Source organism: Myxocyprinus asiaticus, chromosome 10 (assembly GCF_019703515.2).
Source record: "Myxocyprinus asiaticus isolate MX2 ecotype Aquarium Trade chromosome 10, UBuf_Myxa_2, whole genome shotgun sequence".
In the NCBI taxonomy this organism is placed as follows: Eukaryota; Metazoa; Chordata; class Actinopteri; order Cypriniformes; family Catostomidae; genus Myxocyprinus; species Myxocyprinus asiaticus.
This window is the reverse complement of record NC_059353.1, coordinates 42,191,658-42,480,015: the sequence shown is the minus strand read 5'-3', so window position 1 is coordinate 42,480,015 and position 288,358 is coordinate 42,191,658. Positions and strand designations below refer to the sequence as shown.

The 288,358-nt window shown below is 39.1% G+C and overlaps 3 protein-coding genes across 3 annotated transcripts in view; all 3 read left to right on the top strand.

Moving 5' to 3' along the window:
• ttn.2 (titin, tandem duplicate 2) overlaps nt 1-53,977 on the top strand; it is a 200,547-nt gene extending 146,570 nt beyond the window's left edge. Inside the window, exons 175-230 of the mRNA XM_051709102.1 lie at nt 1-1,087; nt 1,181-1,516; nt 1,615-1,899; nt 2,030-2,329; nt 2,422-2,724; nt 2,828-3,103; nt 3,476-3,772; nt 3,863-4,165; nt 5,291-5,590; nt 5,712-5,999; nt 6,096-6,398; nt 6,543-6,845; nt 6,950-7,255; nt 7,349-7,636; nt 7,729-8,019; nt 8,143-8,430; nt 8,526-9,113; nt 9,221-9,325; nt 9,438-9,635; nt 9,758-10,054; nt 10,135-10,722; nt 10,840-11,142; nt 11,247-28,349; nt 28,469-28,765; nt 28,886-29,473; nt 29,584-29,886; nt 30,032-30,616; nt 31,187-31,486; nt 31,571-31,873; nt 31,999-32,304; nt 32,465-34,231; nt 34,394-34,687; nt 34,784-35,062; nt 35,149-35,448; nt 35,535-37,601; nt 37,682-37,984; nt 38,101-38,406; nt 38,507-38,797; nt 38,890-39,189; nt 39,301-39,606; nt 39,763-40,065; nt 40,174-40,455; nt 40,567-41,160; nt 41,278-41,568; nt 41,662-41,961; nt 42,054-42,356; nt 42,460-42,762; nt 42,901-43,485; nt 43,614-43,919; nt 44,022-44,321; nt 44,401-44,976; nt 45,076-45,381; nt 45,496-46,089; nt 46,275-52,163; nt 52,259-52,555; nt 52,655-53,977. The exon at nt 1-1,087 is cut by the window's left edge and continues 1,868 nt beyond it. Coding sequence (XP_051565062.1) covers nt 1-1,087; nt 1,181-1,516; nt 1,615-1,899; nt 2,030-2,329; nt 2,422-2,724; nt 2,828-3,103; nt 3,476-3,772; nt 3,863-4,165; nt 5,291-5,590; nt 5,712-5,999; nt 6,096-6,398; nt 6,543-6,845; nt 6,950-7,255; nt 7,349-7,636; nt 7,729-8,019; nt 8,143-8,430; nt 8,526-9,113; nt 9,221-9,325; nt 9,438-9,635; nt 9,758-10,054; nt 10,135-10,722; nt 10,840-11,142; nt 11,247-28,349; nt 28,469-28,765; nt 28,886-29,473; nt 29,584-29,886; nt 30,032-30,616; nt 31,187-31,486; nt 31,571-31,873; nt 31,999-32,304; nt 32,465-34,231; nt 34,394-34,687; nt 34,784-35,062; nt 35,149-35,448; nt 35,535-37,601; nt 37,682-37,984; nt 38,101-38,406; nt 38,507-38,797; nt 38,890-39,189; nt 39,301-39,606; nt 39,763-40,065; nt 40,174-40,455; nt 40,567-41,160; nt 41,278-41,568; nt 41,662-41,961; nt 42,054-42,356; nt 42,460-42,762; nt 42,901-43,485; nt 43,614-43,919; nt 44,022-44,321; nt 44,401-44,976; nt 45,076-45,381; nt 45,496-46,089; nt 46,275-52,163; nt 52,259-52,555; nt 52,655-52,953 — 45,159 coding nt within the window. The 3' untranslated portion in view covers nt 52,954-53,977. The remainder of the gene's footprint in view (nt 1,088-1,180; nt 1,517-1,614; nt 1,900-2,029; nt 2,330-2,421; nt 2,725-2,827; nt 3,104-3,475; nt 3,773-3,862; nt 4,166-5,290; nt 5,591-5,711; nt 6,000-6,095; nt 6,399-6,542; nt 6,846-6,949; nt 7,256-7,348; nt 7,637-7,728; nt 8,020-8,142; nt 8,431-8,525; nt 9,114-9,220; nt 9,326-9,437; nt 9,636-9,757; nt 10,055-10,134; nt 10,723-10,839; nt 11,143-11,246; nt 28,350-28,468; nt 28,766-28,885; nt 29,474-29,583; nt 29,887-30,031; nt 30,617-31,186; nt 31,487-31,570; nt 31,874-31,998; nt 32,305-32,464; nt 34,232-34,393; nt 34,688-34,783; nt 35,063-35,148; nt 35,449-35,534; nt 37,602-37,681; nt 37,985-38,100; nt 38,407-38,506; nt 38,798-38,889; nt 39,190-39,300; nt 39,607-39,762; nt 40,066-40,173; nt 40,456-40,566; nt 41,161-41,277; nt 41,569-41,661; nt 41,962-42,053; nt 42,357-42,459; nt 42,763-42,900; nt 43,486-43,613; nt 43,920-44,021; nt 44,322-44,400; nt 44,977-45,075; nt 45,382-45,495; nt 46,090-46,274; nt 52,164-52,258; nt 52,556-52,654) is intronic.
• A 42,689-nt stretch (nt 53,978-96,666) lies between these two features.
• Nucleotides 96,667-253,687, top strand: ttn.1 (titin, tandem duplicate 1). The gene is given in 213 exon segments (XM_051709103.1): nt 96,667-96,832; nt 99,368-99,471; nt 99,947-100,150; nt 100,245-100,532; nt 100,667-100,755; nt 100,859-101,067; nt 101,339-101,588; nt 105,372-105,437; nt 105,571-105,829; nt 105,918-105,993; nt 106,162-106,380; nt 106,469-106,611; nt 106,696-106,883; nt 106,967-107,197; nt 107,317-107,555; nt 107,831-108,039; nt 108,145-108,309; nt 108,406-108,574; nt 108,742-110,444; nt 110,529-110,810; nt 110,920-111,186; nt 111,710-111,982; nt 112,380-112,643; nt 112,743-113,003; nt 113,087-113,347; nt 113,441-113,704; nt 113,804-114,064; nt 114,171-114,431; nt 114,540-114,800; nt 114,910-115,051; nt 115,142-115,310; nt 115,389-115,617; nt 115,846-116,130; nt 116,216-116,341; nt 116,452-116,640; nt 117,249-117,728; nt 118,025-118,519; nt 118,913-118,957; nt 123,485-123,763; nt 128,229-128,519; nt 129,962-130,246; nt 131,734-132,018; nt 132,591-132,875; nt 133,025-133,309; nt 133,453-133,737; nt 134,609-134,899; nt 135,078-135,365; nt 135,972-136,088; nt 136,194-136,467; nt 136,561-136,744; nt 136,870-136,947; nt 137,068-137,335; nt 137,423-137,455; nt 137,886-138,095; nt 138,188-138,265; nt 138,354-138,380; nt 138,565-138,621; nt 138,715-138,759; nt 139,548-139,619; nt 139,935-140,000; nt 140,227-140,301; nt 140,627-140,824; nt 141,108-141,163; nt 141,166-141,208; nt 141,478-141,915; nt 142,098-142,184; nt 142,609-143,304; nt 143,508-143,564; nt 144,262-144,348; nt 144,538-144,624; nt 144,813-144,899; nt 145,088-145,171; nt 145,605-145,649; nt 146,048-147,805; nt 148,259-148,309; nt 148,399-148,794; nt 150,373-150,642; nt 154,048-154,323; nt 154,411-154,550; nt 155,746-155,872; nt 155,966-156,232; nt 156,557-156,823; nt 156,971-157,234; nt 157,376-157,515; nt 157,629-157,755; nt 157,863-158,129; nt 158,222-158,488; nt 158,583-158,849; nt 158,947-159,086; nt 159,187-159,313; nt 160,640-160,782; nt 161,491-161,614; nt 161,809-162,075; nt 162,604-162,701; nt 162,791-162,959; nt 163,036-163,302; nt 163,577-163,843; nt 163,971-164,249; nt 165,603-166,011; nt 166,100-166,224; nt 166,308-166,574; nt 166,656-166,925; nt 167,276-167,575; nt 167,673-167,975; nt 168,224-168,411; nt 174,455-174,569; nt 174,943-175,227; nt 175,363-175,514; nt 175,603-175,750; nt 176,049-176,226; nt 176,346-176,467; nt 176,856-177,143; nt 177,253-177,549; nt 177,634-177,820; nt 177,913-178,028; nt 178,118-178,417; nt 178,710-179,009; nt 179,770-179,875; nt 179,984-180,180; nt 180,288-180,593; nt 181,451-181,729; nt 181,815-182,114; nt 182,239-182,541; nt 182,648-183,034; nt 183,128-183,430; nt 183,542-183,841; nt 183,935-184,231; nt 184,451-184,735; nt 184,829-185,122; nt 185,253-185,552; nt 185,645-185,953; nt 186,099-186,289; nt 186,421-186,850; nt 186,935-187,243; nt 187,346-187,527; nt 187,611-187,740; nt 188,437-188,736; nt 188,821-189,138; nt 189,227-189,523; nt 189,623-189,922; nt 190,344-190,658; nt 190,744-190,892; nt 191,000-191,150; nt 191,260-191,541; nt 191,638-191,940; nt 192,081-192,383; nt 192,521-192,802; nt 192,918-193,217; nt 193,312-193,614; nt 193,722-194,030; nt 194,219-194,500; nt 194,598-194,897; nt 195,600-195,893; nt 195,996-198,965; nt 199,055-199,375; nt 199,468-199,752; nt 199,851-200,150; nt 200,236-200,667; nt 200,764-201,039; nt 201,130-201,429; nt 201,515-201,817; nt 201,904-202,203; nt 202,311-202,598; nt 202,708-203,010; nt 203,096-203,398; nt 203,481-203,786; nt 203,966-204,253; nt 204,342-204,632; nt 204,763-205,050; nt 205,156-205,746; nt 205,852-205,956; nt 206,076-206,273; nt 206,372-206,668; nt 206,770-207,357; nt 207,470-207,772; nt 207,860-225,022; nt 225,135-225,431; nt 225,514-226,101; nt 226,190-226,492; nt 226,588-226,884; nt 226,991-227,278; nt 227,390-227,689; nt 227,813-228,115; nt 229,511-229,816; nt 229,925-231,691; nt 231,778-232,071; nt 232,230-232,514; nt 232,630-232,929; nt 233,016-235,082; nt 235,189-235,491; nt 235,592-235,897; nt 235,994-236,284; nt 236,385-236,681; nt 236,769-237,074; nt 237,170-237,472; nt 237,585-237,866; nt 239,249-239,842; nt 239,940-240,227; nt 240,317-240,616; nt 240,713-241,015; nt 241,121-241,423; nt 241,505-242,089; nt 242,181-242,483; nt 242,607-242,906; nt 243,068-243,637; nt 243,727-244,032; nt 244,119-244,712; nt 244,806-249,997; nt 250,092-250,248; nt 250,378-250,874; nt 250,993-251,146; nt 251,849-252,139; nt 252,274-253,687. Coding segments are annotated over 212 exon segments (84,165 nt in total). The 5' UTR covers nt 96,667-96,832; nt 99,368-99,380; the 3' UTR covers nt 252,573-253,687.
• Nucleotides 253,688-264,110: 10,423 nt separating this feature from the next.
• Nucleotides 264,111-265,859, top strand: fkbp7 (FKBP prolyl isomerase 7). Its single transcript, XM_051709158.1, has 4 exons — nt 264,111-264,381; nt 264,550-264,701; nt 265,036-265,163; nt 265,384-265,859. The coding sequence occupies exons 1-4, from the start codon at nt 264,164-264,166 to the stop codon at nt 265,543-265,545; spliced, it is 660 nt and encodes a 219-aa protein (XP_051565118.1). The 5' UTR covers nt 264,111-264,163; the 3' UTR covers nt 265,546-265,859.
• Nucleotides 265,860-288,358: the final 22,499 nt, after the last annotated feature.

Below are 288,358 nucleotides of genomic sequence, written 5' to 3'. Positions count from 1 at the left end.
AGCCCTAACCTGGGCTACATTTTGGAGAAAAAACCTAAGGATGCTGAAGAGTGGGAAAAGTTACATGACAGTGTCCTGAAAGACACTTTCTTCATGGTAGACAAATGTGTTGAGAACCATACCTATCAGTTTAGAATCAAGTCAACAAATGAAGGAGGAGCAAGCAACTGGGTTAAGACATCTGATGTTCTTGTGAAAGAAGAAATTCAGAAACCTGTTCTTGACCTGAAATTTGCTGGTACCGTTGTAGTTAAAGCAGGTGAATCAGTTAGACTTGAAGCTGGACTTAGAGGAAAGCCACAGCCTGAAGTTACATGGGTGAAGGACAAGGATGCAGGTGATAACCCAAGGATCAGTGTTGACACTGGACCAGATTACTCCAAGTTCCTTCTGACTAAATCTAAACGTAGTGATACTGGAAAATATGTGATCACTGCTACAAACTCAGCAGGAACATTCAATGCATATGCAAATGTCACTGTTTTGGACATACCAGGACCTGTCAGAGATTTGAAGGTTTCTGGGATTTCTACAGACAAGTGCAGAGTTGTATGGGATCCTCCAGAGGATGATGGTGGTTGTGAGGTAGATAGCTACATTCTAGAGAAGTGTGAGACTAGAAGAATGGTTTGGTCCACTTACTCTGCCTCCGTTGTCACCAACTATTGTAATATAACTCGCCTTGTTGAAGGAAATGAGTATATATTCAGGGTCAGAGCAGAAAACAAGATGGGAACTGGTCCCTCAATGGAGAGTAAGCCAATTATTGCTAAGACGCAATACAACAGGCCTGGTCCACCTGATTCACCTGAGGTCACTAAAATTGGAAAAGATGAGATGACTGTTGTATGGGCTCCTCCCGAGAATGATGGTGGTAAGTCTATCACTGGTTACATTTTGGAGAGAAAGGAGAAGCGGGCCGTTCGATGGGTCCCTGTCACAAAGAGCCCTATCTCTGAGAGGCGTATGAAGGTCACTAATTTGATTCCTAACCACGAGTATCAATTCCGTGTCAAAGCGGAAAATGAAGTAGGATTGGGAGAACCAAGCAAAGCATCCAGACCTATCACTGCAAAAGATCCAATTGGTATGTATAGTCTGTATTACTTATGTCTTTCTTCCCCTAAATGCTATATATAATTGTGTTTTAATCAAATCTGGCATTTAATGTAACATTTAGAGCCCCCTGGACCTCCTGGTAGCCTTAAAGTTGTCGACAGCACCAAGACATCGATTACACTAAGCTGGGCAAAGCCTGTGTATGATGGTGGTGCTCCAATTATTGGATATCTGGTTGAAATGAGGGATAAGGTTGAAATGGAGGGTGAACAAGAGAGAGATCCAGAAGAAGGCTGGAAGAAATGTAATACTGGTGGACAGCTTGTCATAACTGAATTTACAATTCTTAACTTGGACGAGAAACAGGAATATGAATTCCGGGTGTCTGCTCAAAACCAAGTTGGCATGGGCCGCCCTGCAAAACTCAAGGATGCTGTATCACCAAAGGAGATCAATGGTACATTTTTTTTTACATTTTTTTTTTATTGTGACTTGTATTTTGATGCAGCTTGAAATTCAGTACACTATTTGTATTTTTTTCTCTCCTAACAACAGAGTTTCCAGAGATTGATCTTGATGCCAGTCTAAGAAAAGGACTTAGCGTTAGAGCAGGGTGTCCCATCAGACTTTTTGCTACAATTAGGGGAAGACCAACACCTAAAGTGACCTGGAAGCGCCTGGGTGTTGACAATGTCATTAGAAGGGGTCATGTGGATCAGATTGATACAATGACATTCCTTGTGATTCCTGAGTGCTCACGTGAAGACTCTGGCAAATATTCTTTGACACTTTCAAATGCCTCTGGAGAAAAAGCTGTATTTGTTCGTGTTAAAGTCTTAGGTAAAATTAAATTTGTATAAAATGTGCTATGTAAATTGCATTTAAAATTAAGAGAGATGATTTGCTTTCTGTTGAGTTGCATTAAAACTCCAAGTAGTGTCAGTAACCTGTTACTTAAATTTATCAACAGATACTCCTGGTCCTGTTGGTGGACTAGAAGCAACTGATATTACAAAAACGACATGCCAACTTGCATGGTTACCTCCAGAAAATGATGGTGGTAGCCCAATCCTAAACTACGTTGTCGAAAAGCGTGAGGTAGACAGGAAAACATGGACAAATTGCACAAATGACCTAAAGAAGACAAGCTTCAAAATTACAAATCTGACACCAGGAATAGAATACTATTTCCGGGTCATGGCAGTTAACAAGTATGGCTTAGGGGTGCCTCAAGACTCTCCAAAATCTTACTTGGCTACAGATCCCAAGAGTAAGTCCACCATGCGCAGTATTTTAATATATTGTTCCACAACGAATATATAACAAATAATATGTATCTATATACCTTTTTACCTTGTACAGGTGAGCCTGATCCTCCAAAGAAGATGGATGTATTGGAAATTTCTAAAAACAGTGCAACTCTTGGATGGTTGAAGCCACTTAGAGATGGTGGATCAAAGATTAATGGCTACATTGTTGAATACCAGGAGGATGGTCAACCTGAGGACAAGTGGATATCATACTCCATTGTGAAAGACTTGACCATTGTTGTAGCTGGACTGAAAGAAAACACTAAGTACAGATTCAGGGTTGCAGCAAGAAATGCTATAGGATGCAGTTTGGCGAGAGAAGTTGAGGGCATATTTGAGGTCAAAGAACAGCTATGTATGTATCTAAAGATATTGTGTTCTCCAATTATTAATTGTCCTTTTTTACATGCTTACATTTCATGAATAACACTCTAAATACTTAACCGTTTATTTTACAGTGGCGCCAAAGATTATCATGCCTGATGTGGTTACAGCAAAGGCAGGATCTAAACTTTTAGTTGAGGCTCTTGTCTCTGGGAAGCCTGCACCAGTCACAAGATGGAAGAGAGGCAGTGATGACATAGTTACATCTGATCGTCTCTACATACAAAAGACACCAACCACAAGTACACTTATGATCAAAGATGTCACAAGAAAGGATAGTGGTTACTACAGCCTTTCTGTTGAAAACAGCATCTCTAAGGTCAACCAGATTCTCAGAATAATCATTATGGGTAAGTTACATATTAAAAAGATTTAGTCAAGTAATATTTATTTGTATAGCGCTTTTCACAACACACATCATTTCAAAGCAGCTTTACAGAAAATTATGCAGTAACAGAAAATGAAGCAGTAAAGTCTTCAGAGTCATCATTGTGTGGTTTGATGGATGTAGATTATGCCTTCAAAATCTAAGTATATACAGTATATATATATTAATGGCTAACAGATTAATGACTAAAAGGCTTGGAAGTCCATCCTGAGTTAACTGCAGAGTGCACACAGATGCAATGTCTTTTGTTATTTGGCTGTTTCTATTTAGTGTTACTTAGTAGGAAAATCGAAAGTGAATGTGAAATTTATTGTGACACCTTTTTTATTTTTAGATATCCCTGGTCCTCCAGAGGGCCCTCTAGAAATTCTTGAGGTGGACATAGATGCCTGTACACTTGCATGGAATTCTCCTACTGAGGATGGTGGCAGCAACATCACTAACTATGTTGTTGAGAAGTGTGATGTGTCCAGAGGTGACTGGGTCACAGCTGCATCTTGTACCAAGACCAGCTGCAGAGTCGGAAAGCTCACAGCTGGCAAAGAGTATGGCTTCCGTGTCCGTGCTGAAAATCGTTTTGGCATTTCAGAACCAATTTACTCAGAGAAAATGATTGCTAGACATCCATTTGGTAAGTCTCATAAATAGAGACACATACAAACACACTCACACTCAAAGGTATTGGCTTTATTTACACCAATACAAATTTTTTACATTTCAGATCCACCCAGTGAGCCTAGGAACTGCTGTGTCAACAAGATCAACAAGGATTTTGTTGTGTTGTCCTGGGAGAAACCAGTGAATGATGGTGGCAGTCCCATCATTGGATATTCCATTGAGCGCAAAGAAAGAAATAGCCTTCTGTGGGTCAAGGCAAATGAAATCCTTGTTCGCTCAACTGATTATACATGCTCTGGCCTCATTGAAGGCCTGGAATACACATTCAGAGTGTCTGCTGTCAACAAGGCAGGACAAGGAAAATCAAGCAAGCAGACAGATTTTATCACTGCAAGAACACCCGTTGGTATGTGTGGGAAAAGAAACATGCTGCAATTACTCTTAATCAAAGATATGCATTATAACGGTTCCCGCAGATACTTAAAAAGTCTTAAAATGTCTTAAATTCCGTTTTCCCAAATTTAAGGTCAGAAAAAGTCTTAAAAATCTTAAATGATACAACAAAAGTTTTAATTATCATTTAAAGAGATCTTAAATTTGGAGGTGGAAAGACAGGAATCGTGATATGACCTAATGTGAGTATCGATCTTCAAAAGAATACGATTTATTATATAAGTACATGCGCTGCTCTGTTGTATTTTCTCCAAGCATGCGGGGGCTTGTGAGTGTTTCCAGCTGTTTTAGAGCAATTCGCAATCATTAGGCTATCTGAAATTTATGAATGATATGATTTCACTAATGATAACTGTTGATGATGATATATTGTTGATGAAACTTTTAGTTGTTAATATTGTAATATGCTGTAGATCATTGTAGAAGTGCACGTTTTATTTCTCTTATCTGTTTGAATGAGCAGCTGGAAGCAGTGAAGCGCATACATTTCAAAATAAGAGTCCCCGGTGTATTTCAGCCTTTAAAGTTAAAAGTTATTGGTATTTTGGTTGCACCATAAACTGCATCTGGAATTTAATTCAGTCTGGACTCTTGTAGCCTCTGTCTGGCCCTCCCCATCACAGGAAGGAAATATTAAGAAAATGTAATACAGGCTACCAATTTTAAAACTACTGGCAGATGAATTACTTTTCTTTCAACACATTATCGTATCAGCAAAATCCAGTATTTGTCAACCTCTAATTTGTATTTATTTCTATAATGGTACATAAACCAATTTTAATGTGATATAAATGTGGAAAACTTGTCTTGAGTATTTTAATCTTGCATTTAGCCTACCCTGTTTTACTGATAAGCAATGTTAAGGCCATGTTGAATGTGTGCCCCTGCCTGTTTAAGTAAAGTCTGTGATACATGATTTATTTCAAGATTGTGTGGGTTTGTTTTGGGATGGGGATACAGTATTAATTTTATTTGTTCAGGTCTTGAAAAAGGTCTTAAAAGGTCTTAAAAAGTCTTACATTTTATTTAAAAAACTCAGCAACCCTGTATAATAAGTTTTATTTTTATTCTTTTTCAGATCCACCTGGCAAACCTGAAGTTCTTGATGTGACAAGAAATTCTGTTTCTCTTGTGTGGAGTCGTCCAAAACATGATGGAGGCAGCAAACTCATCGGTTATTATGTTGAGTCTCTGAAGTTTCCAGGTGACAAATGGGTGCGAATCAATGCAAGCAGCCAAAATGTACCAAAAGAAGAATACATTGTCTCTGGGCTTGAGGAGGGAGCCCAATACAAGTTCAGAATAATTGCAAAGACAGCAATAAATGTTAGTCTGCCTTCAGATGAATCTGATGCTATCCCAGTTATTGCAGAGCATGGTAAGTCTTACATACATAACAGTACATTATTGCTTTGGATTAAAGCATCTGCCAAATGAATAAATGTAAATAACTGATAGATTTCAGAGTTTATTTTAGGTCTCCTTTTGTATTTTTTCAGTTCCACCAAGAGTTGAGATTGGCCTTGAAATGAAGAGCTTAATTGTTGTCAAAGCCGGAGCAAATGTCTGCCTTGAGGCTGAAGTTTATGGTAAACCAATGCCAAAGGTCACATGGAAGAGAGATGGTGTTCCATTGACACTGGTTGAAGGTATGAAAATGACTCAGAAGATACATCTGTTCTGCCTGGAACTGTTCTCTGTGACAAGAAAGGAGTCTGGAGAGTACACAATTGTTGCTGAGAATCCAAGTGGAACTAAGTCTGGCAATATTAAATTGAAGGTTCTTGGTAAGTAAATGTTAAAGATATGCTAAATAATGAATGAGTCATGCATTGTCCTTGGATTTTCCAAACACAAACAAATGCATTATTTTGCTTCTGCAGATAAACCTGGACCCCCAGCATCAGTGAAGATAAGCCATGTTTTTGCTGACCGGGTGAAACTGAGATGGGAGCCACCTGTTGCAGATGGTGGTTCTGAAATCACAAACTACATTGTTGACAAACGTGAAACGAGCAGAGCTAACTGGGCACAAGTTACTGCTAATGTTGGTGGTCAAATAACGGACTGTTCTGTGGAGAAACTGATTGAAGGCCATGAATATGAGTTCCGCATCAGTGCTGAGAACAAGTATGGTGTAGGAGACCCAATTGTGACTAACTCTGTGATCGCCAAGAATCCATTTGGTAATTTTTTCATTATTTTTGTGCACTTCTTTGTGTCCAGTTTTTAATATTTTCTGTATATTTAAAAAAAATCTGATTCTGTTTGCCAATAAATGTGATTACAATATTTTCCAACTTCCATCTCTTTTTGATTTCCAAATTCAGATGTTCCAGGGCCATGTGAACCTCCAGTTATAACCAATATCACAAAGGATCATATGACTGTTAGTTGGAAGGCTCCTGCTGATGATGGCAAGGCCACCATTCTTGGATATATGGTTGAGAAGCGTGAAACTCAAGACCTCAACTGGGCTAAAGTGAATAGAAAACCAGTTATTGACAGGACAATTAAAGCTGGCGGCCTCACAGAGGCATCAGAGTATGAATTCAGAGTCATTGCGATCAATAAAGCTGGTCTTGGCAAACCAAGTGATCCATCAGCTGGTGCACTTGCATTAGACCCAGTGTGTAAGTATTAATTTCTTCATACAACATTTGACTAAAATTACAAGTAATTCAGCAGGCAATGCCTCTTAGAGTTGAAGCTCATGCAATTTTGGGTTTCACCATAGATCCTCCTGGACCACCTGCGTTTCCAAAGGTCATTGACTCTACACACAGTTCTATCAGTCTGTCCTGGACCAAGCCCGCCTATGATGGAGGGTGTGAAATCCTAGGCTACCTTGTTGAGTTCAAGAGAGCAGATGCAGAAGATTGGATGAAGTGCAATGTGCCAAAGAATCTCCAGGCAACAAAGTTTGTTGTTACTGGTCTTCTTGATAACACTGAGTACCAGTTCCGTGTCACTGCTGTAAACAAGATTGGATTTGGGGAGCCAAGTGAAGTTCCTGGAAAACATATGGCAAAGGATATCCTACGTAAGTGGATCCCATAGCTGAATTTTGGGAATTTTAATATACTCACTGTGAATACATTACTGATATATTATTCTCATTTTGATTTTGCTTCAGTTGCCCCTGAGGCTGAGCTTGATGCAGATCTCAGAAAGGTACTAGTTTTGCGTGCTGGAGTCACAATGAGAATTTATGTACCTCTGAGAGGGCGTCCTGCTCCAAAGGCAACATGGACTAAGGTCAATGCGAATTTGAAGGAGAGACAGGGTCTTATGATCAATACAACTGAATGGGATACCCTTCTTTATTGTGAGGATATCAACAGATATGATGCCGGCAAATATGTCCTAACTCTAGAAAACAGTAGTGGTACCAAGTCATATACCATTGTTGTCAAAGTACTAGGTAAGATTTATTTTTGTTTAAACACAGATTCCCATTTGGAATTTATTATTTACAGTATCTCATACCTAACTACAATCTCTAAATTTACACAGACACGCCTGGACCACCACTTAATCTGATTGTTAAGGAGACCTCAAAGGACCATGTGTCCATTACTTGGGATGCTCCATTAATTGATGGTGGTAGTCCAGTCAAGAGCTATGTTGTTGAAAAACATCTGGCCGAGAGAAAGGCATGGACGTGTGTTGCTCTTGAGTGTCCCAAGACATCTTTTAGAATTACTAATCTTGAAGCTGGTAAAGCTTACTGTTTCCGAGTCCTAGCTGAAAATATATATGGCATTGGTGAGGGTTGTGAGACAGCTGGACCAGTCAAAGCCTCAGGTGAGACTTCTTTGTTCCACAATGTTGCACAAGACATAGTCTTTAAGTGGTCTCATATGAAATTAATACAAAGTTTAAATCAGTTAATTACACCACATTTTAACACATTTTATCATATTGCAGAGCAACCTGGACCAGTTACAGATTTTAAACCATCAGAGGTCACCAAGAATTCTTGCACTCTTGGCTGGAAGAAACCAATAAGTGATGGTGGAAGTCACATTGTTGCATATGCTCTAGAGATCTGTGAAGGTGAAGACAAATGGAAGCTGCTCATGAAGTCCAAGCTCACACAGTACACAGTGAATGATCTTGATGAAGGAAAGGAGTACATTTTCAGAGTAAAAGCCATAAATGAAACATCTGAAGGACTCCCAACAGAGCTCACTGTCTTGGCTAAAGATCAAATAGGTATTCATATAGTGCTCCTAATAGTGACATTTGTGTCTTGAAGGTTATTCAACAGAATCTATTAATATATTTGTATTTTTCTTGTCTCTTTACAGTCCTGCCAGACTTTAACCTTAAAGGCTTGCAAGACTCTAGCTATGTGGCAAAGGAAGGAAGCACTGTTCGTCTTAATATCCTTATTATTGGTATCCCTGCTCCAGCTGTCACTTGGAAAAAGGGTGATGTTACTTTATCAGATAGTGGCAGAATCTCAGTTGAATCAACTGCAACAAACACAACCTTGCTGATTCGTGATTGCCACAGGGGTGATGCTGGCAAATTTAATATCAATTTAAGAAACAGTGCTGGAACAAAGGAAGCAGCTATTGACTTAAAGGTTGTTGGTAAGCCTGGAGTCTGCACAGGTCCCATCAAGTTTGATGAAATCACAGCAGAAGCAATTACTGTTGAATGGGGTCCACCCAAGGAAGATGGTGGATCAGAAATTAGCAACTATTTTTTGGAAAAGAGGCATTCTACTGCTAACAAGTGGGTGACAGTTGCCTCTGCAATTCAGAAGAACTCTATGAGGGTTACAAGACTTCATGATGGAACAGAATATATCTTCAGAGTTTGTGCCGAAAATAAATATGGAATTGGCGAGTTCCTCAGATCTGACCCAGTGGTTGCTAAACATCCATTTAGTAAGTATTGACAAGGCCCAAATGTAGTTTTTTTCCCCACTTGGTAAAATATGCTGAATATTTTAGAATATTTCTACCCATTAAATAAACACTTTATGCCACACCAGATTCACCAGAGGCTCCAGCACCACCTGAGGTTATGAGCATTCGTCATGAGTCTGCTATCCTAACATGGTCTGATCCAAAAGATACTGGAGGCTCACCTATCACAGGTAAAAATATTTTTTAACCACAAATATTTTTAAAATACATAATTTTTTTCTTCAGTTTTCTTTTTCTTTTTTTGCCACATCTAAACAAATTATTTTTTTATTCCTTGTATAGGATATTATGTGGAATTCAAAGATAGAAATAGTTTGATGTGGAAGAGAGCCAGCAAGACACCTTTGAGAGTGAAAGAATGCAGAGTGACTGGTTTGATTGAAGGCCTAGAATATGAATTTAGGGTAATAGCTATAAATGTGGCTGGACTCGGAAAGCCAAGCAAATCTACAGAATCACTCGTTGCTCTTGATCCAATCGGTGAGTGCAAGCATGCCCTCTTTCTAAGATGTGCTGTTCATAATCATCACTCAGAGAGAGACTGTATTTTATAACTGTATTTTAACATTATATTATTTATAAATAAATGTCTCTTTCTGTAGATCCTCCTGGCAAACCTGATGTGATCAGTGTCACAAGAAACAGTGTAACGCTCATTTGGACTGCACCAAAGTATGATGGTGGCCACAGACTGACGGGGTATATTGTTGAGAAATTAGAGCATCCAGGAAAGGTATGGATGAAGGCCAACCATGTCAATGTCCAAAGCTGTGCATACACCGTAACAGACCTACAGGAAGGCGGTACTTGTGAAATCAGAATAAGGGCTAAGAATGCAGCTGGAGCAATAAGTGCTCCCTCAGAGGCAACTGAGCCACTTGTCTGCAAAGATGAATATGGTAAGCCAGGTTTTTATACATTTGCTTAACCACACATCCATACACAATAATGATTGTAATCATTTCCCAACATTTTACAGAACCACCAACTATCACAATCGACCCTGAAATGAAGGATGGTGTGACTGTGAAGGCTGGAGAAACAATTGTCATAACTGCATCAAGCATTCTTGGCAAACCACCTCCTACAGCTGTGTGGTCTAAGGGGGGAAGAGAATTCAAGTCTTCAGATGTTGTCCAAATTACAAGCACTCCCACATCTTCAAGTTTGTCTATAAAGTATGCCAGCAGAAAGAACACTGGAGAGTACACAATTACCGCAAGCAATCCATTTGGTATCAAAGAAGAAAAAGTTAAAGTAAAAATCCTAGATGTGCCTGGACCTCCAGGTCCTATTGAACCCAGCAGTGTCTCTGCTGAAAAATGCACATTGACATGGTTGCCACCAGAAGAAGATGGTGGTAGCAGTATCAAGTCATATATAATTGAAAAGAGAGAAACCAGCCGCCTTCTCTGGACAAAGCTTGCTGAAAATGTTATGGATTGCCGCTATATTGCCAGCAAGCTGATTAAGGGAAATGAATACATATTCCGTGTTTCAGCAGTCAATCAATATGGCATTGGTGACTCAACACCATCTGGTCCAGTTAAAATGGTTGATAGCTTCGGTAAGCTTCATTTAATATTTTACTACATTCATTTATTTAATTTCTATCAATTATCTTCCATATTATATTATACAGTTATATTTTAATTGTTTTTTATGGTTTCACCTTGTTTTGCAGGACCACCTGGGCCACCATCAAAACCAAAAATTGATAATGTCAGTAAAAATGCAGTAACAATTTCCTGGAAGAGACCAGCTGTGGATGGAGGAAGTGACATAAGAGGCTATAGTGTTGAGAGAAAAGAGAGAAGAGGCATGAGATGGGTGAGAGCCTCAAAGAAGACAATTTCTGATCTACGTTGTAAGGTATCAGGCCTGACAGAGGAAGTTGAATATGAATTCCGAGTGACTGCAGAGAATAAGGCTGGTTTTGGTGAACCCAGTGAGCCATCTCAACCTGTAATGACAAAGGATATTGCATGTAGGTTGAAAAATTTAATTATTTCAAATAATTCCAGATATTATTTCTCATCTATTTGTGCCCTAAAGCAGTCTGATTATTCATCACCCTCCACTATTTTTCAGATCCACCTGGGCCTCCATCCAACCCTAGAATTACTGACACTACCAAAACAACAGCTACATTTAACTGGGGTAGACCCTTCTATGATGGCGGACTCGAAGTGTCAGGATACATTGTTGAACATAAAAAGGAAGGAGATGATGATTGGGTTCAAGACACAACTACTCCATTGAGAATAACTGAATTTGTAGTTTCAAATCTACAATCAGGAGGAAAATATTATTTCAGAGTCAAAGCAATAAATTCAGAAGGACTTGGTGAACCCTCTGAAGTTGAACAAGTTGTAGAACTTGTAGATCGAGAGGAAATTCCTGACTTTGAACTTGATGCAGAGCTTAGAAGAACACTTGTTGTAAAGTCAGGTGCTTCAATCCGCATATTTGTGCCAATCAAGGGCCGACCAGCTCCAGAGGTAACATGGTACAAGGAAGATGTACCTCTTAAAGGCCGTGCTCATATTGACACTACTGAATCATACACTCTAGTGGTCATCCCTGAGTGTACAAGATATGATGCTGGTAAATATGTGCTAGCGTTAGAGAATGTTGCCGGTAAGAAGACTGGATTTGTCAATGTTCGTGTTGTTGACACCCCAGGTCCTCCAGTAAATTTGAAGCCAAGGGAAATCACAAAACATAGCATCACTCTACAATGGGAGATTCCAATTATTGATGGTGGTTCAAAGATAACAAATTATATTATTGAGAAGCGTGAGGCAACACGAAAAGCCTATTCAACCATCACTGCAAATTGGCAGAAATGCTCCTACAAGATTCCAGACTTGGAAGAGGGAGCTGAATATTACTTTAGAGTTTTAGCAGAGAATGAAAGGGGCATTGGTGAACCAGCGGAGACACCTGAACCGATCAGAGCTTCTCAGGCTCCTTCTGCACCAGATAATTTAATTGTTTCAGATGTATCTAAGGACACAGCAACTCTTGCATGGACTAAACCAAAATATGATGGTGGAAGTCGAATCACTGGTTATGTGATAGAGGCCCAGCAGAAAGATTCTGATCAATGGACCCATGTGACAACAATTAAAGCTTTGGACTACACTGCAACAGAATTGGTGGAAAATGCAGAATATGTGTTCCGCATCTTTGCTGCGAACAGCTCAGGCAGGAGTGAACCTCGTGAGAGCCGACCAGTTGTAATCAAGGAGCAAATCACAGGTCCAGGATTTGACCTTAGAGGCATATATCAGAAGATGGTGGTAGCTAAAGCAGGTGATAATATTAAAGTGGAAATCCCTGTTCTGGGTCGTCCAAGACCACTTGTTGTATGGAAGAAAGAAGATGAGGAACTTAAACAGACACAGAGAATAAACATTGAAAATACCACAACTTCTACAATACTCAACATTAATGAAATTAAGAGGAAAGATGGAGGACAGTATTCAATGACAGGAAAAAATATCTTAGGAACTGTGACTGAAACCATTACTGTTCAAGTACATGATATCCCAGGACCTCCAACTGGACCAATAAAGTTAGATGAAGTTTCTTGTGACTATGTTCTAATATCATGGGAAGCTCCAGAAAATGATGGAGGAGTGCCTATTAATAACTACATTGTTGAGATGCGTGAGACCACAGGAACATCCTGGGTGGAACTGGCGGCAACTGTCATCCGCACAACATTTAAAGCCGCACGCCTTACAACTGGAATTGAATATCAGTTCCGTGTTAAAGCTCAGAATCGATATGGTGTTGGTCCATACTTAACTTCAGAACCAGTGGTGGCTGCTTATCCATTTGATGTTCCAGGTCAGCCAGGAATTCCACAAATAGCTGCCTTCACCAAGGATTCAATGACAATCAGCTGGAATGAACCCTCCTCAGATGGAGGTAGCACAATTTTGGGATATCACATTGAAAGGAAAGAGAAGAACAGCATTCTCTGGCAAAGGATCAGCAAAGCTCTAGTGGTTGGCAACATGTTTAAATCATCAGGTTTGATGGATGGTATTGCATATGAATTCCGTGTTATTGCAGAAAATCTGGCTGGTCTCAGCAAAGCAAGCAAGCCATCTGAGATGACATATGCACTTGATCCCATAGACCCCCCTAGTCAACCAGTGGCACTTAATATAACCAGACATGAAGTTACTCTTCAGTGGACAAGGCCAGAGGGTGATGGTGGCTTTTCAATAACTGGATATACAGTAGAAAAAAGAGAGCTGCCCAATGGTCGCTGGCTCAAAGCCAACTTCAGCAACATTCTTGAGACAAACTTTACTGTAAGTGGTCTAACAGAAGATGCTTCTTATGAATTCCGTGTATTAGCAAGGAACTCAGCTGGAGCTGTCAGCAAACCATCTAAACCTTCAGAGGTCATTGTCTGCAGAGATGATATTGAGGAACCAAAGATTGATGTTGATGCAAGTTTCAGTAGTGTTGTAGTAGTCAAGGCAGGAGAGGTGTTCAAGCTAGATGCAAAAGTTAAAGGCCGCCCAATTCCATCCTTGGTTTGGACTAAAGAAGGGAAGGAGCTTGAGGATACAGCAAAACTAGAGATCAAAACATCAGATTTCTATTCTTGTTTGATTAACAAAGATTCTTTACGTAGAGATGGCGGTGCATACACTCTAACTGCTAGCAATCCTGGAGGATTTTCCAAATTTGTGTTCAATGTTAAAGTTCTTGACAGACCTGGCCCACCTGAGGGACCACTACATGTCACGGACATGACAATAGAGAAATGTATTCTGTCATGGCTACCACCACTTCATGATGGAGGAGCAAAGATTGAATATTACATCATTCAAAGACGTGAAACAAGTAGACTTACTTGGACAAATGTAGCCACAGATTTACAAGTAAACCGCTATAAGGTTACCAAACTGCTGAAAGGAAATGAATATATCTTTAGAGTCATGGCTGTGAACAAGTATGGAGTTGGAGAACCTCTTGAATCTGAGCCTGCGGTTGTCACCAACCCATATGTGCCATCTGATCCTCCACAGGCACCAGAAGTTACTGCTATAACAAAAGATTCAATGGTGGTTTGTTGGGGACATCCTGAAAACAATGGTGGAAGTAGCATAAAAACCTACATCATCGAGAGGAGAGATAAAACTGGCCTTCGTTGGGTAAAATGCAATAAAAGGACAGTTACTGATCTGCGCTTTAAAGTGTCAGGACTAACATCTGGGCATGAGTATGAATTCAGAATCCTTGCTGAAAATGCTGCTGGCTTAAGTGCCCCAAGCCCATCAAGTCCATTCTACATGGCATGTGACACAATTTTCCAACCTGGACCCCCTGGAAATCCCAGGATTTTGGACACAACTAAGTCATCCATTACTATTGCATGGAATAAACCAGTTTATGATGGCGGCTCAGACATTAAAGGATATATTGTTGAAACATGTCTGCCAGAAGAAGATGAATGGACAATTGTCACTCCAAGGGAGGGTCTGACAGCAACATCATTCACTATAACAAACCTTGTAGAAAACCAAGAATATAAGATTAATATTTCAGCTCTCAACTGTGAGGGTGTTGGAGAACCTGCCACTGTGCCTGGTTCACCTAAAGCAGAGGACAGACTTCTTCCTCCTGAAATTGAGCTTGACTCAGACCTTCGCAAAGTAGTAAACATCAGAGCATGCTGCACCTTGAGATTATTTGTGCCAATTAAAGGAAGACCTGCACCAGAAGTAAGATGGTCAAGGGAAAATGGTGAACCCCTTGATAGAGCATCCATTGAAATTACACCATCATTCACCACTCTGCTTATTGAGAATGTTGACAGGTTTGATGGTGGAAAATATGTTTTAACAGTGGAAAACAGTTCAGGAGTTAAAACAGCATTTGTAAATGTCCGAGTGCTTGACACTCCTGGTGCACCACAAAACCTTTCAATCAAAGAAATCACAAAAGATTCAGTTTCACTTATCTGGGATCCTCCAATCATTGATGGAGGCTCAAGAATCAGGCATTACATTGTTGAAAAACGTGAATCTACAAGAAAAGCATACTCAATTGTTAATGCTTGTTGTCCCAAAACAAGTTGGAGAATTGGGGACTTGCAAGAAGGAAACATGTATTGCTTCAGAATTCTGGCTGAAAATGAATATGGTGTTGGTCTTCCAATAGAGACAGCAGAGGCTATCAAAATCTCTGAGAGGCCTCTTCCTCCTGGCAAAGTGACTCTAAAGGAGGTAACAGGCAAAAGTGTAACTCTGTCTTGGGAGAAGCCAGACCATGATGGAGGAAGCAGAATTACTGGTTATATTGTTGAAATGCAAGGGAAAAACAGTGAAAAATGGACTCAAGTAATGACAGTTAAAGTAACAGAGGCAGTTGTTATTGGTCTGACACAAGGTGAAGAATATTCCTTCCGCATATCAGCAACTAATGAAAAAGGAACTAGTGATCCACGTCCACTTAGTGTCCCTGTGGTTGCTATGGATGTTGTTATCACTCCTGCTTTCAAACTTTTATTCAGCACATACAGTGTTATGGCAGGTGATGATCTTAAGATTGATGTGTCTTATGTTGCTCAGCCCAAGGCAGGAGTTACCTGGCATAAAGATGGTGTAGCTCTGAAAGAGACAACAAGAGTAAATACTGAAGTAGCAGATAGACATCTTTACCTTGTGATAAAAGAAGCCACACGGGATGATGTGGGCAAATATACAATTAAACTGACAAACTCAGCTGGTGAAGCTTCAGCAGATATAAATGTCATTGTACTTGATAAGCCTGGACCTCCAACTGGCCCAATCAAATTTGATGAAGTAACTGCAGACAGTGTAACACTATCATGGCAGTCTCCAGAGTATGAAGGTGGATGTACCATTAATAACTACATTGTGGAAAAGAGAGACACGTCCACCACGAACTGGCAGATTGTGTCTGCAACTGTAGCCAGAACAACAATCAAAGCTGCAAGACTGAAGACTGGCTGTGAGTATCAATTTAGAATTGCTGCTGAAAATAGGTATGGAAAGAGTTCGGTTCTTCTTTCTGAGCCTGTTGTTGCACAGTATCCCTTTGAGATCCCAAGTTCACCAGGAACACCCACTGTACAATGTGCTACTAAAGAAAGTATGGTTATTGTGTGGAACAAACCTAGTTGTGATGGCGGAAGCAAGATTTTGGGGTATCACATTGAGAGTAAGGAAAGAAACAGCCTCCTGTGGGTGAAACAAAACAAAACACTCATTCCAGACACAAGATTCAAGATAGGTGGCCTTGAAGAGGGAATTGAATATGAATTTAGAGTTTATGCTGAGAATATCGTTGGTCTTAGCAAAGCAAGCAAAGTATCAGAAATCCAAGTGGCAAGAGATCCATGTGATCCTCCAGGCAAACCTGAAGCAGTGATTGTCACAAGAAGCTCCGTAACACTCAGGTGGACACCGCCACAGTTTGATGGTGGCAGCAAGATCACTGGATATGTAATTGAGAAGAAAGAGTTGCCTAATGGCCGCTGGATGAAAGCTACGTTTACTAATATTATTGAGACTGAATTTGTTGTCAGTGGCTTGGTAGAGGAACAGCAGTATGAGTTCCGTGTCATTGCAAGAAATGCTGCAGGTGTGTCCAGTGCCCCATCAGAAAGTACTGGTGCAATCACCGCAAAGGATGAAGTCGAGCCACCTAAAATTGACTTAGATGCCAAATATTCTCAAACTGTTGTCGTTAATGCTGGTGAATCATTTAAAGTTGATGCAGGGATACTTGGCAAACCAATTCCCTCAGTTCACTGGATAAAAGCTGGTGAAGAACTTACAAATACTGCTAGACTTGAGATCAAGAATACTGACTTCACAACTACTCTAAGTGTGAAGGAGGCTATCCGTGTTGATGGAGGCCAGTATTCTTTGCTACTGAAAAATGTTGGTGGAGAGAAATCAGTAAATGTCAATATCAAGGTTCTAGACAGACCTGGGCCTCCAGATGGTCCAATTTCAATCTATGGAGTTACAAGTGAAAAGTGCTGCATTGCCTGGAAAACTCCATTGCATGATGGAGGGGCTGAAGTGTCTCATTACATTGTTGAAAGAAGAGAGACCAGCAGATTAGTTTGGACTGTTGTTGAATCTAAAGTACAAACCCTCAATCTTAAAATCACAAAACTCCTTCCTGGAAATGAGTATATTTTTAGAGTGATCCCTGTAAATAAATATGGAATTGGTGAACCTCTGGAATCTGAACCAGTGATTGCAGCAAATCCATTTGTCCCACCTGATGCACCAAGTGATGTTGAAGTGTCCAATGTAACAAAGGATTCCATGGTTATTACATGGGAAAGACCCATTAATGATGGTGGCAATGCCATTACAGGATATATAGTTGAAAAGAGAGACAAAGAAGGCATTAGATGGACAAGATGTAACAAACGTGTAGTGAGTGAACTACGCTTTAGAGTAACAGGACTTCTTGAAAACCGAAGTTATGAATTCCGTGTGTGTGCTGAGAATGCAGCTGGAGTTGGTAAACCAAGCTCTCCCACTGTGTATTTCAAGGCAGTGGATCCAGTCTTCAAGCCAGGTCCACCTAACAACCCCAAGGTTATTGATGTCTCAAGAGCATCTGTTGTCCTGCAGTGGGGCAAACCTATTTATGATGGTGGTTGTGAGATTCAAGGCTATATTGTTGAGGCCTGTGAAGTGGCATCCGATGAATGGATGATGTGCACACCACCCTCAGGAATAACAGAGACAAGATTTGAAGTTAAAAAACTGCTTGAAAAGCATGAGTACACATTCAGAGTCTGTGCCATAAATAAGGTTGGTGTTGGGGAAACAGCTGATATCCCAGGATCCATTTTCATAGATGATAAACTCGAGACACCAGATATTGATCTTGATGCTGATCTAAGAAAGATGATTACCGTTAGGGCTGGAGGATCTCTCAGATTGTTTGTCCCTATCCGTGGCCGACCCACTCCTGAAGTCAAGTGGGGAAAGGCTGAGGGTGAAATCAATGAAGCAGCACAGATTGACATTACAAGCAGTTACACTTCACTCATCATTGAAAATGTTAACAGATTTGACAGTGGAAAATACACTTTAACACTAGAAAATATCAATGGAACAAAATCTGCATTTATTAGTGTCAGAGTATTAGATACTCCTGATGCACCTGCAAACTTCCGTGTGAAGGAAGTTACAAAGAATTCAGTCACCCTTACCTGGGAGCCACCCTTGATGGATGGCGGAGCTAAAATAAAAAATTACATTGTTGAAAAACGAGAGAGTACAAGAAAGGTATACTCTGCTGTTGCTACCTGCAACAAGATGACATGGAAAATTGAACCACTCCAAGAGGGCAGCATCTATTTCTTTAGAGTTATTGCTGAAAATGAACACGGTATTGGATTGCCTGCAGAGACTTCAGAGCCCCTGAAAATTTCAGAGGTGCCACAGCCCCCTGGTAAAGTTTTTGTAGTGGATGTTACACGAAAGAGTGTATCTCTATCATGGGAAAAACCAGAACATGATGGAGGCAGCAGAATTTCCCACTATGAAGTTGAAATGCAGGCAAAAGGTCAGGATAAATGGTCTCTTTGTGCTCAAGTGAAATCCCTTGACACTATTGTAACTAATTTAGCCCAAGGTGAAGAGTACAATTTTAGAGTTATTGCTGTTAATGACAAAGGAAAGAGTGATCCTAGACTCCTCGCAAATCCTGTTATTGCAAAGGACCTCGCTATTGAACCCTCAGTGAGAACAAAGCTTAGTACCTACAGTGTACAGGTTGGGCAAGATTTGAAAATTGAAGCACGAATTGCTGGTCACCCAAAACCAACCATTACATGGACCAAAGACGGTTCAACTCTGAAACAGACTACAAGAGTAAATGTTGCTGACACTGCACATCATACCACTCTTACCATTAAAGATGCAACAAGAGAAGATGGTGGTATGTACAACATTGCTGTGGCTAATGTGCTTGGACAAAAGGAAATAACTGTTGAAATAATCATACTTGAAAAACCTGGCCCACCAACAGGACCAGTCAAGATTGATGAAGTAAGTTCAGAAAGCATTACATTATCTTGGGACCCACCAACATACACTGGAGGCTGCCAGATTTCAAATTATATTGTCCAAAAGAGAGACACCACCACCACCAACTGGGTAGTTGTTTCTGCAACAGTGGCAAGGACTATACTTAAAGTTGGCAATTTGAAAACTGGAGCTGAATACCAGTTCAGGATCTTTGCTGAAAACAGATATGGTAAAAGCTATGGCATTGACTCAGAGCCAGTTCTTGCCCAGTATCCTTTCAAAGAGCCTGGGCCTCCAGGAACCCCATTTGTGTCTGCTTTCACAAAAGACTCAATGCTTGTTGAATGGCACAAACCAGTCTCAGATGGTGGAAGTGCTATCCTAGGATATCATCTTGAGAGAAAAGAAAAGAATAGCATTCTTTGGACAAAGATCAATAAAACACTTATTCAAGACACTAGGTTTAAAACATCTTCATTGGAGGAGGGCATTGAATATGAGTTCAGAGTCTATGCTGAAAACATAGTTGGAATTGGACAGTGCAGCAAAATCTCTGAGGGTTGTGTGGCACGTGACCCATGTGACCCACCAGGCACACCTGTGCCAGTGATTGTGACAAGGCACTTAGTGAAACTCAGATGGACACCACCAGAATATGATGGAGGCAGTCTTGTCACTGGATATGTTGTTGAGAAACGAGACCTTCCAGAGGGCCGCTGGATGAAAGCTAGTTTTGCAAACATTCTTGAAACTGAATTTTCAGTCACAGGCCTGATAGAAGACTGCAAATATGATTTCAGAGTCATTGCCAGAAATGCAGCTGGCTCAATCAGTAAACCCTCTGAGAGCACAGGTTCCATTACAGCTAAGGATGAGGTTGAACCACCAACCTATGAGATTGCATCAGAGTATAGCCAGATTTTGACAGTGAATGCTGGAGAAACATTTACACTGGAAGCATCTGTAGTAGGAAAGCCAACTCCAACAATCCAGTGGTTCAAGGGTGATGTGGAAGTTGAAAATTCAGCAAGAGCTGAGATCAAGAACACTGACTTCAAAGCCATTCTTGTTGTCAAAGATGCCATTAGAATTGATGGAGGACAGTACACATTGCACCTTACTAATGTGGCTGGAACAAAGTCTGTTTCTTTCAATGTAAGGGTGCTTGATAGACCTGGACCCCCTGAAGGGCCTTTAACTGTCTCAGGTGTAACATGTGAGAAGTGTTCATTGTCATGGCTTCCTCCACGGCATGATGGTGGCAGCAGTATTTCCCATTATATCATACAAAAGAGAGAAACAAGTCGTCTTGCTTGGACTGTAGTTTCAGGTGATTGTGGAGCAACCATGTTTAAAGTTACAAAGCTTCTAAAAGGAAATGAATATGTTTTCCGTGTCATGGCTGTCAACAAGTATGGTGATGGTGAACCTCTTGAATCAGCACCAGTGATTATGAGGAATCCTTTTGTTCGACCTGGGCCACCTAAAGACCTAGAAATAACAAATATTTCAAGAGACTCTATGACGGTATGTTGGACTCGTCCTGAGACTGATGGTGGAAGTGAGATTGTTGGTTACATTGTGGAAAAGAGAGACAGAGCTGGAGTGCGATGGACAAAATGTAACAAACGCAGAGTCACAGATTTACGTTTCAGAGTCACAGGCTTGACAGAGGATCATGAATATGAATTCAGATTATCTGCAGAGAATGCTGCAGGAGTTGGACAGCCAAGTCCACCAACTATTTATTACAAAGCTTGTGATCCAACATTCAAGCCTGGTTCACCAACTAATGCACACCTTGTTGATACTACAAAGAATTCAGTCACCATTGCATGGAGTAGACCAATATATGATGGTGGCTTGGACATCCAGGGCTATGTTGTTGAGATATGTAAAGCTGATGAAGAAGAATGGACCACATGTACCCCACCTTCTGGATTAAATGATACTAAATTTACAATAACTAAACTCACTGAACACCAAGAATACAAAGTTCACATATGTGCCCTGAATAAGCTGGGTGTTGGTGAGCCAGTGGCCATCCAAGGGACCGTCAAGCCAGTGGATAAGATGAATGCCCCCGAAATTGAGCTTGACTCTGAGTTGAGGAAAGGTATTGTTGTGCATGCTGGAGGATCTATGAGAATACACATACCCTTAAAAGGACGCCCAGCTCCTGAAATAAACTGGACCAAGGATGAAGGAGATTTACCAGATAAAGCACAAATAGAAAAGGGACCAGATTACACCCAACTATCAATTGATATATGTGACAGAAACGATGCTGGGAAATATACTCTAACTTTGGAAAACAGTGCTGGTAAAAAGTCAGCATTTGTGTCAGTTAAAGTAATGGATACACCTGGTGCTCCACAGAACCTTGTTGTGAAAGATATAACTAGAAACTATGTCACCCTTGTTTGGGAGCCTCCGCTTATTGATGGTGGTTCAAAAATAAAAAATTACATTGTTGACAAGCGTGAATCAAATAGAAAAGGATTTGCAAACATTACTACTAAGTGCACCAAGACTAGCTTCCGAGTTGGTGATCTTACAGAAGGTGGTATTTATTATTTCAGAGTCATGGCGGAAAATGAATTTGGTGTTGGTCTGCCTGTAGAAACAGAAGAATCTGTAAAGACTGCTGATCCTCCTCTATCTGTTGGAAAGGTCACTTTGACTGATGTGACTAAATCTACAGCAACACTGTCCTGGGATAAACCAGATCATGATGGTGGAAGTAGAATTTTAGGTTATTATATTGAGATGCAGCCAACAGGATCAGAAGAGTGGATTGTAGCTACAGTCACCAAAACATGTGAGGGAACAGTTACAGGGCTTAGTTCAGGAAAAGAGTACTTCTTCAGAGTTGTTGCCTACAACGAGAAGGGAAAAAGTGATCCAAGACCATTAGCTGCTCCTGTTGTTGCGAAAGATGTCACTTTTGAACCAGGCATTAAATTGCTTTCCAACACATACAGTGTTCAAGCTGGTGAAGATCTTAAAGTGGAAATACCATTTAAAGGCCGTCCAACTCCAAAGATTTTATGGATGAAAGATGGACAAGCGCTGAAAGAGACAACTAGATTAAATGTCTCAAGCTCTGCAACATTAACTGTTCTTAAAATTAAAGATGCCAATAGAGAGGACTCTGGCAAATATACAGTCACAGCTACAAACAATGTGGGAACAGTCACAGAGGAGATTGGCATTATCATTCTTGACAAACCAGGTCCACCAGTTGGACCAGTCAAAATTGATGAAATAAGTGTGAACTATGTTACAATCTCCTGGGAGCCACCATTATATACAGGAGGTTGTCAGATAAACAACTACATAGTTGAAAAACGTGATACTACCACTGTCAACTGGCAGATTGTTTCAGCAACCATTGCTCGTACCACAATCAAAATCTCTAAGCTGAAGACTGGTTCTGAATATCAGTTCAGAGTGTTTGCAGAGAATAGATATGGAAAGAGCACATCCCTAGATTCAACAGCAGTTGTTGTCAGTTATCCTTTTACTGTGCCTGCAGCTCCTGCCACACCATTTGTTTCATCAGTGACAAAAGACCACATGGTCATTGAATGGAAACCCCCCAGCAATAATGGTGGTAGCCCTGTAATTGGGTATCACCTAGAGCGTAAAGAAAAGAATAGTATATTATGGACAAAACTTAACAAGCTTCTTATCACTGACACTCGACTCAGAACAAATGGTCTGGAGGAGGGAATTGAATATGAATACAGGGTGTATGCTGAAAATATTGCAGGAATCAGTCCATCAAGCAAAGTCTCAGAAAGTGTTGTTGCACGTGATCCGTGTGATCCCCCTGGAACTCCTGAGGCCATTGTTATTACAAGAAACCTAATAACTCTTCATTGGAGTAAACCACAATATGATGGTGGAAGTGCAATCACAGGATATATTGTTGAAAGAAAGAAACTGCCTGAAGGTCGTTGGATGAAGGCCAGTTTTGCAAATATTATAGATACACAATTTACAATAAGTGGATTAGAAGAGGAACAGAGATATGAATTCAGGGTAATTGCCCGAAATGGAGCTGGTATTTTAAGTGCACCCTCTGAAAGCACTGGACCAATTACTGCTCAGGATGAGATTGAAGCTCCCTCAGTCTCCATGGATTCAAAATTTAAAGATGTTATCATTGTAAAAGCTGGTGAGACCTTTACTATTGATGCTGAAATTGCTGGCAAACCTCTCCCTGATATTATGTGGCTTAAGGATGGAAAGGAAATTGACAGTGCTACACCAAGAATGGAGATTAAATGTACCATAACACAGACAATTCTGACTGTTAAGGACTGCATCAGAGTAGATGGCGGTCATTTTGTCTTGAGTCTTAGTAATGTTGGTGGAACAAAGCTGGTACCTGTTAATGTCAAGGTTCTTGATAGACCTGGTCCACCTGATGGCCCTTTGAAAGTAACTGGTGTCACAGCAGAAAAATGTTATTTGCACTGGAGCCACCCATTACATGATGGTGGAGCTAGTATTTCTCATTACATTATCGAAAAAAGGGAAACAAGCAGGCTTTCTTGGACAGTAGTGGAACCAAAAATTCAAGCCATCAGTTATAAAGTCACTAAACTCTTACCTGGTAATGAGTATATATTTAGGGTCATGGCAGTGAGTAAGTATGGTGTTGGTGAGCCACTTGAATCTGAACCTGTCCCTGCAAAAAATCCATTCAACCCACCCAGTCCACCCTCAACTCCAGAGGCAAGTGCAATCACTAGAGACTCGATAGTCCTTACATGGGAACGGCCAGAGAATGATGGTGGATCACAAATTGATAGTTACACTCTTGAGAAACGTGATAAAGAGGGTATTCGGTGGACAAAATGTAACAAGAAAAGACTGACTGACTTGCGATTCAGAGTCACTGGTTTGACAGAGGGACACTTCTACGAATTCAGAGTATCTGCTGAAAATGCTGCTGGTGTAAGCACACCAAGTGAACCATCTGAGTATTACAAGGCTTGTGATGCAACTTATCCTCCTGGCCCTCCTAACAATCCTAAAGTGACAGACCACTCAAGCACAACTGTTTCCCTGGCATGGAGTCGACCAATTTATGATGGTGGGGCAGCAATCTCAGGATACATTGTTGAGATAAAGGAAGCTAATGTAGATGAGTGGACGGTATGCACTCCACCAACTGGTGTACAAACAACTCACTACACTGTCAAAAAACTAAAGGAAAATGCAGAATATAACTTCCGCATTTGTGCAATTAATATTGAGGGGGCTGGAGAGCATGTTGATATTCCAGGGTCTGTAATTGCTTCTGAAAAACTTGAAGCTCCTGAGGTAGAACTTGATACAGATCTTAGGAAAAGTGTGACTGTGCGTGCCAGTGCAACACTACGCTTATTTGTCACCATAAGGGGAAGGCCCGAGCCTGAGGTTAAGTGGACAAAGGTAGATGGTACATTAACAGAGCGTGCTCAAATTGAAGTTACAGGCTCGTACACTGTGCTTGTCATTGACAATGTTAACCGCTTTGACACTGGCAAGTATGTAGTGACTCTAGAAAACATTAGAGGCACAAAATCTGCATTTATTAATGTTAAAGTCCTTGACTCTCCAAGTGCTCCAGTGAACTTTGAAATAAAGGATGTAAAGAGAGATTCTGTGCAGTTACAGTGGGAGCCTCCACAAATTGATGGTGGAGCCAAGATTACCCATTACATTGTGGAGAAGCGTGAATCTAAAAGAATGGCATTCACAACTGTGACAAACAACTGTGTCAGGAATTCGTTCAAAGTTGACGATCTCCAAGAAGGAGGTCTGTACCACTTCCGTGTATTAGCTGTGAATGAACTTGGTGTTGGCTTGCCTGCAGAGACCACAGAGGCAGTGAAAATCTCCCAAGCACCCTTACCACCTGGTAAAATTACAGTTGTTGATGTAACCCGCCACACTGTTACTCTTGCATGGGAAAAGCCAGATCATGATGGTGGCAGCAAAATTACAGGCTACACAGTGGAAATGTTAACTAAGGGATCAGATAAATGGACTGTGTGTGCTACAGTAAAGGCACTGGAAGCCATAATTGAAGGACTTACAACAGGAGAGGAATACAGCTTCAGAATTACAGCTCTTAATGACAAAGGAAAGAGTGATCCTAAACCACTGGGAGCACCTGTGTGTGCAAAGGATATTACAGTTGAACCAATTATTGATTTGGTGTTTAACACTTACAGTGTTAAAGCTGGAGATGATCTCAAAATTGATGTTCCATTCAGAGGCAGACCACATCCAGAGGTTACATGGAAAAAGGATGGTCACTCATTAAAACAAACAACCAGAGTAAATGTTCTGACATCAAAGACATCATCTAAGATTGTCATCAAGGATGCAACAAGGGAAGATGTAGGAAAATATGAAATTAAATTAGCCAATACAGTTGGTGTTAAATCAGCAGAAATATCTGTCATTGTTCTTGATAAACCAGGTCCACCAGGTGCTATCAAAGTAGATGAAGTAAGTGCTGATTTTATTTCATTATCATGGGACCCTCCGATTTATGATGGTGGCTGTCAAATTAATAATTATGTGGTTGAGAAGAGAGATACAACCACGACAGCATGGCAAATCGTTTCAGCAACAGTTGCAAGAACATCAATGAAAGTAACTCGTTTGACACAAGGAACAGAATATCAGTTCCGTATTGCTGCAGAGAATCGTTATGGTAAGAGCCATGCAATTGACTCTGCCCCAACAGTTGCACAGTACCCCTTCACACCTCCAGGCCCTCCAACAAGTCTTCAAGTTTCTCATGCCACTAAATTAGGAATGCTAGTTACATGGAACAGACCAGCAAGTGATGGTGGAAGTCCAGTTATTGGATATCACTTGGAATGCAAAAACCAAAGCAGCCTTCTCTGGACAAAGATGAACAGAGGTCTTATTACAGAAACTCAGTTCAAGGTTACTGGTATGGAAGAAGGCCTCTTCTATCAGTATAGAATATATGCTGAGAATATTGCAGGCATTGGACCTTGCACAAAGGCTTGTGATCCTGTTGCTGCTCGAGATCCATGTGGTCCTCCAGGCCAGCCAATAGTGATGAACATCACAAGAACAACTGTTTCTCTCTCCTGGGCAAAACCGGAGTATGATGGTGGAGCCAAGTTGACTGGTTACATTGTTGAACGAAGAGAACTTCCAGATGGCCGGTGGTTAAAATGTAATTTTACCAATCTTCAGGAAACTTTCTTTGATGTGACTGGCCTGATTGAAGATCAAAGATATGATTTCCATGTTATTGCAAAGAATGCAGCTGGTTTACTCAGTGAGCCATCAGAGGGAACAGGACCTGTAACTGTAAAAGATGACGTTGATCCACCACGCATCACAATTGAGGACAAGTTAAGACAACTGGTTGTAGTTAAGGCTGGAGATATATTGAGAATTGATGCTGAAATTTCTGGACGTCCAATTCCTGTGGTTTTGTGGGCAAAGGATGGAAAAGAAATTGAAGCCAAGGCCAGAGTTGAGATTTCTTCAACACTTACTAGTACAACACTAATTGTAAGAGATGCCATTAGACGAGACTCGGGACAATATGTTCTAACATTACAGAATGTTGCTGGCACCAGATCTTTAGCAGTGAACTATAAGGTCCTGGATAGGCCTGGCCCATCATCCGGGCCACTGGAAATAAGTGGTGTAACTGCAGAGAAGTGTACATTGAACTGGGGACCACCTCAAGAAAATGGTGGTGCTGAAATTCAGCATTACATAGTTGAGAAACGTGAGACAAGCCGGCTTACCTGGACTCTGGTCTATGCAGAGATGAAGGCCACAACATGTAAAGTAACAAAACTGCTCAAAGGTAATGAATATATATTTAGAGTTCGTGGTGTTAATAAATATGGAACCGGTGAAGTTCTGGAGAGTGATCCTGTTAAGGCAATGGATCCATTTACAGTCCCTGCTGCACCAACAAATGTTGAGGTCACTAGTATAACAGGTGAAGCAATGACAATCTGCTGGGAAAGACCTGTCTCTGATGGAGGTAGTAGTATTTCTGGCTATGTAATTGAGAAACGTGAGAAATCTGGTCTTCGTTGGGTCCGTGTCAACAAAAAGCCTGTTTATGACTTAAGAGTCAAAGCTTCCAATCTTCGCGAAGGATGTGAATATGAATATCGAGTCTATGCAGAGAATGCAGCTGGTTTGAGTGTGCCAAGTGTGCCCTGCCCCCTCACAAAGGCAGAGGATCCATTATTCCTACCATCACCTCCAGCTAAACCTAAAGTGATCGATTCTACAAAAACATCAATAACACTGTCTTGGAACAAGCCATTGTTTGATGGTGGCTCTCCAGTCACAGGATACATGGTTGAATACAGGAAAACCAGTGATGACGACTGGACAGTTGGAGTCAATAACACCACAAGCACGGAGTTCACAATGGTTGGACTCACATTAGGGGCAGAGTATGTCTTTGTAGTCAGATCAATTAACAAGATTGGCCCAAGTGAACCAAGCCCTGAAACTGATCCACAGATAGCAAAGGACAGAGAAGATGAGCCAGTCTTCCTTATTAGTAATGAAATGAGAAAGACACTGATTGTCAAAGATGGCAGCTCATTTACCCTTAGAGTCCCATTCAAGGGAAAGCCTGTACCACATGTCATGTGGAACAAACCAGATGTTGATCTTAGAGTGCGGGCAGCAATTGATACCACTGATAACTGCACATCTATCACAATTGAGCAAGCTACAAGAGATGACTCAGGCAAATACACCGTAACCCTCCAAAATGTAGCTGGAACTGCTACACTGACATTGAGTGTAAAAGTCCTTGATTCTCCTGGACCACCAGCCCGTATTGCAGTAAAGGAAGTCACCAAAAGCTCTGCAACTGTTACATGGGACACCCCTGAAAATGAAGGTGGTGCTCCAGTCAAGAACTACCTTGTTGATCTCCGTGAGGCAACTAAAATGGGATGGACCAGGATTACAGACAGTTGCCCCCGCTTGACTTATAAACTGACTGACCTTCAAGAAGGAGGTGTTTATTATTTCAGAGTAACTGGAGAAAATGAGTATGGTATAGGAGTGCCAATTGAGACCAAAGAAGGAACTAAGATTACAGGTATACTTAAATCTGTCTATTTATTGAATTTTTACTGTTGCACATACAGTATATGGTTTGATTATTATTTCAGGATCTTGTTATATAATGTTTTGTTCCTTTCTACCTTTTAATTTCAGAAAAACCAAGTCCACCACCCAAGCTTGGAGTCACTGATGTCTCAAAAGACAGTGTCTCACTAGCTTGGCTTAAACCAGAACATGATGGTGGTAGCAGAATCACAAATTACCTTGTTGACGCTCTTGAGAAAGGACAGCAGAAGTGGATAAAGTGTGGTTCCACCAAATCAACTCACTTTGTTGTCTATGGATTGAGAGAGAATGCTGAGTACTACTTTAGAGTCCGGGCTGAAAACCATGCTGGACTTAGCGACTCCAAGGACATGGTTTTGCCTGTGCTTGTAAAGGAGCAGTTGGGCAAGTTATTTATTATTAAAGTTATTTTATTGCTATGCGTACACAGTGTTTGTTTGATTAGTTTTACATGATGTTCTGTAACTTTCACAATTTTATAATGTTTTGCTTTTTAATCAACAGAGGCTCCTGAGATTAACATGAAGAACTTCCAACACAACACTGCCTATGTTAAGGCAGGTTCAAATCTCAACATTGAGATTCCCCTCACTGGTAAACCACTACCAAAAGTATCCCTCTCTAAGGATGGACAGGTTCTAAAATCAACCATGAGATTCAACTCTGAAGTTACAACTGACTCCCTTATCATTACTTTGCGTGAGAGTGTTGCTTTGGATGCAGGCAGATATGATATCACAGCCTCCAACTCTAGAGGAACCACAAAATCCTTTGTGAACATTGTGGTCCTTGACAGACCAAGTCCGCCAGTTGGACCTGTTGAAATGTGTGATGTCACAGAGGACAACGTAAGTCTGAAGTGGTTGCCTCCCACATATGATGGTGGTAGCCCTATCACAAACTACATTGTTCTCAAACGTGAGACCACTACTGCAAATTGGGTAGAGGTTTCATCTGCTGTTGCAAGATGCACAATCAAGATCATGAAGCTGACTACTGGAGTTGAGTACCAGTTCAGAATCAGAGCTGAGAATCGCTTTGGCATCAGTGACCATATTGATTCACCTCCTGTTACCGTCTGTCTTCCATACAGTGAGCAACATTCTTCTCGACATCATAATCTAAATTTGTACATTTTGTTACAAAAACATACAAATTTATGCCTTTAAACATCAATGAAAACCTATTCTATTTTATTTCAGCAATCCCCCTGGCCCCTTCACAGCCATGGGTGTCTGCTGTAACTAAGGAAAGTGTCACTGTTAACTGGAAGGAGCCATCTTCTGATGGTGGAAGTCATGTCTTTGGATACCACCTTCAGATGAAAGACAGAAACAGCATTCTTTGGCAAAAGGTTAACAAAACTGTTATCCGCGCTACACACTTCAAAGTATCAAATGTGAATGCTGGCCTAATCTATGAGTTCAAGATTGCTGCTGAAAATGCTGCTGGTATTGGTCCAGTTAGCAAGCCCTCAGATCCAGTGCTTGCAATTGATGCTTGTGGTAAGCATTTAGTTTTGTGTAAACTGATTTAATTTTCCATATAATCAAACCATTAATATGAATAAATCTAGTACATTTATTTTTTTAATCCAAAGCAGAAATTCAAAATAAATTACCATTAATTATAACTATTTTTTCTCCCCAGAACCTCCAAACAACCTTAGAGTTACCGATATCACAAAGAATTCAATAAGCCTTGCCTGGCAGAAACCCTCATATGATGGAGGAAGTACAATTACTGGCTATCTAATTGAAAGGAAAGATGGTCCTAAAGGAAGATGGTCAAAAGCTAATTTGACAAATGTTACTGACACAAAGTTCACTGTATCAGGCTTGACTCAGAATGAATCTTATGAATTCCGAGTTATGGCTAAGAATGCAGTTGGCTCCATAAGTAACCTATCTGCAACTGTTGGACCAGTCACATGTGTGGACACATATGGTGCCCCTGAGATTGATCTTCGTCAAGAATATCTCGACATTGTGAAATACAAAGCAGGAGCTACAATTCAACTTAAAGTTGGTATTACTGCAAAACCTCAACCAACCATTGAATGGTACAAGGATGGAAAAGAGCTTGAGCCCGGAGCTCAGATTTCCATCTCCAACACCACAGATTCTGCATGCATCTCAGTCAAGGATGCCACACGTGTGGATACTGGAACATATGAACTCAAGATCAAGAACTCTTTAGGCTCAGCATATGCTGCTATCAGAGTACTTGTCCAAGGTATGTTGTAAGGTTTACTGCTACACAGCTTGTAATAACTGACATAATATCTAATATCACTTCTATGGACCCTCATGTTATCTTTGTGTTAGGGCCGTCAGTTAAAGTAATGTATGTAAGGGTTGGGTTCAGCAATTCAGTTGGGTTACACTTAAAATTTTAAATATAGTAGTGATTATAGTAGTATTGTCCTTATCTCACACTCACAAAAACAGATATTTATTTCATACATCAAAATGCATGATAAATGCACTGAACTCAATGCAATCTAAAATAATTTAAAAGTATTATTTTTCTCACACTTTATGGACTTGCACGTTTATCAAAGATGTTTTTGACTGCTTCGTTAGTCTTATGCTGATCTTTTCATTCATACTTGTACAAAGTGTGTTCACTCATGATAATTTCTTGATATTTCTTACTTATTGAGCTTTGATGATAATTTATAAATTAAAGATCAATTTAAGAAGTATTTTACCATAATTTAATAATAAACAGGCAAGTGATAACATACCTTAACTTTTACAGCTCTAATTTGAATATTTTTTGCTGCATTTTTTGCACACTCAGATAAACCGGGACCTCCTGCTGGAGAGATACAATTCAAGAAAGTCACTGCAGATACTATAACCATCATGTGGGAACCTCCAGCTGACGAAGGTGGTGCAATGGTGACCCACTATATTGTGGAGAAACGTGAGACGAGCAGAATTATGTGGTCTATAATCTCAGAGAAGCTAGAAGATTGCATTGTCACAGTGCAAAGGCTCATTAAGGGCAATGAATACATATTCCGTGTGCGTGGTGTAAACAAATATGGAGTTGGGGATCCTCTGGAATCAAGACCAGTAATTGCACAGAATTCCTTTGGTATGGACTTTTTTTCTTCTTGTTCCATTGTTATTTTCATTAGTAACTGCGTGATCTAGTTTTAATGCTTTATGTTTTACACAGTTCCTCCTAGTCAGCCCTCGAAACCTCAAGTCACTATGATTACCAAGTCAACAATGACTGTGGTATGGGAAAGACCAAGTTTGGATGGTGGCAGTGATATTGATGGATATTACTTAGAGAAGCGGGAGAAGAAGAGTCTACAGTGGTTCAAGGTTATTAAAGATCCAATTCGTGATACCAGGCAGAAAGTTGGCAACCTCACAGAAGAAAATGAATATCAGTATCGTGTCAGTGCAATCAACAAAGCTGGAGCAGGCCCATATTCTGATGCATCCATATTCTACAAAGCTTATGACCCCATTGGTAAGCTTTTTTTGTGTTCTTTTATTGTAATTTTTATTGTTTACTTTTCAGGATGTATAAATAACCTTGCATCTTGTATATTCAAAGAGAATATGTTATATATATACTCTTAATTTCTATTTTAGATCCACCAAGTGAGCCAACCAAGCTCGGAGTTGTTGATTCAACAAAGACATCCATTACCCTTGGATGGGTGAAGCCTGTCTATGATGGTGGCAGTGAAATCACAAGCTATGTTGTTGAACAACGAATGGCAGATGAGAGGGAATGGGTCACTATAAGCTCTAAAGGTGAAGTGAGGACGACAGAGTTTGTGGTGTCCCACTTGAAACCTGGAGTGTATTACTTCTTCCGTGTCTCTGCTGTTAACTGTGTTGGAGCTGGACGTCCAATTGAGATTATACAGCCAGTGCAAGCCAAAGATATTCTGGGTTTGTGTTTTCTAAACAACAATATCCTCAATTTCCCCTAAGGGATAAAAAATACTATCCTATCATATGCTGTCCTATCCTACAAAGACTTTTTTTTTCTGAATACTTATATTTTTATGATACTATGAAACTGATATGTTTTACTCTTTAATTTCAACAGAGGAGGCTGATGTTGATCTGGATATCTCAATGTCAACTCAGTACATAGCAAAGGCTGGTAGAGATGTGGAGATTGTCATTCCTCTTAAGGGTAGACCTGCTCCTAATGTAACATGGAGAAAGGGAGACAAGAACATTAGTGGTGAAGCAAGATACACCATAAAAAACACTGAATATTCAACTGAGCTCGTCATTCCAAAAGTCACAAGGGATGATACAGGCAAATATCTTCTTGAAATTGAAAATGGAGTCGGAGAGCCAAAAACAATTACAGTGTCTGTTAAAGTATTGGACACCCCATCTGCTTGCAATAAATTGATAGTGAAGAATGTGACACGAGGTAAACTCACTCTTAGCTGGGAGCCTCCTTATATTGATGGTGGCTCCCCAATCACAAATTACATTATTGAGAAGAAGGATGCTAAAATGAAGGCCTTCACTTTTGTGACAAAAGAATGTGCCAACACAACATACAAGGTTGATGGTCTGTCTGAAGAAATTTCCTATTTCTTCCGTGTTTCTGCTGAAAATGAATACGGCATTGGTGACCCTTGTAACACAGCACAGCCAGTCAGAGCAACTGAGATGCCTGGTCCTGTTAAAGATCTGGTAATGGTGGAGTCATCTAATACATCTGTAACTTTGGCATGGACAAAGCCTGATCATGATGGTGGCAGCCACATTTCTGAGTACATTATTGAGAAGAAAGCAAAGGGAGAGGATGCTTGGAGTATTGGTGGCACATGTAGACGTTGCCAACATGAGGTAACACACCTTAAAGAACTCTCAGAAGTTTTCTTTAGAGTATTTGCCAAGAACGAGAAGGGTTGCAGTGACTTCTCTCAAATTGGACCCATTACTGTAAAGTACTTTGTAATACCACCTGAGGCAAACCTAACTGACTTTCCTAATGGGGAATTAAGTGTTCGCATTGGACAAAATGTGAATATTGACTTGCCCTTCAAAGGTAAACCTAAGCCCACTATTCAGTGGATGAAAGATAATGTGCCACTCAAGGAAAGTGAGCAAGTTCGTTTTAGGCAAACAGAGAACAAGGCAAGTCTTACTGTACGAAATGTAAGAAAGGACAATGCAGGAAAATACACCTTGGTCCTTGATAACAAACTTGACAAGAACTTCTTTGACATCAAAGTAATAACACTTGGGCCACCATCTACACCTGTAGGCCCAATCCGTTTTGATGAAATTAAAGCCCAGAGTATTATTATCTCATGGAATGAACCCCAGGAAGACGGTGGAGGAGAGATCACCTGCTATAGCGTTGAAAAGCGAGAGACATCCCAAGCTGCGTGGAAAATGGTTTGCTCTAGTGTGGTCAGGACCACATTTAAGATACCGAATTTGGTTAAGGGAACTGAATACCAATTTAGGGTACGTGCAGAAAACAAATATGGAGTTAGCGACCCTCTCACCTCATCGGATATGGTTGCTCAGCACCAATATAAGCCACCAGGTCCACCTGGAAAGCCTGTAGTATACAATGTTACAAGTGATGGCATGACTGTTCAGTGGGATGCCCCAAGCTTTGATGGTGGTTCACCAGTCACTGGATACCATCTTGAGAAAAAAGACAGGAACAGCTTACTGTGGACAAAAGCAAATTCCAATATTATCTCTGGAAGAGAGTACAGAGTCATTGGACTTCTTGAAGGTCTGGAGTATTCATTCAGAGTTTATGCCGAAAACAATGCTGGCATGAGTCAAGTCAGTGAACAAAGCAAGCACAAACTGGCAATCTCCCCTGTTGGTGAGTCTTAGTATTCTTTTTGTTGTCATTGGCATTTCATACATACCTCCATGATAACATTTTTCAATACTTTTGAATTATTTTCTATAATGAGTCTTATTTTATTTATTTTGTTTGCCAAAATTGCACATTTTAGTTACATCATCCTTATTTCTTCTATAGATCCTCCTGGCACACCTAATTGCATTGATGTTACAAGAGACTCTGTAACACTTCAGTGGGAACCACCTAAACGTGATGGAGGCAGTAAGATTGTGGCATACAGTGTTGAAAGGCGCCAAGGAAGAGCACGCTGGTTAAGATGCAATTTCATTGACATCAGCGAATGTCAGTTTACAGTAACAGGCCTTGCTGCAGGTGACCGCTTTGAATTTAGGGTGATTGCCAGGAATGCTGTTGGAACAGTTAGTCCACCTTCTCAGTCATCTGGTTACATCATGACCAAAGATGAAAGTGGTATGTACATACAAAGCTATACTTAGATATTGTCTGTGTTAAATATATCTGATGTAATGTATGCTTTCAAATTTTACAAAAATCTTTTCTTTTCAGTCATCCCTGAGATTGAGTTTGGTGCAGAGAAGACCCTCACCATCAAGGCAGGAGAAAACATTAAACTCAGCTGCAGTGTAAGAGGACGCCCTGTACCTCAAGTCACATGGTATAAAGATAGCAAGGAAGTGGACAAAATGCTGGTTGACATCACAACTATAATTGGATCAAGCTCACTATTCATCAGAGATGCTGACCGCAATGATCGTGGTATCTACACAGTTGAAGCCAAGAACAGTTCGGGCACAACAAAAGTGGATGTTCTTGTCAGAGTACAAGGTATGATTTAAAATAAATGTTGATTTACAGTTTGAATGAAAAGGTTCAGGATTTGGGCATAGCTGATTTCTAGTTTGTGTTTTTAGATACCCCTGGTCCGCCCGAAGGCCCACTTCGCTTCACAAATATATCTGCAGAGAAAGCAACTCTTTGGTGGAGCCCACCTGATAATGATGGATGTGCACCTATCACTCATTATGTGATTGAGAAACGTGAGACTTCCAGAATTTCGTGGGCACTTGTAACATCCAAGTGTGAAGCCTGCTCTTTTAATGCCACAAAACTGATTAAAGGCAATGAATATCAGTTCCGTGTATCCGCTGTCAATAAATTTGGTGTTGGCAAGCCAATGGAGTCTGATCCAATCATTGCTCAAATGCAATACAGTAAGTATTTGTTCTTGATGCAGTAATTTGCTGTTTAAGCACTGGTGTTTCTTGACTTTAAAACATTTCTTCTTATTGTCTCACAGCGGTACCAGATGCTCCTGGGACACCTGACTGCACACATGTGACCGGAAACAGTATTACACTATGCTGGACAAGACCAAGACATGATGGTGGAAATGAGATCAAGCAATACATTCTTGAAAGACGAGAGAAGAAGAGCTTAAGATGGGTGAAGGTTTCATCAAAGAGACCAATAACTGAGCTTAGGCACAGAGTAACAAACCTTACAGAAGGAAATGAATATGAATTCCGTGTTATGGCTGAAAACGGAGCTGGTATTGGACCTGCAAGTAGTACGTCCAGATTGTTCAAGTGCAGAGAGCCAACAAGTGCACCCAGTGCACCAACTGTGGTGAAAGTAATTGATTCTACCAAGACATCTGTTACTTTGGAATGGACCAAACCTGTATTTGATGGTGGTATGGAAATCATCGGTTACATAATTGATATGTGCAAGGCAAGCCTTGAGGAATGGCACAGAGTCAACAACCAGACTTGCATCCATACCAAATACACAATAACAGATTTAGAACCTGGTGAAGAGTACAAATTTCGTGTATGTGCAGTCAATGGTGCTGGGAAGGGAGAAACTTCTGAGACTCCAAATGTAGTACAAGCAGTTGATAGACTGACATCACCAGAAATTGATATTGACGCAGACTTCAAACAGACACATGTTGTGAGAAATGGTGGAACAGTCACACTTCATATTCCCTTCCGTGGAAAACCAGCCCCCCTTGCCACATGGACAAAGGCAGATGGAGAGCTTGGTGTAATGGTGGATATTCATACCACAGACATATTCAGTACCTTGACAATTGAAAATTGCAGCAGGTATGATGCTGGCAAGTATACACTTTCTCTTGAAAACAACAGTGGTCGTAAAGCTATTACATTAACAGTGAAAGTGTTGGACACACCTGGACCACCAGGACCTCTCTCATTCAAGGATGTCACAAGAGGTGCCCTGACACTCATGTGGGATGCACCATCTAATGATGGAGGTGCCCGTGTTCATCACTACATTGTTGAGAAGCGAGAGGCAAGTCGCTTGAGTTGGCAAGAGGTTAGTGAAAAGTGCACACGTCAAATCCTAAGAGTGACCAACCTCGCTGTAGGCATAGCATACTTCTTTAGGGTTATTGCTGAAAATCAGTATGGCAAAGGTGAGCCATATGAAATGACAGAGCCTATAATTGCCACAGAAGAGCCTGCACCTCCCAAGAGACTGGATGTCATTGATACCACATCCTCAACAGCCACCTTAGTATGGATGAAGCCTGAGCATGATGGTGGAAGCCGCATTACTGGGTACATTGTTGAGACTAGAAAGAAGGGCTCTGATCGCTGGGTTATTGGTGGTCAAACCAAATCTTTGAAAATGGTTCTTGAAGGATTGGTTGAGAACACAGAATATGAATTCCGTGTCAAGGCCCAGAATGATGCTGGTATTAGTCACCCACGAGATGCGCTAGGCTCTGTCATTATTAAGGAGCCTCGTATTGAGCCAACAGCAGATCTCAGTGGCATCAGTAAACAGCTCATCACTTGCAAAACAGGAAATACCTTTACCATTGATATTCCAATCAGTGGGAGACCAGCCCCCAAGGTAACATGGAAACTTGAAGAAATGAAACTCAAAGAAACAGACAGAGTATCAATTAAAACTTCTAAAGATAGAACCACTCTACTGGTTAAGGATGCCAAGAGAGGTGACAGTGGAAAGTATTATATCACTCTGGAGAATGCAGCTGGATCAAAGACATTCACTGTCACTGTCATTGTCATTGGAAGACCAAGCACACCAACTGGACCTGTTGAAGTTTCAGGAATCACATCAGAGTCCTGTGTATTGACATGGTCTGAACCTTCAGATGATGGTGGAACAGACATCACCAATTATATTGTTGAGAAACGTGAGTCTGGGTCCACTACATGGCAAGTTGTGAATTCAAGTGTGAAACGGACCACCATTAAAGTAACTCATCTGACCAAGTACATGGAGTACAGTTTCAGAGTCTGTGCTGAGAACAAGTTTGGTGTTAGCAAATCTATTGAATCTCAAGCTATTGTTGCTGAGCATCCATTTGGTGAGTACAATGGTTTTATATAAACCTTTAATTGGTTGGTGTTATAGTACATTAATCATTTTATTTATTTTCGTTTTCAGTCCCACCAAGCCCACCAACTCGACCAGATGTTGTTTCAGTGTCTGCTAATGCAATTTCTATCCGCTGGGATTTGCCATATAATGATGGTGGAAGCAAGGTAAATGGATACTGGATTGAGAAGAAAGAACGCAATACCATTCTGTGGGTGAGGGAGAACAAGATCCCTTGCCTTGAGTGTCACTACAAGATCTCCAATCTCATTGAAGGCCTTGAGTACCAGTTCAGAGTTTATGCAATGAACATTGCAGGCTTGAGTAAAGCAAGTGAAGCATCAAGGCCAGTGCTGGCTCTAAATCCAGTTGGTAAGTCTTTGGTTACTTTCTGCTATAAAGCTATAAAGTATTTCTGCTATTTCTATAAACTATTGTTTTGATTCATGGCTTAATATTAATTAAGTGATTTTTGTCTGAATATTTAGATCCACCCGGCAAACCAGAGGTTTATGATGTAACAAAGACATCAGTGTCTATTAGATGGTCTGTGCCATTCAATGATGGTGGCAGCAAGATTGTTGGATATGTGGTTGAACGCAAGGCATCCAGTGACGATGATGAAGCTCGTTGGTTGAAGTGCAACTACACGACAATCACAGAAAACTTTTTCACTGTTACATCACTCAGTGAAGGAGAGCAGTATGAATTCCGTGTTATTGCCAGAAATGGTGCCGGAGTCCACAGTATGCCATCTGAGTCAACAGGACCCACCATATGCAAAGATGAATATAGTAAGTATAGTAAGAGTTTCCTTTACTTGTGCCTACATATGTGTAAAAATACATGGATGTGCTATTATGAATATGTTTTAATACACATTATTTATTTCAGCACCACCCAAAGCTGAGCTGGACAGCAAACTTGTGGGTGAGACAATCACTATTAGAGCAGGGTCAGACCTTGTTCTTGATGCTGCTGTTGGTGGAAAACCAGAGCCCCAGGTTTTCTGGGCCAAGGGTGATAAGGAGCTGGAGCTTGGAGAGAAATACTCACTAACATACACCAGTACAAGAGCGATGGCAATTATTAAGTCATGTGATAGAAATGATACTGGAAAATACATTCTCACTGTGAAAAATGCCAGTGGAATCAAAACAGCTGCTGTCAATGTTAAAATACTTGGTAGGTGCATAATAAATTAGAAAATAGTGTTTTAGTCAAAATACCATGTACATTTATAGACTGTACATTTCATAAATCTTTTTATATTTTAGATACACCTGGTCCACCTGAGGGTGTGATAACAATTAGCAGGGTCACAGAAGAGAAATGTACAGTTTCCTGGAATATTCCTCTGGAAGATGGTGGTGATTCTGTTACTCACTACATTGTTGAGAGACGTGAGACCAGCAGACTCAACTGGGTTGTCATGGAAAATGAATGCAAGACTCTGTCTTGTGTCAGCACTAAACTCATCAAGAACAATGAGTACATTTTCAGGGTCAGAGGTGTGAACAAGTATGGGCCTGGTGTACCGCTAGAATCCGAACCAGTAATTGCAAGAAATGCATACAGTAAGTATTATCATTACTTTTAAGTGTTTATTATTATTTCTGTTAATAAATATGGTTTGCCCACAATCTCAAGGACAAAGTATTAATATTGTTTTGAAATTTACATTATAGCTGTTCCAACACCTCCAGAAGCACCAGAGATTACTGCTATCGGTAAAGAACATGCCATTATTGAGTGGCTGAAGCCAGAGAGTGATGGTGGTTGTGAAATCAAAAACTACCTTGTGGATAAACGTGAGAAGAGCAGTGTTAGATGGACAAGAGTAAACAAAACCTACACAATTTATGATACACGCCTCAAGATCACTGGTCTCTTTGAGGGAAGTGATTATCAGTTCCGTGTTTCAGCCGTCAATGCTGCTGGCACCAGCCTTCCAAGTGAGGCATCTCAGTATGCTCACTGTAGGGAGCCAACATGTGAGTAAATGGCCTGCATGGTCCAGAAAAACTATATGGCATTAATAGAAGTTATTTCAATAGCAAGTTAATATTTTAGTTTATTTAACGTCCATGCAAGAAAAAATGTCTTACAAATAGAGCATGAGCTTTACACACTTCCATCTCATTTTTCAGATACCCCAGCTCCACCATCAGTTCCTCGTATCACAGATACTACAAAGCATAGTGTTAGTATGACTTGGACACGACCAATGTATGATGGTGGATCTGATGTCACTGGCTATGTTGTTGAGATTCTGGAAGAGGGAACAGAGCAGTGGTATAGAGCCACCCAAAAGACCCTGAGCAGCACTGAGTACACAGTAAGCGGTTTGGCAAGTAACAAGAAGTACCGCTTTAGAGTGGCTGCAGTCAATGCTATGGGTAGTGGAGAATTCAGTGAAGGCAGTATTGAGACTGCTCCTTCAGAGAGACTTGGTAAGTTTTTTAATGGCCCACTAGGTTCACAACAATAATTGTGCAAATAAGTCTTAACGTTTCGGACATGCAGATACTGAATGAAATCTTTCACTATTATCTTATCAGAAATACCTGACATTGAACTACCTGATGAACTTAAGAAGACTGTTTGCGTCAGAGCTGGCAGCACTTTACGTCTTCATGTAACTACAACTGGAAGACCTGCACCAGTTGTTACCTGGAGAAAGCCTGGAATTGACCTACAATCCCGTGGATTCATAGAAACTACAGAAAACACCACAACTTTAATAATGGAGAAGGTGCATCGCTATGATGCTGGAAAATACACAATTGAGGCAGAAAATCCATCTGGCAAGAAATCAGTTACTATTCTTGTTAAGATTTATGGTAAGTAAAGACATACAATTAATAATAAATACATTTAAAATAATGATATATACTATCATTAGCAAATTACATTCAAAACTGCTTAACAAACTCCAAAAAAACTTTTTTCAGATACTCCTGGACCATGTGGCGTGGTAAAGGTTAAAGATTACACAAAAGAGTCTGTTGTAATTACATGGGATGTGCCTACTATTGATGGAGGTGCTCCCATCAACAACTACATAATTGAAAAACGTGAAGCTTCAATGAAGTCATACAAAACAGTAACAACAGAATGCAAGAAGACATTATACAGAATCACAGGGCTGGAGGAAGGAACACAATACTTATTTAGAGTATTGCCTGAGAACATATATGGTATTGGAGAACCTTGTGAAATTAGTGAGGCAGTACTTGTTTGCGAAGTTCCATCTGTTCCTCAAGATCTGTATGTCATTGATATCACAAAGTCTACTGTCATTCTTGGATGGGAAAAACCACTTAATGATGGTGGCAGCAGACTTACTGGCTATGTCATTGAAGCCTGCAAAACTGGAAGTGACCGCTGGATGAATGTTGCTAATGTGAAATCATCTGTGCTGCAGCACACAATTGTCTCACTAAATGAAAATGAGCAGTATCTCTTCAGAATCAGAGCTGAAAATAGCAGAGGTGTCAGTGAGCCCAGAGATTTTATGACACCTATAATGATACAAGAACAGAGAAGTAAGAATAATAAAAAATTGTTGAATGAAATTAGGAAAACAAAGATAAGCATTTTATTTATTTATTTATTTATTGTTTGTTTTGAATATCAAACTTTTATTCTTCTTCTCATTACAGTTATGCCCAAGATCGACTTGACTGGCATCCCTCAAAAGATTGTAAATGTGCCGGCTGGCAAGGCAGTTGTGCTCAACATTCCCATCAAAGGCAGACCTGCACCTGTCTGTTCATGGTTCTTTGGTGGTGTCAGGATGAAGGACAAGTTTGACCGCATCAAGATTGAGACGACTGCTAAATTCACCAAACTGACAGTCCGTGAAACCACAATCGATGACACTGGTGACTACTCTCTTGAAGTGAAGAATGTCACTGGAACCGTAACTGAGGTCATCAAAGTTATCATTCTTGGTGAGAAACATTTTACTTCTCCCTAAAGATTTTTCTGTTACTAAAGTTTATTTAAAGTATATTTGAAATTGACCAAGTGTACTTCTAACCTAGATAAACCTGGAGTACCTGTCGGGCCCATGAGAATCGATGAGGTTGATGCCACATCTGTTACCTGCAGCTGGGGACCACCAGAGAAGGATGGAGGTGCAAATGTCAGCGGCTATGTTGTTGAGCAGCGTGATGCGCATCGACCTGGATGGATACCTGTCTCTGAATCTGTCACCAGACCCACATTTAAGTTTACAAGACTTTCAGAGGGAACTGAATATGTATTCCGTGTAGCTGCTACAAATCGTTTTGGGATTGGTGGGTTTTTACAGTCTGAAGTTGTTGAGTGCAAGAGTGCCAAAAGTAAGTTTTTTTTTTTCCTTAGATGTGTGATATTTCTTGAAGGTTCTTGAATCTAAAAGGAGCAAACTAATCAATCTCCAACCTTTTTCCAGCTGTACCTGGAGCACCCTGCACACCTGAAATACTTGATGTGTCTCACGATGGCATGACTCTTACCTGGAGACCACCTGAGGATGATGGCGGTTCTTCTGTGGCTGGCTATATTATTGAGCGCAAAGAGGTTGGATCTGACAGATGGGTTGGCATCAATAAGAATCCAGTAACCATGACAAGATACAGAGCCACAGGACTTATCGAGGGTCTTGAATATGAGTATAGAGTGACAGCCATCAACTCTAGAGGCACTGGAAAACCAAGTGAAAGCTCTAAAGCAGCTATTGCAATGGATCCTATCGGTATGTAAAGAGGAACAACACAACCCTGTAAAAACATATAGATCGAACATTTATAAAAACAACAATGTATGTGCTAAGTATGTTACATTTTCCTCTTAAACAGAGCCTCCTGGTATTCCACTGAACCCAAAAGTCACAGATACCACAAGAACATCAGTTTCACTTGCTTGGTCTCCTCCAGAGGAAGAGGGAGGTGCAGCTGTTACTGGTTATCTGATAGAGATGCAGAAGGTTGACCAGGTTGAATGGACAAAATGCAACACAACACCAACAAAGATGTGTGAATACACTTTGACACATATGCCCCAGGGAGCTGAATACAAGTTCCGTGTAATGGCATGTAACGCTGGTGGAGCCGGAGAACCAGCTGAGATTCCAGGGGTGGTCAAAGTTACTGAAATGCTTGGTAATATTTTTGTTCAAATATCTCAAAAACAAACAAACATATAAATACAAATACAAGCTGTATTATTCAGATTTTTCATTTAAATAAATGTATATGGCAGTACATATTTGTACTGTAACAACTTTATTATGCTTTCAGAATATCCTGATTATGAGTTGGATAAAATATACCAGGAAGGCTATGTTGTCAGACAAGGTGGCGTCATCAGGCTATCTGTGCCTATCAAGGGAAAACCCTACCCAACATGCAAGTGGACAAAGGAAGGCCGTGACATATCTCATAGAGCTATGATTGCCACCAGTGATGAACGCACTGAGCTTGTGATCAAAGAAGCCCACAGAGATGACACTGGCACCTATGACCTTGTGCTGGAGAACAAATGTGGCAAGAAGGCAGTGTATATCAAGGTTAAAGTTATTGGCCGCCCAGATCCACCTGAGGGTCCTCTTGAATTTGATGATGTCCAAGCACGTTCAGTTAGAGTAAGCTGGAGACCACCCTCAGATGATGGTGGCTCTGATATTTTTGGTTACATAGTGGAGAGGCGAGAGGTGCCTAAAGCAGCCTGGTACACTGTGGACTCACGCGTGGTTGACACATCACTGGTGGTAAAGGGACTGAAGGAAAATGTTGAATACCACTTCAAGGTTACAGCAGAGAACCAGTTTGGCATTAGTAAATCCTTGAAGTCTGATGAATCTGTTACACCAAAGACTCCTCTTTGTGAGTATTTTCATCACTAAAATAATATTTTAACATAAATTTCTTAATTACCTTAATGGTCTTAAATTATTTTAAATCACAATGACTATTAAATTTTTATTTTATTTATTTATTTATTTTGCATAAAGGTCCACCAGAACCTCCCAGCTTCCCTCCTGAAATTATGGATGTTACAAAGACCACAGTTGGCCTGTCATGGTCAAGACCAAAGGATGACGGTGGATCTCGTGTCACTGGATACTATGTTGAGAGAAGAGAAACTTCCACTGAGAAGTGGGTGCGCCACAACAAGACTCATATAACAACAACAATGTACACTCTTACTGGTCTCATCCCTGATGCAGAGTACCAATTCCGTGTGGTTGCTCAGAATGATATAGGTCAGAGTGAGCCAGGACCTATATCCGAAGCAGTTCTATGCAAAGATCCATTCGGTAAGTAACCCCCTTCCCCTCTCCAGTTAAAACCAGCTAATAATTCACGTTAATTAAGGATATATAAAATATTGATTTTAATTCTTTCTCTATTTATAACAGATAAACCAGGTCAACCTGGTGAGATTGACATAATCTCTATAGCAAAGGACTGCATAACCATTCACTGGCTGCGCCCTGAATCTGATGGTGGAAAAGAGATCCTTGGGTACTGGATTGAATACAGGCAAGCAGGTGAAAGTGCCTGGAAGAAATGCAACAAAGAGCGTTCAAAGGACAGACAGTTTACCATGGGTGGTCTCATGGAGGCAACAGAGTACGAGTTCAGAGTGTTTGCTGAGAATGAAACTGGACTGAGTAGACCTAGAAGAACTGCAATGGGCATTAAAACCAAACTGAGTGGTAAGTATATAAAATTTAGAAAGTATGTTTCTTAAACAGACATTCGCAAAGTCACTAACATGTTCAATGTGTCCTGCAGTTGGGGAGGCTCCATGCCTAAAAGAGGAGATCAAAGAGACCACCACAAAACTAGGAGAATCTGGAACAATGATGTGCCAAATTATTGGTAGACCTCTCCCTGAAATCAAGTGGTATAGATATGGAAAGGAGCTAATCCAGAGCCGAAAATACAAGATGAGCTCGGATGGCCGAAACCACTCTCTAACAGTGTCAACAGATGAGCAAGAAGATGAAGGTCTGTACACATGCAGAGCCATAAATGAAGCTGGTGAAATTGAGACGAGTGGCAAGCTTCTATTGCAAGCTGCACCACAATTCCATCCTGGATTCCCATTGAAGGAGAAATACTATGCAGGTTGTGGAACAAGCCTACGTCTCCATGTTGTCTACATTGGTCGCCCTATTCCACAAATCATGTGGTTCTATGGCAAGAAGCCTCTTAATCCATCTGAAAATGTCATAATTGAAAACACAGAAAGCTACACTCACTTAGTTATAAGAAATGTCCAGCGTAAGACAAATGCTGGAAGATATAAGGTGCAAATGAGCAATAAATTTGGCACAGTGGACACTGTCCTGCGTGTTGAAATTCAAGGTAATTTATTTTTTTTAAATCAAGGATAAATACTGAGCTCTCAATAGAAATGTATTTATGCATGAAAATATGTAACAACGGCTCTTCCTGTCTCTTCAGATAAACCCCTCATACCTGAAGGTCCAATCGTTGTTGATGCTCTCTTGAAGAACTCTGTGATCATTAGCTGGAAACCACCCAAGGATGATGGTGGATCAATGATCACAAATTACATTGTAGAGAAGCGTGAAGCCAAAGAGGGCGAGCAATGGCATCTTGTGTCATCCGCTGTACCAGGAACCATATGTCGTGTTCCAAACCTCATTGAGAGTGCTGGATATTATTTCCGGGTTTCTGCACAGAATCAGTATGGCATCAGTGAACCACTTGAAATCCCATCTGTTGTCATTATCAAGAGTCCATTCGGTAAGTTTAATGGATTAGTGCTCTTTGAGTAATAGTCTAAAACATAAACATATAGGGAGAAATTTAATGTCAAATTAATTCCATTTCTACCTCTTTATTTCTTAAAAAAAACAGAGAAACCTGGAGTTCCACAACAGCCAGTTGTTTCTTCTGTAACAAAGGATTCATGTGTTGTTACTTGGAAAGCCCCAACAAGTGATGGAGGGGCCAAAATTAAGAACTATTACCTTGATAAAAGAGAGAAGAAGCAAAACAAATGGATTACCGTTACAACAGAGGAAATTCATGCGACATCTTACACTGTTAAAGGCCTCCTTGAAGGTTTTGAATATGAATTCCGTGTCAAATGTGAAAATATTGGTGGAGAGAGTGACTGGAGTGAGACTTCAGAACCAGTCATTCCGAAATCAGATACAGCTCTCCGTGCTCCATTCTTCAAGGAGGAATTGAGAGACATGTGTGTCAAATACAGGGCAAATGCAACCTTTGTCACTAAGGTTATTGGACATCCCAAGCCAGTGGTGAAGTGGTACAAGAACGGCAAAGAAATTTTACCAGATGGACAGAAAATAAAGGTCCAAGAATTCAAGGGAGGCTACTACCAACTTGTTATCAGCAATGCTGATGAAAATGATGTGGCTGTTTACCAAATTAGAGCCACTAACCAACTTGGATCAATCTCCACAACTGTGAACCTAGAGGTTGAGGGTAAGTATATCTTATTGTTTGTTATGAACAAAATTTATTCAAACTGAAAACTTGCCTAAAACCCATGTTTTATATTTTTATAATTCTGTAAAAAACACTGCTTAAATTCTACCATTTATACTTCATTTACATATTACATTTTGTCATATCACTAAGTTTTGTCATATAATTTTATTATTTTCTAGTTCCTGCAAAGATTCACTTGCCATTACATCTCCAAGGCATGGGAGCTGTTCATGCCATTCGTGGTGAGGTGGTTACCATCAAGATTCCAATTAGTGGCAAACCTGATCCTGTAGTCACATGGCAAAAGGGACAAGAGATGATTAATAATACAGCTTATCATCAAGTAATTATTACAAGATCATTTACCTCACTAGTTTTCCAAAAAGGAGTGCAAAGAAAGGATTCTGGCTACTACATCATTTGTGCCAAAAATCGATTTGGTGTTGATAAGCAGACAGTTGAACTTGATGTCGCTGATGTCCCTGATCCACCAAAGGATGTTAAAGTTAGCGATATTGGCAGAGATACAATCACCCTCACTTGGAGTCCTGGAAATGATGGTGGAAGTGACATTAAAAATTATATTGTAGAAAAGTGCCCTGTCTCTGGAGACAGATGGATTCGTGTTGCTCAGACACCTGAGCCCCAATACACTGTGATGAGTCTTTTTGGCAAAACAAAATACCAGTTCCGAGTAATTGCAGAAAACAGATTTGGCTTAAGTGATCCATCTGCACCAACTGAACCTGTGACAACAAAAGAAGACAAGTTAGCAATCAGAAATTATGATGAAGAAGTGGATGAAACAAGAGAGGTTACAAAGGCGGAGGCACCACATTCTAAAATAAAAAATCTGCCATCTTTGTACACCATCTCTGAGGAGCTTGCGCGCAATGGACAGTTTGGCATTGTCCATCGCTGTATTGAAATAAGCTCCAAGAAAACATTCTTGGCAAAATTCATCAAAGTTAAGGGTGCTGACCGAGAGCTGGTTGCCAGAGAAATTGAGACACTCAATATTGCAAGACACAAAAACTTACTGTATCTCCATGAATCCTTTGATAGTTTGGAAGAATATGTCCTGATCTATGAATTCATGTCTGGTTTGGACATCTTTGAGCGTCTTGGTACAAACTTTGACCTCACTGAGCAAGAAATTGTTCGGTACATGAGGCAAGTTTGTGGAGCCCTGAAGTTCTTGCATAGTAACAACTATGGTCATTTCGATATCAGACCTGATAACATTGTTTATTCCACAAGAAAGAGTGATACAATCAAGTTCATCGAAATGGGTCAGGCTAGATTGCTTACACCTGGAGAAAACATCAGAATTCAGTTCACTGCCCCTGAGTACTGTGCTCCTGAAATCCACAACAGTGATTTAGTAACCACTGCCACTGACATGTGGTCTGTAGGTGTTCTTGCATATGTCCTCCTTAGTGGACTTAATCCATTTGCTGCTGAATCAAACCAGAAAATGACTGAGCACATCTCAAATGCAGAGTATGTGTTTGATAGTGAAGCCTTTAAAGAGACCAGCGTTGAGGCCATGGACTTTGTTGACAGACTGCTTACTAAAGACCGCAAACTACGTATGACTGCTTCTGAAGCTTTGGAGCATCCTTGGCTCAAGATGAAATTGGAACACATTAGTTCAAAGGTCATCAAGACTTTGAGACACAGAAGATACTACCAAACACTGGTGAAAAAGGAATGGAGCACTGTTGTTTCAGCAGCTCGTGTTGTCTATGGCGGTGGCTACAGAAACCAGAGAAATGTTTCAATTGGCAGAGTGAAAGTTGGACATCCTGAACAAGGCCTGAGAGCAGGTCCAGTCATGCATGGCTCTGCGGAGGAGGGCGGACATGTCAGATTTGTGTGTTTTATTGAAAACTATGACAGAAACACTGAAGTGACCTGGTACTATGGTTCACGCAAACTGACTGCAAGTCACAAATATGAAATCAATTACGCTAATGGAATTGCAAGCATCTATGTTAAAGACATTGAAGAATGCGATGATGGAGTATATAGATGCAAAGTTGTCAGTGAAGACAGGGAAGAGCATGCTTATGCAGAGTTGTTTGTTGAGAGTGTTAGGTCCCATCGTGAATACTATCTGGGACGCTCGCTCAAGAAACCAAGGCGTAGAATTGACAAAACAAAACTTTTGCAGAGGCCACCTGAGTTTACTTTGCCATTGTACAACCGTACAGCATACATTGGTGAAGATGTGCGCTTTGGTGTAACCATAACAGTCCATCCAGAGCCAAATGTTACGTGGTTGAAGGCTGGGCACAGAATCAAACCAGATCCTAAGAAATACACATTTACAAGTGACAAGGGTCTTTATCAGCTTATAATTCACAATGTTGACCTCAGTGATGATGCCGAATACACTGTTGTGGCAAACAACAAGTTTGGTGAGGACATTTGCAAGGCACGTCTCACTGTAACACCACACCATGTTGCTGAGGACACTATGAGACCAATGTTCAAACGTCTCTTGGCCAATATTGAGTGCGTTGAGGGGCACAGTGTCCGCTTTGACTTGAGAGTATCAGGAACACCACCGCCAAATCTGAAATGGGAGAAAGATGGAAAGCCTCTTGAGTTCAGGCCACAAGTTGAAGTTGTTCAAGAGGATGTAGACTATCATGTTCTATATATCAGAGAATCCCTCATAGAGGATTCAGGCACATACAGAGTCACTGCAACAAACTCAGCTGGATCGGCAAGTTGCCAAGCTACTCTCAAGGTTGAACGCCTAACATACACAAGGAGGGAGTTCAAGAGTGAGGAAGAGAGGCAGAAGTATGTACACAACCAAATAGAAAAGACACTGAAAATGGCACAACAGTTTTCGACAGCAGAAGTTACTTCACTTAATCCTGTAGCACAAGAGGCTTTGAAGGAAGCCGCTGAGTTATATAAACCTGCAGTGAGCACCAAGAATGTGCAGGGTGAGTTTGACATCTCTGATAAAGAGGATCAAGAAATAAAGAAAATAAAAGATGAAGAGAAGAAGATACGTATGCCTTATGAAATCCCAGAGGCACGTGCACATGATCAAACTGTTCTCAGTGAAGATAAGTTGATCAAACACTTTGTGCCCCTATCTGATATGAAATGGTACAAGAAACTGCGTGATCAGTTTGAGATTCCTGAGCGGATGGAAAGAATTGTTCAGAAGAGACAGAGGCGTATTCGTCTTTCTAGATGGGAGCAATTCTATGTCATGCCACTGCCCAGAATTACTGATCAGTACAGACCAAAGTGGCGTATTCCAAAACTTGCACAAGATGATTTAGAGACTGTTCGCCCAGCAAGACGGCTACCATCCCCTGAGTCAGAGGCATCCTTCAAACAGAGAAGGCATTCACTTGGAGATCTCTCAGATGAGGAGCTCCTTGAGCCTGCTGAGGACTACCTGGCAATGAAGAGAACTGAGAAAGAAAGACAAGAGCTTGAAGAAGAACTAGAACTTGGCTTCTCTGCCTCTCCACCCAGTGGAAGCCCTGTTCGCTTTGAGCTGTCTGCACTGCGTAGTGCATCAGCAAGGCCTGTTCACAAAGCTGAAGTGAGACATGTAGAGGAGACAAAACATGTAACAATAACTGAGCAAACTCGGGGCTCACCTCCTCCCATTTCACATTTTATGAGGAGGAGGCGATCCTTGTCTCCAACATACATTGAATTGATGCGTCCTGTTTCTGAACTCATCAGGCCACCTCGTGCACGCATCTCAACTGAGGTTGAAGGTGAAACCATTGAAAGAAGATCACCCACCCCTGAGAGGACACGTCCTCGATCTCCAAGTCCTGTTTCTACTGAGAGACGATCCTCCAGATCTTCCACTAGATTTGAAAGATCTGCAAGATTTGACATCATGTCTAGATATGAGGCAAGAAAAGCTGCTCTCAAATCTGAGCGCAAGTACCAGGTTGTGACGCAGCAACCCTTCAGCCTTGACCATGCTCCTCGTATCACAGTAAGATTGCGTTCTCATCGTGTACCATGTGGTCAAAACACAAAGTTCACATTGAATGTTCAATCCAAGCCAGACGCTGAGATCCAATGGTTCCATAATGGACAGCAAATACAAGAGAGCAACAAATACCAATTCACAAATATGAGTGGTGTCCTGTCTCTCCAGATTAATGATTGTCAGGCAGAGGATAGTGGTACATACCGTGTTGTCTGCACAAACTTAAAGGGCGAGGCATCAGACTATGGAACTCTTGATGTTTCAGGAGGATCATTTACTACATACTCCTCAAGACGTAAAGATGAAGAGGCTCCAACACCATTTGTACCTGAAATGACAAAAACAGATCATTATCATTTAACATCCATCAGAGCATCCTCTGCCTCAAGGACTCACTTGGAGATCAAGGAAACCAAAGCAAAACTAACAGAGAGACATGAAGTTTCTGCTGTTGAAAAGTATGAATCTCAAAAACTTGCATCATCTCCTATCAGATATGCATCCACTGAATACCTATCATCAGCTTCATATTCGTCCACTGAAAGATATACATCGTCAGAATCAAAGATGAAAGTATCAGAATCAACAGCATCCGCTGAGGTGTCAGTTAAGAAAGTTAAAGCTACTCTTTCAGCCAAAATTCTCACAAAACCACAGTCTTTAACTGTATCTGAGGGCGAGTCTGCACGATTTGTCTGTGATATTGATGGAGAGCCAGCGCCAAGGGTCACATGGATGCATGAGGGAAGAACAGTTGTCTCTTCACTCCGTATACATATAACCACAACACAGTACAAGTCTACATTTGAAATTTCCTCAGTTGAGTATTCAGATGAAGGCAGCTATGCTGTAGTTGTAGAAAATTCAGGAGGAAAGCAAGAGGCAAGGTTTACCTTGACTATTCACAAGCCAGTACTTAAAGAGGAAGTTATTGCATCACCGACACAAGTGAAGTCTCCAGAGCCTCCAGTGAAATCAACATTACCTTCAGTGAAGTCACCAGAATCTTCCATAAAATCCCCAGAACCCTCCTTGATTTATTCTGAGCCTTCAGTGACATCTCCAGTACCACCAGTTAAGTCCCCAGTGCCATCAATTAAGTCTCCAGAGCCCTCAATGAAATCTCCTGTGCCATCAGTTAAGTCTCCAGAGCCTACAGTGAAATCTCCTGTGCCATCAGTTAAGTCACCAGAGCCTTCAGTGAAATCCCCTGTGCCATCACTTAAGTCTCCAGAACCTTCAGTGAAATCTCCTGTTCCATCAGTTAAGTCTCCAGAGCCTTCAGTGAAATCCCCTGTGCCATCAGTTAAGTCTCCAGAGCCTTCAGTGAAATCCCCTGTGCCATCAGTTAAGTCCCCAGAGCCCCAAATTAAATCACCAGAACCAACTGGTGTTAAGTCTCCTGAACATCGAATTAAATCACCAGAGGGTATTAAATCCCCATTTAGAGTGAAGTCACCAGAGCCAATCACCTCTCCCCAGAGGGTAAAGTCTCCACCCCCTTTTAAGTCTCCTGAGCCAATCACCCCTCAAAGGGTGAAGTCTCCAACAGGTCTGAAGTCTCCTGAGCCAGTTACCTCCCCTCTTAGGGTTAAATCCCCTACAGGAATGAAGTCCCCTGAACCAGTCACCTCACCTCAGAGAGTGAAATCCCCACCATCAATTAAATCTCCTGAGCCGATCATGTCACCTAAAAGAGTTAAATCACCTCTTACAGTGAAATCACCAACCCCATCAAAGGAAGCACCACCAAAGGTCATTCAGCAACTTAAAGCTGAAGCATTTGAAGACAAAATTAAGATGGTCTGTGTTGCTGAAACCTCTGTGACAGAAGTTGTGTGGTACAAGGATAGCAAAAGACTGAGTCAAAGTAGTCATTACCAGATTCACACATCTTCTGATGGAACTTGCTGTCTATATATATCTGATGTTTCTGAGAGCGACCAAGGTGAATACTTCTGTGAAATTATTGGTGAAGGAGGAGCAGTTTCAAGAACATCATTTTCTTTTGTTGGTCAAGTGTTTCAAGCCATCTACACAAAAGTAACTGCATTTGTGGCTACACATAAGGTTATTCAAGGTAAATTTCATTAAATATATATATCATTTAAATATATTTAAAGACTCTATGACTCATGCTTGTCAGCACTGTAAATGCTTTATTTTCTTATCCAGAATCTGTGTCCTCTCAAATACATGGGGGAGCTGAAATGCTTCTAAAAAGGGAGAGTGCCGCTGCTAGCAGCATGCACGAAAGTTTCACTTCAGAATCTGTCCACATGGAGAGCACAATGCAAGAGGCATCCTTCAGCAGTTCCACAATGGCTGAGATGAAATTTGAAACTATGTCAATGTCTAGCATGTCCTCTGTGACATCAGAGTCAGTATATGCCATGAGCTCAAGCAGTATAATGTCAAGTCACTCACATGTTGAGGGATCCTCAATTAGAGCTACCCTGCTCAGTGGTCAAGGTGAGGATCAGTTTGAGTAAAACCAAACATACTGAAATTATTCAAATAATTTTATACAATATTAATGAATGTCATTTCAAATACATTTATATTTCATAGGCTTAGCTCCAAGAATTGAAGCTCTTCCTGAAGATATCAGCATTGAAACTGGAAAGGTTCTAACTGTGACTTGTGCTTTCTCTGGAGAGCCAGCACCTCGTATTGAGTGGTCGCGTGGTGGAAAGACTCTGCCTGGTGTGGAAGAGAGCAGTAGGTTCCACATTGAGACCACAGAGGACCTGACCACGCTCATTATCACCGGTGTGAAAGAGAGTGATGCTGGGGCATATACCCTCAAACTTTCCAATGAGCATGGATCTGATATGGCAACTGTTACAATCAGCATTCGATCGAAGTAAAAGTAATTTCTACCCCCTTCCTTCACTAAGTGACTTTGTATTTATTAAATGAATGGACAAAAATAAATAAATAAGTACCAGGATAACTATTCCTGTAAATATAAACTATTTTTATACCAAACTTGACATACATTTATGCCAAACTAGACTAAAGTCTAAAGTTATTATAAAATGTGCCATATTGGATAATTATGACTTAGGATTTTTTCCATTTTTCTGTGGCATGTACATAATGTAAATAGCCGAATTTAACGGTTATGGAAAATGTATGAATTGTTATTTATGACAATATTAACTGAAACAAATGGAACTATATGTTTATCAGGAGAAAGTTTCACATGGAACGAATACCCTGTTAAACCTGAAACTAAACTCTGTGCCTCAACAATAAGTTGAAGTCTTAAGATTGCCTCAACAGGTAGAGAGGCTCCCTGTTGATGTTACACTAAATCTGAGAGACAAAGTTATATCTGCATGTTTACATGTGCAGTGATATTATTACCATGCTCTTATGCATTGTTACTTGAATATAAGACCTTGCGTGCTGTTTGCATTTTACCCTCATGTAAGCGGGACAACTAGGCCTTGTGTTCAGACTGACTAAGTCATACCACCATTTCAAAGACATGCTCATTGTGCGAGCGGCCTGCACTTTGAGCTAAAATGTTTAATGTGCTCTGTGTCTGACAAGGGACTGCTTGAATAAACTTTGAAAAATAACATCACCTGGCCAATAAAGAAAGTATATCTTGTACTCCCTTGCAGAAGCAGAGCCTCCTCTTGGAGGATTGCTTTGATGCATTGTGTGTTTGAGTGTTAGCTTTAGAATTCACCTTTTCAGTTGTTGGGCAAACCCCAAGAAATTGTGCTGCAGCAATAACACCTGCTGTGCAAAAAAAAAGAAAAATGGTTTAAAATTTAAATGCTTAGCAATTTGGTTTGATTTACTGTAGAATTGTAGTAGTATATATATATGCAACCTCCTTGAGTATTATTTATTCAATAAAGCATGTTCTCAGCACTACATTTTGTCTTGTCTTTATTGTGTGGTCCCAATGCGAGTGCCTGAATTAATTTTAAATGGATTTATTCTTAATAAACACATCTACAAATACTCAGATATAGAGCACTGTACTTTTATTAGTATAGATTAAAATATCTACAACATAAAAACACTACACTTTCAAATGCTACCAAAACCGCTTTGTCTTTCTTAATACCATCTGATTAACAGGTAAACTTGGTGGATAATGCTCACAGAACTTTGAGCAACATGACAATATTCTGCGATACCGAGTTTGTACCAAACAAATAAATGTGTCTAAATTTATTATTGCTGTGACCCTTCTGTAGTCACCCTCCACAATGCATGTGATATTACTTCATGGCCTTATATTGATATTACCTCTTAGGCCTATTTGCATTGCACTTGTCCTGCTGTGTTTCTTGAGTAATTTTTTATCTACTCCAGTGCCTAGAAGAAGGGGGCCGTTTCCACAGACTCTTTGAATTTACCATTGAATTTAAGTACATTTTTGTAGAGCTGTATGACTTTACAAACATGCATTGTTTCTGAACTTGGAGCCAAATGGATGACCAAGCAAGGAAATTCTCACATTTAAACGGGACACTGGTGCTGACTGTAATACCATGTCTTTGAAGAAAGTAGATATGAGAGACTTAACATTAAAGGAATATTCCAGGTTCAATACAAGTTAAGCTCAATCAACAGCATTTGTGGCATAGGCCTGATTACCACAAAAATTTACTTTGACTTGTCCCTCCTTTTCTTTAATAAAATGTAAAAATCTGGTTTACAGTGCTCAATGAAAGCGAATGGTACCCATTCTTAAACGTTAAAACACCCAGATTCAAAGCCACCAGACGTAAACAATATGCATGTTAACATGACTTTAGTGTGGTAAAATCACTTACTAACCTTTCCTGTGTGAATTTTAGATCCAATTTTACAACTTTGTTGCCATGACGATGTAACACTCTAAACCCTAAAACATCTGTAAAAAAAAGATACAAAAAATAAATAAAAAAAATCACATCTCAAATAATACACAAGTTTTAACAGAAGAATAAATGTAAGTGCTTTCATAAAATTATAATCTTCACATTTCTGCCTTTAAACCCTCCAATTTTATATGTACAAACAATATATATATTAGAAAAGGTGAGACAAGTCAAAATTATTTTTGTGGTGCTCAACATTGTGTCACAACAGCTATCAATTTGAGCTTAAAGGAATATTCTGGGTTCAAGTTAAGTTAAATCGACAGCATTTGTGTCATAATGTTGATTACAACAAAAATTTATTTCGACTCATTCCTCTTTTTTTTATTTTTTTTATTTATAAAAGCAAAAATTGAGGTTACAATAAATGGGGACAATGGGAGTGAACATGGCCAATTTTTGGAGGGTTTAAACACAGAAATGTGAAGCTTATAATTTTACAAAAGTACGTGCATGAATTCTTCTGTTAAAACTTGTGTATTATTTGAGCAGTAAAGTTGTTTAAATTGTCATTTTTACAGTCGTTTTAGGGTTAGTTGACATTACATCATCATGGCAACGAAGTTGTTTAATTGGCTATAACTTTACACAGAAAAGTTTGTAAGTGATTTTATCACACTAAAATCATGTTTACACACATATCCTTTATGTCTTGTGGTTATACTTATAAAAAAGTATTTTAACGTTAAAAAAATTTATTTGATTAAACCCGAAATATTTCTTTAAAAATGCAAACATATTACCTACTCAGGTCACTAGATGGCGGTATGGGGCCAGAAATCGCTGACAAGTAAGTAAAAAGACAGGTGGGCTTCAGATCCTAGAAAGAGATGCACCAGTATGGAGACAGAATTGTTCCTAATTCAGAGACAAATGGAAAGAGATTCACAAATAGAAAGTTGGTTAACAAATAAATTAAATGAGATCCACAAATAAATGTAAGGAGTTTCACAAAAATAAAGTGAATTCACAAATAAATAAAAAGAGATTTGCAAATAAAAATTTGTTTACAAGTATATTTTTTTTAACTCACAAACACAGCTCTGTCCACCATTCGGTGAATCACACATTTATTTGTGGATTGCTTGCTGTGCATTTGTGGATGGCAGCTCACGTGTGAATTCTGAAACATTTCTTGCGCGAGAGTTACGGGCAATCCACAAATAGGTGGACTCCACCCATCGTCTACTCAAGCCAATCAGATAAAGGACACATTACTCAGACCAAACGTAGCACGTTCTATCTTCAACCAATCACTCTTTGTTTTACTATCAGGGCGGGACCAGAGTCACAGCACTCTCATGAGCATAGAATCAAGCACTTACAGATAAGCTCCAAGGCCACGAACATTTAAAGAAACGGACGCCATCAGAGGAATACTGTGACTTAAGGTTCGTATAATTTTCTCTCCAAGTTCCTAACCAAGTTTCTTGACTGAAACTCCTAGCTACATAATGGATATGTAGATGTATACATGGCAGATCCGAACAGACACACTACTAGACACTACAAAAGATCAGTAGTACAGATAGTGCCCTTATAAAACATGAATCATATTAGATGATCTTAGGAGCACAAACCATAGATTAATACCCTATATTACACAGTGTACAAGATCTGCTATGCCAATAATTTGGTTTCACCTTATGTTAATGTATATACAGTATATATATATATATATACACAGGTGCATCTCAATAAATTAGAATGTCGTGGAAAAGTTCATTTATTTCAGTAATTCAACTCAAATTGTGAAACTCGTGTATTAAATAAATTCAATGCACACAGACTGAAGTAGTTTAAGTCTTTGGTTTTTTTAATTGTGATGATTTTGCTCACATTTAACAAAAACCCACCAATTCACTATCTCAAAAAATTAGAATACATCATAAGACCAATAAAAAAAACATTTTTAGTGAATTGTTGGCCTTCTGGAAAGTATGTTCATTTACTGTATATGTACTCAATACTTGGTAGGGGCTCCTTTTGCTTTAATTACTGCCTCAATTCGGCATGGCATGGAGGTGATCAGTTTGTGGCACTGCTGAGGTGGTATGGAAGCCCAGGTTTCTTTGACAGTGGCCTTCAGCTCATCTGCATTTTTTGGTCTCTTGTTTCTCATTTTCCTCTTGACAATACCCCATAGATTCTATATGGGGTTCAGGTCTGGTGAGTTTGCTGGCCAGTCAAGCACACCAACACCATGGTCATTTAACCAACTTTTGGTGCTTTTGGCAGTGTGGGCAGGTGCCAAATCCTGCTGGAAAATGAAATCAGCATCTTTAAAAAGCTGGTCAGCAGAAGGAAGCATGAAGTGCTCCAAAATTTCTTGGTAAACGGGTGCAGTGACTTTGGTTTTCAAAAGACACAATGGACCAACACCAGCAGATGACATTGCACCCCAAATCATCACAGGCTGTGGAAACTTAACACTGGACTTCAAGCAACTTGGGCTATGAGCTTCTCCACCCTTCCTCCAGACTCTAGGACCTTGGTTTCCAAATGAAATACAAAACTTGCTCTCATCTGAAAAGAGGACTTGGACCACTGGGCAACAGTCCAGTTCTTCTTCTCCTTAGCCCAGGTAACATGCCTCTGATGTTGTCTGTGGTTCAGGAGTGGCTTAACAAGAGGAATACGACAACTGTAGCCAAATTCCTTGACACGTCTGTGTGTGGTTGATGCCTTAACCCCAGCCTCAGTCCATTCCTTGTGAAGTTCACCCAAATTCTTGAATCGATTTTGCTTGACAATCCTCATAAGGCTGCGGTTCTCTCGGTTGGTTGTGCATCTTTTTCTTCCACACTTTTCCCTTCCACTCATCTTTCTGTTAACATGCTTGGATACAGCACTCTGTGAACAGCCAGCTTCTTTGGCAATGAATGTTTGTGGCTTACCCTCCTTGTGAAAGGTGTCAATGATTGTCTTCTGGACAACTGTCAGATCAGCAGTCTTCCCCATGATTGTGTAGCCTAGTGAACCAAACTGAGAGACCATTTTGAAGGCTCAGGAAACCTTTGCAGGTGTTTTGAGTTGATTAGCTGATTGGCATGTCACCATATTCTAATTTTTTGAGATAGTGAATTGGTGGGTTTTTGTTAAATGTGAGCCAAAATCATCACAATTAAAAGAACCAAAGACTTAAACTACTTCAGTCTGTGTGCATTGAATTTAATTAATACACGAGTTTCACAATTTGAGTTGAATTACTGAAATAAATGAACTTTTCCACGACATTCTAATTTATTGAGATGCACCTGTATATATATATATATATATACACACACACACACATATATATATATATATTTAAATCATTGAAGTAATATTTCAAAGGATTTATATTTTTAGCAATTAGTGTTATGGCAGTCCAGTCCAATGTTACTCACAAGAAATAATTAGGTTAACCCTGTAAAACAATGCGTGTTTCACTTATTTACTCAGGAAGTATATGAGCTGTGCGATACAGGAGGACAATAATAATAATAATAATAACTGTAAATAAAAGAGTTGCGAGGATACTGGAGAACTGGTGCTCTCCGCTCCACATCACAAAAAGATGGAAACCGTTGTGCAACTTTTGTGCTACTGGTGGTCCATGGCCCAATCTTGTTTGTGTAACATGTTCTTTTCTGTACAGTAATGGACTTGTTTTTAATGTGTAACTGTTATTTTTTCCAATCATTTGTGCAAAATGCTATCTGTGTGTGTATATATATATATCCAAGTATCCATCCCAGACAACTGATACAACACCATGATGTGACAATGAGGATGTTCATGTACTTCAAACTCGAGCAAAATGCAAGCACTCCAGTTGTAATGTTCAATTCCAGTGTTTGTGTGTGTAAATTCATGAACTCAAATTTACTGTCTTATGTAGTTACATGCATGACAGCCTGTAATTTGTAACCAAAAAAAAAATCATACCTTTAAGCCAACAGTCTTGCTTTAGTGTTAAAAAAAAAAAAGAAAAACACACTCTTTAAAACCTATTTACATCAAAATGCCTTGATAGAACTCAATAAAAGATCTGTCAACTAAATAAAATATTTTGTCAAATGAGAGGAGTCATAAATTTATACTCATATTCATGTTGTTCCAAACCCGAACGGCTGACTTTCCTCTGTGGGAGGAACTCAAAAGGAGATGTCAGGATTTACGATAGGGACTGACAGCCTCACATCCATTTCAGCCTCATTAGCAGTATCTACATTTTACAATGTATTCTCATATTCCACAGAAGAAACTAAATAGTACAGGTTTAAAAAAAAAATAAAATAAATAAAAAAAAAACACATGAGGGTGAGTAAATAACAGAATTTTCATTTTTAAGTAAGTCAACCAAAGACAATGTTACAGTGTATTTAAATTTTGTATTGCACTTTCATTTCAAGACATGACATTGTAACAGAAATCTGACAGAAAAATAAAGAATCTCATATTACAGATTTTAAAAGGTGTCCTGTATTGGAGCTGGGACCACTGAGTTTTGGAGCAGGTGAGTCAAGTGCTCAAAGTTCATGGGCAGTACACATGGGAAACATCTGAAAAAGATGGAAATAACTAATGAGTCAATTATCACTGTCAGAACATGATGCTGTAATTTATGAAGGGACCCCGTAATAGAAACTCCACACAAAAGTGCTAAAATGCAACATAATAATAACTATTACCTTACAACTGCTTTTATTAAATACATTAACATAATGTGAAACCAAATTATTGGCATAGCAGATCTTGTACACTGTGTAATATAGGGTATTACATTTATGGTTTGTGCTCCTAAGATCATCTAATATGATTCAAGTTTTATAAAGGCACTATCTGTACTACTGATCTTTTGTAGTGTCTAGTAGTGTGTCTGTTTGGATCTGCCATGTCACATTAAGAGTAAAGGTTTTGATGACACGCATACATTTTCCATTATGTAGCTAGGAGTTTCAATCAAGAAACTTGATTAGAATTAAAATAGCAGACTCATACAGTCAGCCAGGTTAGCTATAAAGCTAATAATCAGGACACTCTACAAATGGGCAATTTTCAGCTGTCGACATTTAACAAGACACCACACATGTTTATAACAGAGAGAAACTGATACGAACCTTAAGTATTCCTCTGATGGCGTCTGTTTCTTTAAAAGTTTGTAGCCTTGGAGCTTATCTGTAAGTGCTTGATTCCATGCTCATGAGAGCGCTGTGACTCTGGTCCTGCCCTGATATTAAAGCGAAGTGTGATTGGTTGAAGATAGAACGTGCTACGATTGGTCTGAGTAATGTGGCCATTATCTGATTGGCTTGAGTAGACGATGGGTGGAGTCCACCTATTTGTGGATTGCCAGCAGCTCTCCCACAATAAATGTTTCATAATTCACACATGTGAGCTGCCATCCACAAATGCACAGCAAGCGATTCACAAATGAATGGTGGACAGAGTTGTGTTTGTGAGTTAAAAAATATATTTGTAAATAATTTTTTTATTTGCAAATCTCATTTTATTTATTTGTGAATTCACTTTATTTTTGTGAAATCCAAACATATATTTGTAAATCTCATCCTTTTGATTTGTGAATTCATTTCATTTATGTGAGACTCCTTACATTGATTTGTGGATCTCATTCAATTTATTTGTGAACCAACTTTCTATTTGTGAATCTCTTTCCATTTGTCTCTGAATTAGGAACAATTCTATCTCCATACACCACCAAGAGTAGGAAAACAAGGCATGATAAAGAGAATATACAATGTGACAATCAAAGACAATAGACCTTATTTACAGTAGCGTCATCTTTGAAAACAAGGCTGTGAGTGTGAGGGATAGACAGTCTCTTCATTGGCATCCACATGGGGGGGTCTGTGTGGGTGCCTCGTGCCGCCCCACCCCCCCGCAAGATGCCGCCCTGGGCAACCGCGCATGTCGCCCCTGCCTAAATAATAAATTATGACAAAATTTAATTTTTTTTGTTAACTATCCTGACTTTAACCAGTGACAATATAACCCAGACAGAGCACTTGTATTGAATAAATGGGAGAAACTGGAACACCAAAAATGGTAGATGTGAAAAAGGAAGTCCCATCTTATAGGTAAAAGAGGCAATCTGCTTTCAGATACAGACATCGCCTGTCAGTCAACTCGAGAACATGCATGCGCATTAGCTGAAACAGCCTCAAAATAGTGTTTTTTTAGCATGATCTGGGGCTGTATGTGTAAAGCTTCTCAGAAATGCTCTTAAGGATAGTCTTATGAAATTCTTAGCAAAGAGTAGGACTTGTGTAAGAGTAGGAGCTTTTTATCAAGATGCTAAAAGCAACTTTCAGAAAAGTCTATGACTGATTCTTAAGTTCTGACTGAGGTGACACCTAACTGTTGTGAAATAAGAACTACAGTGATGTTGACCCAAAATGGCCACCCTCAAACACTGAATCAGCCAATAGTGAGCCTGCGAGGGTAATATGTACAAGCTGGTATGACACTATTCATTCATTCATGATTTAATACAACACATTATAAAACAATATTTTATTAATAGGTTATTTTCTGTTGGTCAGTTCTGTGATTAATCAAATGAGTAAGCCAAATTAAATTTCCTGTATTCTAAAACATTATTTCAAATCTTGTCGAATGTTGTCCTCAAACATGGTGCAAGTTGAAGGCTACAAAAAATCAAAATGCTAAATCTTGCTATATAAATTTAATATGCTTTTCACAATATCAAAAAAATAAATAAAAAATAAATAAATAATAATAAATAAATAATAAAAAAATAAAAAATAAAAAATCAATTTAGAAGGACAGTTTAAATCGCAAAATGAAATGATAATAAAACAAACTGTTGTAATCCCATTACAGCTACATTAAAGATTAAACACAGTTCATTGTAGTGGTAAATTTGATGTTCAACATATCAACAATATATTATCGTAGCACTCTGTTTGGTTGAGAGGCATTGGGCACACTCCATGAAGGAAGTTCTATTTTTTATTTTATTTTTTGGCCTGTTTGAAGCAATAATGACTCACCTGATGTTTTGGATAAGTTTTTTTGCAAAATGGAAATGGAAACTTGACTTTGAGTTTATAATATTTACAAATAAGAATATATCAGTAAAATGTAAGTTATGAGCTGGGGTTAAACGTCTCTCAAGCACATTTAACTGCAGAAGGAATCTGTCAAAGCACCTGACACCCCACACAAAACTATGAGCTTATTAAACATTTTATACAGTGTTTGGGCTCTTTTCAGATGCAGCTCTGTACCATTTTTCAAATGTCTTTTTTTCCCATAGAAACTAGTTTTCACTACTGTCAAGTGGTGTCACTGACGGAGGTTGCAGTGCTAGTCAAAGGTATTCAACTAATAATATTTTATCATTATATACAGTATATATATATATATATATATATATATATATATATATACTGTATATATATATATATATATATATATATATATATATATATATATACACACACACACACACACAACAGTTAGTTCCAGTCCTCGAATCTGATTGGACGAGAGACTTTCCATGAGCACTGATGGTCTCACACCATCAGCACTCGGACGCTTCACTGTGTGTATCACTCCGCTTGTGTTTGTGCTAAACTAAAGTGTAAGAGCAGTGCAGATGTGTTAAGAGCTACTGTATGTGTGTCTCTTTACATGTATTTTTTTTTTTTACATTACATATGTTAGCCAGCAGGTGGTGGCAAAAGATCATTTTTGTGTGTAATATGAGCCAGTTAGGTGACATAAAGTGAATCTGTCAGTGTTTACATACAACAGCACTACATGATCGCTTGTATTACTACTACACTACTAAAGCTAGGAAATAGCTTTAAACGGCATTAAACGAACAACTTCAGCATTAAGGCTCATCACAGCTGAGAGACACAACAGACTGATTAATTACAGGGGTGTAAAGTAACGAATTACAAATACTTACTGTAATTAAGTAGTTTTCCCCAGGAATTTTATTTTTTTTAAGTAGTTTAAAATTGTTATACTTTTACTTGAGTATATTTTAAGTGCTGTAACTGTACTTTTAATGGTCTACTTTCCCACCGTCTGTGTTCGCTTCTTCCCTGTCCTGATTTTATTTTTATCTACCATCATGATTGGCTAGGGAGAGTCTCCTGACTCCCGTCAAATCAAATGACATGTAAAAAACTTGAATGGCAGCAGTAGATCGGCGCCAACTGTTATGGATGTGGAGGATGCCTCAAACACACCTCGGCCGCACCTGAAAGGGCTTTTCGCAGTGAAAAAGGTCAATTGCTTGATTGTGTCATGTGAGTTTAACCTGCTCAAGCCAGATATCAGCATTAATCCTGCCTCTAATTTTAAGAAACATATCAAGGTAAATTTCATATTCCTGCTTACTAGATTTTGTCTATAACGTAGACTTTAATTTAGCTATCTATAACTGAGATTATTGGGTTGATGTGAGAGATTAAGGCAATGTTATCAATAGGGCTAGGCGATAAAAATCTTGATGTTTTCCTGAAAAAAAAAAAGAGAGATGTCCTCGATATCGATGATAAACTTTTGAGCAATTTTCCATACTTAGCCTATGTTCTACATCTAGAACAGGGGTGTTCATTACATCGATCGCGATAGCAAGACAACCACTGGTTGGTTGATCTAAATAAAATATAAAAGATTTACTTTTTATTTCCTGCCGTCTGTAGCTGCATGCTGTTTGATTGACAGGCGTCTAATGTTTGTGTGCTAATGCGGTTACGTGCCTAAATGGTCAAATACACTTCATAATTTCGCCAATGCCCGTCTTGGTGAGGCATTAATGTAAACGCAGTCGGTTTCGTCTAAAGTGAACGTAAACAGTGGGACAAAAAGCGTATTTGCATCAAAATGTTGGACTTGAAGTGTACATGTAACCGAATTGAGCACTGTCTAGTAGGCTATGTCATAAAAAGGCTATTAATCAAACAACAGTAACAAGGAAACAAGAAAACCACTCACTACTTTTGGCTGAATAACTTGAGAAGCTGTAAAAGTATTCATGTAATAGAATCAAACAGTGACATTTTTAACAATAATATTTTTTTTTATAATATTGTTAGTTTTTTTAATAATACCGACCCCTGATGTAGAGAGTGTGTTAATTTGTATAATAAATGACTAGAAAAGTAGAGATGATTAAATATTTTATAATTATGCTTAGCCTTTGTCAAGTTTTTCTAATGCCTGATAGAAAAGTATCAACCCTTGTAGAGCAATACTTCAGGCAGATTCCACCAGCCACAAACTTCAGAAAATTGTGCATCATGCATTAGAATGAGAACACAATTATTTCTGGGATTAAAAGATACAAGAACTAAATCAATGTGGAACATTGTATCTCAAAAGGAGTACAATGCAGCCCCCCATGTGCTACTTAAAGAAATAGTTCACTCAAAAATGAAAATTATCTAATCATTTACTCACCCTCATGCCATCCCAGATGTGTATGACTTTCTTCCTTCAGCAGAACACAAATGAAGATTTTTAGAAGAATATTTCAGCTCTGTTGGTCCATACAATACAAGTGAATGGATGCCAAAATTTTGATGCCCCAAAAAGCACATAAATGCAGCACAAAAGTAATCCATATGACTCCAGTGGATAAATCCATGACTTCAGAAGTTATATGATAGGTGTGGGTGAGAAACAGATCAATATTTAAGTCCATTTTTGTATAGAAATTCTTCTCCCTGCCCAGTAGATGGCGATATGCATGAAGAATGTGAATCACCAAAAACAAAAGAAGAAGAAAGTGAAAGTTAAAGTGGAGATTGACTGAGCAGGGAGGAGAATTTATAGTAAAAATTGACTTAAATATTGATTTGTTTCTCACACAGCCTATCATATCTCTTCTGAAAACATGGATTTAACCACTGGAGTCACATGGATTAGGCTACTTTTATGCTGACTTATGTGAGTTTTGGAGCTTCAAAATTTTGGCACCCATTCACTTGCATTGCATGGACCAAAAGAGCTGAGATACTCTTCTAAAAATCTTAATTTGTGTTCTGCTGAAGAAAGTCATACACATCCGGGATGGCATAAGAGTGACTAAATGATGAGAGAATTTTCATTTTTGTGTGAATTATTCCTTTAATGCCCAATGTGGCCCCTGTACAAACAACTGCTCTACCGCCTCTACTGTGTACATGACGCGCCATGTGACCCTGCTTTTTTAATGTTTTTTTTTTTTTTTTTTTTGGCATTCCTTGCATTGTTTTGAACGTTTTATGCACAACAATAACTCTCTCAGTCAGCATTAAGGAAAATGTAGACCCTACACATAAACTGATTTTAATGTAATTGTTTCATACATTATGATATTGAAAACTTTTTAATCTTTTCATTTCTGTAATCATGTCACCCTTTTATTAATTTTTTAAAATCAGATTCATGTAGTGTTTACAGTATCATAGATAAGTGATGTATTTTAAAAGTTTTTTACAAACACCTTTAAAATACCTATATTTTAATTTTTTCTGGCAAACAGCCATAAAAGGGAATGTAAATTACGGTATGTGTACTACATTTTTAATTTGCAGCATCAAGTTTTTATTATAAAGGGGCATAGTTTTTGCAACTCAGTACTCAATACTCACTACTCATGCATACTTTTAAATGAGCTACCTTTTTACTCTTACTTGAGTAGTTTTTAGGACAGGTACTTTTACTCTACTCAAACTACATTTTTTTTAAGAAGTAACAGAACTTTTAATTGAGTTTTATTTTTTAGTACTCTTTCCACCCCTGGTTAATGTTAGTAGTGGGAGTGTTCCAGTGCTGGAATGTGATCGTGTGTTTTTCATTGATGTTTTATTACTATTTGGTACTTTAATAACGAGGTGTGTTAATGTGTTTATTTGAAGTTGCCGCCTGCAGGAAAACCTGATTCAGTCTTCCGGGCATGGATATATATAGGCTATTTATTTATGTTTTATTTTACTAATGCATCTTATTGGTTTTGTTGAGCTACACTGCCTGTAAATAAATTTCATAATCTAATATTTCATTGCTTTGATTATGGCGCGCATTCATCGTGGCATTGTTTCATTAACCTTATGCAACGTCACAACATTTATTTCCATCCTGAGTTGCATTCATTTTTGGCTGAGATCTTGTATTGATGATGGGAGGGTCTAACCACTCTGTAAAGTCTTCTCCAGCACATCCCAAAGACTTCCAATGGGGTCAGAACTCTGTGGTGGCCAATTCATGTGTGAAAATGATTCCTCATGCTCCCTGAACCACTCTTTCACAATTTGAGCCCGATGAATCTTGGCATTGTCGTCCTGGAATATGCCTGTGCCGTCAGGGAAGAAAAAAAAATCCATTGATGGGATAACCTGGTCATTCAGTACATTCAGGTAGTCAGCTGACTTCATTTTATTGCTGCATAACGTTGCTGACCCCAGATCATAACACTGCCTCCAGAGGCTTGTAGAGTGGGGACTATGCATGACGGGTGGATCGCTTCATGCACTTCCCTTCTTATCCTGATACACCCATTGCTTTGGAATAGGATAAATCTTGACTCATCAGACCACATGACCTTTTTCCATTGCTCCACAGTCCAATCTTTATGCTCCCTAGCAAACTGAACTCATTTTTTCAGATTAGCCTCACTAACAAGTGGCTCTCTTGTGGCCACACAGCTGTTTTGTCTAGGGTTGGAACGGTATGAGATTTTCATGGTACAATAACCGTCTCAGAAAATATCACGGTTTCATGGTATACGGTATTACACAATTATTATTATTATCAGTTACAATGACCCTTAAAGGAGTGAAAACAGAAGGTGGTTGAACAAATGATTTATTATAATTGAAATTTGAAACCATTTTTTTTTTTATTGAAGTATGTGTAAAAAAAAAAAAAAAAGTCTCCCTTTTGAAAATAAATAAAATTAATAGAATAAATAAGAAAGCTAACAGAAATATAATAATAAACCGAATTATAAACATGATAAAAAAATAGCATGTAACTATAACATGTTATATAACTAAAGCATGTTAGTTTACGTGTTAGCATTGCATGTTAAATTAACTACTAAATGACAAATAACAGCTGTGTGAGCTTTTAAAGTAATGTCCTATGATTATTAATAATTAACATATACTGTAGTGCAGGACAGCACAGACAGACTGCTCCTGTCTGTACCTTTAACTCCTTCGGTTCTCAACTGGTTTTGCTTCAGGACCCAGATTTTACATTGGAAATCAAGTAGCGACCCACCATAGTAAAATGTAACCTGTATTTAATGTATCCTGGGTCGCATTTCCTTTTATGTTGCATAGTTTTGTTCATGGTTTTCAAGTACAAGGACATGCATCAAGCTTAATGGAGGTTTTGAAATCACCATATGAAAGAATTACAGCATGTCAGCGGATCACATTGCATAATTGAGTGGAAAATGGACATAAATAATTATTTATGAAGTAAATATGAGAATATATAAAAATTTCTGTAAATGTGCACACTGTTGGACTAAATGTTCTCTTGGATGTTGTTCACTGAAGCCTGCTAGAGACAACTCAAAGGGAGTTTACATCTCTGAATAGGTACGTGCATCTTTATAACGGTTTCATTTTCATAACTCTCGCTTTGATATTTTGATATGTTGATATAAATTAAGAAATGACTCAGGCAGTAACATTTCTATTGTGAAACAATCGCTAAATATCAGTGCTGAAGTATTAGAACTTTCTTATGATGTATAGTTTTGTCACAATTAAATAAGAATGGAATGTTAATAACATTCAGTTAATGGAAACAATACCGATCGTCAAATCATCTGCCATCCCTGCCAGTGAAGGGGTTATGAAATGAGAAGCTACACACTGCATCATTTAGGGTTAAAAGAATTGTTGCCAGCTGAAACATATTAATCACTGCAATAATGATCCAATCATAGGCTCTTAAGTATATGCTTATTTAAATCCAAACTGCTAATTTTTTCTGGCCAGGCAGTCTATTTTATATATTTTTTTAAATGACCTCATCATCTTTAATTAAAATTTCAGAACTTGCTCTTCCGGTGATATGACTTACTCTTCTCTGGTTATGTATGCAAGGATGTGCTGCACTTAAGCCAAGCTTTTAGTCAGTTTTAACCCCGCCCCTTAAAAAGTCATGTAATTAACTGTTCAAGATGGTGCCACGGATGGCCGCCTCGGTGTGTAGCTCTTCAGTTTTTTTGTTGTTTTTGTCCTGTGTTTAGTAATATTTTTCCAGTCGGTTTTACCAGGGACGAACTGCTGAACATTCGGCAGCATATACCAGACAACCTTTTCCCAGTTTTTGAATATTCTGACGTTTTGCTGGACATTTTAGTCAGAGGCGCAGCTGTGTTGTTCGGGAGACGCAGGCGAGGGAGACGAGCAGGCGCGCTGGTCAGGAGAGCTTTACAGCAGAGCTCAGGCAGCTTCATCTGGCCAAAGAGGATGCTTACAGGGGTGGGGATAAAGTCTTGTACAATCAAGCCAGGAACACACTGAACAAGGAAATCAGAGTGGCTAAAAGAAGATACTCTGAGAAGCTGAAAAACAAGTTTTCAGCTAACGACCCTGCATCAGTGTGGAGTGGCATGAAACAACTCACAAATTACAGGACTCCTATCCTCAACCCTGTGGTGGACCAACAACTGGCTGTTGACCTGAATGTGTTCTACTGCAGATTTGAAAGGCCCAATCTCACACCCCACACCCACTCTGACCTTCACTTCAAACAAACACCAACACCTCCTGCAACCCCCCTCCTCCCCCCTCCTGCTACTCAACCTGCACTTAAGATCTATGATGATGATGTGAGCCGCGCCTTTTGGAAACAAAAGACGAGGAAAGCTTCAGGTCCAGATGGCGTCTCACCAGCGTGTCTTCGATCCTGTGCTAACCAGCTGGCCCCCATCTTCACACAGATCTTCAATAGATCACTGGAGCAGTGTGAAGTCCCATGCTGCTTCAAATGCCCAATCATTATTCCTGTCCCAAAGAAACCAAAAATCACAGGACTTAATGACTACAGACCTGTCGCCCTGACGTCTGTGGTCATGAAAACATTTGAAAGACTGGTGTTGACCCACCTGAAGAACATCACTGGACCCTTTCTAGCACTGTACATAACAGATAACAGATTTGTATTAGATTTGCACTACGTGTGTGTATGTATGTATGTATGTGTGTGTGTGTCTGTGTGTGTATGTACGTATGTGTATAATTATTATTTTTTTTTTATTATTATCTATGTCTTGCTGCTGTTTTTGTATTGTTTTTGTTTTGTTGTACACTGGAAGCTCCTGTCACCAAGACAAATTCCTTGTATGTGTAAGCATACTTGGCAATAAAGCTGATTCTGATTCTGACGTAAACAAACCTGGTGTCAAAGCAGCTAATGCAGAGATAAGAGGTGTATTTTCCCTCCCAAACCGGAGCAGGTTATGTTCAGAGAGTAAGTTGCTATGGCTACTAACATACCCTGAAAGTTACCTCCGTTTTTGGAACCGAAAGTTGAGGTTATCCACTTACTCTGAGTAAACTCACCCAGGTAAGTCGGGTAAACTGCTTTCTGGAATACCCCTGGGCTCTGCCTGCATTCCCGTATGCAACGCTTACTTTTCACAATCCAATCAACAACCATGGATAGAATCAAGTCCCCGTCTTATTTTTTTTTTTCGAATAAACCGCTTCACTCGGAAATACGTCACAAAATGGAAGAAAAGTCGGTCGCAATTTCTGTTTCATGCCGACTTGAAGTGAATGTTTATTTTTCTCTAATTATAAAAAACAGCATTACATTGCTATGCCAGAGAGAGGCTGATTGTGGTTTGCTTGACTTTCAGTCTATTAAAGGAATAGTTCACCCAAAAATTATAATTCTCTAATTTGCTCATCCCCATGGCATCTCAAACTTGGATGACTTTTACTTTTTGAAGGATGTATGATTTGTTTTTGTTTATACAGTGCAAGTCACTGGGTTACAAAATTTTAAAGCTCCAAAAAGGACATAACGGCAGCATAAAAATAATCCATATGACTCGAGTTGTTTAATCCAAGACTTCTGTAGCGATATGATAGCTTTGGGTGAGAAACAAATTAAAAATTCAGTCCTTATTTACCAAAAAGCTTCACGCCCGCCCAGCACTCCTATGCAAGTTCATGAGATAAGCTTGTTCACACGTTCTTGCATTTGACGAATGTGCACTTGTATGTTCACAGGAGAACTGAAGAGTACACGACACAACCAGAAGTTCTTGCATGAACATGCAGAACAAAGTCATACAAGTTTCAGATGGAATGAGGGTGAGTAAATAAGTAGAAAACAATGAGTCTTGATTAGACCTTTGAATCTCCAAAAAGAACAGACATTCAGCATAAACATCATTCAAATGACTCAACTAGTTAAATTATTGCCTTCTAAAGCAAAACAATCTCTTTTGCTGCGAAAAAGATCAATATTTAAGCACTTTTTAACTATAAATCATCGCTTCCGGTCAGCAGCCGTATGCGCATTCACGAGAGTGCGGAATTCACGCGGTCTTGTGTGACGTAATCACGTTGGCATGTTATGGATGTCAACTCACGTTTTTCTCTCGGTTGAGACATCCAGGATGAGCACACAAACGTCCCACAGTGCCTCTCTTTTGGGTGTCTTGCACGTGCGTCTGTTCTCGCGTGAACACGCCAACGCGAATGTGTCATACACGCGCACTGCAGCTGACCGGAAGCAAGGATTTATAGTTAAAAGTACTTACAAATTTATCTTTTTCGCAGCAAAAGCTATTGTTTCGCTTTAGAAGACATTAATTTAACAAGTGGAGTTGTACAGATGACATTTATGCTGACTGTCTGTTCTTTTTGGAGATTCAAAGGTCTAATCTCCATCCACTTGCATTTTAAGGACCTACTGAGCTGAGATATTTTTCTATTTTTCTATTTTTTTTCAGATGAAGAAAGAAAGTTATACACACCTGGGATGGCATGAGGGTGAGTAAGTGATGAGGAATTTACATTTTTGGGTGAACTAACCCTTTAAATACAGAATCCAGTTTAAGGTTTTATTACTTGTTTTTAAGGGGCTTCATGGCCTGGCTCCTCTTATATTTCTGATCTTTTATCTGCGTTTGCATGTATTTTGTTTCTCTTTTTTATCTTGTGCATTTATTGTGGATATATGTGTAGCAATCTGATCAACTTGTGTTGTTGTTGTTGTTTTTAAAGTGCTATAGAAATAAATGTGATAGTGGCCTGAACTTGAGAAAGACAGTGTGTGTTTCCTGTCCTGTGCTTTAATAAGATGCAGATTGTTACACCTGTGGCGCCTGCTATCTCTCCTGTACGCCGCCAGAGGTCGCCATCCCCTGAGTATTAACATCTAACGAACTACATTTCCCATAATCCTCCACTCAGACTGATTACTCTCACACTTGTTTCACATTAACTCTGGTTATTTAAGTTCCCTGTTTTCTCGCATTCAGTGTGAAGTCTTGTTTGTCTAGTCAACATTTGAGCATTATTTACCTATCCTGTTTCTCGTATTTCCCAGCCTGCTTGTGAGTTTTGTGGATTTATTGCCTGTTTACTGGATTACCCTTCTGCCTATTGGATTTACTTGGTTAGCTTTCCTGGACTGTCTGCCTGTGTACCGAACCACTGCCTGCCTTTTGTTTTCTCTGTTGTTTTGTTACTTTGTTTTACTATTTATACTGTTATTAAAACTGCATATGGATCTTAACACTCCTGCCTCGGCATCCTCGCTACAGAAGACTTCGCCTAACTTAGATCCAACAGCTTTCCAACAGTTACACGAGCTTGTTTCAGCGCAAGCAGCCATGCTTACCAGTTACCTGTGCAAGCTCGCAGCAATCACAGAAGGACTCTTTAAATCCGTGCAGCCAAACCCGCAAGTATCTCCGAAAAGGGTTTCCACTAACAACTCAGCCTGCAGCACAACGCACTCTACAGCTGTTGTTAATCCTCGACTCTCACTTCCAGAGAAGTTTGACGGATCACTCAGTAAATGTCGAGGATTTCTTTTACAATATGAGCTTTTTCTGTCTCAGCTACCTCGAATGTATCCCAATGATGAAGCTCATGTTTCCTTCATCATATCACTGCTGTCAGGAAAAGCACTAGACTGGGCTACGGCAATTTGGAGTCGTGAAAACATTTTAAAGGGGTCCCTGTCTCACTTTCTAGCTTGTTTACGGGAGGTTTTTGAGCACTCTGAGGGTGGGAAGGACCCGGGGGAACTTCTATTGAGTTTAAAACAGGGGAAGAGATCTGCTGCTGAATTCGCCTTATCCTTCCACACGCTAGCAGCGCAAACTGTGTGGGTGGAGGACACTTTGAAGCTGTTGTTCCATCAGGGATTAAATCCTGACCTTCAAACTGAACTAGCATGTCGTGATGAGGGGAGAATTCATCAAACTCGCCATTCGCCTGGATAACCTGATCAAAGCCAGTCGTCCAGTTAGTTCTCTACAGCCTCTTCACTCTGACATCGCTGCAACCAGTCATCACGAACCCATGCCTGTGGGCCGTTCTTCTCTCTCCTCCGAGGAATGACGACGCAGACTCCGAGAGAGTTTATGTATCTACTGCGGACAGTCGAGACATTTACTGTCTGCCTGCCCAACTCATCCCCCTAGGAAGGGGGACGCAGTGGTGAGTTTGGAACTTTCAAACTTAATTTCGTATTAATAAGTTTGAACTTTCTGTGACTTTGCATGTTCTCAATAGTGGACATCAATTGTCTGCCATTTTAGAGTCCGAGGCTGCAGGAAACTTTATTGACCTGGCTCTTGCTATGAATCTAAAACTGTCTTTTGTCCCTTGTGTCCCTCCTTTACATGTTGCAGCGCTAGACGGATGACCCCTGGGCTCTGGCAAGATTCAACATATCACCCAACCCATTCGTCTTCAAGTTGGACTCTTTTCATCATGAGGAAATTCAGTTCCTTGTCATTCACTCTCCTAAGAACCAGATTGTTCTTGGCCTACCATGGCTGAGACTTCACAATTCTGAGATCTCCTGGAGAGATGGACAAATCACTCGTTGGAGTGCTTCCTGTTTCCAGTCTTGCCTCAACCTTCCTGAACCCATCTCTCTCCCTCCTGTAAGCACCATGACAATCCTCCCTGAAAAGGAGATTCCGATCCTACTGTTGCAATAATCCTATTGTTATTCGGATCTCCAGGGGGCATTCAGCATAGCCAAGGCTACACAGCTTTCTCCTCACCGTTCCTGTGATTGTGCCATTGACCTTCTGCCAGGCTCCTCTCCTCCACGCGGACGGATATACCCCTTATCTGAACCTGAGACTAAAGCCATGGAGGAGTACATTTAGAAATTCCTTGAAAAAGGATTAATTCGACCATCCACTTCTCCTGCTTCTGCTGCCTTTTTCTTCGTAGGAAAGAAGGATGGGGGTCTTCATCCATGCATTGACTACAGAGGCCTGAACACAGTCACCATCAAGTATCGCTATCCTATCCCTCTGGTACCCGCAGCATTAGAACATTTGTGAGACGCCAAGATCTACACAAAACTGGATCTTTGTAACGCCTACAATTTAATCCGCATCCGGGAGGGGGATGAATGGAAGACAGACTTTTCAACACATACTGGCCACTACGAATATCAGGTAATGCCTTTCGGACTTTCCACAGTCCATCTGTCTTCCAAGCCTTTGTAAATGACATTTCGCAATCTCATTGGCAAATGGGTTATAGTATATATTGATGACATTCTGATATACTCTTCTTCCCTCGATGAGCACGTTCAACATGTCCGAGAGGTGCTCAACCACCTCATCCAACATCAACTGTATGCCAAGATTGAGAAATGTGAGTTTCATCAGTCTACCATCTCTTTTCTGGGATATGTCATCTCCCCCGAGGGGGTCACCACGGACTCTTCCAAGGTACAAACTGTGCTGCAGTGGCCACAACCTGTGTCAGTCAAAGAACCACAGTGCCTTGGTTTTGCCAATTTCTACAGACAGTTCATCCAAGGTTTCAGCTCGGTGGCCGCCCCACTCACCTCATTGCTCCGTGGTAAAACCCAGAAACTAAATTGGACATCTCCTGCTCGTCAAGCCATTTATGACCTCAAATGTCGCTTCACAACTGCCCACATTCTTCATCATCCATACCCCTCTCGACCCTTCGTGCTGGAAGTGGATGCCTCTGACTCAGGAGTTGGTGCGGTACTCTCCCAGCGTCAAGGATCTCCTGCCAAACTCCATTCCTGTGCCTTTTACTCACGTAAGTTATCAGCTGCTGAAAGAAATTACGATGTCGGCAACCGTGAACTCTTAGCCATGAAAGTGGCTTTCGAGGAGTGGAGACATCGGCTGGAGGGAGCTCGTCATCCTTTTCTGGTGATCACAGATCATCGCAACCTGAAGTAGATTCAGTCTGCTTAAACGCTTAAATCCTCGTCAAGCTCGATGGTCTCTCTTCTCCAGGTTCGATCTCACCATCTTTCGACCTGGCTCCAAGAACACCAAAGCCGACGCCCTGTCCCGCGTTCATGGGTCCACTACTGGCAACAACCCTGTGACTTCCATTATCCCACCTACTCTTATTGTCACTCCCGTACAATGGGACATAATAGCAGACATTACCAAAGCTCAGAACCAAGAACCCATTCCCGCTGACTGCCCTCCATATAAGGTCTTTGTCCCCAGAACCTTACGCAACAGAGTTCTACAGTGGGTTCATGACTCAGCCTGCTCGGGACATCCAGGCGCTCAAGCTACTTGCAGGTTAGTGCAAAACCAGTTTTGGTGGGAGAACCTAGCGACTGAGGTTGCGGACTATGTAAAAAAAACTGCAATGTGTGTGCCACCTCTAATTCTATTCAACAGCTCCCGTCTGGTCTCCTTCAGCTTCTACCTGCCCCGATGTCCTTGGTACCATATCGCAGTAGATTTTGTAACAAATCTACCCAATTCTCAAGGTTTTACTACCATCTTAACCGTGGTGAACTGCTTCTCTAAAGCCTGTAGATTCATCCCTCTGCCCAAGCTCCCCGCATCTTTGGAATGTGCTGAGAACCTGTTTCATTACGTCTTCGCTTTTATGGCCTACCCGAAGACATTATCTCCAACCGTGGTCCCCAGTTCACCTCCTGAGTCTGGTCTGCATTCTTCAAGCTACTCAACGTCAATGTGAGTATAACCTCTGGTTACCATCCTCAATCCAATGGTCAAGCTGAACCTCTAAATCAGGACCTGGGTAAATTCCTCCGGGCCTACTGTCAAGCCAACCAGCATGACTGGAGCCGTTTCCTGCCATGGGCTGAATATGCTCAAAACTCGTATGTTGGCCCTTTCAAAATTCTTCGTCAGATCAATCCTGTTTCATTCAAACTTCACCTAATAAGCAGGGAGCTGTTTCCCCCACCTTTCATGTTTCCCTGCTCAAACCCACGGCGCCTCCAGAGAGAGGAGGGCCCTCAAGACCTCCAGAGACCCCTTCCATTCCTCATTGATGGTGAGGAAGCCTTTCGGGTACACAAGCTCCTGGACTCTCGACGCCGGGGTCGGATGCTTCAATACTTGGTGGACTGGGAGGGCTACGGCCCCGAGGAGCATTCCTGGATGAACTCTGAGGACATTCTAGACCCTGCTCCCATCGCGGAATTCCACCACAATTTTCATAATTGTCCCGCTCCCAGAGGTCGAGGTAGACCCCGATGCAGACAACCTCCTCACGTCAGGAGCCGTTTGCGGAGGGGGGGGTCTGTTACACCTGCCCCGGGGGGGGGGGGGGTTGGGATGTACGCCGCCAGAGGTCGCCATCCCCTGAGTATTAACATCTCTCGAACTACATTTCCCATAATCCTCCACTCAGACTGATTACTCTCACACTTGTTTCACATTAACTCTGGTTATTTAAATTCCCTGTTTTCTCGCATTCAGTGTGAAGTCTTGTTTGCCTAGTCAAGATTTCTGTGCGTTATTTACCTATCCTATTTCTCCCTGTGTTTTGACTCCTGCCTGTTTCTCGTATTTCCCAGCCTGCTTGTGAGTTTTGTCGATTAATTGCCTGTTTACTGGATTACCCTTCTGCCTATCGGATTTACTTGGTTAGCCTTCCTGGACTGTCTGCCTGTGTACCGAACCACTGCCTGCCTTTTGTTTTCTCCATTGTTTTGTTACTTTGTTTTACTATTTATACTGTTATTAAAACTGCATATGGATCTTAACACTCCTGCCTCGGCGTCCTCGCTACACAGATGTGATCTTCCCAAAGAGTTTGGTGTCGGTGGTCCATTTGTAGTGGTGGACAAAAGAGGATTCTGAAATGCAAATCAGAATCAGCTTTATTGCCAATAATAGGAATTTGTCTAGGTGACAGGAGCTTTCAGTGCACAACAATACAAAACAGCAACAAGACATAGATAATTAAAAATAATAATAAAAAAAAAAAAAAAATTGAATAGAAAAAGTTTATATAGAATACACAAGACAATATATACACTACCGGTCAAATGTTTTGAAACACTTGACTGAAATGTTTCTCAGGATCTTAAAAATCTTTTGATCTGAAGGCGTATGCTTAAATGTTTGAAATTAGTTTTGTAGACGAAAATAAAATTGTGCCACCATATTAATTTAATTATAAAACTAGAATTTAAAAAAATTTTTTTAAATTGACTTGGACCAAATAATAAAGAAAAGCAGCCAATAAGTGCCCAACATAGATGGGAACTCCTTCAATACTGTTTAAAAAGCATCCCAGAGTGATACCTCAAGAAGTTGGTTGAGAAAATGTCAAGAGTACACGTCTGCAAATTCTAGGCAAAGGGTGACTACTTTGAAGATGCTAAAATAACACAGTTTTGATTTATTTTGGATTTTGTTTAGTCACAACATAATTCCCATAGTTACATTTATATTATTCCATAGTTTTGATGACTATTTTATTCTAAAATGTGAGAAAAAAAATTATAATTAAGAATGAGTAAGTGTTTCAAAACTTTTGACAGGTAGTGTGTGTGTGTGTGTGTGTGTGTGTGTGTATATTTGAGGTCAGCAAACTCAAACAGTTACACTGACCTTGTACAGGTACTTGGATGCTAGTTGTCAAAAGCAATTGTAGCAAAATAGCGTTTGCACGCAACAAACGGGCAACTCTCAAACTGACACTCTCAGCTTTCTTTTGCCCATATATGGGCTGCCTAGTGAACGCACAGAATGATTGACAGGCAGAAAGTGCTTCAGAGTCTTCTGACTGGCTAAACAAAGAATCTGTTCGCAGCCCGCTGTCCTTTTTTCCAGCTGTTTACAGAGTATAGCTCTGTCACATAGACAGGTGTGATATCTCATGGCACCTATATCAGTGATATCCGAAAGATAAAGGGGATGTTTTCTGCGTGCCATTTCATAAAACAAAAATAAAATAAAAATCACTTACAGCACCTTTAATATCACACATATATACAGTATATTCCATCACAATGATTCAGAGGACTTTGTGCAGATTATTATATTTTTAATTTAAAAGCTTGGAATTCAAATGTTTTGCATAAAATTGGGAATTTGAATGCAAAGCTTCAAGTCCTGGATATGCTCAATCAAACGGACAGGCAGAAAGGACTAATTAAAATAATTAAAATTGTCCTTAAAAAGACAGGGTGAGGAATGAGATTGATATATTGCATTAATAGAGTACCACAACTCAATACAAGTGAATATATAGTGAATATATAAGAAAACACCTTGTTCACTTCTGTATTACAAACATATTTCCCATTTGTAGTTATACATATATATATATTTGTACTATTATTATTTAAAAGAGGATTTCACTTAAGATATTATTTGAAGAGTGGCTCTTAAAATATTGCAGCATCTGGTGGCTGAATGTGGTAATGACACTAAACGCTAACAATAACCTTTCTGAAAAGCTCTCAACTGATTTAACTGACTGAGTCAATATTTATAGCATATTTTTCCATAAATATGTTCACATAAATTTAACCTGATTTTATATTACTTTAAAATTTTGTTTATATTACTATTATTTTGTTAGAATATCCCCAAAATGCAAGAATATTTGACATAATTTTGTTAATGTTACCTTCTCACCCTGCCCATTTCTCATTGCTAAAATAATCTGTTTTTTTTGACTACAGCTTATGAATAATAATAAATAATAATTTCAATAATAAAAGTATTGTAAACATATCAAATTGTTAAAAAGAATTTAAAAAATAACAGACAAACAAAATTGCACAAATAACTTTAAAAAAGTACAAATGTAGAGTGAATTATTTCAGGTAAGTTGGGCCAAAAAGTATGCTAGGCTAGATGTGGTAAAGGTCTTTAAAATTTAATAGCAAATAACTGAAGAATTTTAAACTTTTGTTACAACTGTACATGACATGTAGCAGCAGCTAATTTGATTGGTCTGAGTTTGATGAATTCCTCACCTCATACAGAGGCTGGATAGGAAATCCTTAAAATTAGTGTCCTGATATACTAATTGCTGATTTCCAACAGTAAGGTTTATACTGTATATCAAGAAACATCTTACATATATGTTCTATCTAGATGGTTTCTATCAGAAAAAATGCTTTCATGAGTCAACAATGTGATGAAGGATGGTATTTCAGGCTTCAGTATTCATGGAGTTAGTGTTGGAGATAGTCCAAAGCCATCTAATGGTGAGTTGTGGTACTCTGTTAATGCAATATAGCAATCTCATTCCTCACCCTGTATCTTTTTAAGTAATTATTTTAATTAGACCTTTCTGCCTGTCCGTTTGATTGAGCATATCCAGGACTTGAAGCTTAGTGTTCAAATTCCCAATTTTCTGCAAAACATTTTATTTCCAAGCTTTCTTTTAAATTAAAAATATAGTAAACTGCACAAAGTCCTCTGAATCATTTTGATGGAATATATTGTATATATGTGTGATATTGAAGGTGCTGTAAGTGATTTTTTAATTTTTATTTTATGAAATAACATGCAGAAAACGTCATGGTTACTTTCGTAACCTCCGTTTCCTGATGGAGGGAACGAGACGTTGTGTCGATGTAGTGACACTAGGGGTCACTCTTGGGAGCCCCAAACACCTCTGCTTTTTTGAAAAAAGGCCAATGGGAATTGGCGAGTGGAATTTGCATGCCACTCCCCCGGACATACTGGTATAAAAGGAGCTGGTATGCAACCACTCATTCAGGTTTTGTGCTGAGTAGCCGAGACCAGGTCCCGGCCATTTCAGCAGGTAGTTCAGCATTGTGGCAAGAGGAATGTCTCGTTCCCTCCATCAGGGAACGGAGGTAACGAAAGTAAACATGATGTTCCCTATCTGTCACTCACTCGACGTTGTGTCGATGTAGTGACACTAGGGGTCCCTATACAAAACGCCACAACTCTCTGAACTGTGTTACGTGAACTGGCGGTGCGAGACGGGTAGACCGCTGTGTGCCTCGTAGCCAGCGCACCAGGCTGTCACATAACCTCCCCCAACGCTCTTATGAGCGTCGAACGGTCCTTCAGGAACAAGTCAACTATCCAACAATAGGGACAGGCTAGCCCAGCCGAGGCCTCTTTTCCTCCAAAAAGAGTAGAATTTGTTAACCGACTGGGAGCCATAAGTGTCTACGTCGGGGCGTGTCCCTCCCAAGGGGAAGACATCCCGCCCAAAAGGGGGGGGGGGGTATTTTGAGTGGAATACGTCTTGTCGGAAGTATGTCATGTGGAGAGGTCCCATGGTAGGTCCTACCTGAAGGGGGAGGAGTTTCTACAAAGCATGGTGACCGGGGGCAGAGGGGCCTCTGCCCAAGGAAGACGCAGTTTACCAACAGGGAAACAATTTTGCGGAAGATATCACATGGGGTCGCCTTCGGGGAACCAGCACATGTGGAGCACCTACCTCAGTACAGGGCCTCATTAGCGCACGTACTGGGCAGGCAGCGAGTTTCTCCGCAAACTCAACTGCCACAAGGATAAGGAGGAAAGTCATCCAGGGATTACAGTCTGTGAACACGACTCGGAGTCAAGAGCGCATGTCTTCACCTCAAGGGAGGGGAAAGGCGCTATGCGCAAGCGGTACACCCGGCCAGCTGTCCCGGAACTTACCTGCTTGTGCCTGCCAATACACGGGATGAGACCGGCTCAACCCGGAGATTGTAGAACCTCACAAAGGTGTTGGATGTTGCCCAGCCCGCTGCTCTGCAGATGTCTGCCAAAGAGGCGCCATTGGCCAGGGCCCAGGAGGCCGCCACACTCCTGGTAGAGTCGTAAAAAGGTGCCTCCCATGATCCCACTTCCGGAAAGAAAAGGACCAGGGTGGGGCGTGGCCCAACACTCACGGCCACCCGGTAAAGCATGTCCATCATTTCCGCGTCGGCCTGAGACTGGGCGACCATTCTGATGCTACGCTCGATAGCTCATCGTCTTCCCGAGCTCCGAACGAGAGGTTGAACTTGCCCTGAGACGAGCCGGCGGTCTCATCCGAGAGCCCGACTGGGGCAACGAACGTGCTGGGGAATGGGAGGTCCGTGGGGGGATACCCGGCGGAGGTGGTCCCATTGATGTCCCCAAATCGCCCCCCAGTGCTAACCGACACGGCCTCAAACCCGTAGGTAGAAGGACCGGTGCGGGGAACCGCAACATTGCCATGGTCATGTTCTGGCAATGAGGACATGACTCATCCATGAATGATGTCTCCGTGTGGGCAGCGCCCAGACACGTAAGACAGTGATCGTGGCCATCAGAAGCGGAGAGATAATGACTGCAACCAGGAATAACACACAAACGGAAAGGCATCTTTAAAAAGATGTTCCGTGTGTGCCGCTCTTTTATGAATGAAAATATACTCTTTTAGAATATACTCTCTTATTTTCGCTCTGCCGAAGTGCCCAGGGGCGTTCTCTGCACTCCCCGGGTGCAGAGGAGGAGAAGCCGCTGAAATGCGCAGTAAATCCAGCAGTTTTGAGGTGCGTCTTTGGAGGGAATTGAATTCAGTGCACTGCATACAACCGCTCGGCTCCGAAGAGAAAATCTGAATGAGTGGTTGCATACCAGCTCCTTTTATACCCGTATGTCCAGGGAAGTGGCATGCAAAGAGTGACCCCTAGTGTCACTACATCGACACAACGTCGAGTGAGTGACAGATAGGGAACATCCTTTTACCTGTCGGATATCACTGATATAGGTGCCATGAGATATCACACCTGTCTATGTGACAGAGCTATGCTCTGTGAACAGCTGGAAAAAAAGGACAGTGGGCTGCGGTCAAGTTTGAAGCACTTTCTGCCTGTCAATCATTCTGTGCGTTCACTGGGCAGCCCATATATGGGCAAAAGAAAGCTGAGAGCGTCAGTTTGAGAGTTGTCTGTTTGTATTTTGCTACCATTGCTTTTGACAACTAGCATCCAAGTACCTGTACAAGGTCTGTGTAACTGTTTGAGTTTGCTGACCTCAAATTCCATGCAGTGTTTATTTTTCTTACCTGTGAAATTGAGAAGCTCTCCTGTTGCATCTTTGATTAACGGTCTCCAAACATATCGGAGTCTTTGGGGAAAGGGGGCGTGTCAAATTCAATTTACAGCACAGTTAAATATGGCACATATAGACACTATGATCTATTAGAATTTACATACCTGTTCTTTTTTTGCATTAAATCATTGTAGCTTTGAACATCAGTCCTAATGTTTAATGTCTTTGAATATCCAGTATGGTTGAATTTCCTTGGAAACAGCATTTCAGGAACTCATCCTTTTATGATGTCTCTCTGCATTTGCATTTAAGAATACTCTTCTGTCCACCACCACAAATGGACCACCGACACCAAGCTCTTTGGGAAGATCACATCTGCAGCTTATTAAAGCACAGGACAGGAAACACACACTGTCTTCAAGTTCAGGCCACTTTCGCATTCATTTCTATAGCATTTTAAAAACAACAACACAAGTTGATCAAATTGCTGTACATACACTATATTGCCAAAAGTATTCGCTCATCTCCCTTTAGACGCATATGAACTTAAGTGACATCCCATTCTTAATCCATAGGGTTTAATATGACGTCGGCCCACCCTTTGCAGCTATAACAGCTTCAACTCTTCTGGAAAGGCTTTCCACAAGGTTTAGGAGTGTGTTTATGGGAATTTTTGACCATTCTTCCAGAAGTGCATTTGTGAGGTCAGACACTGATGTTGGACGAGAAGGCCTGGCTAGCAGTCTTCGCTCTAATTCATCCCAAAGGTGCTCTGTCGGGTTGAGGTCAGGACTCTGTGCAGGCCAGTCAAGTTCTTCCACACCAAACTCGCTCATCCATGTCTTTATGGACCTTGCTTTGTGCACTGGTGCGCAGTCATGTTGGAACAGGAAGGGGCCATCCCCAAACTGTTCCCATAAAGTTGGGAGCATGGAATTGTCCAAAATCTCTTGGTATGCTGAAGCATTCAGAGTTCCTTTCACTGGAACTAAGGGGCCAAGCCCAGCTCCTGAAAAACAACCCCACACCATAATCCCCCCTCCACCAAACTTCACAGTTGGCACAATGCAGTCAGACAAGTACCGTTCTCCTGGCAACCGCCAAACCCAGACTCGTCCATCAGATTGCCAGATGGAGAAGCGCGATTCATCACTCCAGAGAACATCACTGCTCTAGAGTCCAGTGGCGGCGTGCTTTACACCACTGCTTCCGACGCTTTGCATTGCACTTGGTGATGTATGGCTTGGATGCAGCTGCTCGGCCCTGGAAACCCATTCCATGAAGCTCTCTACGCACTGTTCTTGAGCTAATCTGAAGGCCACATGAACTTTGGAGGTCTGTAGCGATTGACTCTGCAGAAAGTTGGCGACCTCTGTGCACTATGCGCCTCAGCATCTGCTGACCCCGCTCTGTCATTTTACGTGGCCTACCACTTCGTGGCTGAGTTGCCGTCATTCCCAATCGCTTCCACTTTGTTATAATACCACTGACAGTTGACTGTGGAATATTTAGTAGCGAGGAAATTTCATGACTGGACTTGTTGCACAGGTGGCATCCTATCACAGTACCACGCTGGAATTCACTGAGCTCCTGAGAGCGGCCCATTCTTTCACAAATGTTTGTAGAAGCAGTCTGCATGCCTAGGTGCTTCATTTTATACACCTGTGGCCATGGAAGTAATTGGAACACCTGAATTCAATTATTTGGATGGGTGAGCGAATACTTTTGGCAATATAGTGTATATCCACAAATCACAAGATAAAAAAGAGAAACAAAATACATGCACACACAGATAAAAGATCAGAAATATAAGGCGGAGCCAGGCCATGAAGTCCCTTAAAAACAAGTAATAAAACCTTAAACTGGATTCTGTATTTAAAGGGTTAATTCACCCAAAAATTTTAATTCCTCATCACTTACTTACCCTCATGCCATCCCAGGTGTGTATAACTTTCTTTCTTCATCTGAACACATTTGAAGAAAAATATCTCAGCTCAGTTGGTCCTTAAAATGCAAGTGGATGGAGATTAGACCTTTGAATCTCCAAAAAGAACAGAGAGTCAGCATAAATGTCATCTATACAACTCCACTGGTTAAATTAATGTCTTCTAAAGCGAAACAATAGCTTTTGCTGCGAAAAAGATCAATATGCAAGTACTTTTTACCTATAAATCTTTGGAATGACACATGGATACTGGATGCACCAGTATGATGCATTCGCGTTGGCATGTTAATGCGAGAACAGACGCACATGCAAGTCACCCAAAAGAGAGGCACTGTGGGACGTTTGTGTGCTCATCCTGGATGTCTCAACCGAGAGAAAAACATGAGCTGACATCCATAACATGCCAACGTGATTACGTCACACGAGACCGCGTGAAATCCGCACTCTCGTGAATGCGCATACAGCTGCTGAACGGAAGCAATGATTTAGTTAGAAAGTACTTAAATATTGATCTTTTTCACAGCAAAAGAGATTGTTTTGCTTTAGAAGGCATTAATTTAACCAGTTGAGACATTTGAATGATGTTTATGCTGACTGTCTGTTCTTTTTGGAGATTCAAAGCTCTAATCATGACTCATTGTTTTCTACTTATTTACTCACCCTCATTCTGTCTGAAACTCAACTTTGTTCTGCATGTTCACGCAAGAACTTCTGGTTATAACGTGAATGCATCAGTTCTCAGGTGAACTGAGCATTCGTCAAATGCAAGAACGTGTGAACAAGCTTATCTCATGAACTTGCATAGGAGTGCTGGGCGGACGTGAAGCTTTTTGGTAAATAAGGACTGAATTTTTACTTTGTTTCTCACCCAAAGCTATCATATCGCTACAGAAGTCTTGGATTAAACCACTCGAGTCATATGGATTACTTTTATGCTGCCGTTATGTCCTTTTTGGAGCTTTCAAGTTTTTAAGCCCATTGACTTACAATATATAAAAAAACAAAACAAATCATACATCCTTCAAAAAGTAAAAGTCATTCAAGTTTGAGATGCCATGGGGATGAGAAAATTAGAGAATTATAATTTTGGGTGAACTATTCCTTTAATAGACTGAAAGTCAAGCAAACCACAATCAGCCTCTCTCTGGCATAGCAATATAATGCTGCTTTTTATAATTAGAGAAAAATAAACATTCACTTCAAGTCGGCTTGAAACAGAAATTGCGACTGACTTTTCCGTTTTGTGACGTATTTCCGAGTGAAGCGGCTAATTCCGAAAAATAATAATAATAAGATTGGGATCTGGTTTTATCCATCAGTTGTTGATTGGATTGTGAAAAGTAAGCGTTGCATACGGGAATGCAGGCAGAGCCCAGGGGTATTCCAGAAAGCAGTTTACGTGACTTACCCGGTTGAGTTTACTCAGAGTAAGTGGATAACCTCAACTTTCGGTTCCAAAAACGGAGGTAACTTTCAGGGTATGTTAGTAGCCATAGCAACTTACTCTCTGAACATAACCTGCTCCGGAGTAGGTTATGTTCCAGAATTAGTTTATATCAAATAGATGTCATTAAGCGTCAGAGGTTGTCAGCGCATGCGTGCCCTTTTGATAGCGACACAGGGGGCGTGGAAACTCAAATTACGCACACGATTATAGTTTTAAAGCATTATTATGGTAAAATGCAATCTTTACCTCACAAATCTTCTTCTCCCTGGCATATCCAGTCTCACACACCGCAGATTTGCATTCAAAAGTCAAGAAATCGTGCACATTGTGCTTTTTCATTTAATGAGACGTTTTTAATACTGTAATGTTTTTTAATGTAGAACACATTGGAAAGTCCTCCACACTCTTCACTGTAAAGAAAGAACTTTATGTATTTATATTTAGCCTAATAAATAATATCAATGAATAAAATTATTATAGCACCCACATTCTTTTTACAGTTCCTTCAGTCAATGAATATTCATGTTATTTATAACATTAAATTCCATAGTATCAATATGCTGGTAATGTCTGCCCATTCAAAGCTTAAGCAATTAATCACTCATTTTTCTTCTTCACTAAGTAGATAATATGTGATCATTTCACAGACCACAAATATAGCATAGAGGTTAGAGATTTCATTCCTCATCACTATAATTCATGTACTGTATATATAAATGCATACATTTCCAGACTTGTTCATTGTACTCTCTTTATTATATGAAAATATAAATGAGACATGCTGTCATTTAGAGTAAACTACAGTGTCCTACTTTAGCTGGTGGTCAAGTGATTCAATGAAAAGATGTCTTTCTGATGCTCAGCCTCCTCTACTCCATTAGAAGCTATGGTACTTCTCTAAATTACATGTTTAATCTGCCTTTCAGTATGGACCTTTTAGAGTTTCCTTTACAACAGCAAGAGATGAGAGTTAGTTTTCTCTAATATTGAGATCATGAACATCTATAATGTCTAATCAGACACATGATCTTCAGTTAAAACAACATAATTTCATTTAGTACCAAGTTGTTGGAGGTAGATGGACCCTCTACATGAGACTGCACAGTCATTGGCTTTTATGGGACAGAAAACAAAAAAGTTTTATTGCCACACCAAATAAGAAAAGGACATTATGGTTGCATAAGTCTGTGGGCCTCCCATCATTCTCCACCTCTGTTACAGCAGATCTTCATTTTAGGAATAATAATGTGTGTCCTACTGATAAACATTACATTCAACCTATGAAAAATGATGATAACTGTGGGAGATCCTACAACTGAAAAAGGGTCTACTAATACAATGACACCATCAGCAGCTGTGGGAAATTAAAGGTGAAATGATTCTAAGTTTTTAGAAAACCCAATGTTAAACTGGGTACATCAAATGGTATTAAAAATAAAGAAAATACATTCAGTTCACATGACATACAGTAAAATAAAATTAGCATGAACAGAACATGATAAATACCAGTAAAATTAATCTTAAAATAAAATATATAGTAAACCTATAGCCTATTATCATAATATGAATATAATATTAATGTTAATAATTATAAAGAAGTTCAGTGCAAACAAATAACATAATGGTCGACCTATTAAACATTAATGTAGGCAAGAGAGGTCTAATATTAATTTTGAATTAAGCTTTTACATGTTTTCAACAGTTTTATTAATTAAAAAATTCACACAATGATTCCTAAACCGATGCAGCTCCTTTTGCTATTACGAGTGAAGATGAAGTAATGCTTGTTTGCAGTCATTAAAACTTGCACCTTTCTTCTTAGGGTCTGTTTCCATGGTGACTCAAAAATTCGTCAATCTGCTGAGAATGCTGTTTATATTCACTCAATCAAATGTTAACGGTTCTGGTATTTCTTTTTCTCTCTGTTCCCATACCTAGTCAGAGGTCACTGGATCACACCTCAGCTGCTCAAATCAGACCATATCCAACAGGAAGTGGCACCCCGTACTTAAAGGTGCGATATATAAAATTTTTCATGTAATATTCGCCTTATTTGTTGCCAATGTGTGAACGGCATGTAATGCAACATAAAAAATGAGCCCTTCCCGGACTTCCTAGGTTGCCTATTAAAGCCTGTAGACTGATTTTCATGTGAAGGGAGAGGGTCGGTTTTGCCGGGAAAATCCAAAGGATGTGACGTTTATGTACGCTCCTGAGAGCCTTGCCTCAGTGCTTCTCTTCCACTATTCAACAGCGACAACAGACAGTCTGCAACACTAAGTAACATTATCTTAGAGATGGAATCCAGCAAACGTCCGGCTCCCAGCACAACACCGACTCCTACACAAACTCAGAGTAAGCCAAAAAAAACAACAACATTTATCTACTGAATCCAGTCTGGCTAAGAGGGAACGTGATCATGGTCGAGCGAAAACTAGAGTGAACATCGGCAGGGCATTTGATTCCTGGAGGGAACTTCGTTCGGTTTTGGGGATCAAAACCGACCCTGAACTGGCGTTATTCTTATTGGACAGGTAAGCTTACACAACAAAGCACGTGAAATATAGTGCCATAAGGATTGATTTGTGTAATTTTAGCTAACTTGATCTTGCCTGCTAATGCTGACATATTGCAAGCTACCTTGCTTCATAACTTTCAAATAATTTCAACTATCTTCTCTTTATACTAAAAGTCAGGTATGCTGATTCACAGTAACTGACATAATGTTAATCTGTAATTATTCAGCAAGGTAAACTACAATAACACATGAAATTAATGCTAGACAATGTTCAAGATAATGCAAAAAGCTCCATTCATGGTGTAACGTAACTTGGTTATACAGGAAATATATACATTCTGTTATTATAAAACAATAGCGCATCGATATATCAGAATGACAGTTGTGATTGAATCACATCAATACTGAATTGTGTCAACATATTTATAATGTACAATCTATTTTATAAACAGCTACTGTCATCATCCACCAAATTTAGCTAACAGCTATTGATAAAGCTGGCTAGCTAGCTAACGCCGACATTGACTGCATTTATAGGATAGCCTATGTATCATGCAAAGAAAAGTGATTACTTCAAACCAGAGTCTCGCGTAGTCAGACCCATATCCACACTTTGTTTTAGCATTGTTCCAGCACTGGAGAGTCAAATATGATATGCAGTCTCAAAGTTTGTAGTAAAACAATCATAACTGTGTAATTTTAATTATGCTACCTCATCTTTCAGCATGATGTCAGTGAATCACGTTCAGTCTCTTTGTACATTACGTCATTGATTTGGTCGATGCTCCCGTCCCTAGTGCGTGAGCACAAGCAACAGGTAGCTGGCTGCAGTTCACTTAATGGCCACAGGTGTCATTAATAACAAGAGTTTCTGAATCTTACACACTGCACCTTTAACGTGCTTAAAGTGAGTTCACCGTGAACGTGCACGAACTCGAGTTTCAAACTCATGGTTGAGTGAACTAACCGCGCAGGAGTTCTGGAACCCACATACCGAGAGTAAGCAAGTTTTGGGTTAATCAACTGAAAGTTTAGGGTTTATGTCACGGTAAATTAAATTTGCTTTCTGGAATACCATTCTGAATGCGAGTTGCAGTTTACACACACACACACACACACACACACACTGACTTGAAAACCGAAAGATGATCTAATTGGCAGTGACATTAATCCATAACCAGCCCACAAACGCACACAGCACATCGCAGTGCTTGCATATGACAAGGCTGGAGACCAATGCAGATGAATGAGAAACAAGCAAGTAAAAGATCACAATATTTAAATGTTTTAAATCACATTACACTAAATATAAAGAGAGCAAAAACACTTACCCATGCTGTTCATCCCAATATACCTTCATTTAAAAAATATGAATATTCTATCAAATATGAATATATGAATACTCCAGACGCATCAGACTCGCGTAGTATTTAGTAGTGATCACCTCTGGGAGCATTCAGGTGTGAAATATCTCGAACACAAACGCAAATTCACTGTCATTCCTTCTCCTTCGAAATGTAGCTAGCGAGCCCGTAACCAAGGTAGGGAACAGGATTTTGGGAGGGAAAATACACCTCTTCATCTCTGCATTAGCTGCTTTGACACCAGGTTTGTTTACATGACTCTTTAAGGGGTGGGGTTAAAACTGACTAAAGCTTGGCTTAATTGCAGCGCATCCTTGCGTACATAACCAGAGAAGAGTAATGCAGTTTGGATTTAAATAAGCAGATACTTAAGAGCCTATGATTGGATCATTATTGCATTGAATAATATGTTTCAGCTGGCAACAATTCTTTTAACCCTAAATGATGCAGTGTGTAGCTTCTCATTTCTTAAACAACCATGTTGGAAGACTTATCCCATGGTCGTGGAAAAGGTGTTACTGTGAACAGAAGGGACAACTTATTGGCCTGCATCAAGCAAAGAAAACAACTAGGGAGATTGCTGAAATCACTGAAATTGGGTTAAGAACTGTCCAACGCATTATTAAAACCTGGAAGGATAGTGGTGAACCATCAGCTTCACGGAAGAAATGTGGTCAGAAAAAAATCTTGAATTTAAAATTAGGTGAAATTTATGTGAACTGTATTTGCCATAAATATTGACTCGGTTGAGAGCTTTAGCTTTAGCCACAGACTATCAGATAAGTTATTGTTGGTGTTTAGTGTCATTATCATATTCAGCCACCAGATGCTGCAATATTTTAAGAGCCACTCCTCAAATAATATCTTAAGTGAAATCTTCTTTTAAATAATAATAAAAATCTATATGTATAACTACAAATGGGAAATATATATATATATATAATTCATTTTGTCTTATATAGTTTATACTTTATACAGTTGAAGTCAGAAGTTTACATAAACCTTAGCCAAATACATTTAAATTCAGTTTTACACAATTCCTTACATTTAATCGTAGAAAGCATTCCCTGTCTTAGGCCAGCTAGGATCACTACTTTATTTTAAGAATGTGAAATGTTAGAATAATAATTCAGTTTTTCTTTCATCACATTCCCAGTGGGTCAGAAGTTTACATACACTTTGTTGGCATTTGGTAGCATTACCTTTAAACGTTTTGGGTAGCCTTCCACAAGCTTCTCACAATAAACTGCTGGAATTTTGGCCCATTCCTCCAGACAGAACTGGTGTAACTGAGTCAGGTTTGTAGGCCTCCTGGCTCGCACATGCTTTTCAGTTCTGTCCACAAATTTTCTATCGGACTGAGGTCAGGGCTTTGTGATGGCCACTCTAATACCTTGACTTTGTTGTCCTTAAGAGATTTTGCCACAACTTTGGAGGTATGCTTGGGGTCATATCCATTTGGAAGACACATTTGCGACCGAGCTTTAACTTCACGGCTAATGTCTTGAGATGTTGCTTCAATATATCCACATAAGTTTCCTTCCTCATGATGCCATCTGTTTTGTGAAGTACACCAGTCCCTCCTGCAGCAAAGCACCTCCACAACATGATGGTACCACCTCCATGCTTCACAGTTGGGGTGGTGTTCTTCATCTTGCAATCTTCACCCTATTTCCTCCAAACATAGCAATGGTCATTATGGCCAAACGGTTCCATTTTTGTTTCATTAGACCAGAGGACATTTCTCCAAAAAGTAAGATCTTTGTCCGCATGTGCACTTGCAAACTGTAGTTTGGCTTTTTTATGGCAGTTTTGGAGCAGTGGCTTCTTCCTTGCTGAGCAGCCTTTCAGGTTATGTCAATATAGGACTTGTTTTACTGTGGCTATAGATACTTGTCTACCTGTTTCCTCCAGCATCTTCACAAGGTCCTTTGCTGTTGTTCTGGGATTGATTTGCACTTTTTGCACCAAACTACGTTCATCTCTTGGAGACAGAATGAGTCTCCTTCCTGAGCGGTATGATGGCTGCATGGTCCCATGGTGTTTATACTTGGTACTATTGTTCGTACAGATGAACATGGTACCTTCAGGTGTTTGGAAATTTCTCTCAAGGATGAACTAGACTTGTGGAGGTCCACAACTGTTTTTCTTTTTTTTTTTTTTTTTTTTTTTTTTTTTGTTTTTTATTCTCTGAGGTCTTGGCTGATTTCTTATGATTTTCCCATGATGCCAAGCAAAGAGGCACTGAGTTTGAATGTAGGCCTTAAAATACATCCACAGGTACACCTCCAATTGTCAGCTTATCAGAAGCTAATTGGCTAATTGCCTAAAGGCTTGACATTACTTTCTGGAATTTTCCAAGCTGCTTAAAGGCACAGTTAACTTAGTGTATGTAAACTTCTGACTTCAGCTGTATATAGACACACACACACACACACACACATATATATATACATACATATACACTACTGGTCAAAAGTTTTGAAATACTTGACTGAAATGTTTCTCATGATCTTAAAAATCTTTTGATTTGAAGGCGTATGATTAAATGTTTGAAATCAGTTTTGTAGACAAAAATATAATTGTGCCAACATATTAATTTATTTCATTATAAAACTAAAATGTAATTAAAAAAAAAAAAAAGTTTTTGAAATTGATGATTTGGACTAAATAATAAAGAAAAGCAGCCAATAAGTGCCCAACATAGATGGGAACTCCTTCAATACTGTTTAAAAAGCATCCCAGGGTGATACCTCAAGAATTTGGTTGAGAAAATGTTCTAGGTAAAGGGTGACTACTTTGAAGATGCTAAAATATAACACAGTTTTGATTTATTTTAGATTTTTAGTCACAACATAATTCCCATAGTTCCATTGATGTTATTCCATAGTTTTGATGACTTTACTATTATTCTAAAATGTGAAGGAAAAAAAAATTATAATAAAGACTGTACTGTGTTTCAAAACTTTTGACCGGTAGTTCAGCAAAAAAATAAAAAATGTCCCTTTTTCAGGACACTGTATTTTAAAGATAATTTTGTAAAAATCCAAATAACTTTACAGATCTTTATTGTAAAGCATTTAAACAATGTTTTCCATGCTTGTTCAATGAACCATAAACAATTAATGAACATGTACCTGTGGAATGGTCGTTAAGACACTAACAGCTTACAGACGGTAGGCAATTAAGGTCACAGTTATAAAAACTTAGGACACTAAAGAGACCTTTCTACTGATTCTGAAAAACACCAAAAGAAAGATGCCCAGGGTCCCTGCTCATCTGTGTGAACGTGTCTTAGGCATGCTGCTTGGAGGCATGAGGACCGCAAATGTGGCCAGGGCAATAAATTGCAATGTCCGCACTGTGAGACGCCTAAGACAGTGCTACAGGGAGACAGGAAGGACAGCTGATCGTCCTTGCAGTGGCAGACCACGTGTAACAACACCTGCACAGGATGGGTACATCTGAATATCACACCTGAAGGACAGGTACAGGATGACAACCACAACAACTGCCGAGTTACACCAGGAATGTGTTTATCGTCGAAGAAATGAGCATTACACCGAAGCCTGTACTCTGGAGCGGGATCGATTTGGAGGTGGAGGGTCCATCTTGGTCTGGGGTGGTGTGTCACAGCATCATCGGACTGAGCTTGTTGTCATTGCAGGCGATCTCAACACTGTGCGTTACAGGGAAGAAATCCTCCTTCCTCATGTGGTACCCTTCCTGCAGGCTCATCCTGACATGACCCTCCAGCATGACAATGCCACCAGCCATACTGCTCGTTCTGTGCGTGATTTCCTGCAAGACAGGAATGTCAGTGTTCTGCCATGGCCAGCGAAGAGCCCGGATCTCAATCCCATTGAGCACATCTGGGACCTGTTGGATCGGAGGGTGGGGGCTAGGGCCATTCCCGCCAGAAATGTTTGGGAACTTGCAAGTGCCTTGGTGGAAGAGTGGGGTAACATCTCGCAGCAAAAACTGGCAAATCTGGTGCAGTCCATGAGGAGGAGATGCACTGCTGTAATTAATGCAGCTGGTGGCCACACCAGATACTGACTGTTACTTTTTATTTTGACAACCCCCCACCCCTTTGTTCAGGGACACATTATTCCATTTCTGTTAGTTCAAAAGTCTTGGTTGTAGAATCTTTTTTTATGTTCATACAAATATATACACATGTTAAGTTTACTGAAATTAAAAGCAGTTGAAAGTGAGAGGAAGTTTCTTTTTTGCTGAGTGTGTGTGTGTGTGTGTGTGTGTGTGTGTGTGTGTATATATTATTCTCCACAAAATAGCTGCAACTTCTTTTGTGAAAACATTTGAGAATCAAGAGAATTATTACAAAATATGAAATGTCAATTCTTTTTTATTATTATTTAGGGTAGAAATGTCAATAGGGCACAGTGAAGAATTAAGTACTGGCTATGACATAATGTATCTTGTAACTTTTTTGTGTAATATCTTTCTAATTGAGCCATGTGGCAGGTTTTGGTTTGCTGCTACTAGAGCTAACTTTTCAATATACATGCGCAAACATGCTGACACCCAAGAGGTGCAGTTGCTGCTGCCTGTCAGGTGATATGCCATGCTATTTTGACAGAAGGAGATGACATTCTTTTGAGCATGTTTGCTGTGAAGGAATACCATATATCTAAAAGCACAATATTGTTTTGTAACTTTTATTTTGGACCATACATTTGTTCTCAACACAGTGCAGGACAAATGTTTGTTTGTTTTTATTTCTTATTCACTGTACTTTGCTTTAGAGTAGTCATAATCTATCTCAAATAGCAGTCACACTATTCCCCCTCAGAAGTGAGTGCCTTTGTCTATACAGCTGCCATTTATGTTACAATGTAAATGCCTTCCCAGGTGGTAAAACCCTATAATGAACTTATTTTGACCCAAAACCAGCAACACAGACAGGAATTGGAGGACCCAGTACAAACCTTCACGTCTTAGTTCCTGTTAACATTTAAAAAGTCACTGCAGGGGCCCCCTCTGCTTCAGAGTTAAGGATAGCATTCCTAGTTCCCCACCCACTTTAGTTCCCCTGCCCAAATCTAAACCAATTTCTGTCACTTTGCTGCTCCTCTTAAAATCAGTTTTGTTTTAGTAAGATTTAGTTCCTATAATGTTTATGATAAACATCTTGCTTTACCAAAGGTAAAGAATAGAGTGACAGTTCTAAGTCTCCCAAACTTGAATTTAGAAGGCTGCAGCTGTTTGTTAGTGACACATGAGCTTCCCTCTTGGAGACATGATACTATTGCAAACTCCTGACAGTGGAGACAGAAATGGCTGCTGTTTAAATCACATCTTTAGTCTACAGTGATGGTCTACCAAAATAAACCCATGTGCCATACAAGTGGAAGAAGATCGCCTGTTAAGACAAATTCTCACCCACTGAAGGGAAACAACTTTCCATTTCCTGTCTTTGTATGGTTTTTACAAATAATGATATTGTACTTTGGACAGGAGATGAGTTCTTTTCACTTGACAGCTATGCTGTTAACAAACTTTAAGATATGTGAGCCATATTAGGGTACACCTATTATATATATGAAATTGGGAGCAGCACTAGTTTCATATGTACGGGCTACAAACACACCTAATGCTTTTTGTTTATTTAAGCAATGTCAAACAAGCAGAAGTGCTGTTGTACTGAATGTCAGCACAGCTGCAGTACAAGCTGTGCTGATATTCAGTACAACAGCACATACAAGAGTTCTATAAACTAGAAATTTATTATCGAGCACTCCAATTTTATTTACAATATGACCAGATATTTCGTCTATTTTTGCTCTGTTAGTGAAAAGAGTTCTAAATGAAGTCCAAGCAGGATCAGCAGTTGCAAGTGGCCAAGCAATGCACTAAATGAGAGCCTGTCTGGAACACTGTGAACAGAGCCAAGCAGAATGAAAGTGAAGCATCCCAGTGCTGTTATACTAAATATACCCTCGATCTCTTGGAATGCCGCTTGGACAATTATTACAAGACAATCAGTTGTATAATCTAATATTAGGGTTCCCAGCATCTGAACAAGTTAGTCTTTTATAATGTCCTTTTAACTAACAAAAGATAGGTCCTTAATGACATCATCCTCAAGGAAGTCGCATCATTTTTCATGGAAAAGGAAAAAAGATTTTATAAGTTATGTGATTTATTTAGTTTTTTATTTTTCATTTTTTTGTGGCTCACTTCTAAGCATTACAGAAAGATATCAGTATGATAATGTCAAAATTTCAAAAATGGATTGCTAAAAAATATCCATGTCTCATGTTAATTTTCATGCCATTGTGTAAATAATCAAGTTTTAATGAATGATGTTTAAGAACTTGAACTTGGCCAGGGCATATTTCAGAAACTTTTATAGACATTTTGTGTTAATGATGTGTTAATGAGTGAAATTTCTGCCCCTCTGATAGTGGTGTAGGCCTTTTGGACTTTTTGAATTATTTAAGATTAAGTACTTTACATTTATTGAACATAGCATGAAAGCTTTACGAGAACTTCTTATCAGAAATATTCAGTGGAAGACAAAGGAAAATATTTCAATGGAACGGATTTTTAGGATCAAGATTTCTAAACCAGCTACATGTAGAAAATTTTACCAATTAAAATATTCTTTGTAAATCAATTCAAACTCATGTGTTTATTTATTTATTTTTAATTATATATTTTTTAAGTGCATTATTTGAAGCACCAACTTTCCACAAAGTACCAACATCATTTGAGAGCCTGAAGAACAAAATGCCAGTCTTAACTTTGAGGTAAGAGGATTATTGCCTATTAAGACAGTCTGGTATAAAGATCAAAGCAGGTTTAAAAATGTGGATGTATACATTTGTGTTTTAGGGATGCTCTGCAAACAATCTTTGTAAGAGTGGGTCAGTTCTGATTGTAGTTTGTGTCTCCTTTCCCAGCTTTATGATAAAATCAGCTTAGCTTTAATAATTTTATATATGTGCATCAGTAATTAAATGTAAAATATAAATGAGGAAAGAAGAATGTGAAAACGGTGTTGCTTTCTTTTTCTTTTCTTTTTTCTTTTTTTGGGGGGGTGGGTGGCATATCTTTTGGTCTGCTAGGATCCATTTAGGTGAGAGAGAGAAAAAAGGCATAACTCTCAATATAGCATTAATATGCTAAACTTAAGACCAAAAGCCTCCAACTGATTTGGACATGAAGACATGACAATAAACAAAAGTATTTTACAGTAGGCCATACTGAGTAAATGTAAAAAGTTCTTAAGCATTTCTGTTGGGTGTTGAAATTTACACCCCCAAACAGTGGCCTCAAAATCATGTTGCAAAACCAGTGCATTTTACAGCCTATACCTTCCGTGTTTTTCTTGAAAGAGTAGCAGAGGCATTGAAAGAAAGTGATCAAATATAATGTTTCTATTTTTATTTTTATTTTTTTTATTTTGTAAAATTATATATTATTTAAAAATTCTAAAATAGGCACCGTTAGCAAGCACTCTGTAACAAGTATATCTGTCACTTGCAGTGGGGGTTGCCTTGCCCTTCCTTTGAGTGACAGGAACAGCCAGTCTCTCCTTTTAGTCATCAGTAGGTTAATGCCTGCCATAAGGGTTTTCAGCATAGCATTTCATTTAACAATGAACATAACCATTCACTTGTACAATGAATCCACAAACCCAATGTAGTAAAGATGTTCCAGGGTGAGACTAAGGCATATCAAGCTTGTATTAACTTCTTGTATCTGAAAGGGGGACCACTGAGCAACAGGTGTGAAGTTGCATAAAATGCATCACTTTCCCATGATGCTTTGTGCACTAAGACCAATTGGGAGTGGCTTGGTTATGATGTAGAGTAGGCTTGAGGTATATAAACTAAAAGAACTATGTTAGCAGTTCTGAGCAGTTGGAGCATTCCCAGCCTTGCCTCGGGTGTAGGGATTGCAAGGGAAAAGCAAAACTACACGGTCTACACCCTGTGTAGTTTTGTTTTTGGGTTATAACGGGGCCCAACCGTTCTCTCCTTGGATTTTCTGGAAACTTTTTGGATAAGAGGATTGTGTCTGAGGCAGTAGCCACCTGGGCACTGTCCCATCAAGTATAGGCACCCTTGTGAAACAAGTAAGTGGCATTTACTCTGTAGAACAAATCCATTAAAGCAAGGCTTTCTATAAGCAACAATTATGTATGCTTGCACTCTTTAAAAAAAAAAAAAAAAAAAAAGCTAAATTAAAGTGATATAACCTGCTTTGTGCTATTTAATTGAGTGTTTACAAGTGTGATGAGATGGTGTAGCCAAGTTGAGTTGCTTTTCAAAAATTTTACTTATTAAATGGTTATTAAATGGTGCAATGATTTCAGAATATCCAAGAATAGCCTGTGATAGCATTAGAGTGGTGTCCCAGATGGGCCATGATGTCTTTTTAAGGGAATCAGCAGCAGAGCTATCAGTTGCACCTCCAGCTATGTGCCACATGTTGACTGTCAATCAAGCAACAGGACAGGACAGATTATTTTTGGAGACTGCCATTTCTGTCATACTGAATATCAGCCTTCATACATGATGCTGTTTGGTCTGAATTAAAGTTGTTTCATCAAATTTGTCAATTATTGATATTTATGACACAAATCTTTTGACCTTGTAATAGGGGTAAATTAGGGGTCGTGTTATGGACAATGGTGGTCCACTCTCACCTGTTCGTACATTTCATGTAGTTGATGATGCAGATGGCTTAACTGCCAATCTTTCTTTCTTTCTTTCTTTCTTCCTTTCTAAAGCACTGAGGCATTTTGACAATATTTCTTGTTTGGTTAAAAGTAATACAAGACAAAACATTTTCTTGTTATTTCAGTTTTATATACACTACTGGTGAAAAGTTTTGAAACACTTACTCATTCTTTATTATAATTTTTTTTCTTCACATTTTAGAATAATAGTAAAGTCATCAAAACTATGGAATAACATAAATGGAACTATGGGAATTATGTTGTGACTAAAGAAAATCCAAAATAAATCATAACTGTGTTATATTTTAGCATCTTCAACATAGTCACCCTTTGCCTAGAATTTGCAGACATGTACTCTTGACATTTTCTAAACCAACTTCTGGAGGTATCACCCTGGGATGCTCTTTAAACAGTATTGAAGGAGTTCCCATCTATGTTGGGCAATTATTGGCTGCTTTTCTTTATTATTTGGTCCAAGTCATCAATTTCAAAAACGTTTTTTTAAATTAAATTTGAGTTTTATGATGAAATAAATTAATATGGTGGCACAATTATATTTTTGTCTACAAAACTAATTTCAAACATTTAAGCATACACCTTCAGATCAAAAGATTTTTAAGATCATGAGAAACGTTTCAGTCAAGTGTTTCAAAACTTTTGACCGGTATTGTATGTCGGATAAATAAAGATCACACAGACTAAAGACAAAGCATATCTTACAGTATGTATGGGAGATATCTGTGTCATGCATATTAGAGATATATAAGATACGCTATTTGTAATGCTAGAACACAGGCATTGCTGGTATGTGTTCCAACGGTATAATTTACAGAGTTGTCCACTATATTGAGCTTTTTTGTTCAAGAACATTATAGATTATTACACTTGTTAAAAAGTACTTGTCAACCTTGGTCATTTTTGGATACCCTGAAACTGGGCAGGGTTAAAAGAATATTGTTAGTTGTTTAAAGGTTTTAATTTTTAGACTAACCTGTACTGTTTCCTTGTAGTTTGATCCTATTTATATGTTTTAATTTGAAATAATTTCTAGTACTGTACAAGGTATTGTATTGTATTGCATAGTTGAAGGCTTTTCAAATTTAGAAACATGAAAGTCCTTGAATTTTAAGAGCTTTAAATGTAACTTTTGAAATGACATAACGTTTGAGGCTAATCACATATTTTTTTTTAATACATTTGCAAATATGTCCAAACATATTGACTTAATTCTTGTACCAGTAAGGATGCTAAAAATGTTGTTACTGATTCGCAGATTAAGTTTAATTTTAATAACATGCACAGCACTTATTAATTAATGTAAAAAGCAGCAGATTATCTAAATTTACATTCTGTCAGATTAATTATCACCAGAGTTGCCTGTCATGGCGTTCAGGTACATTTCAAATGTTAAACTAAGGTAAAGACCTTAGTCTTTAATTAACTGAAAGACAGACTAATATTGAGCCCTGTGGACTTGTTAAGCCAAAGAACTATGATAATTTTAAACATCTAATATATCTCGAAGCTATTTTTTGAATGCTTTACTGTTAAAATATCAAGAACTCTAAGTTGTGTCCAGTATGTTGATTTGTTCAATAACCTGATCTCACAGCTCACAGTTGCTACTCCTGCATTTCAAAGCTTTTTAACTGGGTGCTTGACCTAACACTCAACAGTTTCAGAGCCACTTAACTCACACATGACGGGCTACTGACAGCCAGGTGCGATTACAAAAGTGGGGTGGGAGGAAGGTGTAGGAGGATAGTGATTAGTCAGTTAATTTCTTTTGCAGCTAAAAATAGAACCCCCCCCTCCACCCAGTATGTTTTTTTTTTGTTTGTTTTTCTCTTTAATTTATGATTGAATCATTAGGTAATAAAAGTTTATTTGGCTGCATAGTGGTATTCAATTGCTTCTGTTCTTTTATAGGGTGCCTTCTGCCATGTCAACACAAGCTCCAACATTTACACAGCCGCTTCAGAGCGTTGTAGCACTTGAGGGTAGTGCTGCAACATTTGAAGCTCAAGTTAGTGGTAAGGACAAAGAAATGCTGAAAAATGAATATTATGTACTTTTTTATGTTGTCATTGAGTAATACCGCCCAACAAAGGGAAAAGACACAATCGGGTGTCTTAGACTATGATCTGTCTTCTGACAGATAGGTCTGACTCAGCTGTGCTCAGATTCAGAGAAAACAGAGTGAGACTATTTTTATAATTTGGCTCACATTCACATTTGGCTTTGTAGGGCAGAACAGACAACTTAGAAATGACTCATGCCCTTTGAAATTATAATTTTAATATCATTTGAACCATTTTAATGAATACAATTTAGATATGTATCTTTATAATGTATGATTTACAAAGGTCGATTGCCTGCAAATAATGTCTCTACATTAAATTATGTGACATTACCTTCAAATGTTCAGTGTTCATGACCATCACAGAGTATACCAAATATAGTCTAAAAAAGTAAGATTACTCAATATTTTATATAATTTTGCTACAGGTAGTCCAGTTCCAGAGGTGAGCTGGTTTCGTGATGGCCAGGTTCTTACTGCTGCTGCTCTGCCCGGCGCTCAGATCTCATTCAGCGATGGCCGCGCTGTTCTGATGATCCCTGCTGTGACAGCCGCACACAGCGGAAGATTTTCTGTGAGAGCCACCAATGGCGCTGGACAAGCTACTAGCACCGCTGAACTACTGGTTACAGGTAATCAGTCACCATAGACACAGCAGTTTTCTTTTCTGGCAGTTTTTTTTTTTCTTCATCAAACAAACACTATTTCTTTTCCTTTTTTTCACAGCTGAAACTGCACCACCAAACTTCATTCAGAGACTACAAAGTATGACCGTGAGACAAGGAAGCCAAGTGAGACTGGATGTTCGAGTTACAGGAATCCCTACACCTGTGGTGAAGTTCTACAGAGAGGGAGCTGAGATTCAGAGCTCTGCTGACTTTCAGATTGTTCAAGAAGGAGATCTTTACAGTTTGTTGATTGCTGAGGCCTTCCCAGAAGATTCTGGAACTTATTCTGTCAATGCTTCTAACAGCAGTGGACGTGTGACCTCTACAGCTGAACTTTTGGTTCAAGGTGTGATTTCATTTAATATTTCCAAATTTAATAGTATGTTAAATAGCTCTTTTTTGAATACTTTGAAGAAAATACTTCTAATTATGTAGTATTTTCAAATATTTTATTTTATTATTATTTTTGTTTAATTTCAGGTGAGGAGGTTGCAGTGCCTGCAAAGAAGACCAAGACAATTGTGACGACTTCTCAGATTTCACAGGCCCGCCAGACTAGAGTTGAAAAGGTAGTTTTCTAACAAATTTACATGTAATTCAGACAACGTGACTAATTATTTTAAGTGAGGATTAAAGATCACACATTAACACAATGTTATGTGTCATTCACAGAGAATGGAGGCCTCTTTTGAGTCAACAGCCATGATGGAAATGCAAATAGAGGAAGGTGATTTGGCTCACAAGACACCCCCTCGTGTGCCTCCAAAGCCGACCTCCAAGTCCCCAACCCCACTGTCAGGGGTGTCAAAGGTTGCAGCTACTCGCCATCAGTCACCATCCCCTGTGAGGCCTGTTAAAGCCCCTGTTCACACACCTTACAGGTGAAGTATATTTTAAATTTCATAACTGTTTTTTGTTGGTGGATAACTTTAGATATACTAAGGCCTTGCATTAAAATATTAATATAATTAATATAATATTATTTTGATCCATGTACAGCCTAAACTTTAAAAAACATTAAAATGTATTTTATATACGTGCAAAACACACACACACACACACACACACACACACACACACACACACGATGTTATAGCTATTTTTTTTTATTGCTAATTCTGTTTTTTCCCCTTGTTTTTCTCCTACTTTTAGGCCTTCTTCCCCTTCAAGACTGTCTGTGTCACCTATCAGACCAGTGAAGTCTCCAGTGACTACACACAAACAAGCTGCACAGGGTGCAGATGTTCTACCTCCATGGAAGCAGGAGGGTTATGTGGGAGAGTCTAGCTATACCAGCATGGCAACTGAGGCCTCGTATGTCCAGACCTCCTCTGCTTTTGTCCACAAGGAGCAGCAATGGGAAGGTTCATTTGCTATGCAGCAACAAGTCAGTGGAGCCTCTGTCAAAGAGGTAGGTATATTTTGGCTACTGTGACCTCTAGTGGGTACAATGTGGCAATTTGTCTTTGTTGTAATATAACAGATAAAGTATTGATTACTTATAATATAACAGATAAAGTATTGATTACTTATAAAGAAAAACAAAATAATGTACAGAACTGGAAAGTTAAGTAAGTAATGATATTGTGTTGAATTTTATAATCTGACAGGTAATTAACTAAATAATATGTAGTTTGCTCATATTTTTTAAAGTCCAATTAATAAACACCATTTTACCAACCATTTTTAAAGTCTCCTCTAAAATGTTGCTATGGTTTTTACCTTTTACCTAAGACAAAAAATATTTTTTCAGAAAAATTCATTTTCAGGGATGACAATTGTCAAAACTATAGAAACAATTTCCACCAAATATATACAGTCATTCTTTCTATATTTTTAGTTTATATTATTAGGGGCCGAGCAACGAAGGTGCATAGGCACCTATTATCTCCATTCATTTTCCTCTTCTTCTCCTTCTCACTGTTAGAGGACACTCTCAACTATAAATGACCCAAATTTGGGGTCTCTAACTCCAACGCTCTAGTGTCACTAACTGTTCAAAGTTGCACTTATGGTTATGCTCATAAATTATTATTATTATTTTTTTTTTATTTTCTCCCCAATTTGAAATGCCCAATTTCAAGAGCTCTCTAAGTCCTTGTGGTGGCGTTGTGACTCGCCTCAGTCCGGGTGGTGGAGGACGAATCTCAGTTGAGACTGTCAGCCCACGCATCTTATCACGTGGTTTGTTGAGCGTTACCGCAGAGACCTAGTGTGTGTGGAGGATTCATGCTATTCTCCGCGGCATCCATGCACAACTCACCACGTACCCCACCGAGAGGGAGAACCACACTATAGTGACCATGAGGAGGTTAACCCAACGTGACTCTACCCACCCTAGCAACCAGGCCAATTGGTTGCTTAGGAAGCCTGACTGGAGACTTAGCACGCCCTGGATTCAGACTTGCAACTCCAGGTGTGGCAGTCAGCGTCTTTTACTTGCTGAGCTACCCAGGCCCCTATGCTCATAACTTTTGAAGTATAAGGCCTAGAAACACCGAAGGTGCATAGGCACCTATTGTATCCTTTAGTTTTCTTCTTCTTCTTCTTCTCGCTAATAGAGGACACTCTCAACTATAAATGACCCAAATTTGTGGTCTCTATCTCCAACGCTCTAGCGCCACCAACTGTTCAAAGTTGCACTTATGTTTATGCTCATAACTTTTTAATCATAAGACCTAGAAACACCGAAGGTGCATAGGCACCTATTGTATATGTTAGTTTTCTTCATCTTCTTCAGCTGTTCAGCCCCGTTCTGCCACGTTTCGTGGCCGGCCCACTGGGAAAAGTCCCGGTTCTCCCTATGGCCAGTCCACCCTTGTGTATTGACACAAATCTTGGTATATGTCATAGCCATCATGATTTGAGGGTACCTGCAGCATTTCTGCACAGTGCCACCTAATGGTAAAGAGATATAAAAAATAGCTATTTTTGCTTATAACTTTTGAGTAGGCCTAAAATTATGAGGCTGCTCTCTTTGGATTCCTTGGGGCATAACGAGTCGAATGATACCCAATTTTCCTATGTCGGCCATATTGGGTGTCAACCATTTTGAATTTTGACTTAAATGGCTGTAAATTACAAATGCTTTTGCATATCATTATGAAACTAGGTATGTGTCATTGGGGCCATGTCCTGACGGTACTCAAAAAGTTTGGGAACAGCGCCACCTAGTGATCAAGAGAAATGATAAAAATATTTTAACTTTGGATTACATTGGTCTATTTTTGTGGGACTTGTTTTGTTAGTTTCCTTGGGTCATGCTGAGCATGGTCATACCACATTTGCCATGGTCCACTATACTTCCTGTCCGCCATTTAGAATTTAATTAAAAACCTACTTTTTTGAAATCCTCCTAGGCCGTACGTCTGATTTGCACTGAATTTTGCCTGTATCATCTAGGGACCCTCTTGACAAAAATGTTGCTTAGCTTCTAATTCTGCTGCTTTAGGGCTCGGCCCTGGTAATTGCTGCTTGCAGCTATATTTTAACATTGTATTCAATCTGATACATATATGTTTTCAATTAACTAAAGCCAACAAAGACTTACTGAATCGCATCTTTTTGGAAAATGCACAGAGGCTGACATGAAAGGCTGACCATATACTCATTACAGCATTAGCAGATGGACATTAATGACACTGATGTTACAGTCAGTGATTAGAGGCAGTGGGATCTGGAATGATTATATTCACACCAATGATGGTTGTCAGTTTCACACCGTTAATGGTCTTTTTAAATGATTCAGAAAATATTGATTGCTAGCCAAGCAAGTTTCACCAACTTGCCATCTTGTAGTTTAACTGATTTTATGTAAATGGTAACATCTGTGTAACATCTCAAATGGCAATTTGCATTTTCACAAAGGAGAGAATTTGCCTGCCTCTCCTCCATATATACAGGTCAGTGACTGCTATTGGACTTTATTCAAACACTTAAAATGTGTTATTTCTTTTATTAGAAAGATATCGAAGTCACTGTTAATCTATTTTTGATATGAGTGTGTATTGCCCCAGGTGGTATGCAGTCTGTTTGCAACATTTTAATCACTAGTTCTTGTTCTTAGAATGAGAAAACATGCATGTCCCTACAGTGATTTATACATATGCTGGAAGGGGTCACACTGAATAGGGGTTTCTATCAAGCAAATAGCTTTGGCAGTTTGAACTGATAATTTGTATATGCTGACTGCTATTCAAGCTAGGGCTGGATGATAGTTTAATTATATTACAATATTTATCCCCTTTCAACAAGGGTGATTCAAAATGTTTGATATGAGAACTAATACACAGTTTAAAATGATCAAGGCATGTTTTAATGTGGAACAAATAGCTGACATTTACCACATTTTCCAATATGGGAATAGAACATAAATAATGTAATTGAGCTGAGTGTTGGACAAAAATGTAACTTATTTAGTTGGTTTATTTAAGATGACTGTGATGAATGTGTACAGATGCTGGGCTCTAGTGATAGCTGGTGTCATGTCTTGTTCTTATAACAGAATAATAAGACAGGGCCAAAAATAAGTGCCAAGGACCAGTCACTGTTTGTCTGACATTTTATTGAGTGTACCAACTACTCATTTGGATTCAACCTCACACATATCATCAATTTATCTATAAAGTATAAGCCTACTAAATATTAACTCATTTAAAGACCAATTGAGTTGATCTTTGGGTATCATACATTTAAAACAGAAATTATATAACCATTTCATCATGATTTTAATGATGTATTTTTATGATAACACTGCAATTTCTTGGGTTGGTCAGGTCTCACCTTTGAATGAGCAGCAGAAGTAGATGCTCCTCAGAAAGAGAGATCATCTACTTCTGCTGCTCATAAAATGATCAACCATGTCCAGCTTCGATTTTTTTAATAATTTTGGTGTGGCTCCTGAGCCAGTTCCCCATTAATTCATAGACACAACAAATACAAATCAGTAATTTTATGATAGCCAAATTGCAAAACGATACAGGCACGTCATTTCTGTTTTGTCTGTAGTGAACAATCAAATTGATTGTGTCTTTTTACTGTTAGAAAATAATTATTTGTATTTGCTCATCCATCGCCACCCCACAAGCTTGTTTTGACAACCTGTAAAATAAAGCTGTTCTATGTTTTATTAGTATTTTTTATTTTTATTTTATTTTTTCATTTGCTTGTTTTCATTTGACACCAGATTGTTGAGACTGCAGCAATCCCATCCCACACAAAAGAGCAAATAATGCCACCAACTATTGTGGCTGTGAGTATTTTTGTCAACTGCATATTTTCCATTAATTTTCAATATAATATATTTTGTTAATATGTGTCAAGTATATTTTTCAAAGTTTAAATATGATACTTACGTTTTACAATTTGGTTTTTATTTTGTCCAGGGTTTGAAGAACGTAACTGTTACTGAGGGAGAGTCTGTGTCTCTGGAGTGCCAGATTTCAGGACACCCCACTCCAGCAATTATGTGGTTTAGAGAGGATTACAGGATCGAGAACTCCATTGATTTCCAGATCTTTTATGAAAATAGCTATGCAAGGTTGGTGATCCGTGAGGCCTTTGCTGAAGACAGTGGTCGCTTTACTTGCACTGCTACCAGTGAAGCTGGAACTATCAGCACCTCCTGCTACCTGCTTGTCAAAGGTAACAGATCATAGAATATGACTTGACATAAAATTATATTAACTGTAAGTTCATAGACTTATTTTTACTGTTCATTCTTCTTCTTCAGTGTCTGAAGAAATTGAAAGCCGGGAGGATTTCACTACTGTCGCTGAGCATGTTGAAATGTCTGCTCATGAAAGACAGTGAGTAAACAATAATCTTGATTTTGTGTAGTCAAGCTAAAGAACTTAATACTATTACAACTCATTAATTTGTTCTATAATAATAATAATAATAATAATTTTGTGGTATAATACTGTATTAAATTGTTTAAGAATTTGAAACCTGATTCCTTTGTGTTTCACAAACAGGGTTGCAGTTAAAGCCAGAGAGGAGACTATGTCTGAAATTAGTGCTGTCTCTGAATCTGTGGAGGCTGGAGCAGGTGTTGCTCCGTTCTTTGTGAAGAAACCTACAGTGCAAAAGCTAGTGGAGGGAGACAGCATAGTCTTTGAGTGCCAGATAGGAGGCAGTCCCAAGCCTCATATTTACTGGAAGAAGAGTGGAATCCCACTCACTACTGGATACAGGTAATATTAACAAATATATATTAAACATTTTGATCTGAATTGTTTGTGACACAGTTTTGTTATAATCTTTCATTTATTTATCCTCCAGGTACAGAGTGGCCTACAATAAAGACTCAGGGGCATGCAAGCTGGAGATCTCCATGACATTCTCAGATGATGCAGGAGAGTACACCATCCTTGCCAAGAACTCTCTTGGAGAGACCTCTGCCTCAGCCATGCTGCTCGAGGAAGGTTGGTTTTCAAGATGATTTTTATAATAAACTAAAATACTATGTTTAGATTAAATGTTAAATGCCCTTTCTCATTCATTTACAGAGGCATATGAGCTGTATATGAAGAAACAGGAAGAGACATTTAAGACAGAAATAACTACTATAGTTGAGGAGCCAAAAGTGGCTGATGTACCTGTCTTTGTTGAGAGTGTAGCTGAGAAAGAGCAGATGCTCATGCAGAGGAGGATGGCTCAACAAACCCAAATGATGCAATCCCTAATTTCAGAGCAGGTATGCAAAGGTTTAAGCATTTTTTTTAAGTCAACATCTACTGTAAGTGTGAGTTTGGACCTAACTATGCTATGTTTTTACAGGAGTTCCAAATATCTACTTTTGAGCAGAGATTCATCCAGGAGATTGAGTTCCGTCTACTCAAAGTTACCTACCAGCAGCTGGTGACTGAAGATGGGGAGCAGATGGATATGAGTGTTTCTGAGCATGATGCTATTTCTCCAGTCTTCAATACTTCAGTTAAAAGTTACAGACTCAGGGAGGGAATGAGTGCAACTTTCCATTGTAGGATGACAGGAACCCCACTCCCTAAGGTAAAATGGCATTTAAAGGATGTTGTCTTGTAAAAACAGCTGAATTAAAGTGATATAATCTTGATTATGTTTATACACATTTAGTATTCTAAGCGAGTATAATATGTTTTGATCTATAGATTTCCTGGTACAAAGATGGCAAGCGCATTAGCCATGGAGGACATTATCAGGTGGAGGTTCTGCAGGATGGTAGAGCCAGTCTGCGCCTTCCTGCAGTGCTGCCAGAAGATGAGGGTGTCTACACTGCTTTGATCAGTAATATAAAGGGCAATGCTGTCAGCTCTGGAAAGCTCTATGTAGAGCCAACCGGTGTTGCACAGCCACAGCACCCTCAGCCAGAGGCAGTTCAAAGAATCAGGTAGGATTTTTGAAGCCATGGCCTTGTGGTAATAGCAAGTGCATATTAAGCTGTCATGCTCATGGAAGACTCAGATTCGAGTCAGGCCTAGGTCATATTTCCCTCTCTCTCACCCCCTGATTTCATATCTCTCTAGCACTTGTCTATCAATAAAAAAAAGTAAAGAAGCTAAATGCCCCCATCCCCCATACAACCACAGCAAATTACATTATATTAGAAAAAGAGTAAATAAATAAACAACATGAAATGTTACATTGAACAATTACATTTTTCAGGTCCACATCACCACGCTCTACAAGCCGTTCTCCTGGTCGCTCACCTGCTCGTAGACTTGATGAGACAGATGCGTCCCAGCTAGAAAGACTCTACAAGCCTGTGTTTGTACAGAAGCCATCATCCTTCAAGTGTTCTGAGGGACAGACTGCAAGATTTGATCTGAAAGTAGTTGGAAGACCCATGCCTGACACCTACTGGTTCCACAATGGTTAGTGATCTGGGTTGCATAACCCAGTTGCATATGTAGATTAATAATACAGTCGCATTTAAGTTTATTTCTCGTCATTCCCATTCTCATCTTTTTTTATTACAGGACAGCAAGTGGTCAATGACTACACTCACAAGATTGTGGTAAAGGAAGATGGAACTCAGTCAATGATTGTGGTTCCTGTCATGCCTCAGGACTCTGGAGAATGGACAGTTGTTGCTCAGAACAGAGCTGGAAAGACAACAGTTTCTATGACACTCACTGTTGAAGGTATAATGCTATATACACTGTAACTGTATTTCTGAGTATTACAGACACTTGCAGGATTGCATTAAATATCTATTTTACTCGTTTGGTCATTTGCAGCAAAGGAAAACCTGGTGAGACCCCAGTTTGTTGAGAAGCTGAGAAACATCAGTGTTAAAGAGGGTACTTTGGTTGAACTGGCTGTTAAAGCCATTGGCAATCCACTTCCTGACATTGTCTGGTTGAAGAATAGTGATATTGTCTCCCCACACAAACACCCAAATATTAGGTGAGTTTTCAGTCCTGAAAATATACAGATATATTAAATAGAAATGGCAATAAAAATGGTATCAAAAATGTTCGAAATATTGCACCCTGTAATGCTATGTGAACTAGAATTCAAAAACAACCTAGTTATCACCCTATTACAAGTAACTAAATTTGTTTGTTTATTAGGATTGATGGTGGAAAAGGAGAGGCTCGTTTCCAGATTCCATCGAGTACAGGATCTGATAGCGCATGGTACACTGCTACAGCTATTAACAAAGCTGGCAGAGATACCACACGCTGCAGAGTCAATGTTGAGGTAGACGCAGTACAACCTCAGCCTGAGAAGAGGCTTGTCATTCCCAAGGGTACTTACAAGGCCAAAGAAATTGCTGCACCAGAGTTGGAGCCACTGCATCTTCGCTATGGTCAGGAACAATGGGAGGAGGGTGACCTCTACGACAAGGAGAAGCAACAGAAGCCACACTTCAAAAAGAAGCTTACCTCAGTCAGGCTGAAGCGATTTGGACCTGCACACTTTGAGTGCAGGCTCACCCCTATTGGTGACCCAACCATGATTGTTGAGTGGCTGCATGATAGCAAGCCTCTAGAAGCTGCTAACAGACTGCGCATGGTCAATGAGTTTGGCTATTGTAGTCTTGACTATGAAGCTGCTTACTCCAGAGATAGTGGTATCATTACTTGCAGAGCCACCAACAAGTTCGGAGTTGACCAGACCTCCGCTACACTAATTGTTAAAGATGAGAAAAGCCTTGTTGAGGAAAGTCAGCTCCCAGAGGGAAGGCGAGGACAAAGAATAGATGAAATGGAGCGTATTGCCCATGAGGGCGGCCCCTCAGGAGTTACTGGAGATGAAATCTTAGAGAAGACCAAGCCAGAGATTGTGCTTCTTCCAGAGCCAGTAAGAGTCATGGAGGCAGAAACAGCTAAATTCCGCTGTAGGGTGACTGGCTACCCTACCCCAAAAGTCAACTGGTACCTCAATGGACAGCTCATCCGCAAGAGTAAACGATTTAGACTACACTATGATGGTATTCACTATTTGGAAATCACAGACTGTAAGTCCTATGATTCAGGAGATGTCAGAGTTGTGGCTGAAAACCCTGAAGGTGTTGTTGAGCATGTTGTGAAATTTGAGATTCAGCAGAGGGAGGATTTCAGGTCGATCCTGCGTCGTGCGCCTGAGTTTAAGGCCCCTGCTCCTGCACCAGTACAAGAGCATGGCAGAGTCTCCTTCGAGGTTATCACAACAGAGAAACCATCAGAGTCCACTAAAGAACCCAAGGAGGTGGTCAAGCTGAGGAAAACAGAGAGAGTGATCCATGAGAAACTAAAAGAAGAGACGGAGGAACTAAAAAGCAAATTTAAGCGTAGAACCCAGGAGGGCTACTATGAAGCAATTACTGCAGTAGAGCTCAAGTCCCGCAAGAAGGATGAGTCTTATGAGGGTATGCTAAAAAAGAGGAAAGAAGAGCTTCTTCATCATGCTAAAGAACTAGGGCTTGATGCTGAGAAGAAGAAAGAAGAGGAGCGTAAACTCACTGCCCCCAAAATTAAACCAGAGAAAATAGTACTCTCTCCTAGCATGGAGGCTCCAAAAATCATGGAACGGATCCAGAGCCAGACTGTTAGCCTAGGCGATGAAGTACATTTCCGTTGTAGAGTCACTGGCAAACCAGATCCAGAGTGTCAGTGGTTCAAGAATGGAATCTTATTGGATAAATCAGACCGTGTGTACTGGTATTGGCCAGAGGACCATGTCTGTGAATTAGTGATCAAAAATGTTGCAGCTGAGGACTCTGCAAGTGTCATGGTTAAAGCCATGAATGTTGCTGGAGAGACCTCAAGCCATGCCTTCCTGTTGGTTCAAGGTAAAACCCTTCCCCCCACTTGTTGCTGTTTCTACATGTTCAATTCCATAATAATAATTTATCTTTGCCTTTTTTGTTTTCTAGGCAAACAAGTTGTTTTATTCACGCAACAACTAGAAGATCAGAATGCTAAAGAGAAGGACTCAATGGTGACCTTTGAATGTGAGACAAATGAGCCATTTGTCAAGGTCAAATGGCTAAAAAACAATGCCGAAATTTTCTCAGGAGACAAATACAGAATGCACTCTGACAGAAAGGTACATTTTCTGTCTGTGCTGATGATTTCTATGAAGGACGAAGCAGAATACAGTTGCGTGGTGGTTGATGATGACCACATAAGAACAAATGCCTCACTTTATGTTGAAGGTTAGTGTAAAGACTTTTTTTTAAAATGTGGATTCCCTTTCATTAGTGCTACCTCTTTAACAGTTTTAGACTAAGTAATAAAACATATACAATGTGATCTGTTACACAGGTGCACCACTTGAAATTGTAAAGAACCTCGAGAATACAGAAGTGCCTGAGACATATTCAGGAGAGTTTGAATGTGTTGTGTCCCGTGAGGATGCTGAAGGTACCTGGTATTTTGAAAACAAACAAATCACTCCTAGTCTCAAATATGTTGTCACTGCACGCCGTGGTCGCCATGGTCTTTCCGTGAAAGATGTTAAGAAGGAGGACCAAGGAAAATACACTTTCAAAGTGGGAGATTTTAAGACGAGTGCCTCCCTTAAGATGAAATGTGAGTATTAGGGATTTAAAATTATTTTCACAATAGTTGTCTGTTTTATGATTAAAAGCTCATTTAAAGGGCCTGGGTAGCTCAGCGAGTATTGACACTGACTACCATCCTTGGAGTCACGAGTTCGAATCCAGGGTGTGCTGAGTGACTCCAGCCAGGTCTCCTAAGCAACCAAATTGGCCCGGTTGCTAGGGAGGGTAGAGTCACATGGGGTAACCTCCTCGTGGTCGCAATTAGTGGTTCTTGCTCTCAATGGGGCGTGTGGTAAGTTGTGCGTGGATCGCGGAGAATAGCATGAGCCTCCACATGCTGTGAGTCTCCGCGGTGTCATGCACAGCAAGCCACGTGAGAAGATGTGCGAATTGACTGTCTCAGAAGCGGAGGCAACTGGGACTTGTCCTCCGCCACCCGGATTGAAGTGAGTAATCGTGCCACCACGAGGACCTAGTAAGTAGTGGGAATTGGGCATACCAAAAAAAAAAAAAGCTAATTTAAATCTTATGTGCATTTTTGTTCACTTTAGTGCGCCCTGTAACTTTGATGCAAGGTCTTTCTGACCTGACAATCTGTGAGGGTGATATCGCCCAGCTCGAGGTGCGATTCTCTCAGGAAAATGTTGAGGGCTCATGGATGAAGAATGGTCAAGCTATCTCTGCTTCCAATAAGATTCACATGGTCATTGACAAAGTCACCCATAAGCTTCTCATTGAAGACGCCAATAAGGATGATGCAGGAATGTACTCCTTTGTTGTTCCTGCTCAGAACATTTCTACAACTGGAAAGCTAACAGTTCAAAGTATGCCACCTTTTTAATGCTAAAGCAATGTCCAATATACCTTATTCACAGTAGCGGCATCTTTTAACGGGAATGAAAACGAGGCCATGTGGGATAAACTAAACATAACTTTAATGGCATGCAAGGAACAAATTGTATAAAGCTCCTAGATCCCATCTGATTTTTGTCACTGAAAGATTTTTTTTTCTTCAATGTTTTGTCTGCATAATGACCCAGAAACACTTTAAACTGCAGTACAGCCCACTGAAGAGATTTTACATCTATCCCTCACAGCCTCGTTGTCATTCCCACAAAAATCAAATATGGTGCTGCTGTGAATATGGTCTATGGGTTTCCAAGCATTCCATTTTCAATCAGGAGAGTGACAGTTTTACAAATCATTTTGTTTCTTACACAGCAATTGGCTTCGTTATACCACTAAAGGACGTATCCACGGTGGAAGGCACCAAAGCTGTCCTTGAGGCTAAAATCTCTGCTACTGACATTAGCTCAGTAAAATGGTACCACAGTGACAAATTGTTAATGCCAAGCGATAGAGTCCAGATGGTTGTCAAAGGATCCAAGCAGAGACTGGCCATTAGCAGGACCTATGCATCAGATGAAGGACAATATAAACTGATTGTTGGCAAAGCAGACTCAACCTGTAAACTTTCTGTCCAGAGTATGTATAACTTGTCTGTCTCATTATATTTTTTCATTTTTTCGATTTTATTGTTGTAAAATAATTCATAATGATGCCATTATTATTTGTGTTTTATAGAAGCCACTATTGTTAAGCACATGGAGGACTGCGTTTGCACCGAGACCCAGAATGTCACCTTTGGGGTAGAGGTATCTCATCCTGGCATTGATGCTCTCTGGACTTTCAAGAATCAACCTTTAAAGGCAGGTGCAAAGTACAAGATTGAGGGCAAAGGTACACACTATAGCCTCACTGTTATGAATGCCATGAAGGATGAAGAAGGAGAGTACGTTTTTATGGCTGGTGAGAAGGAATCCAGAGCAAAGCTAATTGTATCAGGTATGTATTTTTCACCATGCACAATATGGGAATCATGTCACAAATCTGAGTCCTAAATTATTTTATTTTCACCACTCCACAAGGTGGTGCTATAAATAGGCCACTCCATGACGTAACTGTAGCAGAATCCCAGACTGCTGTGCTGGAGTGTGAAGTTGCTAATCCCACTACGGAAGGCAAATGGCTGAAAGATGGCCAACCTGTTGACTTCAGCGATAATGTTAGGAGTGAAAATATTGATGCTGTCAGACGCCTTGTCATTGTCATCACCAGGCCACAGGATGTTGGAGAGTACACCTACCAGGTGGCAAACTCCATGACATCAGCCAACCTAAAGGTTGAAGGTAAATTATGCTTCACTTGACTCGTTTACAAATTATGTTTTCTCATTATTTTTTCAGTCATTTACTTGTAATTGCTTTCATTTTTTACCCAAGCTGTTAAAATCAAGAAGACTATGAAGAACCAAACTGTTACAGAGACTCAGGAGGCAGTCTTCAGTCTTGAACTGACCCATTTAGATGTGAAAGGATCTCAGTGGATCAAGAATGGTGTTGAGATTCATCAAAGTGATAAATTCGAGATTACAGTAGAAGGCTATGTTCACACCCTGAAGATCAAGAACTGCAACACTCAAGATGAATCAGTCTATGGATTCAAACTTGGAAAACTCTCTGCTAATGCCAGACTGAATGTTGAAAGTATGTATTTTTTTTTTTGTGTGTGTGTAAAGTCTACAATTATTTAAATCAGTCTGCAGTCATTAGATTTAGTTCAATATCCTTTAATCTATTTTATAGCTATCAAAATTGTGAAAAAACCTAAGGATGTGACATCACTGTTGGGTGCCACTGCCTCGTTTGAGCTGAGTTTGTCCCACGATGACATTCCAGTTAAGTGGATATTCAGTAATCAAGAGCTCAAACCAAGCTCAAATATCAAAATACTGTCTGAGAGGAAAGCCCACAAACTCATCATTCAGAGTGTTGAAGGCCACATGACAGGAGAATATATTGCCATGGTTGGACATTTGCAGTGCAGTGCACATCTTCATGTTGAATGTAAGTATTTCACAAATCTTTTTTGTTTAATTATCTTACGTAGTGTTCATCATTATGTATGAAATTTGGCATTCTGACATGTTTTGTCTCCCTGGCATTCATTCAGATTTGAAAATCGCAAAACCTCTAAAGAATATTGAGGTTCCAGAGACCCATGTAGCCACATTTGAGTGTGAGGTTTCACATTTCAATGTTCCATCCACCTGGCTAAGAAATGGAGTTGAGATTGAGATTAGTGAGAAGTATGGATTTGTGGTGCAGGGCAAGGTGCACCAACTGAAAGTCGTGAACAGCAGCCAAGAGGACGCTGCCGAATATTCATTTGTGTGTGGGAACGACAGAGTCTCTGCTAATCTGACTGTTAAATGTAAGCAATTTGCAGGTTTTCTGTAAACCTGTTGGTCATTACACAGAAATATTTTCACAAATTTTGATATCAGCTACATATTTACAAATGCCTTTTGAAATCTTTCAGCAATTCAAATCACTCCCATGCTTCAAGATCTCAATGCTAAAGAAAAAGACATTGTTACTTTTGAGACGAATGTCAACTATGAAGGTATCACCAACAAATGGCTGAAGAATGGAGTAGAGCTCAGATCCAGTGATAGATGCCAGATTCGCTGCAAACAATTGACTCACTCTCTCACTATCCGCAACGTTCATTTTGGGGATGCTGGAGAGTACAAGTTTTTGGCTGGATCTGCTGAGACCTCAGCCAAACTCTTTGTTGATGGTATTTTTGTGTTTATATATTAAAGCTGCCCTTATGTAACCTACCAGATTGTGATACTACTATATTTTGTCCTAACCTTACAAATCTGTACTGGATCTGTGCTCTCCAGCTCGTGTAATTGAATTCACCAAGCACATTAAGGATATCAAAGTAACTGAGAAGAAGAAGGCTATCTTTGAATGTGAGCTCTCTGAACCCAATGTCCAAGTGATGTGGATGAAGAATGGACAGGAACTTGAGTTATCTGACAGGCATGTTTTCAGTTTTTATGTCATTTACGCTGCAGATGATTTCAAAGATCTCAACTGTGTCCATAATATGTAACTTTCCCAATATTTCAGGTTCAAAGCCACCACTGAAAAATTCCTGCAGCGACTTATTATCCAGACAGTGCGCATGTCTGATTCTGGAGAGTACTCTGTGGTTGCTGGTGCAAGTGTTTCTAAGGCAAACCTCACAGTGGAGGGCAAGGATGTCCGCATCTCTGAGCCCGCTGAGAAGGACATCACTGTAACTATTCTTTGTCTTATTACTTTCACATGGTAAAACGCTACCTTTCTGCCATGTCTTTTTTTTTATCCTCTCCAGGTGGTTGAGAAACAGAGGGCTACATTTGAGTTTGAAGTTAATGAGGATGAAATTGAAGGCCGCTGGCTAAGAAATGGTGTTGAAATCCAGTCTTTTGAAGACCGCTTCAGCTATTTGACAGTTAGAAAGACACATCGCTTGACAATCACTGAAACTTACAGAAGTGATGCTGGCGAATATACTTTCATCGCGGGAAAGAACAGGAGCACGGTCAATCTACATGTCAAGAGTGAGTGTACCTTCTGATCAGTTCTTTTTTTATTCTACTGCATTTCATTTTTATTATTACTGATTAAAACACTTCACCTGAATATATTTCTTTAAAACGTTTTGTTCCTGGCAAAACAGTATATTTCTGTCAATTTAAGTGCATTGTAGCAAAAATGTCAAAGTGGAGCTTTATTTATTAATTAAGTTGATTGTCTTAGACTAATATGTTCTTCCGGATTTAATTCAGTCCCAGAGCCTCCTCAGATCATCAGGGACATGCAGCCTCTGTCTGTTGAGGCTGGCAAGCCTGCACGCTTCTCTGTGAATGTGACAGGAACTCCTCAGCCCCAGGTGACCTGGTATAAGAACTCTCAGGCCCTGTCTTCTGGTTTCAAGTGTAACTTCCTAAGGGAGGGAAATGAGCACATATTGTTGCTCATTGAGGTCTTCCCAGAAGATGCAGCTCAGTACAACTGTGAAGCAAAGAATGACTATGGAGTAGCCACAAGCTCTGCTGCACTTAATGTTGAAGGTGAGCTTATTATGACATTAGGATAGGACTGATTTTATATTTCCTTTACTGTATATAACCAACAAAAACATAATTTTCTGAATAGTGTTAGAAGTGGTTTCTCCGGACACTGGGGCTCCAGTGTCTCCACCAGTTATCATTAAATCAGTGCAAGATATCTCTACTGAAGAAGGAGAATCAGCCAGATTCCTATGCCGTGTCTCTGGAGATGGTAAGATTCTCCTGCCATTAGGGGAAAAAAATATTTAGCATATTCTTAATTAGAATCTATAAAAATATATTTTCTTGTGGAGTTAACAAGTATTATTTTCACTTTTGCAGATCTGACCATTACCTGGTACTACAGAGATAGGGAAATTGTGCAGTCTGACAATTACAAAATGTCCCACTTTGATGATAGCTGCCAGCTTGAGATCTCCAGAGCTTATGCCAAAGATGCAGGAGAATACTTGTGTGTTGCACGCAATTCTGGAGGAATGGTCTCTTGCTCTGCAGTTTTGACGGTTAATGGTATGTGACACAAACTTTTTAGGTTATTTTGTGTTCAGACAATGTCATCTTTACCATGTTGAACAACCTGCTTGGCTTTTTTGCATGCTCCATTGACTAATGAAGGGTTTTATAATACCAAAATACATGATGCATACCAGCAGCACTCTTTTCTCTTATCATATAGCCCAATATTAGCTTGATTAAGTTCACTGGACAGTTGGCTAGTTCCACCATCGTCTATCACCTTACCAAGAATAGACCCCTTGTTTATTTGCTGTGCATGTCAAAAGCACTATTTCACCTTCCAAAAAAACGTAGGTGATTCAAGCACAAAACCAAATTGCATCTCCTCTCTTTCATTATTGAGAAGACTAACCATAGACCATTAATGACAAAGCTCTTATTTTAAATAAATTTTATTTTTCTCACAGAAAAGTAATTTTAATAACATTTTAAACCTCATTTTGCCTGTCATCATCCTTAATCCTGAATTGTCAGACCTCATCTATGAAATTCTGCCATCTCTCATTACCTTGCCCCTACAATGATGATGATCTATTATCTTTAAATTCTAAATGACGATTTGACATTTATAAATGTCTAATGCTATTCTTTTTATTGCTCAGATCTCAGTGTGAAAACAGTAGATAGTCAAAGTGTTTCGCACACTGGAATAACTCATTCGGAGATGGTCACCTCCCAGACCACAAGTGAGACTCTTTCTTCCACTATGCAAACATTTGAAACTGTGTCTACAGTGATGATGTCGACAACATCTGTAAAAAGCATAGAGGTTCAACAAGTTACCTCTGTGGAAGAATACTCAACTGGTCCTGTTTTGACCCTGAAAATGAATGATCTCAATGTCAACCTGGGTGGTGTGGCTCAGTTCAACTGTTCCTTCAGTGGACAGCCATTTACTGAAATTGTATGGGATCATAATGGAAGGAAAATCACAAATACAGAAAGAGTGCAGTATGTACATCAAGGAGGGGTCATATCTCTCATCATATTCAATGTCCAGCTTGGGGACCAGGGAAGTTACTGCTGTACTGTTAATAATATAAATGGCGAGAATCAAACATCTGCGCAGCTCATGGTGGAAGGTGGTTACAGATTTTTCATTTTATTTTTTATGATCATTTCATTCCATCATGCTTCCTGCTGGTTATTCTTTTTAAACTAAAATATGTTCCATATGGTTATAACCAATTGTAATTTTTATTTAAATTTACAATGTAATATTCCACGTAATAATTTTTAATACTGTTAATAATTTAATCCTTTACACGCTTGGCCTAACATCATCCTTCCATCTCACTAACTCTTCTTTGTCAATGCTAAAATATGCTGAATTACTGAATAATCCCTAATAAATTTCCCTAACTTTATTCTCACTCAGCTAAAGAAGCGAGTCCCAAAGAAACCCCTGTACCCTCTGATTCTATCAGTAAATCTTCTAAAACTGAAAATGAGTCAAGTAAAAAGGCCTCTGAGCAAGAAAAGCAGGAGTCCTTACAGAATGTTGGAGACATGACAACAAAGTGGCAGATAAGCCGACATTGCTATCCTGATGTTATACCTTTGTTGGAGCGTGACATGTATGATGCGATTCAGCCAGATTTCCTTGTGAAACTGTCCCCAGAATTCCCTGCCAAACAAAGGGAGAGTGCTTCTCCTTATTATATAATAAAAGGAAGCCCCTCTCCGTTCATTGTATGGCTACACAACCAGTTGATTGTTGAAGAGCCAAGGGTGTACTCCTTGAAACATGATGGGCCCTTGTACTGCTTAAATGTAAAGAATATCGGTTCTGGGCAAGGGAGCGCATATTCTTGCAAAGTTATCAGTGCTGCAGGAGACAAAACATGCAGCCCTCATCTCAGAGTGAAGACAGGTTGGCATTTGCATGCTTTGGTCTTTACCACCTTTTATTTTTGCCCTCGGCACACATTTAAATTCTTTACTCAAATGCCCACTTTTATAATAAGAGAGAGAGAAAAGAATCTTCCTCTCTTTGCCATCTCATCAAAAGTGACATCTCTCAAAATAGAAAGGAGAATAAAATCATAACATGCAAATGTTGTCTCTATAAGGAGGTGACTGAAAGTGACTGCAATGGACACCCATGGGTGTCATAGGTGTTCCACAAGGGAGATGTGGTCCATTTTCATTATGTTTGGAGGAGAAAATGGAGAATGTAAAATAATAATAAAGAACCACAGATACTAACAATATTGCCCAGAAAATATTTTCACACACATTTAACATTGTTTTTTTCTTTTCACAGTTTTCAAAGTGGATGAAGAGGCCAGTTGTAAAGAAGAAGCAAGAGGTAAATGAATAGATGCAAAATATGCAGAAGTTATTTTTTGGCTTGCTTTATTTACTTTTGCTGTGTAGCTTTTTTAAATTCTGTTTTACATTTTTGTTTTACTTTGACGTGCATAATTTTATAGTAAGGTAAGAGTTAATGATTTGCATTTCTTGAAGCTTCAGGGTTTCTTTTCGCTAACAGAGTAATTTACTTATACTTTATATTCTTGGGTTTAGGGATTATTTTCGCTAACAGAGTAATTATTTTATTTATCTTATAAAATACATTTATGCACACTATATAGTCTTGTATAGTAGTATCATATCTGCATAGTCTTAACATACTATAAACATTTTGTCAATGTAACATTTTCTTAATATAACAATATATTGACATAATAATGTGACATTCCAATCAAATGATACACATTGCAACATTTTTCTCTTTATTATGAAAGTTATATTGAACAATTTCATCATTTTCTTTGCTCAGCATTTTCTACACTGGCTATATCAACTGACGAGGACTCTTGCACAACAAGACTTTGTGTTAAAGAAAAAAGCAAAACATTTGAACTTCAGCCAGAGTCTAAATTATTTTCACAATCATTAGAAAAACATTTTGAAAAGCCAGTCTTTCTAACCAAATTCTCACCAGCAACTGCAACTGTTGGAAACACAGCTACATTTACTGTGATAGTATGTGGCTTTCCTAAACCACATATTCAGTGGTACCACAATGACCAAATAATAACATCCTCATCTCTCTATTCATTCATCCAAGAGAAGGAAGAACATACTCTTGTCATATCTAAGATTACGAAAGAGTTGGAGGGAGAGTATTCTTGCACCGCAAGCAACCAATTTGGCAAGTCAACATGTACTTCCTATCTTTATGTAGAGGCAAGGGACACAATGAAACAGAAAGAGGTAATTGGGCTGCCTCCATACTTCATCAAAATAATTGAGTCTGTACAGTGCACAGTTGGGAGCCATGCTCTCTTTGAATACACAGTTACAGGGAGTCCACATCCTGATGTTCAGTGGTACAGGGGTAGCAGTCATATGCAACCTAGTAAGTACTGTATCATTGTGAATAATACTGATGGGTCTGGCTATTTGAAGATATTGGGCGTTCGACAAAGCGACAGTGGTGTTTACTCTTGTAGGGCATGTAATCCTCTTGGAGAAACCTCTTGTAGTGCTGAACTTGTTGCACTCTTGGAGACTGAACAATTTTCTGAAGAAGTCACTGAATCGGGTTTGTATAGTGTGAGCTTTGGCACTAAAGACAATCAAATTGTTGCAAGTAAGCAGATAGATACATTACCTGCTTTAGATATATCTGCAGCCACAGTGCACATGGAGCAGGTAACGTGCCACGCTGCAGTGTTGCAATCTTTTGATGTGCAGGAGAGAGTGAACTTTCCCCCTGTCCAGCCAAAGCCAGTAATGGCAACTCCTTTGAAAGAGCTCCACATGGCTGCCATGACCTCTTCTGTTCAAGAAAGCCAAGGCTTGATGGAGCAGCACTGCGATTATATTGGAAGTCCAGATGTAAAAGAGCTTGAGCTGACTGTTGAGGAGTCATTGAAACTTATGTCTGCCATTTCAGAGACTACTATACCACTAACAATTGAAAAATCTGAGGATTTCATTAAAAAGGAAACAGAAAAGACTCAGACAGCTTCAGAATCAAAAATTGTTGTTAGTGGTCCACAAGTTGAAACTATGTTACCGATTCTTAAAGAGGAATACACAAGTATTCCAAGTCCTGAAGAAGAAAGAAGCTACAGAATTACAGAAGGGGTTAAATTATTGTATACTGCAACATCATCAGGAAATGTAATGCTTACAGAGAGTCATAGTTCAGAGCTATCAACCACAGAGTCCAATGAATGTTTAGTAGAAAAGGAATGGTTCAAACCAGTTCTTTCATCTGTCAGTGAGACTAAATACACTCTTTTAAAAGAAGAGACAATTGAAATTCATAGAGCAGTTGAGGAAACTGCTCAGCTCTCTAAAGATACAGTATTAAAGTCAGCCTCGATTACTGAGGAAAAAAACAAGCTTCAAGCTGACAAAACCTCCATAATACCTAGTCTAGCTCAACCTTTTTCAGTGGATTCCCAGAAAGAAGAGGATCAGCAGCTTCATTTACAGCTCATCAGTGACCAAGAAACTCTTCAGTCTGAGGGCAGATTCACTAGTGAGAAACCAAATATAGAGCAAGCTGATATTACAAAAATTGCAGTTCTTTTGCACACAGTTTCTTCTGATGAACAGAAAACAGTCTCTTGTGAACAGTTATCACAGTTCGCATCCAAAGATACGACAGTGGTCTTAAAGCCACGGGTTGAGGGTCCTTCCGGATTACATCTTCACTCTGTGCAGTCTGAAACAGCATTATATAAAGAAGGATTACTTTCAGGTGAAAAGCAAGACAAGCAGACAGCCACCCAGAGACAAGAAAAAGACAGAAAATATGTAGCTACCAAAGAAGAAAGAGTGCAACTGACAGTAGATTATACCAAAGATCTTGATGTGACAGTACAAGGCCTTATGATTGAGCACAAAACGGAGACCAGACCCTTGAGTGTTCTTCAGGTAGTCTCACAGCCTCTGCCACTTTCAAAGGAAAGCCCTATAAAAAGTGATGTCAAGCAGCATTGTGCACTTGTGCAGAAAGAGGATTACTGGAATAACATGCATGCAGCATCAGTGTCTGAATGTCATTCTATAGAAGAGAGGCTCACAGACAGTTTAAAAGCAGTTGAAAAGTTCACTTGTAAGACAAATGTAGAAGCTGAAGTACCAGTTCAGTCTTTCCATGTAGAGGAAAAAGCCATATCAACAGAACGTTGCATTGCTCTTGAGGCTGCAGAGCAAGACCTTGCAGTTCTAATTAAAGAGGGTCAGTCTGTCAGGCAGTCCATACTAATGGATGAAAAACATATTCTGACTGGTGAAATGTCTCAGAGCATTCCTAGATCAGAGGCGGCAAAAATAAGTATTACAACTCAGCCAACAGAACCTCTTCTTATAACTGAATCACAGGAAAGCAAAACTCTTCCAAAGGAACTTACCTTTGTAATTCCTGTACCAAATGTACACAGCCTGCACATCAAACAACAGTTGAAAACAACACTTCTGTCTGCTGTGGCTTGCGATCAACCATTAATTTTGGCAGATGTAGTGGGAAGTTTAGGAGCTGTGGAAGTGAAGGAGGTTAAGGTTCGTAATGAGCCAAAATACACAATGTTGACCTACCTAATTACAACGGCTGGTCCACCCATAGAAATAACAGTTGCCTTTGAGTGTGAATACCCTCAGAGAGCTGCTCTTAAAAATGAGCTTCATGCTGCCTTCTACTCTATACTTAATCAGGAGCAGCATGTCCTGAGTACTGAACAACCAGGTCCTATGCTCCTTGACAAACCTAAGAAATTGCAGGTTACCAGAGTGTCTTCAAATCCAGTGTTCTCACCAATTTTAACAGAAAATGTAGAAGTGTTTTCAGCACCCACAAAGCAGTCTGCTGTTCTGCAAACAGAAACCAAAGTCTGTTTCCAATCTGATGTATCTCAAAGACAAACTTATATCCAAGAGTCAAGAAACCACATGGCTCAGATGGCTGTTGAATCCAAAATGGAGATCCATAGTTTCACTGAGACTGAAAGCAAGGAAATTCAGTCTATTGCGGCCGAATGTTATGGCAGAGATTTAGCAGATAATACAATCGATGCATCAATCAGACAGGTCACTGTCGAACAGTCCATAGATGTCCACGTTCAAGAAGAAGGCAAAAGAGAGGAGTTTTTAACAGAGGACATTTTGATAAAAAGAACATCAGAGGTCTTTTTTGAAATACCTTTAAAAGACATTACTGCAGAGGAGAATTCTAAGGTTGTGTTGTCGGTGAGAATAAAGAACGCAGAAAGTGCTAACTGGCTTTTTAATGGAATATATATCAAGTCTGGCAAAGAGTTCAAATGTACAAAGAACAATGACACTTACACACTAGTAATCAACAAAGTTATCAAAGAGAAACATCAAGGTGAATATACCTGTGAGTCTGTGAGTGAAGCTGGCAAGATGTCATCATCATCATCAATGCTCACTGTGGTCTCAAGAGGTTGGACTGTGTGGATATTATTACATCATCCTAGATGAGATATCTAATTCTTAACAATTCAACTCCAACCATCACTAATTAACTAGTGGGCACCTGCAATGTTATCTTTCCATTACCATTTTTTCAGTATCTTATGCATACTTAGTGTGTGCTAAACTTTACCACCTTCTTTCAATATAATGGCACATCTTCTATTGAGATCTTCAAGCATTACCATGTCACAAGTGACTCTTCATCACCCCTTTGTTAACATTCACATAATTCATTTTTCTCCTTGTCAATCACCCCAGGATTTCTATAATTTCCTACCTTTTCATCTCTTATGCAGCCTGTTATATCATTCAAAGCAGTAATCATATTGCTTACTGTCAATGTACTCATTTCTGTATTTTGTCTCTTTGCAAAATTCAGCGCCTCCAGTTTTCAAGAGGAAGATTAGTGACATAGAGTGCAACATTGGCAGCCCTGTGAAGCTTGAATGCGAGATTTATGATGCACCCAATGTGACCTTCAAGTGGTTCAAGTCTGGCTCAGAGATTAGACAGAGTGAAAAGTACAGGATCATCAGCAGACACAGCACATCATCTCTGGAGCTCCTCAACCCAACAAAGGCAGACAGTGGAGAATATACCTGCAGCGTCTCCAACAAGCACGGTAGTGACAGCTGTACAGCAAGCCTGAACATCACTGGTGAGTGAAGTGGTTTGGTTTTGAGTGGTTTGCATTACATTTACTGAAGCTATTTTCAAACAACAGTTTCACTTTTAAGGTTCCTGATTCTCAGACACCGTTGATTTATTTATTTATTTATTTTTTTACACACTTGTGGTGCATCTTGAGTTCTTGTAGAACATGTAGTGATTATTAAATTACAGAAGACCATGAAATAATAGAAATGGTCCAGATCTACCTTCCTGATTCTGTTGGTCAGAACCAGATACTTTCTTTCCAGAAAATTGAGTTTTTAAGTTTTAAGATCTTCCCCAATGAATGCTGCGTGGCAATACCAATACAAATCATATGATCTTTTCTAAAAAGCACTGCTATTACAATTGCAAGTAGACTACTTACTTCTGCAATGTGATTTAGCTGATTTGATAAGACATTTTACTAAATTATTGTAGTGGCTATTCCACTGTGTCTTGAATGCATATTGGATCATAACTTTGGGCTGATCATCACCTGGATAAAAGATTAAAAGATATTCATAACATTCAAGGCCTGCAAAGATGGCAAGTTCACAAAAATTGAAGTTAGTGGAATGTATTGCTTTGGTTGTAGTGTAGAAACAACAAAGTGCTATTCTGTTGTGATAGAGTAAGGTAAGTCCTGTGTTGAATACTTGTCCCAAGTGATTCTTGTCCTGTGTTACTTGATTTGTGATGTTATTCAATGTGCATACAGTATATGTGTGTTTGTGTTTCAAAAGATACTGATAATGAAAATGCTGTTTCTACAGCACTCAGTACCAACTCACCACAGTATTTCCACACACTGATTTGATGACACCCTTGCGTTTCTTAAAATTTGCTAAGGATTTGACACAATGTTTAGTTAAACAGGCATATCTATACAGCTGCACTGAATAGTTTATTTCATGGAACTTCTTATGACATTGTCCTCAAATGAAATAAATAATAATAATAATAATAATAATAATAATAAATATAGCTGCATGCAGCGATACTGGGGTCAAGCCAATTATCGGGCACCATGAGCAGCAAAAGAAGCTTTGTGACATGTTTTTGGTTAGAGTCCGATGAACAGTGTATGAGGAGTTAGAAAAAAAAACAGAAAGCATTCAATCATAAAAAAAAAAACCCCAGATTTATTTTTAAATTAATTAAAAATAGCTAGTTCTTAGAATTTTTGTCCAGTATGTGGCACTGTTCTGAAACTGCTCAGGTAGTATCTGGGCATGATGGATATCATGCAGGAAAGCTTTCAAGGGTTACAAGTAAAAATAGCAATTTTCTATCTCCTGACCAGTAGGGGCAGTACGCCAAAATGCGGCAGGTAACCTCAGGGCTTAATGGTGATGACATGTACCAAGTTTCGTACCAATTCCTCAAAGCGTTGCGGAGATACAGCCTCAAGTTAAATTTTTGCGTGTTCTTCATTGAATTCGTTGATGCGCCATTTGAAAACAGTTGGTTTATCAAAATTCTGCAAATATCTTTTTGTCGTGAGTGCCTCTAGATGATGCAGGCCAATTTTCTGCAAATCGGACAAACAGTCTAGGAGGAGTTCGAAAAAGTATGTTTTCAAAACATTTAAAAATGGCGGACAGGAAGTTTGCTCGATCATGACATAATTGGTATCATTGTTCTTGGCATGAACCATGGAATCTATCAAGACCAGTCTCATGACAGTAGGCAAAAGAAGTCAATAGCTATTAGCATTTTTAGAAATAGCATTATAATTTTTAACCACAAGGTGGCGCTGTCCCGAATCATTTTGAGTCCCTTCAGAGCATGGTGCCAAAGACACATACCGAGTTTTGTAATGATACGCCAAGTCGTTTATAAAATACAGCATTTTATGACTAAATTCAAAATGGCCGACGTCCAAAATGGCCGACATAGGAATTTTTCATATTGTTAGACTCGCTATATCCCACTGAATCTAATGAGACCAATTTGATGATTTTATGACAAACTGTTCAGAAGTTATAAGCACAAATTAGCTTTTTTCATATCTCGTGACCACTAGGTGGCACTGTTCTGAAACTGAGGAGACACCCTCGAGTCATGGTGCCTATGACAAATCATATGTTTGGAATGAATACGCTTAAGCATTACGGAGATATACCCTCACGTCCATTTTGGCATGCTCTTCTTCGAAATCGTTGAAGTGCCAGGCGAAAACGGTATGGTTTATCAAAATTCTGTGAATAAATTTTTGTCGTGAGTGCCTCTAGATGATGCAGGCCAATTTTCACGCAAATCGGTCATAGGGTGCAATCGAATCGTCTTGAGCCAAGGAATCAGAGGAAAAAAGAATTTCGTTTCTAGGACTCACAGTTCAGAAGTTATTAACATACCCGTGAGTGCAAATTTGGGCAGTTGGTGGCGCTAGAGGGTTTGAGGTAGAGACGTCAAAGGTGAGGGCTGGACAAATTCTTCTATAGACAGTGGAGACTAAATGAGGCTGGCTGCTAGTGCAGCAATACTTGGTAGATTATAAAAAGGTTGTTATATTAACCAAAACAATTAATACTATTGATATTAACAGCTAGAGTTTATGACTATGGTTTTCATGAAATCCATTTAATTTTTATTCTCAGAACCCCCCTCCATCAGAAAAGAATTACCAATGCTGGAAGTAGTGAATGGAACCAGTGCTTTATTTCGGAGTGAGGTCATTGGTACTGCCCCATCTGAAATTAACTGGCTGAAAAATAAGAGGCATGTCACATCTGACAAAAGACAAATTATTTTTGAAGATTTGATTGAATATTTGGAGATACATCCTTTTGAAAATGTTGGGGAGTACCAATGTTGCCTGTCAAACGAAGTTGGGAAAATCTCCTCAAAATCAGTTGCTTTGATAAGAGGTTAGTATGCTTGAGAAAGATAAGAAGAATAATGTCTGCAGGTTCCCAGCACTAACGGTGTGTTACTAACATGCAGCGCAGGCTACAATGGCAAGCTAAAACTGTTAACAATGCTTTAATTCAGCAGTTGTTGTTGCCATGATTTATTTCTCTGTATCACGGTTGACCTGCAATATCAATATCAAGACTTTCATGAAAGATGCAGTGCAGCTCAATTTTAGAATGGAATTGTTTGAGACTGGTAGTACAACTTTTCACAGTATAAATGCAATATTTTCTTACAGTGAATTTCACGTAACTTATAAATCACATCAGGCAATCTTGAGGACTCATATAGTTTGTAAATTCATGTCTTCATTCTTCAAAACACAAAAACACTGATTAATATATCAACGGTCAGTGTTTTTACCATATGCAAAAACAGTTTCATGTCTGTATCTTTAAGAATTTTGTCTATGTTTGTAACATCGTCCAAAGACGATTTGGGAAATACGGATTATTTCAAAACACAGGATTATTTTTCAGTGTTATCGACTTTTTGATTCTTGTTCTGGCTTAGAATTTCCAAGGCCCATGGGTGGCCATATAATGATTCTTTGCTCTGTCCTCTAGTGTTCACATATTCTGTGTTTGGTATGTGATTCATAACTATTCTTTTTAGTTTTAAATTATTAACTTCCATTTATCTGGATACTCGTTCTCCTTGCTGTGGTTGCCAAAAACTATGCTTGTTTTTCCTGGTTAAAAATGAATGTCTTGAACTTGACAGCTGTTGCTGGTAAATTTAGTAAAAATAGTACAGATGATACGTATGCCATCGCTGGAAAATTGCAAAGAAGAATCAAAGAATGGTCTTCTTTGAGTCAGAGCCACATGGCTTTGTGAAGAATCTACAAGGTATCTATCATAAAGGGGCTGAAATGAAAGGGTTGAAGAGAATCTTATGTTTGGAAATAAAACAGTGGAATGGCTTTAGAAGAAAAAAGACCAACTCTTACATTCTTCAAAATGGACAAATCCCAGGTAGAGGAGACAATTTTCGATTCCCTTTTTCACTTGAAGCCCTAAAGGATTTGGATCAAGGATGGGAAACAAATCCATAGCTCTTACATTTGTTGGAATACTACTATAGAAATCTCTTTTTACTCTTGGATTTTATAGTGACAGAACACTCTAAAGACTTTTGGATGATGACTCAGCTAGAAACCACTCTTATGAAATATCCAATTCCCGAACTCTGGATGGTGCATGATGTGTGCACTTAAATGAAGTGAAAAAATAACTGTGAAAAGGCTTAAGAATGGAAAACAGATCTTTCCCTTTTACAGAAAAATTATCCTGCAGACAATGCAAATGTCTTGTAATGTCTTCAAGAGCAATACAGACTCGGATTTCAGTATTCTTGTGAATTTCTTTTATGTAATTCTTTAAACCAGATATTGGTTACTGTGCTCAACATGGATTTCAGTTGTTCTCCTTGTATTTAAATAATTTTGGCTTGTTATGGTGAATACATATTGACTCCATAACAACATATAAATTGTAAATCCCGTGCAACTACTACAGAGATGTAACATAAAGCTATACTGTTCCTCACAGCACCAACGCCTGTCTGCTTTGTGAAGAGACTGAGCAACCTTTCCATCCCAATGAGCCAAAAGTTGAGACTTGAGTGCACATTCTCTGGCTCCCAAAAAATATTTGTCACTTGGTACAAAGATGGCAAACAGGTGTATGCGTCCTATTGCTACAACACCAAAGTGACCAGGAACTCTTGTGTCTTGGAATGCTTACACGAGTGTTCAGAGGAGACCACTGGAACATACTCTTGTGAAATCTCAAATGCATATGGAACTGACATTTGTCATGCTCACGTGACCACTGTTACAGGTTCGTAAATTGCATCGTGCTCTGTTGATGCATGTCTCTGGAGTGCTCCAATTGAAACAATCAAATATTCTTTCATCTAAAGGCGAATGCCTGTTTTAAAGCAAAACAAAACAAGCAGCATGTCTGGCATGCTCAAAGTTACAGTATATCTCAACTGTTCCTGTTATACCTACTATCTTCAGTGGCATTTTAACTCTATTTAACTCCATTAATTCTAATTTGATAAAACTTTTTCTTCAGAACCTGCCCGCTTTATAAATAGGCTGAAAGACACGTTAATCCCAATGAGTCAAAAGCTTCGACTTGAGTGCACATTCAAAGGATCCCAGAAAATGTTTGTTACCTGGTACAAGGACAGCAAACAAGTCTATGCCTCTTATAGATATAACACCAAAGTAACTCAGAACTCCTGCGTCTTGGAATGTCTTCATGAGTGTACCCCAGAAACATCAGGAAGATACTCTTGTGAAGTTTCAAATTGTCATGGATCCGATATCTGTCATGCTGATGTGATCGCATTGACAGGTTTGTATGATCTACTTTGTACGATTTTCAGTTCATAATAGCACAATTATATTTGCATCCAACTGACAGCATATAACCTAGGTGATCTTAGTGATAACTTCTGTTATTACATCCCGTTAAATATGAAATTGTTTCTCTCAGAACCTGCTCGATTTGAGAAGAAGCTTAAAGATGTTGCCGTTCCAATGAGTGAAAACTTGAAGCTTGAATGTACATTCACAGGAGCCCCCAAAATTTTTGTAACCTGGTTCAAAAATGGCAAACAGCTCTATGCTTCATACAGATATAATACAAAAGTAACTAAGAACACCTGTATCTTGGAGTGCCTCCATGAATGCAACAGAGAGACCCTTGGACGATACTCTTGTGAGGTTTCAAATGCTCATGGATATGACATCTGTCATGCTCAAGTGACTACAACTTCAGGTTTGTGAATGGAAACTGATTTGTAATGGATTCACAGTTTCTTTTAGTGTTAATTTTAAAAAGAAAAATCCACAGTTTGCACGCTGTAAAATTCTGTACCGTTTCTCCCAGATTCTCCACGTTTTGTGAAGAAGCTTAAGGGTGTTATCATCCCTGTTGGTCAGAAATTAAGACTGGAGTGCACTTTCACTGGTGCTCAAAAAATGTTTGTCACATGGTACAAAGATGGCAAACAAATCTATGCCTCCTATCGATACAATTCAAAAGTCACCAAAGATTCCTGTATCTTGGAAAGTCTCCATGGAAGTACTCAAGAAACTACTGGAAGATACTTCTGTGAAGTTTCCAATGCTTATGGAAGAGCTATCTGTGATGCTCAGGTGACAGCAGTGACAGGTCCGTTTAGTAATACGTTAAGTTTTACATTGCTTAAGATGAGTATTAGTGTTTAGGCAACAACCGAAATTGATATTTGAAATTATTGCTCTCAGAACCTGCCACCTTTGTGAAGAGATTGATGGATGTCTCCATACCTAAGAGCAGCAAGTTAAGACTTGAGTGCACATTTGTGGGAGTCCCCAAAATGTTTGTCACTTGGTACAAAGATGGAAAGCAACTTTATGCTTCATACAGATACAACACGAAAGTTACAAAGAACTCCTGCATCTTGGAGTGCCTTCATGAGTGTAACAAAGACACTCCAGGAAGATATTCCTGTGAAGTGTCTAATTCATTTGGATCTGATTTCTGCCATGCTCAAGTGATGACAGTGAGCGGTCAGTAAAAAAATAAATACATATATATATATATATATATATATATATATAATAACTGTAGTAAATCATGTTAGATCTATACCATTCTTAGAATTTCTTGCGTCCTATCCACCTTATTTTTCAGCGAAACTAGGACGCCTCCGTCATCACCTTGAATGTGGACTACTTCCGGTATAAGCCACTTCCAGCTATTTTAGCTATACAAAAATACTACATTATGCTGCTTTATATTACATGCTGGCAATAAATGTCGACATATTATTATCATTAATTACGATTTTCAAAAACTTATTGGTTTTGAGCGCATATAGTTTTATTGTTTAAAGCATTTTGTCATTGTTTTATCACACAGTTTCTCAGGCAGAATTAATTAAATCAGGCACTGACAGGACAGTCCTCCACAATTTCACACAACCTGCAGAGAGAAGAAAGCTACCGGGAAAATGCTGCTTCAACTTTCTTTGCATTAAAACTGCATCTTGTTTCATCTTGGCAAAATAATAAATGCATTTTACTCTCTGTTCTTGTCAGAGAGCATTCTGTTTTTCTTAGCGGTGCATAGTAAACAAACATGCAGATCTCACATTCAGAAAGGCTTATGAAACATCGCCTTTGGAAATAACTAAATAAAGGTTATGCAGGTACATATGAACAGAGGTTTACATTGAGACAAGAAAGACAGCATCATTACGATCTCGGTAAAGAAAGAAGCAGATTTTATTACCGTCCCTTCAATACAACACACAGCAACAAGTGAATGATTTACTTACTCTTTTACTATAAATGCTGACGTTAGAAAATTATCAGACATTGGCACATAATTCTGCAGTACATCCTGTGGTTGGTTGTGTGATAGTTTATAAAGCCATATCACAAAATTCTGGTATTATAACCTTCTAGTTATTACACTGCGGTCAGTGCCAGCGGAACTTTCTCACATTCGCTGGAAACGCAGCCGCTGCTTACTTCTGTGTTGCAAAATAAGGTGGATTACAGCTGGACAACAAAAATTATAATTTATTTTAAATCTTTAGCATGTCATTCAAAGTGACTAGAGAATAAACTGACTTGATGATATTCCTCTTAGATGCTCCCCATTTTGTGAGAAAGCTCAAAGACATTTCCATTCTAATGAGCCAAAGGTTGAGACTTGTGTGCACTTTCACTGGAGCCCAGAGAACGTTTGTGACTTGGTACAAAGATGGCAAACAGCTCTATGCGTCGTACAGATACAATACAACAGTCACAGACAACTCCTGCATCTTGGAATGTCTAGATGAATGTGACAAAAACACAGCAGGGAAATACTCTTGTGAAGTCTCAAATGCCTTTGGAAAAGATATTTGTCATGCCAAAGTGACTACAGTGACTGGTTTGTATATATATATATGGGCTTCAGTGATGCTCGTAAATTTTTATTTTACCATTATTAAGATGAAAGTTCTTTATATCATTCATTTGAGGTATTCCAATCTTCTTCACCTCAGAGCCTGCACGCTTTGTGAAGAAGTTGAGAGATCTGTCTGTTCCAATGAGCAAAAAACTAAGACTTGAATGCACATTCACTGGAGCCCCAAAAATGTTTGTCACTTGGTACAAGGATGGAAAACAGCTCTATGCCTCATATCGCTACAACACCAAAGTCACATCAGACTCCTGTACTTTGGAGTGTCTGCATGAGTGCAACCAAGAGACTACAGGAAAATACTCTTGTGAAGTTTCAAACACTTATGGATCAGATATATGTCATGCTCAAGTAGTGGGAGTTACAGGTTTGTAAATTGTACTGAACTCTCTGAAATGCCTGCCTGCATTTCAAAATATAATTCTTTATGTTCCATACCCATGGATTTTGTCCATGGAAATAAATGGGATGATTTGATATTGCAGCATTGGACTGCATGTCAACTGGGATTATGTTATTTTTGTACTTTTTTGGGTTGGCATCAATATGGTGTGTTGCTTTGAAATATTTCGCACATTAGTTGAAGTGGCTAGTGTATCTTAATTCAAATCTATCTTGTCCTCTGTCAAAATCTCAAGGCTACATTGAGGGATGGCATGTGACCTAAAAGTTTTCTTAGTGCCTGTTTTTGTGGGGGAAAAAATTGATTGAGTTTGTCTGTTTTTGCATCTGCAAGTTTCTTGAGGCACGCTTGAAAATCGTTGTTTTTAATCTGGATGTTGCTTACTTGATCAAATTTCGAGGAGTTGCTTTTGATTTGAGGAGAATGCTTTTGAAGGATCTTTCCGCATGTTACAAAGGGTGATTTGCAGCTTGTATGTATAGTTCTTGCCGTTGTTTAGAAAGTAATTTAAATGGATCTGATGCTGTTCCTCGCAGAGCCTGCCCGCTTTGTGAAGAAGTTGACAGACACGGCTGTCCCAATGAGTCAGAAACTGAGGCTTCAGTGCACATTCACTGGAGCACCGAAGATATTTGTCACATGGTACAAAGATGGAAAGCAGCTATATGCCTCATATAGATACAACACAAGAATCATTGAGAACACTTGTATCTTGGAGTGTCTCCATGAGTATAATAAAGACACTCCTGGAAAGTACTCTTGTGAAGTATCAAATTCACTTGGAACCGATATCTGTCATGCCAGTGTAACTACAGTGACAGGTTCGTATATCACCTTAGTTTCCTTATATTGATATATCAGTTGATATGAAACCATTTATGTACAAACCATTACCATTGTCAAAACTTAAAATTTGGTCCACTGTAAGTAGATAGGGGATGAAATCATTTAGCTGATCTCTTGTTCTTAGAACCTGCCCGATTTGAACAGAAACTTAAGGATATACAAGTCGCCATGAGCAAAAAACTGAAGCTTGAGTGCACATTTACCGGAGCTCCAAAACTCTTTGTCACCTGGTACAAGGATGGCAAACAAGTCTATGCCTCATATAGATACAACACGACAGTTGTTGGAAACACCTGCACTCTGGAATGCCTACATGAATGCACTAAAGATACTCCTGGAAAGTACTCCTGTGAGGTGTCAAATTCCTATGGAACCGATATCTGTCATGCTAAAGTGACCACAGTCTCTGGTTAGTACAATTTTAAAGGCCCTTTTGCCTTGAATTAGTGTTGGATGGAATTCAAGTTGAAGCCAATGGTTTTCTTTATTCTTGATGCTCATCTAATGGTTCATCTAAAAATGATGTACCTGGCATGATGTTGTTCCTCTTAGGGCCAGCTCATTTTGTGAAGAAGCTCACAAACCAGATTCTTCAAAAGGGACAAAAATTAATACTCGAATGCTCCTTTACTGGAATGGAAATGCTGTTTGTCACATGGTACAAGGATGGAAAACAGCTCTATGCTTCCTATAAATGGAACACAAAAGTAATTGGAAAAACTTGCATTTTGGAAAGTCTTCATGAGTGTGACAGTGATACTCCTGGAAGATATTCTTGTGAGGTTACAAATGAAGATGGATCTGATATATGCCATGCTCAGGTCACCTGTGCGACAGGTTAGTTGATGATAGCCAGCTTATTTGAGTGAATTACACAGATCAGTATTCAAACAACACCAACTTTCCAATCTTTCTTTTCCCCTTTCCTTTCTTAAAGACCCATCAGTCCCCTCTGGAAAAATTACTAGAATTCAACATGAAACACTACAAGCATTTATAAATGAAAATAGCTAGCAAAGCCTGTACAATTTAAGTATTCTGTTAAAGGATCACATGAATTCGTTGCATATTGTTGCTTAAAGAGGAGAAAAACATCAAAAGCATTTTACAGTACACAGTGACCCACACAGCACCGGTGTGCTAGAAATTGCCAAATGTTCCAGATGCTACACAGAAAAATGTAGTGAACTGGTATTAAATAAAGTTGAGATTAACTTCATGTTGTACACAGCTAACACTTCAAGGTTTGTTCAAGTTCCATGGTAACAAACAAACTAATAAGCACATTTTAGTCTGCTTTTCTACTATGCAATCCCTTAATCTGCTTCTCTACTATAAATTCAAGAGGGTTTCAGTGTTTGATCAAAAGCTTTTCACTCCCGAGTTTAAACAGGAAGAATAGATTAGAAATGCCACATAGCAGGAGCATTGCAGAGTACTGTATAAGTCATCCGGTCAAAGGATCACCAAGATATCCATCCTGAGAAAGATTACAAAATATCATGTGTGGAAAAACTGCACGCCTGGCTATTCTAAAAGCATAAAAGGCAGACGCTGGTCTTGCCATGCTAGTAATGAAAATTGATCAATGAAATTTATTTCAAATAAAACAAAACACATTCAGTTCAACTCAGCTTTTTGTGAAATGCTTTTTGCATCTTGCTTTCTTGTGAGTGACTGTTGTATGTGCAATGTGTTTTGTTTTCAGAGCGCAAAATTCCACCAACCTTCACTAAGAAACCCTCAGAGCACATTGAGGATGCCGAGGGCAAATTGGTGAAGCTTGAGGCTCGAGTAGCTGGGTCACAACCTCTGTTTGTGAGCTGGTACAAAGATAACGGAGAAATATGCACCTCTGACGCCTATGAAATTTCCTTTATGAACAACATGGCTGTGATGTGTATCAAAAAATCCAAAGCCACAGACTGTGGCATTTACACATGCAACGCTTCAAACGAAGCTGGTACTGCCTCCTTCCAAGTGGTGATTAACATAAAAGGTAGCCAATTAAAAAGTTATCTTTATTCTTATTGCACTTGTTGTATTCCCTCTTTGTCTTTGTATGTTAATTTTTATTTTTTTGCTATAAATTTGTATTTTGTTTTGAATGTTCACTCCCTCATTTCAATGAAAAGGAATGGAAAAAATGCTGATATTGTTTACTTTTGATTATCTAGAGCAAAAAAAGCCACCGACTTTTGACATTCCCCTCAAACCTGTGACGGTGAATGAGGGTGAAAGGCTAAACCTTAACTGCCATGTCTCAGGCACTCCTCCTCTGAAGATCCAGTGGATGAAAGACCGAAGGGAGGTCACATCCTCAGCTAGAACTGAAATCACATTTGTGGATGGCACGGCCACCCTGGAGATAAACCAGGTATCCAAAACTGATGCAGGAGGCTATCTGTGCAAGGCAACCAACATTGCTGGTAGTGAATTCTGCAAGGCCAAAGTAACAGTAACAGGTAATCAAAAAGTCTCTAATGTTAATCTAACTTTTATGTAATAACCAAAGTGTGCATTTGAATGCAGCTAAGTATTAGACGGTAGTAGTAAAAACTTCACATTTTCTTGGTTTTAACTCTTTGAAGTGTTTCTTTTCATTGTCTAGTTTTGGGTATAATATGCTCAACCTTTCTAACAGTACCAAGGAGAGTATGAACTAATCTGTAAATCGCATTGTCATGCATTTTGCTTTCTTTACCATCTTAATGATCTCTGTGTCTTGTTTTGGTTGCTTCTTAAATGCTTTGGGTAGCCATCCATTCTTGCTGTTTGCTTTATACCAGATACTACACTTGTGCTATTTTTGCTTGTACTTCTTCTGAAGATTTTGATTATTCACAGTGCATACCTCAGTATAATGTATTTCTGTGATCTTGATAATCTTTCTAAAACCATTTGTTTTCACATGCAAATTTATCCTAGAGTAACCAAAGATCTTCTTAGACCATGCATTTTGTCTAAATAAAAATGCTTTATGCGCATTGTATGAGATTGATCTGATTATGGTTTCAGTCCATTTTTATAATTTTCTAACATTTTTTTGTTGCACTGCTGGTATTACTCAGATAAAGCAGGTTCAGCACCTGCAACAACACCGGCAGCGCCCTCAGCACCTCAGCCAGTTAAAAAGCTTGACAACCTGTTCTTCATTGAGGAGCCCAAGAAAATTCATATTGTTGAGAGTAAGTGGCTGCTTTCTATTAAACAGTGTAGATTTTTGAATTTTTTTAAGATTAGCATCAAATGTTGAATTACATGGTGGCTCCACATCATATTCTGGATTACAGAAGGCACAGCTACCTTCATTGCTAAAGTTGGGGGTGATCCCATTCCTAATGTGAAATGGATGAAGGGAAAATGGAGACAGATGACTCATGGTGGTCGCATCAACATTCAACAAAAAGGCCAAGAGGCCAAGCTGGAGATCAAAGAGGTGACCAAATCTGACTCTGGTCAGTACAGATGTGTTGCCTCCAACAAGCATGGAGAAATTGAGTGCAGCACAGACTTGCATGTTGATGAGAAGAAAGGGTCTGGGCCAGAGGTGGTGAAACTGAAGAAGTGAGTCTGATATTGGGATTTCCTTTGGCAGAACAACTTGAAAATCAAAAATACCACAATGATTAAACTTTGCACTCTTTTTGTCATGTTCAGGACTCCATCAAAGCAGAAAAGTCCAAAGGAAGACAAAGACATTGACATTGTTGAGTTGCTAAGAAATGTAGACCCAAAAGAGTATGAGAAATATGCTCGCATGTATGGTATCACAGACTACCGGGGTCTTCTTCAAGCAATTGAATTTCTGAAGAAGGAGAAGGGCGAAGAAAGTGGAAGACCGGTAGATAAATCTAAATTGTTTGTCTAAATACAGTAAATGATGCAAATCTTTTGTTTTCTTACACCTTATTGGGAAAAAAATCTACAAGAAGTAGCTTTTCTCAATGCCCCTATTTTCTGAATCAGGAAAGTGAACATGGCAGAGATGATGAGGATTTGGCTAAGCTTGTGTCTGATTTGCAGAGGAGAATGGAACACAGTGAAGTATGTTCCTTTCTTGAGAAGTTGAGGAACCAATTGCTTCAGCTTTCAATCTAAACATATTTGCATGAAATACATATTACAGATTAAATATATAAATGTATAAATATTTTCTTTTTACAGCCTGTTACCATCCTTAATGACATCAATGATCTGACAACGCAAATTAACAAAGAGGCAGTGTTTGAGTGCGAGGTTAAAATCAACTATCCAGAAATTACACTGTCTTGGTATAAAGATACACAGAAGCTAGAAACAAGTGATAAATACGACATTAAACTTGTGGGTGATCGTCACATTTTGAAGATCAAAAACTGTCAGACCAGTGACCAGGGAAATTACCGTGTCGTTTGTGGGCCGCATATATCCAGTGCCAGACTGACAGTGTTGGGTAAGTCCCCTTTATAGAGCTTGTATTCTTCATTAAAATAACCTTTATCAAAATGCATTGAGACAGTTTTACGACAATACCTTACAGAGAGTCATGATCATGTGCAGAAACCATCACCTGGTAAGAGGCTAGAATTTGCATTGTAGTATAGTGTTTACTGACACACACACACAACTACACAATAGATTAATAGTGTGCAACATTCGTAACCCATGCTACACCTGTACTAGTTCTCTTCTGTAACAAATTACATCATCAAAATTACATTTTTGTGAGAAATTACTAACCTCTTTCCTCTTGTTTCTGTGCACACTAAGTTTTCTTTCTTTTTTCCTATTGCTGCTTTAAAAATGGTTTGCCATAGTGTCATTAATTGTGTACCAACATAGTGTTGGAAATAAACAGTGGTTGTGTGTCTTCGCATTTACTGTACTTGTTTCCAGTCTTGTTCTTTCTTTCTTTCCTCTTTTCCTTTTCTTTCTTAAACACTATTAGTGAAATGCATTTATGAGGCAATTAATAATTCCCATACTTTTTATATTATCTCTAGCTGATCAAATTCAATTCACCAAGCGCATTCAAAATATTTTGGTGAATGAACGCAAGTCTGCCACTTTTGAGTGTGAGTTGTCCTTTGACAACGCAGTCGTCACCTGGTATAAAGATGCATGGGAGCTTAAAGAGAGCCCGAAATATACCTTCAGGTGTGAGGGACGAAGGCACTTTATGATTATCCGTAATGTAACATCTGAGGATGAAGGTGTGTATATTCAAAGGTCCTTTGAGTAGCTCACTATAAATACAGAATTAAGTAAGTTTGACCTCAATTTAACTTGACTGAAAATCTTTTAGGTGTGTACTCTGTGATTGCGCGACTGGAGCCTGTTGGTGAAACTAAAAGTACAGCTGAGCTTTATCTGTCAGGCAAAGGTACAAACTGTAGAGCAGCATTACTTCGTTGCTTGTTCACTATTGTGTAGTCAACAGTAATTATATTTTACTTGTACTTCTTTTCCAGAAATTGATTTAGGAAAACATTCCTTTGGTAAGTTATTTGTTGTGCACAAAGTCGTTGCTGAGGATTAACTATTTCTTATTTTCCCCTCCAACCCCCACCCAACTAATTTTACTTAAAAAAAAATGTATACTGTTGATGTAAACTCTAAAGTAATATTCTTTCATGAAATCAGTCAAACAATTAATAAAATAAAACTAATTTTAATGTTTAGATGTGCCTGATGTATCAATACACGTGCTTGATGTATCATCTGTGATTAGTTTTAAAGGTAAGACAAACATCAGTTAATAAATAATTGAGATCTTGTAGTGTTGCAAAACTTCTCCTTATAATAATGAAATTGTTAACTTTTATTTAAAAGATGAATCCTCAGAATTTCATTATGAAGAAAAATCTGGAGTAACAGGTACTATTTCAAATTAGAAATGATTTCTAATATTACGTCACCTTTAATATTTGTACTTACCTTAATACACTAAGCTTTTATCAACTCCCACATGGATTGATTGACTAATATTACCATATCATTAATGCCTCGCCATTTAATCTCACATCAATTAATCTCACACTATCCCATCAACTCAACTGGATGTTTCATTAAAATATATAATAATAATAAAACAAAAATGTAGTTAAATCAAATCATTTCTTTCTTTCTTACTTTCTTACTTTCTTTCATTCTTTCTTTCATGCAAGCATCTTTGCATTGCCCCTAACACCTGATCTTAGCAAAGGTTGCTATAGAATTTTATTTATTTTATTAAAAAAACATAAACATATTAATATTTGCAAGGTAGAGTTTCACAGATTGACAGTTCAAAAGGAGAGTTTTAGTTATAAATTCTTTTCACAGCACTGTCTTTTATAGTCTTAAACTAAGAGCATAACATTTTGCTCGTCTTGTTTGTATGTGCGTGTGTGAACCTTCTTCACATATCTTCATCTTTATTCTCATTTTTATATTTTGTCAGAACCATGTGTATTGTTTTACTTTTCTTTTCAATATAACTGACTATTAAACATCATTACGCCCATCCCCAGTCCTTCAATAACCATCATCCATTGTTTTCAGTTTAGCTTCATTTACATGTTTTTTAATCCACAGGTATTGTGCTGTGAAGTTTGTCCGTGTATATTTGTTACAGATTTTGTGTGACCATTCCCTTGCCTAAGAATGTTCTTGTTTCTCATCAGAAATGAAGAAACCTGTTGAGGAGACAGTGACAAAACGTGAAGTAGAAAGGACAGAAGAGGCTCCTGTGAAAGGTATCTGTTGAAGGCAAATTGCTTGTGGCAGATTTAGCTTAATCTCTCAATATTTAGTATACTGTTTATGCCTTATTATTTTTTTCCACCAGTTAGAAGTTAATGTTATCTGTGCTGAATGAAAACATCTTTGGATCTGCTCTTGTTTGTGTGTTTGGTTAGTCTATTTTTGTATGTCTTTGTGCAGTTATGTCCATTGTATAATTACTGTTGTGATTGTTTTTAGATAAACTGTTCATAAAACGCTTTGGCTACATAAACTTTGCTAAACGTTAGCCGTATTCTAACAAGCCGATGTCTTTTAAGTTCCTGAAGATATGAGACAAAAAGAAGAAAAACCTGACACAGCCTTTGTACAGAGAGCACCATTTCCTGAGAAAGGTATTGATATGTCTTTGCTTGAGTATAACATTGTTTCTCTGTTTCTTTGTGCGTTCATAGTTTTATACTAAAATATTGAAAACAAATCTGTTTTTACTTTTTGTTAGATGTCTGTATGTTATCAAATCAAATTTGTTTGTGTAATTACTGTACAAATAGTTCTTTGGTTTGGAAACACATAAATTGTGACTGAATTATATTCCCTTGATGCCATGATATTTTAAAGAACTAGAAGTCAAGAAGCCTGTTGAAGAAAAAGTCAGCTTTGTAATGGTGACAGAGCAAAAAGAACCACCCACAGGTAAATTCAGCAGTATGTTTTGTCAGTGTGTATACTGTGTAATACATGTTCTGTATTGATTGTGTCTCTGAATATAAGTTTTGTCTCTTTTCCTTTGTTGTAATTATTTTAAAATATATGTTGTTATACGTGTGAAACTGTAATTTTTACAGTAATTGTCTCACTTTCTTGTTGGTATGTGAAATGTTCTAAATGTGCTGAACTTCAACAACTCTTAGCATATTGTTTTTTAGAAATTAAAAATCTTATAAGTAATTTTTTTAGCTGTATTTGTGTAGTCTGTATCTTTTGACTGTATTACTTTAAGTTGTTCTAAAACCTACAGCCACAGAACCTAAACCTCAGGTGCCAGCAGATCCCAAAGAGGCTCCAGTGGTTGTGGCTATACCTAAGCCTGAACCTAAGCCTGAGCCCAAGCTTGAACCAAAACCTGAGCCTAAACCTCAACCAAAAACTACACCAAAACCTGAGGCTGAGCTTAAGCCTGCAGTTACAAAGGAAGCTGAGGCACCCTCTGTCAAAGGTATTGTGTGTGATTAGCTATCTATGCTTCGGACTGTTCTTTGTGTTTGTTCTGTCAGTCCCCATGCCCCATGTTCATTAATGTGTCATGTGTACATTATGTACATACAGTATGTTTTCCTCACTTTTTTTGTTGTTCTTAGTTATTATGTGGTACAGTATATGTGCAATCCTCAACTCTTAGAATGCTTCTTGTTTAACTTGAGAATACAAAGTGTTCACTCCTTTGCATTATATTTTTGGCTCATTGTATGCCACTTTTTGCATTTGATGTTCTTTTAAAGCACAAGAAGCTCCAAAGAAGCCAGAAGCTGCACCTCAACCAGCCTTAGATATATATTTAAAAAAAATGAGGCTTTAACTGCAAAGCCAGACACTACTCAAAAAAAAAAAAATTTCATTCTTACAGCTTGATAATAATAATACAAATAAAATATTGAGGATTGTTCTTATGAGGTGTCTTAAAACGGTTTCATTTTTGTTTGTTGCATGTACAAGTCTTTGTCACCAAAACTGGTGCTCTTAGAATGCATATGGTCTTTTTGGTCCAGATTTAACTTGATCTCTTAATTGAGTCTTTTGGTATGTGGGCCTTTGCATTTAACTGAATGCATCTTTTTGTTAATACACTGTACTAACTACATGTGTGTTCTTTTAAAGCTCTTATGGAGATGAAGGAAATAGACACATCAAAATTAAAGCTAGATAGAAAACCAGAGCCTGCGCTTGTTGCATCTGAGCTATCAAAGAAAGAAGTCTTTGCTCTGTTACAAAATGAATCCTCCAAAGATCTCTCATCTACACCTGTCTTCTCCGAGCCATCAAGAGTAGAGTCAACTAGTCAACTAAAACTTCCACAAACCTCCACTTCAGAGCCAAAGCCAGTTAGAAAACAAGAAGTCACATCAACTTCACTAGAGGCTATTGAAGAATCTGCAAGAAAGCAACTACCCCAAGAGGTTTCCAAAGCAGAATCTGTTAGAAAGTTAGAGCCTTCACACAAAGCTCCAGAGTCACTTCAAGAAGAACAAGCCAAAGCTAAGCTAACCAAAAAAATTAGTGAGCCTGCAGAGCCAGCACATCCTAAGAAAGGTATTATCCAGAAATTAAATCTAGTTAAAAATAAAAAGCTCTTAAATATACCCCATGTTTATGGGGATGTGCAATATCTTTACAAAGTCTCTTTGAATTGTCTGCTAATCTTATTTGTTTTTATCTTGTATTTACTCTTCTGAATGTGTTATTCTTTGTCTGGCATGTTTATATCTACAAAGTGATTCAAGTAAAGGCTGCAGAAGTACCATCTAAGATAAAGCCAGAGGCTAAAGCTAAAATGGAGACTGAGATGCCCCCAGCCAAAGGTATGCTTGGTTGGTCTTGGGAGATACAAAACAAATTTGCATCTCTGCTTCGCTTGATTTGTTTGTGTCCTGAGAACTAGTAGCACAAAACAGAGCTCCCACTATTTAAACAGTATAACCACGATTTACATTTTAATCAAAATTAGTTAATAGAGAATAATGATTTTCCTACCATATGAATGATTATCTAAGTGTTAAATAAACTTAAAGAACATTGAATACCCAAGCCAGAGAAAAGGACCTCTTCTGCTGCTATTGCCAGAATAAATATTATGCTTAATCTCAAGGAAGCACCAGTGAAAAAAAGATGCCATTTTTTCTTTTATGCATACTCTTTGTATACATTTATTTGTGTGCATGTTTTGTTGAAAACTCTTCTGTCACCATTGCATGGTGCAATATAAAAAATCTTTCATCTTTAAAGTCTTTGCAGCCTCAAAGAGAATTGATGAAATACCCCATACAGAAGTAAGTTCTGAAGTAACTCAGAAAATGCTAAAGATTTTCATGATGGAGGAAAAGTGCTTGAGGGAGGACATTGTGGAGAGTGAGTGTGAAGGCATCCCTCATCCACCTGAGGAAATTTCATCTGACCAATATCATACTACAAGGATGGATGTGAGTCATCACAGCATGGAATCAACTGCTGAAGATGTGATAATTGAAACAGAGGTTACCTGGAAGCATGAACAAGCCAGTTCTTTAGAGCTAATGCAAAGTAAAGAGATAACTCAGCTGAAACAGTCAAAACAGAAGATGCAAACTGAGAAAAAGGAGAGAAAATTAGAAATATCAAGCACTGAAAAAAGAGATGAACAATCTCTGCTTCCAAGCAGTGAGACATCACTGAAGAGGCAAGAAATTGGGCCAGATAAAAATAAATCAATGAAAGAAATGTCACTCCAAAAGAGAGATGTCACCCCCAGAACAGAGGTGACCATTCAAAGGGACAAGGAAGATCTCAAGAAAGATACTAAGGCTTCTCCTTTAAAGAAGTCTGCCCATGAAACCAAGAGATCACAAAAGGAAACCCCACAGATATTACCAGAAATAGCACCAATAGTAGCACCAGAAGAGAAGGGAATTAAATTGAAGGATGTGCATAAAGCTTTTGAAAGAGGTAAACCTTACAGTCTTCAGCATATGCCTCAAATGGTATATTGCAGTCTTTACTTGAGTTTTCAAAAGAGACTTTTGTCTTCAGGTATTTGCCGAAAAGGCAACTCTGATTTACTTCTCTTTGTCTTAATTCATGTGCCAGCATTTTTGCACAAGTTCCCCATTTGTTTCTTGTATCTTGAATGTGTTATACTTCTTAATCAGACGAGAAGACCCAGGCTGTAACAACACATGTCACAGAAGTTGTTTCTCCTACAGAAGGTATACAAAGGAAGGCTTGAAGAACTCTATTAAGATTTGGTGCTGTTACGCTTTAGTCCTTATTACATTTTGTGATAATGTGCTTTGTGTTTCTGACTTTAAATGTTCATTGTCTCTTTCTTGATTGTGACTATGGCTTACTTCTCTTTAAAGAGCCAGCATTAGTGAAGGAACATGAACCTGAGGCACCAAAGCCAACTGTGGCTCCAGCTGAACTGAAAATCTTGCCTCCTTCAAAAGGTATTCAAAGTCTGATTGGAAGAACTGTTTTCTGGTCTTATGTGTGTTTGTTTGCCATGTAAATGTATCTTCTTTTGTGGTCATCTTTAAATGTTCTTTGTCCAGTTTAATACTAACAACCTATTCCATGTGTGTTTTTGGATTACTGGTTGTGACTATTGCAATGTTTTATTTAAAGAAGCAACTGTTGAAAAGAAACCAGTACCTGAGGCACCAAAGCCAACTTTGTCTTCAGTTGAACAGAAAATCTTACCTCCTTCAAAAGGTACACAATATAGCCTGACTAGAAGAACTTTTTTTCTGGTCTATTTGACTGTCTTTGGTATGATGTGTGTTTGTTTACTTTGTATCTTCTTTTGTGGTCATATTTAAATGTCCTTTGTCCAGCCAAATAGCAACTTATTCCATGTGTTTTTATTATTTTTTGGTTGTGATTATGGCGTTGTTTTATTTAAAGAGCCAGCTGTTGAAAGGAAACCATCTCCTGAGGCTCCAAAGCCAACTGTGGCTCCAGTTGAACAGAAAATATTGTCTCCTTCAAAAGGTACTCAAAGCAAATCTGAGAAAACTTTGTCCTGGTCTACAGTCTTCACTATAGTGTGATTGTTTGTCCTGTAAATGTATCTTATTTTGTTTCCATCTTTAAATGTTCACTGTCCTGTCCAATACAAACTAATTCCTTTTTTTGTCTCTGTTATTTTTGGTTGTGACTATGGTATTATTTTATTTAAAGAGCCAACTGTTGAAAGGAAACCATCTCCTGAGGCTCCAAAGCCAACTGTGGCTCCAGTTGAACAGAAAATATTGTCTCCTTCAAAAGGTACTCAAAGCAAATCTGAGAAAACCTTGTCCTGGTCTACAGTCTTCATTATAGTGTGATTGTTTGTCCTGTAAATGTATCTTATTTTGTTTCCATCTTTAAATGTTCACTGTCCTGTCCAATAGCAACTAATTCCTTATTTGTCTCTGTTATTTTTGGTTGTGACTATGGTATTATTTTATTTAAAGAGCCAACTGTTGAAAGGAAACCATCTCCTGAGGCTCCAAAGCCAACTGTGGCTCCAGTTGAACAGAAAATATTGTCTCCTTCAAAAGGTACTCAAAGCAAATCTGAGAAAACCTTGTCCTGGTCTACAGTCTTCACTATAGTGTGATTGTTTGTCCTGTAAATGTATCTTATTTTGTTTCCATCTTTAAGTGTTCACTGTCCTGTCCAATAGCAACTAATTCCTTTTTTGTCTCTGTTATTTTTGGTTGTGACTATGGTATTATTTTATTTAAAGAGCCAACTGTTGAAAGGAAACCATCTCCTGAGGCACTAAAACCAACAGCAATTCCACTTGAACAAAAAGTCTCTCCTCCTACAGGTAGATTGTGTGTTTTTATTTTTAGTCTTGTGTGTCCATTTTTTTTTTTTTTTTTGTTACTGTTGCCCTGATTTGTATGGATTTGTGGCATTTTCATCCTGCCTTATAGTTAAAAAAAAAAAAAAAAAAAAATATTTTTAATAATTTCATGTCCTTATGTAATTAAATGTTTATCTTAAATTTTGTACTAACTACTTTTGGCAATGTTATGTTTCTTAATAATTTTTTATGTATGTAAGGTCTCTGCTTTTATATTCTGTTTCATTTAAACATATGGCTTAGGTTAATATGTTACACTTGCACATTCATAATGGAAAAATAATTTTATGCAAACATGAATATGAGCCTCTATTAACTTCTTATTCTTATTAACCAAATTTCACTCATGTTTGTGTGTTGGCATCTGTTTAATCTGAAATGATCTCTGAAACAGATACTGACAAAGGCCCTGTGGCAGCTCCTGGACCTGCTCCAAAAGGTATGTTACTACTGTGTTACTTGTAGGCCACAAATTAATCCTCCAAGGTTTAATTATGAAACATATGCAAATCAATGTTATTTTATTGAAGAATTAACTTTTTCTGAGTTGTACTTGTGTGTCTGCTTGTTGTTCTGTTTGTTTTGTTGTTCCCATTTTTAATTGTTGGTTTTTCTTAAATTTCAAAAATTCTTTCATTTATTTGAAACACAAATGCAGTTCTTTGCAGTTTGGTTCAATACTATTTATTAGGGTTGGGGTTAATTACAACTGAATTCAACCACTTTACATTATGATGATTATTGCCCAACCTTTCTGTGATATATGTGTACAACTGTCTTATGTCATGCTGATTGTACTGTCCATGTTATGTGATATTGTGACATTTATTGCCTCAGAAACAACTAGCACTACACAAGCACTTCTTAAACAAAAGAGAAAAATTAACATCAAGGAAGAGGAAAAATGTGAAATCCCATCCCTTAAGAAAGTAACTATAAGGACGGTAGACCATCAGGAGGATCTTGAAGCTATTTCGCTCATGAAAGTCAACAAGATTCAGAAAGAAGGACTACCAACAGAAGTGGGACCACTTCTCCAGAAGATTGAGAAGGCTGAAATAGTTGAAGAGGAGATGGTGTACTCAGAGGCTGTCACTGAAGTCAAAATGACCAGCAGTTATGAAGTCACAGAAGATACTTTGTCATATGAAACAGCTACAAAAACAGAGAGAACATCCAAGGGGGCAGGAAAAAAGACAGAAGAATACAAAGATGTGAAGAGGAAAAAAGAGATTACTCCTGAAATAGGAGGGGAAAAAGTAGAAAATAAGGGTGAAAGAAGAACTAGGACTCCAATAGAAGAGGAAGCTAAGGTACCTGAGATATCTAAGTCAACTTTAAAAGAATCAACCAAGTTAGTATCAGCTGAGAAAGAACAGGAAACTGTAAAATTGAAACCAGTTGAGAAATCGAATCAAACTGTTGTCTGTCCACGTAAAGACAGCAGCAAAGACAACAGGAGCAAAGATAGTATTGATTTTCAGAAATCTGAAATATCTGTAAAGGATGAGCCTGTTTCAATAAAGGAAATAAAAGTGACACCCCCAGACAGAAAAGCTGAAGAATCCATAATGACGAAAAGTCTGGATGCAGAGGCTAAAGATGAAACCTCCAAAGACTCTGATACATTTCTAAAGAAAGCAAAGAGAATTTTACCACAGGATGAGGAGTCAGAAAATGTTAGACTGAAACCATTTTCTAAAGAATCTCATGCTAATGTAGCTGCAGAAAAGGTTCCTAAAGACTTTAAAGGCCAAGAGAGACCGGAAACACGTGAGATCTTAACAGAACCTCACATTCAGGTAAAGGGACCAGAAAAAAGTGAAAAAACATATGAAAAGCCTGAAGATATCAAGAAGCCTTCTCCTACTTCAGCAAAGACAACAGAGGACAGTAAAAAGGAAGAACAGAATGCACTAATGAAAAAACTTGGAAATATTCCAAAGGATGAAGCAAAAAAGGAAGAGGTATTATTAAAACCCACAGAAGTTAAAAAAATTACAGAGAAAACTCCCTCACCGAAGGTGGATAAACCCAGTCCCCCCATCACACCATTGGCTAAAATTAAAAAGAGTCCAAAAGAGGAAGAAATGTCAAAAAAGGTTGGTCCTCTACCAAAGAAAATAGAGGGAAAACAGGAAACATCACTGAAACCTGTAGAACCTGAAAAGCTGAAAAAGACTCCTTCACCAAAAGCTGAGATTACAAAACCTAAATCAGCAGAGTCCATTCCAGTGGGAAAAAAATCTAGTGCAAAATCACCCAAGACATTTTCACCCAAGGATTCATTTGAGTCGGTTACTCTGAAAAAGGTCTCACCCAAAGAAGAGAAGACTACCCAGGAACCCCCTTTGAAAACTAGTAAAGAAAAAGTGCCAGTGATGAAAGAGATGTCTCCTAGTGTTCTTCATTTACATAAGATCCCTACACATCAAGAGGAAGAGGTGTGTGAACTGGAGCATGAGGTGATGGATGATGATGAAGAAGAAACTTGGGGATGGGAACTTGCTCCTCGAGACAGTTGTGGATCTGAAAACTTTGATGATGTCCTTGAGGATGGGGCTGTTGAAACCCCAGGAATGGGTGACAAGAAAGGTGAGATGGTGGCACTAAAAGCTCACCATTGGTATCTCGTGGCTCCCTAAAAAATACTTTGTTCCAAATAATATCCTCTCGACTGAACCTCCATTATTAACATGTGTCTTATTGTTTCAAGTGTGTAGTAAGTAGTCTTTCATGTTGTTTGTCTTTCCATCTTTACCCATTCCTACCAAAACCCTCTTGATAAAATGTCTTGTGTTTGTGTCCTGTTCTGTCATTTTGTCATTATGTAACTGTTTATCTCATTCATTTGCCTTGGGGTGTGTTTTTCAAACTTGTTTAATTGTCTCATTAATCCACTCAGCATAATAATGTTTTTTTTTTTTTTCATATTTTCCTCTCTTTAAATAACGTTGTGTATGTAGTATACCATATATCCCCAAGTTTAAGTCCTCAAGTTGCCATTTTAAGTGTTTTCTTACTAGTTTACAACAATATTTTAAACAGACGGAAAGCCCAAGGAGGAGCCAGCTGCAGGCAGAGGCAGAGGACTAAAACGTAAGTTCTTAATATACATTTATCGTGTTTTAGGGTATTTGTTATTTTTTGTATGAAATACACCTGAACATGGTTTTCTTATATTGTAGCAAGACAAACCCCTTCACCTGGTGATGGTGGAAGGGGTAGAGGAAAACCTGGTGGTGGAGGTGACAAACCTCCAGGAGAATCACCTTTTGGTTTCCAGCTTAAAGCTGTCCCCTTGAAGTTTGTGAAGGAGCTCCAGGACATTGTGTTGCAGGAGGCTGAGTCTATTGGTTCCTCTGCTGTTTTTGAGTGCCAGATCTCTCCATCTACTGCTATCACCACCTGGATGAAAGATGGAAGCAATCTAAGGGAGAGTCCAAAGCACAAATTCACATCCGATGGCAAAGATCGCAAACTGCAGATCATTGATGTTCAGCTTTCTGACACTGGAGATTACACATGTGTTGCAAAGCTTGGCAACAAAGAGAAGACCTCAACAGCAAAACTTGTGGTCGAAGGTATTTCCAATTATTTATTGACTGCCTATAATGTGACATTATATAGGGGAAGAAAAACTCAATATTAGGGATGCACCGATTCGATACCTGGATCGATATCGGCTCCGATACTGAAGCTTTTAGACGGATTGGATATCAGTCCAACGTGCCAGATCCAAATCTGATGCTGTGTGTTAGTCATGTTCGTTACTGTCAAACTCCGCAAATGACATAAAAGAACCATAAAACACCATTAAAGCAGTTCATATGACTCCTGTGCATATTATTCAACACCACTTCAAGACGTGCGATAGCTCTGTGAATCACAAAAGGATTTGTTTAATAAGTAAATATATAATATGCGCAGCACCAGCGCGTTAGTGAATGGTGCTGCTCTGTTGACACAAACTCACGCACAGGCTAGTGACGCACTCGTGGCTATTTTTAGCCTTCACAGCTGTGCGCAATATTTGTGCGCTACTCAAGAACAGCGTCTCAGATGTAGATGCTCAATAGTTCGGTTCACTAATAATATGCATTTAGAAACGGCACCGGAGGTGCATTTTACCAGAATTTGAATAAGAAGCGAATTAAACTACTGTGAACTTGCCTACAAACAGACACATACAGGACTTCCTGGAGAGTTTAGAATGTCAAAATAAAAGCGTGAGGGTTTAAAAAGTGCACGATTTAAATATATTAACTGTTGTATTTAAAATTAAAATTATAATATAAATAATAATAATATTAATAACAACTTATTATTATTATTATTATTATTATTATTATTATTATTATTATTATTGTCATCATTAGTATTTGTTTACAATTTATAACAATATTTAAGTTGAATGGGTTCCAAAAAATAACTGTGTGAATGAAAAGTGAACTGATGTCTTACAACTAAATTAAACAAAAAAGAGATCTGAATCTTTTAAAGTCCAGATGCATGTTGAAACATAAAAAAAAATAAAAAAATAAAACACTGGTTTCTTTTCTACTGATGACTTATACTGGAATTACTGTTAATGTTGCTGCTACATTATCCAGTATACTAGTTAATAATAAAGTGTAATAAGCTATACATTTATATTGAAATAGTTTCAAGTTTCAAGTTTTATTGGTCACATACATAACCATACACAGTACTACATGTAGTGAAATTCTTAGTACGACTTTTCTCCCCACAGTTTACGATAATATATATATATATATATATATATAGAAGTAAAAAAAAAAAAACATCTAAAAATTTATTATGATTTTTATTATGGGAATATATGCAACACAATAAAATAGGAGAAAGAAGAAATTTGTTTTTTTAACTTCTATATATATATATTATTGTAAACTGTCATAATCATCATATTAATGTGTAGTTAGAGGTTTGTGTTTCTTTACATATTAAAAGTACTCCCAATTAGTTCCACACAATAATCGGTGGCATCGGTGCATCCCTACTCAATATCTTAATAGTCTTATATAATAATATATGTATATAAATAATAAATATGTAAGCAAAATAAATGTTCATATTAATGTTGGTATGATAATATTAATGTATGATTCCTAACATATTTCTTTTGTCATCTGAATCAGAATTACCTGTTAAATTCACAAAGACTTTGGAAGAGGAGAACTCTGCATTCAAGGGACAGCCAATGTACTTGACCTGTGAGTTGAGCAAGGACAAGGATGTGGTCTGGAAGAAGAATGGAAAAGAGCTCGAGCAAATTGCTGGCAAAATTCAAATCAATGTTATTGGACTGCAGCGTGCCGTGACTATCCAGGATGCAAATGATGATGATGCCGGTGTTTACACTTGCGAGTGTGAAAACATCAAAACTGAAACTAATGTCAAGATTATTGGTATGAATATGATTTTTGATATTAATCTATCTATCTATCTATATTATTATTATTATTACTTTATGTATTCCCTTATATTTACAATACTTACAGTATATACATATCCTATATACATTTATATTCACTATATATATATATGACTTAAATTGTAATATATCAAGTCTTTTACACTGTTCTGTTATTTTGTACATCTTTTATTCATTGCACTATATTGCCATTCTAGCTCATTTGTCATCCTACCTCATTGCCAACTGCATTTTACCATAGATAACGTCATGGTTACTTTCGTAACCTCCATTCCCTGATGGAGGGAATGAGACGTTGTGTCGATGTAGTGACACTAGGGGTCACTCCTGGGAGCCCCAAACACCTCTGCTTTTTTTAAAAAAGGCCAATGAGAATTGGCGAGTGAAATTTGCACGCCACTCCCCCGGACATACGGGTATAAAAGGAGCTGGTATGCAACCACTCATTCAGGTGTTGTGCTGAGGAACCGAGACCAGGTCCCGGCCATTTCAGCGGGTAGATCAGCATTGTGGCAAGAGGGACACAACGTCTCGTTCCCTCCATCAGGGAACGGAGGTTACGAAAGTAACCATGATGTTCCCTATCTGTCACTCACTCGACGTTGTGTCAATGTAGTGACACTAGGGGTCCCTATACAAAACGCCACAACTATCTGAACTGTGTTACGTGAACTGGCGGTGTGTGACAGGCAGACCGCTGTGTGCCTCGTAGTCAGCACTCCAGGCCGTTACGTAACCTCCCCCTACGCTCTTATGAGCGTCGAATGGTCCTACAGGGACAAGTCGACTGCCCAACAATAGGGACAGGCTAGCCCAGCCGAGGCCTCTTTTCCTCTCTTTTCTCCCCAAACAGTGTTGAATTTGTTAACCGACTGGGAGCCATAAGTGTCTACGTAGGGGGGTGTCCCTCCCAAGGGGAAGACACCACGGAGACCACACCCCAGCCAAAAAGAGTCTTGTCGGAAGTATGTCATGTGGAGAGGTCCCATGGTAGGTCCTACCCAAAGGGGGAGGAGTTTCTACAGTGCATGGCGACTGGGGGCAGAGGGGTCCCTGCCCAAGGAAGACGCAGCTTACCGACAGGGAAACGATTTTGCGGAAGATATCACATGGGGTCACCTTGGGGGAACCAGCACATGTGGAGCACCATACCTGCCAAAATGGGATGGTGGACGGTGGTTGTGACGACGGCCGTGCGCACCGGACATGTGACCCAGGAGACGAGGAAACCATTCTTTTGTCAGGCTTTTGGGTGCCGCAGCCTCCTGGGCATGCGGCGACAAAAGATTCTCCTCCTGGCCCTCCACCAGGGGATGGAGTGGTCTGTCGACCAGCTCCAGAGAAGCGGGTCTCCTCGCCCCTGGGTCGCCCATCTCGGGGAGGCTTTGAAGCCTTCCTCAGGTTCTTAGTGGCAAGCTGCGAGATGGGTGGTGTCTACTTCCTGCGGAGGGCTCCATGCCGGAGTTGGACCATGGGGGCAGGCTGCGGCGGAGCCGGTGTTGTTGCTGCAGGAGGACAGACTTGGCGACGAGCTGACAGGGTGCAGGGTCTTAAGCCGCGCCAGGACAGGATATGTTGTAAGGCCTCCTTCTTCACCGCTGAGAACTGCTGGGCAATATCCTGGACGCCATCGCTAAACAGGCCAACCTGGGAAATGGGGGCATCAAGGAACCGTGCCTTGTCCGCCTCTCCTGTCTCGACCAAGTTGAGCCAAAGGTGGCGCTCCTGGACCACCAGGGTGGACATTGCCTGCCCGAGAGACCGTGCCGTGACCTTCGTCGCCAGGAGAGCGAGGTCGGTTGCCAAGGGCAGTTCCTGCATCAATCCCTGGTCAGTACTACCCTCGTGCAGTTCTTTTAGCACCTTGGCTTGGTGTACTTACAGGAGAGCCATGGTGTGCAGGGTGGAGGTGGCATGTCCAGCGGCACTGCAGGCCACAGTCATCAGGGACAACATAAACCTACAGGCTCTGGACGGGAGCTTCGGGCGCCCGCACCAGGTGGCGGCACTCTGTGGACACAAGTGCACCGCGAGCACCTTATCCACCTGGGGGATCACCAAATACCCCCTGGCTGCTCCACCATCGAGGGTAGTGAGAGCGGGGGAGCTGAAAGACCGGGACTGGGCAGTAAAAGGTGCCTCACACGAACTTGTCAGCTCCTCATGCACTTCCGGAAAGAAAGGGACCCTGAGCCTAGCAACCAATCGTCGAACCACGAGGGTTCAGGGGAGAGTGGAGGGTTCCAATCTAGCCCAACGCTCGCGGCCACCCGGGAAAGCATGTCTGTCATTTCCGTATCGGTGTGAGACTGGGTGACCGTTCCCGAAGGAGAAGGCCCAGCCGAAGCCTCTGCGTCAGACTGGACGAGCCTGCTCCCCGATGCTGCGCTCGATAACTCGTCGTCTTCCCGAGCTCCAAACGAGAAGTCGAACCTGCGCTGAGACGAGCCGGCGGTCTCGTGCGAGAGCCCGATCAGGGCAAGCGAGCATGCTGGGGAATGGGAGATCCGTGGGGGGATACCCGGCGGAGGTGGTCCCATTGATGTCCCCAAATCTCCCCCAGTGCTAACCGATGCGGCCTCAAACCCGTAGGTAGAAGGACCGTTGCGGGGAGCCGTGACAGCAACGTTGCCATGGTCATTTTCTCGCAATGAGGACATGACTCATCCACGAACGATGTCTCCACATGGGCAGTGCCCAGACACTTAAGACAGCGATCGTGACCGTCATAACGACCGCATCCAGGAATAACACACAAACGGAAAGGCATCTTTAAAAAGACATTCCGTGTGTGCTGCTCTTTTTGTAAATGAAAATATACTCTTTTAGAATATACTCTCTTATTTTCGCTCTGCAAACGCGCCCAGGGGCGTTCTCTGCACTCCACGGGTGCAGAGGGGGAGAAGCAGCTGAAATGCGCCATAAATCCAGCAGTTTTGAGGTGCGTCTTTGGAGGGAATTGAATTCAGTGCACTGAATACAACCGCTCGGCTCCGAAGAGAAAATCTGAATGAGTGGTTGCATACCAGCTCCTTTTATACCTGTATGTCCGAGGGAGTGGCATGCAAATTCCACTCGTCAATTCTCATTGGCCTTTTTTCAAAAAAGCAGAGGTGTTTGGGGCTCCCAAGTGTGACCCCTAGTGTCACTACATCGACACAACTTCGAGTGAGTGACAGATAGGGAACCATAGTTATTTGATACGTATGTCACTATTTGCACTTCTGGTTAGATACTGTATTTGTTTGACTGTGTACTTGTACTCTGCACAATGACAATAAGTTATCTAATCTAATTTTCTCCAAATCTTCATGACAGGTTTTTCTACATGTTGTGAATTAAGATTTATCGTGAATTCATCCATGCTTGTATTCTACAGAAATCATCAGGGATTGGTTGACAAAACCTTTGCGGGATCAGCACATTAAACCCAAGGCCACTGCTACGTTCAAGGGTGAGCTCTTCAAGGACACCCCCAACTGGAAGTGGTACAAGGGGAGCGAGGAAATTCCTAATGAGCCTACAAATAAAACTGAGGTGAAGAAGGAGGGTAAAGAGGTCACTCTTACTATTAAAAATGCCCAGCCTGATGATATTGGCGAGTATGCAGTGGAGGTGGAAGGCCGCAGATACGCAGCAAAACTAACACTTGGAGGTGTGTAAAACAAACTACCGATGATTGCTGATTCCTGCTTATATTGCCATCTGGCCATGTTGTGTATAAACCTTTGGTCTTTTTCAGAACGTGAAGCAGAGATTTTGAAGCCTCTTGCTAGTGTGGAGGTGGTTGAGAAAAAGGATGCCAGCTTTGACTGTGAAATTTCAGAGGATGATGTGGTTGGAGAATGGAAACTTAGAGGACAGGTTCTGACAAGAACACCGGTAAAACCCTATACAAAATTTATAACATCTGTATTGCCAGCTCACTAGCATTCATGTTTGATACAATATTTTCTAGCAAAAGCTTCCCAGGTTACTCATAATTTTAAAAGGTTAAACAGCCAAGCTGCCAATTTGAAAACGTATTTAGCTAAACTACAAACAACTAATAAAATGTAGTAGTAAACTTCATTGAAGCTAATTTTTTTTATTAAGTATTGTGGTGATTTTAATTTTTGGGTGACAGCAATAAAGGAATAGTTCACCTAAAAATGAAAATTCTCTCATCATTTACCAACCCTCATGCCATCCCAGATGTGTATAACTTTCTTTCTTCTGCAGAACACAAATTAAGATTTTTAGAATACCTCAGATCTGTAGGTCCATACAATGCAAGTCAACAGGGTCCAACACTTTGAAACTTAAAAAGCTATAAAGGCAGCATAAAGGTAATCCATACGACTCCAATGGTTAAATCCATGTCTTCAGAAGCTATATTATAAGTGTGTTGTGGGTGAGAAACAGATAAATATTTAAGTCCTTTTTTTACTATAAATCTCTATTTTCAAACAGCCCTCCTAAGTGCTCTTCTCGCCTAAGTGTTGTTTTTGTCGATTTGCATTCTTCATGCATATCACCACCTACTGGGCAGGGAGGATAATTTATAGTAAAAATGGATTTAAATATTGATCTGTTTCTCACCCAAACCAATCATATTGCTTCTGAAGACATGGATTTAACAGCTGGAGTCATATGGATTACCTTTATGCAGCATTTCTGTGCTTTTTTAAGCTTCATAGTTCTGGACCCTGTTGACTTTGCATTGCATAGACCTACAGAGCTGTGATATTCTTCTAAAAATCTTTGTTTGTGTTCAGCAGAAAAAGAAATTAATTTGCATATGGAATGGCATGAGGGTGAGTAAATGATGAGATAATTTTCACTTTTTGGTGAACTATTTCTTTAAATTGAACATTCTAAATACTAATGCCTAATTTGTTTTAGCCGTTAGTAATGTCCCTGGTTTTAGTTAGTTACTCTCCAACAGTGGAGTATCTGTATTTTAGTTCTGTGTTGAGGCATGTGATGTATATAGTATTGTTCTGTGAATTAAATATCTGAAATGTTACCGTTTCATATCTGACGTTTTTTCTTCTGTTTATTTTATCATTTTTTCTTCTCTTTTCTTCTATTTTAGACATGTGACATCAGATCTGAGGGAACAAAGCGATTCCTTACTATCAAAAATGTTCAGCTTGACCAGGCTGGTGAAGTTACATACCAAGCTCTGAATGCTGTGACAAGTGCTATGCTCACAGTGAAAGGTAAGAAGACAATGGATGTCAAGAAATTGTGCAATTCAAATGTACAAATGCAGATGAGTGACAATAAGGACAATGTACATTTATACCTACTAGAGTTGGAAATGGGCTTCACAGTTCCATTGAAGGACGTTTCTGTGCATGAAAAGAAACAGGCGAAGTTTGAGTGCTCCATCACTAAGGATGTGCCTAAAGTGATTTGGTTTAAGGGTTCTGAGATTGTTACGCAAGGAAATAAGTACGAAATCATTGATGACGGAAAGAAACACATACTGATTATAAATAACTGTGACTTTGAGGATGAGGGGGAATACAGTATTGAGGCTTTGGGCAAATCATCAAAAGCAAAACTGATGGTAGAGGGTAAGTCTTGTTTATCGTCTAGGCTATCATTTAACCATTCTGGTCAAAATACTTTTTTGATAACCAAAATCTAACAAGTGTGTTTAGTAGTCTAACAAATTCATAAAACATGTAATAATACATAACAACAATAATACATACAGTATAAGAAAATGTACATAATAATAATAATAGCAAAAATACAAATAAATAATGTTCCAATAACATTCTAAAATTAATTGTCTAATAAATTAACTTAATTTTGTGTGGAGCTCGTTTTCCAAGTTTGTAGTATATATTTTTTGAATGCTCCATAGTCAGTTTGTAACTGAACAAATGTCACAGGTATGAGGCTGAACTTCACCTCAACATTAAAGGACCTAACTGTGAAGGAAGGTAAAACAGCTCTGTTTGAGCTTGAGCTTTCTCATGAGAATGTCTCTGTGACATGGTATAAAAATGAAATAAAAATACATCCGAGCAGAACTGTGTTTACCAGCGTGGTCGGAAGGAGACATACGCTAGAAATAAAGGAGGTTACTCTAGATGATACTTGCCTAATAAAAGCAGAGGCTAAAGGAGTATCCACAATGGCTAAGCTGCTGGTAGTAGGTAATTCTGCTTTAACTACATTTTTATTTAATCAATTGCACAGATTCTTGCTAGTGTCATTTTTTTGCACTACAATGAAAATCCTTGTTTATTCCCCTTTACACTTTAGCTTCTGAGTATGTTTTAACCAGCAACCTGTTTTTGCAGAGGGTGATGCATATTTCACTGTCAAGTTACAAGATTACACAGCAGTTGAGAAAGATGAGGTAACACTTGACTGCGAGCTGAGCAGAGATGTTCCTGTGAAGTGGTTCCACAATGAAATTGAAATTAAAGCCTCCAAGATGGTCACTATAAAAGCTGAGGGCAAACGAAGAATTCTTAATCTTAAGAAAGTTGAGAGCAAAGACAAAGGATTATATGTTTGTGACTGTGGAACAGACAAGACTTCAGCTACTATGAACATTGAAGGTCGGTAATTAAGGTTACATTTTTAAAATGCAAAAGTAGATACTTGTATTTTGCTTTGAATTATCCTAAACACCTGCCTGCAACCGTCCAGGTGTGTGAGTGGTGTTTACTTTGCTCAAAATAAAATGTATTTAATTCCAGCTCGTGACATCAAAGTGGTGCGACCCATATATGGTGTTGAGCTCTTTGATGGTGAGACAGCTCGTTTTGAAGTAGAAATCTCTGAAGATGATGTCCATGGCCAATGGAAACTGAAGGGCGAAATCTTATCTCCTTCACCTGTGAGCAAATTTGCATTAATAAATCCAGACATCAATTATACATCCTTTAACCAACTGAACTAATCTAAATATATTCTTCTTTTTGCCCTTACCTGATATGGTTTTGTTAACAGGATGTTGAGATAATTGAGGATGGTGCAAAACACACGTTAACTCTCTACAACTGCAAAGTCTCCCAAACAGGAGAGGTTGTCTATCAGGGAGCAAATGCTAAGTGTTCTGCAAATCTTAAAGTGAAAGGTACTTTTGTGTCATTTAAGTATATGTTTTTAAACTTTATAAATATTGAAAGTATTGAACTACTGAACTACTCCAATCTTTGTGATGTTTATTCATCTGTGTCTTAGATTTGCCCATTGCTTTTGTCACATCTTTGAGCGATGTTCAAGTCTATGAGAAAGATGACGCAAGATTTGAGATTGAATTGTCCAGAGTGGCAAAGTCCTTCCGTTGGCTGAAGGGATCTCAGGAGTTGAAGGCTGATGAAAAGTTTGAAATCCTCACCAAAGGAAAAAGACACACTCTAGTGGTCAAATCTGCAGCCTATGACGATGAGGCTAAGTACATGTTTGAGGCTGAGGACAAGAGAACATCTAGCAAACTTGTAATTCAGGGTAAAGAAAACAATCTTTGTGAAATTATGAGTCATAAGTAATACACAGCAAATCTTGAACCTTTTCTGATCTGCATTTATTGTTCCAATCAGGCATCCGTCTTGAGTTTGTCAGACCCATTAAAGATGTCACAGTTAAAGAGCGTGAGACAGCAGAGTTCAGCATCGAACTCTCTCATGAGAAGGTTCAAGTCACTTGGTACAAGAATGATGTACGCCTGCATCCAAGCAAAGTGGTGCACATGTCCGAGGATGGCAAGACCCATACACTGTCCTTCAAAGAGGTGTCCATCGATGACACGTCTCTCATTAAAGTTGAGGCCCTCGGGAAAACCTCTGAGGCAATGCTCACTGTACTTGGTGAGTGTTGAAAATGTTTCATGGACACTTTCATGCCCAGTACTGGTAAGTCATATGGTAAATACGTACAATGTGTGATCTTTGTAATCAACAGAGGGAGAAGCTTACTTCACCACTAAGCTGCAGGACTACACTGCTGTTGAGAAAGATGAGGTTATCCTGATGTGCGAAGTGAGCAAATCTTCTGCTCAGGCGAAATGGGTTAAAGACGGCAAGGAGATCACACCCTCTAAGAACATCCTCATCAAGGCTGATGGAAAGAAACGTATCCTGATTGTGAAGAAGGCAGAGAAGGCCAACATTGGCGAATATGTGTGTGACTGCGGCTCTGACAAAACAGCAGCTAGACTTAATATTGAAGGTATGTATCTCTTCTTTTATGTGAGTAGTATATCATGGGCTATAAACTGAAATCCAAAACTTTAACCTAGTGTCTACCCCTCTCCTGTTTTCCGCAGAGCGTGACATTAAGATTGTCCGTCCACTGTACAGTGTGGAGGTCACAGAAACAGAGTCTGCTCGCTTTGAGACAGAAATCTCTGAGGAGGATGTTCATGGTAACTGGAAACTCAAAGGAGAGGCTTTGCACCAGTCTGCTGTAAGGGTGTCTTTCAAATGCATTTTTTTCAGGCTTTTTGAAAAAATTATGCCACATGTTTAACTGCAAATTAAATGTGCTTGTTTTATACACTCAATAGGACTGTGAAATTAAGGAGGAAAGCACCAAGCACATGCTTATTCTTTACAATGTGCGCATGGACATGGCTGGTAGTGTGGACTTCAGTGCTGCTAATGCTAAATCTAGCGCTCAGCTCAGAGTTAAAGGTGAGAAGCGTAGCCAAAAATAAAAGCAAACTAATGATTTCTCATCATTGAACAAAATAGAGGTTCTAACCATGCAAAAAAAAATGTATTAGTATTTTTTTGCATTCAAGTATAACATATCTTGACATCTTTAAGATGTTTAATTATCTTAAAAAGCAAGGAAGCAATGGTATTAGGACTTGTTGTCAGAGAATATATCTTGAATTAAGTACATTTTTCCTATGACATTTTTATGAATCCAACAAAATTTTGTGAGGTTTGTGCTTAAAGGTGCTGTAAGATTATATATATTTTTTTTAAGAAATGACATGCAGAAAACACCCCACACCTGTCTCTGTAACAGGCCTAGGCTCTGTAAACAGCAGGGTAAAAGATGTCCACGGACGCATCCTTTGTTTAGCCAATCAGAAGATTTCTGCCTGTCAATCATTGTGCACTTTCACAGGGCAGCCCATATATGCTCATGTAAGTGCCGGTATGGTGTCCTGCTCCCGCAAAACACTCAGGGTCAGACTGTGAAATACTCAGGGGGACCCATCACCCTCCATCTGCTTAAACACAATGGTCTCTAGTTTGTTTGAGTTTGCGCATGTATCTTTAGTTTTCGGGCTTTGGAAAGAGGGGGCATGGCGAATTCAAAGGCTGTTCTGCTAGAAGCCCTAGAACAGCTAAAACTGCTTACAGCACCTTGAAAAAAAAAAAAAGAAAAAAGAATTGCCAATGGGATTAGAAAAATAAGTTTAATTCAAGCTATATTCTCTATCTTACACATTTTTTTTTCTCAAGAAAATGAGACATGTTTTAACAATGTTTAAGAATTTTTACTGGAAAATAAGACTAAAATATTGATTAAGAAAATTATTTTGTTATGTATATGATCAACATTATTCTCTGTTATCACTGTCTATTCATATTTAAGTACTTAAGCTTAAAAACAAAAACAAATGATTTAAATGTAGTTTGAGTGATTTCTTTGAGTGACAATCATGTTGAGTGACAGTAACAGATAACTTGGCATGAATTAGCCAGTAGCCAATCAAGAGTTAAGAGTTCAGGAGATTAGGAGTTATTTTAGAACCCCCATACCTTATCAGGAGTGGGTGGGGGTGATTGGTGGAGCTGAAATATGTCTCCTAGTCTATCCGACCACTTGCAGGACAAGGAATCTCAATATGCAAGTGATGCGGGGCAGTCTGTGATAAGCTGGACATCTGAAGTTGTCCTTCTGGTTTGAATCAAATTGTGGCCTAGTGATAGAGTAAAATGGCTACTTGTAGTAGAATTGTCTCTTGGTTTTATTAAGAATGGCTTTTTCTTCTTCTGAAGCACGCACAATTGGCCTTCTGCGACCTCTCCGGGATGTCACTGTTACTGCTGGAGAGACTGCCACCTTTGACTGTGAGCTCTCATATGAGGATATTCCTGTTGAATGGTTTGTTGGCTCAACAAAGATGGAGCCAAGTGACAGGGTAAGTCTATCTTTTATTAATTTGCTGTTCATGTGTGTGATCCGCAATTACATATTCAGTCCTTGATTTGTGCATCTTCAATTTAATTCTCTTTAGGTCTGAATTTTCAAGATTCCATTTTGATTTACATTATAGTTATGTCAAGTTATACAAGTTATGTATAGTTTTTCATTAACATTAAAAGATCTGTCAAAATGAATGCGTTAACACATTCAATTAATTAAATATGATTAACGTCATTTTTTTTTCACTGTTAAATAATTTATTAAATTAAATATTTTAATTGATTGAAACACAGACTATTAACTTTATAATATGTTTATTTTGTGCCTTTACTGTGAAACAAAAGTTTTTCAGCAAGGTTTTAAGATAAGACACTGGGCCATTCTGCCCTGCAGGCACCACCCTGGTTATTTTTAACTGCTTCAAGAGTGTTGTTGAAGTGATTGTGTGTCACGGTCATTTTGACATAAATATAGTTTATGGTAAAATATACTGTATGTTTCTATATTTCTAATGGCTGGCTCATAGACGCACTAAAATATGTTTCTAATACAATTATGTACCATTATATATTTATGAACATATGTTACTATTTTTAAATGGCTAAGATGGGTAACTAAGAAAAATGCATTTTGTAACAAAAATGCTAAAAGAATATTTGTTATAAAATAAAAAATATAAACTATGCCATACTGTTGTGTGCAGGTGGTCACCAGAGCAGAAGGTAGGCTGCATTCTCTGACTCTTAGAGATGTCAAAATGACAGAGGATGGGGAAGTGAAGCTTACTGCAAAGGACTTTGTGACCCAGGCCAAACTTACTGTGAACGGTATGACAAAAAACAAAAAACAAAGGGAACACTATACCATTGCATGTTTGTAGTATTTATACATGTCAATCTCCCAATCATATATGGTGTATATTATGCATATTGAGTGTTAGATATTGGTTTTGCTGTAGTTGTTAAGAGGGGCATATATAAATATTGCTTATAGTTTCATATTACTACATTACATGTCATAGAGCCACCAGTTGAGTTCACTAAGCCCTTGGAGGACCAGACTGTTGAGGAGGAAGCCACTGCCATTCTGGAGTGTGAATTGTCAAGGGAGAAGGCTGTTGTCAAGTGGTTCAGAGACGGACAGGAAATTCGTAAAACCAAGAAATATGAGATGGTGGCTGATGGACGCAAAAGAAAACTGATCATCAAGGACTGTAGCCTTGATGATTCCATGACATATACCTGTGATGCAAAGGAGTTCAAGACATCTGCTTTTCTAAATGTTGAACGTAAGTTTAGAGAAATTACAATAAGTAGGCCTAGAAGCTTAATGACCACATGATACCGCTTGACGACTGCAGTTTCCTGTCTTGTGTTACATATATCCTATTGAAACAGGAAGTTGATTTGGGACATATTGAAGGACTAATTTTTTATTTGAAAAGCCAATAGACTGTAGTGTATGTCACAGCCATGAACCACAATTTGATACTTGCAATTGCTAGTCAGAAGTAGTTGGTATCAGGGGAGGGACATTCTCTTTCTAGAGAGCATTTGATTTAATAAAATTAGTGAGTGCAGGATGAGTCAAAAAAAAATTTGGTCAATTTTCCCGAAAGAGAAAGATTGTACATTTTAAACTGCTTAAACAGCTTTATCAATTTTTAGTTGTACACAAGCATATTAGACAACTTAAAAGCCAACATACATTGACTACAAGCAACTAAACTCTTCAAATAAATAAATTCAACCAAAATAGATTATTACAATAAACAACACACTGCATTTGTGCAATGCATTTGTATTTATTTTTTCAGCTCCATTTGTTGAGTTCACAAAACCTCTTCATGATGTTGAGGTTAAGGAGAAGGAATCTGCAAAGTTTGAATGCGAAGTGTCCCGTGAAAGTGCCAAGGTATTTTCAATTCAAATGTTTTACCTCAACATAAATATGTGAGGACATAAATTAAGAGTGGATTGATTCATAATTATTTGTTTCCACAGGTCTGCTGGTTCAAAGATGGCACTGAGATAAGAAAGGGCAAGAAATATGAGATCATTTCTAAGGGATTACAGCGTATTCTCATTATCAGCAAGGCTGTCTTTGATGATGAGGCAGAATATGAATGTGACGCAAGGACTTCCAAATCCTCTGGCATGCTAACTGTTGTTGGTGAGTTTTGTTTCAGTAATTATTCTGCAGCCCTGCTGAAATAAAGACATTAATGACAATTAATTTTGCCTTGCAGAGGAGGAAGCTAGATTCACAAAGAACCTGGCCAATGTTGAGGGCACTGAAACAGACAGCATTAAGATGATTTGTGAGGTCTCCAAACCCAGTGCGGAGATTGCATGGTACAAGGGTGACCAGGAGCTAAATGAGGGTGGTAGATATGAGCATGTTGCAGATGGAAGAAAGAGAATTCTTATCATAAAGGACCTCCGTATGGATGATGCTGGGGAGTATCATTGCAAACTGCCTACATCAAAGACATCAGGAACTCTGAATATCAGTGGTAAGGCATAACTCGCTGTTGTAATAGGCCTTGTTCAGACAGGCAGCAGAAATAAAAAAAATTTGCCAGCAAAAGTGACTTCAGTCTGAGAAGAAAAAAATCAGATCTGTCCACTTATAACGTGCAGTTTGAATCTGATTTAAGAAAATAAAATTGATTTCCCATGCAGTGTGAACAAAGCCTCCAAAGTACTACAAGCACTTAATAATCCCACTAATAATTTAATTAATTGTTTTATTTATTTGATTAAAATCTGACTTTTTTAATGCTCTAGAATTGGCAGCTGAGTTCATTGCCAGGCCTCAAAGCCAAGAAGCTGTTGAGGGAGAAAAAGCTGAGTTTACTTGCTCAGTGTCTAAGGAAACATATGAAGTCAAATGGTTCAAAGGTGACAAAGAGCTTACAACTGATGATAAGTATCAAATTGTCATTGATGGCAAGAGAAGGGCGCTTATTGTCAAAAACTGTGAACTTAAAGATGAGGGTGCATTCACTGCCCACATTGGCTCAGTCAAGGCATCAGCAGACTTGATGGTGATTGGTAAGTTTTTTTGTTTTTTTTTGTTGTTTTTTTTCATATTTTTCAGTGAAGAGGTCTCTGAATGTTTGATTTTCAATTATAATACTGAGTTAGATGAAAAACGTGAACCTTTGTATTGTCCCATTAGAAAAACTGAGGATAATCACCCCAATCAAGGAAACCCAAGTAAAGGAAGGACAAGAGATTGTTCTTAACTGTGAGGTTAACTCTGAGGGAGCTAAAGCCAAATGGCTTAAGAACAACGAGACAATGTTTGAGAGCAGCAAGTTTGTCATGGCTCAGAGAGACACAGTGTTCTCTCTGAGGATCAAAGCTGCAGAGAAGTCCGATGAGGCCAGTTACACCATCACACTGACAAACCAACGTGGAGAACAGGCTAAGTGCTCTGCTAATGTTAGTGTACAAGGTAAGTCTTTATAATGTGTCACCTTATACCACGTGTGCATGTGTATTTTGTCAGCAGTAGAGTGCAACAGTGCCTGCCCAATTTTACAGCTGTCTGGTTCCAGTAATATTTTCCAAATTCATTTCTTCCATAGACTTTTAATAAAATCCTTCATAAAAGGGCCATGAACCAAACCAACCAGCATTGCGAATGATGTCAATGAATAAAAAAATGATGGTAATATATAAAACTATTGATTTTAGGTTGTTGTATATAAGTATTGAAACAATATATTTTAAGTTTATTGCAAAATATCCCAATATGTACAAATATATAAGTAGTTTAAGGTTGAAGGGAAACTGACTCAATTATGTCATTATGTCATGGGAGCACGCGGTCGCTCCGAGGCACGTTTCGCGGGTTTAGATGGGTGGATCTTTCTCTGCTGTACCATGGGTAATGAATTCCACTCTCAAACATGATTTTTAAACAATGAAGTTGAGAATGCAGATGGATGGCTTCAATGGAAACATATACCATCGTTGAACAACCTCGTAGCTCACAGTAGGTTTATCTTTCAAGTTTTATAAGTTATCATTGAAAATCAATTAATTTATGGAATAAATGAATGGGATTTTTACTTCCAGAACCAGACTGTTGCGCTCTATAGGGCTGTCAGAATTTTTCATGTCACTTACTGTGTAAGCTTAAAACACATACAGTACATATACAATAAACACATACAGTACATATACAGTACAATACATACACCTTAGGAAGAATTTAATAATTCACATTAAACTTGGAATCATACAATAAAATGCATATTTCCTTTTAGGCATTGTTAACAAATATTACACAGGGGTAGAATTACATTAATGCTAATGTTTTTAATAAAAATTGTTTGCAAATGTTATGTTTTAATGGAACCCAGCCAACAAGAATATTATAGTAATACTAACAGTATTATTAGTTGTATTGTTATGAATATTAGAATATTATGCAATTAATGTTAATATATTTCTGTCCTACATTTTTCACTTTCACTCATTTTAAAATGAGACCCAAAAGCACAAAAATATGCACAATAAAGACTTGTTTATACTTTTGCATGAGTTTCGGCACACCATAGCACTTCAGAAGCATTTATAGTTCATACTCTTCAGTTTTTGAGTGCACACATAGTGCATTACTGCACCATAAAGAGAGTCATATATGTGCATTTCATGGAATTTCTATATTCACTTTAAATTCCCCTATTTGGTTGGCAGTATGCGACTAGAATTTAAAGTGCACAATAATCACGATCGCAAATAACTTTATCTACGATATTTATGCACATCTCTCACTAATTTTTGGTTTTGCATTCAACAGAGGAAGCACTCAAAATCATTGAGCCACTAGAGGACTGTGAAATTGAGGAAAAGAAGACCATCTCTTTCACTTGCAAGGTGAACAGACCAAATGTGACAGTCCATTGGATGAAGACTGGTCAAGAGATCACTTTCAGCAAGCGTATTGTGTATCGTGTGGACAAGGACAAGCACACTCTGACCATTAAGGACTGTAGCCTTGAAGACGAGGGTGAATACACTGTGGTTGCTGGCGCTGACAAATCTTCAGCAGAGCTGATCATCAGTGAGGCACCCACTGACTTCACGTCTCAACTCAGAGATCAAACCATCACTGAGTTTGAAGAGGCTGAGTTCACTTGTAAATTGTCTAAGGAAAAGGCCCATGTTAAATGGTACAGGAATGGACGTGAAATCAGAGAAGGACCAAGGTATTTTATTTTATTTTTTCTGGATTTGAAACATGAGCAAAAATGCAGTACTTCACTGATCATTGAACATTCTCATTATCTTCTATAGATATCATATGGAGAAAGATGGAAAGGAATTCAAGCTGATAATCAAAAAGTGCAGACCAGATGATGAATGTGAATATGCCTGTGGAGTGGATGACAGAAGATCAAGGGCGCGTCTTTTTGTTGAAGGTAATTTTGGCTCATCCTGGTGTTCCGTAGTCATATTGCCCAATGATCTGATATGCTTACGGATTTTCCCTTTTCTTCAACAGAGATTCCAGTGGAAATTGTCAGGCCACCCACAGATGTTTTTGAGCCCCCAGGATCAGATATTGTGTTTGAGGCTGAACTAAATAAGGACAGAGTTGAGGTCAGATGGATGAGGAACAACATGATCATTGTCCAGGGTGACAAATACCAGATGATCAGTGAGGGCAAAGTTCACAGACTGCAGGTCTGTGAGATCAGGCCCCGTGATCAGGGAGAATACAGAATAGTTGCAAAGGAGAAGGATGCCAGAGCTAAGCTTGAGCTTGCAGGTAGGATAGAGTGAGCATTCATTATGTTTTGTGTTTATATAGAGGGATCTAATTGGTGACATCCTGCACTTTTCCTTACAGCTATACCAAAGATCAAGACCACAGATCAGAACCTTGTAACAGATGCAGGAAAGCCTTTTGTCATGACAGTTCCTTATGATGCTTATCCTCGTGCTGATGTGGAATGGTTTTACAATGACAGCAGCCTACCTGGGCAGAACATTGACACCTCCAATGAACGGACAGAGTACAGGCTAAAGGACCCTAAGAAATCAGACCAGGGCAGTTACAAGATTGTCATTAAGAACAAACATGGAATTGGAGAGGCTTTCATAAATCTGGATGTAATTGGTAAGTAAGAAATCCAATACAGAAAAAAAATCTTAAGAAGCATTTTTGTCTAGTTTTACAGTAAAAATGTCTAAAATAATAAATAAATAAAAACTTAATTCTAAGGGTACACACGCTTGTTTTTCTTACCTCATTGGCAAATAGTTGTTCCTTAAAAAATCTAATGTCAATTTGCGTGTCAAATAATTGTATCTTTTAAGGATGTTTAGGTATTTTTACTGGAAAATTTGACAAAAATGCTGATTTAGAAACTTATTTTTTGCAGTGAACAAGAGATTATTAAACATATTGGATGCCTTTCTGTTAGTCTAATAATGTTCTAGATATCTAATGAAAGTGTGATGTTTTAGATGTTCCGGGACCTGTGAAGAACCTGCATGTTGTTGACACTGCTGATGGTGAGGTCAGCCTAGCTTGGGACGAACCAGAGAGTGATGGCGGAAGCAAGATTTTGGCTTATGTGGTTGAGAGACGTGATATCAAGCGCAAGAGCTGGACAGTGGCCACAGACCGTGCTGACATCCTAGAGTATTGCGTTGGTGGATTACAGAGGGACAACATGTATCTCTTCCGTGTATGTGCTCGCAATAGAGTTGGAAATGGAGAGACCGTTTCCACAGACGAGCCAGTTTATGCCAAGAACAAATTTGGTGAGCACTGCTTTAGTTTATTTTTTTATTGTCTTAAGACAATACCAATTAGATTAACATTGTGTTGAAAATAAATTATTTTTTCTCCTTCTAACAGATGTGCCTGATGCACCTCAGAAAGTTATGGTTGGAGTTGTCAGTAGGTTTGGTGCCACAGTGTCCTGGGAGCCACCTCTGTCTGATGGTGGATCTGAGATCACATCTTACATCATCGAGCTCCGTGACAGAACCTCAGTGAAATGGGAGCCTGCTATGGTGGTCAAAGCGGAAGATCGCACAGCCACACTAAATGATGTTGTTGAGAACAAGGAGTATATCTTCAGGGTCAGAGCTGAAAACAAAGCTGGAATTGGCCAGCCAAGTGCTGCCACAGATCCAGTGAAGATCATGGATCCCATTGGTAAGTAGAGTTTAATTAATGTTAAAGGTGAAATGTGTAATTTTTTCAATGCCATAAAACTTTTTCCTATCCCAGCTTAATATGCAAAGACATTTTCCCCAAAAAGTGTAAACACAGTGATACTATCAAAACATTGCAATTCCATTTTGGGACACTAGTGGAGCAGAAATTACAAACTTTACCTTTAAGTATGGTTGAGTTGTTGCAAAATCCAATGACACACATGTCAATGTTCTCTCCTATTACAGAGAGGCCAAGTCCACCAGTGAACTTCAATTATACAAATCAGACCAAAGACTCTGTTCAGTTGTCTTGGGAAACACCCATGAGTAACGGAGGCAGCATGATCACAGGCTACATCATTGAGAAGTGTGAAGATGGCACTGACAAGTGGCTGAGATGTAATGCAAGGCTTTGCCCTGACCTTTACTACAGGGTATGTAATTATTATTATTATTTTTAATTTTGACAAATTTAACAATACTAATGCCTGAGGGAGGGGTGACGCCATGCGAAGGGCAGATGTGTGAGAGACAGCTCTGCGTACTTTGGTAATTTTTAAAATAATTTTCATGATATAATCTGGTGAAATTCGATACACCCAGTTACACATTTTCTGTTTGAGGTAAACATGGCAAAGAAGTCAAAATCCTTGGGCTCTGTAGTCATTAAAAGACACTTACGGGTTCAAGATGAAAGCCCAGACAGGCCTGTGGACCGGAGACTCGATTTGGATGGTGCGGCAGGAGATGGAATCCAGCATCAGCTGTCCAACATGTCGGTGATGTTGACGAAGGTACTTGCGGACTTGGAGGATCTCACTGTAATACATCGATCGATTACGGCGATGGAAAAAAATTCTCGGAGCTAGTCACAAGAGTGGCAGATGTTGAAAAACGAATCGATTATTTGGAGTCATCAGAGAGGGAATTAGCCGCTAATCCGCCCGTGACCAAAGTTGATTTGGAACGTGTGCTTGAAAAGCTTGAAGATCTTGAGAGTAGAAGCCACAGGAATAACATTTGAATTGTTGGAATTCCTGAGCCTAAGGAGGGCAGAGATATGGTGAAATTCCTAGACAAGCTTTTCCCGAGTCTGCTCAAAATAACAGGCCACAAGCTGGAAATCGAGTGAGGTCACAGAGTCCCAGCTCACAGATCTGCTGAGGGAGGAAGGCCCCGATCGATTCTGGCCAAATTTTTGAGATCATCTGATAAAGATCTCGTATTGCGCCAGGCGAGGAGCAAAGGAAAGCTTTCTTGGAAGAATTACAATATTTTTTTTGTTCCCGGACTTTGTGAACTCGACAAGAGAGAAAAGCGATCGGTTTAAGGAATGCAAGAAACTCTTACATCAGCAGAAGATCACTTTTGCTCTGATGTTTCCAGCCAGACTGAGAATAAACACCAAGGATGGAAGCAAAGTATTTACATGTCCCAATCAGGCAATGTCTTTTATTGAAACAATGGGTGAGTAACCATTGGGTGTTTTTCTTGTGAGTGGATTGACTCACTGTACATACTCTGGCTTTCGGAGGAAGCTGGGCGCCATTTTTGTTTCCTTTTGCGTTGGCTCCGCCGAGCGGCTGGAGTTTGTTTTGTTTTGTGGATTAACACTTTTGCATTGACGTAAAATCACTTTTACAATGAACGGATGACTGCAAAATATCTACATGCCCACACAAAGGATGTCTTTTATAAAGTTGGCGGACTGTGTAAATCATGGGATATACCTTTATGCGGCCTCCAAGTGAATTGACTCTTGACCATCCGAGGAACTGGGATGCGTGTTTCGTTTCCTTTTGTGCTGGTTCCGCCTAGCGGTTGGAGCTTGTTTTGTTGAATAACATTACTTCGGGACAGTTGTGGATGAATCTGTCAGTTCCTTGTGCTTATGCCTCCTGTTGGCTCGAGTATGATTTGTGGAGTATTTTCGTGGGACATTGGAATGATTATGTCATCTGCTGCACTCATCTGCTGGCTCTCTGAAGATTCGTTTGTCTGACTGAGTTAACTGAACGGCTTTATATTGGCTGGAACTTGTTTTGTGAAGGAACACACCTTTGAGACAGTTCTGTGAATGAGTCTACATGTTCTTTGTGTTTATTCTGCCTATTGGCTGGGGTTTGTTTTACAAAATATTTGATGTTATGTAATTTTGCCTTACAAATTTTGACAATCCGATGGCAAAGTTGTCATGGGGGATCTCGTAGGCGTACATGGACTCTTTGAGTTTAAAGGGATTGATGCCAGTTGGGGGAAGTTCGGGGTTTTATTGTTGCATTGATGTTGAAATGTTGTCTTCATAATTTTGTTTTTGGCACACAATGTCTTTGTTCTATTATATCAAAATGTTGAATGTTGGTATGAGTGTACTATCTCTCTCCACATGAAATGTGAATGGGTTGGGGCACCCCATAAAAAGAAGGAAGGTTATTTCTTTTCATAAACGTAAGAAATATGATATAGTGTTTCTTCAAGAAACACATCTTTCACTGCAGGAAGCTGAAAAATTTGGGAAGATATGGGGTGGACATGTTTTCTATAGTGTTGGCTCAAGTAAGAGCAAGGGAGTCATTATATTGGTAAATAAACATTTACAATTCAAATTTCTCAAACAGTTTAATGATAAATTAGGAAGAGTCATTATCGTTTTAGCAGAAATTCAGGGGCAAAGTCTGATTTTGGCTAATATTTACGCACCTAACGCTGATGATCAGGGCTTTTTTATAGATCTTGAAGGGATGTTGCAAGCCGCTGGCACCCCTCATGATATAATTTTGGGAGGAGACAATAATCTTTTGATGGACTCAGTCCTTGATCATAGTGAAGCAAAAGTGTGTAAGCCCCATAGAGCAACATTGATGCTTCACAGGATGTGTAAAAATCTTGGTCTTACAGATATTTGGAGACTTTTGAACCCATCTGGTAGAGACTATACATTTTTTTCATCAGTCCATAAGTTTTATTCTAAAATAAATTATTTTTATATCCAAATCCCTCATTTCATCTGTTGTTGATTGCTCAATTGGAAACATTTTAGTCTCGGATCACGCCCTGGTGAGTTTAGAGGTGTTGCCACATATAGAGAAAAATAAATCATATAGTTCGCACCTTAATGTATCCCTTTTGCAAAATCCTGATTTCCAACAAATGTTAAAGACTGAAATCAGTGTTTATATGGAGACCAACTGGTCCTCGGTATCCTCTGTGGGCGTGGCTTGGGAGGCACTTAAGGTGGTTCTTAGGGGTCAGATCATACAGTATGCCTCATTCATCAAAAAATCCAAAGCACGAGAACTCGTGGAGTTGGAAGGAAATATTAAAAGTGCAGAGGCAGAGCTGAAGCGCCGTATGTCATCTGATGGCCTCAGAGAATTGACCCAATTGAAATATAGATATAATACTTTTTTGTCGCAGAAAGTGGAGTTTTGGTTATTCAGGGCAAGACAGTCATACTTTGAGTCAGGGGACAAAGCAGGGAAGCTTTTGGCTAGAAATATAATATATATATATATATATATATATAGCAGAGAGAGTCTTTTTCTACCATTCCCTCAATGAAATCTGCTGGTGGTGAAATTTTTACCTCAGCCATTGATATTAATAATGCCTTTAAAGAATTCTATCTTGATCTTTATAGTTCCAAGTCTTCATCTACTGATGAAGATATTAGAAACTTTGTGGAACCATTAGATCTTCCTAAACTGAAGACTGAGCAAAAAAACGCTCTTGATTCTGAGATAACCTTGGAGGAGTTTGATGAGGTAATTAAGTCCCTACCTACTGGTAAGGCTCCGGGGCCAGATGGTTTTGCCACAGAATTTTTTAGATCCTATTCTACAGAACTGGCTCCACTTCTGTTAGAAGTTTAAACTGAATCATTAAAGAATGGAAAGCTTCCTCCAACCATGACACAAGCCCGGATCAGTCTGATTCTTAAAAAGGACAAAGATCCAAGCGAGTGTAAAAGTTACCGTCCAATCTCCCTGATCCAACTAGATGTAAAAATTTTGTCAAACATTTTGGCTAACAGATTAAGTAAGGTTATGACATCTCTTATGCATATAGATCAGGTGGGGTTTATTCAGGACCGCAGCAATTCTGATAACATCAGGCGTCTCATCAATATCATGTGGTCAGTAGCGAATGATCAGACTCCGGTTGCTGCCATCTCACTTGATGCCGAAAAGGCGTTTGATATGGTAGAATGGGATTATCTTTTTAATATTTTGGAAATGTATGGGTTCGGGAGTACATTTATTGGTTGGATTAAGTTACTTTATAAACACCCTGTAGCAGCGGTATAAACAAATGAATTAATTTCAGATTATTTTACTCTGAATAGGAGCACTCGGCATGGTTGCCCTCTTTTCCCATTATTGTTCTGTCTTGCCCTGGAACCATTAGCAGCCGCGATAAGAAAGGAGGATGATTTTGCAGGGGTGATTGCGGGAGGTGTTGCGCATAAGCTTCTGCTTTACGCAGATTATATTTTATTATTCGTCTCCAACCCCACTAGATCTATGCCTTGCCTCCACAGAATTATTAAATCCTTTTCCAAGTTCTCAGGAAACAAAGTCAATTGGTCTAAATCCGAAGCTTTGGCTTTGACAGCGTACTGTCCAGTAACGGCCTTCCAGCCAGGCACCTTCCAGTGGCCCAAACAGGGCATTAAGTATTTGGGAATTTTATTCCCAGCAAATTTGTCTGATTTAGTCAGAGTTAATTTTGATCTCTTAATAAAAAAGTTTTTCGAATGATGTGGACAGGTGGACTTCATTACACTTATCGATGATTGTGAAGGTTAATGTAATTAAAAAGAATTGTATTCCAAAATTCAACTACCTGTTACAATCTCTCCCTATAGATGTCTCCCTCTCTTATTTCAAGCAATTTGATAGCATAGCGAAGTCCTTCATTTGGAATGGTAAGCGTGCCAGTTTAAATTTAAATAAGTTACATAGGCTGATTGACAAAGGTGGGTTAGGCCTACCCAAAATTTTGTTTTATTATTATGCATTCGGTCTCAGACATTTGCTCATTGGTCGCTTCCACCTGAGAGAGCCCTTCCTGGTTTTGTATTGAAAAGGAAGCTCTTGCCCCTATCTCGCCTCTGCATAGCCTTTCGATCAAATTAATCGGAGAAGTTAAGTCACACCCCATTATTTTGCATTTACACTCGATATGGACAAAAGTGTCCAGAGTGTTTAATTCGGATATTTGTTTAAACGTAGCATCGAGCATATGGCAGAACCCTAAACTATGCATTAATAAGTCCCCTTTCTGTTGGTCAGATTGGACTGTGAGGGGGGTTAATACACTTGGTGACCTATATGAGAGTGGAGTATGAGACCTTTTGAAAATTTGGTTCAAAATTTTGGGATTCCCAGATCTCAATTTATAAGTATTTACAGCTGCTCCACCTAATTAGCACTGTTTTTGGGAGTGGCACGCACCCCCCAGTGCAGCAGATACTCTGGGAGTGGTGATTACTGCTTTTGGAAAAGGTCATGAGGCATCAGTGTATTACTCCCTGCTAATTCAGAGTCTGGGGGACGGAGTTTTAAATTCCCTCAAAAGATTATGGGAGGAAGATTTAAATTTGTTTTTGGAGGAGGGAGTGTGGGCTAGGATTCTTAAAAACATCAAGTCTGCATCTAGAGATGCAAGGATGTGCCTTATGCAATTTAAGATTCTACATAGATTTTATTGGACCCCTTCTAAATTGTATAGGCTAGGTCTTAAGGACACACCCACCTGCTGGCGATGCCATTTAGAAGATGGAGACACCACCCATGTTTTTTGGGGGTGTCGTAAGATACAGGAGTTCTGGTTGAGGGTCCAGAATTTTATGGCCGACATATTGGATACTCGGATCTCCTTTTGCCCCAGGCTCTGTATTTTGGGTGACGGGGTGGTCATTGATGTAGGAGATAAGTACATGAAGAATTGGATCCTGGCCGGTGTTATGGTGGGTAGACAGGTTATCCTTAGAGGATGGAAGTCAGCTGGAGCCCCCTCGTTTCGTGAGTGGTGCGAGGAGATGGGCAGGGTGGCAGCTTGGGAAGAGTTGTCATATAGAAGGCTAGGTAACATGGTTATGTTCATCAGGAGGTGGGGCAGCTATTTGGCCTTTTTGGAGGGCTCTCGGGGAGGGGCAGTGGAGGGAGACGTATTGTTTTAAATTTGTATGTTGTAGCCTTTTTGTTTTTGAACATATACTTTTTTAAATGTATTTCTAAATATTTTCTTCTGTTTTATTTTTTGTTTGTGTGTTTTTGTCAATTGTATTTGACCACTGGGGTATCTGTTTGTGTTGGGTGGTGGGGTGGGGTGGAATCAATAAAAACTTTAATAAAAAAAAAAACTAAAAAAACAAAAAAACAATACTAATGCCTTATCATATTCCAATCTCCTTTTGTTTTATGTTGTGTTTTAATTCACATGGATAATATGTATTCTATGCCCTATATTAAGGTTTCTGGACTTAAGTTTGGTCAGAAATATCACTACAGAGTATGTGCAGAAAATGCTGCTGGAATGTCTGATCCAGCTGATACAATTGGGCCACTCTTGGCTGATGATCCACATGGTAAGCCATCATAAATGCTCTCTTAAAGGGACAGTTCACCCCAAAATGGAAATTCTGTCATCATTTATTTATGTTGTTCCAAACCCAAATCGCCTTCTTTCCTCTTTGGAACCCAAAACTAAACGTTAGCAGAATGTTAGCCTTAGTCATCTTCCACTTTCATTGTTTGGAAAAAAGATGCAGGGAAAGAGAATAGTGACTGAAGCTAACATTCTGCCTAACATCATGGAACAACATAAGGATGAGGAAAGGATTTTTATTTTTGGGTGAATTATCCCTTTAAGAACAGATGAAAAAAAAAAATCCTTACATAAAGTTTATATATACTATCTATGCATTATATAAAATGTGTTTGCAAATTTTTCTTACTTAGTGGGTCCCACCATGGACCTTGGTTGCTTCAAAAATGGTCTGGAGGTCATTGTTCCCAATGCTCTTATCATTCGAGTCCCAATTACGGGATATCCTGTGCCCAAACCTAAGTGGACATTCGGAGATAAAGAGCTCACCGCAGGTGACCGTGTTTCCATGGTCACAAAGCCTACATACACTGAACTGGTTGTTGCTCCAAGTGTGCGTCCAGACAAAGGAACATACACCTTACAACTGGAGAATGATGTGACAACAGTATCTGGAGAGATTGAAGTCAATGTTATTGGTATGCAAATGTCTATTCTACAATTTTTTTAAAGTCTACTATTTGTGCAGAAATTCGTGTATAATCTCTCTCTCTCTCTCTCTCTCTCTCTCTCTCTCTCTCTCTCTCTCTCTCTCTCTCTTTTCTATTTTTTAGCATGCCCAAGTGCACCCAAAGACTTCAAAGCTGCAGAGGTGACAAGACATCATGTGCATCTCATGTGGGAGGCACCAGAACATGATGGAGGCAGCCCTTTAACTGGGTACAATATTGAGAAAAGAGAGGTTTCCCGCAAGACCTGGGTCAAGGTGAGCTGTTCTTTGTTAGACTTACAACTATTAACCTATTTGTTCACTCAGTGAAACATTCCGGTTCCAACAACAATACTCTTTTCAGGTGATATCAGGTGTACAGGATCTTGAGTATACTGTCATGGATGTCATTGAGGGCAAGGAGTACTTGTTCAGTGTCATTGCTTGCAACAAATGTGGACCAGGAGAGCCAGCATACATTGATGAACCTGTGAATGTGTCCTCCCCAGCCAGTAAGTCTCTTATACACTTTCTGATATGTTTTTTCTCACTACAATAATTTTATTATAATAGTATTTGTTATTATTTATAGTATTTTATCGTAGTATTACTATGAATATCATGTATAGTATTTATTGTTATTTGTTTAGTATTTATTATCATAGTATTTATATTATATTGAATACATTTTTCTTCATTTTATACATAGCATTATATCAAACCATAGCAATCTGTTAGTATGATATTTATGTAGTAACTGGTGAAATTATAGAACAGTTTGACAGTGAATGAAACTTGTCTGAAATACAGCTGTGCCTGACCCACCTGAGAGCCTGAAATGGAGGGACAAATCAGGAAAGAGTATCTTCCTGCTTTGGGAACCTCCTAGATATGATGGTGGTGCTGCTATCAAGGGCTACATTGTGGATAAATGCCAGCGCGGAACTGACAAATGGGAGGCTTGTGGAGATCCCATTCCTGAGCTTAAGTGAGTGGTGATATTTTTTAAAAGCATTTCCTGCAAAAGCACATACAGTAACTAAAGCTAATCATTTTTTCATAATTATTCAGATACATGTGTAAACTGTATCTTTATACATATCCCAGATTCCAGGTGACTGGTCTTATTGAAGGTCAATGGTATGCCTACCGTGTGAGAGCAGTGAATAGACTTGGAGCTAGCCGACCTTGCAAGGCTACGGATGAGATCCTTGCCATAGATCCTAAAGGTTAGTTATCTTGATTCACTTGATGGTTGAAAGTGCTTAAATTGCTTTCTCCTATCCCAGCTTGATATCAAGAGACAACTATGAGTAAACATTTGTATTGATTCCCCTGAAATGTGTAAACAATGTGACTCTGTGGAGCTGTTTGTTTGAATGTCCCGACCTGCCCATCATAGCAAAATTGTCTCAACCAATTGTGAGTTTAAGGCAAGACTATCTATTTTTCTGACCAGTACCAGATGGAGGAGTGTTTGGTAAACCTGTTTGAAAATAATTGTCATAATTTTTTACAAATCCATTCGGTGACACTAGTGCTGCAAAATTGCATGCTTTATCTTTAAATAATAGTTAGAATCTACTAAAACAATTTTTTTGTTTTTTTTTTCGTTAGAGGCACCAGAGATCCAGCTGGATGTGAAGCTGCTGGCTGGCTTGACTGCAAGGGCTGGCACTAAGATCGATCTGCCTGCTGATGTGCTTGGAAAGCCAGAGCCCAGGGTCAAATGGACAAAGGCTGACCTTGTCCTGAGACCAGAGGAAAGGATAACCATTGACACAAAACCTGGCCATTCCGTGCTTTCCATTGCAAACACAACCAGATCGGACACAGCCACCTATATCATTGAGGCAGTCAACACTAGTGGCCGTGCCACTGCAACCATTGATGTCAATATTCTAGGTATAGTGTTGTTCCACATACTCTCTCATTTTAGTGTAATGTTCTACTTAGATGTTAGTGGCCAAGTTCATTGTAAGTAATAATGTCTTGTCATGATGTTGAAAAACAGATAAACCTGGCCCTCCGGCTGCTTTTGATATCTCTGAGATCACCAATGAGTCCTGCTGTCTGGCCTGGAATGCCCCCCGAGATGATGGTGGCTCCCCTGTGACCAACTACATTGTCGAGATGAAACCCACAGATAAAGAAGGGTGGCAGAAACTGTCTGCTACCATTAAGCAAACTGCTTTCAAAGCATCTAAACTGGTGTCTATGAAGGAGTATGTCTTCAGAGTGTCTGCCGAGAACCAGTATGGCATTGGCACTCCTGCAGAGCATGTGCCTATTGTTGCAAAATATTCTTTTGGTAAGCATACACTCAACATTATTTGTTTAATTCCTTCATCTAACCTTGTGTAGAAAATTACCAATTATTTTCTTTGTTACTCAGATACTCCTGGAGCTCCAACCAGGGTTCAGCCTTCTGATATCACAAAGGATGCTGTAACTCTGACTTGGTATGAGCCTGATGAAGATGGTGGAAGTACAATTACTGGTTACTGGGTTGAAAGGTTTGATCCTGAGACTGACAAATGGATCAGGTGTAACAAGCTGCCAATTAAGGACACTACATTCAGGTAGGCTCATTGTTGTCCAATGTGCTGGTGTTTGAAGGGCGAATGATGGGCAATAGATCTTGAATGTCCTAAATTAATGTTATTTTTTTCAGGGTGAAAGGTTTGCCAACAAAGAAAAAATACAAGTTCCGCGTTTTGGCTGAGAATCTTGCAGGACCAGGAAAGCCGAGTGCCGAGACTGACCCAGTTTTGATTAAAGATCCAATTGGTTCGTCACTGTTTTATTTTTCAACATTGAGGCAATTAAATAATAATTCATGAAGTCTACATGAAGAAAAAACAATGTTGTTTTTTTAGATCCTCCTTGGGCTCCTGGAAAACCGTACATCAAAGACACTGCCAAGACTTCTGCACACCTGCAGTGGACCAGGCCTGAGCATGATGGTGGTGCTAAGATTGAGTCCTATATAATTGAGCTTCAGAAGAGTGGAACGGAGGAATGGGTTCGTGTAGCTGAGGATGTACCAACAACAGAGCACTTATTGAAGGGTCTGATGGAGAAGCAGGAGTATTCTTTTAGAGTCAAAGCCGTAAATGTTGTTGGAGAGAGTGAAGCGAGTGAACCAAGTGACCCTGTCGTTTGCAAAGAGAGACTTTGTGAGTGTTAACTAAAGAGATCAAACACAAAAGTTTAAAAAATATTGTCGAAAAGTGGAACTAAGAACAAGACTAAATATTATATTCAGTATAGCTAAAAAATATAAATCAAGACATCATTTGTATTTGTGGACAGCATTCTAAATCATCATTAAATCATCTGAAAAAATATATAAAGTTGTACAATTGCATCATAACTTTAGAGTTTATGAGGTGCATTCTGTTTTTTTATCTTCAAACTGTGATGATCTGTACTGAGCTTTTTTTTTTTTTTACATTCTCATACTAAAAGATCCCCCATCTGCCCCAAGATGGCTTGAAGTGGTTAACATTACCAAGATCAACTGTGATCTGAAGTGGACTGAACCAGAAAATGATGGTGGCTCTCCAATCACCAACTATGTTGTTGAGAAAAGAGATGTCAGACGCAGGACCTGGCAGGCTGTGGACACCACAGTTAAAGACACCAAGTATACTGTCACTCCACTGAATGAAGGCTCTCTTTATGTGTTCCGTGTTGCAGCTGAGAATGCAGTTGGTGTTAGCGAGTTCTGTGAACTTGAGGACACTGTTCTGGCCAAGGATACTTTCAGTAAGTTACAATACTATGTTTCCTGGTTGTTAAAAATAGAAAGATGGATTACTGCAGTCAGAAGAGAGAAATATGCCAAATTAACTGTCACTTTAACACTTTACAATAAGGTTCCATTCGTTAACATTGGATAATGCATTAGGTATCATGAACTAACAATGAACAATATATATTTTTACAGCATGTATTTATCTTTGTTAATGTTAGTTAATAAAAAATTAAATTATTAATTGTTAGTTCATGGTGCATTAACTAATGTTAACATATAATACTTTTGATTTTATAAATGTATTAGTATATGTTGAAATGAACATTTAACAAGATCAATAAATGCTGTAAAAGTATTGTTCATTGTTAGTTCATGTAAATAATGTTGTTAACTAATGTTAACAAATGGAACCTTATTGTGAAGTGTTACAATTGTCACTTTCACAGCAGTTGTATTTGAAACCCTATCACAGCCAGGTTGACTAGTTTTTGTTTTTAAATTAATGTCAGGGTAATACAACACACTGTAGTAATATACTGTAAATATACATTAATTTAAGCATTTTAAGTAAAAAAAGAAAAAGGTTTGCTAGATTTACTCTGCTAAATCAAGGTCTGTGAAAAGGGTCCATTAAATGCAATTTTAGTTTTCATAAAAATCTGTTAAAACAAAACACTTTTAAAACCAAGTAATACAATTTTGTCAAGTATTACAATGTACTTGAGACCGGGCAGTTTATGTAAAATGCTGAGTCATTCTCTTCCTCTCTAGCCACACCTGGACCACCATATGCTTTGACAGTGGTTGAGGTGTCCAAGAGACATGTTGACCTGAAATGGGAGGCTCCCAAGAGTGATGGTGGAAGACCCATCACCAAGTATGCACAAATTTAATCACACACCATTGTTTTTTGTAAAATGCATAGAAGTCTAATTTTCATCTGGTGTTTAAGGCAAAACAAACAACTTAACCATTACTTTGACAGGTATGTCATTGAGAAGAAAGAGAAAGTAGGCACACGCTGGGTAAAGTCTGGAAAGACATCCGGCCCTGAATGCAAATACAGGGTGACCGATGTTGACGAAGGCACTGAGGTGCAATTTCAGGTCCGGGCAGAGAATGAAGCTGGGGTTGGCCACCCAAGTGAACCTACTGATATCATGACCATTGAGGATCCCATAAGTATGTTAACACATAATTACATGTTATGTAATACATACTAGTAGTGTAGTAATGAGAGATGATTATGTACACCCTGTAATCTGGATTGATGTTTTTTTCTTTTTCAGGTACACCTTCTCCTCCAACTGAAGTCAAGATTGTTGATGCCAGCAGAGAGCACATCAACATTACATGGAAAGCTCCAGAGAAGAATGGAGGAAGTCCTATCACAGGCTACCATGTAGAGCTGTCTGAAGCTGGAACTGAGAAGTGGATGAGGATTAATGCCCGTCCCGTTAAAGAGCTCAGATTTAAGGCTGAAGAAGGCATCATTCCTGAGAAACAATATGTTCTAAGAGTTCGTGCTATTAATGCTGTTGGAGTCAGTGATCCCTCTGAAATTTCTGACAGTGTTTTTGCCAAAGACCCTGACTGTAAGTACTATTTGATTATTCATTGTGACTAGAATATTATAAAGTGGCCATATATCTAATATAATGACTGGTATTTAGAATAGCATAGCATCAGATAGTAGGATAGGATAGGAAACTATATAAGGAAAGGATAGGACTTTTTTAAGGGATGATCTGTGGGAAATTTAGGTGTTACAGCAGTAGACAACTTACAGAAAAGTAAATAATAATAAACAATTAATACAACACAATATAATACAAAAAATATTGAGAGAAGACAGGTACAATAAAAATGTCATATACCCAGATAGCACAAATATCAATATCAAGTATCAAATACAAATATACCCATCTATTTGATGTGTGCATTTTCATCTGAAAGTCAGATTTTTTTTGTGTGTGTGTTTGCTCATCTGTAATAGATCAATAAGATGTTTTCTCTCGATTGTCAAATTGACATTCAGCAGATGTCTTCGAGATTTTCTTGAAGTAGAATGTATGTCAATCTGCTCTGTTTAAGATGTTTATCAGATGTTTCAGGTGTCTTTGACAGAAAAGTAGGACTGTGATGCTTTCCAGATTAAACACTCTTAAACAGACATCTCAGAGATATATGTGTGCTATCTGGGTAGTGTGCAATAAAATAAATTATATATATATATATATATATATATATATATATATATATATATATATATATATATATATAATACATTATGCAAAAAAATGTGTGCAACATGAGAAGCCAGTATTGTGCAATATGGAGAGGTGTTATTTTCTTGTGCAAATACTGTACATTAGAACAGGCGATTAAAGCAGAACCATGTAACAATATTAATAATAAACTTTATTTGTATTTATTTTTCTGTATTACAAAGGTATCCCAACCATAGATATTGAGACCCAAGACATGGTGATTGTCGAGGGGGAGAAGTTGGATCTAAAGATCCCATACAGAGCAATACCAAAACCATCAATGGTCTGGAAGAGGGATGAGACTGAATTAAAGACTGAAGACAGGCTCACATTGACCTGTGACCTCAATCGTGTTCACCTGGAGCTTCTCAAGTGTAAACATGAAGATGCTGGCATATATACTGTCACTCTTGAGAACAGCTTGGGTTCTGTAACTGGAACAATAAATGTAAAAGTGATTGGTAAGAAAGCTATAAAACCATAAAATGTCACATTGATCATATAGTAGAAAACCGCTATGCCTCATCACATGTTTTCCATTTAAAGGTCTGCCTGGACAATGTAAGGACATCTCTGCCAGTGAGGTCACTAAGAACTCCTGCAAGATATCATGGGAGCCTCCAGAGAGTGATGGTGGAAGCCCAATCCTGCATTATGTTCTGGAGCGCAGGGAAGCTCAGAAGAAGACATTTTTGCCTGTGAAGTTTGTAGAAAATGTTTTGGGCTTTGTAGTCAAAGATCTTATGCTCAATGGTGAATATTACTTCAGAGTGAAGGCTGTTAACAAGATCGGCAGTGGAGAGTATCTTGAACTCCGCAATCCTGTAATAACAGAGGAACAGAAACGTAAGCACTATTCTCTTTAGTGTGTTTTTACATTTGTATTCATTTAAATTCATTTATATTATAGACATTCTCTCTGTTCATTTTTATTATTCCTTTTTAAATATTATCTTATAAACAATCACAGAACATCCAGACCCACCAACAGAGGTTGAAGCACACAATCCTACTTCAAGTTCCATCACTGTTACTTGGATGGCACCACCATACGATGGTGGATGCCCAATCACAGGGTACATTCTTGAGAAGATTGAAAAAGATGGTGACAGATTTGAAAGATGTGTTCCAAACCTGGTACCTGGTTTCTCTTACACCATCACTGGCCTGACAGAAGGGAAAGAATACCAGTTCCGTGTCCGTGCAGAGAACATTGCAGGACCAAGTGACCCATCTCGCAGTACACAACTGATTAAGGCTGCTGATCCTGTTGGTATGTTAAAAAAATCTAATCAAATTCTATTTTGAATATTAAAAATATAAATTATTATGTATGTCAAGACAGACAATACATGTAAGTATTTTTTTGACTGCTTCAGAGAAACCAACGGTATCACTCTTTGCCCGTATTGCATCTGGACTCAGTATCAAAAAGGGAGAGGAGATTAGATTGGATGCTTACATATCTGGATCTCCATACCCAACTGTTACATGGCTCAGAAATGATGAGAATGTCAGGCAGGAACCAGCAAAGAAGAAACCAGAAATCACTGTGAAGAAGAAGAAGAAGACCAAGACCGTTCAGCCTGAACCTGAAGAGGTGTTCCATCCTCCACTATTAGACCGCCTGTCTTGCGACCAGAGCAAAAAGGGTGAAACTGCTTTGATGGTGCGTGATTCCATCAGAACTGACCATGGCAAGTTCACTATTAGAGTTGAGAATACCCATGGTTTCGCAATGGCATCTTGTGAAGTCAACATTCTTGGTAAGTTACCTTTGGAACTACTACTGGTGTCTTGATAAGCATTTCTTTAATAGGAAAAGACCATATTCACATTTCTGTTGTTTTATTTTGCAGATAAGCCTGGCCCCCCTGTCAACTTTGGATTTGATGACATCAGGAGCACCTCTGTCAGTTGCACATGGGATGCACCACTTGATGATGGTGGCAGTGAGATCATTAACTACATATTGGAAAAGAAGGACAACACTACTGACGAGATTGGTTGGGTAACTGTAACGTCAACCCACAAGGGGTACAATTACCCTGTAACCAAGCTTATTGAAGGAAAGGAGTACATCTTCAGAGTCACAGCTGAAAACAAGTTTGGCTGTGGACCACCATGCTACTCAGAACCACTTATTGCAAAGAATCAATTTGGTAAAAAAAAAAAAAAAAAAAAAAAACAATCTTAAGAATAATTACACTTTGAATGGTAGATGGCTTACTTCATGATTTATCTGATAATTTTTTTTTGAATTTGTTTTACAGAACCACCTGATGCTCCCAACATGCCAAGAATTGGAGAGGTCACTTCTAGCACAGTTGCCCTCAGCTGGCATGAGCCAAAGGACAACGGGAGCCCGATCTTGGGCTATTGGGTTGAGAGACGTGAAGTCAACAGCAAATATTGGACCAGAGTGAACCGTAATCTTCTTAATTCATTGGCAGTTAAGGTTGAGGGTCTTCTGGAGGGCCTTGTTTATATCTTCAGAGTTTGTGCTGAAAATCTTGCTGGCCCTGGAGAATTCAGTGTACCAACTGATCCTCAGTGTGCAATGGATGCAATCTGTAAGTGTAATAATAAATGAACATTAAGGTATGATATGAATTAGCTGCAAAGGTTTTTCCGATTTGATTAAATGGGCCAATTTTTTTTTTCAGTGCCACCTGGCCCACCTGTGCCAAAAATTGTTGATGTGACAAATACAACTATTGATATTTCTTGGGTACCTCCATTGTATAATGGTGGTGGAGATATCCTAGGATATCATGTTGAGCGCTGTGTGGTTGGAGAGAAGGAATGGACCCGCTGCACTGAGAGTAGATGCAAGGACCGCAAGTTCACCATAACTGGACTGACTGAGGGAGCTGATTATTACATTCGCGTATTTGCCGTAAATGATGCAGGTCATGGAGCCCCAGGCATGACTGAACCTGTTCAGGCCAAAGAACCTGAAGGTACGTAGACATTTTTATTTACTTTGCATATAAAGCATTTCTTGATAACTGTTAAAGCACTGTGTTAAAAACGTCAGGGACACGTCAAGGATCCACACAAAAATGTATTCATTGTGAAAGGCCCCTAAGACACTTTGGATAAAAACACCTGTCAAGTTCATAAATGAAAGTGTAGTAAGAAAATTATCATTGAACTTTAAATCTACATTAATTTAACAGAGGCTCCAGTTGTTGAATTTGATGTCTCTGTGAGGAATGGAGTCATTATCAGAGCGGGGGAAACACTGCGTCTACCTGCTGTTGTTACTGGACGACCTCTTCCAGAAGTGAAGTGGACAAAGGATGATGCTGAGCCAGACAAGGAACATGTAGTTACTGAGACAGAAGGCAAGAACAGTACTTTAAGCATCAAAAATGCTTTGAGATCTGACCATGGTAATTACCAGATCACAGGTACCAACCCCAGTGGAACCAAGTCTGCCTGCATTAAGGTTGATGTAATGGGTAAGTAATATTATCTTTAAAGTCTCCATAAATTCTTTGAATTTTAATTCTGAAATATAACCTTTCATTGGGATGTTCTTTTTTGTAATAAAGATGTTCCCGGACCAGTGGTTGATCTTAAGACAGTTCATGTCAGCAAGAAGGTTATTTCACTTACCTGGTCAGATCCTCTTGACAGTGGTGGAAGTGACATCGTGGGCTATGTTGTTGAGAGAAAGGATGCCAAAATGCACATTTACAGACAACCCCTGGAGACTGCTGCTTGCAAATGTGACATTGTTGGTTTTCTTGATGGTGAAGAATACATGTTCCGTGTAGTTGCAAGGAACAAGTATGGCCTTGGTGCTCCTGTTGAACTTGGACCCATTTTAGCAGTTGATCCTAAAGGTAAAAACAACAGAATATTTCATTAATATTCAATTTATTTATTATAATGATCTTGTTATACTCTTTAAAGACTTGTATTAATATTCCACTAACAATGAGTATAACAATGTTGACTTTCTTGACATTTTAGAAGTTCCATCTGCACCTGAGAAATTGCACTACACGGAAAGGACCAAGAACACCATTACTTTGTCTTGGCAACCTCCTCGTAGTGATGGCGGTTCTCCAATCAGAGGCTACTACGTTGAGAAGATGAGACAAGATAGCACTGAGTTTGATGTTGCTAACCGCCAAATCTGCAAAGATCTCACCATCACACTGGAAAACTTGTCTGAAAACATGATGTATGAATTTAGAGTGAAAGCTGTCAATGAGATTGGTGAAGGAGAGCCATCCAAACCAATTAATGTCCACATTCAGGATGATGAGCGTATGTATACCTTTTAAAATGCGTGTAGATTTAGTTTGCTAAAAGAGTTCCTGCCTTACTATTTTTTATTGATTTTTCCCTCTCTATTTTAGTTTTACCAACTATTAAGTTGTTGAAGTTCTTCAAGAATGATGCCATCGTTGTCAAGAAGGGAGCAGCCATTGAAATCCCTGCTGAAATTGTTGGTCTGCCCTTGCCTACTTTTGAGTGGACAAAGAATGGGGTGGTTATTGACCAACCCACTGAGACAATGACACTGGAATCAGAGGAGATTAACAAGCAAACAATCAATACCAAAATTGGCATTCCTGAAACTGTGAGACAAGACACAGGCCTGTACAAGTTGACTGCCACAAATGTCCGTGGAGTAGGTCATCGCACAATCAGAGTGGATATCTTGGGTAAGATTTTGAATCTTACTTAAGATTATTTTACTCAAGATTTTAATGGATTATTTATGGATTAAATGTGCTAGAAGTTGGCTAAACCTCTTGCCGTGCCTCTGGAGTAACTGACAGAGATTTATACCTTTTGCTGTTTCCTTAGATCGCCCATTGCCACCAAAGAACATTGTGATCTCTGACATCAAAGCTGAGTCTTGCTACCTCACCTGGGATGCTCCAGAGGACAATGGTGGAAGCGATATCATGAACTACATTATTGAGAAGAGAGACGCCAGCAGAAAGAAGTCTGACTGGGAACAGATAACATGCTGCATCATAGACAGACGCTATGGGGTTAATACACCATATTTCTATAAGACAGTCATATGTAGTTGCTTCCTTGAAGAATGAGACATTAACCATGATATGTGTTTTGTAAATATGTATGTTTGCTCTAATTCTATTTTTTTTATCTCCTTCTGTAGGTGTACAAGTTGGATGCCTATGGTACTTACCAGTTCCAGATTAAAGCCGAAAACAAGTATGGGGTCAGTGACGGTTGTGAATCAGAAAAGGTTGTACTAAAAGATCCCTTTGGTCTTCCTGGCCCACCCCAGAGGCCAAGGATCATTGGACACACTTGCTCATCAATGGTGGTGACTTGGGAGCCTCCGAAAGACAATGGTGGCTCAACCATTCAAGGTTACTGGCTTGAAAAGAGAGAGAGAGGAGCTGTATATTGGAGTCGGGTCAACAGGGCTCCAGTAACAAAACCAGCAGTCAAGGGCCTGGAATACAATGTACTCCACCTTATTGAGGGTGCTGAATACCAGTTCCGTGTGATGGCTCAGAATGCAGCTGGCGTTGGACCTCCAAGTGAGGCAACCGAGTGTGTGTTTGCGCTTGATCCAAGAAGTAAGTAATACTTCCTTATTTGATATGCTTATGGATTCTAGCTCTAAATGAGTAAAACATAATATTTTTAAATTTTACTTATAGATCCCCCAGGTCAGCCACCAGCACCTGTAGTAACAGACAAAACCACAAGCAGTGTCTCTCTTTCCTGGACCCCACCAGAAAAAGATGGAGGTAGCCCAATCAAGGGTTACATCGTTGAAGTTCAAGATGAAGGTTCAATAGAGTGGAGAAGGGTGAATACACCAGAGAAGCTGATCCTCACCACTTCATATACTGTGTCAGGGCTTAAAGAGAATAAGAAATGTAGATTCAGGATTGTTGCTGTCAATGCTGCTGGTGAATCTGAGCCAAGTCCCAGAACTGCTGACATCATTGTACAGGATATTTTGGGTATGTATATGGGTTGCAAAAATAAATAAGTAATAACACATGCATGGATAGTTTTCATCATCAGTGTATTAAAAAAAAAAAATTTCCTTGAAATTTTTACAGAGGAACCTATCATTACCATGGCGGTCACAGCCCATGATCTTCTGAACTGTCGCGCTGGAACAACCATCAAGATTCCAGCCACCATCTCAGGCAGACCTATTCCAAATGTCACATGGGACTTTGATGGAACTGCCCCGACTGAGAAAAAGAATGAGCGTCATACTCTGCCAGAGGATTCAGAGGTAGGAGTATACATATTTTTTAAAACACTTTGCTCAGTCCAAATGCACATTTAGTATTCAAATGATACATTTGAATTGTACAGATATCATCCACTGATACAACATCAGAAGTGACAATCCGTGAGTGTAAATTAAACCACTCTGGACGATACATCATCACTGCAACCAATCAAGCTGGTACCAAAGTCATTAAAGTGCGTGTGAATGTACTTGGTAAGTAGGGCTCCATTCAAAAGTTCTTACAGTATTGAAAATATTAAAACTGCAATAGCAGTGTCATTAGGAAACAGAAAGTCAAAATGAACACTGCTGTACATGTTTTAGAATACTTAAGACATTTTTGTTTTTGAAAGAAATTTATGCTTCACTGTTCACAAAGGATTCATTAAAGTGCACAAGCATTACAGCAAAGACATTCATAATGTTACAAATGACTAACTAATTTAATAAATGCTGTATTCTTCAAACTTTCTGTTATTCCAAGAATCATCAACTTGCAGCAATGTAAGTGGCATATACTGGTCATTGAAGTTGCTAGTTTAAGACCTCACTCTTTATTGTGATTTCCACACTTCATTAAGTAGCACAACCATTTTCAAATGTTCTAATATAAGAAAAGTTTCTTGAGATTCAAATTAGCACAGAGTAATTTTAAAAGGATTAGCTGACACAGTATATTTCTAGTAGACTAGAGTAATGACTGCTGAAAATGGGGTTTTGCCATCATGGTTAAAAACAAAATTACTAATATTTTTGGCAGTATATTTGATGTTTTTAATCTAACGCATCCTTGGGGAATAGAAGCATCAATTTCCTTCAAAAACAAAAATGTCTTATGTGTTCCAACATTTGGAACAGTAGTGTATATGTCTTATATCACATGCTAATCTCCTGTGCCACTTTGTGTAGATTTGCCTGGACCACCTAAAGACCTCAAAGTTAGTGACATCACACGTGGAACATGTAGGCTAACCTGGAAGCCTCCAGACATTGATGGTGGTGACAGAATCAAGAGTTATTTCATTGAGAAAAAGACTGTCGCAGGAAAGGCTTGGACAAAGGTCAACCCAACTTGTGCAACTCAGTCCTTTGTTGTGCCAGACCTCATTGAGGGACAAGATTACTTTTTCCGTGTTCGAGCTGAGAATCGCTTTGGTATGGGACCACATATTGAGACCATTCAACGGACTAAAGCCAGGGATCCCATCCGTAAGTTTTTTATTAATCACTCTGTTATTACAAAAATGCTAAAAGCAGTTTAGCCTGACTGTTAAAAACACTGTATTTTTGTAGATCCACCTGATCCTCCCACAAGAGTCAAAATCACTGATGTCTCCAAGGGCACAGTGACTCTGACATGGAAGCCACCAAGGAATGATGGTGGAGCACCTGTGACTCACTACATTGTTGAACGCCTTTGGTGGGATAGCAGTGGAAACCAGCAAGAATCCTGGAGACAGTGCAACCGCCGTGACATTGATACTACCACTTTCAAAGTGGAGGATCTCCATGAGTGTGCTGAATATGAATTCCGTGTCAAGGCTGTAAATGAGGTCGGTGCAAGCAGGCCATCCTCCACAGCAGGACCGATCGTTGTTAAGGACCAAACCAGTACGTACAGAGCAGCACACACAAAGTAATTGTGAATTCAAGAGTGTTGCACAGTGTACCAATTTGCCTTTCTCCCTTTCACTTTTAGGGGCTCCTTCCATTGAACTCCCAGAATTCATGGAGGTTGAACAGGGTACTGATATTCAAATTGTTGCCAAGATTAAGGGCTGTCCATTCCCAACACTCACATGGCAGAAGGCTCCGCCGCACAAGGGCGAAGATAAGGTTGATGTTGTTTATGATGAGCACATCAACAAGCTTGTATCTGATGATAGCTGCACACTGCTGATCCAGCAGGGTCAGCGCTCAGATACTAGCCTCTACACTCTTACTGCTAGCAACAGTCTTGGTACCGTTTCCAAGGAAATGAGGCTTAATGTTCTAGGTATATTATAACAACCAATTTTTCTTAAAAAAGACTTATATGAATAAATGTAGGTGTTGTCATTAGTGCTCTTCATTAATGGTCTTTTTTTCAAATCAGGGCGTCCTGGGGCTCCGTCTGCACCAATCAAATTTGAGGAAATCTGTGCTGAACAGATAACTCTGTCATGGCTGCCTCCTAAGGATGATGGTGGCTCCAAAATTACAAACTATACTATTGAGAGACGTGTTGCCAACAGGAAGACTTGGATTCCGGTCACTAGTGAACCCAAAGAGCGAATATACACAATCGAGGGTCTAATGCCAGGCCATGAGTATATTTTCCGCATAAGGGCTCAGAACAAATATGGTGTTGGAGATCCTCTTGATAGCGAACCTGAAGTAGCCAGAGATGTGTTCAGTAAGTACTTAGTGCACTTTTAAACATGTAAATAAGTAATGTTTTGGTTTATCTTGTGCTGACACCTAGCGGAATAGATTTAGCGTCACACAACAGCAAAAAGTTCTTAGTTATCAGTGACATTGTAGAAATTTGCTATTTGCTGTCAGCCATGATTAATTTATTCTGAGGTTGAAAGCTTTCAATTTCTGGGGGTTATCAAGATAAAGCTAGTAATTTACAGTCATATGATGTCAACATGGCAGCACTTATGAATGTGCAGTGCCATTTAGAATAAAGCAGCTTTTTCGGTATAAAATGTTTACCAATTAGTAAAAAACTCAGTGCACCTTTAATGTTTATGTGATTAGTAACATGATGTCTGTTTGTATTTGTACATTTATTTAACTTGATAACACTGATTATGTAATTTCTTTTTAAGTGCCACCTGGACAATGTGAGAAGCCAACACTCTCTAGCATCACAATAGACTCCATGACTGTGAACTGGGAAGAGCCAGACACAGATGGCGGCACTCCAATCACAGGCTACTGGCTTGAACGTAAAGAAACTACATCTAAACGCTGGAACAGAGTAACTCGTGATCCAATCAGGCCTATGCCACTTGGTGTGTCACACAATGTAACAGGACTCATTGAGGGATCTCAGTATCTGTTCCGTGTGATTGCAATCAATGCAGCAGGATGTGGACCTCCAAGTGAGCCATCTGACCCAACATTTGCCAGAGAACCAATAGGTAGGAAAATAATACAGTTTGAGGTTCAGTGGCAATCATATTAAGTGATAGAGTCTCACACCATGACAAACTTGTTTTCCTGTAGCCCCTCCTTCTCCCCCAACCCCCAAAGTCACTGACTGGACAAAGACTACAGCTGACTTGGAATGGATTCCACCTTTAAAGGATGGAGGTTCAAAAATAATAGGCTACTATGTTGAATACAAAGAGGAGGGCACAGAAGCATGGGTTAAGGTTTGTTTGAGCTTTATTTATACTACTGGAATTTTTACATTTAAACAAATTATCAAAGATGTTTATATACTCTGTATACATTACAATTTATCCTCCTTCTTTTCCAGGCTAAAGACAAGGAGGTTAGGGGAACCAAATTTGTGGTCACTGGCCTAAAAGAGAATACATTGTTTAAGTTTAGAGTTTTGGCATTCAATGCTGCTGGTCTCAGTGAGCCAGGCGAAGTTGCTGATGCTCTTGAAATGAAGGACCGGATCAGTAAGTCTCAAAGCCCATCAACATGTAGTTTCCCCAATTAAGACTTTATTTGCTTGTATGAAAATCTTTGGCAGCATGATGATAGTGAATATTTGTTGTGCCATTTCAGTTTCCCCAATGCTTGAGCTGGACATCTCAGTAAAGGAGAGGATGATTATTCATGCTGGAGGTGTTATTCGTATCCTGGCTTATGTGTCAGGCCAACCTCCACCTGTGATAACATGGAGCAGAGATGAACGTCCTGTCCCTCCAGAAGCTGTCATTGAAACCACCTCAATCAGCCGCTCATTGGTAATCAAGGACTGTACTAGGAGGCAACAAGGTGTTTATACAATAACAGCCAAGAATGATGGAGGAGAGGTGAAGAAGTCTGTTATCGTTGACGTACTTGGTAAGTGTGTATTATCAGACACAGGCAGCCTTTACATCCTTATGGAATTGCTGTATAAGAGAAGTTACAGTTTCTTATCTTACTTCACTTCTTCAGATGTACCTGGTCCAGTTGGGGTACCTTTCAGTGCTGAGAATCTCACAAGTGACTCATGCAAGCTGAACTGGTTTTTCCCTGAGGATGATGGTGGATCTGCCATCTCTAACTATGTAATTGAGAAACGTGAAGTTGAGCGCAAAGCTTGGACAGCTTGTTCCTACACAGCTGGCAGACAGAATGCTATAATAAATAATTTAGTACTAAAGAAGGCATACTTCTTCAGAGTCGCAGCTGAAAATGCAATTGGAGTAGGTCCTTTCTGTCAGACAGCATGTGAAATTGTGATCAAAGATCCTATCAGTAAGTTGATTTTCTTGCTTATTTTTTTTTCTGACTGATTTAAACATAGCTCCAAAATATAAGAACAAGTTATACAGCTACGCAATAATGCAAATAATAGTCAGCATTAATGGTAGCTGATATTTTACCTTTTTGACTAGCTGTGCCAGACCGTCCAGAAGAACTTGAGGTAACTGCCATCACCAAAGACTATATTAGTGTGACATGGAAGCCACCTAAGTATGATGGAGGATCTGAGGTGACATCCTATGTTCTGGAGGCTCGCATGATTGGAAAAGATAAGTTTGTCAGACTGACCAAAGATAAATTGATGGACAGGAGATACACTTATGATGGTCTCCGTGAGGGCGACACTTATGAATTACGTGTTAGTGCAGTGAACGAAATTGGTCAAGGCAAACCATCCTTCTCCACGAAGCAAATTACATGTAAAGACGAACTTGGTGAGTAAAGCTTTTTTGCTATTAAAAACATTCAAAGAATTAAAAACCATTATATATATTGTAGTATAAGATTTATTAAAGATTTTGTAAAGTATTTATGACATTCATGCTATGGATTTCTCAATCTCCCATTTTAGAGCCCCCCACAATTGAACTGGACTTTCGTGACAAAGTTATTGTGCGTGTGGGAGAAAGTGTTGCGCTCCAGGGACGTTACACTGGCAAACCAGCCCCATCTGTAACCTGGTCAAGGGATGATCAGGAACTGAAAGCAGACACCCACATCATGTTCAAAAATACTCTTACCACAATGTGCCTGGGTCTTATCAAAGCTCAGCGTGGACACAGTGGCAGATACTGTGTGACAGTCGAAAACTGCACTGGTGCGCGTAAGGGCATTTGTAATGTCACAGTTGTAGGTAAGTCCCCTTAAACAACAACAACAACAATATAAAATCACGAATAGTACAAATATTTCAGTCAAATAACTAGCAACCTGTTTGGTTATTGCTAATTAATATTCTATGTTTTTAGATCGACCATTGCCTCCAGAGGGCCCAGTGGTCTTTGAGGAAGTACACAGAGATCACATGGTCATTTCTTGGAAACCACCTCTTGATGATGGTGGATGTGAAATTTCTAACTATATAATTGAAAAGAGGGATATAAACAGGGACATGTGGACAACTGTAACATCTGCCACCACAAAAACCATTTGTAAAGTACCTAAGCTTGTAGAGGGACGTGAATACATCATGAGAATTAGTGCTGAGAACATGTATGGCATAAGTGATCCACTGGAGTCAGAGGAGATTAAAGCTAAAGATCTATTCAGTATGTATAAATGCAGACAAAAATGTTTCCATTGATTATTTATTCATGGAAAAATGTAATGTTTATTTTATTAATATGCTTCAAATAATTCCAGGGGTACCTGAGGCACCTGAGCAACCCACTGTAAAAGAAGTCTACCATGACTCAGCACTGGTAATTTGGAATCGACCTCGAGATGGTGGAAAGCCCATCACTAACTATATCTTGGAAAAGAAGGAGCCCTCAGCTAAGAGATGGTCTCGGGCAACTAGAGATCCAATCTACCCTGCTACCCAGTACAGGGTACAAGACCTCACTGAAGGCTGTGAATATGAATTCCGTGTAATGGCAGAGAATGAAATTGGCACTGGAGATCCTAGCCCTCCATCAAAGCATATTCTTGCTAAAGATCCAATTGGTAAGTCATCCTCATTTGATGGACCCTGTTTCTTAATACATATCAGAAAGTAGTACTATTAATAATTATTTATTAACTGTTTAATTTGCCTCACTCCCCTTTAATAGTTCTGCCAAGCCCACCTGTTTTGCCTGAGGCTGTTGACAAGACTAAAGATTCTGTGAGTCTATCATGGCGTGTTCCTCGCCATGACGGTAAAGGCAAAATCTTTGGTTATTTGATTGAGTATCAGAAACCTGGTGCAATCGATTGGATCCAGGCAAACGAATCTCCTGAAACATGCCCAGACACCAAGTTTGTTGTGACAAAACTACCGGAAGGTGAAGAGTTCAGATTCAGAATTATGGCTGTGAATGCTGCTGGAAAATCTGAGCCTGCCTATGTCAAGGAACCTGTGAAAGTTCTTGACAGACTGGGTAATTTATTTTGTTTACATATTCAGGAAATGCATTGGAGTGGTATTGAAAAGTAAATGTAAATATGTAATTAAATATGCATACTTACATATAAAACATAGAACTACAACTATGTTATCGAATTACTCAAAAGTTAATTGCTACAAATTTGATCAGTAATGCATATTCCTATCTCATTTCACTTGCAGAGGAGCCAGAGTTGCTGCTAGATGCCAACATGGCTCGTGACCACCTTGCTATGGTTGGGACGGACATCACACTCAGTGCTACTATTAAGGGCATGCCAATTCCCACTGTCTCTTGGAAAAAGAATGATGGTGAAGTGCCTGCTCATTGTCTCATTGAGGTCACAGGGAGTGGAAGCAAACTTCACATTAAGAAGTGTATCCGTGCTGACTGCGGCAATTATACCATCACAATTCAGAATGCAGCTGGATCTAAATCTGCTACCTGCACTGTTCTTGCTCTTGGTATGTATGTTTTAAGAAGCCTTAATACTACAGACAGTATGTATAATATAAGAGATATATACTACAGTGCTCCAATGAGTTTTTATTTTTAACTTAGATAAACCTGGACCTCCAAGGAATCTTATCATTTCTGAAGTCACAAGTGAGTCAGCTTACCTGACATGGCAAAAGCCAGAGGATGATGGTGGTGCTGTGATCTCTCACTATGTTGTGCAAAAGAAAGATGTAGCTGCTGAGAACTGGGTTCCAGTTTGTGCTGCATCTAAGAAGCTTAGCCTCATGGCTCTATATCTGATGGAGGGAATACAGTATCTCTTCAGAGTTGCAGCTGAGAATCAGTTTGGCAGGAGTGCTTTTATTGTAACCACTAAGCCCATCAAGGCAGTTGATCCTCTCTGTAAGTAATACATGTAATGTTTTTTTTTCTTTCTATTTTATATATTTTTTTTAAAACTTTACAATAAGGTACCATTTGTTAACATTAGTTAATGCATTACTTATCATGAACAAACAATTAACTACATATTTTTTACATCATTTATTAGTCTGAATAAAATATTAATAAAAAATGCTATTGTTCATTGTTAGTTTATGTTAATTCAAAGTGCATTAACTAATGTTAACAAATGCAACTTTTGATTTTAAGAATGTATTACTATATGTTGAATTTAACTAACTAAAGTTAATAAATGCTTAAGGGGTCATGAAACACTACAACACATTTTATGAGATGTTAAGAGGTATATGCACACAAGGGAATAGAATGTTAACATTCATTATTTTTAATTTGAAGATGAAAAGGGTTAATTTAGGAACTTTTCAGCTATTTTCGTCTTCTGGGTTTGAAATGAACATCGAGACAATGTTACAGGTTGTGACGTACAGGGTTGAGCTTTCAATTGAATTTCAGTACCTCTACATCATGGGTGCTCTTGATATTATTCATGAGAAGGCGTGGTTTTTACCCTGTGACAAGCAAACACTGCAGATATCATTGCCATGCACAGACCAGTGCTTCAAAGTCTATTTTTCTAGTTTATATTAGTTTATACTAGTTGTTCTTTTTTAGTATTACTAATTTGTGTATTATTATCTAAAGATCCCCCTGGTCCACCCAAGAATCTGCATCATGTTGATGCAGACAAAACTGAAGTGTGGCTTCAGTGGGAATGGCCTGATCGCACAGGTGGAAGTGAGATCACTGGATTCATTGTTGAGCATCAAGAAGAAGGTGCCACTGACTGGGTCACCTTCAAGACTGTCAGCAATCCTCAATGTCATGTCACTGGACTTGTGGAGGGCAAAACCTACAGATTCCGTGTAAAATCTCAAAATGCAATAGGCATTAGCCGACCAGACACAAGTGTGCCAATTACTTGCCAGGAAAAGACATGTAAGACTCACACTAGATTCTATTAAATCATCTTGCTTTTTAATTAAAACATTTATTAATAAATAATTATTATGTTTAACTAAAAAACTAATTATTTTTCAGTGGCTCCAACTATTGAAGTTGATGTGAAGCTTATTGAGGGTCTTGTTGTGAAGGCTGGCACGACGATTGTTCTCCCAGCAGTCATGCATGGAATCCCAACTCCAACTGCCAAGTGGCAAAGTGATGGAAATGAGCTTAAAACCGAGGGCAAATATAAGATCAGTACTGAAGGAAATTCAACTGTCTTAAATATCAGTGAGTGTGTCAGGTCTGACAGTGGCGAATATGTTCTTACTGTTGCAAACCCTGCTGGAAGCAAGTCAGTTGCTTTACATGTAACAGTTCTTGATGTTCCATCTGCTCCAATCGGTCCTGTAAACATCCTTGAGGTTACCCCTGACCATATGATAATCCAGTGGCGTGCACCAAAAGATGATGGTGGTACGCCTTTGATGAGCTATGTTGTAGAGAAGAAGGATGTCAAGAAGCCTTGGGAGCCGTGGTCAGTTGTGAGTTCTGGAAGCACTAGCACAAAGGCCAAAGTACCACGTTTGGAGAAGGGACGTGAATATATTGTGCGCATACGTGCTGAGAACAAGATTGGCATTGGTGCTGCCCTTGAAAGTCCTCCCACTATTGCCAAGCACATGTTTGATCCGCCAGGTCCTCCTGGCCAACCAACATGTTCTGATATAACAGAAAATGCTGTAACAGTGTCATGGGCTGAACCAGAAACTGATGGTGGAAGCCCTGTGAGTGGCTACATTGTTGAACGCAGAGAGATGACTGGCAAATGGATTCGTGTCAATAAAACACCAGTTTTGGATGTAAGATACAGGGTCTGTGGTTTGTTTGAGGGCAACAGCTATGAATTCAGAATCTTTGCTGAAAATGTTGCTGGTGTAAGTGAGCCATCATATCCATCAGACCCAGTTAAAGCTAAACGTCCAATTACTCCTCCAGGGCCTCCAAGTAACATTAAGCTAAAGGACTGGAGCAAGTCATATGCAGATTTGGTGTGGACCAAACCTTCCAGAGATGGTGGCAGTCCCATCCTAGGCTATGTTGTTGAATGTCAGAAATCAGGTTCTGCAAATTGGGACAGAATACACAAGGATCTGATTAAGCTTTGTGCATTTAGAGTACCTGGACTTAGTGAAGGCACAGAGTACAGATTCCGTATTAGAGCCTCTAACAAGGTTGGAGATGGTGAACCAAGAGAACTCACAGAAACTGTACTTGCCAAGGACATCCTTGTTCCTCCTGAAGTAACTGTTGATGTTGCATGCCGTGACCTCCTTACAGTTAGAGCAGGGCAGATCATTAGCCTTATGTGCCGTGTCAAGGGAAGGCCTGATCCTGAAATCACTTGGACTAAAGATGCAAGAGCCTTGAGCAGAGATAAGCGTACTGAGATGAACAATAACTACCCTCTTGTTGAGCTGGTCATTCAGGAAGCTATTAGAGCTGATTATGGAAAATATGCCATTCAAGCAAAGAATAGCAGTGGTCAAGCACAAGCTACAATTATTGTCAATGTCCTTGATATTCCTGGAGCTTGTCAGAACTTGAAGGTTGCTTATGTGACGAAAGACTCATGCATGGTGTCTTGGGAAAATCCAGAAGATAATGGTGGCACTGAAATCACCAATTATATCATTGAATGTCGACAACCTAGTCAAAGGGGGTGGACAGTTGTTACATCTGACTGCACCAAACGACTTGTCAAAGCTCCACTTATTGAGAATTGTGAATACTTTTTCCGTGTGAGTGCTGAGAATAAGATTGGTGCTGGTCCACCAACAGAAACAAAAACACCAGTCCTCGCTGTTGACCCAGTTGAGAAACCTGGTGAGCCAGAGAACTTTCAAATTGCTGAAATCGGGAAGACATTTGTCTTCCTCAAATGGAAGAAGCCAGAATATGATGGTGGTAGCCGCAACCTTGCTTACCATATTGAAAAGAAACCTAAAGAAGCAGATGAATGGGAAAGATTACACAAAGGTGCTATAAAGGAAACATACTTCATGGCTGATAGATGTATTGAGAACCAAATTTATCAATTCAGAGTTCAAACGAAGAACGAGGGAGGAGATAGTAACTGGGTGACAACAGCTGAAGTTCTTGTTAAGGAGGAACTTGTACAGCCAGAGCTTAAAATAAAACTGGAGGGAGTTCTTGTTGTTAAAGCTGGAGAGCCTATTCAAATTGAGGCAGAACTTAAAGGTAAACCTCGGCCTGATGTGAAATGGTCTAAAGAGGGTGACACTGGAGATATCAACAAAAGCCAGAGAGTGCAAGTTGAAACTGGCACCAACTTCACAAAAATCCTGCTGACAAATTCAAGACGTGGAGATACTGGAAAATACATAATTACTGCTACAAATGCTGCTGGAACCTGCTCTGCTGAGGCCAAGGTGAATGTTCTGGACAGACCAGGTCCTATTAGAGACCTGAAGGTCTCAGACATTTCGGTGGACAGATGCAAGCTTACTTGGGAGGTACCAGAAGATGATGGTGGATGTGAGATCTATAACTACATAATAGAGAAATGTGAGACAAAGAGAGGGGTATGGTCAATTCATTCAGCAGCTGTTATAACTAACTCGGCTAAAGTTACTCGCCTCATCGAAGGAAATGAATACATATTCAGAGTGAGAGCTGAGAACAAGATGGGTGCTGGCCCTGCAGTTGAAACTGAGTCCATTGTTGCAAGGACCCTGTTCAGCAGACCAGGTGCACCAGATACTCCAGAAGTGACCAAGATTACAAAAGAAGAAATGGTTGTTATGTGGTGCCCTCCTGATAATGATGGTGGAAAGCCCATCACTGGTTATATTCTGGAGAAAAAAGAGGAGCATGCCATTCGGTGGGCCCCTGTTACTAAGTCCCCAATTGCAGGAACACAGATGACTGTTACAGGGTTATTGCCTAATCATGAATACCAGTTCCGTGTCAAAGCTGAGAATGAAATTGGAGTTGGTGATGCAAGCAAACCATCAAGATCGCTCACAGCAAGAGATCCAATTGGTATGTCCAGTGAATTACTGTCAAATAGTTGGAAAGGTGTTTGTTATTTTGACTTACAACAACAATTGTATTTATTTTTATATTTGCAGAGCCTCCTGGTCCAGTTGGTAATCTAAAGGTGGCTGACAGCTCAAGGACATCAATCACTCTTGCATGGACAAAGCCTACTTATGATGGAGGTGCTCCTCTCATTGGATATGTAGTTGAGCTGAGAGTCAAGGGCACAAGCAAGAAGGGTGATGAAGGCTGGAAGAGGTGTAATGTTGCTGCCCAGTTGATCGGAACAGAATTTACGGTCTCAAGTCTGGACGAGAAGGTTGAATATGAATTCCGTGTCTCTGCCCAAAATCAAATTGGCTTGAGTCAACCAACTAATCTTGAGGGAGCTGTGTCACCAAGAGAAGTGTTGGGTAAGTTTCTATTAACAAGAGACTTTTCTATTAATTTCCAGCAACACGCATTCTTAATTCCTAATTCCATGTCTTTTTTTTACAACCATCAGAGGCTCCTGAAATTGATTTGGGTGCAGAACTAAAGAAGGGTGTGACTGTAAGGGCTGGATGCCCAATAAGATTAGTTGCTACAATCAGAGGCAGACCTGCTCCAAAGGTCTTATGGAGGAGAATGGGAATAGATAATGTTGTTCAGAAAGGCCATGTGGATCTTATTGACACTATGACATTCCTTGTTATCTCTGAAACTACTCGTGATGATTCAGGCAAATATTCATTGACTGTATCCAGTCCAGCTGGAGAGAAGGCAGTGTTTGTGAATGTCAAGGTACTTGGTAAGTAAAAACCGAGCTCACCTCTATGATGTTAAATAGATTAATCTATGTAAATACCTAAAATATCAAACTTTTCCTACAAATGTTTTTTGAAATAGATACACCTGGACCTGTTGTTGGTCTTGAGGCTGTTGACATCACAATGTCATCTTGCAACCTCCAATGGTCCCAACCTGAAAATGATGGTGGAAGTAACGTCACCCATTACATTGTTGAGAAGCGAGAAATTGATCGCAAGACATGGGCAACAGTGAAAACTGATGTTGAAAAGACCACATTTAAAGTTAGCAATCTTGTCCCAGGAACGGAGTATTACTTTAGGGTCACAGCTGTGAATGACTATGGTCCTGGAGTGCCAAGAGTTACACCAAAATCTTGTCTGGCCTCTGATCCTATCAGTAAGAGCATTCATCAGTTTTAAAAGGTTGTGTAATATCATGTTTGAAAGTTATTATTATAAAAAAAATTCTCTGTTCTCTTAAGGCAAACCTGATCCACCACAAAAGATTGATGTTTTGGAGATTACTAAGAACAGTGCAACTGTGGGATGGGTGAAACCACTGCGGGATGGCGGAGCTAAAATTGATGGCTACATTATTGAATATCTTGAGCTTCCGATGCCTAAACCACCCAAGGAACTGCCCAAGGAAACGGTAGAGGGTGAAGGTGAGACAGAGCCTGTTGTAGAGCCTGTGGCTCCACCCCCACCTGAACCTGTGGTTGAGGAAGAGGAGGAGAAAGAGAAGGAGAAGAAAGAGGAATGGACACCATACACTGTTGTAAAAGATTTGAGTATCTCTGTTGCTGGACTTAAGGAGGGAAGAAAATATCGGTTCAGAGTGGCAGCAAGAAACACCATGGGATCCAGCCTTCCCACAGAGACCAGAGAAGCTTATGAGATCAAGGAACAGATGTGTAAGTTAAATAACTTACATACCATATATTGCTCATATTACTCATTTAAATTAGAATTAAACTAAAACCCTGCTCAATCTTGTGTTTTATTCCCAGTGGAGCCCAAGATCATCATGCCTGAGCTTGTCACTGCAAAGGCTGGGGCAAAACTGAGGGTTGAGGCTCTTGTATCTGGAAAGCCAGCACCAGCATGCCAATGGAAACGTGGAGAAGATAATGTAGTCCCATCTAGCCGTCTTGCTGTGCATAAATCTCAGAACTTGTGTGTGCTCATCATTAAAGATGTTTCAAGACAAGACAGTGGTCAGTACAGCCTTGTTGCTGAGAACAGCTCAGGCAAAGTTGACCAGATTTTGAAAATTGCCATCAGAGGTTAGAATTTTTCATTTTCACCACCAATTTCAACATAGTAGAAAATGTGAGAATGCAATTCATAAACATACAAACTGTATTCTGTTACAGATATTCCTGGACCACCTGAACCACCATTTGAAATCAGTGACATTGATTCCGATGCCTGCACACTCTCTTGGAACAAACCACTTGAAGATGGTGGTAGCAATATCACTAACTATGTGGTCGAGAAGTGTGACATAAGCAGAGGTGACTGGGTTACTGCTCTTTCCAGCTGTGGCAAAACTGGCTGCAGAATCGGAAAGCTTATTCCTGGAAAGGAATATGTGTTCCGTGTCCGTGCTGAGAACAGATTTGGTATTTCAGACCCTCTTACATCTGAAAGGATGGTTGCTAAATTCCCCTTTGGTGAGTTGAAATATAGACATGATATATAGGCACGACAAAAATGGTAATGCATATTACACTGTCTGAAACAATTTACATTTTCTAGATATTCCTGGGGAACCTGTGAACTGCCGTATCAACAAAGTAAACAAGGACTGCATGTTTGTGGCTTGGGATAAACCTGAATCTGATGGTGGCAGTCCAGTTACTGGATACTACATTGAACGCAAAGAGAGGAACAGTCTCCTTTGGGTTAAGGCCAATGATTCTGTTGTTCGCACAACTGAATATCCTTGTGCTGGCCTAATTGAGGGTCTGGAATATACTTTCAGAGTGTCTGCGATAAACAGGGCTGGACAGGGTAAACCAAGCAAGAAAACAGAGTTCATTACAGCAAGAACACCTGTTGGTATGTGCATTTTTAAAAAATGTAAATTTTAGGAATATAGTATGTTTGTGTATTGTGTATGTTTTAATGTTCATATTTTGTAATAGATGCTCCTGGAAAACCAGAGGTGCTGGATGTGACTAAAAATACTGTTACACTGGTTTGGAGCAAACCAAAGAATGATGGTGGAAGCAAGATAATTGGATACTATGTTGAGGCCATGAAGCTTCCAGGAGACACTTGGGTGCGTTGCAACACAAGCAGTCAGAATGTGCCTCATGAGGAGTACAGAGCAACTGGGCTTGAAGAGGGTGCTAAGTACCAGTTTAGGGTAATTGCCAAGACTGCTGTTAACATTAGCAGACCATCGGAAATCACAGATCCCATTCTGGTGTCTGCAGATAATGGTAAGCCTTGTAGCTATATATATATATGATTGATTGATTTAATTTTATTTTAATGTCTGGGTTAACAGTTGTCCTATTGATTTTCTGTTATGTTTGCTTGTTTACAGTACCTCCAAGAATAGAACTTTCAATACAGATGAAGAAGATGTTGCCAGTAAAGGCTGGGTCAGATGTTAGCCTTGAGGCTGAAGTTTTTGGCAAACCAATGCCCAAGGTTACATGGAGCAAGAATGGAGAAGTATTGAAATCTGATAAAGACTTGAAGTTGTCTCAAAAGAGACATCTCTTTTCCCTGAGCCTTGATGCAGTTACTAAACTTAATACTGGAATCTATGGAATTCTTGCTACAAATGCAAGTGGTTCAGCAACCGCAGAAATAAATCTAAACATTTTGGGTGAGTAAATAAAATGTTTAATCTTACAAAGTTGTATTTAATTCTTTCTAAAATCGTAATAAGTAGCTGAGATATGACATAGTAATAATAGCACTTTCCCTTTACACAGATATCCCTGGCCCACCAGCCTCTGTCAAGTTTGAAGAGGTACTTTCAGATCGAATAAAGTTAAGCTGGAAGGCTCCACTTGCAGATGGTGGCTCTCCAATTACAAATTATGTTGTTGATAAACGTGAGACAAGCAGAGCTAACTGGGCCCAGGTTTCTGCAAAAATCACTGGTGATACAACTGAATTTTCAGTGGAGAGACTGATCGAGGGGCATGAGTACCAGTTCCGTGTTCGTGCTGAGAACCGCTATGGCACTGGTGATGCCATAGTATCAGACCCTGTTGTTGCTAGGAATCCCTTCAGTAAGACTTTACTTAATTTTTCTATGCATTTGTATTGCTTGGATAAATAATTTCAATATACTTCTAATGTACTTTTCATTTATAGCTGTTCCTGGAGCATGTGACCCACCAGTCCTTACAAACATAACAAAGGAGAATATTACTGTAAGCTGGAAGGAGCCAACTGATGATGGAAACTCCCCTATCCTTGGATACATGGTTGAGAAGCGTGAGACCAAGGAAATAAACTGGACCAAGCTCAACAGAAAACCTTTGCTGGCGAGAACACTTGAAGTTGGCGGTCTCTCTGAGGGAGCTCAGTATGAGTTTAGAGTTATTGCTGTTAATCAAGCTGGCCTTGGCAAACCCAGTGAGCCATCTAATGCAGCCTCTGCTCTTGATCCTTTGTGTGAGTTTCAGAAGCCATTCACAATATCTTATCTGTGAATACATGAGAAAATGTATCTTAACCTCTTAATGCTTCTTCACAGATCCTCCTGGTCCACCGGTTTCTCCTAAGGTCACAGACACATGCAGCAGCACCATTAGCCTAACTTGGACTAAGCCCGCAAGTGATGGTGGAAGTGAAATTTTAGGATACCTTGTTGAATGTAAAAGAACTAATGCAACAGACTGGATAAGATGCAATGTACCCAAGAATCTTCAGGATACAAATTATGTTGTCACTGGTCTCCTGGAGAACTCTGAATACCAGCTTCGTGTTAGTGCTGTAAACAAAGTTGGATTCAGTCAGCCTAGTGAAGTTCCTGACAAACATGTTGCCAAGGATGTTTTCGGTACAAACAAATAATTGATATATCAACTAACAACTTTGAAACCAATAGATTTGTCTTTTGTATAATCCATAGTCTTTTATGTGTGACCATGAAAAAAAAACATCATAATATTTGATAAATAAATAAATTAATTAATTATCTAAATTATGTATGAATAAATTTTTTCAATGTAATTTCAGTTGCTCCTGAGGCCGAGATTGATGCGGAGTTGAAGGAAACTTTGGTGCTTAAGGCTGGCAGTAAAATGAAACTTCATGCCATAATTAAGGGTCGGCCAACCCCCAGGGTGACCTGGGCCAAGATGAACACCAACATTAAGGACAGACAAGGAATCATAATTAAGACCACAGACAATGATACATTGGTTTGTGTTGAGAAAGTGAACCGATATGATGCAGGGAAATACATTCTGAATCTTGACAGTGTAAGCGGAATGAAGATGTACACAGTTGTTGTCAAGGTCCTTGGTGAGTTTTGATATTAAGTGTTATTGTTTATATTTAGATATATTTTATACTAACTAATATTATTTATATATATTATAACACTAAACAGATACACCTGGACCTCCACTGAATCTGATGGTAAAAGAGATGACGAAGGACAGTGCCTCTATCCTGTGGGATGCACCTCTAATTGATGGTGGAAGTGAGATTACAGGTTACATTGTTGAAAAGCGAGATGCAGAAAGGAAAGCATGGTCAACTGTTTCAACCACTTGTAACAAAACCTCTTTTAAGATTGATGATCTGGAAGCTGGAAGATCATATTGCTTTAGGGTTCTGGCTCAGAATGAATATGGCATTGGTGAAGCTTGTGAAACTGCAGATGCTGTCAGAGCCTCTGGTGAGTGAAGATAATTTTTTATATATCATGTCATCATGATTTGTATAAATGGATAATTGAAAACGATATTATACTGTATAACAATTATGTTGATATTCTATTATTAAATAAAATAAACAATGCTTTACAGAACAACCAGGACCAGTTATGGACTTTAAGACATTGCTTGTAACCAAGGACTCTTGTACTCTGTCCTGGAAAAAACCCATTAGTGATGGAGGTAGCCGTATCATTGCATATGTGCTTGAGGTCCTTAATGGTGAGGACAAATGGAAGGAACTTCTTAGATCAAAGAACATGCAATATAGTGCAAAAGATCTTGTTGAAGGAAGAGAATATAAATATAGAGTAAAAGCAACAAATGATTCTGGTGACGGTCCTGAACAGGAACTCTCTGTGATTGCAAAAGATGTCAATGGTGAGATTCCTAATTTTGTATTTGTACATAAAAAGCACTTAAATTCCACCTGATATATAGTGTTCTGAATGTACTCTTTATAAAATGTTCTCTATATTATTACAGTTTATCCAAGCTGTGACTTGCGAGAGTTGCCAAACTTGAACTACATTGCAAAGGAAGGAAGCACTGTACGTCTCAAGATTCCTATTATTGGAAAACCTGTCCCTGTAGTCACATGGAAGAAGGGAGAGGATGAAAATCTCACAGACACGGGGAGAGTGTGTGTAGAATCTACAGCTGTTAACACAACTCTCTTGATTCGTGACTGCCAAAGGACTGATGCCTCAAAATACACCATCACTCTACGTAACACTGCTGGAACAAAAGAGTCCACAATTTTTGTGAGAGTTGTTGGTAAACCAGGTATTCCAACTGCACCAATTAAGTTCAAGGAAGTGACTGCAGATGGTGCAACCTTGAAATGGGGTGCTCCTAAAGATGATGGCGGATCAGAAGTTACCAACTACATTCTTGAAAAACGGGATTCTGTTACCAATATGTGGGTCACTGTGTCCTCATCAGTGGACACAAACACTTTCAGAGTGACTGGTCTCCATGAGGGAACAGAGTACATCTTTAGAGTTAGTGCAGAAAACAAATATGGAATTGGGGAGGGCCTCAAATCAGAGCCTATGGTTGCCAAGCATCCATTCAGTGAGTGAATTTCAGATTTTTGTCTCATCTGTATAATTTGGATACAATAAATAATATCAAAGTTTTAAAAATCTTTTCTCACTTTCATACTCATTGCTTCATCAGATGTACCAGATTCACCTCCTGCACCACAAGTCATGAGTATGCGTCATGATTCAGCAACTCTTGCATGGTCTGATCCAAGGAAAACTGGAGGCTCACCAATCACAGGTACAGAAATAATGTAATATTAATTTAAGAGATCAACCATATTTACTGATAAAAATAATTAGGAGTAAATCAATATTATAATTATTGGATAGATCAACACAGTTCTTTCTGCTTTACAGGTTACCATGTTGAATTCAAGGAAAGAAATAGCATGTTGTGGAAAAGAGCAAGCCCAGCTGCTTTGAAGATGAGGGATTTCAAAGTGACAGGTTTAACCGAGGGTTTAGAGTATGAGTTCAGAGTTATGGCTATAAATCTGGCCGGTGTTGGAAGGCCAAGTCCCGCAACTGAGGCAATGGTTGCCTTGGATCCAATTGGTAAGTAATGCTTATTTTGAATACTTCAGCCTCATCATACTACACACATCAATATATGTTGGGTTCATTTTTAATAATTTGCTTTAACCAACTTATAGATGCACCTGGCAGACCTGATGTGATTAGCATCACTAGAAGCACTGTAACACTTCAATGGACAGAACCTCAATATGATGGTGGACACAGGCTCACAGGCTACATTGTTGAAAGACGTGATCTCCCAGCTAAGGTCTGGGTGAAGGCTAACACAGTCAATGTTGTGGATTGTGCATATACAGTAACTGACTTGCAGGAGGGTTGCAAGTATGAATTCAGAATAAGAGCAAAGAATGCAGCTGGAGCGATAAGTCCACCCTCTGAACAAACTGATACCCTTGTATGCACAGATGAATATGGTAAGACTCAATCAGTCTAATGCATGTATTTTGAGAAAATTACATTGCATTTCATATTGATCTAGGAATTGGCTGAATTGTATGTACTGATTGTTTTGCAGCGGCACCAACCATTATCATTGATCCAACAGTTAAGGAGGGGCTTACTCTCAGAGCAGGTGATACAATTATAATAACAGCAACAAGCATTGAGGGCAAACCTCAACCAACCTCTGTGTGGTCAAAGGGTGGAAAGTATTTCAAGCCATCAGATGTGTGTCAAATAGAAACTACCCCTTCCTCCTCTACACTTTCAATTAAGTATGCAAGTAGGAAGGAATCAGGAGAGTACACAATTACAGCAAGTAACCCATTTGGTGTCAAAGAGGAGAATGTGAAAGTGACAGTTTTAGATGTTCCTGGACCTCCAGGGCCAGTTGAAGCAAGTGGAATTTCATCTGAAAAGGTCACTTTGACATGGACACCACCTCATGAAGATGGTGGCTCTTCAATAAAGTATTACACTTTGGAGAAAAGAGAAACAAGCCGTCTCCTGTGGACCATTCTTGCCGAAAAGGTCATTGACTGCCACTTTGTTGCAAATAAGCTTATCCAGGGAAATGAATACATCTTCCGTGTTTCTGCTGTCAACAATTCTGGAACTGGTGATGCTTCCCATTCTGATCCAGTCAAAATGGTGGATAGCTATGGTATGTTTACTGTTAAAAAAAAATATTTCCCTATTTCTCCTTAACGAGTGGTAATGCACAACTTGATGTGTGTATGTAATAAGATTCTCAGTAGAAACACTGCTTATTTCAGGTCCCCCAGGCCCTCCAGCTAAACCAGAGGTTAAAAATGTTGAAGGAAATTCTGTAACCATTGCATGGAAAAGACCAGCTGAGGATGGAGGAAGTGATATAACAGGCTACATGGTGGAGAAGAAAGAAAAGAAAGGCATGAGATGGGCACGAGCATCAAAGAAAACAATCGCTGACCTCCAGTTTACAGTAATGGGGCTAAAAGAGGGAATTGAATATGAATTCAGAGTATCTGCTGAGAATGTGGCAGGCTTTGGGGAGCCAAGCGAACATTCACTGCCTGTAAGGACCAAGGTTGTTGCAGGTAAATAAAATTTAAAATGTATAATTATTTAACTCTAAATGTAATGATTGTATTGATGTTCCTAAAATATATCCTATTGATTCCCAGATGTACCGGAACCTCCAGTCAACCCAAGAGTCACTGACACTACAAAAACAACAGCCGAATTGCGTTGGGGCAAGCCACTTTATGATGGTGGCATGGAAGTCACAGGTTACCTAGTTGAGCACAAAAAGGAGGGAGAAGAAGACTGGTTGAAAGACACAGTTGCACCTCTAAGGATCACTGAGTTTGTTGTCGCCAACTTGCAGGCAGGAGCGAAGTATCATTTCAGAATTAGTGCAGTGAATGCAATGGGCGTTAGTGAACCAGCACAAACAGAGGATCTTTATGAAATTGTTGAACGTGAAGAAATCCCTGATCTAGAACTTGATGTTGAACTCAGAAGGACATTAGTTGTTAGAGCAGGTGCCTCTATTCGTATATTTATTCCTATTAAAGGGCGTCCAACTCCTACAGTGATGTGGACAAAAGAGGATTCACCATTGAAAACTCGCGCACACATTGACAATTCTGAATCATACACCCTGTTAGTCATTCCTGAGTGTAATAGGCGTGATGCAGGGAAATATGACTTGACATTAGAAAATGCTGCTGGAAAGAAGACTGCCTCTGTGTATGTAAGGGTTTTGGACTCACCCGGGCCTCCTCTCAACCTGAAACCCAAAGCAATTGATAAAGAGAGCATCACTTTGCAATGGGAAATGCCTCTTATTGATGGAGGTGCAAAGATTACCAATTACATAATTGAGAAAAGAGAGTCTACCCGCAAGGCGTATGCTGCTGTGATCACACAATGTGAGACATGCTTTGTTAGAGTTCCAGATCTGGGAGAGGGTTTAGAGTATTATTTCAGAGTTTTTGCTGAAAATGAGTATGGCATTGGTGAAGCAGTTGAAACTCCAGACCCAATCAGAGTATCTCAAGCACCAACTCCACCAGAAAATGTCACTTTTACTGATGTTACAAAGAACTCAGTTAGTCTTGCATGGACTAAACCAAAACATGATGGTGGAAGTAGAGTTACAGGTTATGTAATTGAGGCACAAAAGAAAGGAACAGACCAGTGGGCGCATGTGACAACTGTGAAGACTTTTGACTTTGTTGTAAAAAATCTTAATGAAAACGAAGAGTATGTATTTCGTGTGATGGCTGTGAACAGTTCTGGCCGAAGTCTTCCTCGCACAAGCAAGCCTGTTGTTATCAGAGAACAAAGTTCTGAGCCAGAATTTGACCTCCGTGGTGTGTGTCAGAAGATTGTTATTGCCAAGGCTGGTGATGATATTAAGGTTGAGGTGCCTGTTTCTGGACGTCCTAAACCAACTGTTTCCTGGCAGAAAGACAATCAGCCCCTAAAACTGACACAACGTACAATGATTGAAAATACGTCTACCTCAACTATATTGATCATAAATGAATGTTTGAGGAGTGACTGTGGAGAGTACTCAATGACAGGGAAGAACATAGTTGGCTCAGTTACAGATAGCATTACTGTAAAGGTGCATGATGTGCCTGGACCACCAAAGGGACCAATTAAACTGGACAAAATATCACGTACTTTCATTGAATTCTCATGGGAAGCTCCTGAAAATGATGGAGGAGTACCAATCAATAACTATATAGTTGAAATAAGGGAAACTACTAGCCAGACATGGGTAGAACTGTCCTCACTGATCATTCGTACAACATTTAAAGCAACCCGTTTAATAACTGGAGTTGAGTACCAATTCCGTGTCAAGGCCAAAAACCGATATGGCACAGGGCCTCCGATAACATCAGAGGCAGTGGTTGCTGCATATCCATTTAAGGTGCCTGGACCACCAGGAACACCCAAAGTTGTCACGTTCACTAAAGATACAATGACAATTGGCTGGAATGAACCTGTTGCTGATGGCGGAAGCGAGGTCATTGGTTACCATATTGAAAGGAAAGAGAGGAACAGTATTATTTGGCACAGGATTAGCAAAGCACTTGTGGTTGGAAATCTGTTCAAATCCACAGGACTTGAGGATGGTGTTGCATATGAATTCCGTGTGATTGCTGAAAACATAGCTGGAATTGGAAAACCAAGCAAGGCTTCTGAACCAATGCTTGCTCTTGATCCAGTGGATCCACCTGGTCAACCTGTCCCATCCTATGTGTCGAAAAATGCCATCACTATCCAGTGGACAAAACCAGAGTATGATGGTGGATTCAAGATTACTGGTTACACTGTGGAAAAGAAAGACCTTCCAGCTGGACGCTGGATAAGAGCTAATTTTACAAATATTATCGAAACTACATTCACTATAAGTGGTCTAACACAAGATGCCTCTTATGAATTCCGTGTGCTTGCAAGAAATTCAGCAGGTGCTGTTAGTAACCCATCAGATCCATCAGATCCAATTATTTGCAAAGATGACATTGAAGAACCAAGAATTATGGTTGATGCTAAATTTAAAGATATTGTACTTGTCAAAGCAGGAGAGATGTTCAAACTTGAAGCTGATGTTGTAGGCCAACCATTACCATCTATGGTTTGGACAAAAGATGGAAAAGATGTTGAAAACACATCCAAATTACAGATTAAAATGACAGACATTACAGCAGCCTTGATCAACAAGGATTCTGTCAGAATGGATGGTGGTGAATTTGTGCTGACAGCAACAAATATAGGTGGTTTTGCTAAGCATGTCTTCAATGTGAAGGTTCTCGATAGACCAGGACCACCTAAAGGACCTCTGGCAGTTTCAGATATTACAGCAGAAAAATGTGTGCTCACATGGAATCCACCTGCAGATGATGGTGGTGCAAACATTCAGCATTATATTATTGAAAAACGTGAGTCAAGCAGACTTGCATGGACAAATGTGGCATCAGACTTGCAGGTTAACCAGTACCAAGTGACAAAACTGCTCAAAGGTAATGAATACATTTTCAGAGTTATGGCTGTTAACAAGTATGGTGTTGGAGAACCTCTTGAGTCTGAACCAACAATTGCAGAAAATCCATATGTACCACCAAGTCCTCCACAAACACCTGAGATTACAGCAGTCACCAAGGACTCAATGGTCCTCTGTTGGGGGGCACCAGTGAGCAATGGTGGAAGTGAAATCACCAATTATCGCATTGAGAAAAGAGATAAGATTGGCTTGCGCTGGGTTAAATGTAACAAAAAGAAAGTTACAGACTTATATTTCAAGGTTACTGCACTTGTTCCAAGCCATGAATATGAATTCAGAGTTTTTGCAGAAAATGCAGCAGGAATAAGTGAACCAAGCCCTTCATCACTATTTGTCAAGGCCACAGACACTCTTTTCAAACCAGGTCCACCTGGCAACCCAAGAGTCCTGGACACAACAAGTTCTTCCATCACCATTGCATGGAACAAACCAGTTTATGATGGCGGTTCTGAAATAACTGGGTATATTGTTGAGACCTCTCTCCCTGGAACTGAAGAGGAAGAATGGACAATTGTCTCCCCTAAAGAGGGTGTAAAGGGGACATCATTTACAATTACAAATCTTAAAGAAAATCAGGAATATAAAATCAACGTGTCTGCTCTAAATAGCGAGGGTATTGGAGAAGCAGCATCTATTCCTGGTTCACCAAAAGCAGAGGAAAGAATCATACCACCAGAGGCTGACCTTGATGCTGAACTTCGTAAGATTGTGAACATCAGAGCTTGCAATACACTGAGACTTTTTGTGCCAATTAGAGGTAGACCAACACCAGAGGTTAAATGGTCTAGAGAGAATGATGAACCTTTAGACAGAGCTACAATTGAAACTACATCATCTTTTACATCACTGGTTATTGGAAATGTGAATAGATTTGACAGTGGAAAATACAATTTGACTGTCGAAAACAGCTCCGGATCAAAGACAGTCTCTGTGACTGTTAGAGTTCTAGATACACCTGGAGCACCACAAAACCTTAAAATTTGTAGGGTCACTAAAGAATCTGTTTCACTTGTGTGGGATCCTCCACTAAATGATGGTGGTGCCAAAATTAAAAATTACATTGTTGAAAAGCGTGAGGCAACAAGAAAGGCATATGCTACAGTTAATGCAATCTGTCACAAAACTACATGCACAGTTGATCAACTCCAAGAAGGCTGCAACTACTACTTTAGAGTTCTAGCAGAAAATGAATATGGTGTTGGTCTTCCTATTGAGACTGGTGAATCAGTGAAAGTGTCTGAGAAGCCACTCCCCCCTGGCAAGATTACACTTCAAGATGTCACAAAGACAAGTGTCACATTATCGTGGGAGAAACCTGAACATGATGGAGGAAGTAGAGTGGTTGCATATGTTGTAGAGATGCAGAGTAAAGGGAGTGAAAAATGGACACAAGCTGTGATTGTTAAGGTATGTGAGGCAGTTATTACTGGGCTTGCACCTGGTGAAGAATACATGTTCCGTGTTTCTGCAAGGAATGAAAAGGGAACCAGTGATCCTCGTCAAATTGGTGTACCTGTGATTGCCAAGGACCTTGTGTTTGCTCCATCTGCAAAGCTGTTGTTCTCAACATTCAGTGTCCTGGCAGGAGAGGATTTGACAATTGATATTCCATATATCGCTCGTCCCAAGGCTGCCATTTCATGGCTAAAGGAAGCAGTTCCACTTAAACGAACAACCAGGGTTAACTTTTCCTCTACGGATACACTGCTGAATCTAATAATCAAAGAGTCATGTAGAGATGATGTTGGCCAGTATAGCATTACACTATCAAATACAGCTGGTGACACAACAGTGGATATTGGAATAGTTGTTCTTGACAAACCTGGTCCACCAACAGGCCCTGTTAAAGTTGAAGAAGTAACAGCTGACAGTGTTACAATTTCTTGGAAGCCACCAGAGTATGATGGGGGCTGCACAATTAACAACTACATAGTAGAAAAGAGGGACACATCCACAACAAATTGGCAGGTTGTAGCAGCAAATCTAGCAAGAACTCAAATTAAGGCTGGAAGACTAAAGACAGGCTCTGAATATCAGTTCAGAATTGTAGCAGAAAACCGATATGGCAAAAGCCCTCTGCTTATGTCTGAATGTGTTGTTGCACAATATCCATACAAACTACCAGGCCCTCCTGGAACACCCTTTGTGCAGTCATCCACAAAAGAAAGCATGCTGGTGGTGTGGAATGAACCTGTCATTGATGGTGGAAGCACAATTTTGGGATATCATCTTGAACGTAAAGAGAGAAACAGCATTCTTTGGATTAAACTTAACAAAAGTCTAATTCAAGACACAACATTCAAGACCACAGGCCTTGAGGAAGGCCTGGAGTATGAGTTCAGAGTTTATGCTGAAAACATAGTTGGTATTGGGAAGGCTAGCAAGGTCTCAGAGGGCTACATTGCTAGAGATCCCTGTGATCCTCCTGGAACACCAGAAGCAGTTAAGATCACAAAGAATTCAGTTACAATTGTTTGGACCAAGCCAGAGTATGATGGTGGAAGCAAAGTCATTGGATACATTGTAGAGAAAAAGGAATTGCCTGCGGGACGCTGGATGAAGGCAAACTTCACTAATGTCATAGAGACTGAGTATACTGCAACAGGTCTTACAGAGGACCAGAAATATGAGTTCCGTGTCATTGCAAGAAATGCTGCTGGGGTTTTCAGTGATCCTTCATACAGTACTGGACCTATAATGGCAAAAGATGAGATTGAACCACCACACATCAGCATAGATCCAGAGTACACTCAAACAATTATTGTAAATGCTGGAGACAACTTCAAGATTGATGCTGATGTTCATGGAAAACCAATACCCACAATCCACTGGATGAAGAGTGAGCAGGAACTTGGAAACACCATACATCGTGAAATTAAAAGCACAGACAGCTTTACCTGTTTGACTGTAAAAGAGGCCAAACTTGCTGATGGAGGTCAATATACTCTACTGCTGCGAAATCCAGGAGGAGAGAAAGCTGTCCAAGTCAATGTCAGTGTCCTAGATAAGCCTGGGCCACCAGAGGGACCTATCTCCATCAAAGGTGTAACCAGTGAGCAATGCTGTCTTACATGGAAACCACCTAAACAAGATGGTGGCAGCAAGATCACTCACTATATTGTTGAAAAAAGAGAGACTAGCAGACTACTTTGGACAGTTGTTGAACCCAAAGTTCAAGCTGAAAACCTTAAAGTGACAAAACTGCTTGAAGGAAATGAATATATTTTCAGAGTCTTACCAGTTAACAAATTTGGTGTTGGTCAGCCATTGCAGTCAAGTGCAGTTGCTATCAAAAATCCATTTACACCTCCAGATGCACCAAAAAGTGTGGACATCTCTAATGTTAAAAAAGATTCTATGGTCTTAACCTGGGAGGCCCCAACCAATGATGGTGGCACTCCTGTCACTGGATATATTATTGAGAAACATGACAAGGAAGGTATTAGGTGGACTAGATGCAACATGAAAACAGGTACTAACCTCACATTTAAAGTTACTGGACTCCTTGAGAACCACCTCTATGAATTCAGAGTTTCTGCTGAGAATGCTGCTGGAGTTGGTGAGGCAAGTTCTCCAACTGTATTTTATAAAGCACTGGATCCTGTCTTCAAGCCAGGCCCACCACATAATCCAAAAGTGATTGACATGACCAGATCATCTGTTGTACTTACATGGGGAAAGCCTATTTATGATGGTGGCTGTGAGATCCAGGGATACATTGTTGAAGCATGTGAAGTAAAAGCAGGGGAGGTAAAAACTCCAGTAGAGGAAGGCAAGGCTGCAGAGGAATCAGCAGCTGAAGAATGGACAATGTGCACCCCACCAACAGGTGTTAAATTAACACGCTTTACTTTGGAAAATCTGAAAGAAAAACAAGAATACAAATTCAGGGTTTGTGCAGTTAACAAGGTTGGTGTTGGAGAGCATGCTGATGTTGCTGGACCCATTCTACCAGAGGACAAAACTGAGGAACCAGATCTTGATATTGATCCTGAGTTTAGAAAGCTTATACGTATTAAAGCTGGAGGTTCTCTCAGGATTTTCATCCCTGTCAGAGGAAGACCAACTCCACAAATCACATGGGAAAAGGATGGTGGGCAAATCAAGGAGACAGCACAGATTGAGACAACCAGCAGTTACACTTCCCTTGTGATTGATAAAATAAATAGGGCAGACAGTGGTAAATACAATGTGATTGCAGAAAACTCTGCTGGTGCAAAATCAGAAACCATTAGTGTCAAAGTCCTTGATACACCAAGTGCTCCGCTCAACCTCAAAGTGAAAGAAATTACAAAGGAATCTGTCACACTTACATGGGAGCCTCCTTCTTTGGATGGTGGTGCAAAGATAAAAAATTACATTGTTGAGAAGCGTGAGAGCACTAGAAAAACATTCTCTGCTGTTGTCACAAACTGCCACACACTTTCATGGAAAATTGAACCACTTCAAGAAGGCTGCAGTTACTATTTTAGAGTGCTGGCAGAAAATGAACATGGTGTAGGATTACCTGCAGATATCACTGATCCTTTGAAGGTTTCAGAAGTGCCACAATGTCCTGGTAAATTAAGTGTTGTAGATGTTACTAAAACAAGTGTGTCTCTTGCTTGGGAAAAGCCTATTCATGATGGTGGCAGTAGAATTCTTCAGTATCTTGTTGAAATGCAAGTCAAGGGTAATGACAAATGGTCTGGTTGTGCCAATGTAAAAACATTAGAGGCTATAATTAATAATCTGAACCCTGGAGAAGAGTACATTTTCAGAGTAATTGCTATCAATGAAAAAGGAAAGAGTGACCCTAGAACACTTGCTGTGCCAGTGCAAGCAAAGGACCTTGTCATTGAGCCTGATGTAAGACCTGCATTTAGCAACTACAGTGTTCTTGTTGGAAAGGACCTACAAGTTGAAATTCCAATTTCTGGTCGCCCAAAGCCAAAGGTCACATGGACAAAGGATGGTGCAGCCCTCAAATTCACAACAAGGGTTAACATTTCTAATACAGTACACAGCACAATTCTTAGCATTAAAGAAGCAGCAAGAGAGGATGGTGGAATGTATGGAATAAATGTGTCCAATGTTGTTGGACAGAAGGATGCAACCATTGAAATCATCACTCTTGATAAACCCGGCCCACCAACTGGCCCTGTGCGATTTGATGAGATAACTGTATCAAGCATTACATTGTCATGGGATCCTCCTAAGTTTACTGGTGGTTGCACAATTTCAAATTACATTGTGCAAAAGAGAGATACAACTACAACAACATGGGAGAATGTTGCCATTTCAGTATCAAGAACAACACTGAAAGTACCAAGACTGAAAACCGGTGCTGAGTATCAATTCAGAATCATTGCTCAAAACAGATATGGCAAGAGTTATGCTTTGGACTCTTCAGCTGTTGTTGCTCAGTATCCTTATAGAGAGCCAGGACCCCCAGGAACTCCATTTGTGTCATCACTATCTAAGGACCATATGGTTGTTGAGTGGCATGAGCCAGTTTCTGATGGAGGCAGCAGCATTATTGGATACCATCTTGAAAGGAAAGAGAGAAACAGCATCCTTTGGACAAAGATAAATAAGACATTGATTCAAGACACACAATTCAAAACCAGTCCTTTAGAGGAAGGTGTTGAATATGAGTTCAGAGTCTATGCTGAAAATATTGTTGGCATTGGCAGATGCAGCAAAATTTCAGAGGGCTTTATTGCTCGTGATCAATGTGATCCTCCTGGAACCCCAGAAGCTATACATGTCAGTAAAAATTCCATAACCATCCAATGGACAAAGCCAGAGTATGATGGTGGAAGTGTTATCACTGGCTATACTGTTGAGAAACGTGATCTTCCAGAGGGACGCTGGATGAAAGCAAGTTTCACAAATGTTATTGAAACCAATTTTACTGTCACTGGGCTGACAGAAGGTGCTAAATATGACTTCAGGGTAATTGCAAAGAATGCAGTTGGCACTATCAGCAAGCCATCATACAACAGTGGACCTGTTGCAGCATTGGATGAGGTAGAGCCACCAAAGTTCTCAATTGACCCAGAATACACCCAGGCTATTATCGTGAATGCAGGAGATACATTTAAACTTGAAGCTGATGTTCATGGTAGGCCTGTTCCCACAATCCAGTGGTTTAAGAATGACAAGGAGGTTGAAAACACAATTAGATGTGAAATCAAAAACACTGACAACAGAGCCTTAATCACTGTAAAAGATGCAGTCAGACAAGATGGTGGAAATTACACTCTTCAGCTCACTAATGTTGCTGGCTCTCAGACTGTTCCATTCCAAGTAAAGGTGCTTGATAAACCATGCCCACCAGAAGGGCCTCTTCATGTCACAGGTGTATCAAGCGATAAATGTACTCTTACATGGCGTGCTCCACAAGACGATGGAGGAAGCACTATCTCTCATTACATTATTGAGAGACGTGAGACAAGTCGCCTTGCTTGGACTGTTGTTTCTAATGATTGCAAAACAACAACGTACAAAGTAACAAAGCTCCTAGAAGGTAATGAATATATTTTCCGTGTTATGGCTGTCAACAGTTATGGTGTTGGTGAGCCAATAGTTACACCATCCACAATAATGAAAGACCCATTTGTTCCCCCTGGCTCACCACAAATTATTGAGGTGACAAATATTGCAAGGGACTCCATGACTGTTTGCTGGAGTGCACCAGACTCTGATGGTGGAAGTGAAATTCTTGGCTACATTATTGAGAAAAGAGACCGGTCTGGAATTAAATGGACAAGATGCAACAGACAGAAAGTCACTGATGTATGTTTCAGAGTTCAAGGACTTATAGAGGATCATGAATATGAATTCAAAGTATCAGCTGAAAATGCAGCTGGAATTGGAGTACCAAGCTTGCCAACTTCATACTATAAGGCTTGTGATCCCAAATACAAACCTGGTCCACCCATGAATGCACATGTTATTGATACAACCAAGACTTCAATTACAGTGGCATGGGGAAAACCCATTAATGATGGGGGATGCGCAATTCAAGGATATATTGTTGAGATATGCAAAGCTGAAGAGGAGGAATGGACTATGTGTACTCCCCCTACTGGCCTTCGTATCAACAAATTTGAAATCACTAAGCTAACAGAACAACAAGAATATAAGATTCAAATATGTGCCATCAATAAATTAGGTGTTGGGGAACCCGCAGTTATTCCAGGAACTGCAAAGACTGAGGACAAGCTAGAGGCTCCTGAAATTCACCTTGATTCCGAGCTGAGGAAAGGCATTGTTGTACGTTGTGGAGGGTCAGTTAGAGTCAATGTACCATTCAGAGGCAGACCGATGCCAGATATCAAATGGACTAAAGATGAAGGTGAATTGTCAGAAAAGTCAGTGATTGAAAAGTGTCTTAACTTCACCCAGCTTTCAATAGACTCTTGTGATAGAAGGGACTCTGGAAAATACACTGTGACTCTAGAGAACAGCAGTGGCTCTGTTTCTGAATTTGTGGCTGTTAAAGTGTTAGATACACCTGGAGCACCAGTGAACCTTGTAGTTAAGGATATCAAGACAGACAATGTCACACTTGTTTGGGAACCACCACTTATTGATGGAGGTGCAAAGATCAAGAATTATGTTGTTGACAAGCGTGAATCCACAAGAAAGGCTTATGCAAATGTAACAAACAAGTGCACCAAGACAACTTATAAGGTGGAAAATCTTGTAGAAGGTGCCATGTATTACTTCAGAGTTATGGCAGAAAATGAATATGGTGTTGGTTTACCAGTTGAAACAAAGACAGCTTCAAAGGCCTCTGAAGTACCTCAACCAGTTGGAAAGGTAATGTTGACTGATGTGACTAAAGTAAGCGCATCTCTTGCTTGGGAAAAACCAGAGCATGATGGTGGTAGTAGAATTGTAGGCTACCTTATTGAAATGCTTCCAAAAGGAACTGACAAATGGGGTGTAGCAACAAATGTAAAAGAATGTGAAGGAACAGTTACTGGACTGACTGCTGGTAAGGAATATGCATTCCGTGTTCTGGCATACAATGAGAAAGGCAAAAGTGAGCCAAGGGCTCTTGCTGCACCTGTTATTGCAAATGACCTCACAATTGAGCCAAGCCTAAAATTGCAGTTCAACACATATAGTGTCAAATCTGGAGATGATTTCAAACTTGAAATACCTATTTTTGGACGTCCAAAACCAAAAATTACTTGGACAAAGGATGGACAGTCACTCAAGGTTACATCCAGAGTTAGTACTTCAAACACACCAACCTCCACAGTCCTACAGATTACTGAAGCCTGTAAAGACGACCTTGGAAAATATGCAGTTACTGCAACAAACAGTGCTTGTACAGTTACAGAAGATATCTGTATCATAATCCTAGATAAACCTGGTCCACCCAAAGGACCAATAAAAATAAATGAAGTTAGCAATAACTCTGTTTCCATTTCATGGGAACCTCCAGAGTACACTGGAGGCTGCCAAGTAAAGCATTACATTGTTGAAAAGCGAGACAACACTGAAACTACTTGGCAAGTTGTTGCTGGTTCTGTTGCCAGGACATCTCTCAAAATTACCAATTTGAAAACAGGTGCTGAGTTTCAGTTTAGAGTCATTGCTGAGAATAGATATGGTAAGGGTGCTTCTTTGGACTCAAAGTCAATTGTCGTGCAATATCCTTACAAACCCCCTGGGCCACCTGGTACTCCATATGTAAAGTCTGCCACCAAGGATCAAATGATAATTGAGTGGAATGAACCAGTCAATGATGGTGGCAGTTCAGTGATTGGATATCACCTTGAGAGCAAAGAAAGAACAAGTATTCTATGGACGAAACTAAACAAAACCCTTATTACTGATACAGTTTTCAAAATATGCAATCTTGAGGAAGGAATTGGATATGAATTCAGGGTATGTGCTGAAAACATTGTTGGTATTGGGAGAGCAAGCAAAGTTTCAGAGAGCTTTGTTGCTCGTGACCCATGTGATCCACCTGGTACTCCTGAGGCTGTGGTAATATCAAAGAACCACATTAGGATTCAGTGGACAAAGCCTCAATATGATGGTGGCAGCAAAGTCACTGGATATATTGTTGAAAGGAGAGATTTGCCTGAGGGACGATGGATAAGGGCAAACTTTACCAATGTAATTGAGACAGAATTTACCATCACAGGCTTAACAGTAGACAATCAATATGAATTTAGAGTAATTGCAAGAAATGCAGCTGGTGTCTTCAGTGAGCCTTCTGACAGCACTGGACCAATTACTGCTACAGACGAAATTGAACCTCCTAGTGTTTCAATGGATCCCAAGTACAAGGATGTCATTATTGTCAGTGCTGGAGATAATTTAGTTTTGGATGCAGATATTCATGGTAAACCCACTCCTGATGTCCAATGGCTAAAAGAAGGAAAGGAAATTGATAAGATACTGCGCGTTGAAGTAAAAAGCACACAGAAATATGCTTCTATTACAATCAAAGACTGTACAAGATTGGACAGTGGACACTATGATCTTGTTATAAGCAACAGTGGTGGAACAAAAACAATTCCAATAAGAGTAAAAGTTCTTGATAGACCAGGTCCACCCACTGGACCACTACGTGTAGCTGGCATCATGTCTGATAAATGTGATCTTTACTGGTCTGAGCCATCACAGAATGGAGGTGCTAATATTTCTCATTACATCCTTGAGAAAAGGGAAACTAGCAGGCTATCATGGACTGTTGTTGATACCAACATCTCAACTGTGAATTATAAGGTGACTAAGCTTTTGGCAGGTGATGAATATATCTTTAGAGTAATGGCTGTTAACAAATATGGCATTGGTCAACCTTTGGAATCTGAAGCTATTATTGCACGCAATCCATACAAGCCACCAAGTGCCCCATCAGCACCAGAGGCAAGTGAGATAACAAAAGATTCAATGACTCTATCATGGACTGCACCAGAGAGTGACGGGGGAGCAGAAATTATTTCTTATCACTTGGAAAAGCGTGACAAAGATGGGGTGAGATGGACAAAATGCAACAGAAAGAAGTTCACTGATCTGCATTTTAAAGTTACTGGTCTGTCAGAGGGACATTTCTATGAATACCGTGTGGCTGCTGAGAATGAATCTGGGGTAGGAGAATTTAGTGAACTGTCTCTATTTTATAGAGCAATAAATGCCACAACTCCCCCAGGTCCACCTCATCATCCTAAAGTTACAGATTACACTAGCTCATCTGTATCTCTGTCTTGGGGCAAGCCTGCTACTGATGGTGGAGCATATGTTAAAGGTTACATTGTTGAGATGAAAGAAGTTTCTTCAGAGGAATGGACCATATGCACACCACCAGCTGGTGTACAAGCAACACGCCTAACAGTTGAAAAGCTGAAGGAAAATGCTGAGTATAAATTCCGTGTCTGTGCCATTAATTCTGAAGGAGTTGGTGAGCCAGCTGATGTTTATGGCTCAGTGACTGCATCTGAAAAAATTGAGGCACCTGAAATTGAACTTGATGCTGACCTCAGGAAAGTTGTCTCAGTTCGTGCAGGGGGATCTCTTCGCCTTTTCATTACAATTAGAGGTAGACCTGAGCCATCCATCAAATGGGAAAAGGAGGATGGAACTCTAACAGAACATGCTCAGATCGAGTCCACAGGTTCATATACCATGCTTGTAATTGACAACGTCAATAGATTTGACAGTGGAAAATATGTCTTAACTCTTGAGAATAAGAGCGGCACAAAATCTGCATTTGTGAATGTCAGGGTGCTCGATACACCAAGTTCTCCACAGAAGTTTGAAGTGAAAGATGTTAAGAAAGATTCTGTGAATCTCTGCTGGGAGCCACCACTTACAGATGGGGGAGCTAAAATAACTAATTATATTGTTGAGAAGCGAGAATCTACAAGGAAAGCTTATACATCTGTGACAAGCAACTGCACACAAACTTCCTTTAAAGTTGATGAACTGCAGGAGGGAGGCATTTTCTATTTCCGTGTGTGTGCTGTCAATGAGTATGGCTTTGGCTTGATGGCAGAAACAAAAAATCCTATAAAGGTTGCGCAGGTACCTTTGCCACCTGGAAAAGTAACTCTTGTGGATATTACAAAGAACAGCGTGACACTGACTTGGGTAAAACCCATCCATGATGGAGGCAGTAAAATCATCTGCTACAATGTAGAGATGCACCCCAAGAGCAGTGACAAATGGGGTGTAAGCTGCACAGTTAAGGTTCCAGAGGCTACTGTGAGCAACCTCACACCTGGTGAAACATACTTATTCAGAGTTTTTGCACTTAATGAGAAGGGTAAGAGTGAGCCTCGAGAACTTGGTGTGCCTGTTGTTGCTAAAGATATTGAGATTGAACCCTCAGTACAACTGCTGTTCAATACTTATAGTGTTAAGGCTGGAGATGATCTTACTGTAGAAGTCCCTGTGAGAGGCAGGCCTAAGCCAGTTGTCTCATGGAAAAAGGATGGCCTCCCTCTGAGGCAAACAACCTCTCTTTCAATCATAAACACTATAGTGTCCAGCAAAATTGTCATCAAGGAAGCTGCTATTGAGCATGTTGGTAAATACGAAATCACTCTTGCTAATACAGCAGGCACCATGTCCACAGATATTGGTATTGTTGTTCTTGATAATCCTGGACCACCAGCTTCAGTAAAGGTTGATGCTGTGACTTCTGACAGTATTACGTTGTCATGGACCCCACCAGAGTATGATGGTGGATGCTCTATAAACAATTACATTGTTGAAAAGAGAGATACCAATACAACAGAGTGGCAGATTGTTTCAACAAATGTCGCCAGAACATCAATCAAGGTACCTCGACTGACACAAGGTTCCGAGTACCAGTTTCGTATCTATGCAGTTAATCGCTATGGAAAGAGTAAGCCAATTGACTCTCCGGGCATTACTGCAGAGTACACATTCAAACAGCCTGGCCCACCTTCTACACCTCATGTACCTCAAGCCACCAAGGTATTTATGCTTGTCACATGGAATGAACCAGTTAATGATGGTGGTAGCACAGTTCTTGGATATCATTTAGAACGCAAGGAGAGGACCAGTATTCTGTGGACAAAGGTGAACAGGACACTCATCAAGGATACTGAATTTAAAGTAACTGGCATAGAGGAAGGTATGATGTATGAGTTCCGTGTCTATGCTGAAAATATTGCTGGAATTGGCAAAGCAAGCAAAGCCAGTGAAGCCATAGCTGCACGAGATCCTTGCGATCCTCCTGGTCAGCCTGTGGTAACTAGCATTACCAAATCCACTGTATCTCTTTCTTGGACAAAGCCTGAGTATGATGGTGGAGCCAAAGTTACTGGTTACGTAATTGAACGTAGAGATCTCCCAGAGGGTCGCTGGATAAGATGCAATTTTACTAATGTCGTAGAGACCTACTTTGATGTTACTGGCCTAACACAGGATGACCAATATGATTTCCGTGTCATCGCAAAGAATGCTGCTGGACTGTTCAGTGAGCCGTCTGACAACACTGGTCCTATTACAGTTAAAGATAATGTAGATCCACCACGCATTATGATGGATGTCAAGTTCAGAGATGTTGTTGTTGTAAAAGCTGGGGAAATCCTGAAGATTAATGCTGACATTGCAGGACGCCCACTTCCAGTTGCATCTTGGTCAAAGGATGGACATGAAATTGAACAAAAGGCAAGAATTCAGGTCACCGGAACAGATACTAGTACAATGATAGTAATTAAAGACTGCAAAAGGAGCGATTCTGGACAGTATGCCTTGACTCTACAGAATTTGGTAGGAAGTGTCACAACACCAGTAAATTGTGTTATTCTTGATAAACCAGGACCTTCAGCAGGACCATTGTCAGTCACAGGCCTCACAGCAGAAGAGTGCACATTGTCATGGGGACCACCACAAGAAATCGGTGGCGCAGAAATAACACATTATGTTGTTCAGAAACGAGAGACCAGCCGATTGGCATGGACACTTATACATGGAGAAGTGAAAATGACAACATGTAAGGTCACTAAGCTCCTGAAAGGAAATGAGTACATATTCCGAGTATTGGCTGTCAATAAGTTTGGACTTGGTGAAGCTCTTGAAAGTGAAATAGTCAAGGTCACCGATCCATACACCATCCCAACAGCTCCAACAAATGTTGAAATCACAAGCGTGACCAGTGAGGAAATGAATCTTACTTGGGCAAAGCCTGCTTTTGATGGAGGCAGTGAGATTCTTGGATATATCATTGAAAGGCGGGAGAAATCTGGTCTTCACTGGGTCCGTGTGAACAGGGAGCTTGTGACAGACCTAACAGCTGTGATATCTAAAGTAAGAAGAGGATGTGAGTATGAGTTTAGAGTTTATGCTGAAAATGCAGCAGGTGTGAGTCCAGCTAGTGATCCATCTCCTTCAGCAAGGGCAGAGGATGAACTTCTGGTGCCATCCCCACCAACTAAACCTAAGATTCTGGATCATACAAAGACCTCTGTTACTATTGCCTGGAAAAAGCCATCATCTGATGGCGGTGCACAAATCCTTGGATACAGTGTGGAATACAAGAAATCTCAGGATGAGGAGTGGGTTGTGGCTATTCCAATGACAAAGAACACCGAATTCACTATTTCTGGTCTTACACCTGATGTAGAATATGTATTTGCTGTTAAATCCATAAACAAAATTGGCATAAGTGAGCAGTCGCCTGTCTCTGAGCCACAGCCAGCAACAGACAGAAAGGAAGAGCCTGTGTTTGAAGTTGACATTGAGATGCGAAAGACTTTAATTGTCAAGCATGGCAATTCATTTACTTTGACAGCACCATTTAAGGGAATGCCAGTACCTTCAGTTACATGGAATAAAGAGGAAGTTGATCTCAAAGCAAGGGCAAGCATTGAAACAACTGAAAATTTCACATCTATTACTATTGAAAAAGCAACAAGAAATGACTCTGGACAATACATTGCTACTTTAGACAATGGTGTTGGAACTGCATCTTTGCCAATAGTGGTCAAAGTCCTTGATTCTCCTGGACCACCAACTAATGTGAAGATTACAGAAGTCACAAAAGATTCAGCTACAGTTACTTGGGAAGCTCCTGAGAATGATGGAGGAGATGCTGTTAAAGCTTATCATATTGAGAAGCGTGAAGCTAGCAAAAAGGCCTGGGTATGTGTAACAAGCAACTGTCATAGTCTGACGTACAAGGTAGAAGATTTACAAGAAGGTGCAATCTACTACTTCAGAGTTATTGGAGAAAATGAGTTTGGTATAGGTCAACCAGCTGAAACTAAAGATGGAACCAAGATTACAGGTAAAGTCATTTCCATTTAGATTTTTCTCAGAATTTCTAAATTATAGGTGTTCTTTCAGAAAAGCTTAATTTATTTTGTGTTTTAAGTATGATTTAAACTTTGTACCAACAGAAAAACCAAGTCCACCTGCTAGACTTGGTGTTACTGCAGTCACAAAGGATAGTGTCACCATTGCCTGGTCAAAACCAGAGCATGATGGTGGAAGCCGAATTACCAGCTACCTCATTGATGCCCTTGAAATCAGCCAACAGAAGTGGGTTAAATGTGCCACTGTTAAAGCCAACACCCACACAATTAAGGGCCTGAGAGAAAATGCAGAATACTTCTTTAGAGTTCGTGCTGAGAATCACGCCGGACTCAGTGAACCAAAAGAAATGATAATTCCTGTTGTTGTGAAAGATCAACTGGGTGAGTGTTGATTCATAACATTCCATTCATTTCATGTTTATTATATTTAATAAAAATAATTAATCTTGTATTTTTATTACAGATGCCCCTGAGTTTGATATGAAGAACTTCCCACACAACACTGTTTATGTGAGAGCAGGATCAAATCTTAAATTTGAGCTTCCTCTTACTGGCAAACCAATGCCAAAGGTCACAATGACAAGAAACAATGCTCCTGTTAAGTGTGGAAAGCGATTCAGCTTTGAAGTAACCCCTGAAAGTCTTAATATCAACCTGAAGGAAAGTATTGCAAATGATGCTGGAAGATATGACATTGTTGCCTCAAACACAAGTGGAACAACCAAGATGTACGTGATCATCCTAGTCCTGGATAGACCAGGTCCTCCAGCTGGTCCTGTTGAAGTTAGTGATGTGGGAGAGACAAGCTTATGTCTCAAATGGCTTCCTCCTGTGTATGATGGTGGCAGTCCTGTTACAAACTATGTTGTTCTCAAACGTGAAACAAGTACCCCAGCCTGGACAGAAGTCTCATCCACTGTTGCCAGAAGTGCCATTAAAGTCACCAAACTTACAAAGGGAGAAGAATATCAATTTAGGGTAAAAGCTGAGAATCGCTTTGGCATCAGTGACCACATTGATTCTCAGACAATTACAGTGAAGCTTCCATACAGTAAGTACTTTTATAAAGCACATCTGCAATTGTGTCTAGTTGTATCAGTATTGTTTGAAGAACTTTGCCTGTTTAATGTGTATTTTAGCTATCCCTGGACCACCATCAACACCATGGATGAGCTTTGTGTCAAGGGAAAGCCTTACTGTCTGCTGGCATGACCCAGTAGTAGATGGAGGAAGCCCAGTGTTTGGATATCATGTCCAAATGAAAGAAAGAAGCAGCATCCTTTGGCAGATGGTAAACAAAACAGCAATCCCTGCAACTCAAATTAGAGTGACAAATATATGTCCTGGAATGATTTACGAATTCAAGGTAGCTGCAGAAAATGCAGCTGGTATTGGAAAGTTCAGCAAGACATCAGACGAAGTCCTAGCAATTGATGCCTGTGGTAAGCTCAAATAAAAAAAAGGATACTGAGGAGGTGTGGTCCCAAGTTTCTCTAAATTTATTTTCTAAATAACAAAACTTTGTCTTTTATTTTAGAACCACCAGCAAATGTGAGAATGTCTGAAGTTACCAAAAATTCCATTAGCCTTGTCTGGCAGAAGCCTCCCTATGATGGTGGAAGCAAAATCACTGGGTACATGGTTGAGAGAAGAGATGCTCCAAATGGAAGATGGACAAAGGCAAACTTTACCAATGTCATTGATACCAACTTCACTGTGTCAGGTTTGACACAGGATCAGTCATATGAATTCAGGATCTTTGCCAAGAATGCAGTTGGCTCAGTTAGCAACCCATCTCTTGTTGTAGGACCAGTAACTTGTGTTGACATTTCTGGTAAGTTTATTACTTGTACATTGCTGGTTATATTGTTTTACAATGCACAACAATACTCTGCACATTAATTACACACTTTTCCAATTTTTCAAAAAAAAAATTTCAGGTGCTCCAGCAATTGACCTACCTCCAGAGTACTTGGATGTTGTGCAGTACAAAGCTGGTGCATCAGTCAAAATCAAAGTGGGAATAGCTGCTAAACCCTTACCAACCATTGAATGGCTTAAAGACGGAAAGGAATTAGTGTCAAGCGCACAGTTGTCAATTGAGAATGCAACTGATTCATCTGCTGTCCTCATTAAGGATTGTACTCGTCTTAATACTGGAACATATGAGATCAAAATCAAGAATGTGTTTGGCACAGCATCTGCCTCTATCAGAATCCAGATTCTAGGTATGTAATAATTTGTGTCACCAACAAAATGTGTATACAGTATATAATTTTGATGCACTTTGTCAACTATTTATTTGCTTGTATTCAAGTAAATTTTCATTTCATATTCAGACAAACCTGGACCTCCAGCTGGACACATTGAATTTAAATCAGTCACTGCTGACAAGATAACAATTGCATGGGAAGCAGTGGCAGATGAAGGAGGTGCCAAAGTAACTCATTACGTAGTAGAAAAGCGAGAGACAAGTAGAGTAGTGTGGTCCACAGTCTCAGATGCAATGGAAGAATGTACAGTAACCATCCAAAAATTGGCCAGAGGAAATGAATATGTCTTCCGTGTCAGAGGTGTTAACAAATTCGGAGCTGGAGATCCTCTGGAGTCTGATCCTGTTATTGCAAAAAATGCATTTGGTAAGGAACGAGTAAATTGAATAAAAAAATTAATATACCAGATAATGCATATTGTATAGTTTTGAACAACAATATCATGTGTATAAAAATACATCTATACTATTTATTACTGCTATTTTTCAGTTACTCCTGGACAACCTGCTACACCAGAAGCAACAGAAATCACAAGAACATCAATGCAGATTGTATGGAATAAACCTAGTGTAGATGGTGGTAGCATGGTTTCAGGGTTCTATTTGGAGAGACGTGATAAGAAGAGCCTACGTTGGGTGAAAGTTTACAAGGACCCCATTAGTGATACCAAGGCAAATGTCCATCATCTCACAGAAGGAAATGAATATCAGTATCGTGTATGTGCAATCAATAAAGCTGGAGAAGGTCCATACTCAGATGTTTCTGACTTCTACAAAGCTGCTGATCCAGTTGGTGGGTATAACCATCATATTTTACTGAATGTTATTTTACGAATTACATATTTAATTCATATTCAACATATATTGACATACAGGGCCCTATTTTAAGAGCACTAGCACTTTGCGCAGCACTATGTGCATAAGTGCAAATTCAGTGGGCATGGCCATGAAGTTTTGGTATTTTCGTGCAAGCATGCGCTAAGTCTAGGTGCTAGTGGGTTTTGGCAAAATTATGCATGCAAAGTGCTAAATGGGCTGGGTCAAGTGGAGTTTAATTCTGAAGTTCTTCTCTGGTAATTGCAGCTTAAGTGTCCTATTATATAGTCCATTCCCTGTCAAGCACCAGTGATAAAAACAAAGACAGCATATTCATACGAAGTTCGTTTTTAAAAAATGCTCTTTATGCAATAAATTAGTAGAACAGAAATATGGATATGTACCTCTTTTTTGATTAACTTTTATTGAATGTCAGGTATTTTTATTTGATGGTGATAAGCTCCTTTTATATGCATGAAAAATGTGTTTCTCATCAGGATATGTAGGCTCCATAAATAGAGAATGAAAGTATTATTAATCATTTTCATCTACTGACACACAAATCATGGCTAGTATTAACAGTGATTGTATCGACACGCACTTCACTTCAACCAGTTGATTTTTGACAAATTTAATTTATGTATTGAAACACGACAAAATTAAACCAAAAATATTTCTAAATTCAAATTACACTTCAAATGAAATGAAAATGTAATCAAAATAATGAAGTGGTAAAAAAAACATAACATTTTACTCTCTCCATCTTCTTCCACCGGCTTCTTTGCTCTTTTTGCTCTACGACAGCAGGTGGAAAAATACCAATATAAATTAGATCTTAAATATAATTGTAAATATAAACATAATAATAACAATAATTGAAAAATAAACCATGACCTATAGATAGTTTAAACAAATCTAATAAATGTATGTTTAAAAAAAATTCTATTGTCAGGGGCATAATTTGATGTTCCACTCTATCTTCAGAGTTTGGACATTAACTTTATTACCACCTGCTGGTGGAATCTCCAAACTGCAAATGCAGGAACTGACTTTAGACTTTTTAGAGTTAAGACCTACTTTTGAAACATCTTAGCGCAATGACCTGTTTGTCAGGAAAATAGCAAATTGCGCTTTGTGCCACTTTTTTATCATAGAGTACACCCCCAGTTTGAATGTATACACCCACAGTTAGCGCAAACACTGCACACCACTTGCGCTTTGCGCTGGCATGAAAATTGCACTTAGAATTAGCACTCTCACGAAAACTGGATAAGACATAGTGCACGATCGTAGCGTGTAGAGCTGCGCTTTGTGCACTCAAGAAATTAGAGCCCACAGTTTTGTTCTAACCGAGTTTTGTAAATTCTTCCAGACCCACCATATGAACCAACTAAGCTAAAGGTTGTCGACTCAACTAAAACATCAATCACACTTGGATGGTCAAAGCCAGAGTATGATGGAGGCAGTGAAATTACCAGCTATATTGTAGAGAAAAGAGTTGGTGAAGAAGGGGAATGGACAGTGATTAGCAAGAAGGGTGAAGTAAGAACAACAGAGTATGTTGCTTCAGATCTTAAACCAGATGTTGACTACTACTTCCGTGTATTTGCTGTTAACTGTGCTGGCCGTGGAGACCCAATAGAAATGGAAGAACCAGTCCAAGCCAAGGATATTCTTGGTATGTATTACACTGAAATGTTTGTAATGTCTTTGTATTTTCTCTATTAATATTTTATATTTGAAACTACATTATTTTAACTCAATGTAACTCCTGTGATTTTTCCAGAGGAAGCCCAGGTTGATACAGATGTTGCAATGAGAACTCACTACATCGTGAAAGCTGGTAAAGATGTTGAAATCATGGTGCCCCTCAAAGGGAGACCTGCTCCAAGTGTCTCTTGGAAGAAAGAAGACCAAAACATTGACAATGATCCTAAATATGACATCCACAACACAAATACTTCTTCGTGTCTCATAATCTCGCAAGTAACTCGAAATGACACTGGTAAATACACTATTAACATCTCAAATGGAGTAGGAGAACCAAAGTCTCTAATAATATTTGTTAAAGTCCAGGACACCCCAGCTACTTGTAGGAATTTATTCTTGAAAGATGTCACTCGTGGGAAAGTTACACTTTGCTGGGAGCCCCCACTACTGGACGGTGGAGCTGAAATCACCAATTATGTTGTTGAGAAAAGAGACTCTTCAAAGCGTACATATGCCTCTGTAACAAACAAATGCAAAGAGACCACATATGTTATTGAAGAACTCTCTGAGAAGACATTGTTCTTCTTCCGTGTATTAGCAGAGAATGAGAATGGAGTTGGAGATCCTTGTGAAACAGTTGAGCCAGTTAAAGCCACTGAGACACCAGGTCCAGTCAAAGACCTTTCTATGAAAGACTCCACAAAGACTTCAGTAACACTGCAATGGAACAAACCAGATTATGATGGTGGTAGCATTATTACAGATTACATAATTGAAAAGAAACTACAAGGTCAGGAGGAATGGGCTCCTGCTGGCACAAACAAGCACTGTGAACATGAAATTACAAAACTTAAGGAACTCACTGAAATGTTTTTCAGAGTTTGTTCCAAGAATGAAAAGGGTAATAGTGACTTTACTGAAATTGGACCTATTAAAGTGAAAGACTACATTATTCCACCAGAAGCAAGCCTTAATGAGTATCCTGATGGAAAAATTAGTGTGCGTTTGGGACACAATGTCCACATTGAATTGCCATACATAGGTAAACCAAGACCAACTATTATTTGGCTTAAGGACAACTTGCCATTAAAGGAGAGTGAAAAGGTCCGCTTCAAGAAGACTGAAAACAAGGCAACTTTAATGATAAAGAATGTGGAGAAAGAGAATGGTGGTAAATACACACTAACTCTGGACAACACGTTCTTCAGGAAATCATTCCATGTACAGGTTATTACCCTTGGGCCACCAACTAAACCTATTGGACCTATCCGGTTGGATGAGATCAGAGCAGAAAGTATTGCTATATCATGGGATGAACCAAATGATGATGGAGGTGGAGAAATTTCTTGCTACACTGTTGAGAAATGTGACACCTCTAAGAAAGACTGGAAGATGGCTTGTTCAGGTGTGATCGGAACATCATTTAAGGTACCAAACCTGATCAAGGGAACTCAATATCAATTCAGAGTCTGTGCAGAAAACAGATTTGGTGTAAGTGAACCTTTAGTTTCTCAAAATGTAATTGCCAAGCATGAGTTCAGACCACCAGGCCCACCAGGCATGCCCGTGGTTTACAATGTCACAAATGATGGCATGACAATTCAGTGGGAGGCACCCATCTTTGATGGAGGTTGTCCAGTCCTTGGGTTCCATGTTGAAAAGAAGGAGAAGAACAGCATAATGTGGCAAAAGGTCAACACAGTCTTGGTGAAAGAAAGGGAGTTCAGGATTATTGGTCTTATTGAAGGTCTAGAATACCAGTTCAGAGTCTATGCCCAGAATGATGCTGGATACAGTCGCATGAGTGATGCAAGCAAACCCATTATGGCTGTTTCTCCAGTTGGTAAGTTTAACTTTAAGGGTTATTTTTCAAAACTAAAAATATTGAAAATATCTTAATACTAAAAAAGTTATGCATCTCATTCTCAGATCCTCCTGGTACTCCTGACTATGTTGATGTAACAAGTGAATCAGTTCAACTGAAATGGGAAGCACCCAAGCGGGATGGTGGAAGCAAAATTGTTGCCTACAATGTGGAGAAACGCCAGGGCAAGGGACGCTGGTTGAAGAGCAATTTTTCAGATGTCACTGACACAGAATTTACAGTGACTGGTCTTGCTTGTGGTGAACGCTATGAATTTAGAGTCATAGCAAGAAATGCTATTGGCACAGTGAGCCCACCCTCTCAATCTTCTGGATATGTAGTAATCAGAGATGAGAGCTGTAAGTATATTATAATGTTCCTCTATATTATAATTGTTTAATGTACTGTATATATTATATTGTATGTTTCATATTGTTCAGTGTTAAACGTTTTACAGAATATTCAGTTGTGTACTGGTCTGTAAATGTTAAGAAGTACATCATCTTTTCTATTTCAGTTGCTCCAAATATTGAGTTTGGCCAGGAGTACTTTGAGGGAGTCTCTATTAAAGCTGGGGAAAACATCAGACTCAAAGTAACAATCACTGGAAGACCAACACCAAAGGTTGCCTGGTTCAGAGATGGTATTGAATTAACCAAGAAGATGGTAGACATCACAACAATTTCTGGATCAAGCACCCTCTTTATCAGAGATGCTGACCGTAGTCACCGTGGTCTTTATACTGTGGAAGCCACAAATCCCTCAGGAGCTAAAAAAGAAGCAATGAAAGTTGAAGTCTTTGGTATAATTTATTTTTGTCCCTTATTCCTTCCATCTATTAATCTCACCATAATGATAACTAGATTATCCCGAGATCCATATTGTTTACCTATGCATCTACAATTTATATTTTTCAGATACACCTGCAGAACCTGTTGGACCAATCATGTTTTCAGATATCTCTGAGGGCAAAGTGACACTTTCATGGAATCCACCTGAAAATGATGGCTGTTCCGAAGTCACTCACTACATTATTGAGAAGCGTGAAACCTCCAAAATTTCATGGGCACTTGTCATGGATGAGTGCTCAAAATGTACATACACTGCCACTAAACTGATCAAGACCAATGAGTACCAATTCCGTGTTTCGGCAGTCAATAGGTTTGGTGTTAGCAGACCACTGGATTCAGCTCCTGTGACTGCACAGATGCAATACAGTAAGATAATTTATACCTTATATTAAAATATGCTATACATTTATATACTTCATCTTAAATATGTACACCAATGTACTCCTTTGCAGCTGTTCCAGAATCTCCTGGAACTCCAGATGCAACAGAAGTTGATGGAGAAAGTATCACTATCAACTGGGCTCCTCCAACACATGATGGTGGAAACCCAATTAAATATTACATTGTGGAAAGACGTGAAAAAAAGACTGGTCGTTGGTTGAAGGTCCTAACAAGGAAACCTATTGTTGAAGCCGCACACAGAGTGACTCATCTTACTGAGAATGTGGAGTATGAATTCCGTGTATATGCTGTAAATGATGCTGGAATTGGAGTGCCAAGTAACATTTCAATGCCAATTAAATGTGCAGAGCCTACTGAAGAACCAGATGCCCCATCTATTATAAATGTCACTGACACTACCAATACCTCTGTTAGCTTGGAATGGACTAAACCTGCCTATGATGGTGGTATGGAAATTCACGGCTACATTGTTGAGATGTGCAAAGGATCTGAAGAGGAATGGCACAGAGTCAATGAGGATCTGTGTGCTGTCACAAAATACATTGTCACTGGTTTGGAAACTGGTGCAGAGTACAAATTCCGTATTTGTGCAGTCAATGTTGTTGGAAAGGGTGGAGCCAAAGAGATACCTGAACCAGTACAGGCAGTAGATAGACTTTTGGCACCAGAAATTGACATTGACGCATCCTTCAAACAGACACACATTGTTAAGAGTGGAGGAAGCGTATGTCTCCATATTGCTTTTAAGGGAAAGCCAACACCCACAGCTTCCTGGATAAAAGTAGATGGAGAACTTGGCATTATGGCAGACATCATCACCACTGAGACATTCACAGCTTTGACCCTGGAAAACTGCACCAGAAATGATACTGGAAAATACACTCTCACTCTTGAAAACAGTAGTGGCAGTAAGTCTATTACTGTTACAGTTAAAGTGTTGGACACACCTGGAGCACCAGGTGCTTTCTCCATCAAGGAAGTCACAAGAGGAGCTCTTACACTTGCTTGGGAACCTCCCATAAATGATGGTGGTGCACGTGTTCATCATTACATTGTTGAGAAGCGTGAGGCCAGCCGTCGTACCTGGACAGAGGCAGCACCTAAGACCACTCAGACAAGCTTGAGGGTTTCTGACCTCCTGGAAGGTGTACCTTACTTCTTCAAAGTCATGGCTGAGAATCAGTATGGTCTTGGTGAAGCATATGAAATGCCTGATCCAGTTATTGCCACTGCTGAACCCGCTGCACCAAAGAGAGTTGATATCATTGATACCACTGACACAACAGCAACCCTGGCATGGCTCAAGCCAGAGCATGATGGAGGAAGCCGTGTCACAGGCTATTGTGTCGAGTCAAAGGCTAAAGGCACAGATAAATGGGTTGTTTCTGGCACAACGAAAAACCTAAGCCTTGTAGTTGAGGGTCTTATAGAGAACACAGAGTATGAATTCCGTGTCAAAGCAAAGAATGATGCTGGGTTCAGTTTGCCAAGAGAAGCCTTCTCTTCAGTCATCATTAAAGAGCCACGGATTGAGCCTACTGCAGATCTCAGTGGCATCACCAACCAACTCATTACTAGCAAGATTGGTGGCTCATTCGAGATTGATGTTCCAATTAGCGGCAGACCAGCTCCAAAGGTAATCTGGAAGCTTGAGGAAATGAGGCTGAAGGAAACTGACAGGGTGTCAATCAAGACTACCAAAAACAGGACCACTCTCATTGTTAAGGACAGCATGAGGGGTGATGGAGGCAGATATTTCCTTACTCTTGAAAATGTCACGGGGTCAAAGACGTTCACCGTCACTGTCAATGTGATTGGCAGACCAAGTCCTCCAGAGGGTCCTATTGAGATTTCTTCAATTACATCAGAGTCATGTGTACTGTCATGGAATCCACCTGAGGATGATGGTGGAACAGATATCACAAACTACATTGTTGAAAAGCGTGAATCTGGCTCCACTTCCTGGCAGCTTGTCAACTCAAGTGTAAAGAACACTTCATTCCATATTTCACATCTAACTAAATATATGCAGTACACTTTCCGCATCTGTGCTGAAAACCGATTTGGTGTGAGCAAACCAACGGAATCCGAGACAATTGTTGCAGAGCATCCATTTGGTATGTAATAGCTAATAACGGAATTAGCATTGTTGATATACTGTATAAAATAGAATATATTTAAAACGCTGAATTTTATTTCATTCTTTTTTTTTTTTTTTCACAGTTCCTCCTGGCCCTCCAACAAGGCCAGAAGTGTTCTCTGTAACTGCCAACAGCATGAGCATTCGTTGGGAGGAACCATACCATGATGGTGGCAGCAAGGTCTCTGGATACTGGATTGAAAAGAAGGAGCGTAATACAATTCTCTGGGTGAGAGAAAACAAGATTCCATGCTTTGAATGCTACTTCAAGGTGGAAGGCCTTGTTGAGGGTCTGGAATACCAGTTCAGAGTTTATGCAATGAATAGTGCTGGCCTCAGCAAAGCAAGTGAAGCATCAAAGAGAGCTGTGGCACAAAATCCAGTTGGTAAGTACAATACAAACGACAGGTAATTATTACCATGTAGAGTAGTACATTTCTCAAAACAATACTGATATCTGTTTTTTCTAATGATACAAATAAATAGATCCTCCAGGGAAACCAGAAGTAACAGATGTTTCAAGATCAACAGTGTCAATCAAATGGTCTGTGCCCCTAAATGATGGTGGAAGTCAAATCACAGGCTACATTGTTGAGCGCAAACCGTATACTGTCACTGGAGAAGGTCGCTGGCTTAAGTGTAACTACACTAATATTACTGAAACCAATTTCACTGTCACTGCACTCGGAGAAGGAGAGGTATATGAATTCCGTGTCATTGCCAAAAATGCAAATGGAGTGCTCAGCCTGCCGTCAGTTTCAACTGGACCCGTGACCTGCAAAGCAGAATACAGTATGTACTAAGCATGTCTCTGCCAAAATACGCATGAGGCTAATATATTCTGTTCAGGTGAACTGAAATACTCATAACAATTTAATTATTTTGTAGCTCCTCCTAAAGCAGAGTTGGCCAGCAAACTCCTTGCTGACACAGTCACAATCAGAGCTGGATCTGATCTGGTGCTGGATGCTGCTGTTGGTGGTAAACCTGAACCAAAAGTCTGCTGGGCCAAGGGTACAAAAGAGCTAGAGCTTTGTGAGAAATACTCTCTCCAGTACTCTAGTACCCGTGCCTTGGCAATCATCAAGTTCTGTGACAGATATGACACTGGAAAGTATGTTCTGACAGTAAAGAATGCAAGTGGAACAAAAACCGCTGAGGTCAATGTTAAAGTACTTGGTAAGTGTGCCAAATATACAGGCACAACATAAATAAATGTGATCTTCTGTCCGAAATATATTGTAAATTCTTACATGCCATGATCTCTCTTTTTTTTAAGATACACCTGGTCCCTGTCAGGAGATTACAGTCAGCAATGTGTCCAAGGAAAAATGCACAGTGTCTTGGAAAGAGCCACTGGAGGATGGTGGTGACGCCATTACACATTACATTGTTGAAAGACGAGACACCAATAGACTTAACTGGGTTATAATGGAAGCTGAATGCAAAGCCCTTACATACGAAATTACAAGGCTTTTCAAGAACAATGAATATATCTTCCGTGTGAGAGGTGTGAACAAGTATGGAGCTGGTGTGGCAGTACAGTCTACCCCCATCGTTGCCAAAAACTCATTCAGTAAGTACAATGACTAATATAAAACCTTAAATCAGAGATTTAACATCATAAAATGTTACAACATTGTAAGTTTATTTCCCATTTTAGCTGTTCCATCACCTCCTGGAGCTCCAGAAATCCTTGCAGTTGGAAAAGACTTTGCAACAATCGAGTGGCTGAAGCCTGAGAGAGATGGTGGCAGTGAAGTCACAAACTACTTGATTGAGATGCGTGAAAGAAAGAGTGTGAGATGGATCAAGGTCAACAGAGATTCTATTCTCAAGGATACATCATTCAAAGTCACTGGTCTCCATGTAGGCAACATTTACCAGTTCCGTATTACAGCCATGAATGCAGCTGGTGAAAGTGAACCCAGTGAAGTGTCAATGTATGCAGTATGTAGAGTACCAACAGGTATGTTTTTGAAACAACCTAATTTGTATAATTTAAATGTATATGTTACTATTGTCAAGAAATGTTTACCTGATCATCTTTAAACCCCATTTTAGGCACTCCAGATCCTCCTTCAATTCCACGTGTTACAGACACACACAAAGAGAGTATCTGTCTTGCCTGGACACGACCAATTGAAGATGGTGGAGCTGATGTTATTGGTTACATTCTTGAGATGCAAGAAGCCGGTGCAGAGGAATGGAAAAAAGTGCATGAAAAGAATCTTAGGATGACGGAACACACAGTTACTGGCTTGTCTGCTGGCAAAAAGTACTGTTTCAGAGTTGCAGCAGTCAATATAAATGGAACAGGTGACTTCAGTGATCAGTGTACAGAGACTGAGCCTGTGGAAAGAATTGGTATGTTTACTTAGACTCCATATTTATGTGATATGAAATTTTGGTAAGAATGTAAGAATGAAGTTATACCCAATATATCTTTGATGAATTTTCTTTTTTTAATTTTCTCCAGAAATTCCTGACCTTGAGCTGCCTGATGACCTGAAGAAGACAATTTGCCTGAGAGCAGGAAGTTCCCTGCGCCTCCATGTTACTATTACTGGAAGACCAGTCCCAACTGTAACCTGGAGCAAGCCTGGTGTGGATCTCCAAAATCGTGGCTTTATTGAAGTGACTAATACTGCCACAACTCTCATTATTGACAAGGTGCACCGCTATGATGCTGGAAGATATACCATTGAAGCCTCAAATTCGGCTGGCAAGAAGGATGCAAGCATTCTTGTCAAAATCTATGGTACTTTTTTTGAATACCATATTACATCAATTATTAATGGTGTATAGAATGATGTACCATCAAATGGTGTCTTAACCTGTGTATGTGAGTGGAGTGGAGTGGAGTGGAGTGGCAACAATTTCCCCTCCACGCTCAAAGCATTCTATAATCACTCTACTCCAGCTCAGGTTGTACATTTCCCACTCCATGGCAAAATTTGCATCTAACAAACGGTCCATTGTAAAGTTATTTCAGTATGCTTTTAAATATCACAAACCTCTGTCTAGATGATGTATTAAATTAAATATATATCAACAATACTAGAAGAAAAGCTTTAATGTGCTTTATTGGAATACTAACATTAAGACGAAGTTTATTAAGTTATCATTTAGCTTACTTTTAAACATGCCATTTCAAACATTAAATGAAATAAAATTACCAAACTGAAAAATAAAACTAATTAAAATAAAGAAATTACCAAATTAAAAGAAAATATTACCAAATTAAAAAAAAAAAAAAAAACAACAACAAAAAACCCCAAAACAAATTAAACTCAATAAAATAAATAGGCCCATGTATTGTTGCCCTTTATTTATTTAATTTATAAATTAACCTATATCCTATAATTCTGTGAACAAGAAAATAAATGTTGGTTGAATGACATCCTCAGAATGTTCAACAATTTTTTAATCAAGATTAGATAAGAATAAAAACTAAATATAGGGTATCAAACTATATGTCCAAAGTTCACTTTCAGAAATACTATAGCTTATAAATATTTTAAATATTTTAATCTACCCCTCTCTACTTCAGCTTGTGTTTGCTGAGCTTCATCTGCAAATGTAAATTGCATAAATTACGACACTAAAATACATTTTAGATGCCAATCAATTAAAGTCAAACCACACAATATTAGCAAATCGATAATGATATAATTGTTTAAAATATTTAATAGGGAAGAGAGAGATATGTAATACTGACCTTTTAGATTTTCTTTCCACATGTGAACAGACATTATTGTGTTTTCTGAACAAATGCCTTTTAAGATTCCACAACAAACGTTTGCTCGTGGCAATCACCTCCCAACTCGTGTTCTTCTTCGCCGTCATTAATTTTTCATATAAATTTGTATTTTTTTTATCAGTCTTTCTGATAATATCAGAAATTCCATGTTTCTTTCATTCCAATAGTGTTTAACACTGCTTAACACATGGTGAATTATTTTATGTTAACATGTGTTGTGCTTGTGATGGAGCGCTCTTGGAGCGAGAGAAAACAATGACACTCCCAATTAAAAAAACAAAATGCTCCTTGTTCCAGGGAAGATCATGCCGATCCGCTTCCACTCGGCTCTGCTTACATTCTCTTGTCTTAACAGAAACTGTTCTTGCTTTCCTTCTCAGATACACCTGGTCCACCTGGTCTAATTAAAATGAAAGAGCTCACAAAGGATTCTGCTCATATCACTTGGGATGCTCCTGAGGTTGATGGTGGAGCACCGGTCAACAATTACATAATTGAAAGACGAGAGGCGTCAATGAGAGCATACAAAACTGTCACATCCAAATGCGGCAAGACATCATATAAAATTACTGGTCTGACAGAGGGAATGCTATATTACTTCAGAGTCTTACCAGAGAATATCTATGGTGTTGGTGAACCTTGTGAGACAGGTGATGTTGTATTGGTGTGTGAAGTTCCTCTGCCACCATCCAAGCTTGAAGTTTTAGATGTTACAAAATCCAGTGTATCACTGGCATGGGAGAAACCTTTACATGATGGAGGCAGCAGAATCACAGGCTACATTGTTGAGGCTTGTAAGGCTGGTACTGACAAGTGGATGAAGGTGGCTACTTTGAAACTTTCAGAATTTGAGTTTACTATCGTGTCACTGAATGAGAATGAACAGTATTTCTTCAGGGTACGTGCTTTTAACAGCAGAGGATCTAGTGAGCCAAAAGAAATCTTGACAGCTGTGACAGTTCAAGAACAAAGAGGTATTCATTTTAATAATAATATTAATTCACAATAATGCTATAATTTTTATGTCTCATACTTAATTTATATTGATCTCTCTTATTTCTTCTCTTTCAGTTATGCCAAAGGTTGATCTGTCAACTATTCCACAAAAGATGATCAGTGTTTTGGCAGGAAAACCACTTGAGCTTGACCTGCCAATTATAGGAAGACCACCACCAAAGTGCTCTTGGTTCTTCAATGACAACAGAGTGAAGATACAGGAGCGTGTGAAGATAAAGTCAACCGCAAAATTCTCTAAATTAACTATTCTTGACACCACCATTGATGACAGCGGAGTGTATACCCTGGAGGTAAAAAATGTAACAGGAGTGATTACTGAAAACATCAAAGTCATTATTCTTGGTAAGTACTCAATCTCTACATAAAAAGGAATAATTAAGCATGACTGAATATTACTATTAATAATCTTAATTAAACGTTTCTCTCTCTAGATAAACCTGATGAGCCACAAGGACCAATCCGTTTTGATGAAATTGATGCAACATCAGTCACAGTAAGCTGGGATCCACCTAAGAGAGATGGTGGTGCTCCAATCGCTAACTATGTGGTTGAGCAACGTGATGCTCATCGCCCAGGATGGGTACCTGTGTCAGAATCAGTTAGCAGACCAACATTCAAGTTTAACAGACTGACAGAGGGCAATGAATATGTATTCCGAGTCGCTGCTACCAATCGCTATGGCACTGGGGAGTACATGCAGTCAGAAATTGTATTGTGCAAGAGCTCCAAATGTAAGGAAAACATTCTTAATATTAAATGTCATATAAACGTATATGTCTCTACATATTGCAAACTTATACAATCGCTATATTGAATTGTTGTTACAGCCATTCCAGGGCCACCTGGCAGACCTATTGTCTTTGATGTATCACGTGATGGCATGACTGTTGCATGGGAGCCACCAGATGAGGACGGAGGCTTAGAGGTGTCTGGCTACATTATTGAACGCAAAGAGGTCAGATCTGATAGGTGGATTCATGCTAATAAGAATCCAATAACAATGACAAGATACAGATCCACCGGTTTGATTGAAGGCCTGGAATATGAGCACAGAGTGACAGCCATCAATGCTCGTGGTATAGGCAAACCCAGCCTTCTTTCTAAACCAGCTGTTGCAACTGATCCAGTTGGTAAGTAAAACTTTGCCATTATATACATATTTGTGAAAAAATGACACAGACATTTTAGTTTAATCAATTATTGGCACTTATTAAACAATTGCTTAACCCCTACAGATCCACCTGGATCACCTCAAAACCCACGAGTCACAGATACCACAAAATCCTCTGTCTCTTTGGCCTGGAGTCCTCCAGATGAAGAGGGTGGTGCTAAGGTTACAGGCTATTTGATTGAGATGCAAAAGGTTGGTTCAGTAACCTGGATAAAGTGCAACACTACACCTTCACTGATCTGTGAATATACTTTAACAAAAATGCCACAAGGAGAGGAATTCAAATTCCGTGTCATGGCTTGCAATGCTGGTGGACCAGGTGAACCAGCTGAAGTACCAGGAGTTGTGACTATAACAGAGATGCTTGGTAAGTTGTCCTCAAAACCTTGTCACTATCTGCTTGCACTTTTTCACGTGTGGACATTTTTTTAAACATTGTCTATTTCAGATCCTCCAAGTTATGATCTTGAGGCAAAGTATAAAGACGTCCTTATAGTCAGATCTAGAGGAGTCATCAAACTTTCAGTGCCCATAAAAGGTAAACCTACTCCTAACTGCAAATGGACAAAGGATGGATCGGAGGTGACTAGCCATGCAATGATTGCTTCCACTGAAGACGTAACCGAGCTTATCATCAAAGAGGCTGAAAGATCTGATTCCGGTGTTTACCATCTCCATCTGGAAAACAAGTGTGGCAAAAAGATGGTGCCTATCAAGGTAAAGGTTATTGGCCGCCCATCTGCACCAGAGGGCCCTCTTGGATTTGATGATATACAAGCACATTCTGTCAGAGTTAGTTGGAAACCACCAAGAGATGATGGTGATTCTGAAATTATTGGCTACATTGTGGAAAGACGTGAAGTACCAAAAGCAGCCTGGTATACTGTTGACTCACGAGTGGTTGACACATCCCTTGTGGTTAAGGGACTCCAAGAAAATGTTGAATATCACTTCAAGGTGACGGCAGAGAACCAGTTTGGAATCAGCAACTCCCTTAAATCTGAGGAAACAATTGTACCAAAGACTCCAATTTGTAAGTGATTGTCAGTTTTCCCATTTTTAGAGATCACATGTAGAATTCAACATAAAACACTTTCCTTTCTTTTCTGTTTTTGAAATATTAGGTGTACCAGAGGCTCCGGGTACTCCACCAGAGATCATGGATGTTACAAAGAGTTCTGCTGCTTTGGCTTGGGCTAAACCCAAAGATGATGGTGGATCTCGCATTACTGGTTACTTCATTGAGTACAATGAAGTGTCATCTGATAAGTGGATTCGTCATGAGACAAAGATTACCTCAACAATGTACACCATCAGTGGGCTCAGTACCGATGCCGAGTATCAGTTCCGTGTTGTTGCTGTGAATGACATTGGAGAGAGTGAACCAGGACCTTCATCAGATTCAGTAATATGCAAAGATCCATTTGGTATGACTTCATTCTAAATTTGACTTTGATAATCTGTCCTCTGGTTATCAGTTACACTGATGCAAAATTGTTGCTTTGATATCAAAGAAAATAAAAATATCATTCCACTCTTTATTTATTTAGATAAACCAAGCCAGCCAGGAGAAATTGACACTGTGATTGTAACCAAAGACTACATCACAATTCGCTGGGAGGCTCCAGAGTGTGATGGTGGAAAACCAGTCCTTGGCTACTGGATTGAATACCGAAAATCTGGAGAGAGTGCTTGGAAGAAATGCAACAAGGAGCGCACAAAGGACAAACAGTACACTCAGGGTGGTCTACAAGAGGCAACTGAATATGAATTCAGGGTTTTTGCTGAAAATGAAACTGGAATCAGCAGACCACGCCGAACAGCAATTGGTATCAAAACTAAACTGGGTGGTAAGTACAGTTAGAAATAAGTTTTGTTAAGTGTATAATGATTTGTGAGTACAATGATTTTATCCAATGTTTATCCCAATGCATTCATTCTCATTAAACAGTTTTTGCCTAAAACCCAACCTTAAAGTTTCAATATAGCTGTCCCTGCTGCTTTTTTTTAGTTGGAACTAAACCAGGTCTCAGGAAAGAGATGGATGAAGTCACTGCCAAACTTGGACAGACTGCAACTCTCAAATGCCAGATTATTGGAAGGCCTGTTCCAGAAATTAAATGGTACAAGGGTGGAAAGGAAATCAAAGAAGGTTGCAAATATGCCGCAACTTCTGATGGCCGCAACCATACGCTGACCATTTCAACAGATCAACAGGAAGATGAGGGTCTGTATACATGCAAGGCTGTAAATGAAGCCGGTGAATGTGAGACCAGTGGAACACTGGTTCTTGAAGCAGCACCACAGTTCCCAGTGCCACTGAAAGACAAATACTTTGCAACATGTGGTAGCACAGTGCGCATTCATGCAGTTTATATAGGCCGTCCACAGCCTAAGATCATGTGGCTTTATGGAGCCAAAGCTCTGGAGCCTTCTGAGAATGTCATCATTGAAAATACTGAGCATTACACTCATTTGATTCTCAAGAATGTACAACGCAGAGTAAATGGAGGAAAATACAGAATCAGGATTAACAACCACTTTGGGTCTGCAGATACTGTAGCTCAAGTTGAAATCTTAGGTATATGCTTCATAATTTTCATCCTATTCCTTTAAAAAAAAAACTGGAGTTAGTATTTGAAAAGGTAACATTTTCCATTGTGTTTTCAGATAAACCTGCTTTGCCAGAAGGCCCTCTTGTTCTTGATGCTCTCTTGAAGAATTCTGTGATCATTAGTTGGAAACCACCTAAAGATGATGGAGGATCTATGATCACAAATTATATTGTAGAAAAGCGTGAAGACAAGGAGGGTGCAAAGTGGAAACTTGTATCATCATCCATCACAGGCACTTCATGCAGAATTCCTAACCTTGTTGAAAATGAGGGTTACTTCTTCCGTGTTTCAGCACAAAATCGTTATGGCAATAGTGAATCATTGGAGACTCCTTCTGCTATCCTTATCAAGAGTCAGCTAGGTAAGTAGTGAAAAAAACATGAGTTACGTAGTATACACACTTTGGAAAAACACTGTTATTCAAATGGTCATATTTATGTTTTACAGAGAGACCAGGGGCTCCATTTAAACCAGTCATTTCTGGACTGACCAAAAACTCTTGTGTTGTATCTTGGAAGCCACCTCTCAGTGATGGAGGCTCTAAAATTAAGAACTACTGTCTTGAAAAGCGAGATAAGAAGAAGGGTGAATGGGCTGCAGTTACAACAGATGAAATCCACCAGACTGTTTATTCTGTCAAGGGCCTAACAGAAGGTGTTGAGTATGAATTCCGTGTAAAATGCGAAAACCTTGGTGGAGAAAGTGACTACAGTGAAGAATCTGATCCTGTCATTCCAAAGACTGATATTGAAGTGCGTGCTCCTGCATTCAAGGAAGACCTCAGAAACATGAGTGTGAAATTAAAGAGCAATGCAACATTAGTCTGTAAGATAACAGGGCAGCCCAAGCCTGTAATAAAATGGTTTAAGCGTGGTAAGGAAATTCAGGCTGATGGCACCAAAATCAAGATCCAAGAATTCAAGGGAGGCTACCATCAGCTTGTTATTGCTGATTGTGATGCAGAAGACTCAACTGTATATCAGATCAGAGCAACAAACCAGGGTGGCTCTATTTCTGCTACAGTTTCTCTAGATGTAGAAGGTAAGCTTCCAAAATGTGTCTATGCAAATACTTTACAATGAATGTAATCCAATGTTCAGTGCAATACAATATTATTACTTTCTTTTTTTTCAGTTCCTGCTAAAATTCATCTACCCAAGAATCTGCAGGGTAAGGAGGCTATTCCTGCCCTTCGTGGTGAAGTGGTGAACATTAAGATTCCATTCAGTGGAAAACCAGATCCAGTTATCACTTGGCAGAAAGGACAAGACCTTATTGATAATAATGGACACTATCAAGTCATTGTCACAAGATCATTCACATCTCTCGTATTCTCAAATGGAGTTGAAAGGAATGATGCTGGTTTCTATATTGTGTGTGCCAAAAACAGATTTGGAATTGACCAGCAAACAGTTGAGCTTGATGTTGCAGATGTACCTGATCCACCACGTGGAATCAAAGCCAGTGATGTTTCAAGAGATTCTGTTGCACTCCACTGGGTAGCACCTGCCAATGATGGTGGCAGTAAAGTCACAAATTATATCATAGAAAAGTGTGCCACAACAGCAGAAAGGTGGATTCGTGTTGGCCAGTCTCGTGACACCCACTACACTGTTGTAAATCTCTTTGGCAAGACAAGTTACCAATTCCGTGTCATAGCTGAAAATAAATTTGGTCAGAGTGCACCATCTGAGGCAAGTGGACCTGTTGTGACAAAGGAAGATAAATCAAGAGTTCTAAACTATGATGAAGAAGTTGATGACATCAGACCTGTTTCTAAGAGCAAAGCTCCTCATTCAGAGGCTAAGAATATTTACAACAAGTACATGATTGCTGAAGAGCTTGGCCGTGGACAGTTTGGTATTGTTCACCGTTGTATTGAGACCAGCTCTGAGAAGACTTACATGGCCAAATTTGTCAAAGTAAGAGGTTCAGATCAGGCACTAGTAAAGAAAGAAATTGCAACATTGAATGTGGCACGCCACAAGAACTTCCTGCTACTGCATGAGTCATTTGAAAGCCCTGAAGAGCTAGTCATGATTTATGAGTTCATCTCTGGTGTGGACATATTTGAGCGTCTTGGTACAGCCAACTTTGAGCTCAATGAGCGTGAAATTGTTAGTTATATCAAACAAGTATGTGAAGCTCTTGAATTCCTTCACAGCACAAGTTATGGCCACTTTGATATCAGGCCTGAAAATATAGTGTACACCACAAGAAAGGGAACTAATGTCAGGATCATTGAGCTTGGACAAGCTAGACACCTTACACCAGGGGACCAAATGAAGATTCAGTACACAACAGCTGAGTTTGCAGCACCAGAAATCCATCAAAATGAGATGGTTAGCACTGTAACAGATATGTGGTCTGTCGGTGTACTTGTGTATGTACTTCTTAGTGGAATTAATCCATTCGCTGCTGAAACCAATCAGCAAATGATTGAGAATATTTACAATGCTGAGTACAGTTTTGATGATGAAGCCTTTAAAGAAGCAAGTGTAGAGGCACTAGACTTTGTGGACCGTCTACTTACCAAAGAACGTAAACATCGCATGACTGCTGCTGAGGCTTTGAATCATCCTTGGCTGACAATGAACACAGAACAGCTAAATGCCAGGTCTATCAAGATTACTCGTCATAAGAGATATTACCAAGCCATGGTGAAGAAAGAATGGAACACAGTTGTCTCATCTGCTCGTGTTGCCAGTGGTGGTGCTATAAGAAGTCAGCGAGGAGTAACAACCGCTAAAGTGAAAATTGCACCATTCGAACATGGTCCAGTTGCAGGACAAATTAAACACAGTGTTGCAGATGAAGGTGATGATATCAAGTTGATCTGCAACATTGAGAATTATGATAGCAGTACTGAAGTAACATGGTACTGTGGAGTAAGACAACTGGAAGAAAGTGCCAGATATGAAATTACATATGAAGATGGGCTTGCTACCATAACTATCAAGGGAATCACCAGAACAGATGACGGAACATACAGATGTAAAGTTGTCAATGAGTATGGTGAGGACAGTGCCTATGCTGAGCTATTTGTCAAAGGAGTAAGATCCTATCGTGAGTTCTTCACTTCACGTGTGGTCAAGAAAGTTAAACGCAGAGTAGACACTACAAGACTGCTCCAAAGACCTCCTGAATTTACATTGCCATTGTGCAACCGCACTGCTTACATCGGAGAGGATGTGCGCTTTGGTGTCACCATCACAGTGCATCCTGAACCTCGTGTAATGTGGTTAAAATCTGGTCAAAAGATTGTTCCAGGAGATGATGACAAGAAATACACATTTATCAGTGACAAGGGCCTGTATCAGTTAGTGATTCATAATCTTGACCCAGATGATGATGCAGAATACACTGTTGTGGCACGGAACAGATTTGGTGATGACAACTGCAAGGCACGTCTCAAAGTGGTCCCTCGTCCTGCTCCTGCTGATAATACCTTGAGGCCTATGTTCAAACGACTTCTCGCTAACTTGGAATGCAGAGAAGGCCAGAGTGTACGCTTTGAAATGCGAGTGTCAGGACATCCATCACTGAAATGGGAAAAAGATGGCATGCCTTTGGCATTCGGTCCACAAATTGAAATTGTCCATGAAGGGTTGGATTACTATGTCTTACATGTAAGAGATACACTCCCAGAAGATGCTGGCACATACAGAGTCATTGCAACTAATTCAGCTGGATCTGCAAGTTGCCAAGCTACACTCAAGGTTGAACGTGTGGCACACATAAAGAAGGACTTAGAGACAGAGGAAGAAAAGAAGAAACAAGATTATGATCAGCAAGAGATGGACAAGAAAGTAAGACTAACTCAGATTCTTGCTGGTGCAGATGTTACCCCACTTTCTCCAGTTGCACAGCAAGCACTAAGAGAAGCAGCAACTATGTTCAAGCCAGCAATCACTACCAAGAAAAGAAAGAGTGAAGCTGAGGAGGCCAAAGAAAAAGAAGAGAAAAAGAAGAGAGCAGAGGAGAAGAGGTTGAGAATGCCATATGTTGTTCCTCCACCTCGTGTCGTTGCTCCAACTGCTCTTGAGGAGGACATGGAAATCAAACACTTTGTGCCATTCTCTGATATGAAGTGGTACAAGAAACTCCGTGATCAATATGAGTTCCCAGAGCCAATGGAAAAGTTCCCTCAGAAAAGACTTAAACGGATCAGGCTGTCAAGGTGGGATCAGTTCTATGAAGTACCCCTGCCAAGAATTAAAGACCAATACAAGCCAAAATGGCATATTCCAACTGTTTCACAGGATGATCTTGAGACTGTAAGACCAGCAAGACATCGAACCCCTTCTCCAGAAATGGAAGCTTACTACAGAATCAGGAGACGCTCTCTTGGTGATTTTTCTGATGAGGAACTGCTTCTTCCTGTTGATGAATACCTATCAATGAAGAGAACAGAGGAAGAACGACTTAAACTTGAGGATGAACTTGTGTTAGGCTACTCTGCTTCCCCACCAAGTTTAAGCCCTGTTCGCTTTGAACTCTCTGCACTGCGTCATCCATCACCCAAGAGAGCTGCATATGATGAGGAGGAAGGAGAGGAAGTTCCAACATATGACTCATACCGTATTCCCTCTAAATATGAGGCTGGCCCAAGCTATATTGACTTGCGTCAGCGTCATGACAAGGCAACATACAGACCTCCTAGACAAAAGCAAAGGTTATATGAAGAAAAAGAGGACCAAGAACTACTTAGATCAGTAACTACCACCACTAGGTTAACTTCCTACACAAGCCAACTGCAGCACATGGAATTTGAGGAGAAAACAAAGGTCAAAAGAAAGGAGAAAACAAGAGTTTCTGTGCCAGTATTAACTGAGGGAGCAGCTGATTTGCCTACAACAGCATTTTCTCCTGGCTTTGTTAGAGTCACTCGTCCTAAGTCTGAGAAGCTTTCTTCAGCTGTGACTGAGAAAGAAGTGGAAAGTGTTAGAATCGTTTCCTCTGAAAAGACACGTCCACGTTCCCCCGGCCTTGATTTGACTGAGAAACCAGCATCTGCACCAGACTTGTCAACAAAAGTTGATTATTTGTCAAGGTATGAGGAAAGAAAGAAAGCATTGAAAACTGAGAAGAAGTTTGAAATTGTGACCCAACAGCCTTTCAGCCTTGACCATGTTCCCAGAGTGACTGTAAGAATGCGCTCTCACCGTGTGGCAATTGGTCAAAACACCAAGTTCACTTTGAATGTCCAGTCTAAGCCAGAAGCACAGATTAAATGGTACCACAATGGACAGCAGATTGAAGAAAGCAGGAAGTATCGTATGTTTAACATGAGTGGCGTTTTGTCTCTTCAAATCATTGATTGCCAGGAAGAGGACAGTGGCACCTACCGTGTCGTCTGCACAAATGCAAAGGGAGAGGCCTCTGACTATGCCACTCTGGAGGTTGCTGGAGGAGGGTTTTCTGCATATGCCTCACAGCGCAAAGATGAGGAGCCACCAACTCCCTTTGTCCCTGAGATGACAAAAACTGATGTTTATCATGTTTCATCCACAAAAGCAGCAATCACATCAGAAACAGATGTTGAAATATCTGAAACTAGAACAGAGACAATTAAGACGGTTGTTCAGGAGGAGCATGCAACATCTGAAATCAAACTTGAAGCTATGGAAGTGACAACAGTTGAGGAAGTTATCACTGAGGAAACATCTGAGACTAAACTTGAAGCTACAGAAAAGACAACAGTAGAGGAAGAAGTAGTTGAGAAAAAGAAGCCAAGTCTTCCAGCTACAATTCTGACTAAACCACTGTCACTCACAGTACCTGAGGGAGAAACAGTCAAATTCACATGTGATGTTGATGGTGAACCTGCACCAACTGTTACATGGATGCGAGAGGCACAAGTAATTGTGCTATCCCATCGTCACCATATTACCTCAACTGAATATAAATCTACCTTTGAGATTACCCAAGTTGAAATGTCAGATGGAGGTAATTACACTGTTGTGGTCCAGAATCCTGAAGGGAAACAGGAGGCACAGTTCAGTCTAACTGTTCGTAAACCAACACCTGTACAGAAAGTTGTTGCTTCACCTCCAAGAGTGAAGTCTCCAGAGTCTCCCCGTATAAAATCACCAATTGGAGTTAGGTCTCCACAGAGAATTAAATCTCCTGAACCAATCAGATCTCCACAAAGAGTTAAGTCCCCACCCACGGTAAAATCACCTACTCTACAGGAAAGAACATCCAAGCCAACCTTCTCAGCAGAACTGAAAGACATCTCATTTTCTTCAGATGCTATTATAAAGCTGACAGTGAAAGTTACTGGTGAGCCAAAACCAGCAATCTCCTGGAAGAAGGATGGAAAGGTAAGAAATAGATTACTTTATTTTCCTTTTATCAACACATATATAGAATGGATGGATTTATTAATGATTTCTAACACTTTTGAAAATCTTACAGAGCCTCTCCCAGGGTGGAAAATATGAAATCTTTGAAGAACATGGTTCAGCACATCTTGAAGTCTATGACTCTGATATCTCTGATAGTGGAGTATACACATGTACAGCCAAAAACAGTGCTGGATCTGTTACTACAAGCTGCACTGTTACTGTGCAAGGTATTATAAAGCCTTAATGAGTACTCATAATACATTAGCATTTGAGTAAAATAAAATAAAATAAATAAATAAAAAGTGTAATTTTGCACATACAATGGTTTTATAATAAAACAACTCTTTCTGCTAAACCAAAACCAACAGCAGTTGTCAAGGATACCAAAGCGGAGTTGACTGAAGAAATTGTGAAAAAGGAAATTGCCTATGAGGAAGTGCAGGCCTTTACAGAAATTAAAGCATCAAAAACCCAAATGACAATGAGTCAAGGTCAGATGGTCACACTACAAGCAAACATCCCTGGGGCCTCTGATGTGAAATGGATCCTAAATGGAGCCGAGCTATCAAATTCAGAGGACTACAGATACGGTGTGTCGGGCAACAATCACACTTTGACGATTAAAAGCATCAGGCATCATGACCAGGGAATTCTCACATGTGAGGCCAGAACTGAACATGGTGTGGTCAAGTGCCAGTTTGACACAACAGTCAAAGAAATGCATTCAGATGCTCCCAGCTTCCTTGTGCAACCTCGATCCCAGAATGTTAATGAGGGACAAAATGTCACATTCTCATGTGAAATCACCGGTGAACCATCTCTTGAAATTGAGTGGCTCAAGGATAATGCAGCTGTAAGTAGCTTGACAATGTATGGATCTATTTTGGTGACAAAAGAAGAAAATAAACACTATTTGTGCTTTCCTCATAGGAGTCTATTAAATTCCTTTAAATTTCCTTTAATCTTAATAGATATCTCTTACATCAAATATGAAGTTGAGCCGCTGTAAGAACGTGTACAAACTTGAGGTTCTCAATGCTACCATTGAAGACAGTGGGAAATACACCATAACAGCAAAAAACAAATTTGGACAATGCTCTGCAACAGCATCGCTGAATGTCCTTGGTAAGTTTTCGATCTTTTCCTAACAATAAACTAACACTATTGTTGCAGTAAGTTTTCTAAGTTTCTCTACTATGAAAATCCTTTTCCTATGCATTACATAAAAGGCATGATTAAACTGAGCACAGATGTTTAGAATGTATCTAATTAAACCTCTGATTTTAAAAAACACACACTAATTCCCAGTGCTCACCAGTCAAACTAACAAAATCTTCTACAAATGCAACTGTTCTCTTATTGGCACTTAGTTTTTGGCTTGGTTTGGCTTGATATGTATAGTAACAACGCATTGAATACAACTAAAAATGTATTTACAATTGATATAGTGATACATTATAAATATTCAGAGATTTAAATATTTTTTAGTCCTGTAATCACATAGTTAATATAGTTTGGTACATTTAATGTATATGTAACAAAATATAAAAAAGCTAACACTATATTAAGAAGATAATCAAAAGTCAAAATAATCAAAAGCCTATATTTTATGATTAACCTTAACACAGTGAACTCCTTAAAGGTACAATCTGCAAGTGGTGTAACTAAAGAGCTATTTGTATTAGTAATACCAATGCTACCAAAAATGTTCCAATGTAATTTGCCAAAAACCAAGAAACAGAAAAGTTTCACCATTTTAATTGGCTACTGTACCTTTTTATGAAAGTTACTTCAATGACCTGGTCATTATTTACTGTACTCTCACAGCTTTGGTTGAGGAACCTGCCAAAATGATTATTGTGGAGAAAAGCTCTGATGCTACCAGCATGCAGGGCAGCTATTCTGGCAAGCATGTGGTATCAAAAATGCAAGAGACATCCTTCAGCAGCTCCAGCATGGCTGAAGTTAAATTTGAGAGCATGTCATCATCTAGCATGACCTCCATGACTTCTGAAACAATGATAGCTATGAGCTCCAGCAGTATGATGGCAATGTCCAGTCACTCGCAGGCGCATGTTGAAGGGTCATCCATCAGAGCTGTTTCTTATGGCCGTAAAGGTGAGATGGAAAATCTGTGCATCATTGTACTTTGTACTGTGCAATCTGTACACTTATAGTGCAACAACACTATCAGCAGAGCTATAACACCATTAATCATAGAGTTGATTAGTTTCTTTTCTTAATTTAAACAGGTGCACCACCAAAGATTGAAGTTGCCCCTGAAGACATTAGTATTGAGCCTGGGAAGGTCCTGACTGTAGCCTGTGCTTTCACTGGAGACCCAACTCCTTGCATAGAATGGTCACGTTCAGGAATTACATTGCCCAGCAAGGAGGAGAGTGGAAGGTTCCAGATTGAGACATCTCAAGATCTCACCACTCTTGTTATTAGTGGCGTGAAAGAGACTGATGCTGGTGCATACACCTTAAAACTTTCTAACGAGCTTGGATCTGATACTGCTATTGTCAATGTCAGCATTCGATCTATGTAAAAAATAATTATATATATATATATATATATATATATATATATATATATATATATATATATATTTATAATAGTAATACTACCCTCATCCCATTTCCCTCATTCAATAACTTTTTATTTATAGAATGAGAAAACAAATAATCTGTTCTTGATATAGACCTGAATTTCTGTTCTTGTAAATATGAACAATGTTTATACCAAACTTGACATAAATTTATGCCAAACTAGACTAACGTCTAAAGTTGATAAAAAATGTGCCATATTGGAAAATTATGACCAGAAGTTCTGCACCATTTTGTGACATGTACATAATGTATATAGCAGAATTTACCGGTTATGGAAATGTATGCATTGTTATTTATGACAAAATTATACTGAACAAATTTATGGAACTAAATGTTTAACAGGAGAAAGTTTCACATGAAACGAATACCCAGTATAACCTGAAACGAAACAAAACTATGTGCCTCAACAATAAGTTGAAGTCTTAAGATTGCCTTAACAGGTAGAGAGGCTCCCTGTTGATGTTTTACTAAAATCAGAGAGACAAAGTTATGCACTGTGCATTTGTGCGTGCAATAATGCAATACACAAGAATTTATGACGAACATAAGACCTTGAGTGCTGTTTGCATTACCCTCATGTAAGCAGGACGACTAGGCCTTGCATTCAGACTGATGAAGTCATACCACCATGTTAATGACATGCTCAATGTGTTAGCGGCCTACACAATGAGCTAATGATATTGTTTGTGCACAGTTTCTTTTAAAGGACTTCTTGATTTTTGATTTTATGAATGTAACATCACCTGGCCATTAACTGTAAAATCATTTCAAGAGCTTCTTTGCAGAGGCTGTGCCGACTCTTGGAGGATTGCTAAGTTATATTTTGTGTGTTTGTGTGTGTTAGCATTAGAATATTACTTTGTCAGTAGTCAGGGTATGCATCAAGCAATGAACCACAGAGACTTCATGTGCTGTGCAAAGAGAAAAAATACATTAATGTAATACCCTGCACATTGATTTATTAGAACTAATTTATGTAGTATTACCTATATATTCAGCCTCCTAGAGTTTTTATGAATTTTTGATTTAATAAAGCATGTTTTCAGCACCATAACATTTGGTTGTTTTTATTTTGTCAATGAATTCTCTTTGGTTTCATTTTTCATATATGAAACACGTTAAGAGAACTCAGTCAGGAAATTACATCTGCATGGTAGTATGGTTACATATAAGTCCAGCCTGATTTTTTAATTAAAGTACAGTAGTAGTGAATGTGCTCTGTAAAATAAAATTATTTCATCTGATTTCAGTGAAACTACAGGTGCATCTCAATAAATTAGAATGTCGTGGAAAAGTTCATTTATTTCAGTAATTCAACTCAAATTGTGAAACTCGTGTATTAAATAAATTCAGTGCACACAGACTGAAGTAGTTTAAGTCTTTGGTTCTTTTAATTGTGATGATTTTGGCTCACATTTAACAAAAACCCACCAATTCACTATCTCAAAAAATTTGAATATTGTGACATGCCAATCAGCTAATCAACTCAAAACACCTGCAAAGGTTTCCTGAGCCTTCAAATGGTCTCTCAGTTTGGTTCACTAGGCTACACAATCATGGGGAAGACTGCTGATCTGACAGTTGTCCAGAAGACAATCATTGACACCCTTCACAAGGAGGGTAAGCCACAAACATTCATTGCCAAAGAAGCTGGCTGTTCACAGAGTGCTGTATCCAAGCATGTTAACAGAAAGTTGAGTGGAAGGAAAAAGTGTGGAAGAAAAAGATGCACAACCAACCAAGAGAACCGCAGCCTTATGATTGTCAAGCAAAATCGATTCAAGAATTTGGGTGAACTTCACAAGGAATGGACTGAGGCTGGGGTCAAGGCATCAAGAGCCACCACACACAGACATGTCAAGGAATTTGGCTACAGTTGTCGTATTCCTCTTGTTAAGCCACTCCTGAACCACAGACAACGTCAGATGTGTCTTACCTGGGCTAAGGAGAAGAAGAACTGGACTGTTGCCCAGTGTTCCAAAGTCCTCTTTTCAGATGAGAGCAAGTTTTGTATTGCATTTGGAAACCAAGGTCCTAGAGTCTGGAGGAAGGGTGGAGAAGCTCATAGCCCAAGTTGCTTGAAGTCCAGTGTTAAGTTTCCACAGTCTGTGATGATTTGTGGTGCAATGTCATCTGCTGGTGTTGGTCCATTGTGTTTTTTGAAAACCAAAGTCACTGCACCCGTTTACCAAGAAATTTTGGAGCACTTCATGCTTCCTTCTGCTGACCAGCTTTTTAAAGATGCTGATTTCATTTTCCAGCAGGATTTGGCACCTGCCCACACTGCCAAAAGCACCAAAAGTTGGTTAAATGACCATGGTGTTGGTGTGCTTGACTGGCCAGCAAACTCTCCAGACCTGAACCCCATAGAGAATCTATGGGGTATTGTCAAGAGGTAAATGAGAAACAAGAGACCAAAAAATGAGCTGAAGGCCACTGTCAAAGAAACCTGGGCTTCCATACCACCTCAGCAGTGCCACAAACTGATCACCTCCATGCCACGCCGAATTGAGGCAGTAATTAAAACAAAAGGAGCCCCTACCAAGTATTGAGTACATATACAGTAAATGAACATACTTTCCAGAAGGCCAACAATTCACTAAAAATGTTTTTTTTATTGGTCTTATGATGTATTCTAATTTTTTGAGATAGTGAATTGGTGGGTTTTTGTTAAATGTGAGCCAAAATCATCACAATTAAAAGAACCAAAGACTTAAACTACTTCAGTCTGTGTGCATTGAATTTATTTAATACGAGTTTCACAATTTGAGTTGAATTACTGAAATAGTGAACTTTTCCATGACATTCTAATTTATTGAGATGCACCTGTATGTGCCTCAACAAGTTGAAGTCTTAAGATTGCCTCATGATATGACTATTAAGCATAATATGTTTAAATCAATAACACCTCATACATTGTTATGTCTATGTAACAAAATATAAAAAAGATATCACTGTATTAACATATATTCTATGATTAACCTTAGCAAATTAATTTGCTTAAAGGTTTATGGAAACCTTGTTTCCTTGTAACAAAAAGTAAACAGGAGGGAAACACTGCCATCTGCATGCACAGTTTCTTGCGCAAACTTTGTGTTGTATGCACTGATATACTTATACACAGTGTGTGTATATATTTACACTACTGGTCAAAAACACTTGAAACACTTGACTGATGTTTCTCATTATCTTAAAAATCTTTTGATTTGAAGGTGTATGCTTAAATGTTTGAAATTAGTTTTGTAGACAAAAATATAATTGTGCCACCATATTAATTTATTTCATTACAAAATTAAAATGTAATAAATAATAAAAAAAAGTTTTTGAAATTTATGACTTGGACCAAATAATAAAGCAAAGCAGCCAGTAAATGCCCATCTGTCACATTTAATGTATTTTTGTTCATGTTTTGTGTTTCATGTCATGTGATTTTCTGTTTTATAGTCATGTGTTTCCTGGTCATGTGATATCCTGTTTCCCTCCATGTTCATGTGTCTTATTTTCATTGGTTCATTGTTTAGTTACTCATTATCAGTCTTGTCTTTTCATTGGTTTTAGTTTATTAGTCTTATCTTGTTTATAGTCATGTTTTTTCATTGGTTGTCTTGTTACCCTTGTCCATGTATTTATACCCTCATGTTTGCCATGGTCCTTTGTCAGGTATTGTTAATGGTCGGTCGGTCGGTCGGTCGGTCGGTCGGTCGGTCGGTCGGTCGGTTGGTCGGTCAGTCAGTCAGTCGGTCGGTCGGTCAGTCGGTCCGTCGTTCGGTCCGTCGGCCCGTCCCGTCCCGTCCAGTCCATGTTTATGGTTTTTGGTTTTCACATTTATGAATAAACTGCACTTGGGTCTTTCACATCATCATCGTCTTCGTCTGCCTATCATTGCCAGCCGACGTTACACCAACATAGATGGGAACTCCTTCAATTCTGTTTAAAAAGCGTCTCAGGGTGATACCTCAAGAAGTTGGTTGAGAAAATGTCAAGAGTACATGTCTGCAAATTCTAGGCAAAGGGTGACTACTTTGAAGATGCTGAAATATAACACAGTTTTGATTTATTTTGGATTTTGTTTAGTCACAACATAATTCCCATAGTTCCATTTATGTTATTCCATAGTTTTGATGACTTTACTATTATTCTAAAATGTGAAAAAAAACAAAACAAATAATAATAATAATAATAAAGAATAATAAAAAATGAGTAAGTGTTTCAAAACTTTTGACCGGTAGTGTGTGTGTGTGTGTGTGTATATATATATATATATATATACACACACACACACACTGTTGTGGCAGGGGGGGCGAGGTCATGTGTCGGTCTGCGGGAGAGAGAGAACGGTAAGGCTCATCACCTGGCTCATAATCATGGTGGCGCCGTGGATGGCCGCCTTGGTGTGGAGTGCTCCTATTGTTTTGTTGTTTTTGTTTGTTTGTCCTGTGTTTAGTAATCTTTTTCCAGTCAGTTTTACCAGAGACGAACTGCTGAACATTCGATAGCTTATATCAGACAGTCTTTTCCCAGTTTTTGAATATTCAGACGTTTTGCTGGACATTTTAGTTGGAGGCGTGACTTTGTTGTTCAGGAGATGAAGGCGAGGGAGACGAGCCGGTGCGCTATTCAAACTCCATCGGCGCGGCTTTCGAACAGCCCTGCTAAGCATTCATCTTGCGAATCTCCGCTCTCTTCCTAACAAAACGGATGAACTACATCCCCTCACCCGCATAAACAAGGACTTTTCTACCTCTGCTGCCTTGTGCTTCACAGAAACCTGGCTGAGTGAAGCCATTCCGGACAGCGCGTTACATCTGCCGGGCTTTCAGCTGTTCAGAGTGGATCGCATTGCGGAGTTAACGGGGAAAATGAGAGGCGGTGGAACATGCTTTTACATCAATTAAAGTTGGTGTACAGATGTAACAACGTTAAAGAGGATGTGCTGTCCTAATTTGGAAGCACTCTTAATTAACTGTTAGCCTTTCTACTCGCTGCGGGATTTTTCCTCGTTTATTCTGGTGAGTGTGAGCAAAGCAATTTTCATATGTGAACTGCCCAAATACAAACAGCACATTACATGCCCCACCAGAGACAGGAACATACTGGATCATTGCTACACAACAATAAAGGATGCATATCGCTCTGTCCCTAGAGCAGCTTTGGGACTCTCTGATCACTGTCTGGTTCATCTTCTTCCAACCTACAGGCAGAAATTAAAATCAACCAAGCCAGTAGTAAGGACAGTAAAGAGATGGACCAATGAAGCAGAGCGGGAACTACAAGCCTGCTTCGATTGCACGGACTGGAGTGTTTTTGAGGCTGCAGCCACAGACCTGGAAGAGCTCACAGATACTGTTACATCATATATCAGTTTCTGTGAGGATATGTGCACTAGGACTTATTTAAAGTTCAACAACGACAAACCGTGGTTTAGGCCAAAGAGGATGCTTACAGGGGTGGGGATAAGGTCTTGTACAATCAGGCCAGGAACACACTGAACAAGGAAATCAGAGTGGCTAAAAGAAGATACTCTGAGAAGCTGAAAAACAAGTTTTCAGCTAACGACCCTGCATCAGTGTGGAGTGGCATGAAACAACTCACAAATTACAGGACTCCTACCCCCAACCCTGTAGGGGACCAACCACTGGCTGACGACCTGAATGTGGTGTTCTGCAGATTTGAAAGGCCCAATCTCACACCTCACACCCACTCTGACCTTCACTTCACACAAACATCAACACCTCCTGCAACCCCCTCATCCGCCCTCCTGCTACTCAACCTGCACTTAAGATCTGTGAAGATGATGTGAGCCATGGCTTTCGGAAACAAAAGACGAGGAAAGCTTCAGGCCCAGATGGCGTTTCACCAGTGTGTCTTCGATCCTGTGCTAACCAGCTGGCCCCTATCTTCACACAGATCTTCAATAAATCACTGAAGCAGTGTGAAGTCCCATGCTGCTTCAAACGCTCAATCATTATTCCTGTCCCAAAGAAACCAAAAATCACAGGACTTAATGACTACAGACCTGTCGCCCTGATGTCTGTGGTCATGAAGTCATTTGAGAGACTGGTGTTAGCCCACCTGAAGAACATCACTGGACCCTTACTAGATCCCCTTCAATTTGCTTATCGAGCAAACAGGTCTGTGGATGATGCAGTCAACATCATATCCAGCAACATCTGGACAGACCAGGGACATATGCAAGGATCCTTTTTGTGGACTTCAGTTCGGCTTTCAACACCATCATCCCAGCTATACTCCAGAATAAATTACACCAACTCTCTGTTCCCATGTCTATCTGTCAGTGCTGACAGTGCTACCAGCTTTCTGACAGACAGGCAGCAGCTTGTGAGACAGGGGAAACTCACTTCTAGCACCTGTACAATCAGCACTGGTGCCCCCCAGGGATGTGTGCTCTCCCCACTACTCTTCTTCCTCTACACCAATGACTGCATCGCCAAGGACCCCTCTGTCAAGCTCCTGAAGTTTGCAGACGACACCACTGTCATCGGCCTCATCCGAGATGACGATGAGTCTGCATACAGAAGGGAGGTTGAACAGCTGGCTGTCTGGTGCAGTCAAAACAACCTTGAGTTGAACATGCTCAAAACAGTGGAGATGATTGTGGACTTTAGGAGGAACATCCCAACAGTGACCCCCCTCACCATTCTAAACAGCACTGTGGCAGCAGTGGAGTCATTCAGGTTACTGGGCACTACCATCTCACAGGATCTGAAGTGGGAGACACACATTGACTCCATTGTGAAAAAGGCCCAGCAGAGGTTGTACTTCCTTCGCCAGCTGAGTAAGTTCAACCTGCCACAGGTGCTGCTGATACAGTTCTACTCAGCAGTTATTGAGTCTGTCCTCTGCACTTCAGTAACTGTCTGGTTTGGTTCAGCTACAAAATCAGACATCAGAAGACTTCAAAGGACAGTTCAGACTGCTGAGAGGACTATTGGTTGCCCCCTGCCCCCCCTCCAAGAACTATACACTTCCAGAGTGAGGAAAAAGGCTGGAAAAATCACTCTGGACCCCACTCACCCTGCCCATTACCTTTTTTAACTGTTGCCTTCTGGCTGACGCTTCAGAGCTCTGAGCACCAGAACTGTCAGGCTCAGGAACAGTTTTTTCCCTCAGGCTATCCATCTCATGAACAGTTAAATTGCCCCATTGAGCAATAACTATGTGCAATACACAATTTAGTCTTTTTTATATTTATCCAACACATCCAACCTCTTCTGCCATTTCATTCCTCTGAGAGAAAAAAAAACAAAAAACAAAAAAAAAAAAACATTTGCACTGTACATAACAGATTTGTATTTGTATGTGTGTATGTGTGTGTCTGTGTGTGTATGTACGTATGTGTATAACTATTTTCTATTTTTTATTATTATCTATGTCTTGCTGCTGTTTTTGTATTGTTTTTGTACTGTTGTACACTGGAAGCTTCTGTCACCAAGACAAATTCCTTGTGTGTAAGCATACCTGGCAATAAAGCTGATTCTGATTCTGATGATTATCTCTAACACTTATCTCTCATTATAGTGCTGACGGAGGGAGACACAAAAGCCAGAGCATCAGAGAGGTAAGAGAGTGACCAGAGGGCACGACAGCCCGAACAGAGAGAGAGTGTTGTTATTGAGTGCTTTCATTTATTTAAAAGACTATTTTCTTTGTTACAGACACTTACCGTCGATTACGTTGGCGAATAAATGGACTGACCTTGAACCTGCTTGGTTGTCTCCTGACTCCTCCATTGCCCTGAACTAAGACCATTTCCACAACTGTATATATATATATATATATATATATATATATATATATATTATATATATACAGGGTTGGGAGGGTTACTTTTGAAATGTATTCCATTACAGAATACACACTGTAAAATGTAATTTTGTAACGTATTCCGTTAGATTACTCAAGGTCAGTAACGTATTCTAAATACTTTGGATTACTTCTTCAGCACTGGTAGATTTTTTTCACTTGTTTTAACTATAAAAACTCTGCCAGTACAGTAAGACAAAATACACATGTTAAAAATACATTCTCTGAAAAACCTAAATATCTTATGCAGTGTTGTAACTAAAACAAGATAACTTTTTATTGATCTTGTTTTAAGGATTTTTAGATATTTTTACAGGAAAACAATACAAAAATTATTATCAAGATAATGATTTTTGCACTAATATCAAAGGTCTTACTAGAAAAAAATTAATTATGATCCAACGTTAATTTTCTTGATAAAAAAATATGATCGTGTCTAGTAACATGTGCATGTAAAATGGCTAGAAATAGCATTTTAGCTTAGCGTAAAGCTGACAATTTACACAAGGTTTATTTCTATTTCTTCTGCTCCAAATTTACTTCAAACTCACTTCTCTGTCTGCTCGTATGAATGTAACACATCATAAGAAAGTGTTTCACCACTGTTCAAATGCACTTTGGATCACATCATTTATATATATATAAATGTTTTCCATCTGAAAGGACTAAATATTAAATGAAACAAATGACAATAAAATGCAAATTTCTTCAGTAATGTAACTGTATTCTAATTACCAATTATTTAAATTGTAACTGTAGTGGAATACAGTTACTTATATTTTGTATTTTAAATACGTAATCCCGTTACTCCCCAACCCTATATATATATATATATATATATATATACACACACACACACACATACATACACTACCGGTCAAAAGTTTTGAAACACTTATTCTTTTATGAATTTATATTTTTTCAAATTTAGAATAATAGTTAAGTCATCAAAACTATGGAATAATATAAATGTAACTATGGGAATTATGTTGTGACTAAACAAAATCCAAAATAAATCAAAACTGTGTTATATTTTAGGATCTTCAAAGTACTCCCCCTTTGCCTAGAATTTGCAGACATGTACTCTTGACATTTTCTCAACCAAATTCTTGAGGTATCACCCTGGGATGCTTTTAAAACAGTATTGAAGGAGTTCCCATCTATGTTGGGCACTTATTGGCTGCTTTTCTTTATTATTTGGTCCAAGTCATCAAATTCAAAAACTTTTTTTTTTAATTAAATTTGAGTTTTATAATGAAATAAATTAATATGGTGGCACAATTATATTTTTGTCTTACAAACTAATTTAAAACATTTAAGCATATGCCTTCAGATCAAAAGATTTTTAAGATCATGAGAAACATTTCAGTCAACTGTTTCAAAACTTTTGACCAGTAGTGTGTGTATATATGGTGCATCCGGAAAGTCTTCACAGCGCTTCACTTTTTCCACATTTTGTTATGTTACAGCCTTATTCCAAAATGGATTATATTCATTATTTTCCACAAAATTCTACAAACAATACCCCATAATGACAACGTGAAAGAAGTTTATTTGAAATCTTTGCAAATTTATAAAAAATAAAAATAAAAAAAATCACATGTACATAAGTATTCACAGCCTTTGCTCAATACTTTGTTGAAGCACCTTTGGCACCAATTACAGCCTCAAGTCTTTTCGAGTATGATGCTACAAGCTTGGCACACCTATTTTTGGGCAGTTTCTCCCATTCTTCTTTGCAGGACCTCTCAAGCTCCATCAGGTTGGATGGGGAGCGTCGGTGCACAGCCATTTTCAGATCTCTCCAGAGATGTTCAATTGGGTTCAAGTCTGGGCTCTGGCTGGGCCACTCAATGACATTCACAGAGTTGTCCCTGAGCCACTCCTTTGTTATCTTGGCTGTGTGCTTAGGGTCTTTGTCCTGTTGGAAGATAAACCGTCGCCCCAGTCTGAGGTCCAGAGCGCTCTGGAGCAGGTTTTCATCAAGGATGTCTCTGTACATTGCTGCATTCATCTTTCCCTCGATCCTGACTAGTCTCCCAGTTCCTGCCACTGAAAAACATCCCCACAGCATGATGCTGCCACCACCATGCTTCACTGTAGAGATGGTATTGGCCAAGTGATGAGCGGTGCCTGGTTTCCTCCAGGCATGACACTTGCCATTCAGGAGAGTTCAATCTTTGTTTCTCATGGTCTGAGAGTCCTTCAGGTGCTTTTGGAAAACTCCAGGCGGGCTGTCATATGCCTTTTACTGAGGAGTGGCTTCCGTCTGGCCACTCTACCATACAGGCCTGATTGGTGGAGTGCTGCAGAGATGGTTGTTCTTCTGGAAGGTTCTCCTTGCTCCACAGAGAAACGCTGGAGCTCTGTCAGAGTGACCATCGGGTTCTTGGTCACCTCCTTGACTAAGGCCCTTCTCCCCTGATCGCTCAGTTTGGCCGGGCGGCCAGCTCTAGGAAGAGTCCTGGTGGTTTCAAACTTCTTCCATTTACGGATGATGGAGGCTACTGTGCTCATTGGGACCTTCAATGCTACAGAACATTTTTTGTATAATTCCCCAGATCTGTGCCTCAATACAATCCTGTCTCGGAGGTCTACAGACAATTCCTTGGACTTCATGACTTGGTTTGTGCTCTGATATGCACTGTTAACTGTGGGACCTTATATAGACAGGTGTGTGCCTTTCCAAATCATGTCCATTCAACTGAATTTACCACAGGTGCACTCCAATCAAGTTGTAGAAACATCTCAAGGATGATCAGTGGAAACAGGATGCACCTGAGCTCAATTTTGAGTGTCATGGCAAAGGCTGTGAATACTTATGTACATGTGTTTTTTTTCATTTTTTTTATTTTTAATAAATTTGCAAAGATTTCAAACAAACTTCTTTCACGTTGTCATTATGGGGTATTGTTTGTAGAATTTTGAGGAAAATAATGAATTTAATCCATTTTGGAATAAGGCTGTAACATAAAATGTGGAAAAAGTGAAGCGCTGTGAATACTTTCCGGATGCACTGTATATATACAGAAAATATTCAGACCCCTTCATTTTTTCACATTTTGTTGTTGCAGCCTTATGCTAAAATGCTTTAAAAAAAATTTTTTTCACATCAATCTACACTACATACCCTATAATGGCAAAGCAAAAAACAGATTTTTGGCAACTGCCCATGTCACCCATGCCTAAATCCGACACTGACTACAATTAAATGTGACCTGCTTCATCATTTCCAGTCACCACCAGAAAGAAATTTAGCTTGTTATGCACTAACTTAAAAGGGGAAATGTCAGCTTTAAAAATATATATATATTTCTATTATAATATTTCTAAAAACATATATATTTTCATTTCTAATATGTTTCTATTCTAATAATTTCAAAACGTTGCCAATATATAATAATTTAAATGTAAATGTTTGTTGAGAATGTTTTTTCTTTAGTGCATAAACTCAAAATGATGGAGCAGGTCACACATAGCCACATGTCTTGAGACACATGATTTAACGTAATTTGAATACAATTTATCTGGATTATTTTCCTAATGTTGTGTGTTGTATGTCGTTCGACATGTACACTCAATTGCACTTTTTCGTTGAAAATGTGGAGCAACCTATATGTACACCCCAAAGGGAGAAACTTGAGTACTGGGCGTCTCTGCCGCGTCAGCTGCCCTGCCCCCGACGCCACGCAGACAGAAGTGCAAGATGTCCAAGCTTTGTACTTTTTACTTTTGTTTGATTTTGTTTCTGCAAACTCTCGATAGCCTTATCGTTTTAATTCACGCAAATGAATCAAACGACGAGGTTAAAATTGAGGTCACCTTTCTGCCAGAAAACTGCACCCAGAAATCCAAGAGAGGAGATATGCTGAATGCGCATTACGATGGATACCTTGCAAAGGATGGATCTCAATTCTATTGCAGGTAACCCCACACGCATGTTAGAGAATAAAGGATCTGTATTAAATGTAAAATAATATTTGGGAGTCTAGTTAGCTGTGTATTTTGTACTTAGTTGGGCATAAAAGCTGACGTCCTTTTTATTTGAAGCCATAGCCAAATAACGTTGGTTGTTCATTTTCAATCTTATAGCCGTTCGACAAAAACCGGCCACCCACACTGGTTTGTGCTAGGCGTTGGAGAGGTCATTAAGGGCCTCGACTTAGGGCTGAAAGACATGTGTCCCGGTGAGAAACGAAAAATTACAATTCCCCCTTCTCTGGCGTACGGCGAGAATGGAAAAGGTAGGTCGTCGTCCCACTCAAGTATGTCACGAATCTTACAGTACAGTACTCACCTCGTGGCGCTGTTTTGCCTCTTTACGCCTACTAGTTTAACCTTACCTTTATTTTCATGTTTTGCACTTGTTTTATTTAACATTTATTTTAATGATTCATTTATTCAAAGACATAATTTATCGTAATATTTGTGCGGAAACTTGACATTTTTTATTAATGATTTCAACGATTCAAATAAACATTCTTAAAATATCATTCAAATTAAAAAGCGAGGTGTTCTACCTTTCATTTTCATTTTAAGTTATTTTGAACCATTAACAGTCACTTTTCTATGGAACAGCTCCTGTGCCACCAAATGCAACAGTTATCTTTGAAGTGGAGCTTTTGTACATTTCCAGAGGACCACGCAGCATAGAAGCCTTTAATGAAATTGACCTTGACAGCGACAGGGCCCTCACAAAAGAAGAGGTAATAGAGATCAATAGGTCTTATCACACATCCTAATATTGCTTTTTGTGAGTAGAAAATATGTTCTGTACTCATTTAGATGAAATTTTAGCATGTAAATCCTATAAGTAATATTTTCATGTCAGGCTACTTTTGCCTACCTTTTGAGATTTTATTCTTTATTTTTAATTGTTTTTTTTTTGTTTTGTTTTTTACATAAATTGTTGTTTTGGATTTACAGATTAAAGCGTACTTGCAAATGGAGGCAAAGAAGTTAAATACAAAGAAAGACGAATCCTATTTTGACGATGTGGTGGCAGATGTCTTCCATAGGAATGACCACGATGCTGATGGGACCTTATCGTTAAAGGAGTACAATGTTTATGGGCATGATGAACTGTAGAAGCTGATAAAAGTGTTTTGCTTAGACAAGACATTTTTATGCAGCTGGTACACTGGCCTTTTTTTTTTTTTTTTTTTTTTTTTGCCAGAACCGTATTTGATAAACGATTCCTCTATGATGAATACCACTAAATAAACGCAATTAAAAAGTTTTGTAATTGGTTTCCCTATGCATTTGAAAAGCACTAATTTCTTTCTCTGTATCTGCAATCTCTTATCTCTTTCAATTCATCACAAACCAGCTTTCTGCAGACGATTAAGGGCTTTTTCTGTGGTTTTGATGTTGTATTTCAAATAAAAAAATACATAAATGCATACATAATGTCTTTTCTAAACATTTAAAGAGCACCTATCATAATTATTTCATATTAGATTTATAAATGATGTAGCCCCAAAAGATACAGAAAAATTAAGTAGTTCAATTTGCAAGATTACTTCATTTATTCATATATAGATAGTTGTCTGCCTCTGGGCAGTACTCTCATTTAGAAGGCAATTATACCTTATATGTGAAGCTATGCATCCTTAACTTGGATACTAATATACCTAATTTAGGACCCAGCAGATGAAGTGAAAGACTTGGATGATTTTTTCTAGGTAACCATGTTATTAAAACTTCTTGAACTATGCACACATTTAAAATGAAACAATTAAAACAGATGAACTCAAGGAACTCTGCTTAAATCGTAATAAAATGTAAAAAAAATTGTCGCATTATGTTCCATACAATACCTGAAAAGTATTTGCAAAGTATAATTCTTTCATGTGTTTGGCTGCACTGTTAAAAAAATGCAGTCACCTGCTGTAAAATAATGAAGATGCATTTATTGTTTAAAATTACAGATGGAAAAGGGCACATTTAATTGGCCAACCTCAAAGTTGCAAATTCACTTCTCTCAACAGCCACACTAATTTTGCTATGCACACTAAGGTCGCTAGGTGTCTTTCTAATACAACGATTGGAACCAAAGTTTGCGTGCACTTTCCTTGAACTTGTTGAAATGTATTTGTAATCAGCTGTAACTCGAAGAAAAGAGGTGAAAAAAATTATGTTTGTATGAACAAAAGAGATGATTCTCTGGTGGGGAGAAATGACAGTACGGTCAATTTGCCTATTTTGTGGCACAAACTGCAGAGGAGCATTGTATGCTAAGAAAATGAAAGCAGTAAATGCATTTGCAAAACAATAAGAGGTCAAAGGAGCTAGTAAGTGACATCCTAAAATACAGATAGATGACATTTTTGTTAGCACAGACTCTACTCAGAACTTGGTTCATTTCAAAACCAAGTGCATGTAAAACTCCTCTGACTCCCTCAACTCCCCGCATGCCAAATGTGACGTAAACCATATCTGTGCCAAGATTTAGAGCAGATCCAGAAAGAGGAGAGAGAGTGGGTTCATGAGACTTTGAAATGCAGTGACTGTTTTACTCTTAATGTAAATTGTACAATTTCAGAGTCAGTGGTTTGCCAAAGTATCCAAACTGATTATCATCAGAGCATGCATTGACTTTTAGCTAAAATCTCAAAGGGAAATGCTAGTCATCCTTAAAAGGATAGTTCAACCCAAGAAATAAAAATCATTTGTCATCATTTACTCACCCTAATGTTGTTTCAAACACATATGACTTTATTTCTTTAGTAGAACACAAAAGATGTTTGGTAGAATGTTCGTTTCAGCCACCATACTTTAGCACACATTTTACAATAATACCATACAGTCATACTTTTATTGTAGGGAAAAAGATGCAATGAAAGTGAATAGTGACTGAGGCTAAATGAGCCATTCTACATTCTACAAAACAAGATGTTCGGTAGAATGTCTCAGTTAGCCTCAGACACCATTCACTTTCACTGCATCTTTTTCCATACAATGAAAGCGAATGGGTGCTGAGGCTAACATTCTGCCTAACATATTTTGTGTTTTAAGAAAGAAAGTCATAAAAGTTTGAAACAATATACGTGAGTAAATGATGACAGAATAAAAAATGTTTGGTGAAAAAAGCCATTTCAACACTGCCATTGTCCTTTATCTCTTTAATGTTTGAAGTTGGGCTTTGACAGACAGACATTTAATGTGATGTAAGGACTGGCTAGGCTTGAGATCCAGTGGTTATGCCTTTAGAGCTTGGTGATTACAGGTCTACCAGAGGGAATGGTGTTTAAAGACCACCAGAACAGTTCTGTTAAACAATAATTTGTGTCAAGTTCCCATGGCTTAGTTTGGTCCTGTATGTCTTTTGTTATTTCACTAATAAAAGAAAGAAAATAGTAAATGAGGAAGGAGTTTACTAAACACGTGAGCCTCAATTCTTTACATTTAACTCTGTGAATCTTTATACAATGTTGTGTCTGAATTGTGCCTCAACTGATTAGAAATCACTCCCAAAAATGCCAATAAAAGGACTTTTATAGTTGCATGCATTTTAACAGAGCTCCTTTGTCTGAAACTGAAATGCATTTATTGTACTCTGCATTACAGCTTAAAACAGTCTCAGCATCAATAGAAAATATAGCCATTTATGAAATCTGATGCTTTTCCTCACCATCCTATTCATGAAAAATTATGAGTGCAGTTAACAATGACATACTCTATTAAAGAGAAGGAAGAGGGCAGAAAGACTGTACTCAAACCACGTCTAACATTCCCAGTTTGTCAGCTATAATATTAGAACACTGCAGATGTTGCATAAATTACAGTATTACAGTATAGTGATTACCTAATCAACATACAGTAGATTTATCCACTAAAACACAAATGAACAAAGGGCATTGCAAAGACTACTGAAGAACTCCACTTTATGGAAAAAAATAATAATAGAAGAAAATCAGCTTCCTCTGGGAGTGTTGCCATGTCAGACATGTGTTATTGCTGTTAAAACATGCCCAGGAGACCTGAGTTGACATTAAATGTGTGTAATATATTACACACATTTTAATGGATTTATTTTTAATTGAATTATTATCTGCCGATTAATTAATCGAAATAATCGCATATCAATATTTATTGAGACAGGCCCCCAAATAAAGAATTTAGTATATATAATAATGCAGTTATAACTAGGCCTATACTATAATATGTAATACATATAATTCAGATCATTCAAATAAATTACATCATCTTGTGGCAGCAAAGTAAAACATTAAGACAATACAAAAAGTGGCTTTAGAAGTCATATCATTGAACATAGCCCTATTATTTTCTGACAGTCTGCACGATTTTTAATAATTATTCATACATAAACCACACAACTTTGGTTGCATCTCTAGTCATAAATGCAGTGTTTTTATGGTGGCTTGTCAAGTTAAATGTAGTTTCAATCTTTGAAAAACTGCTGTTTTTGAGTGCCAGAGCACGTCATGTGTGGAAGTATGTGCCGCCTGCTCTCGTTGGAATGAAGAGTTGTTTAGGGTTATATTTAGGGTTAAGGTTAGGGTTAGGGGTAGGTGTAGGTGTAGGGTTTCTGTAGGACTCCAAATATACTCAGTGTGTGCACGTTGCATGCTACTCTCAAAAGACTTTAGGTAACGGAAGGTTACCTTCTAGACACAACCTGTTTTGCCTGTACAACCCCAATTGCTCTGATGGTAATAAAATTCCTTAATATGGAATTTACTTGCAGTCAGGGGGCATGATTAACTGTGTTAATTTTTTTTAACAGGTTATTTTTCATATAATAAGTCACACTTAGCATGTTATATCGGAAGCCCTAATATATATAATAGCATGTTATATCTTTGCCATCCTTTACATCTGATTAGTAAAAGGTGAATAAAAGGGATAGTGAGAATAAAATGATGAAAATCTGTCATCATTTACTTAGCCTCATGTTGTTGTGAATTTCTTTTGTCTGTGGAACACAAAAGGAGGCTGTGAGGCAGAATGTTAGGGACAGATATCCTCAGTTACTATTCACTTCCATTGCATCTTTTTCATACAATGAAAGTTAATGGTATCTGAGATTGCATATTCTGCCAAACATTTTGTGTTCCATGGAAGAAAGTCATACAGATTATAACAGAATTTTCATTTTTGCATGAACGATTTTTTTAAATATTAAGACATTAAAAGAGATCTCGACAACAAACTGACAGAGACATCTAAAATTTGTGCAGAAATGTGACCTCTCCAACATAAATACAAAAGTCTCCCAAACAAAATGCTAAAACAATAGGAACATAGTATTGCAATTAGGGATAAGAAGGCTCCCCATGCAAAGCACAGAGAATAGTCATTGGAAAAGCAACACTTAAAACTAACAGCACAAACAACATCTGCATAAAGTCAGGTCAAATTCCAATCCCAAGAGTTCACATACTGCAGCACCCTCAAACAGCAAATGGCAATACCACAACCCTGAGAAGAATATGTTTAATCCATTCAGACTCTTTATAACTGATAGTACACGATAAACCCATTATTATCTTTTTTTTATTCACTGGTTTTACAATTTCCATCTGTCTTATATATGTGCTGTATTTATTCTGGTTTTGATAGCACATCCCTCATTTTTTGACCGACTGAGCTTGGATCACCAAAGTTGTTCTACAACAACGTTGGCATGGGTTTAAGATTTGTGTGCATCCTGTTGTTTTCATTAACAGCAGCAGTGTGTAGTGTCTGATAGTTTACAAGTGTTTTAATTTTACACAAGCAAGCAATATACCAAGTCTGCACATTCAGGCTTTACAGGTCTGCACTTTATGAGCATGGCAATAGAAAGAACCCCTGAATAAACACCTAACCAGACATGTTTACATGGGAGGATGGCCGAAAGAAATGTAAGAGGATCTGAATAAATATGTTTTGTTCTGCAGTGACACAAATCGGTCTCCTCTTTCAACATCCCTGTTTGTTGTGGGTTTTTATAATTACAGAGAGCAAATATAAATCACTCTAAAATCTCTGTCTTCAATAAAGGGATAGTTCGCCCAAAATTTTTAATTTTGTCATCATTTACTTCCCTATCAAATTGAAAATTTGTATAGAGTTTTTTACTTTAGTGAAGAAAATGAACTTATGCAAAGCACAGGCAGTTTTGAGAAACTAGAAACATGTGGTTTTTCAGAATTTTGCAATGGTTTCACTAACCAATGGTGCTTGTTATCGTCTGAGGAGAAGAATAATTTTTCCAGGATTAGGAATGAAGACAAAGATCCATAAACATATGTAGACAAACATAACTTATTGATGCGCCAAGTATTGTTTGGGAGACCATATCTCAATAAATTCTTAGTTGTTGACGGAGTATGTAAAGCAAGACAAAAGCAATGTAAATGCATTATTTTATATGCAATGACCAATGGTTAGACCAGTGTTTCCCAACCACTGTGCCACGACACATGTTTTTGCTTCACCAATAATGTCTTTGAGAGTACTAAGCAACAAGAAATATTAAAAACTGTTCAAATTTGTGAAGAGACATTGAATGTCTCATCATTTCTTTTAATTAAATATCACCTTATCGTTTACGAATATCAGAGACCCCAGTTATTGAACTAATTTAAATTCACCAAGAAAACGCTTAGACCTAAACATAAATGAGTCATTTTATTACTTTCTGCTATCAAAACAACTGCAAGCTTTTTTTCTCTCTTCCAAATACATGTTTTCAATGTTTATTGTGTACACCTCCCCCTTTTTTACATGGCAAACTCGTAAAATCGCCCCTCTGTGACACTTTCTGCAACGCTTGTCATGTGGAGTGCAATACGGCGCTTGACGCTGGCGTCACCACTCATGTGAAATGCACTTTACAATGACGAAAGAACATTATTGAAACTCAAATTATTATTATTTGTCTATTATTGTGGTCTTTTCTGATAAAAGCCATGCTCAGCAGTTTAAATAGGCTACTGTAGGAAAATGATACCATAGATCTGATTTGTGTTTATAATTCTTATACTGAAGTCAGTAGATTTGTAGCCATGCAAGTTTTAATAAAGGAGAACATTATTGAAACTCACTATTATTAGACTATTACTGTTGTCTTTTTGGATGAAAAATAATGCTCAGACAGATGGAAGACTATAGATCTGTTTTGTTCTTTTAATGCTTAAACACTATAAAGTCTCTTGGTAGATTTCGGTCATGAACGACTCAAAATGATTCACTGACTCACTCATAGCACATAAGACGCTCATTTGTCGCCACCTAGTGACATTTCCAGAAGGGGTCACTGAACTAATCAATTAATAAAATTGAAAACATTTGTGAAACAGAAGCAAGCCTCACCAAAATACTCTTTATTTTGCAGCTAATTCTGCACAGTTTTAAACTTGAATAAACTTGAATCACTAAAATAGCTGGAATTGGTGTTTTTAGCTTATTCTTTAAAAAAAATATCCCCAGAAAAAAATTTCGTAGACCAGTGATTGTCTTACCTTTTTCGCCCCTCATGAGTTTGCATCCCTGTAATTTGTTGTGGCATTGCAAGAACAAATCTACAAATTAGAAAAGAAGCAAATTTGTTGTTTTTTCATTAGTGCTCTTGCCACCTGTGACCTCACACAGCGTAGCCTACCAATGTGACTTGTTCTTTTTTTTTTTTTTTTTTTTTTTTTTTGCATAGCCGAATTTCAAACATTACAAGTAAACACACTACTAAGACGGACATAAAACATGGACAAGTTCTTGAAAAGGAAAAATACTGACGATGGTTAGCCTATGTGGGATAGTGGTGTGCCGTAGAATTTTTTCGGCGTAAAAAGTGTGCCGTGGCAGAAAAAAGGTTGGGAAACACTGGGTTAGACATTTCATTGTTCCAGGAACTTAAAGGAATAGTTCACCCAAAAATGAAAATTCTCTCATCATTTACTCACCTTCATGCCATCTCAGATGTGTATGACTTTCTTTCTTCTGCAGAACACAAATTAAGATTTTTAGAAGAATATGTCAGCTCTGTAGGTCCATACAATGCAAGTGAATGGGTGCCAACATTTTGACGCCCTAAAAAGAACGTAAAGGCAGCATAAAAGTAATCCATAAGACTCCAGTGGTTAAATCCATATCTTCAGAAGTGTTAAATATGTATGAACAATATTTAAGTAAATTTTTGCTAAAAATTCTTCTCCCTGACAGTAAAGGGCGTATGCATGAAGAATATGAATCACCAAAAATACAAGAAGAAGAATGTGAAAGTTAAAGTGGAGATTGACTGAGCAGTGAGAAGAATTTATAGCAAATACTGACTAAAATATTGATCTGTTTCTCACCCACACCTATCAAATCGCTTTTGAAGACATTGATTTAACCACTGGAGTCATATGGATTACTTTTATGCTGACCTTTGTTATTTTTAGAGCTTAAAAATTGTGGCACCCATTCACTTGCATTGTATGGACCAAAAGAGCTGAGAAATTCTTCTAAAAACCTTCATTTGTGGTCATTGTGATGAAGAAAGAAAGTCATACACATCTGGGATGGCACAAGGATGAGTAAATGATGAGAGAATTTAAATTTTTGGGTGAACTATCCATTTAATGCTGAATTGAGGGTACATAACTTGCAAAGCAGGCAAGTACCAACACACTTGTGATGGGCCTATGTTACCTCACTGTTAGCAAAGCAAACCGTTTTAACATGCTTGAACAACGACTGAGCAGAGCCAGAAAAAATAAAATAAAAATAATAATAATAATAATGCTGTGCTTGGCTGTCATTACTCAACTAAAAGCTATTTGAAAGAATTCTGGCTTGGGGCTATCTTTTATTCTTGTCTTGCCATCAATCAGCCACATAAAGTAATGCATATTGACACATTTAGGAATGAACCAACATCTTTGCAGAGACATGCAAAAATGTAAGTATCATTTGCAAGAGCTGTAAAAAAAGATTGTCACATTGTCAGGTTAACAAAACTGTGACATCAGGCAGATTGGCATCACCCATATTTTGCAAATTAATCTAGTATTTAAAGCTGTTACAAGCTTCCTGGCAAATACTAGTGTTCTTCCATGGATATCTAAATAAGGCAATCACAGGCTATTTTTGCTTTTTAACTTAGGGCATTGGAGTGATCAATCACACCCCACATCAACGGGACAGGCAGAGAGACCATCTGCACTAAACCAGACATTTCTGAAATGGAAGGGTGGTGGGAGTTGATGGTAGGGGGAGGGTAAGGGGCATGGCTATTGTTGGAGGTGGATAGTCTTTTACATAAAACATGACATCAGCAGCATGGCTGTTGTACAATATTAAAAACAAATGCTGCTTCAGAGGCTGTGTTCCAGAAATGTTGTGTCTTAAGTCTGAAGTTCAGATCTGAGTTCTAAGTTTCTAAGTGAAATCAGCATGGTGACTAAACAGATTCTAGAGTTAGGATGTTTCTGCTGTAAGGTCCTGGAAATCTTTTAAGACTTACAACTTACTGACCATGCTGCCTGTGGAGACATGACCCTGAAATATTAATCTCACAGTGAAGACTCTATTTACTTAGTGTCTTCATTAAAGACCATAAGCTTAAGAATTTCTCAAAAATTCATGTTAGAAAATGTGTTGCATGCAAATGTACATTCTAAAACTTCCTTATATGACATACTGGCTTTTCAGTAAAGGGTAGCTGTAGTATTCCATTAGAATTCCAATTCTATCTCATTATTTTAACTATGTAAATTTCCTTGTTCTGTCAAGTCAAATTCCTCATAAGAACAATCTTAACTGGCCAATAAAACCATCTTATTTATCTTCACAAATATTTCATGTTTAATGAGAAATAAATAAATAAACAAACAAATATCCTTAAGAAAACAGACCAGGTTCTATCTAGAGCACTGGACTGGTGACCTTTTTTTTGGTCCACATGGAGGTGCCTTACATTTCCTTTTCTCAGATGAGCAAACCCAGGTTCAGAAAATGTGTTTTATGATCTGAGACTGACCTGTTTCAAGATTCATGACTCCTGTGTGTGTCACACTATTTTGTCTACATTGGGAAGCACACATTCTTCCAAAACCACATGTGTGGACCACTATACAGGAAAACAAAAAAGAATAAAAAATAATCATTATATTTTGTTCTTTGGAAGATTCCTGCCCCCCAGAGAGTATTTCAATGCTAAAGCCATTTTGAAGTGTCACCCCTGACCTCATCTCTCCCTGTTTTACGAAGCTCTGGAAAATCATGCTCTCCATGGCGCTCCCCTTCTGGAGCCTCCAAGCCAAACTGTCTGGAAAGTAAACATATGTCTCAGCCCCAAATTCAAGCAGAAGACCACCATCCTCCCCCCAAGATATCTCAGCAGTGAGTCATGTATCTAGCCCTCTTGTGTTTGCTAACATTTTCCAGTAGGTGCAAATCATTTCCACTGACAAAGAAAAAACTATTTCATTTGTGGTTTGAAGGAGCACTAACCCCAAAAGCATCCTCCCCCTTTTTCCTTTACTTAGCATTGCATGGAGTTTATAACATAAAAAGTAGGGCTACCTTAAGTTTTTCCAAGTTTCTTCTAAAGCCTTCTCACTTTTAAGTGATTAATATGCCTGCCTTGTTATCATTGCATGTAAGCAAACTCAAACAAGCAAAGGAGTGACTACAAATACCAGACGTAGTGTATTTAGTCTAGCAATAACTTGTTTCCTATTTACTTCTTTGAACATTGAAGGTCTTTTTAAGATCCATGTGTTATGGCACAATGCTAATCTTTCTGGGAGTACTATCATCATTAAACTATGTCTGAAGGGCAAAAGCAAATGGAGGGAATACCCCAGTAAAATGGCCAAGAAAGATAGACCTATGAGTAAAGTTCAGATAGGGTCAAATTAAACAATACTAAACAATATAAGATATTCCACAATGCATTAATGAGAAAAAATAACTAATGAAAATAATAATAATAATGAGTTATTTGATGCAATACATTTGGTACAAATATGTAGGCCTACAGTTTAGTAGAGAGAAGATTAGAGAATTTGTGGGAAGATTAGATAATGCTCAAATCAACACTGAACCTTTAAGCAACTTGACAGCTTTGATGATGTGACGTGTAAACAATTTCTATAAGATTATAAATAAGATAATTTCTAGAGATGCTATACACTTCTATAAGAGTTGGAGCTTAGATAAACAGTTGTTGAACTTTCTGGATATGCTGTGACAAACAAAACCTCTAGTTCAAACAAGAACATTTGGTAACATTTTATAAAAATGTTCCATTTGTTAACATTAGTTAACAACATTAGTACATTTAAGGCGTGTACAGCAAATATTACCATGATGTATAAATACTACACATAATTTTTTTTCAAAATTGGAATAATGAGTGATTTTTTTCGTAATGCAAACTTTGGCAGGGGGAAATTGGAGTTAAAAATAGGCCTAATTTTATTTTAACAAAAAATTTGGGTAACACTTTACAATAAGGTTCCATTTGTTAACATTAGTTAACAACATTATTTAATTTAAGGTGTGCACAGCAAATATTACCATGATGTATAAATACTACACATAAATAATAAAATTAGAATTAGAATAATGAGCGATGAACAAACGGGAAATAACAATGAACAATTGTTTTTTTATTACCTAACATTAACAAATATTAATAAATGCTGTAAACAATTCACTCACTTAGCACTTTATGAGTAACACTATGGTCCTAATAAAGCCCATCTACCTCAAGGTTCGACGTGTTGTGTATTCTGAGATAGTATTCTGCTCACTACAATTGTACAGAGGGTTTATTTGTGCTACTGTAGCCTTTCTGTCAGCTTGTACCAGTCTGCCATTCTCTGTTGACTTCTATCACCAACAAGGCTTTTCCATCCGCAGAACTGCCACTCACTGGATGTTTTTTGTTTTTGGCACCATTCCGAGTAAACTCTAGAGACTGTTGTGTGTGAAAATCCCAGGATATCAGTTACAGAACAACTCATACCAGCCCGTATGACACCAACAATCACGCCATGTTCGAAATCACTGAGAAAGAAATTTTTCCCATTATGATGGTTGATGTGAACATTAACTGAATCTCCTGACCCGTATCTGCATGATTTATGCATTGCACTGCTGTCACACTACTGGCTGATTAGATAATCGCATAAATAAGTAGGTGTACAGGTGTTCCTAATAAATTGCTCAGTGAGTGTATATTGTATGTTAGTAATTTTGTGTTTAGTCTTTTTTAATTTGTTGGTATGGTGATTGCTGTTGTATGTTACATGTTTATTCAGTCTTGTAGCGCTATGAGTGTAAGAAAAGCGCATTATAAATAAAAGGTATTATCATTATTATTATATTGTTAATTGTTTGTTCATGTTCACCTAATGTATTAACTAATGTTAACCTTATTGTAAAGTGTTACCAAAAATGTCAATAATGACTGACATGAAACAGAGGAATATTGTTGAGGGGAAAAACTATCCTATGAATGTGGAAACTTCCTCACATGCCATGCAGAATGTTCACACATGGATAAAACAAACAACCATACATATAACAAAAGCTTACCTACCACATGTGGTGGCAACCTGTTTCAGGAAACAAACTGTAGACCCAGGAGACTTGATGGATCACAAATCATTGGATCAAAGTTATCATTTAGTCAACAAGGAGACCTAGGTCAAAAATATACTACAGTCCAATATTGAAAGGTGACCTGTGTAATTTATCCAGTGTTAAAATGCTTATTATGCAGAGGCAACTATAAATAACCCAACGAAAAGCTGATTTCCCTGAAAATTTTAAACACCGTGGCGCATTTAATACATTGCTCTGTTTAAGCATCCCAACCAGCCCAATCCCAATAACATTGTCTCAGCCAATTGTGTGAGTTTGGGAGGGACTGTCTGTCTCTGACCAACAGGGCTGAATTAAGACTCCTGAGTGCCCCATGGCATGAATTTATGTAGTGCCACTGGGCACGTCCCAATTGCCTATACGGTTAATCCGGCCCTGTCGACCAGTGGAAGACAGGCAGAGTGTGAGAAACCTGTTTGAAAACAGTCATTATTTGTAACAATTCTGTTTGGCGTCGCTAGAAGAACTTTTTTTTTTTTTTTTTTTTTTTTTTCATATAAAACAAGTTTGGTAAACAATTGTAACTTGGATAATAATATTTTTATGTTTCCTTTGCTTATTTGTGCTTCCTTTAAGATGACTTTAGCAGGAATGATCCAAGGTTTGTCATGGTGATGCTTGGGGATCTCTACCATGTGCAGAAATAGTTAGTGTTAGCAAGAAAGACATAGTGTGTGGGAGGTTTCAAGGAGGAATAATTCTTTTTGCAACTTATATTACTACAGAGATTTACTGAGACTTGAAATACTAAATTTAACTTTTTAACACCAACATGATTATGAGTTTTGGTTATGTGGGAATTTGTTTCATGGTACAAAGATCCACCCCATAAAAAATACAAAGGAAAATGTGCTTCAAACATACAGTATGTCCAAAAAGCACATTTTAGGATTTTGGGTAGTGGGGCTGCAATCCAAGAGGACAACTTCATTTTATATTGAAGTACAAGCACTGGCTGGAAAAATTGTTTATAGCTGTATTTGGCAGATGTTTCCTTGGAGACCTAAACCTTACTAATTATTTCCATTCTCTTTGAGCATATGCTGAAGAACACATGCAAGCTTGATCAAAGTTAATCAAACAGCACCACCAGCATGTCTCAGCAAGAAGGTATTATTTTATTTCAATTACATGAACGTTTTTAGCAGACACAATCTTGCCAACAAACAATAAAGGGCACAAATCACATTAATGGTAATAAGCAGACACACAACACTTGGCCTCAATCATCAAGATGAGACCCATAGCAATTGCAAATACACTGAACTTCTACTCATGTCACTGCTAAATATTATACTCCAGAAGCTACAGAAATTGCAAGTCAAGACAGCAAGTACAGGGAATATACTGTAGGTGTTTCTTTTTGTTTTGTTTGTTTTTTGTTTTTTAATTAAGTAATTTATGTGAGGTCACTCGTGAGGTCTAAATTAGGTGGATCTTGAAGAGGCATGTCTTACGGCTTTGTTTGAATGTGGCTGGAGAGTAAGCTTATGGACCAGCCAAGTGGGTTATAAATGGATCCTGCAGCCAGTGAAAGGATCTGAGAAGAGGTTTAGCTTCATTTTATTTTATCCTTTCCAATTTTATTTTAAGTTTAGTTTTTAATTTCAGATTTTTTCAGTATTTTAAGGCTTCTTTGGGACTGCATTTTATATAATCTGGGCCTATATTTTAATATAATGCATTTGTGGAATATGCATCTTTCAAACTGCAATTTACTTTGCCTTAGTAATCCTTTCAGTCCATTATGCCACATTAGAGAGTGGTCTCAGATGTCTAACATCAAAACAAGTCAAAGTCAATTGTCACTGCACTCCAAATTCTAAATTCATTAAAATTATGGTCATATACTGTATATCAGTGCATGTATAAGGTGTAGCTTGGAAAAGAGTGTGTGACAGATTTGCACAATTTTGTTTGTGTATTCAATGGCACTTAATATTTTGCATAGTAAATGAATAAGCTTGGTACATTTTGGTTTTCTGTTTTCCAAACTTGCATCTGTGTAGCATCATAGTTAATGATAATCACCTTCTGATAAGTCCAAGGATTGCTCAAGTGAGAAATTACTTAATCTACTGCACAAAACCTCAGTTTATTCCACAATTAAAAAGCTTTAAAAACAAGCCTTTCACCATGACTCTTGTTTTGTCTTTGTAATAGAATCATAACCCCCTTTTCCCCAGTCTATTTTAAGACATTTAGAAGGAAATGTCAGCTGTCATGGTAATGTAACCATGTATTATTAAAACTTTATTTATTGATTGAACTGTGTACAGAGTAATTTTGAGGGAAATTTTTTATAAAGAGAGCACATTTTGTATTTATTTATTTATTTTTGTGCCTTTGGAGGACAGAAACAACAAAGAGCTGGAAAGTTTAGATTTTTCCTTCTATGTATTCTTCTGCTGTATCTTTGAGCCACTCTGCTAAGGACTTCCCTCAAAGAAAGAATAACTACAACACTTATCACCTTCAATGCTTCCACCATTTCTGTCTTTTTACTTGGGGAAAGTGGGAACAAGTCAGAACTTGTATGAATTTGGCTATTATTCAGACAAGGCATTCCTTTGCATAAATAAGCCATTGTATTAGAGAGGATGGTGCAATAAAGAGTTCAACATTTGTCACTTTTTTCAATGCCTTTCATCACCAAAATTATTAGCCTAAAGGATATAGCTCCTGCTGGGCATAATAAAGAAAACTCCACTTTTCAATAGATTTCAGTATTTCTTTTTACAGATCACTGTTCATCATTTCATTTAAAGATGTATGAATTAGATACACTGGAATATGCAAACCTTGGTCACCCAACACTGATACCTGAAGAAAAACAGTAATAAATCAGGGTTCCCAAACCTTTTGAATTATCAATGAGTTGTCAAGACTTATCCATAACCTTTTCAGTCATTTGTGATTACTGGATAAGGATTTTGTTAAAAATAATTTTGATTTCATTTGATTTGTTTCCCTTATTAATCATTCAGAACGAATCAAGAAAACAATTTGCCCTTAAATTAATCACCAATATGGCTTGAGAGCACAGTTTTCCTCTACTCAAGCTCTACACGAGAGTATCTACACAAGAGTATCTAAGGGATTAAATATTTTAGAGCACGACAAAACTAGAAAAGGTTTTGTCACTATAGAAATTCCATGAGTTTTCCATGAGTTTTTGTCTTTTCAGATTTTAAAACTTTCAGGCCTGCAAAACACAATTTCAAAATACCCTGATATTTCCAGGTTTTATATGGGAATCCTGATTGATAATTTACTATAATTTTTGTAGTAGCAACCTGCATTGTATCTTATTGCCTGCATAAAAAATAAATTAATAAATTAATAATAATGAATGTATTACATTTTACATTTCTGTAATCAGATTGCAGTTACTTTCAATTAATTTAATGACTTTTAAGTACATTATAGGGTTATGCTTATTTCTAATATATTATTTATGTAGAATACATGAATTATGGCTGCGTAACGAGTCATTATGAAGGAGAAATGTGAGGTGCTGAGTGTATGACTTGTGTGTAACAATGAACAAGGAAGAAATATAGACATTATTTTGAATTTGTTGAGTGGAAAAGTGTTTTAGAAAGTAACTGAAAAATTCAGTTATTAGTAATGTAATAACTTTTCAAATGACGTAATTAGTAAAGTAATCTGATTACAATTTTTAGAGAAATAATTAGTCATTTCCAGTGGATTACTATATTTAAGTCACCTACTCAACACTGCCTGTGATGAGCAGCCCTCCCTCAATATCTCAAAATACACAAACCATGCTGATAAATGATAGTGACAATAGAGAAAACAATATACTGAAACATATGATAGTCTTTGTGAATGAGCTATGTCTTATTTATAGCTCTTCCAGACATTACGAATCTAAGCCACGGCCAGCTGTGACTCCTGTTCAAATTCTAAAAATTGTATTCTATTATTTAACATCTTACTCTCATCTTGCAACTCATTAAAATATCAAAATGACTAACTTTAATCTACACATTGAATTATTGTTTGAATTTTTGGCAGGGATTTACATTGGGATTCTTGGAGAGTCGTATGTTCGTCTGACGTAATTATTCAGTTCAAACGGGGTAGACAGTCCCGTGCTATCATGGCTAGCTCAGCACTTTTTCTGCAGCCCATAACTCTTTTCTCTCTCACCATGATAACGTCATGTTTCCACGCATTAAGTTTATTAATGCATTAGAGTAAGGGGACCCCCGAAGAGCTCTGACACAATTCAAACACTGGCTGGAACGCAGCACCACTCTGCTTACGTGGCAGTGTGAATGCTATTACCTGTAAATATAGATGCTGAAATAAATTCACACTGTATACTTGTGCGGTGTGGAATAGGCCTTAGACATCCAGAGCATCCAGACATGAGCACAGGCAAGCTAAGAAAGCACTATAATTCATTCTAATGTCTACCCCTACAGTTTTACCTTCCTCTAGGCTACATTCTCTGATGACCCAATTCTTGGCAGTCTATTGTAGCCATGTAGGCTTCGGATTCCTGTCTTTGGAGTGAGAATAAAACTTCTTTCTAGCGATGTTACAGAGTTTTGCCAACTCCATTTATAGGCTGGGCTACATGAGCAGAGCTGCCTTTCGACTCAGCCTTCCTCCGACCCCACCCCCCACCTCTGCTACTCTCCTCTGCTCCTCTGTGCCTTACTAGCATATGGGAAGAGGAGTAAATCATTGACTGCCTGGAGAACATGGCTTACAGCTGTTTCCTCCCCTTTCCCTAAGAAGTTTTAATGGATTTACAGTGAGAGACAGTGGAGAATTTAAATACAAAATCGGTCAAGCATTATTTTGAATGTTGTCCGCTTGTCCACCTCATGCAGGATATTCTCATTTTTAGAGCAACAGTTGGTTAAACTCCCAAAAGAGAAAAATATTTTAAGAACAGATAAAATTTGTCTTGTTGATAGATTTGAATTACATATACTCCATTTGACATTTAGAATCCATTTCCTCATGAATATGCTAGTTAACTACACACTTGGTTTGGCAACAAGTTCAAAATTAGTCAAAACATGACTAATTCAAATTCAGTCCTTAGCTGTGTCCCAGAACTGTGCTGTCTGCCAAAGCTGTTCAGATGAGATGGGAGTAGTAAGGAGCAGAAAATCAGTAGTAAAAACAAATATTTTTCATTGTAATGTTCACTCAGTTTGTGAAGAAAATTAATCTCTGCTCTTTTGACAAACTGAAAGAATTCTTAATTCATAAAAATTTAGTCTGTGTACATTCATATAAATTTTATTCATTTAAAAGCTATTCTCCTTAAACAGTTACAGGACAAAGCAAATAATCTGTCTGTATTGATATAGATGATTATATTATTTAATTATTTAACAGAAAGCCTTAGTTTAATTGGCAGGTATATTTACATATATTGGAATTTAGCAGTTTTGCTAACTTCTGCTAGAGCTAGCAACTGAATTAGACCGCTTGTATACCTTCAACCACACACCTTCTCTACAAAACCATGCCCTCAAAAAGACATGTCAGCCAACCAGATGTCTGCATATCCGAATGAACACATACAAGGAAGAGAGTGTTCTCTAACTGGCTAAACCTTCTGATTCTTCTTTCTTTCTTTCTTTCTTTCTTTCTTTCTTTCTTTCTTTCTTCCTAGAATATATAATACCAAATATCAGAATTCACAAAAGGAGGTAGATCATTTTCCTTTTTGGCTCCTAAACTATGGAATAGTCTTCCCAGCATAATTCAGGATTCAGTCACACTCCTCTTTTCAGCCAGGCACACACCTAATTTATTCCTCAACTCATAGTTATGTTGCATTAGTCTGGTTCGCTGGAACCGGAAACACTGAATGACGTCTACGCTAATATTATTGTATTTGTTTCCCTGTCTCATCCTCTCATACATATCCTGGGGTTACCAGAGCTTACCAGATATAGATCCAGCTCCAGTCCTGCCTGATGTCCAACTCCCACTGCTACATGTTGCTGAGTGATGACGACTAACTGCAGCCTGTGCCAGCCAGACATCACTTCAGTCAGCTACGATGGACTTCACAGAGGATGAACTGCTGCCAACTCCAATTGTAAAACATGGGATACTTCACTGGCCACTGCCTGAACCTTGGACTTTGCCTGAAGGATGGACGTCAGCAGAAATGAACTGCCACAAACTTCCAACCGGACTGCAATGCCCCTCACTTAACTCTGCTTGCATCATCTTGGTCAAAGGATAGACTACACTCTTTTAAAATGGAATAAATAAACAATAAATTACTTGCCAAATAAAGCCTTCATCAGCCAAATAACAAAAGACAATGCATCTGTGTGCACTTCTGCAGTTAATTCAAGATGGTATTTAAAGACTTTTAGTAATTAATATTAAAGTTTATATATATAACTGCTGATCTTCTGGGATTTTCATGTACAACAATCTCTAGAGTGTAAAGAGAATGGCTGGAAAAAAACATCCAGCGACCAGCAGTTCTGTGGGCGAAAACGGCTTGTTAATGACAGAGGTCAGAGGAGAATGGCCAGACTGGTCCAAGCTGACAGGAAGGTGATAGTAACCCAATTAACCACGTTACAACAGTTCTATGCAGAAAAGCATTTCTGAACATACAACACGTCGAACATTGAGGCGGATGGGCTACAGCAGCAGAGGACCCCTCCGGGTACTACTACTGTCAGCTTAGAACAGGAAACTGAGGCTGCAATGTGCACAGGCTCACCAAAACTGGACGAAACACATTACCTTGTCTGAAAAATCTGGATTTCTGCTGAGGTACACAAATATACTGTATATATAATTTTTTTCGTTAGCTGGTAATTACCGGTTAAACATTGTCGGACACAATGTCCAGTGAAAATATTAACATGATTTGTCAGCAGCCCCTTTAGTTGATGTCACAAATGTACAGTGTGACGCCATGCCAGTGATAATGTTGTATCCCACACACTGGCAAATGCAGCCTGCGTTCTTGTTTTGCGTACCCGCATTGAGAAGCTTCTCATTACAGAATCACATCTAAAAAGCCTTCTGTTGTCATCTTCGGAGAGAAGGACACCAGGCATATGTGAATCTCAAGTTATAGAGAAATACTAGTACTAAAACACAGTGCTGGACACATTTTATTTCACTTTAGCAGCAAAAAGTTTTTGTGCTATGAAGAATGAGGAAAATAAAGAACCAAGGAAATTAGACAAGGTGAGAAATTATTTGACATAACCTAACGATTTGTTGTTTCAGTATTTATTTATAAAAGAAAAATTGCAGTTTAGTTAATTGCAGTCATGTTTGCCCCCATTGTTCATGTTTTTTTTTTATTTTTTATTTTTATTAGATGCTAATTCCATGAAGGCCTTTTTTTAATGAATTAATGAAAAAGCAGCTATAGTGAACATGTTTATCATTCATTTGAATTAATTGTGTCATTGTTAGCCTATATCGTATTATTATGCATAGTCCATCGCGTTTACAGAGCAAAATAAACACAGAAATGAGATGACCAAATTTTAACATTCCCGGACATGTTGGCCGGCACCAACATTTCTTAATGGAAACTCATATTATATATATATATATATATATATATATATATATATATATATATATATATATATATATATATATATATACTGGATATACTGTATACACTCTGTGAGCACTTTATTAGGAACACCTGTACACCTACTTAGTCATGCGATTATCAAATCAGCCAATCATGTGACAGCAGTGCAATGCATAAAATCACGCAGATACTGGTCAGAAGCTTCAGTTAATGTTCACATCAACCATCAGAATGGGGAAAAATGTGCTTTCAGTGATTTTGACTGTGGCATGATTGTTGGTGCCAGACGGGCTGGTTCTGTAACTGTTGATCTCCTGGGATTTACGGACAGTCTCTAGAGTTTACTTAGAATGGTGCCAAAAACAAAAAACATCCAGTGAGTGGCAGTTCTGCGGATGGAAATGCCTTGTTGTTGAGACAGCTCAAGGGAGAATGGCCAGACTGGTTCAAGCTAACAGAAGCAAACAGTAACTCATATAATCACTCTGTACAATTGTAGTGAGCAGAATAGCATCTCAGAATGCACAACACATCGAACATAGAGGTGGATAGGCTACAACAGCAGAAGACCACGTCTGTCACTTTATTAGGACCATAGTGTTCCTAATAAAGTGCTCAGTGAGTGTATTTTGTAAGGCATAATCTTCAATCACATTTTCATCAAAGTGCACAATTATGACTCTATGACATTACAGCTTAATTTTCTGTTACAGCATAATTTTCTGTAAAGCTGCTTTGAAATGTTGTGTGTTGAGAAAAGGGACAGTTACAAAAAATGACTTGACTAGCCTTCCTTCCTTCCTTCCTTTCTACCTACCTATGTACCTACCTACCTACAGTACCAACCTACCTATAAATACTGTGAAAAAAGTGAAACCTGGCACTTTCTATAGAGGCAGATAAAGCATTCAGCCAAACCATGTGGATGGCCTTGATCATTTTTCATCATATAAATGTTTTTGTTCATGAGGGAATTTATAGTAAAATACCCATGTGTCCAGCATGATAAATATACGCTCAATAAAATGTAGAAGGGTCATTCCTGGCTATTGGTGACTTTTCCATCCCCAGGAAATAACTCTTAATTTTTTTAAATAAATGAAACGTTTATTATTAAAGGCTTTTATTATAGATTGAGGTCTTCTTTATAACATTAACACAAAATAATGCATGTAAAATGTTTTTTTTATTTTTTTATTATTATTTTTTTATTATTATTTGAATTACCATTTTTTTGGGCACGTACACTCCTTTTTACGATGTCCCCAAAGAACATTTTCAGTATCAATGAGACACATTTGCAATAGAAATAGAAATAAATAGAAATATGCCTTTATTATTGTATGGATCAAGTTAAAATCTCTCTAATTATAAATATATATCAATGGAAACAGTAGTTATTATTTATTATTTTAATAATTTCCTGTGTGTCCCCGAAACTGCGTTCCACCCTGTTAGTCTGTGGTTTTTCGCCTCCTGAAAAAAAAAAAAAAAAGAAAACAAAAGAAAACAAACAACAACAACAACAAAAAAAAGACAATTTCCATGAATCCACATTCAGGAAGTGACATCACTCTTTTAGAGGGAATTCAAAGCAGCAAAGTGTGGTGAGCAAAAACTTTGTCTGCTATTTTTTGTTTTTGTGTGCAAGTTTTATGGTGTTAACCTGTATGTCATACTCTTAAATTTCCACCCTGTCAGGCTAAATTATGAAGAAAGTAAACCACATTTAAAAAATTTTACAAACATGTTTGATATATATATACTAAAGTACTGTTTATGTGTGGAGAGCCAGCTAACTAAAGTTTGCTGCCTAAATTAGCAAAGGCTAACCTTTTTTTTAAATTTTCACCTTGTTAGGTTCCAACCTGTTAACCTAACATGGTGGAAAATCTGTTACGGCCAGTATTGGGTTTAATGGAATTAAATAGTTACTGTAATCTAATTACTTTTATGACAAAAAAGTAGTGTAACATTACATTTTAAATGCTTGTAATCAGATTACAGTTACTGAGATTTAATTCATCTAATTACTTTTAAGTTACTTTTATTAACTTTTATTAAGTTATTTTTACTTTTATTAGCATTACACAGGTTTTGAAATAATATTATTAATGTAGAATTCTTTTAAAGCATGAATTATAGACCAGTAATGAGTGAGGTCTATAATATGAGTAATGTGAGGTGCTGAGTGTATGATTTATGTACAACAATTAACAAAGATGAAAGAGACATTATTTTGAATTCATTGAGAGGAAAAGTGTTTTAGAAAGTAACTATAAACTGATCACACCCTCTTGTGTATAAGCAGTTAATATGCATTTACACAGTAACTGATCATTATTATAAAATGCTGTCTGTACAATTTGCATGATAATGTAAAGTTAAATTGTACATATTTGTTAGAAAATGGCTCCACCACTAAGTGCAACAGAAATGCAGCATTGCTACAGAGCAAAGCAAGATGCAGATCCAGTGAGACGAGCAGAGTATCTTCAGAAAGAGAGAGAGAAATGGCGGAGAGACCAAATGACAGGGACAAAGAAAAAAATTGCTGACCTTAGTGAAAGAGAGCAGTGAGCACAGAGGAAGAAATGGAGACAGAGGAAGAGGGAAGCAAAACTCATGGAAAAGGCTAGGGCCATCTTCACCTACAACACCTCTTGGGGAGCTCAAATAAGCAACTCTGCAAGATGTTGTGGTTCCAGATGTCCCTACCATGTGGCATCCAGAGGTTATTACCAGCGACCATGTTGGGAGGTGGTGTGTGTTGAGGTACGATGATGACCCCTACCCTGGCATCAAAATAAATAGAAAATAACATCCAGGAGAACTGCATGCATCGAAATGGTGTCAACAAATTCTTCTGGCCTGGCCCTCGCAAAGATGTCAACTGGTATGCTGACAGTCAGGTATTGTGCCTGATTGAATTGCCTCAAGCACTAAACAAATGGTCAGTGCAATTGGACATGGCAACATGAAGATATGTTGAAGAATCTATCTGGGCAGTGTAGGCAGGTTGAGAATTCTGCTAACATGTTGTTCTGCTATGTAAACATGTTCAAAGTTGGCTGTGGAACAGGAGTCTTCCTGAAGATGACACAACAGTCTTAGAATTATATTAAGACAATAGGCCTAGACACACACACACAAACACACACACTTTTGGGCTACTTTTAAGTGTGTCCAAAATGGTCCCAGTATGCCATATGCTTCAACCACTGCAGTGCCAATCTTTCCCAGTAAGAGATTCACCAAGGCTTACAATAAAGTGAAATGAAATAAACTTAAATGAAGTTAAGAATAAAATGAATCGTATGAATTATATCGAATTAAATACTGGCCTGTACACAAACTGTGTGTGTCACTGAGTTGGGGAATGGTTGGGGAAGAAGCACTTTTGTTTGTAGAGAGAGGCATTGGTGTATATTTGTTAATGTGTTTAATGTTCTGTATGTTTAAAAAGTGTTTAATGTTCTGTATTTTCAATAAATGTGAAATGTCATGCGAGTTAATAATAAAAATATTGCTGAAACTCAATGAGTCATTGTTCCACGTTGTTTGGATCCTTTTCCACCCTGTGGAGCTCCTTTCCACCCTGTTAGTCAAAAAAAAAAAAAAAAAAATTAAATAACGTAACATCTATGTTAAATGTTTTGCATGTTTTTATTTTAATTTGTAGAGCTGAAAAGGATTAACAGCATACATATTTTT

What these genes read in the sequence shown, in the direction of transcription:
- fkbp7 (XM_051709158.1), top strand. Translation starts at nt 264,164, where the DNA reads ATGTCCAAGCTTTGTACTTTTTACTTTTGTTTGATTTTGTTTCTGCAA. An exon ending in GGATCTCAATTCTATTGCAG is followed by an intron (nt 264,382 to 264,549) that starts GTAACCCCACAC and finishes TCAATCTTATAG; the next exon opens with CCGTTCGACAAAAACCGGCC. An exon ending in GGGCCCTCACAAAAGAAGAG is followed by an intron (nt 265,164 to 265,383) that starts GTAATAGAGATC and finishes TTGGATTTACAG; the next exon opens with ATTAAAGCGTACTTGCAAAT.